The sequence below is a fragment of the Mesoplodon densirostris genome, chromosome 14 (genome assembly GCF_025265405.1).
Source record: "Mesoplodon densirostris isolate mMesDen1 chromosome 14, mMesDen1 primary haplotype, whole genome shotgun sequence".
NCBI lineage: Eukaryota > Metazoa > Chordata > Mammalia > Artiodactyla > Ziphiidae > Mesoplodon > Mesoplodon densirostris.
In genome coordinates this window covers 31,418,809-31,640,916 of record NC_082674.1, presented here as the reverse complement: position 1 = coordinate 31,640,916, position 222,108 = coordinate 31,418,809, and the positions used below count along the sequence as shown (strand labels likewise).

The 222,108-nt window shown below is 37.6% G+C and overlaps 2 protein-coding genes and 1 pseudogene across 4 annotated transcripts; 1 reads left to right on the top strand and 2 right to left on the bottom strand.

The window, feature by feature from the left end:
* Positions 1-313: 313 nt before the first annotated feature.
* SOS1 (SOS Ras/Rac guanine nucleotide exchange factor 1) lies at positions 314-144,697 on the top strand. Of its 2 annotated transcripts, XM_060117873.1 has the most exons (23): positions 314-477; positions 57,858-57,983; positions 67,472-67,603; positions 69,623-69,787; positions 72,869-73,078; positions 75,824-75,967; positions 84,336-84,446; positions 84,521-84,619; positions 101,083-101,210; positions 101,999-102,654; positions 111,192-111,273; positions 112,033-112,155; positions 112,700-112,803; positions 113,949-114,171; positions 115,283-115,402; positions 119,965-120,127; positions 120,629-120,746; positions 129,325-129,497; positions 129,706-129,822; positions 131,328-131,592; positions 136,972-137,016; positions 138,738-138,856; positions 139,778-144,697. In XM_060117873.1, the coding sequence occupies exons 1-23, from the start codon at positions 391-393 to the stop codon at positions 140,267-140,269; spliced, it is 4,002 nt and encodes a 1,333-aa protein (XP_059973856.1). In that variant the 5' UTR covers positions 314-390; the 3' UTR covers positions 140,270-144,697. The 2 variants fall into 2 exon arrangements, with proteins under 2 accessions (XP_059973856.1, XP_059973858.1); XM_060117875.1 differs by lacking the exon at positions 136,972-137,016.
* LOC132502081 (ubiquitin-ribosomal protein eS31 fusion protein-like) lies at positions 22,323-22,757 on the bottom strand (annotated as a pseudogene).
* A 7,344-nt stretch (positions 144,698-152,041) lies between the features above and the next one.
* ARHGEF33 (Rho guanine nucleotide exchange factor 33) lies at positions 152,042-196,340 on the bottom strand. 2 transcript variants are annotated; one of them, XM_060117876.1, is made up of 16 exons: positions 196,316-196,340; positions 194,662-194,711; positions 186,237-186,401; positions 185,792-185,913; positions 184,754-184,896; positions 182,218-182,277; positions 181,165-181,389; positions 178,050-178,179; positions 172,024-172,156; positions 170,420-170,503; positions 169,230-169,313; positions 167,504-167,652; positions 166,320-166,484; positions 163,148-163,946; positions 159,667-159,806; positions 152,042-152,189 (listed from the first exon to the last, which is right to left on the bottom strand). In XM_060117876.1, exons 1-16 carry the CDS (start codon positions 196,338-196,340, stop codon positions 152,060-152,062), a joined length of 2,604 nt encoding a protein of 867 aa, XP_059973859.1. In that variant the 3' UTR covers positions 152,042-152,059. The 2 variants fall into 2 exon arrangements, with proteins under 2 accessions (XP_059973859.1, XP_059973860.1); XM_060117877.1 differs by lacking the exon at positions 152,042-152,189 and adding an exon at positions 153,980-154,031.
* Positions 196,341-222,108: the final 25,768 nt, after the last annotated feature.

Sequence of the window (222,108 nt, the reverse complement as noted above, 5' to 3'; positions counted from 1 at the left end):
CGGCTCCGCCGCGGGGCCAGGCCGGGCCCGGGAGCGCAGCCCCGGCGGGCGGGCGGGCGGCGACCGCGGCGGAGGGCAACCCGGGGCGGCGCCAGCGGGCCGGGGAGGAGTGGGGGCCCGGCCCCGGGGCGGTGGTGCGGGATGCCACCGCCGCCGCCTCCGGGCTGCGTTCGCTCTTCGCGGCTGGTGCCCGTGTCGGGTGGGTGGCCGGGCGCGGGCTTCGCCCCCCAGCACCCTCTCCGGGGCTAGCCCGGCCGCTCGGCGCCCCGAGGGGGCCGGGCCGTCCGGTGGGGCCGCGGCCCTGTTCCGCGCTAAGAGCTCGCCCTCTCGCGGCTCCCCGGCCCGGCCGCCGCCGCCCCTCTCCCAACCCGGAGGCGCCCCGGGGGCACCATGCAGGCGCAGCAGCTGCCGTACGAGTTTTTCAGCGAGGAGAATGCGCCCAAGTGGCGGGGGCTGCTGGTGCCTGCGCTGAAAAAGGTGAGGAGCGCGCGAGACCCCGCTTCCCGGCTGCAGCCCCTGCGAGGGCGCCGGGCCGGGGCTGGGGAAGGGCTGGGAGGCGGGGCGCGCGCGGAGCCGTCTTTCTTCCCGGTCTCACCGCCTCCCAGAAAGGACGGCGCACACCGAGAGGTTCCCTCACACTCGCTGGCTCTCCGTGTTGACATTCGCCCGGTGTGGTGTGTGGGAAGGCCGCAGGGAGCCTGGGAGAGTTTGTCCGAAGAATCCCACCGCTGAGAGCTTACTGCCCTGCCCCTGATTCAGAGACGAGAGTTGGAGGAGCCTCCGTTTGCAGTGGAGGTCAAAGCAGGCCACTTTTCCGCCTTCTCGGTGCTCTCCCGGAGCTGCTGTCAGCCTCCGGTTTTAGGTGTCCAGTCTGCTCGTCTAAGTGGGCTCCAGAATGCTGTGGCCATAATGCTTGCTCTAAGTAATTGCAGAGCTCGCCTGCCAGCGGGAACAGGGCCTGCTTTGCTCGCCCTCTGTAATCACTCTTCATTCCCCTGAATTCCCCGACTCCTCCGATTCACAGGGGCGGGTGCACATGCCACTGGCCTTCCTTCCTTCCTTCCTTCCTTGCTTTCCTTCCTTCCCTTTCTCTTTTTCTCTCCCTCCCCGCGCCCCCCCCCCTCCGTGTCTCTCTCTCTCAGAATCTTGGTACTGTCATTCGGTTTGTTGATTAGAAATTTTAACATTTCTGTGTTTCTTCGAGTTTGCCACATTGTTATCTAAAGTTATATACCCCGTGATCTGTACTTTTACACGTTTTAGTATAATTAGGAAATGTTGTTACATTTTCAGAGCTTCTGAAGCAACGTTGTGACTTAATAATACACTAAAACATCAGCAGCTGATCTCTGAATGAATATTAAAAACTATCAGATTATTTTTTGTTTTCCTTTTACCTTTTCTTATAAATATAGGGATAGCTTTACTCTTTTAATAGTGTTTCTAAATCCCCATTTCTTGTTGCTCGAAGAATGCTTCATGTTATCTGATTTAAAAATATTTTTATTCCTCACTGAGAGTTGAGATTATAGTGTATCTTTTCTTTTAAACATTTATACTTTAAAAAAACTGTGTTTTAAGAGGTATCTGTTATTTCTCAAAGGCCAGCAACTTTTACTTTCCCTTTTGCGATGTTCTCCCTCTCCCTCTCTTGGTAGCTCACAATGGAACCTATTTGGTTTGTTAGTAGAATTTGCTCATATATTTCAAATATAAGTTACTGACTTTTTTGCTCAGGTATCTGACTAGTCACAGATATCTCTGTGATAATGGTTGTCTAAGAAAACCAAATCTTTGCCATATGCCTTACCTGCTTTATTCATTAGAAATCCTGTCAGGCTCTCACTCTGTTTACTTTTGCTTTACCTGCAAGCTTGCCATCTTAGGTTGTAATAGAAGGGGAGTAGGAAGTCTCAGTGATGCTAGAAGCAGGTATCCTGACCAGGGTGGGGAAGAGACAAAAATTATTGAAAATATATAAAAGAACTAATAAAGCACTATCAGTTTGGGGCTGTTTTGCTTGGAAGCAAGCAGCTCCTATCCCATGGGAGTCACCATGAAACCCTATCAGTTGAGGGTCCTATGAGGTAGTGAAAAGAGCACTGGAGGATTTAGCAGACCAGGTCTAACTCTGCCACACTGGTGGCCCGTGCTGAAATCTGTCCACAGAAGCATTTTTTTTTTGGCTGGCATAGTGTTGTTTTATTTTTAATGTAATCAGATGCCAGTATTTTCAAATGGGAGATATTACATAAAATCTGAATTTTGAGCTTTTCTTGGAGAATAGGAAGATCTCTCCACATTGGGCCAGCATTCAAGCAAGGCAGTAAGCTGCTGGAGCTGAGTAAATGGCTGCCCTCTTTAAACAAGTCATCTATCTATCTCAGATTTTCCACAGTCCCCACCAGTCCTCTTTGCTTATTTATATAAACCCGCTTTGACTTTAAGCAGAGATACCCTTGCTTGACAGTAGAAGTGATGGGAGAAGGTGGAAGTGTACACAGTCTCGCTGATGTGTGAGATTCTCCCAATTCTTATTTAAAATATCCGCTAAAGATGATTTTAAGCCACCAAAGACAGGTTGAAAATATATTTGGTAGCTCAAAACCTGCATTTTCATCTGCTTGTTAGAAATTTCCTGTGGATATCTCCATATCTTCTTTTAGACTTATTGTACTTATTGTACTGTTTGCAGATGCATCAACTTGTGTTATCTAACCTGAGGCTCTTTGAACATCCAGGTTTTCTTCACCTGGACGGCCTTTTGCCTGGCCTAACACCACTGGACTCTCTAGACCTCAGATCTTTTCTCAGATCCTCAGGCCTGAGTTGGATAGTCTTTCTTTCAATCTAAATATTCTTTTAGCACCCTAGCCTAGCACTTAACAATTAATTTTAAGGTCCTATTTCTTTCCTGTTTAAGTTCCCCACCCCAACTAGATTGGCTGGTCTTTGGGAACAGGGATGATATTTTACCCTCGTTTTATCCTCCATGTATACAGTGCCTGCCACCTGGTTGGCACTTAAATTTGAATGAAAGGGTAGGGAAAACCCAAACAAAATGATCAGCTCCCTCCCTTTCACCTATTAAAAAAATTCTTCTTGATTTATTAGCTGTATTATTTTATTTGACTGGTTCAAAACTTTGGAGTCATCTCTGATGACTTATTACTGCCCACACCCAGTCAGAGCCTGTAGCTTCATTCCCCTTGACACGTTCTTTTAATCTATTCCCCCTACTCCCACTGCTCTTGAGTCCCCTTTCCCAGACTGCTGCTGTAGCCTCTTTACTGAGTTCACTGCCCCTCACCTCTCCTTTATCTATTTTTCAAATTTCAGAAGTTATAGGACACTTCTGAATGTGTCACACTCTTGTTCAGAACCGTTGATGTCTTTTGAGGGCATAGAATGAAGTGTATATTCTTTGGAATAAACTTGATGGTGATCCATGGTCTGGCTTCATCCTGCTTTTCTGGATGGATTGCTTACCATAGTCTTTCATATACTTTATGCTTCAGCCAGACTGGACTACTACTTTTCCTGAAAATCCCCAGAAGGTCTCAATATATCTGTTAGTCTAAGTCCTACCTTATCTATTGCATAAGCATATTGTGCCTACTGCAGACCAAGTATTGCTCTCAGCACTAAGGATTAAAAGGTAATTGACATCATCCAGAAATGACTAAGTTCAAACATGATGGGAAGTGGCAGAAGATGAGTTTGGAGAGGAAACTGATTTCTAGAGAATTTTTTGTATGTTAAGCTAAGGAGTATGAATTTTATCTTGAGGGGATAGATGGCATTGAGGAATTTTAAATAGGGGAGTAACATAAAATTTCAATTTTAGAAAATCCACTTTGGCCATAGAATAGAAAATGGATTGGAGAATAATGAGACCCAAGGTAAGGAGAAAAGTTAGAAGAAGGCTAGGGTTAATAGTCCAGCCAAGAGATGATATGCATTTGAATTAGGATGGACGTGTGGAGATGGATTTTATTTGAGAGATGTTTAAAAGGTAGAATTGACAGGATCTGGTAACTCACTGATTGATTGGGGGACATGGTAAGAGTAGGAGGATTCTTAAGTTTCTGGTTTGAGTGCCTTTAGTCAGGATAGAGAATGTAGGAGGAGAACCTGCTGGGGTGGAAAGAGTGGCATTATAAGATGAATTTTGAACTTGTTGATGTTAAAAGTCATTTTGGGTTATCCAGGTGGACTTGTCAAACTGGCAACCGGTTGTTGTTATCTGGTGAAACAGATTTGGGACTTCCAGGTGTGTGAGTAGAGCCTGAGCATAGACGAAGCTTATATCCTATGAAAGACTTACGTATGAATGTTCATGACAGTTGTGTTCAGCAAAAAATTGGAAACAACCCAAATGTCCATCAGCAGGTGAATTAATAGACAAATTGTGATATAGCCATACATTGGAATACTTCTCAGCAGTAAAAAGGAACGAACTATCGATATACAAGACAACGTTGCTGAATCTCAAAATAATTAAGCTGAATGAAAGAAGCCAAAGAAACCACCCCCTGCCTCCTCAAAAAAACACCATATTATATACTATAAATGTCTAGAAAATGCATCCACAGTGACAAAAAGCAAGTCAGTAGTTATTTTGGGGGGAGGCTTTTATGTTCATTTGTCTTGATTGTACCAGTAGTTTCAGGAGAGTATACATATATTAAAATTTAACAGATTATACAGCTCAGATATGTGCAATTTATTGTATGTTAATTGTACCTCAAAGAAGGTGTTAAAAAATGTAGATGAGGCCACCCACTGAAAATGATTAGAGATAAGAATGAAATAAGGCTGGCATCAGAACTGGGGAAATAGAATGGACAGTAGGGTGTAGGGGGAGAGCAGAGGGAAAGGCATGAGTAAAGGAGATTAAGGAGGAAAGAGTCAGGTAGAAAGAATGGGACGCTAGTGTCTGAGAGGCTGAGAATGGAAGGAGTTTCAAGAAAAGTGTCATTAACTGTATCAGGCTATAGAAAAATCAGATAAGGGGCCTGAAAAGTGTTAGTTAGATTTGACAGCTTAGGGGTCACTTATGTCCAAGCAGTTTCGGTGTGAGGATAGAAGATGGAAGAGCATGGAAAAAGAATAGCAAGAACAGATGAGTTTCTTCAGATTTTTTTTTCCCCCCTAGAAGCTTGGAAATGAAGGGAAAAGAGATACTTCTGTGACAAGAAGGGGATTCAAGTTGGGGAAGACACTTGTTTTTTATTTGAAGGTGATGGAAACTTGTGTATGTTAGGAGGCTTTGGGGAAGGAGCTGATCGAGAATGCTAGTGAAGATACTGAACAAGATGAGCTCAGGAACACAGCAGTGGGATTTGCCTTGAATTATTTGCCAGGTACTATTTTAAGTGCCTTGCATGTGTTCGCTAATCCTCACAGTATACTATTATTGTCTCTATTTTATAAGAGAGAAAACTGAGGTTTGGAAAGGATAACTTGGTTACAGAGTCTGCACTTTTAAGCAGTATTGATGATGATCCGCTGCCTCTGGCAGGAGTGACGACATCCTTTCTTCTGAGGTGGGAGGAGGTGAGATAAAATGGGTTTGTAGGTTGGGGAGCAGGTAGTTCATGCTCGGTAGCCACTATGTTCATGATGGAATGAAAGGCAAGATCCTTTACGTAGAGTGAGGAAAGAGAAATGAGTAAGGAGTTTAAGAAGCATAATCCAGTTTTGGAATTGCTGCTGTGGAGTCTGGAGAAGGAGCCAGCCAGTGAATGAGAAAGGAATTGCTCAGCAGTGCTGAGTGTGGAAGTTAGAAATTTGGAGTAGCATTCACTGGTCTAGTGGTTGTGAGATTTTCCTCGGGCAGCACTCATCAGTTTAGGTAAATGGGTAGAGAAGGGTAGTTGGTTGCAGGTGGCTGCAGTAGAGACGAAGAGAATAGAGATATTTCAGATGATTGGAAGTTAAGCTATAAGAGACATAATGGAGGTGTAAATGAGAGCTCCATGGATTAGAAATCTCAATGAGTTAGAAGAGGAGGGTAATGGGAGCAGGTAAGGAATTATTTTACAATTTACACCTGGATTTTATAATTTACATTTTACCGTTTGCTTTATCACATGCCTATCCATCTCTCTATCCATCCACCAATACATCTTACGTTTTGATGGATTTCAAAGTTGTGGACATCGGTACACTTTACCCCTAAACACTTCAGCATGTATGTCATTAACTTAGAGCTCAGTATTTGTTTGCGGTTCTTTTTGTTTTTTAGGTAAAATTTACATATAATGGAATACACAAATGTTAATTGTACCACTTAATGAATGCAAATGAATACAACCTATGCCTCTACCAAGATATCGAGCATTACCGTCACTCCTGAAATTTCCCTCATGTGCCTTCTCAGTCAGTTCCTGCCCCCAACCTCCAGAAGCAACTGCTCTTCTGATCTTCTATCATCCTACCATAGGTTAATCTTATCTGTTCTAGGATATCATATAAATAGAATCGTACAGTATATATTTTTGGAAAGGCTTTTGAGATTGTGTTTATGAAGAATTCATTCCTTTTTTCTATCATATGAACACGTCAGAAGTTTATCAAGTGGATGTATACCAGGGACGTTTCCAGTTTGGGGCCATTATGAATAAAGCTGCCATGAATGTTCTTATACAGGTTGTGTTGTAGAAATGTTTTCATTTCTCTAGGGTAAATATCAGGAGAAATGGCTCATAGTGTAAGTGTCCGCTAGTTTTATAAGAAACTCCCAGACCTTTTCTCAAAGTGGTAATACCATTTTATGTTCCCACCAACAATGTATGAGAGTTCCAGTTGCTCTACATCCTTGACAGTATTCAGTGTTATTAGTCTTTAATTTTAGTCATTGTGGTGGGTGTGTAGTGGTATCTCATTGTGTTTTTTTTTTTTTTTTTGCGGTGTGCGGGCCTCTCACTGTTTTGGCCTCTCCCGTTGCGGAGCACAGGCTCCGGACGCACAGGCTCAGCGGCCATGGCTCACGGGCCCAGCCACTCTGCAGCATGTGGGATCTTCCCGGACTGGGGCACGAACCCGTGTCCCCTGCATCGGCAGGTGGACTCTCAACCACTGCGCCACTAAGGAAGCCTAGAAATATTTTGTTTTTTGATGCTATTGTAAATTGTTTTAAAATTTTATTTTCCAGTTGTTTGCTACAAGTATATAAACAATAGGTGAAAATTTGGAGAGCAATAAAGAGAAGTTGCAGGGTGACAGATGTGCCCAGGCCTAGAGAGAATTTAGTCCAAATGGGAGATGAAGTAGAGAGACTTCTAAGGGGAAAGAGAGAGGGAGTTTCAGAAATTTTATATTGTTATCAATTGGAAGTCCTTAAATATGCATTGAGTCCTTCAGTATGCCGAAAATGCATGAAAAAGAAAGGCATTATGAAACTCAAAAAAGTTGTTTAATAAAGATGATATATCTGAATAAAAAACAAAAGCATGTAGCTGACTTTTGTATATTGATCTTGTATCCTTTGACCTTGCTTGTAGTTGTTTTGTAGATTTTATAGAATTTTCTACATAATTATGTTATCTGCAAATAGAGTCTGATATTTATTTCTTTATTTCTTTTTCTTATTTTACTGACTAGGACTTCCATTACAGTGTTGAATCAAAGTAGTGAGAGTGCTCATCCTGCCTTGTTCTCATTTTTAAGGGAAAAGCATGTCTTATTTCACCATTAAGAATGATGTTAGTTTTCATTGATGCTCTTTATCAGATTGAGGATTTCCCATTCCACTTGTAGTTTTCTGAGAGTTTTGGGGTTTTCTAAAATCATAAATGGATATTGAAGTTTGTCAAATGATTTTTCTGTGTCTCTTAAAATAATCATAAGGTTTTTCTCCTTTATTCTGTCAATATTATCGTAAATCACATTAATTGATTTTGAATGTTAACCTACATTTTCTGGATAAGCCATAGCAGATAGTATTTTATTGATTTCCTGCTTTGTGTCAGTATTCTAGGCACTATGCTTGGTACTTTACTTACTTATCTCTGTTCTACCCATTGACTTTTCAAGGTGGTGATTTTTACAGCTGAGTTTTACAGATGAGGAAATGGATCCTCAGGCAAATTGCTCAAGATCTTGTGACTAATGAGTAGAATCAAGATTTGAACTTAAGTCTGTTTAGCTTCAAAGACAACTCTTTTCACAGTACTGTGTTTCTTCCTTTGGGTAGGCAGTATAATAAAGACAATGGTGTTCTAATTGTCCTGCACCTTAGGTTTTAGGGAAGCAGTGTCTTAGGAGGGAAGGAGGCTGAATGAAGAGGGTTTTGAAACTCCTTGAGTTTGGGAGAAGCTTAACTCTTTTACATATTGGGGCTCTGTGTAGAATTGCATTTGACAAAAGGATTCTGCTGTATAAAAAAGTAATAATTTTAAAGGTGGTAGTTAATGAAAAGACAGCATAGACCATAAAGGAAAGGGCTGAGAAGTAATGGTTGGGATGGCAATAGGAAGCTAGGAGACTATCCTTGTATGTTTATATTTGGGAGTGAAGGAAGTGACATTTTAGTGGAAGTGGGAGTTAGCCAGGTGAGGATGAGGAGGAAGTGTGTTCCAAGGGTTTGTGGTCCAAAGAGTCTTTGGAGTCCAAGAGGAGCTCAGCATCTTAGGAATTCTGAGTAGCTGGAGTCTGGAGCGTGGGGCCAGGTCTTGTGAACCAAATTGTTGCATTTTATCTTGTGAGCAGTGAGGAACCACTGAAAGATTTTAAGCAGGATATTGATAATTAGATATGAATTTTGAAGGATCACTGTCTGCTCTGTGGAGCCTGGATTAAATGGCAGCAGAACTGTAGGCAGGAAGGAAGGTAGGTTAGGGGACTTTTGCAGCAATTCATGGAAGGGATGATGGTAGTCTTGACTAGGGCAGTAGCTGTGAGGATAAAGAAAAGTGGACAGATTTTTAAAAATTTTTTAAATATTTTTTATTTTTCATGTTTAACAATCTTTAATTCAAATGTGAAAGTTCAATACAAGCCGTTCGTAGGGCTTGGGACTCGTTCTTTAAAAAACAAGAATGGAGGAATGCAATAAAATGATCTTTCCATTTGTTCTTCAGAAACTTTCAAGGAAAGGATAGATCATGGGGCCATAAAAGATCCATTTAAGTCATACCCACTTTCTCCCCCTACCAATAGTCTTACACCCATTCCATAATCTTAATACACATTCCTGAATGAAGATTTACAGTTCAGCTTTGCTTACATAGCCATTTAAAAATACTTAGCACCGGCTTGCTTCCTATAATGCCAAACAAATCAAATCATGAAACTACTTCAATATGCATTTCTTCTTTTTAAAACAAGGGGATACTTAAATGTAGAAAGCAATACTTAGCCTACAAATACATTTCCCAGAAATGGCATATGCCATTCAAAGGCCTAGACACCCTTATGCTTTCCAAGTGGAATACCTAGCCTAATGTGCATAGAAGCATGAATGGCAAAGTTGAAGATCAAAATCTTAACTATTTTTTCTATTTATTTGAAGCACAGTAAAAAAAAAAAATTGGTACACTTTGGAAATCAGTGGCACAAGGTACACTGCCATAAATTGAGTAACAGTATACAGTTAAAAAAAAAAGCAGGAAAAAAAGGAAAAAAAAATCCCATTTCAAACACTGCATTCATTACATAATTTTACCTGCCCAGATAGACCATTTACAAATATTAGGTCAATAAACTGCTAACATCCATAAAAAGGTAGCTTTCTTACTAAAATGCAAGAATTTAAAAGATTGGTATCTAAACAAGAAAAGACAAAAACAAACTGGAATGAAAGCCTAGATACCACATTGAAAATTGGGGATTTTTGTTTGGGCCTTCATACTCTTCTCTCCCTCTACCATATCCTGCCGGAGTTCCAGGCCTCATTCCTCTAGGACCCTGTCCACCCACAGGTCCCGCACCTCCCTGCCCAAAGCGCTCAGTACGCATGTCGCTTCATCATGGAACCACTCACTGTTGCCGGTGGAACTCCAGGATTAGCTTCATAACCTATGCCACCACCACCACCTAGAGGTGGAAATTTCTGGCCTCCTGAACCATAGGGATCTCCCATGTTCATTGCTCCTCCACCACCCATTCTCGTGTCTCTTTCTCTCGGATCCATGTAGCCCATCCGGATCCATGTAGCCCATCCGGATCCATGTAGCCCATCCGGCTATAACTTTCCTCTCTTTGGCGTCTCATTTGTTTTTCCATCTCACGTTGACGAATCATCATCTCTTCTTCCCTCCTACATCGTTCCTCCTCTTGCCTTAATTGCATCTCTTTACGTTTCTGCATTTCTTGATTGTGAAGTTCTTCCATGCGTCTTAATTCTTCCTGGCATCTCATCAGATCTTGACACAAAAGATGTGCCTGATGCTCATGATAGGTATCTTCCATTTCAAAAAGTGGACAGATTTTATTTTATTTTTATTTATTTTTGGCTGCGTTGGGTCTTCATTGCTGCGCGTAGGCTTTCTCTAGTTGTGGCGAGCGGGGGCTACTCTTCATTGCAGTGCACGGGCTTCTTATTGTGGTGGTTTCTGTTGCGGAGCGCGGACTCCAGGCGCGCAGGCTTCAGTAGTTGTGGCATGCGGGCTCAGTAGTTGTGGTTTGAGGGCTCTAGAGCGCAGGCTCAGTATTTGTGGCTCACGGGCTTAGTTGTTCCGCCGACTGTGGGATCTTCCCCGACCAGGGCTCGAACCTGTGTCCCCTGCACTGGCAGGCGGATTCTTAACCACTGCACCACCAGGGAAGTAGTGGACAGATTTTAGATTTAGAGGTAGATTGGTAGTTGAATGACAGGGTAGTGAGAGGAGTCAAAGCTGATTCCCAGGATTATGGCATAGGAGTCTAAGTGGTAATGGTGATGAAATGGGGGATACTGGGAGAGGAACACCTTTGGAGGGGAACTAGGAAACCATCAGTACCCTGGGAATGAGAAGGTGAGAGAGAATTGTGATAGGAGGAATTTACACATTGTGGGTAGTCAAGCGTGCAAGCATGGAAGGCATCTTTGTTGGATTGTCCTTATTAATTACAGGCAGGTACAACGTGAAGGCCCTGATGATGTCTTTCAATGTACATTTCAAATACCATCTCCTCTACAAAGGCTTTCTACTACAATTCCATCCCCTAAATAGAATGAATCTCTCAATTTCTTTAGTACTTTATACTTCAATTTTAGTACTTAATGATAATCTGCCCTTTAAAGTTTGTTTGTATCTGTGGCTTCTCTCCTCCACTATATTGGGAGCTATTTGAGAGCACGATAGACCCTACTCACCTTTGTATTCCCTGTAATGCTTAGCATATTTCTCATGTATAGCAGGTGCTCAGTACATATGTTGAATTGTATGAAGTTCTGATCTTGTCCCCTCAAGAATATACTTACTAAGGAGTTAGTTGAGATCTTTACCAGTCAAAAGGCATTGGAATTGTCATGTTTGGTGTATCCTATTTTAGCAAATAGGGAAACAAATAATTCATTTGAAATGGCAAAATAGAAAAAAAAAGTAATGCTGCAGGGGAGAAGCAGATGCCAAGATGGGATTAAGCATGCAAGAAATTTATTAGGAGAAGTGCGTGTGAGAGAAAATGAAGACAGGCAAGGAGAGTTGTCAGACTGATGTAAGTCTGACTCCAAGTGAAGGAGAGAGGTAAGGAAGGAAGTCTGGGTGAAAGTGTTGTAGTTCTAAGGAAGTGCACCGAGACCTCAGAAGTCCTTGAGCCAGAGTTGCCTATCACAGAAATTCCTCATCTCCCAGGACTAGGGCTGCCTCAGCATGCCTGTGGTGCTCTTTGACTGGCAGCAGCCAGTGAGAAGTGTGGCCTCCATGCACAGTGATAGATTTCAGAGTGCAGCAGCTGGGGCCCACAGTCAAGTATTTCCCCTGGAGTCAGAGATCTGAGAGGCTCATTCTCATAGCCAGCCAGGGTCATGTCTGTGGCTATAAATTGCCTGATTTGGGAGAATTTAATTACAGTATTCCCTCAGTTAAAGTGGTAATTTGTTCCCCCCAAACCCCTTAAGCTTTAAGAAAAAAATACCTTAGAATGAGTTCTAAAAGTCAAAACTTAATTGTCATTGATATTAGTAGTACACAGTTAGCTTTAGTAGTTATCAAATAAAGATTGCGTTTCATATTCAAGTTTATTTCATAATTAAACGTTTAATGTACCAAACCACAAACAAAGCAGTAAAGATGAAAGAAAACAATGCAAACGATACGTGTATTATTACTATATGAACTAGTGAACCAGGAGCACTTCAAGCACTTCAGCAGTACCTTGAGTAGTCCAACCATCCAGTTATGAAGATGAGTGCTTGTTGACTTTCCTTTCTAGACTGAGCTACCTCAGGCAGACAAACACAAATCAGTAAAAGAAATTACTCATAAAGTCAAATTCTGGAAATCTCCCATTGGAGTTGGGGAAGGGAGCATACACTGGAGAAAAGAAGTAATTTAAAGTTTTGGTTTTATGGACCCTGAATTACTCAGATATTATTTTTAAAGTAGGTATTTTAAAATTGTAATGGGAAGATGATTTTGAAAAGAGTTTCAAAATTTTCCTGCTGATTTTGACTGGTTTGGTTTTATTCACCAAATTTGTTGAGTATTTATTGTATGGCAAACATTATGGACAACTAAAAAATGAAACATAATTGTTGCTTTTATGAAACTTGTATATGGTGGTTAAAAGAAAATCTGTAATCTTCCCATATGTGTTAAAACACTCCAATCCTAGTATACAGAAAGTTTGGTTCAGGGTTAAAAATAAAAATTTTAAAAATAGATAAAAAATAAATAAGTCTTGGAATTAAAAAAAAGTTTTTTAAATTAGCAGAGACTTTTTGTAATAAGCTAACTTAAATTCCAGTTATTCTTTTATAATTCCTGAAACAAACTTTTCCCTTTCTATATAGACAAGTCCCATTTTCTATTTTACTTACAATCCAAACCATTTGCAAGTAAATTGATTTCTGTGTATGGCTCAGTAGTTTGTAATGGAATGTACTTACTGATAATTGCATTCACAGCTGTTTTGTTTAAGGACTTTGATAGGATTCTGATTTCTGTCCATGTGTTTAATAACTTTTTCTCTTATTTATTGTGGTAAAAAATATATAACATAAAATTAATCATTTTAACCATTTCTAAGTGTAAATTCAGTGCCCAAAACTGCATGCATAAAGTTGTGCAACCATCACCACTATCTATTTCCAAAACTTTTCATCACCTCAAACAGAAACTCTGTACATATTAAGCAATAACTCCTAACTTCCCCCTCCCCCAGCCCCTGGTAACCTCTAATCTACTTTCTGATTTTATGAATTTGCCTATTCCAGATATTTCATGTAAGTGGAATCATACAATATTTGTCCTTTTGTGTATGATTTATTTTAGTTAGCATAATGTCTCATCCATATTGTATCAGAATTTAATTCCTTTATAAGGCTGAATAATATTTCATTGCATGTGTATACCACATTTTGTTTATTAATTCTTCTGTTCATGGACACTTGGGTTGTTTCTACCTTTTGGTTATTGTGAGTAATGCTACAGTGAACATTGGTATACAAGTATTTGTTTGAGTTCCCATTTGCAATTCTTTTGGGTATATACCTGGAAGTGGAATTGCTGGGTCACTTGGTAATGCTATGTTTAACTTTTTGAGGCACTGTCATACTGCTTTCCACAGCAGTCACACGATTTTACATTCCTACCAGCAATGTACAAAGGTTCCAGTTTCTCCACGTCTTCACTTATATTAGTTATTTTCTGGGGTTTTGTTTTGTTTTGTTTTTGTTTTTAATTGCCATCCTAGTTGATGTGAAATGATACCTCATTGTGTTTTGGTTTGTATTTCCCTAATGACTAATAATGTTGAGCATCTTTTCATGTTCTTAAAGGCCGTTTGTATATCTTCCATGGAGAAATGTCTGTTCAAGTCCATCGCCCATTTTTAAAATTAGGTTGTTTGTGTTTTTGTTGTTAAATGTTAGGACATCATTGTATATTCTTGATATTAGACCCTTATCGGCTATATGATTTTTAAATATTTTCTCCCATTAAAACACAACCAAAAAGCTGTCTTTTCAGTTTCTTGATAATGTCCTTTGCACAAAAGTTTTAAATTTTGATGAAATTCAGTTTATCTATTTTTTTCTTTCATTGTTTGTGCTTTTGGTGTCATATCTGAGAATCCATTGCAAAATCCAAGATCATGAAGATTTACCCCTAAGTTTTCTTCTAAGAAATTTATGTTTTAGCTCTTACATTTAGGTCATTGATCCTTTTGGGGTTAAATTTTGTATTCGGTGTGAGTTAGGTGGAACTCACACCGAATACATGTGGAAATCTGTGGAAAATTCATTTCCACAGATGTGGAAATGAATTCATCCTTTTGCGTATAGAAATCTGGTTATCCCAGCACCATTTGTGGAAGAGCTTGATCTTTCCCCACTGAATAGACTTGGCATCATTGTCAAAAATCAATTGACCGTAGATGTATAGATTTATTTCTGGACTCTCTATTCTATTCCATTGGTCTATGAGTCCTTCTTTATGTCAGTACCACACTGTTTTGATTACTGTAGCATAGCATTAGTAAGTTTTGAAATTAGGAAGTGTGAGTCCTACAACTTTGTTTTTCTTTTTTATGATTCTTTTGGCTATTCAGAAATTCCATATGAATTTGAGAATTGGCATTTCCATTTCTGCAAAAAAGGCTATTAGAGTTTGATAGAAGTTGCATTGAATCTGTCGATTATTTTGGTTAGTATTGACATCTTAATATAAAGTCTTCCTACCCATGAACACAGGATGTCTCTCCATTTATTTAGGTCTTCTTTAATTTTCTTCAGCAATATATTGTAGTTTTCAGGGTAAAATACTTCCACCTCTTTGGGTAAATCCATTCCTAGATATTTTATTCTTTTAGATGCTATTATTCTTTTAGTTGCTAAATGGAATTACAGTCCTAATTTCCTTTTCAGATTGTACCTTGTAGGTATATAGAAACACAACAGCTTTTTGTGTGTTGATTTTTGTTCTGCAACTTTGCTGAATTAATTTACTAGCTCTGGTAACTTTCTTATGGATTCTTTGGGACTTTTCTACATATAGGATGATGTCATCTGCAAATAAAAATAGTTTTACTTCTTCCTTTCCATTTGGATGCCTTTCATTTCTTTTTCTTGTTTGATTGCTCTGGCTAGAACATCTAGTACAGTTTTGAATAGCAGTGGTAAAGTGGGCATCCTAGTCTTATTCCTGATCTTAGGGTGAAAGCTTTCAGTTTAGCTGTGGGTTTTTCATAGATGCCCTTTGTCATGTTGAGGAAGTTCCCATCTATTTCTAGTTTTAGGAGTGTTTTTATCACGAAAGGATGTTGGGTTTTGTCAAACGCCTTTTCTGAGTTAATTGAGTGATCATGTGTGTTTTCCTTTATCCTATTAATGTCTATTATATTGATTTTTTTTTAATGTTGAATTGCTTCTGCATTCTTGGGATAGATCCCAGTTGGTCAAGGTGCTGTTTTAATATGCTGTTGGATTCAATTTGCTAGTATTCTGTTGAGAATTTTTGCATCTATACTCATAAAGCATATTGGTCTGTAATTTTCTCGTGATGTCTTTATCTGCCTTTGGTATTAAGGTAATGCTGGCTTCACAGAATGAGTTAGGAACTGTTCCTTCTTCTTCTGTTTTTTTTTTGGAATTCTTCACATGTTGGGTAAAATTCACCTGTGCTGCTGTCTGGTCCTGCATCTTTCCTTGTTGGAAGGTTGTTTTTTTTTTTTTTTTTTTTTTTTTATTTTTGGCTGTGTTGGGTCTTCGTTTCTGTGTGAGGGCTTTCTCCAGTTGCGGCAAGCGGAGGCCACTCTTCATCGCAGTGCGCGGGTCTCTCACTGTCACGGCCTCTCCCGTTGTGGAGCACAGGCTCCAGATGCTCAGGCTCCGTAGTTGCTTAGTTGCAACTTAGTTGCAACCGCGGGCTTAGTTGGTCCGCGGCATGTAGGATCTTCCCAGACCAGGGCTCGAACCCGTGTCCCCTGCATTGGCAGGCAGATTCTTAACCACTGTGCCACCAGGGAAGCCCTGTTGGAAGGTTTTGATTAATGAGTCAGGTTTTGATTACTGATTTCTTGTTATATGTCGAGATTTTAAATTTCTTCTTGAGTCAGTTTAGGTTAATTTGTGTGTTTCTAGGAATTTGTTCATTTATTCTATATTATCTAGTTTTTCGGTGTGTAATTGTTCATAGTATTTTCTTACAGTCTGTTTTATTTCTGTGAGGGCAGTGGTAATAATGTCCCCACTTTAATTTCTGATTTTAGTTATTTTTGTCTTTTCTTTTTCTTAGATGGTCTATAAAAGGTTTGTCAGTTTTGCTGGTTTTTTTCAAAGAAGCAGCTTTTGGTTTCATTGATTCTGTCTATTGTTTTTCTGTTCTCTGTTTCATTTATCTCTAATTTTTATTATTTCCTAGCTTTGAGTTTAATTTCTTTTCTAGTACCCCGACATGTAAAGTTAGGTTGTTGATATCTTTTTTCTTTTTTAACGTAGACATTTATAGTCATAAATATCCATCCAAGTGCTGCTTTTGCTATATCCTGTAAGTTTTGGAATGTTGTGTTTTCCTTAAGTATTTTCTAATTTCCCTTAGGATTTCTTCTTTGAACCTTTGGATGTTTAAGAATGTGTTGTTTAACTTCTACATATTTGTGAGTTTTCCAGTTTTCCTGCTGTTGTTGATTTCTACCTTTATTCTTAGTCAGAAAAGATTCTGTCTGATTTCAGTCTTTTTAAATTTATTGAGTCTTTGTTTTGTGGCCTAACATATGGCTTACCCTGGAGAATGTTCCATATGTACCTGAGAAGAATGTGTATTCTATCTACTGTTACTGGGTGAAGTGTTCTGTATATGTCTGTTAGGATTATAGTGTTCAAGTCCTCTACTTCCTTATTGACCTTCTATCTAGATGTTCTGTTACTGAAATTGGTGTATTGAACTAATATTTCTCCCTTCAATTTGGTCAATGTTTACTTCATATCTTTTGGGGGTCTGTTGTTTGTGCGTATATATTTATTTATTTGTTTTAAAAAAATTTTATTGAAGTATAGTTGATTTATAATGTCGTGTTAGCTTCAGGTGTACAGCACAGTGGTTCAGTTGTGTGTGTGTGTGTGTATGTATTCTTTTTCAGATTCTTTTCCCTTATAGGTTGTTACAAGATACTGACTGTAGTTCTGGGTGCTATACAGTAGGTACTTGTTGGTTATCTATTTTATATATAGTGGCGTGTATATGTTAACATATATGTTTACAATTGTTTTATCTTCTTGATGAATTAACCCTTTTTTCAAAATAAAATGTCCTTCTTTGTCTCCTGTAACAGTTTTTGATCTAATGCCTATTTCGTCTGATATTAGAATAACCACACTAATACTCTTTTGTTTTCTGTTTTCATGAAATATCTTTTTCCATCCTTTCACTTTGAAACTATTTATACTTTTGTGTATAAAGTGAGTGTCTATAGGCAGCATATAGTTGGATCATGTTTTTTAATCCATCCTGCCAATCTCTGGCTTTGATTGGAAAGTTTAACCCAATTAAATTTAAAGTAATGGCTGATAAGGAAGGACCTCTGCCATCATTTTGCTTTTTTGTTGTGAAATTTTATACCTTTTTTGTGGCTCATTTCCTCCATTACATACCGCCTTCTTTTTTTTTTTTTCTAATTAGTTTGTTGTAGTGAACCATTCTGATTTCCGTCTCATTTCCTTTTGCATGTATTTTTAAAAAATATTTATTTGGCAGCTCTGAGTCGTAGTTACGGCATGCAGGATCTTTAGTTGAGGCATGTGGGTTCTTAGTTGTGGCATGTGGGATCTAGTTCCCTGACCAGAGATAGAACCTGGCAGAGTCTTAACTACTGGACCACCAGGGACATCGCTTGTGTGTATTTTTTAGATATTTTCTTTGTGGTGAATTACATTTAATGTCCTAAATTTATAACAGTTTAGCTTGCATTGATATGAACTTAACTTCAATAACACAGCTCAGTCTTACCCCCTTATGTTGCTGTCATCACAAATTACATCTTTATACATGTGTATCCAATATCATGGACTCATAGTTATTTTTTATGCATTTGTCTTTGAAATCCTATAGGAAATACAGCAAAGTTAGAAACCAAATGTACAGTAATACTTGTTTTTATATTTGCCAGTGTATTTACCTTTACTAGAGACCTTTATTTCATCATTTGACTTTGAGTTGCTGTTCAGTGTCCTTTCATTTCAGCTTGAAGGACTATCGTTAGCACTTGTTGTAGGGCAGGTCTGATGGTAGTGAATGCCCTCAGCTTTTGTTTATCTGGCAACATCTTAATTTGTACCTCATTTTTTTTTTTTTTTTTTTTGTGGTACGCAGGCCTCTCACCGCCGTGGCCTCTCCTGTTGCGGAGCACAGGCTCCATACCCGCAGGCTCAGCGGCCATGGCTCACGGGCCCAGCCCACTCCGCGGCATGTGGGATCTTCCTGGACCGGGGCACAAACCCGTATCCCGCCCCCATCGGCAGGCGGACTCTCAACCACTGCGCTACCAGGGAAGCCCTGTACCTCATTTTTTTTTTTTTTTGCGGTACATGGGTCTCTCACTGTTGTGGCCTCTCCCGCTGCAGAGCACAGGCTCCAGAGGTGCAGGCTCAACGGCCATGGCTCACGGGCCCAGCCGCTCCATGGCATGTGGGATCCTCCCAGACGGGGGCACGAACCCATGTCCCCTGCATCGGCAGGTGGACTCTCAACAACTGTGCCACCAGAGAAGCCCTTGTACCTCATTTTGAAGGACAGTTTTGCCAGATAATAGAATTCTTGGTTGACATTTTTCTTCTTTCCACACTTAAATATGCCATCCTACTGTATTTGGGCCTCCATGGTTTCTGATAAGAAATAAGCTGCTGATCTTATTGAGGACCCCTTGTACATGAAGAGTTGCTTCTCCTGCTGCTTTTAGGGTTTTGTCTTTGTTTTTGACAGTTGGATTATAATGTGCCTTGGTGTGTGTTTCTTGGAATTTATCCTACTTAGATTTTATGGAACATTTTGAATTTGTAGATTAATGTATTTCATCAGATTTGGGGTGTTTTCAGCCATTATTTCCTCAAATGTTATTTCTGTCCCTTTCTCTCTCCTCCTTCTGGGACTCCCATAATGCATGTTCTGGTCTACTTGTTATCTCACAGGTCCCTTAGGTTTTGTTTACTAGTTTTTAAAAAAGCATTTTGAACATATTTAAGTCAGTTGTTTGAAAGTTTTTGCCTAGTTAGTCTGATGTCTGGGCTTCCTTAGCCAGTTTCTCTCAGTTAATTTTGTTCCTTTGAACATGCCATACTTCCCTATTTTTTTGTATGCTATGTGATTTTTTTTTCTTTTTTTAAAACTGGGCATTTGAATACTATAATATGGTAACTATTGAAGTCAGATTCTTCCCTTTCCCCAGGGTTTGCTGTTTTATTGTTTGTTTTTTGTTTTTATTTGGTTTTGTTTTTGATTGTTGAAGGCTATCAATGTTTGTTTAATGACTTTCATAAGTGATTGTTTTTTTCAAACACAGTGTTCTTTGGTGTGTATAATCACTGAAGTCTCTGTTACTTAGCCTGTGTTTCCATAGTATTTTGACAGAGATTTCTTTGAGCTCCAGGAGCTAAAAAAATCAACCAACCAAACAACAACAGAAACCTCTCCCAGTCTGTACAGATTGGCTCTGTGCTGGTGCACTCTTGTAACACCTTGTGAATTGCCAGTGGGACATAGCACTAATAATTAGAGTAAAATTCAGATCTATATCCTGAGATTTGTCCATTGTGCTATGTAAGATAAAGTTTTCTGCTTTTCACAAGAAAATAATTTCTATTTGGTTTAAATTAGTTGTGTCGTAGTATTTGGTTTTTAAAATTCTTAGTTCTTGACTTAACAAGCAGAAGGTACTTTCAGAACCCTTGTTACCCTGTTCCACTGGAGAACCCAATTAAATTCAAGAAATATTTGAGGAGCTTCTGTATGCAAAATCTTGTGATTGGCTTCATAGGGTAGTAAAAGGATAACCAAGATTTTGCATCAAAGTATTTATAATATAGTGAATGATAAGACAGTTCCAAATATAGATATCATTTAAAGAACTAATATAGTATCTTCAAAAAAATAATGCAGCACAAATGTGTAAATCTTTTTAATCATTGGATAAATGGTTGAATTAACTATGTTCTAGATATATACACATACATAACATAACTTTGAGGAGCTAAGGCTAGGGTAAGAAGTACTCCTGAATGGATATAGGCTGCTTCAGTATTTCTTAAACATCTTCGTTTTTTAAAGTAGTAGTCTGTGAAATTCTATCAATTGTACTTTCATTTAAATTAACAAATATACTTTTTTATAAAATCACAAATACAGTTGACCCTTGAACAACACAGTTTTGTACTGTATGGGTACACTTATACATGGATATTTTTCAGTAGTAAATACTACAGTACAACACTGTTGTTGGTTAGTTGAATCTGCAGATGCAGTGGAACCATGGATATGGAAGGCCTGCTCTTAAGTTACATGTGGACTAAACCCCGAGTTGAATGGCCAACTGTACCTTTAGGAAAATTTAAGCTACATGTTATTTACATTAGTTTATTTAGAGTGCCTTTCTCAATATCTGTAACTGAAATCACACCTGTTCATGAGAGATTGAGAGTCTTAGTGGGTGGAAAGGGAGACAGTGGGTTATTTAAGCACATTCAGTGTATTTTGGAGGGTGGCAAGGCTTTGGGCATTTAGGACAGCATGACTAAAGGGATAGAGAGAGGAGGGTGAGACACTGATATCAAAGATGACATTTACATTGTTGGAAATTTTGACTAAGGTCACCTTATATATGGGAAAGGGGAATAATATGCTCTTACTCCTCCCTCCCTCCATTCCTTCCTTCCTTCCTTAAAAAACCACAGAATTTCCTGCTCTCAGTTTCTAGAATTCAAAGTTCTATCTTAGAACTTTGGTTATGTTATATAATTTCATTAAGTAGATTATAATTTCCTTAAGTAGACTTTTCTGAGATTCTGAGGATTTAATCTCCATTTTATAGCATATCTGTGGGTAAATGTGTTCTCACCATCAAACAATCTCTAGGAATAGCAATCAGTTTATAAATTTGAAATAATTTTGAAAAGATAACTTCCATTAGAAAGTTTCTACCTGAAAATAAGCATTTCAACAATTAGTATCAAATTTACATAACATTTTTGTTTCATATTGTATACTACAGTGTTCTTTTTAAAATTATTTATTTATTTATTTCTGGCTGCATTGGATCTTTGTTGCTGCACGTGGGCTTTCTCTAGTTGTGGCGAGTGGGAGCTACTGTTCATTGCGGTGAGTGGGCTTCTCACTGCAGTGGCTTTTCTTGTTGCAGAGCATGGGCTCTAGGCGTGCAGGCTTCAGTAGTTGTGGCATGTGGGCTCAGTAGTTGTGGCACACGGGCTTAGTTGCTCCGCAGCATGTGGGGTCTTCCCAGACTAGGGCTCAAACCCATGTCCCCTGCATGGGCAGGTAGATTCTTCACCACTGCACCACCAGGGAAGTCCCACTACAGTGTTCTTAATTGCATTGCTACTTTACATTTTTACACTTACCTGTTTGCTATTGAACTCATCAACAGTTAGTAATCCATAGTAGCAAATTCTTGAAAATACAATTAATTTATAAACTCATCTTAGTCTTTGGTAATTTTTTCAAATGTTTTTCATATTTACATTTTTTATATAGTTAATATACTTTTCAATATTGAACATGACAAATATAAAAAGTATCCTGTTTCATTTTTTAAATTAAAAACGATAATGCTTTTAAAAGTGATTTTAACTTACAGAACACGATCACAAAATTCAAAGCTCAAAAGATTATACAGTGAAAATCTTCCATCTCCTCTGCTCCACTTTTCTTGCATTCTACGCAGGGGCAACCAATTTACAAGTTTCTTGTGTAGAGATTTTTCCATGATAAGCTTGTGTATGTGTATATATGTGTGTGGTGTGTGTGTGTGTGTGTGTGTGTGTTTGATACACCGTTTTTAGTACCTTTGTTCCCCCCCCTTCAGTATATTTTGGAGAGCATAGCAGTTAAGATTATCACCTTTATTCTTTTCTATGGCTACATACTGTTATTTAGTTGTACTATAATTTAACTAGTCTCTCTCTCTTTTTTTTAATTAGGTCATGTCTTTTATTAACTAGTGTGCAGTTACTTGTCTTCTGGTTTGTTGAAACAATAGGTAAGACAACATTTGCCACAATACTGTGTGTCAAAGTGGTTCACCATAAAAACTCCAGCACCACGTTCATCTGAAGGGTGCTCCCGATGAAGGTGACTGATTTTGCCATTCTCCTCCACCTTATAGTATTTCAGGACAGCCAGCTTAACCTTCTTTCTCTTATGCTTGTTCTTCTTGAGAGTGGTGTAAGACTTCTTCCTTTTCTTAGCACCACCATGAAGTCTCAACATTAAGATGAAGAGTGGACTCCTTTTGAATGTTGTAGTCAAAGTACGTCCATCTTCCAGTTGCTTGCCAGCAAAGATCAGTCTTTGCTGGTCAGGAGGAATTCCTTCCTTATCCTGGATCTTGGCCTTTATATTTTCTGGTGTATCTGAGTGTTCAACTTCAAGAGTGATGGTCATCCCCGGAAAGCCTTCATGAAAATCTGCACCTTGGCAGCAGTTCTGCCACAGATGACAGATCCAAAAGCTAACTAGTCCCTTATTGAGAAACATTGAGGTCACTTTCTGTCTTTTTGTATTATAAACACTTGTAGCAAAAACTTGTATATATGTCCTATCACATATGAGTGAAATGTTTCTTCATGTCTCTTGCCCATTTTCTAGTTAGATTGTTTGCTGTTTTACTGTTGAGTTTTGAGAGGTCATTATATATTTTGGATACTAATCCTTTGTTGGGTCTGTGGCTTGGAAATGTTTTGTCCCACTACTTACCTTGTCTTTTTATCCACTTTCCAGGGGCTTTTTCAGAGCAAAAGTTTTAAATTTTGGTGAAGTCCAATTAATCAGTATTTTACTTTTTAAAAAATATTTATTTATTTATTTATTTTGACTGCACTGGGTCTTAGTTGTGGCACACAGGATCTTTGTTGCAGCATGCGGGATCATTTTAGTTGAAGCATGCGGGCTCCTTAGTTGTGGCATGCGGACTCTTAGTTGGAGCATGCACGTGGGATCTAGTTCCCCAACCAGGGGTCAAACCTGGGTCCCCTGCATTGGGAGCGTGGAGTCTTACCCACTAGACCACGAGGGAAGTCCCTGTCAGTAATTTTCTTTTATGGGTTGGTGTCAAGTCTTAAGTACTCTTTGAATATCCATAGATCCTGAATTTTTTTTCGTGTATTTTTTCCTAAAAGCTTTATAGTATTACATTTTACATTTAAGTCCATGATACATTTTGTGTTATTTTTGTATAAGGTATGAGACTTAAGTTGAAGTGCATTTTTTTGCCTATGGATGTCCATTTGCTCCAGCACCATTTGTTGGAAAGGCAGTCCCTCCTTCTTTGAATTGCTTTTGTACTTTGGTCAAAAATTGGGCATATTTTTATGGGTCTATTTCTAGGTTCTCTCTTCTGTTCCATGTGTTTCTCTCTATCTGCCAATGCTACACAGTTTTTATTACTATAGCTGTAAAATAGGTCTTGAAATGGGGTAGGATGGTTCCTTTCACTTTATTCTTTTCCCAAATTATTTTAGTAATTCTAGTTACTTTTCCTTTTCATATAAATTTTAGAATAATCTTGTCAATATCTACAAAAAATCTTTCTTGGGATATTAGTAGGAGTTGTGTTAAACCCATTTATTAATATGAGGGAGTGGGAGAATTGGCATCCTTACTATGTTGAGTCTCCCATTCCATGAACATAGAATGTCTCTGCGTTTATATTTAGATTGGTTTTCTTCATCAATATTTTGTCATTTTTAGCATACAAGTCTTGTGCTTGTTTTGTTAGATTTGCACGTAATATTTTGGGTTTGTGGGGTTTTTTAAATTTTTATTATTTTATTTTGTATGTCCATGTGTTCATTGCAAATAGAGTTGATTTTTTTACATGTTTACCTTGTATCTTATGACCTTACTGAATTCACTTATTTGTTCTAAGTTTTTATTTTTTTGATTTTGTAGATTCTTTGCAGTTTCTACCCAATCACGTAGCTGACAAATAGGGATGGTTTTATTTTTTCCTTTCAAATTTGTGTTTTTTATATCCTTTTCTTGTTTTATTGCACTGGCAAGAACTTTCAGCACTATGTTCAATGAGTATGTTGAGAGTGGACATTATGTCTTTTTCCCCAGTTTAAGGGGAAAGTATTCAGTCTTTCACTCTTAAGTGTATCTTAAGTATACGTTTTTGTAGATGCTCTTTATCAAGTTGAAGAAGTTCCCTCCTATTCCTCTTTCTCTGAGAGGTTTTTTTTCCTTCATGAATGGGTACTGAGTTTTGTCAAATACTCTTTTTTTTATTACCTCAATTGAGATGAATTATGTGGTTTTTTTCTTTAGCTTTTTAATGTGGTGGATTACATTGGTTGGTTTTAGAATATTGGTCTAGACCTGCATCCCTGGAGTAAACTCTGCTTGGTCATAGTGTATGATTCTTTTTGTATATTGCCAAATTTGATTTGCTAATATTTTGTTAAGGATCTGTAATTATGAAGGATGTTGGTCTGTAGTTTTCCTTTTTTGTTCTGTGTTTACCTGTTTTTTGTGGTTTTTTTAAATCAGGGTAATACTAGCTTAATAAAATGAATTTGAAAGTATTCCCTTCAATTCTATTTTCTAGAAGAGATTGTGGAAAATTGGTGTTAATTCTTTAAAAGTTTGCTATAATTTTCAATGAAACCATCTGGACCTGGAGAGGTTTTTGGATATTTTGAAATTACCAATTCATTTTATTTATTTAATAGGTATAGGACTATCCAAATTATATTATTATTATTATTATTATTATTATTATTATTTTGTGGTATGCAGGCCTCTCACTGTTGTGGCCTCTCCCGTTGCGGAGCACAGGCTCCGGATGCGCAGGCTCAGCGGCTATGGCTCACGGGCCTAGCCGCTCCATGGCATGTGGGATCTTCCTGGACCGGGGCACGAACCCGTGTCCCCTGCATTGGCAGGTGGACTCTCAACCACTGTGCCACCAGGGAAGCCCTATCCAAATTATTTACTTCATATTGGGTAAGTTGTGGTAGTTTTTTGTTTTGTTTTGTTTTGTGAGAAATTGGTTCATTTCTTCTAAATCATCATTATATGTTGGTGATGAGTTGTTAGGATTAGAAAGGCTCCCCTAGACACCCGAACAGTATAAGGATGAAACATTCTTCATGGTTTTATGATGAAAATCATAATCTTTTAGCTATTATAGCTCTCTGAAGAAAATGTTCAACCAAAAGATTAAATCATACAAAGCATTTAACATTTTCAAACAGTTGCCTAGTCACAAACTTTTAAAAGAGATTTTTCATAGCAGTAAGTTATGTTTATCAAATATTTGAATAGTGTTTCCTTACTGTCCTTTCGTAGTTGCAGGGTGTGTAGAGATATTCATGTTTCATTCCTGATTTATTCCTTATGTTGGTAATTTGTGTCTTCACTTTTTTTTTGGTCAGTCTTGCTAGATGTTTGTTGATTTTTTTTTAATTAATTTTTATTGGAGTAGAGTTGCTTTACAATGTTGTGTTAGCTTCTGCTGTATAGCAAACTGAATCAGTTATATGTATACATATATGCACTCTTTTTTAGAGTTCCTTCCCATTTAGGTCACCACAGATCATATACGGTAGGTTCTCATTAGTTATCTATTTTATACATAGTAGTGTATATATGTCAGTCCCAATCTCCCAGTTCATCCCACCTCCCCCTTTCCCCCATGGTAGCCATAAGTTTGTTCTCTACATCTGTGACTCTATTTCTGCTCTGTAAATAAGTTCATCTGTACCATTTTTCTAGATTCCACATAAAAGCAATTTTATACGATATTTGTTTTTCTCTTTCTGACTTACTTCACTTTGTATGTCAATTTCCAGGTCCATCCACGTCTCTGCAAATGGCACTATTTTGTTCCTTTTTATGGCTGAGTAATATTCCATGGTATATATGTACCACATCTTCTTTATCCATTCTTCGATCAGTGGTCATTTAGGTAGCTTCTATGTCTTGGCTGTTATAAATAGTGCTGCAGTGAACATTGGGGTGCATGCATCCTTTTGGTTGGTTGTCAGTTTTTGATCTCTTAAAAGAACCAACTGTTTCACTGATTTTTCTCTGTTTTTCTGTTTTCAGTTTTATTGATTTCTACTGTGTCTTTATTATTTCCTTCCTTTCTCTTGCTTTGCTTCTAGTTTGCTCTTCTTTTTTTGAGATTCTTGAGGTGGGAACTTAGGTTATTGACTTGTGGCTTTTCCTTTTGAGGCTTTTCCTTTTTTTAAATTTCTTTCTCAGCAGTTTTACCTATGTCTCACAAATTTTGATATGCTGTATTTTCATTTTTCTTTAGTTCTGTTATATGTATTTTTAAATTTCCCCTGATAATTCCTCTTTGATCCATAGATTATTTATATAAAGTGTGTTGTTTAGAGAGCTGAGTGGCGGCCGTGGATACTCTGGGTGCCTGCTGTGCATGTGTGTGGCCACCTGGTGTGCACAGGCTCTGGCAGCAGCCACGGGCTGGCCAGACTGCGGCAGTTTTCTGGATGACAAACAATGATCCAGCACGGTGTCTCAGTACAACCAGGAGGCCGGAGAGTGGAACCAATTCTGAGCTGCCTGTTGTCAGGCCTGAGCTCCTGTGGTGGGAGTGCCAAGTCCAAACCACTGGACTAACAGAGAACCTCAGACTCCAGGGAATATTAATCAGTGTGAGCTCTCCTGGAGGTCCTCATCTTGACACCAAGACCTGGCTCCACCCAACTGCCTGCCACCTCCAGTGCTGGATGCCTCAGGCCAAACAACCAGCAAGACAGGAGCACAGCCCCACCCATCAAGAAAAATGAGATGACAAAAAAATATGGTACAGACAAAGGAGCAAGGTAAAAACTTACAAAACCAAATAAATGAAGAGAAAATAAGCAACCTATCTGAAAAAGAATTCAGAGTAATGATAGTAAAGGTGATCTTAAATCTAGGAAATAGAATGGAGGCATGGATCAAGAAAATACAAGAAATGTTTAACAAGGACCTAGAAGAACTGAAGAACAAACAAACAGTGATGAACAGCACAGTAATTGAAATGAAAAATACACTAGAAGAACTCAGTAGAACAATTGAAGCAGAAAAATAAGTGAGCTGGAAGATAGAACGGTGGAAATAACTGCTGAGGAGCAGAATAAAGAAAAAATAATTAAAAGAAATGAGCACAGTCTCAGAGACCTCTGGAACAACATTAAACACACCAACATTCAAATTATAGGAGTCCCAGAGAAGAAGAGAAAGAGAAAGAGTCTGAGAAAATATTTGAAGAGATTATAGTCGAAAACTTCCCTAACATGGAAAAGGAAATAGTCAACCAAGTCCAGGAAGCACAGAGTTCCATACGGGATAAACCCAAGGAGAAACATGCTGAGACACATATTAATCAAACTAACAAAAGTTAAATTCAAAGAAAAAATATTTAAAGCAGCAAGGTGAAAAGCAACAAATAACATACAAGGGAATCCCCATAAGGTTATCAGCTGATTTTTCAGCAGAAATACTGCAGGCCAGAAGGTAGTGGCAGGATATATTAAAAGTAATGAAAGGGAAAAACTTGAAACCAAGATTAGTCTACTCAGTAAGGATCTCACTCAGATTCGATGGAGAAATCAAAAGCTTTACAGACAAGCAAAAGCTAAGAGAATTCAGCACCTCCAAACCAGCTTTACAACAAATGCTAACAGAACTTCTCTAGGAGGGAATCACAAGAGAAGAAAAAGACCCCCCCACACAAAAATCCAAAACAATTAAGAAAATGGTAATAGGAACATACATATCGATAATTACCTTGAATGTAAATGGATTAAATGTTCCAACCAAAAGACACAGGCTGGCTGAATGGATACAAAAACAAGACCTTTATATACACTGTCTACAAGAGACCCACTTCAGACCTAGGAACACATACAGACTGAAAGTGAGGGGATGGAAAAAAATATTTCATGCAAATGGAAATCAGAAGAAAGCTGGAGTAGCAATACTCCTATCAGATAAAATAGACTTTAAAATAAAGACTGTTAAACTGTGACAAAATGAGAGAGTGGCATGGACATATATACACTACCAAATGTGAAATAGATAGCTAATGGGAAGCAGCCACATAGCACAGGGAGATCAGCTCAGTGCTTTGTGACCACCTAGAGGGGTGGGATAGGGAGGGTGGGAGGGTGGGAGACGCAAGAGGGAAGAGATACGGGAACATATGTAAATGTATAACTGATTCATTTTGTTATAAAGCAGAAACTAACACACCATTGTAAAGCAATTATACTCCAATAAAGATGTTAAAAAATAAAATAAATAAAATAAAATAAAGACTGTTACAGGAGACAAGGAAGAACACTACATAATGATCAAGGGATCAATCCAAGAAGAAGATGTATAACAATTGTAAATATTTATGCACCCAACATAGGAGCACCTCAATACAGAAGGCGAATGTTAACCTAAATGGGGAAATTGACAGTAGCACAATAATAGTGGGGGTTTTTAACACCCCACTTACACCAATGGACAGATCATCCAGACAGAAAATAAATAAGGAAACACAAGCTTTAAATGACACAATAGACCAGATAGACATAGTTGGTGCTTATAGAACATTCCACCCGAAAGTGGCAGAATACACTTTCTTCTCAACTGCACACCAGACATTCTCCAGGATAGATCACATCTTGGGTTACAAATCAAGCCTTGGTAAATTTAAGAAAATTGAAATCATATCAAGCATCTTTCTGACCACAATGCTATGAGATTAGAAGTCAATTACAGGAAACAAAACTATAAAAAACACAAACACATGGAGGCTAAACAATACACTACTAAGTAACCAAGAGGTCACTGAAGAAATAAAAAAGGAAGTCAAAAAATACATAAAAACAAACTACAACAAAAACATGACAACCCAACACCTATGAGACACAGCGAAAGCAGCTCTAAGAGGGCAGTTTATAGCAATTCAATCTCATCTCAAGAAACAAGAAAAATCTCAAACAATCTAACCTTACACCTAAAGCAACTAGTGAAAGAAAAAGAAGAGGAGGAGGAGAAGAAAAAGAAGAAAAACCCCAACATTAGTAGAAGGAAAGAAGATTAGAGCAGAAATAAAGGAAATAGAAATGAAGAAGACAGTAACAAAGATCAATAAAACTAAAAGCTGGTTCTCTGAGAAGATAAACAAAACTGATAAGCCTTTAGCCAGGCTCATCAAGGAAAAAAGAGAGAGGTTTCAAATCAATAAAATAAGAAATGAAAAAGGTGAAATTTCAACTGACACTGCAGAAATACAAAGGATCATAAGAGACTACTATAAGCAAGTATATGCTAATAAAATGGACAACCTGGAAGAAATGGACACATTCTTAAAAAGGTACAACCTTCCAAGACTGAACCAGGAAGAAATAGAAAGTATAAACAGACCAATCACAAGTAATGAAATTGAAACTGTAATTTAAAATCTTCCAGCAGGGGCTTCCCTCATGGCACAGTGGTTAAGAATCCACCTGTCAGTGCAGGGGACACAGGTTCCATCTCTGATATGGGAAGATCCCACATGCTGTGGAGCAACTAAGCCTGTGCAGCACAACTACCGAGCCTGCACTCTAGAGCCCACAAGCCACAACTACTGAAGCCTGTGTTCCTAGAGCCTGTGCTCTGCAACAAGAGAAGCTACCACAATGAGAAGCCCACGCACCACAACAAAGAGTAGCCCCTGCTTGCCACAACTAGAGAAAGCCCGCACGCAGCAACGAAGACCCAGCACAGCCAAAAATAAATAAGGAAATTAAAACAAAAAAATTTTCCAACAAAGAGAAGTCCAGGACCAGATGGCTTCACAGGCAAATATTATTAAACATTTAGAGAAGAGCTAACACCTGTCTTTCTCAAGCTCTTCCCAAAAATTGCAGAGGGAGGAACACTCCCAAACTCTTTCTACAAACCATCATCACCCTGATACCAAAACCAGACAAAGATATCACAAATAAAGAAAATTACAGGCCAGTATCACTGATGAACATAGATGTAAAAATCCTCAACAATATACTAGGAAACAGAATCCAACAACACATTAAAAGGCTCATACACCATGATAAAGTGGGATTTATCCCAGGGATGCAAGGATTCTTCAATATACACAAATTAATGTGATACACCATATTAAGAAATTAAAGAATAAAACCATATGATCATCTCAATAGATGCAGAAAAAGCTTTTGACAAAATTCAACACCCATTTATGATAAAAACTCCAGGAAGTGTGCATAGAGGGAACCTACCTCAACATAATAAAGGCCATATATGACAAACCCACAGCCAACATCATTCTCAATGGTGAAAAACTGAAACCATTTCCACTAAGATCAGGAACAAGACAAGGTTGCCCACTCTTGCCACTCTTATTCAACATAGTTTTGGAAGTCCTAGCCATGGCAATCAGAGAAGGAAAAGAAATAAGAGGAATCCAAATTGGAAAAGAAGTAAAACTCTCACTGTTTGCAGATGTCATGATACTATGCATAGAAACTCCTAAAGATGCCACCAGAAAACTACTAGAGCTAATCATTGAATTTGGTGAAGTTGCAGGATACAAAATTAGTGCACAGAAATCTCTTGTATTCCTATACGCCTATGATGAGGGACTTCCCTGGTGGTCCAGTGGCTAAGACTCCACGCTCTCAAGGCAGGGGGCACTGGTTCAATCCCTGGTCAGGGAACTAGATCCCACATGCTGCAACTAAGAGTTCGCATGCTGCCACTAAAGATCCCACGTGCTGCAACAAAGATCCCGCATGCCACAGCTGGGACACGGTGCAGCCAAATCAATCAATCAATATTTTAAAATTAAATAAAAGATAAAATTTGCCTGTATACTAACAATGAAAGTTTGGAAGGAAATTAAGGAAACAATCCCATTTACTATTTCAACAAAAAGGATAAAATACCTAGGAATAAACCTAGCTAAGGAGACAGAAGACCTGTATGCAGAAAACTATAAGACACTGATGAAAGAAATCAAAGATGACACAAACAGATGGAGAGATACACCATGTTCTTGGATTGGAATAATCAATATTGTGAAAATGACTGTACTTCCCAAAGCAATCTACAGATTCACTGCAATCCCTATCAAGCTACCAATGGTATTTCTCACAGAACTTGAACAGAAAATTTTACAATTGGTATGGAAACACAACAGACCCTGAATAGCCAAAGCAATCTTGAGAAAGAAAAATGGAGCTGGAAGAGTCGGGCTTCCCAACTTCAGACTACACTACAAAGCTACAGTAATCAAGACAGTATGGCACTGGCACAAAAACAGAATATAGATCAATGGTACAGGATAGAAAGCCCAGCGATAAACCCACGCACTTATGGTCACCTAATCTATGACAAAGGAGGCAAGAATATATAATGGAGAAAAGACAGTCTCTTCTATAAGTGGTGCTGGGAAAACTGGACAGCTACATGTAAAAGAATGAAATTAGAACACTCCCTAACACCATACACAAAAGTAAACTCAAAATGGGTTAAAGACTTAAATGTAAGACCGGACACTACAAAACCTTTAGAGGAAAGCATAGGAAAAACGCTCTTTGTTATAAATCACAGCAAGATCTTTCTTGAACCACCTCCTGGAGTAATTAAACTAAAAACAAAATAAACGAATGGGACCTAATTAAACTTAAAAGCTTCTGCATAGCAAAGGAAACCATAAACAAGATGAAAAGACAAACCTCAGAATGGGAGAAAATATTTACAAATGAAGCAATTGACAAGGGCTTAATCTCCAAAATATACAAAACAGCTCATGCAACTCAATATCAAAACAACAAACGACCCAATCCAAAAATGCACGGAAGACCTAAGTAAACATTTCTCCAAAGAAGACATACAGATGGCTAAGAGGCACATGAAAAGATGCTCAACATCACTAATTATTAGAGAAATGCAAATCAAAACTACAATGAGGGCTTCCCTGGTGGCGCAGTGGTTGAGAGTCCGCCTGCCGATGCAGGGGACGCGGGTTCGTGCCTCGGTCCGGGAGGATCCCACATGCCGCGGAGCGGCTGGGCCCGTGAGCCATGGCCGCTGAGCCTGCGCGTCCGGAGCCTGTGCTCTGCAGGGGGAGAGGCCACAGCGGTGAGAGGCCCACGTAACGCAAAAAAAAAAAAAAAACTACAATGAGGTATCACCTCATACCGGTCAGAGTGGCCATCATCAAAAAATCTACAAAGAATAAGTGGTGGAGAGGGTATGGAGAAAAGGAACCCTCTTGCACTGTTGGTGGGAATGTAAATTGATAACAGCCACTATGGAGAATGGTATGGAGGTTCCTTAAAAAACTAAGATAGAACTACCATATGACCCAGCAATCCCACTCCTGGGTGTATACCCTGAGAAAACCATAGTGCAAAAAGACACATGCGGGCCTCCCTGGTGGTGCAGTGGTTGAGAGTCCGCCTGCCGATGCAGGGGATACGGGTTCGTGCCCCGGTCTGGGAGGATCCCATATGCCGCGGAGCGGCTGGGCCCGTGAGCCATGGCCGCTGGGCCTGCGCATCCGGAGCCTGTGCTCCGCAACGGGAGAGGCCACAACAGTGAGAGGCCCGCATACCGCAAAAAAAGAAGAAAAAAAAAAAAAAGACACATGCATCCCAGCGTTTATTGTAGCACTATTTACAATAGCCAGGACATGGAAGCAACTTAAATGTCCATCAACAGAAGAATGGATAAAGAAGGTGTGGTACACATATACAATGGAATGTTACTCAGCCATAAAAAGAAATGAAGTTGGGTCATTTGTAGAGATGTGGATGCACCTAGAGTCTGTCATACAGAGTGAAGTTAGTCAACAAGAGAAAAACTAATACCATATATTAACACATATATGTGGAATCTAGAATAATGGTACAGATGAACCTATTTGCAGGGCGGGAATAGAGAGGCAGATGTAGAGAACGGACATGTGGACACCAGGGGAAGGGGAGGGTGGGATGAACTGGGAGATTAGGATTGACATATATACTACCTTGTGTAAAATAGTGGGAACCTGCTGTATACCACAGGGACTTCAGCTTGGTGCTCTGTGATGACCTAGATGGGTGGGGTGGGGGAGGTGCATGGGAGAGAGGTCCAAGAGGGTGGGGATATATGTATACCTATAGCCGATTAACTTTGATGTACAGCAGAAACTAACACAACATTGTAAAACAAGTATACTGAAATGAAATGAAATGGGTTGTTTAGTTTCCAAGTGTTTCGAGATTTTCCTGTTAACATTCTGTTATTAATTTCTAGTTTGTTTCTGTTGTGGCCAGAGAACATATTCTTTCTGATTTCAGTTCTTTTAAATTTGTTCAGATTTGTTTTGTAGTCCAAAATATATTCTATCTTATTTTGTGTTGCTTGGGCACTTGATAAGAATGTGGTTTCCTCTGTTGTTGTATGGAGCGTTTTATGAATGTTGAATAATTCTTGTTGGCTGATGGTGTTGTTGAGTTCTTTCAAATTCTTTGTGATTTTCTGTCTAGTTGTACTAATTGTTCAGATAGGGGTGTTGAATTGTTCAGCTGTAACTGTTGATTTGTCTCTATATTCTCCTTTCAGTTCTATCAGTTTTTGCTTCACATTTTAGAGATGTGTTGTTTGGTGGATACACATTTGGGAATGCTGTGTCCTCTTTTTTTTTTTCCATAAAGTAAAGCCTTATTTCTTTTTTTGTTTGTTTTTACTTTCTTTCTTTCTTTCTTTCTTTCTTTATTTATGGCTGCATTGGGTCTTGGGTGCTGCACATGGGGTTTCTCTAGTTGAGGTGAGTGGGGGCTACTCTTCATTGCGGTGCGCGGGCTTCTCATTGCAGTGGCTTCTCTTGTTGCGGACCATGGGCTCTAGGCGCGTGGGCTTCAGTAGTTGTGACTCACGGGCTCCGTAGGTGTTCCTCACGAGCTCAGTAGTTGTGGCTCACGGGCTCTAGAGCGCAGGCTCAGTAGCCGTGGCGCATGGGCTTAGTTGTTCTGCAGCATGTGGGATCTTCCCAGACCAGGGCTTGAACCCGTGTCCCCTGTATTGGCAGGCAGATTCTTAACCACTGCGCCACCAGGGAGGCCCGTGGGAATGCTGTGTCTTCTTGATAGGTTGACCTTTTCATCATTATGTAATGTCCCTTTCTGTCCAATAAATTTCCTTGCTTTGAAGTCTACTTTATCTGATATTAATATTGCCACTTCTGCTTTCCTTTGATTAATGCTTGCATGATATATCTTTTTCTGTTCCTTTATTTTTAACCTATTTATATCACTATATTTGAAGTGACTATCATGTAGATGGTACATGGTTAGGTCATGTTTTTTAATCCACACTGTAATCTCTGCTTTTAATTGCTATGACCATTTTCATGCAGTGTAATTATTGCTGTGTTATGGCTTAGCCTGCGGGAGGTTTTTTCCGTTTTTTTTTTAATGGAAGTATAGTTGATTTACAGTGTTGCATCAATCTCTGCTGTACAGCAAAGTGACTCAGTTATACACATATATACATTCTTTTTTTATATTCTTCTCTGTTATGGTGTATCGCAGGATATTGAATATAGTTCCCTGTGCTATACATTAGCACCTTGTTGTTTATCCATTCTAAATATGATAGTTTGCATCTACCAACCCCAAATTCCCAGTTCATCCGTCTTCTTCCCCCCTTGGCAACCACAAGTCTGTTCTCTTATGTCTATGAGTCTGTTTCTGTTCTGTAGATAGGTTCATTTGTGCCATATTTTAGATTCCACATATAAGTGATATCATATAGTATTTTCCTTTCTCTTTCTGACTTACTTCACTGAGTATGATAATCTCTAAGTTGCATCCGTGTTGCAAATGGCATTATTTCCTTTTTTATGGCTGAGTAATATTCCATTGTATATATGTACCACATCTTTTTTATCCAGTTGTGTCGGTGGACATTTAGGTTGTTTCCATGTTTTTAGCCTGCCATTTTAGATACTATTTTCTGTTTGTTCAGCTTTTCCTTTCTGTTTTCTTTTTCCTGCCTTACTGTGGGTTACTTGAACACTTGTTAGAATTCTATTTTGATTCCTTTATTGTGTTTTTGAGTATTTCTTTGTATCACTTTTTGTGTGGTTGCTCTGAGTATTACATGATGTATACAGTCAACCCCTGAACAAAGCAGGGGTTAATCTGTGCATAACTTATTGTTGGCCCCCAGTATCTGCTGTTGCTCCGAGTCTCCAGGTTCAATCAACCATGGACCGTGAAGTACTGTAGTATTTACTATTGAAAGATATCCCCCTATAACTGTGGAGAACCATGCAGATCAAATCCACATTGTTCAAGGGTAAACTGCATAACTCACCACAGCTTATTGGTATCATTTCATCAGTTTGATTGAAGCATAGAGAAACTTTATCTCCCTCCCTTTATGAGATTCTGTTTATAGGATGATTGCCTTCGTATAGAACCACATGAGACAGTATTATAATTTTGCTTCAACAATCAAACATAATTAGAAAAGTGAAGAAGAGAAGGAAAGCCTATTGGATTTACCTATATATTTTCTTATCATGTGTTCTTCCTTCCTGGTGTTCTGAAATTCCTTCCTTTTGTTGTTTGCCTTCTGTTTAGATAACTTCTTTTAGCCATTCTTTTAGGGTAGGTCTGCTGGCAACAGGTTTTCTTAATTTTGTTTCATTTGAGAATGTTTTGATTTCCTCTTCATTCCAGAACAGTATTTTCATTGGGTATAGGATTCTGGGTTGATAGCTCTTTTCATTTAGCACCTAAAAAATATTATTTGACTTCCTTCTGACCTCCCTGGTTTTAGATGAGAAATCTTCTGTTATTTTAATTGTTTTTCTAATGTAGGTAAGGTGGTTTTTCCTCCAGCTGCATTCAAGGCAGTCTATTTAGGAAATCTACTCTTGCATGTGTGTATGATTTTTTTGTGTGAAAAAGAATTTTTTTCCCAGCTGAAGTTGTATTACATTGCTCTAAAATAGAAATGACTTAGAAAGTTTAGTAAAATTATTTCTAATGAAAGTACTACTTTTTAGATGGTAATGGTAGTTTTACTTAATTCTTCATAGCAGCTATAGCTACATAAACTAACTCTTAAAAAGAAGGTCTCCAGTGAAGTAAAAAAAATTACATTTATCTATTACCCACCCCACCCCTTTCTAAGCCAGGGTACTTTATATTTTCAGATTCTATTAGCAAAGGTAATTTTTCATTCCACTGACCCTATTTGAAATTTGGAATCGAATATTTCAGTCTTTAATATATGTACTGTAAAATTACCAAGGCTTGAAAGTAGTGAAATCTCTTTATGACTATATTTTAAGTTATCTGTGTTATATTAGCATTTTACCTGAGGTAGTTTAAAACTTTGCCTGGTCGGAAAAGTATAAGTAACCATTTCTGGTTCTTATTTTCAGATCTATATAATAAACCAATTCTAGTTTGCTTTTGCTTTCTTGGATTTTTGTCTTCTATTCAGTATTTAGGTTGAACAATTATGAAGTTGGTAAAAACATAACTTAATGCTCTTATTGATACCTTATTAACAGTTGTATGTGGAGTGAATTCTACCTTTTAGAATGATTAAAGTGTTAAAGGACTCAACTTTTTACAGAATTTATTTTGTTGTTCTACCATTAAGTAACTCTTAATTTTTTCACATAGTCACCACTGTGGAAAAAAAATATCATGCATAAATGAAAACATTTCTTCTGTGGTTTCTTTTTTAGAGTTTGAGTATGTGATGCTTTTTAGCAATTCATAGTACTAAGCTGTTTTAGTCTGGATACTTCGGTTACAGCAAAAATACAAGTTTAAAAATAAAAGTATTTTAAAATACAAGTATTTTTTAAAAATAAAAGTTTTAAATGGTTTACATTTAATAGCCGATATGTTGGTAACTATGGGCATCTTCATATTGGTTTTATAACCTTCTTAAAAGTAAAAAAATAACTTAAAAGATTGAGACCTTCCTGTGACTCACTTTGTGGGATCTTGTTCCCTTTTAAATAGTAATAATCGTTCAGTATTCAAATTCAGATAAAAATAATACAGATACATTTGAAATAAAAGTGAAAATCCCTTCCTCTATCCCACCAGGCTTACTCCCCAGAATCTACATAGCCTAATCTTTTATACTTTAAAATCCTTGTTCTTTCCTCTCAGTAATGAGCTCTTCTCCCTTTTAAAAAATAGAAGCAAACAACAAAAAAAACCAAACAAGATCTTAAAGAAAAATTCAGTATATTACAGATCACAAAGAAAGTTTTTCTCTTTTTCAGAGTCAATGTGTAGAATTATGCCTCACCTTTACCTGGTGGTACTTGGAGAATCCCTGGGGAAGCACTCAGTTCTGTGCTCATAATTTGAAAACTCCTGCTCCCTTTGTGCTTCTGGTAATTAAAAGCAAGAAATTAGTTGAACATTTTATGAAGGAGACGTACTTCTGGTTTTTAAAAACATGTATTTAAAAAGTAGCCTTATATTTCTAATGTAAATGTTGCTTTGTCAGAAGTGTCAATATTTGGAACAAACTTTGGTAATTAATTTTTAAATAAGTAAGATATAATTCAAACCAGGCTTAGTTAGGATGGGTTTCCAGAATGCTGTCAGAATTCATATAATGCTACATATAAAGTTATTTTCTATATTATCTAATCAGTTGTTTTAGGCATACTGCTGAAACTACTCCAATGAAAATATATGTTTTTCTTGATTCTTTTCATTCTTTCTTTTCTTTCTCTCTTTTTTTGGGTAAGAGCTTTACTGAGATATAATTTGTATATTATACAGTCCACAATTTAAAGTATATAATTCAGTGGTTTTTAGTATATTCACAGAGTTGTACAACCATCACTACATTCAATTATTAATCCTTTTCATCACCTCAGAAAGAAACATTGTATCCTTCAGCTGTCACCCCCCCCCCCAGCCCCAGGCAACCATTAAGCTACTTTCTGTCTCTATAAATTTGCCTAGTCTGGACATTTCATATAAATGGAATCATATAATACGTGTGTTCTGTGACTGGCTTCTTTCACTTAGCAGAATGTTTTAGGTTCATCCATGTTGTAGTATGTATCAGTATTTCATTCCTTTTTATAGCCAAATAATAGTCCATTGTATGGATATACTACATTTTATTTATCTATCCATCAGTAGTTGGACATTTGACTTATTTACATCTTTTGGCTGTTAAGAATAATGTTGCTATAAACATTTGTTTAAAAGTTTTTGTGTGGATGTAATATTTTCAGTTCTCTCAGAGTGGAATTGCTGGGACATGTGGTAAACTTCATGTTTACCTGTTTGAGGAGCTGCTAGACTGTTTTCCTAAGTGGCTATATCAGTTTGTACTCCCACCAGCAGTGTGTAAGGGGTCCAATTCCTCCCCAGTCTCACTAACACTTAATTATCTTTTTGATTCTAGCCATCCTAGTGGGTATGAAGTGATATGTCATTGTGGTTTTTATATGCATTTTCCTATCAAATAATAATGTTAGACATCTTTCATGTGCATATTGGTCATTTGTATATCTTCTTTGGAGAAATATCTATGCAGATTCTTTTCCCTTTTGTTAATTGGGTTCTCTGTCTTTTTCTTGTTGATTTGTGAGTGTTCTTTGTATATTCTGAATACAAGTTCCTTATCAGATATATGAATTGCAAAATATTCTTCCCATTATATGAAACAGAGCATTCTTATAACATTGTGATTAATACAGAAAAAATTAATTTAAAGCTTATATAAACATTTAGTTTTCAGTAAGTGAAAATGTTTAGCACTTGAGCTGTTCTAATCATGGGTTCATCATTAATGTTTCAGTTTACTTCAAGCTTGTGCCTTAGGTCAGTTGTTCTCAAACATTATTAAGCATTAGAATCTCTTAGGGGGTTTGTTTTAGTACTTTGCTGGGACCCACTCCCAGAATTTCCTAGGTTCAAGAAGGTCTTGTGTAGGGTCCAAGGTTTTACATTTCTAACAAGTGATGCTGATGCTCTTGGTTCCTGAACCTCTGCTTTAATGATCTCTATGAGCCATCATAAAATATTAGAGAAATACTGATAAGTAGCAATTTCTACTTGTCTACTAGATAAAATTTAGATTTACCCTCTGTATTTGCATATATAATTTGTATATATTTGCATATACATAGTTTCTTATACTATTTAACTATGGTTAAATATTTAACCATGGTTAGTGGCTGAATTATTTAGTTTCTTTCAAAATTCTTGCATACATAAAGTATACTTTTCTTCCTAGGGTTGTCTCCCTACAGATCCTCACAAATTTCCCTGAACTTAAGAAAATATCTAATAATCAAAGAATGTTAGAACTTAAAGGAATTTTAATCATCCAATTAATCCCTTCTCTCCTTGCCTCAGGTAGAGATTAATTAACTCACTTGATCCAAGATTACATAGCTAATTAATGGTGCATATAGGTAGTTCTTAGCGAATTTATTTCCAATAATTCTTTTTTGTTTGAAGAAAAGTACAAATTTATATCAGCTCATATATTTTTAGTGATTTTCAAATATAGATCTCCTTGGTAACATTTCTTTAGATATTGATAATAAAAAGCTTAATATTTTTGAAATGACTTAAAACTTGATTCTGTGCTAAATGGTATTTTATCACTTTACTATATACCAAAAACCCCACGAATTTGGCCTGACAGATAATTAGGCTTTAAAAGGTATGATTTATAGGTGTTTTTGTTTTTTCTTTTTCTCCCAGCTTTATTGAGGTATAACTGACAAAAACTGTATATATTTAAGGTGTACAATGTAATGTGATGTTTTGATATACATTTACATTGTAAATGATTACCACAATCAAGCTAATTAACATATCCACAACTCACATAATTATCCTTTTTTGGGTCGTGAGAACATTTAAGAAGTACTCTCTTAGCAAATTTCAAGAATACAATATAGTATTATTGACTGTAGTCACTGTGCTGTATGTTAAATCTCCAGAACTTATTCATCCTTCATTACTGAAATTTTGTACCCTTTGTATAAGGGGTACATTTCCCCTTATAAGTGTCTTCTCTCTTCTGATTTTAAACATAGGAAGCATATGAGGAAGAAGGTAGATGTTAAAAAATGTGTGCTAATGAAATATGGGACAAATTTCCATGAATAAACTCATGTAAAACAGTACAGTGAGCAGGTTAACTATTTCTTGGAGACATGTTACACCTATTAGAAAATTCAGAGGAGTGTTGAGAAAAGGACATGTAATAGAAAAAGTATAAAGCTGCCTGCCCTGTGCCCTCTCCCCCCCTCCTCCCAGTGCCCCTCTGTCCCAAAAATCTCCCTGGCCAAGTCTGCCTAAGGGAAAAGACAGTCTTGCTTTCACCAGTCTAGGTTATAGGCTAGTAAATACTCACTTTAATAATTACAGAAATACTAAAATCTTTTTTTCATTTAGCCCTTCATCTTAATAGTTAAGTTTTGGGGGGTTGCCCCCAAATTAATCTGCATTGTGTCTTTTTTTAAGTTTAAAAAAATTTTTATTTATTTATTTATTTATTTATTTTTGGCTGTGTTTGGTCTTCATTGCTGCATGCAGGCTTTCTGTAGTTGTGGTGAACGGGGGCTACTCTTCTTTACCGTCCGTGGGCTTTTCATTACAGCGGCTTCTCTTGTTGTGGAGCACAGGCTCTAGGCATGCGGGCTTCAGTAGTTTTGGCACGCAGGCTCAATAGTTGTGGCTCACGGGCTCTAGAGCACAGGCTCAGTAGTTGTGGCACATGGGCTTAGTTGCTCTGCGGCATGTGAAATCTTCCCAGAATGGGGCACGAACCCGTGTCCCCTGCATCGGCAGGCGGACTCTCAACCACTGCGCCACCAGTGAAGCCCCAATACTATTTTTTAATTAAAGTATAGTTGATTATGTTAGTTTATATTTACAATATTAGGCATATAACATAGTGATTCTATATTTTTATAAATTATATCCATTTAAAGTTATTATAAAATATTGGCTATATTCCCTGTGCTGCACACTGTATCCTTGTATCTTATTTATTTTATACATAGTAGTTTGTACCTCTTAATTTCCTACCCCTATCTTGCTTCTCCCCCCAGTACAGTACTATTGTTACTTATTTTATTGCTTAGTTGTTCCAGCTTTGGCCATTAGGAGCTCTTTCATGTTGGCTTCTGTTGAAAACTGCTTTATGATTCAACTTTTTCCTCAGTTCTTCCCTTTTTTGAGGGATGCCTAATATAGGATCAGTGTTTTATGAAAAGTGGGGTCTTCTGATTAGCCACCTATATCAGAATCATCAAGGGTGTTTAAAAAAAACAAAACCACATTTAACATCACTAATCATTAGGGAAATGAAATTGAGTACTACAGTGAGATACCACTTCACACCCACTAGGATAGCTATTATCAAAAAATCAGAAAACAATGTATTGGCAGGATTTGGAGAAATTGGAACCCTCTTGCAGTACTGATGGGAATGTAAAATGGTACAGCTGCTGCAGAAAACATTATGGTGGTTCCTCAAAAAACTAAACATAGAATTACCATATATTCCAGCAATTCTGCTTCTAGGTGCAAGCATACCTTGGTTCTAGATCACTGCAATAAAGCAAATGTTGCAGTAAAGCTAGTCACATGAATTTTTTGGTTTCCCAGTGCTTATAAAAGTTATGTTTCTATTACACTGTGGTCTGTTAAGTATGCAATAGCATTATGTCTTTAAAAATATACATATATTAGGGCTTCCCTGGTGGCACAGTGGTTGAGAGTCTGCCTGCCGATGCAGGGGACACGGGTTCATGCCTCGGTCCGGGAAGATCCCACATGCTGCGGAGCAGCTAGGCCCGTGAGCCATGGCCGCTGAGCCTGCGCGTCCAGAGCCTGTGCTCCACAACGGGAGAGACCACAACAGTGAGAGGCCCGCGTACCACACACACGCACACACACTCACACAAAATATATATATATATATATATATATACATATATTAATTAAAAAATAATGCTGTTGGGAAAATGGTGTTAATAGACTTGCTCCACACAGGGTTGCCACAGACCTTCAATCTGTTAAAAAAACAAAAAACAAAAAAACACAGTATCTGCTAAGCATGATAAAGTGAGGTATGCCTGTATATACCCCAAAGAGTTGAAAGCAGGGACTTAAACACACATTTGTACACCAGTGTTCATAGCAGCACTATTCACAATAGCCAAAGGTAGAAACAACCCAAATAGTCATTGCTGGATGAATAAGTGGATAAACATAATGTGCTATGTACATACAATGGAATATTATTCAGCCTTAAAAAGAAATGAATGAAAAAATTAATGTAACCTCTCACATCGCTAGGCTAAAGAAGAAAAAAATCACATGGTGATATCAGTAGAGGCAAAAAAAGTATTTGACAAAATCCAACTCTCATTCATGATAAAAACTTAGTAAACTAGGGGTACAGGGGAACTTCCTCAACTAGATAAAGAATAGGTACAAAAAAACCTACAACTAACATCATACTTAATGTTGAGAAACTCAAAGCATTTCCACTAAGATCAGGAACAATGCCAAGATGTGCCCTCTTAACACTGTTTTTCAGCATCATACTGGAAGTCCTAGCTAATGCAGTTAAACAAGAAAAGGAAATAAATGGAATGCAGATTTGGAGAGAAGAAATAAAACCATCATTGCTTGCAAATGACATGATTGTTTATGTAGAAAATCTGAAAGAATGGACAAAAAAACAACTCCTGAGAATGGACAAAAAAACTCCTGGAACTAATAAGTGATTCTAGCAAGGTTGCAAGATATAAGGTTAAATTACACAAGTCAGTCACTTTCCTGTATATCAACAATGAACAAGTGTAATTTAAATTACATAGAATGTAGAACGTATAAAACCAAGAGTGAACGCTAAGGATTTTAAGTGGTAATGATGTGTCAGTATAGATTCATCAATTGTAACAAAGGTACCACTCTGATAGGGGGATGTTGATAACAGAGGAAGCTATGCATGTATGCAGGCAGATGGTATATGGGAAATCTCTCTACTTTCTGCTCAGTTTTGCTGTGAAACTAAAATTGCTCTAAAAAATAGTCTTTTGATTATTAGGAGTTATCAGTTTAAAAAAGAATGAAATCTGGGGCTTCCCTGGTGGCGCAGTGGTTAAGAATCTGCCTGCCAATGCAGGGGACATGGGTTCGAGCCCTGGTCTGGGAAGATCCCACATGCCGCGGAGCGGCTAGCCCCGTGTGTCACAACTACTGAGTCTGCGTGTCTGGAGCCTGTGCTCTCCAATGGGAGAGGCCGCGACAGTGAGAGGCCCGCACACTGCAATGAAGAGTGGCCCCCGCTCGCCGCAACTGGAGAAAGCCCTCACACAGAAACAAAGACCCAACACAGCAATAAATAAATAGATAGATAGAATGAAATCTGATATATGCTGCAATGTGGATGAACCTTGAAAAGATTTTGTGAAGCAAAAGAAGCCAGGTACAAAAGGATAAGTGTTGTATAATTCCACTCATATGAGGTACCTACAACAGTCAAATTCATAGAGACAAAAAGCGGTTACCAGGGACTGAGGAGAGGAGGGAATGGGGAATTATTGTTTAATGGGTACAGAATTCATCCTGGGATGATGAAAAAGTTCTGGAGATGGATAGTGGTAATGGTTGCAAAACAGTGAATGTGCCTAATGCCATTAAATTGTGTACTTAAGAATGGTTAAATGGTAAATTTTTTGTGTATTTTACCACAATTTTAAAAAAGCAAAAAACCTCAGGTAATTGTTAAGCATGGTTTTGGTTAGAACCACTGATATATGGGATTATATAATGCAAAGTGGGATAAACTGGATTTTGTTGGTACTATATCTAAAGAGAAATTTGTCAAATTGATGAGTTCAAGTACATACAATCTTCATCTGTTTTTAATGTTCAACTGCTATAATTTGTACCTCACTGCATGTGGTAATGTGAATAGTGACTACTTACAATTATTTAGCATTCTACCATTTAAAGTACTTCTCAGTTATATGACTTCATTTGATCAAGTATCCTCTGGAGATGGGTAATGATATTGCCTTTTTCAGGTGAGAAACTTGAGATTTAGGAGATACGATTTACCTAAGACAACAAATACATACATACATACATACATACATACATACATACATACATACATACAGGTAAAGTCAGACCTCCAAGATAGATCTTCTGACAGCAACTCTCATTATTTCCCCCATTGGCAGTCTCCAAGAAAATAGGAGGTCTTGTTTAAGTTATTAGAAAGATCCCATGGATTTAATTGTTTTGTGAACTGAAAAAATGAAGTTTTTAAATGAATCATAAGACTTAATACTTTATTTTGCAGACTATCATTTGACAGCTCTATTGTTCTTACCATACTGCTTAATATTTACAAAATCAAGATACACTGCTTCTATATAAGGAAGTATTTTTATGAAGCAAAAATGTGATACTTTATAATAAATACTAATTAATGCTAGTTATCAGGAAATCTGAAGCAGATCTATCATTCTGTGGTACTGTTTTCTTCTCTTGCATTGAACTAATCTCTGTACCCAACCATTTGTGCATACTATGCTTTTCATTATTCTTTTAGACCTTCCCTGTGAAGAATGTATTCATCACATTTGAGCCCAAGAGTCAGTAGGCTCCCTTCTTTGCCAGGGACATTTAACCATGTTCTAGAATAGTAGAAAGATGTAGGGAAAAGCCATTTCTGATATTCTAGTTTAATACTCATACCCCCATAGCCTTCCTAGCTACCATCATGGAATTGGTGTGGTAAGGGAACTGTGGGCTACAGTTTTCAAAGCATTAAAAAATGCCTCTAGGGGGCTTCCCTGGTGGCACAATGGTTGAGAGTCCTCCTGCCAATGCAGGGGATGCGGGTTCATGCCCCGGTCCAGGAAGATCCCACATGCCGCAGGGCGGCTGGGCCCGTGAGCCATGGCCACTGAGCCTGCACGTCCAGAGCCTGTGCTCCGCAACGGGAGAGGCCACAACAGTGAGAGGCCCGCATACTGCAAAAAAAAAAAAAAAAAAAAAAAAAAAAAAAAGCCTCTAATTTCTGCTGGATAGTATAGGATCTGTAGGAGGAAAAAAAGTTTTATTGTTTTTTTGTGACATTTTTGTTTTAACAGTGATCTGATATTTACTTCTTGCTATTTTCATAGGAGCACAATGTGATAAACTTATTAAAAATAAAATTCCAGGCTTGTTTACCCATATATTAAACTGATTGTTTGCTAGTTTCATATCTCAAAGATACCTCAAGCATAATAAAGTCCAGATCATCCAGATTATCATATAATCATCTCAACAGATGGAGGAAAAGTGTTTGACAAAATTCACCCTCCATTTATGATAAAAACTCTCAACAAAATTGGTATAGAGGGAGTGTATCTCAATATAATAAAGACTATATATGACAAGCCCAGAGCTTACATCATACTCAACAAGGAAAAGCTAAAAGCTTTTTCCTTAAGATCAGGAACAAGACAAGGGTGTTCACTTTTTTTTTTTTTTTTTGCTGTACGCGGGCCTCTCACTGCTGTGGCCTCTCCCGTTGCGGAGCACAGGCTCCGGACACACAGGCTCCGCGGCCATGGCTCGCGGGCCCAGCCGCTCCGCGGCATGTGGGATCTTCCGGGATCGGGGCACGAACCCGTGTCCCCTGCATCGGCAGGTGGACTCTCAACCACTGCGCCACCAGGGAAGCCCAAGGGTGTTCACTTTTGCCACTGGTATTGGTACTTGAAGTCCAAAGCAATGAGATAAGAAAAATAAAAGGCATCCAATTTGAAAAGGAAGAAGTAAAACTGTCACTCTTTGTGGATGGCATGATTTTATATTTAGAAAACCCTAAAGACTCCACCAAAAAAATAAAAACTGTTAGAACTAATAAATCAATAAAGTTGAAAGGTACAAAATCAATATACAAAAATCTATTGCATTTTTATACACTAACAGTGAACTATCAGAGAAACTAATAGAGTAATCCCATTTACCGTTGCATCAGAAAGAATAAAATAGCTAGGAATAAATTTAACCAAGGAGATGAAAGGACCTGCACACTGAAAATTATAAGACATTGACAAAAGAAATTGAAGAAGACACATGTAAATGGAAAAATATCCTGTGCTCATAGATTGGAACAATTTTTAACATATTGTTAAAATATCTATATTACCCAAAGCAATCTATAGATTCACTGCAATCCCTATCAATTCCAGTGGCATTTTTCACAGAAATAGAGCAAACAATCCTAAAATTTTTATGGAAGGAACCACAAAAGATCCCAGATAGCCAGAGCAATCATGAGAAAGAACAAAGCTGGAGACATCACGCTCCCTGGTTTCAGAATTATATTACAAAGCTATCATAATCAAGACAGTATGGTATCAACATAAAAGCCATGTAGATCAATGGAACAGAATAGAGAGTTCAGAAATAAACCCCCGTATAGGTGGTATGTTAATTTGCAACAAAGGAGGCAATAATATGCAATGGGCAAAGGACAGTCTCTTTAATAAATAGTGATGGGAAAACTGGGCTACTAACTTATCATACACAAAATTTTACTCAAAATGGATTAAAGACTTGAATTTAAGACCAGAAACCATAAAACTCCTAGAAGAAAACATAGGCAGTAAGTTCCTTGACATTGCTCTTGGAGATATATTTTTGAATCTGACTCCAAAGGCAATGGCAACAAAAGCAAAAATAAAAAAATGAGGGCCTCCCTGGTGGCGCAAGTGGTTAAGAGTCCGCCTGCCAATGCAGGGGATACGGGTTCGTGCCCCGGTCTGGGAGGATCCCATATGCCGCGGAGCGGCTGGGCCCGTGAGCCATGGCCGCTGGGCCTGCGCATCCGGAGCCTGTGCTCCGCAACGGGAGAGGCCACAACAGTGAGAGGCCCACATACCGCAAAAAGAAAAAAAAAAAAAAAAAAAAAAAAAAAAAAAAAAAATAAAAAAATGAGCTACATCAGAGTACCCAACCCCCAGGCCACGGACCGATACCGGTCCGTGGCCTGTTAGGAACCAGGCCGCACAGCAGGAGGTGAGCAGTGGGCGAGTGAGCGAAGCTTCATCTGTATTTACAGCCATTCCCCATCGCTCGCATTACCACCTGAGCTCTGCCTTCTGTCAGCATTACGGTGAGTTGTATAATTATTTCATTACATATTACAGTCTAATAATAATAATAGAAATAAAGTGCACAATGAATATAATGCGCTTGAATGTACCACTCCAGCACCCCCGGTCCATGGAAAAATGGTCTTCCACAAAACTGGCCCCTGGTGCCAAAAAGTTTGGGGACCGCTGAGCTACATCACACTGAAAAGCTTATGCACAGGAAACCATTAATAAAAGGCAACCTAGTGGATGGTAGAGGATATTTGCAAATCATATACCCGACAAGGACTTAATATACAACATATGTAAGGAACTCATACAACTCAATAACAAATAAAACAACCAGTCTTATTAAAAAGTGGGTAGAGGGTCTGAATAGACATTTTTCCAAAGAAGATACACAGATGACCAACCATGCATATTAAAAGATGCTCAACATCACTAATCATCAGCGAAATGCAAATCAGAGCCACAGTCTGACACACCTTATACCTGTAAGAATGACTATAATCAAAAGGACAAGAAATAACAAGTGTTGGTGAGGATGTAGAGAATAGGGAACCTTTGTGCACTGTTGGTGGAAATGTAAATTGGTGCAGCCACTATGGAAAACAGTTTGGAGGTTCCTCAAAAAATTAAAGATAGAACTACCATATCATTCAGGAATTCCACTTCTGGGTATTTATCTGAAGAAAATGAGAACACTAATTTGAAAAGATTCATGCACCCTTATGTTCATTGCAAGCAAGATATGGAAACAATCAAAGTGTCTATCAGTGAATGAGTGGATAAATAAGATGTAGGATGTGTGTGTGTGTATTCACACACACAATGGAATACAATAGCCAAGATATGGAAACAACCGAAGTGTCTATCAATGAATGAGCAGATAAATAAGATGTGGGGCGTGTGTGTGTATACACACACACAATGGAATACTAATCAGCCATAAAATGAATGAAATTTTGCCATTTGCAGCAACGTGGATGGACGTTGAGGGTTTTATGCTAAGTGAAATAAGTCAGAGAAAGACAGTTACCATATGATTTTACTTATATGTGGAATTTTAAAAACAAAACAAATGGACAAACAAAATAAAACCAAACTCATAGATACAGAGAATGAATCTGTGGTTGCCAGAGGGGAGGGGGGTTGAGGGGTGGGCAAAATGGGTGAGGGGATCAAAAGGTACAAACTTCCAGTTATGGAATAAAGTCACAGGGATGTGATGTACAGCATGGTGGCTATGGTCAGTAATGTATTACAAATTTGAAAGTTGCTAAGAAAGTAAATTTTAAAAGTTCTTATTACAAGAGAAAAGGTTTATGACTTTGTATGTGACATATGGTAACTAGTCTTATTGTGATAATTTCACAATGTATACAAATGTTGAATCAATATGTTGCACACCTGAAACTAATTTAATGTATGTCGATTATACTTTTAAAAAGAAGATATCAAGCATAATGAACTGAACTCTTAATCTCCTTGTCCTCGCATTTACTAAAAAATCTGCTTCTTACAGTTTTCCTCATCTTAGTAAATGCATCTGCATCTGGTGCATCTGGCCAGTGATGTGGGCCCTACCTAACCCTCTCCCTGATAATTTAAAGAACTGAGTTTGAATTTAGACAATTTACCCCACATTTAACCTCTTCACTACTCTGCCTCTTACTGTGTAGTTACTTTTGTGATTACTTGTCTTGTTCCCCTCTTGTACTTCTAAGCTCTGTGAAGGCAGAGACTATGTCTATCTTATTATATTCCTAGTATCTAGTTGAACATATGCATAAGTGCATTGTCGTATTTGAGATGTAGCCTCATTTACTCAGAAAGTCTGAAAATGGTTAAAATTTACAAGAATGTCACCTGGAATTCACAGATGACATTGACCATTTTACCTTGTAGAAATGAAAGTATAAATGTGGAGAAATCTATTTAGTTCATCTCGTAAATCAATTTACTGTTAGTGATTATACGTCAAGGAACCCGATCTATTTGGAGAAGATTGAATTTGAAAAAAAATTTCCCCCTGCTTTTGATCACTAGATTTTAGAATCTAATGCTTAGAGGTTATGGGCAGTCAATTGGTGAGTTTTATTAGATATTTTAGTCACAAACTGCCATCTGTTGGTATTTTGGGGAAAACTGTCAAAGAATAGACAATGGACACACATGTGTTATGACTTGGTATTCCAGCTTTAAAGATGCCTCTTAGACAGAGATCAAAACTTAAAGTAGAATAGAATGAGTGGGAGCCCTAGGGTAAAAAAGATGGGAATATTATAAAGAGCTCCTACCTGTGTCAGGACATCACTGATAAGGGATTTCTCTTTTGGAAGATTTTTGAGTGTGAAGATTAAGAAAATGCTTTGAAGAAGAACTAAAACTCCATCAGAGATTCTTTTCTTGAGTCAGTTCTTTGTTTTATTGATGGGAACTCTGTTATCACAGAAAGTAATAAAAATTGTCTAGGAAGGCCATACTCATTGTTTTTAAAGCAAAATAAATGAAAGATGATGTAAACTTGGCACTTGACAGGTATTTGGAATTTGATGTGCATAGTTATTTTCTGTGGGAAAGGACTTTGAATGTTATCTTTCCCATCGCTGATGTACACAGAGCAGAAAAGCAATCATGAAATTTTTTATTTAAATGAAAAATAAAATGAAAAAATTTAAATCTACATTTTATATTTACATGAAGTGTTACAAAAGTGCATAAATATGACAGTTATTTTCAGTACAGGTTTTTTTGGTTTTTTTTTTTTTGAGAGGGAGGGGTAGTTTGTTCATTCTTCCCCCCTTTTTCTTCCCTTTCATCCACATTCCTGCCCTGCCAGGTCCTTCTAACCCATATTAATAACCTAGGTTATATTATTCCATAGTTTTCTTGATGTTGTCATGTTCATGTACAGATGTATATAATACATTATACATACATACAAGTTTGTATGTGTTTGTATTGTGTGTTTGTGGTTTTTTGAGTGTTCCTGTACTTTAAAGTTTTCTGTCTTACTGAAGAACACCTTAAGGAAATCTGTTAAATGGCAAAGCTCTGATTTATTCTTTTTAACAAGTACAAAGTTGTATTAGTTGACCAGGGCTACCATAACAAAGTACCACACACTGGGTGGCTCAAACAACAGAAATGTATTTTATTACAATTCTAGAGGCTAGAAGTCCAAGATCCAGGTGCTGCCGGGGTGGATTTCTTCTGAGGCCTCTCTTCTTGTCTTATGGATAGCTATCTTATCCCTGTGTCTTCTCCACAACCCCAAAAATAAAATATAATAAAAATCACTTCATAAAAAACAATTTCAACTTTGTTTCCTTAAGTATAGTAAAAGAACCTTAAACTAAGGTGTTAAACTTGAATTTCTTACCTTCCTGAAAAATATTACCCTCTTCTAGTATTTCCTATCCTAGTGAAATTAGTGGTTCTCCCTCATTGCTGTTCTCACTACCCCCAAAATAATTATCCAAACTTACCTCCTCACTTCTTTTACATCTGCCACTGCTTCTACATTGTTTCAGGCCTTCATTGTATCTTTTTACACAGCCTGCAGCATCCTTCCAACTAGTTTTGCTTTCTTCACTTTCATCTTTGTTTTAACCCATCCTTTATACTGACACCAGAAAGATTCTTCAGCAAATAGATCTAATTATGTCAATGTCTGTTTGAAACCTTTCTATCATTTTCTTCTGCCATGATCACTTCTCAACTTCTTAGCATGACACACAAGCCTGCCCTTTCCAGTCTTAGCTTTTCCCAGGTGCAGTCTTTGATCCAACTCTTACAGTTTCCCCAATACATCATTTTGTCTTGGCCTCTATGCCTCTTTATATGTTACCTCTTTTAGTAAAAGCCCTACTTCCTTTTCTGCTTCCCTGTTGCACCTTATTCATCCTTTATAATCCAGTTCAAGTGTGTTTTACTTGTGAAGACTGCTGATACTCCTCATACACCATCAGCAAGGATCACTCTTTTTTTTGGTTATCATTGTACCGTAAATATAACTCCATTGTAACCTCATGACACTGTGTTAAGTCACTTGTTGACATGTCTAGCTCCTCTGTGAGCTGAACTCTTTGAGGGCAGATGTCATGTTCTCATTCGTCTTCGTGTCCCCAGCAATGAGAGGAAATCGGGGTGGGGGGGAGAAAAATGTTACATACATGGGCCTAAAGGCTAATTAACAAGCCATAAGAAATGCGAAAATATTTTCAGTCAATTTTGTTTTTGGAAAAAATTTAAGTTCTCTGATTTGTTTTATTATTGTTGCTTTTAATTTTTTTTAAACAAAGGCTTTTTTGCTTTGATTTTTAAATAAACCTCAAAATGAGGAGAAATAAGAACCTAAAACATCATACATTGACTAATTGTAACAATGAGAAATTGATTTAACAGTCCAAATCTTTATTATTTGCTGTGGTAAAGGTTTTGAGCATACCAGTTTTATTTCAAATTCTGTTATATGTTTAAATAAAAGTAGCAGATCTGGGCTCAAGATGTGACAAAGTACAATCCAGAAGGTTTCTAATTCTTCAGAGAGCCATTAGCTAGAAAAGGCTATGAAAGATTCATCAGAATTCAACTTAGTGTTTTCTAGCAGTTTACCCAAGGGGTTCCTGAATACAGTTAGAGGACTCATAGATCAAACAGCTAGGAATTGATATAGATCTAATCCCTTTGCTTTTCCAGATTCCATAAATCTGACAATAATAGCCACAAAGTTGCTTCTGAATGTGTTAGAAATTACTAGAGACAAAATGAACTGTCAAGACAGAAGCCGGCAGTCCTTAAGAAATGTTTAAAATTCAGTGGGTGGCATCTTTAACTGAATATGATGATTATTCCTTAATCGAATATGATGATTATACCTCAAAAGAATTACTGTCATGATCATATAAAATTCTTATTCATGACTATCATTCATTTTTTAGTGAAGTTTTTGCATTTACTTTACTTAAATTACCTAAGATAAGTGCATTTAAAGAAGCATATGAAGTTTTCTATGTCAGTAAACCTAAGTATAAAATATAATGTTTTTGAAAACTTCATGTAAAGGAAAACCCCCATCAACTTTAAACCCAAGTCTAAGTGCATATTATAATCGCTCTCATGCGCACACCCTTAGTGAATGTTAGTTGTAGATAGCTTCTAAAGGCTGTCATAAAATTTGGCAGTGTAACCTATTCTGTATAGTCCTGAATAATTTGGATCATTTGATCTATTAAATATCTTTGAGTACCATTTAGATGGAATGGAACACTTTAGGTGTAACACTATCTCATAGAAGTGTTTTTTTATCCTATCTGTATAAGGAAATGGAATGCTACATCTGTCTGCTCATTAAAGAAATCTCTGAACAGCATCTTCCTTGAAAGAATAAAGAGCAAAGTCTGTATTTCAGAAATTGGTGTTCTGCTTGTCTTTAAGCATTTACCATTGTACATGTTTTTCAGTCAGAGATTTTGAAGTATTGTTTTTAGAGAATTAAAATAATTTATTAGTCTCTTGTATGAATGAACCTTATGATTCTGATTTGACAGATTTAAGGTGTGATAAAGGTTAATCTCCAGAAATTTAGGTGAACATATGGCATCATGCGTTATTTTCTATTTAAGCCTAATTCTTTGTTTGATTTATTTACCTGATGGGTTTTATTTGGCTATTAGTAACCATCAGTGAATAAAACTGAATTTGAATTTCTAAAATTTCGTGTATCATACAAGGTGTCAAGCTTAACATTTTAACTATAAGTGATAAGCAGTATCAACGGTTTTTGGTTTGTTTTTTTTAAACCATAGCATTTCACCACTGTATTTATATACAGTTCATTTGATTCTATGTAATAAACATTGATTTTAGTTCTGACTGCCTTTATATGTTGAATGGTTTCTGCCGTAAGGGTTTATTCTCCTGAAATCAACCAGACTTCTAGCATTACCACCACCCCTTTTCACTCTTAATTCTGAGGAAGAGATATTTTCTTCCTTTCACGCCTATAACACAGAGGCTTTGAGTATTCCCTGAATGTCAGGGGTTTAGAGTGAAAAGCAAAGAGAAAATGATTCTGTAGGTAGATAAACAAGGCCTTGCGTAATGGGAGCATCAATAGAGGAAATAGACAAGGGAACATGTAATTATAACTCAGTAGGACAAACCCAATAACAAAAATGTGATACCTAGTACAAGGATTAGCACAGAGCGGAGTGTAAGACCCATAGAGCAGGGGCTGTTTTTTATTAATCTCTATATATCCAGTATTTAATAGGTTCAATAAATCAGTTAAATGAATGAGATTAATTCTGCCTTAGAAAGAGACAACAAGCAAGAAAATCTACCCAAATGACACAAAATCTGGGGTTTGAAAGTCAGATAGGTAGGCGAAACAGCAAGAGAATGAATGATAGTCATGGAGAACAGTGTGCGTGAAAACTGCATGCCATGTTTCACAAACTGTGAATAGTATGAATTGCTTCAGCATAAAGTGTAAATTGAAGAGCAGCTAAAGATGGAGCTATATTAGTAAAGAATTGTACAGTTTCTATGGGTTTCTTTGAAAAACAACATTTAAAAAATATAATCTGATCAATTTACATTTTCTTGAACACTTTCTAAAATGTTTTGAGGTACCTAAACCACTTCCTCAAAAGGCTTGATATTTTTTAAAGTTAATTAGAATTATTGTTGATTAAATATTTTCATCCTTTTTATATATATATAAATATCTTTATTTTTTTGGCTATGTTGGGTTTTCGTTGCTGGGCGTGGGCTTCCTCTAGTTGTGGTGAGCGGGGGCCACTCTTCGCTGCAGTGTGCTGGCTTCTCATTGTGGTGGCTTCTCTTGTGGTGGAGCACGGGCTCTAGGTGCACAGGCTTCAGTAGTTGTGGCACACAGGCTCAGTAGTTGTGGCTCACCTGCTCTAGAGCGTAGGCTCGGTAGTTGTGACGCATGGGCTTAATTGCTCCGCGGCATGTGGGATCTTCCCGGACCAGGGCTCCAACCCGTGTCCCCTGCATTGGCAGGGAGATTCTTAACCACTGCGCCACCAGGGAAGTCCCTAAATATTTTCATCTTTAATATTTATTATCTCTAGCAATTTAGCTTTATGTCAGATTTTTAGTATATTTACAATTTTATGTAATATATGGGATCGTTTGTGTAATCAATGATCATTTTACCCATTTTGAATGATTTTACCTTTTCAGATGATAAGATTTATAGTGCTGCATTTACATTTATGACATGCTGATGTTTCTTAAAGTATGACCGCATACTTCAAGCCAAGCTTTAGGGACTTCCCTGGCGATCCAGGGGTTAAGACTCCACACTTCCACTGCAGGAGGTGTGGGCTCGATCCCTGGTTGGGGAACTAAGATCCCATATGCTGCGTGGTGCAGCCAAAAGAAAAAAAAGCGAAGTTTTATATAGAAGCCCACTATATAAATAGATACAGTTCATGGACATTCTACTCCTTATGCTGATGGAGCTACTAGGACTCCTCCAAGTTGACAGGGGTTTAGTGGAAAGAGCTTTGGCCTAGATACCAGGAGGCCCAGGTTCAGCATTACTAGTTAGCTACAGGATTGTGGGTGTCTCCTTTTTATTATCTACTAAATAAAGGGACTGAGTGGAATGACTTCTAAAGTCTCCTTTACTTATAAAATTATGTTGTTTTATAAATCTGTAGCTATATTTTATGTGATGCTGGAGCCTTGAATAGGAATGTAACCCCAATTATAGCTACATTTTCCAGGACTACATCTTGGTGAAACCAGGGGCTATCTGTACTGTTTTTCATTTGTGAGATATAGTTTCTCTTGTTCAACATTTATAATAAGTTCCTCCCCACTCCCCCGCCCACCCCATGTATAGTTGAGATTTTGGTAGGATAGGTGGAGATATCTAGCAAGTAATTTGGTATATGGGTCTAAAAGTCAGGAGAAAAGTCAGGACTACAGATTTGGAATCATCCATGCAGGTGATAAAAATGTGGAAGTAAATGAGATTAGTTGGGAGAGAGAACAGAAGAAGGGAGCAGACAGACAAGGATGGACTCCACATTTGAGGAGTGAAGGAAGATATGGAACTCTATAAGGAAAAAATGGAAAAAGAAACAAAGAAATAAGAGAAGCAGAATAGATTGTGTCACTGATAATAAGAAAAGAGAGTTTAAAAAAGTCGAGAGCCCTCCACCAAAAAAAAAAAAAAAACCCACCATGAAGTGTTAGGATTCACTTTTCAAGGAAGATAAGTCAACCATGAAGGTAAAGGGTATCTAAGAAAACAGTTTAAGCCAATGAGGGCATGCAATTCAATGGATAAAAATAAAACTGTTGTCAAAAGTTCCAGGGGGTTTTTTGTTTCGTTTTTAAAAGGTTTTTTAAAATTATGCTTAGTGTTGAAGAGGAGTCTGTTTACAAGTTTCACTGCCTACACAGATTAGTCAGAATGTGATGACCTGGTGAATAGAAAGCTGAGAAACATGAATTCTGGGTTCTAGTCCATACTGCATTCATTATTTTAACTGCTCAACCATTCAGTCATCTAATAGGGTGAGAGATTTGTAAGCAGATCAGTTACAATCAGGTTGGTAATAGCTATACCAAAAATGACAAAAAGTACTTGGGCAGATGATTTAAGCCTTTTGGGGCTCAGTTTCTTCACCTGTAAAATAATAGTAAATTGCTTTAAACATCAGAATTAATGTAGCACCCCTCACACAGTTCTGAATTGTCATGTTATTTGCCTCTAAAATACTTCACTTTAAAAAGTATTATAAGTGCATATATATGTTTATATGCATGTCTATGTACTTTTAATATATATTTTAAAATTCATTATATGGTATACTTTATAATAAAATTTCTCCATACATTGAGGCTGTCAAACCCTCAGCTAGTGAGGTGTATGTAGTAGGACAGACCATACTAAATGCTCTTGGCTAGTGAGTACTGTATACTTTCATCCAATGAGAGCGCTGAGAGCTCTACCGGCCTTTAGAGAGTTGAGCATATTTTGAAACATGTATTGTTTGTCTCCTGAAACTGATTTTTCTGCCATTTTTTAAAGTAGGGAACAGTTTTGACCCATAGTGAATGACAAAGGGATGCAAGTAAAGACTATCATGCTGGTTATTAAAATGTAAATTTTACAAAAACCGGTGGCCTAAGATGCCTCCAAGAAATGGTCGAGGAAAATGAAGGTAAAGATTATTGGGCATTTATGAATGAGTGACCATCAAGTTATCTTCCTGAAGCATAGACAGTCTCACATTGTCAAAAGTGCCCATTTTGTGTCCTTTGATATAGGATGACTTTGTGTTCAACAGACATTTATCAAGCTTGTATTATGTGCCATGTACAGCGCTAGATGCTGGAGTTACTTTGATGAATAAGATATCCCAATTCTTTGGTGAATAAGATAAATCCCTCTTGGATTTTATCATTGTGTAGGAAAGATAGAGTTAAACAAGGGACCCATAGGAGGTCAATTTTGCCCAAGCACTATGTTGACTAAGTGTTCTAACTACCACTGGTTCAAAAACCATATAAACTGCATCTTTTATCCCCAGCTCAGCCTCTCCCTCCCTCTCTATATTCCCACACTCCAGGATAACCATGGTTTAAGAAAAAAAAATGGAAATTATGCAATTAAGTATCTGAATCTCTAGAAACATGTTAATAAGCACGTATGGTGCGTGAGGCTGGGAAAAAGGTTAATAATTCCAGACTTGGGTCATAACATTCAAATCTGTATTTGCAAGCCAGACCATGTTCTTGAATACAAACCCACACTTAAAAAAACAAACTTATGGGCCTCCCTGGTGGCGCAAGTGGTTGAGAGTCCGCCTGCCGATGCAGGGGATACGGGTTCGTGCCCCGGTCTGGGAGGATCCCATATGCCGCGGAGCGGCTGGGCCCGTGAGCCATGGCCGCTGAGCCTGCGCGTCCGGAGCCTGCGCGTCCGGAGCCTGTGCTCCGCAACGGGGGAGGCCACAACAGTGAGAGGCCCGCATACCGCAAAAAAAAAAAAAACAAACTTATGGGCTTCCCTGGTGGTGCAGTGGTTGAGAGTCCGCCTGCCGATGCAGGGGACACGAGTTCGTGCCCCGGTCTGGGAAGATCCCACATGCCGCGGAGCGGCTGGGCCCATGAGCCATGGCTGCTGAGCCTGCACGTCCAGAGCCTGTGCACCGCAACGGGAGAGGCCACAACAGTGAGAGGCCCACGTACCACAAAAAAAAAAAAAAAAAGAAAATTTATTTGTTTCGTTTGTTCAATTAGATGAAACAAGCCTACATTTTAATTACTTTGCTTTTTGTTTATAGGTTCAGGGGCAAGTTCATCCTACTCTTGAGTCTAGTGATGATGCTCTTCAGTATGTTGAAGAATTAATTTTGCAGTTATTAAATATGCTATGCCAAGCTCAGCCCCGAAGTGCTTCAGATGTAGAGGTATGATAAATTTTGCCTTGTGTCTAATATGTTGTGTTTATTGTAATGTCAGTGAAGGGGGAAAGAGTTTGCTTTTCAGTTCCACAAAATATATATATGTATTTTAAAAATAATAACTGGATTTATTTTAACTTTGTATTGAGTGTATGATAGCTTGTATATGTTTTTGCTGTCAAACTATTCCATTATTTGCTTTTAATTTAAAATGAACTTTTATTGGCCTCTAAACACTGCTTCTTGATGCTAGAATGACAAATATACCTTTAAGAGTGGAATTTGTCAAGTGTTTTTATTTGTTTGTTTTTTAAAGCCAGCTATCATTTCAAAAACATTTCAATTAATCCTTTGATCTTCAGTTGCTAGGTGTATTTTAGATAGAAGTGAACCATTTTCCACCAGTTGGAAGGGAGGGAAACATCTAAAAATCTAGGAAGGAAGTTCTGTAATCTCCTACAAAGATGACATGGCTCCTCTTTTTTTAGGGCTTATAGTTTAGTGGAGATACAGGTAGGTATATGGGTGATAACATAATGTGATGTACTATGAGAAAAGGGAATGTGGGAAACGAAAAAATGGGTAAACTAATAACACAGACTTTGGGGCTTAAGGTTAGCTTCTCAGAACAAGAGCCATCTAAATGGAGTTCTTGAGGAGTCAAGATTGAGAGAAGAAAGGAGGTTTGAGTACCAACTGTAGAAAACGGGAGATAGAGCTGGAAATACAAAAGGGGTTTTCTGGCAATGATGAAGGATCATTTATTTGACTTTAAACACCTTGAATGTATAGTATACAAATCTTTGCATTTCTGTGACATTTCTTTTGCAGTACTTGTTTGGGCACAAAAAAGATGGTTGAGTTGAATGGCATTTCACCATGGATATATAATGGCAGAACAGTAGGGCAAGAGAATTGTGGAAATTGGTAGTAGCAGTGCTTTACAACCCTTTTCAGGACACAACACACTAGAATGTAATCATGATTTTGCAGTACACAGTGACTGGGGAGGAGGTGTATCTCTGTCTACCCCAGGCCCTGCTCTGTTCCCCTGAGGGGTGAGGGATTGGTACATAGTTATTCAATAGGAAGCTCAGCTGTGAAAAGAGCATCAGAGAATCAAATTGGATAAGGAAAAAGTGAAATTTAAAAACAGCTGATATTTGAGTGCTTGCTATAGTATCATACACTGGTTTAAACACTTCCATGTTTATATAAGTTTCATTTAAAGTTTTTAATAACCCCATGAAGATGTTGCTGTCTTTTCCTTTAATAAGATATAAGGTCCAGAATATAAGGTCTTGTTCACTACCAAATCCCCAGCACCTAGAATATTGTCTGGCACTGAGAAGGTGCTCAGAAAGTATATGTTGAATGAATTAGTGTGGAAACTGAAGCACAGAGAGGTTAAATAAGTTGCCCATGGTTACAGCTAGTAAGTAGTGAAGCCAAGACTCTAACCCAGAAAGCCTAAGCTTTCTGAGCATAAATTCTACTAAACTATTCTGCCAGGTAGGAGAGGGGAAGGTAGATTGGCAAAACGTGGAGGGAACAGTATTGGATTTCCCAATAAGATCAGAGAGCTGATAACACTAGAATACCTGAGTGATAGAAATAGAAGAATAGATTGAGATCAGAGACAGAGTTGTTAGAATTTAGGATTTCTAAAGTAACATAGTTACAAAAGCAGGATGTGGCCATGTAGTGGTAGCTAGACTAGACATGAAGGTCCCTATAATGAAGTGTTCAAGGAGTTAAGAGGTCAAAATATTTTGTGTCCTTAATTTAAACAACAAAGTCACACAGGATGATGGCAGGACTTTACATGAGAGTGGAAGAGTGATATTCCAGAATCAGCTTGGGGAGTGGAAAAGATGCTAAATCCACCTTCATGTGGGTTTTGGGACAAGGGCATTTCCTGCTCTAGAAGTCTTTAGGGGAGATCCAGGTTTCAACTGAGGCAAAGAAATACTAAGCAACACTAAGTTACAGAGGTTGTGGATGTAGAAAAGATTGTGTACTATGGAATAGTAATTCACTTTGATTTTTAAAGTAATTCAAAGTAGGTTTATACATTTTTATCCCATTTTTCCATTGAATTATAAGTAAAATACCTTTTATTCATAATTTCCTTTAGGCACTTATTAACATTGGGCTTTCAGAGTAGATCTTGAATAGAAATGGTTGCCTGACTCTCCTTGTTAACAACTCCGTTTGATCTTTTGGACCCTGATTAGGTTCTCCCACAGTGTTCATAAAATGTAGCATCCAATCCTATATGTAGTGTATTAGAATGGGGTTACAGATCGTATCAACATTCTGATGTTGGTATATTCCAGGTATTTGCTAGTTTGAAAACACTACAAACCGAAATTCAGCTCTTTCCAAATAATGTTGTACTATACCTCTGTTTATCTAATTTTCTCCTTTTCATTAATATAAAAACTAACATAATTTTCCAGTATTGAAGGAGATCTCCATGAGTTCTCAAAAATTACTAATGAGTCTCTCAGTCTTCCACTTGCACAGATTTAATCATTATGTAGGTACTCACGATTCTAGATAATAAGGGATATTTCATGGCTTTTTAATACTCAGAAAACTTCTGAGATATTGAAGATATTTACCCTCTGCCCTGTTGTGCTATTTTTAAGCAAGTAACTTGGACGTTTAAAATAGATATAGCCATGGGATATTCCAGTGAGCTGATGTTGTGGTTGGGAATGGACTTTTTGAAAGAGAATATATGACAGTAATAGAAGTAGCGATCAGTTGTGTAATAGGCTTTGTAATTTCAAAGTACTGATATAGACATTTCTATGCCCTTCCAACAATCCTGTGGAGTATAGTTATTGTTCTCCTTGTTTTATATATTAGGCAATTAACCCGCAGAATGGTAGAACAGATTTTTTAAAAAGATGGAAATCTAGTTCTTTTCCAATCAATAGTCAAATACCCTTCTTTGTGTACCATTCCTGGAAGGGTATTTATTTAAGAATATGGAGATTGGAGATATTTAGATGAATATAATAGTGTCTTCAGATTCTTTTATCAGGAAATAATTTTCTTTAATTTCTCTAATGCATTTATGGAGCTTTCTTTTAAAATAATAAGGGCCATGACTTTAGCAAGCCCTTCAAATAAATTTTAAGATAAGGAATAATTCATAAAAAAAATTAATTTGAAGGCCGTATAAAAAATGTGCTTTAAGAAATAGAGCAGTCTGATTTAGTGGAATATGTGAATTCTACTTCTGAAGAATACATTTTGATTACTTTAAAGTATAAGCATAATTCAAAGTAGGGTGGCAATTCTTGCTTAATATTCGGCCCCTAGGGGATTTGTTTCAATGAAAAAATAAAAGTGATTTTTAGTTGACCTATAGTTTTAGGAAAATAGATACTTCAGAAGTGCTTGAAAACTAATGGGTTACATATATATCTATAATCTTGCTTATGCTAATTTAAAAGTTTTGATAAATTGTGCTACAGATTATCACAGACTATGAACTATCGTAGTTCAAATGAATGGGATTTTGTTTTGTTTCTGTAGCTAATGTTCACTAATCCATGGCACCAATATTTGAATATCCACTATTTGTCAGGCAGTGTTCCAGATGAATAAGGTAGTATATATAAACTCCCTGGGAATGCAGAGAAGGAGTATATATTATTTGGTCCTGTCTTTTTAAAATAATGTTTTAAAAGATAGTGTATACAAATTCCTCCAATCTGGTTTGCTCTCCCTCTCCTCATTTTGTATATTTAGTCATTTTAAAAGTAGAAGTAAAACCAGTAGTATTTTTTCTGATATATCCCTGATAAAATATATTTTTATTTATTTATTTAAATTTTTTATTTTATTGAAGTATAATTGAGTTACAATATTATGTTAATTTCTGCTGTACAGCAGTGATTCAATCATACATATATTGTTTTTCATATTCTTTTCCATTATGGTTTATTATGGGATATTGAATATAATAGTTCCCTGTGCTGTACAGTAGGACCTTGTTGTTTATCCATAAGTATATTCTTTTTTTTTTAATTAATTAATTAATTTTTGGCTGCGTTGGGTCTTCAGTGCTGCTGGTGGGCTTTCTCTAGTTGCGGCGAGTGGGGGCTACTCTTCGTTGCGGTGCGCGGGCTTGTCATTGTGGTGGCTTCCCTTGTTGCAGAGCACAGGCTCTAGGCGTGCGGGCTCAGTAGTTGTGGCACTCGGGCTCAGTAGTTGTGGCTCGTGGGTTTTAGAGCACAGGCTCAGTAGTTGTGGCGCACGGGCTTAGTTGCTCTGTGGCATGTTTGATCTTCCCGGACCAGGTCTCGAACCCATGTCCCCTGCACTGGCAGGCAGATTCCTAATCACTGTGCCTCCAGGGAAGTCCCCCATAAGTATATTCTTTTAAATTTCTTAAGTCTTATTCTTTCATAATTGTACTTGTTCTTTATTTCTCTCTGGTTGACTAGACTGATTTCCATTTGTAATATCTTTTTTTCCTGTTTCCCTTTCTCGCCTGTGTATCCTGTATTTAACCAACTTTAATTTCTTAGGACACTGATACATTTTTCCTCTCATTTAACTCAGGCTTTCTTGGACTCTTTTTTTTTCATATATATATATATACTCTTTCAGATTCTTTTCCCTTATAGGTTATTGCATAATACTGAGTATAGTTCCCTGTGCTATACAGTAGATCCTTGTTAGTTATCTGTTTTTTTTTAACATCTTTATTAGAGTATAATTGCTTTACAATGGTGTGTTAGTTTCTGCTTTATAACAAAGTGAATCAGCTATATGTATACATATATCCCCATAACCCTTCCCTCTTGCATCTTGGTTATCTGTTTTATACACAGTAGTGTGTATGTTAATCCCGGCCTATTAATTTATCCCCACTCTCACCCCCTTTCCTCTTTGGTAACCATAAGTTTGTTTTCTGTGTCTGTGAGTCTCTTTCTGTTTTGGAAATAAGTTCATTTATGTCTTTTTTTCTTTCTTTTAGATCCCACATATAAGTGATATCATATAATTGTAATTGTCTTTCTCACTTAGTAGGATAATCTCTAGGTCCATCCATGTTGCTGCAAATGGAATAATTTCATTCTTGCTGAGTAATATTCCATTGTATATATATATACCACATCTTTATCCATTCATTTGGTGATGGACAATTAGGTAGATTCCATGTCTTGGCTATTGTAAATAGTGCTGCAGTGAACATTGGGGTGCATGTATCTTTTTGAATTAAGGTTTTCTCTGGATATATGCCCAGGAGAGAGATTGTAGTATCATATGGTAGCTCTATTTTTAGTTTTTTGAGGAACTTCCATACTGTTCTCCATAGTGGCTGCACCAATTTACATTCCCACGAACAGTGTAGGAGGGTTCCTTTTTTCCATACCTTCTCCAGCATTTATTATTTGTAGACTTTTTGATGATGGCCATTCTAACCGGTGTGAGGTGGTACCTCATTGTAGTTTTGATTTGCATTTCTCTAATAATTAGCGATGTTGAGCATCTTTTCATGTGCCTTTTGCCCATCTGTATGTCTTCTTTGGAATAATGTCTATTTAGGTCTTCTGCCCGTTTTTTGATTGGGTTGTTTGTTTTTTTGATATTGAGCTGTATGAGCTGTTTGTATATTTTGTAAATTAATCCCTTGTCAGTCTTATCATTTGCAAATGTTTTCTCTCCCATTCTGTACGTTGTGTTTTCATTTTGTTTATGGTTTCCTTTGCTATACAAAAGCTTTTTAAGTTTTATTAGGTCCCATTTGTTTATTTTTGTTTTTATTTCCATTACTCTAGGAGGGGGATCCAAAGCGATACTGCTGCAATTTATGTCAGAGAGTGTCTTGCCTATGTTTTCCTCTAGGAGTTTTATAGTATCCGGTCTTACATTTAGGTCTTTAATCCATTTTGAGTTGATTTTTGTGTATGGTGTTAGAAAACGTTCTAGTTTTATTCTTTTACATGTAGCTGTCCAGTTTTCCCAGCGCCACTGACTGTCGTTTCTCCATTGTATATTTCTGCCTCCTTTGTCATAGATTAATTGACTATAGGTGAGTGGATTTATTTCTGGGCTGTCTTGTTCCATTGATCTATATTTCTGTTTTTGTGCCTGTACCATACTGTTGTGATGAATGTAGCTTTGTAGTATAGTCTGAAGTCAGGGAGCCTGATTCCTCCAGATGCGTTTTTCTTAAGATTGCTTTGGCTATTCAGGGTCTTTTGTGTTTCTATACAAATTAAAAAAAAAATTGTTATAGTGCTTTGAAAAATGCCATTGGTAATTTGATAGGGATTGCATTGAATCCTGTAGGTTGCCTTGGGTAGTATGGTCATTTTGACAATATTGATTCATCCAGTCCAAGAACACAGTATATCTTTCCATCTGTTTGTGTCTTCTTTGATTTCTTTCATCAGTGTCTTATAATTTTTGAAGTACAGGTCTTTTGCCTCCTTAGGTAGGTTTATTCCTAGGTATTTTATTCTTTTTGATGTGATGGTAAATGGAATTGTTTCCTTAATTTCTCTTTCTGATCTTTCATTGTTAGTGTATAGAAATGCAACAGATTTCTGCATATTAATTTTGCATCCTGCAACTTTCCTGAATTCATTGGTGAGCTCTAGTTGTTTTCTGTTAGTGTCTTTAGGATTTTCTATGTAGAGTGTGATGTCATCTGCAGGCAGTGACAGTTTTAGTTCCTTTATTCCAATTTGGATCCCTTTTATTTCTCTTTCCTTTTATCTTAGACTTTTTTCCCCATGAGCTGAATCCTTAATTTTAAAAGTTTGCTTTTCCTTTCCCATTCATTTTTTCTTTAACTTTCTTTCTTTTCCTTCACACCCTAAAGAATCTTTGTAATTTCTAATAAGTTTGCCATTCACATTTTGATTTCCCAAGTGATTTCACAATATTTTCTACCTTTCTAGACAGAAAAAAAAATTCTTCTACACATTCTAGGCCTTTATTACTATTAATAGCACTTCAAAAGTACCTCCAGGTCTGAATATTTACACTGAAGTGTAGGAATTTTTATAGATCCTAGAATGTTTCTATTGGAACTGATCATCAAGATTATCTATTTAGACACCTTTATTATGTAAAGGAAAAGACAAGGTTCTGCTAATAAGAGACAGAGCTGAATTGCAAACCTAGCTCTCTATCTTTTATTTTTCCCAAAGCCACTAGATATCAATCAAGGTGGAGTTTCTCAATTTAAAACAAAACTATTAATCTTGAAAGTGGCATATTGAAAGAGTATCTTGAAAGAGTAATAGACTTTATTTAATTCATGAATCTTTCATTGATCATTTCTTCTTGGGCTTCTTTACCTTAAATTATATAAGATAATTGTAAAAATAAATTTTATTTTGCTCTAAAATTGTAATTAAATTTGCCACTACAAGAGACAAAGTATTTCTTTCAGTCTGGCCTTTCCATATTCAAAGCATCTTTTTTGACCCTATTAATCTTTCCCATGACCTTTGGTATTACCTCATAAATATACAGTCCAGTAATACACTAATAAGTAAGTTTAAAATGTTTTCTTCATCATTATTATTTTCCTTTTCTTGTCTTCTCTTTTAGCATTCCTGACTTTCCTTCCCCTTCTTTCTCAAAACAATAGATAAACTCAGAGAGTTAGGTTGATAAAATTGAGATGGGCAAGGATTGCTGTTCTGTTTTCTTTCTCTTCTACCTCAACCCCTGCCTACAGTTTGCCTTGTAATACTACTGATGATTTTTCTTCAAAGATGTATGTTAAATGTATTTAGAATTATTAGATTGAGTTCAGCTTCTGTTCTGTTCTGCTGCTTTCTATCACCACTATTCAGCAGTGCTTTTTAGATTCTAGGTCATCACCCCTTATGCCCAACTAACATTTTGATAAGTGAATAGGAAAAATCAGTACATTGCCTGTAGGAAAAGGTCTTGTTTTATGAAACTTTGTTCCAGTGTACTATGTATATGATGTATAAGGATGTAATGTAAAATGTATTAAGAACTTACTATTTCTTACTATGCATTGAGGTCCCCCCCACCAAAAAAAATGTTAGTCAGCCATAGGGCTATACTATTATAAGGTTTTAATCATGGTTATACCTATTTATTCAGTTAACCATGGGTTAAACCCATCAGTATGAAATTTTTAATTGGGAATCATGGTAAAGTTAGTCCTAAATCTCTTGTCATTTTTGGATTATCAAGTCTATAGTATTGACTTGGAAAAAAGGAAAAGAATTCTTGTTTTGGACATTCTTTTCCACCCTTTTCCTCCTTCCTTTATTAGTCCTTTTTCACCTGCCGAACTCCCCCAGTATTTTGGACCTTTGTATTGCCTTTATTATATGAGGGTATAGTGTCCTAGCAAATAGCTTTTCAACTAGACATTTGAAAATGTTTGTAAACTCCATTTTTAACTACAATAATTTCTGTCATTAGATTTTAAATGATCACTTATATTTAGAAGCTGACTTATCCTTGAACATAGATGAAGAGAAAATTTCTTAAATTTGAATGGGTTAAACTATTTTCAGTTTATAAATTTGTTATTAACATGTCCTGGAATCAATGTTTCCTTTCCCTCCACAGAATATCACATAGCAATCTCTTTTTCATTTTCCATCTTAATAGCAATAGGAGTGATGTTAAACAGTTTTTATATATTACTAACTAAATACGGAGCAATTTAAAATACATGTTAAAATTGTGTAATAGCGACCTCTACTGGTTTTAATTATGGTATCCTGAAAGTGGATTTTAAAAACTTCAGAGCATGAAAGTACCTTTTGTTTGAAGTGAATTGTATTAGTTTATTAAAGTCGGGAAATTCAGCTTTTACATTAACATGAGTTCTTTCACTTTCAATGGAAATTCTAACTGGATAACTGCTGGATTAAAATGAAATATCTTGATAAAAATTAATAACCTGTGGAAGATTCAAACTCTAATGATAAGCTACAGTGGATTAAAGTGCTGTTGCTAATGTAAACCCTTGATTTCCATGATTTATAAATAGTTTTGAAGTCACATACCTTTGCATGATGGATAAAGGAAAAAATTCTTAGACGTTTCAAGTAGAAAATGCTATTTTAGCTTGTAATTGGTGTTGAAAGAAAGGACAAATGAGAACTGGATTTAGATATTTTCTTTTTGAGCTTAGGTCTTGTTCCTTGAAATTTTATATAAGTAATGTTTTAAATAGCGTCTACTCATTCTTGTCATTAGCTTTATCACAGTGAAGTTGAAATTCAGAATGTGATTTTTCCCCTAGTTAATAGAAGGAACATTAAGTCTTTTAATTGCATAATTAAGAAACTAGTACATTGGCAGTTATGGTTTTCTCTTAGCTTAGGTATGTTTGTAGTATAAATTATACTACATGTGAAAGCCTGCTTTTGGTATTCTTTGATTTTAAAAGTAAATTGTAAGTGAAGAACACTATTTAATCTATTTGTTGCTTAGTTGTTATTTTCCTATTTTCCAAGGAACGTGTTCAAAAAAGTTTCCCTCATCCAATTGATAAGTGGGCAATAGCTGATGCCCAGTCGGCTATTGAAAAGAGGAAGCGAAGAAACCCTTTATCTCTCCCAGTAGAAAAAATTCATCCTTTGTTAAAGGTAAAGCTGAAATACTGCCTTCTTGCCTTTTAAAAGCAAAATAAAACCCATGATTTTCAAACACAAAGAGTATGTTTTATGGATAATAGAGTCAATTGAAGAGTGACATTCTCTTGTTTTAATTTTTCCAGGAATTTATGTCATGGGGAGGGATGATATAATAGGAAACTATAAGTTGGACAACATGACTTAAAGTAATTTCATACCAACAGTAATAATCAAGCAAATTGAAAGCACTAAGAAAAGTTATAATTGTGGATTTTGTTCATCTCAGATGTTAATAGAACCTCAAAGAGAACTTGTAAAACTCCTTTTGTTGGCTAGACCTAAGTGTCCCTATAAATCCTTCACATAGTTAGATGTGTAGGGACCTCTGTGAGACTGCCATAGGGCTATGTGTAATCTCTGAACAAAAATTCCATAAAGATCACCTATACTATTTAGTCCTATTTGTCATTTATATTAGTCAGTCAGTCAGTTGAGTCTCTCCAGAACTAATAGAAAAAATTACTGCTGGAAACTCTAATAATGTGATTTCTTTTTTATTTAATACAATAGACAAACTATTGATTAACTCTCACATCAAAAATATAGGTATGATAATAATTAAAACCTTAATAATACTTCTGATATCAATAATTTTATGTGTACTATAGTACAAGTAAAATGCTAACGCTTGCATACATTATCTCTAGGTTTTATTATTCAACAGAGTTAATTATTATCATCCCCACTTTGTAGATGAGATAACTGAGGCAGAAAGTGATTAAGCAACTTTTAGTTCACAGGACTCTAAGTGAATAGCATTAGGAAATCCAAGTTTGTTTGCTCTTGTACAAGATTTAAGGCTGAACACTTGGGTGATTAAGACTATCAAAAGGTTACGTTTTGTCCTTTGTTGTTTGAATAGGAATATCTACCTATATCTTACTAACTGGTCTGAGGAAGTAAGTTCAAGTTATAGAAAATTACTAAGCTGTTAGTCATTGCACTTCTTTATAATTCTCTTTTCATGATTTTTATAGCCATACATTGAATTATATTCTAAGAGAATTAACAAATTGAGGTATGTGCATGCTGTATGAATGATTCTAAATGTTGCATTTTAGGGTTTAATTGTGGGTATCATTTCAATTTATTAATATATCCATATCACTATAAACAATAGTTTTTACATATTCTTAAAGGTAAATGCAACCTGTTCCCAACTTATACGTAAACTTTTTTTTTTTAAGTATAGTTGATCTACAATGTTATATTAGTTTTAGGTGAACAACGTAGTGATTCAATATTTTTATAGATTATACTCCATTTAAAGTTGTTATAAAATATTTAAGTAAACTTATTATTTTGAAGTTTTTTTTCTTAATTGGATTGTTTAGAAAATAGAATTTATTTTCCTATAGGAATTGGTCGGCCCCACAAAAGCCCATACTCTCTTTGAAGTCTAATAATAGGACTATTTAATGTGCCCTTAATAACCACTGTTGTTCAGCAAGACATAGCATGAATTTTTTTCCATAGAAACAGCCCAGATACCAGGAATGAATGTACCACTAGGGTTTTTAGGAAGCCCAGGTTCCTTTGGAAAGAAGGATAGAGGTATAAGGATAGTAGATATTCCCAGATACCAATAATATATTAACTCTTGTTCTGCATAAAGGAAAAAACCCTCATTTGTCATTGTTAATTCCAGGTATTCTGAATTAGGTAACAATGAGCATTTTTCCCCTCCCCCAAACTTGGGCTTCCCTTCCTAGTTTAGGGATTAGCTATTTACTTATCTGTACTTCTTAAGTATTTTACATGATCATAGGTAATTTTGCCTTACCTTTTCTTAGTTTACATTTTCAAATAGCAATATGTATGTTATTCATAGGTGAACTACTTAAAATTAAATGCTATTAATAATCACAGGCCTCAGTAAAAGTTAAGCTAAACTGTATACACTTTAAAAAAAATCAGTGTGTCAAATTTATAGTAAGTAATTTTAAACATGCTTTTCTTTTAATTTTTCAGGAGGTCCTAGGTTATAAAATTGACCACCAGGTTTCTGTTTACATAGTAGCAGTATTAGAATACATTTCTGCAGACATTTTAAAGCTGGTGGGGAATTATGTGCGAAATATACGGCATTATGAAATTACAAAACAAGATATTAAAGTGGCAATGTGTGCTGATAAGGTAGGATACTGATCTATATGTTTTGTTCTTAAATTTTTATTCATGACGTACTGGGTGCTAACATACTACTCAGACAGAATAAAATTATATATTGTTTGTTAGGGCATACTTTTAGTAATCTAATGGCAAGAACTCCAGATATCACTTTATGTAAATAAAGTATTATATATATATAGTATTAAAATGTGTTTAAGTATGTCATGTAGCTTTTCTTTTATGTGTTGCTGCATGTAAGGTTAATAACAATAATCTCTTATTAGTGAATTTCTTAAATTTTTATTTGGACTGGAAGATTTAGAAGATTATGGATTTACTTGAAAAGAATATTCAAAAATGTAAAAATACTGGGTTGGCCAAAAGGTTCATTTGTAAGATGGCTCTAGTAGAGCTTAGTTGTCTTTAACTTCATTCGAAACTCTTGTTAGATTGTATTGTGACAGCTGTCATTTCAGTGTGCATTTAAAAAAAAACTTATCAAAATTGGTGGATTTTTGTGTAGCCATTTTAATATTGAAGATGTAAGAAAAACAACATTTTTGGCATATTATGCTGTATTATTTCAAGAAAGGTAAAAATGCAACTGAAACACAAAAAAAGATTTGTGCAGTGTATGGAGAAGGTTCTGTGACTGATTGAACATGTCAAAAGTGGTTTGGGAAATTTCGAGCTAGAAATTTCTCTCTGGATGATTCTCCACAGTCAGGTAGACCATTTGAAGTTGATAGCGATCATATGGAGACATTAAATGAGAACAGTCAACGTTATACCACGCGGGAGATAGCCGACATACTCAAAATATCCAAATCAAGCATTGAAAATCATTTGCACCAGCTTGGTTATGTTAATCGCTTTGATGTTTGGGTTCCACATAAGTTAAGTGAAAAAAATCCTTCTTGACCATATTTCGGCCTGCAATTCTCTGCTGAAACATAATTAAAACATTCCATTTTTAAAACATATTGTGACGGGCGATGAAAAGTGGATACTATACAACAATGTGGAATGGAAGAGATCGTGGGGCAAGTGAAATGAACCACCACCAACCACACCAATGGCCGGTCTTCATCCAAAAAAGGTGATGTTGTGTATATGGTGGGATTGGAAGGGAGTCCTCTATTATGAGCTCCTTCTGGAATACCAAACGATTAATTCCAATAAGTACTGCTCCCAACTAGACCAACTGAAAGCAGCACTCGACGAAAAGCATCCAGAATTAGTCAACAGAAAATGCATAACCTTCTATCAGAATACCGCAAGACTGCATGTTTCTTTGATGACCAGGCAAAAACTGTTACAGCTTGGCTGGGAAGTTCTGATTCATCTGCCGTATTCACCAGACATTGCACCTTCGGATTTCCATTTATTTCGGTCTTTACAAAATTCTCTTAATGGAAAAAATCTCAATTCCCTGGATGACTGTAAAAGGCACCTGGAACAGTTCTCTGCTCAAAAAGCTAAAAAGTTTTGGGAAGGTGGAATTATGTAGTTGCCTGAAAAATGGCAGAAGGTTAATGGAACAAAATGGGTGAATACATTGTTCAATAAATTTCTCGGTGAAAATGAAATATGTATCTTTTATTTTTACTTTAAAACGAAGGAACTTTTTGGCCAACCCAATACTAAACTCTTGAGAGTTTAATTTCATTGCCTAGCTTTCTTTAGATACTACTTGTATGGTTTTACTATGATTATGTTAAGAGCAAACATTTATTGAAAGTTAAGCATATACGCGACTTATCTCATTTGGTCCTTATGATATTCCTCTAAGGTAGATGCTCTTATCTACATTTTATAAAAGGGAAACTGAAGTTCAGAGAGATAAAGAAATTGGTCTAGAATTTTCTGAGAAGTTTCAAAGCCTAGACGTGAACTCCAGATCTGAGTCTTAAGTCATTGCACTGTACTGCCTCAGTAATTTTATTTTATAAAATTGAGTTTTCAGAAAAGAAAATATTTTCTGATGAAACGTCTCACTCCCTTTTTTCCAACTATTATTGATTCGGAATATTCTTTCTGATTGCTGAATCCACTTAAATATATTTTAGTATATTTGTTCTTTCAGAATGTGAAAATCACCTCATCTGAAGGATTTCAAATGTTTTTATTTTATTTATTTTTTTATTTTTTTTTTTTTTTGCGGTATGCGGGCCTCTCACTGTTGTGGCCTCTCCCGTTGCGGAGCACAGGCTCCGGACGCGCAGGCTCCGGACGCGCAGGCTCAGCGGCCATGGCTCACGGGCCCAGCCGCTCCGCGGCATATGGGATCCTCCCAGACCGGGGCACGAACCCGTATCCCCTGCATCGGCAGGCGGACTCTCAACCACTTGCGCCACCAGGGAGGCCCTGTTTTTATTTTTTAATGCATGAGTATTTGATTTTAAAATAGTTATTTTTCAATGAATATAAAATATTTGATACTTTTAAACGAATTGATAAAATATTTCTGAGTATGTAGTACGTACTCACACAGAGAAGAGATGCAAGAGGAATATAGAACGAGACTGTAGATTTGATGAAAGGGTGCTTATATTTGTGAAACAAGCAGAAAGTAATACAAGATAAAATATTTTATTGTGTTATAGGGATAATGATGTCAAAGTTCACAGGAGGGAAAAGTTAAGGTTTAGCAAGAGTAGTAATAGTAGACTTCTTGGAAAAAAACATGACTTATTTTGATCAATCACCAACAAATGTAGGAATTATTCAAATATGAATTATGTGAGGCCCTGGAATGAAGTGGTGATGTCAAGGTTAAGAAACAGAGGAAACTAAGAGAGAAATCCAAGACAAGGTTTGGAAACAAATTAGAAGTAATACACGGTTAACAAGAGAGACAGACAGACAGACAGACAGATACTTGTATTGACAGAGAACTTGGAAGAGGCAGTTTGTGATACCTGATGTAGAATTTTGTCTTAGAGAAGCTGTGGAGGGGGAAATGGCATTATATCCGAGAAGAGGTAATTGTGTGTCTGCTTATTATCATTTAAGAACTGTATTCAAATAATAGCTTAGGGTGCTTAACTTCAAGTTGGACTACAGATTGATATTTTATTATACTTTTTTTCTATCTGACTGTAGGTATTGATGGATATGTTTCATCAAGATGTAGAAGATATAAATATATTATCTTTAACTGATGAAGAGCCTTCCACCTCAGGAGAGCAAACTTATTATGATTTGGTAAAAGCATTTATGGCAGAAATTCGACAATACATAAGGGAACTTAATTTAATTATAAAAGTTTTTAGAGAGCCCTTTGTCTCCAATTCAAAATTGTTTTCAGCTAATGTAAGTATCATTGAATAAATGTATATCATTGCATGTGTTGTTAATTTTACATGACCACTCAAATTTGAATTTGTATAGCTCATGATTGCTAATTGGTCCATTTTTTAAAAGTAGTGGGATTTAATTCATCATGAGTGTGATCAAAAATAAAGTTGCTACAACAGTTTTGATAAATTAAACATCAGAAATTAAAAGACAAAATCTAAACTAGACTGATTGTGTAAGTACAAATGAAATCACAGACTCTTCCATGTACTCCAAAGAATAAAACCTCTTGTTTAGGTGGAAGATTTCTATGTTTAATTTGGCTCATTTGCATCATTGAACCAATGCTTCATCAGGGCTGCCTATATTTTTGATGCCATACTTGGCAATGGGGATTCAAAGATGAATAAAAAACTGTTTCTTCTGTCAAGTTTAGTCCAGTCAAGACAGAAATGTAAACTTTAAATTAAATTGCAATACAATGTGGTAATTACCATAAACAGAAGTATGACAACAGTATTTTGGGGAACACAAAGGAAGGTGCCAATAACTGAAAATTAGAGAAGGGACTTCCTATCTTACAGTAGTAATTAAACCAACCTGATTGGGTCCTGGAGAAATGCTAAATGAGAACAGTTGAGATTGTCTAAGGGAGTTGCATTCTAGTAATTTCTAGAACTGTAGCTACATAGTCACAGGTGACTGATGGAGAAGTGGTGCTCACAACAGAGGCTGAGACTGGTATTCACTCACTGTTATGGCAATGAGCAGACATTAAAAAATAAAGGAGTAGATTTTGAGTTGCACAAGTCTGTAAATATAGTAAAAAACCATTGAATTGTTCACTTTAGGATGAATTGCATGGTATGTAAATTATATTTTAATAAAGTTGTTTAAAAACAGAAGGTGGTAAAGAATAGGCAAGATTTCTTAGGACACAAAAATCAAGAACCATAAAATTAAAAATTAATGAATTAGACTTCATTAAAATGAAAAAACCTTTTGCTCTTTGAAAAGCATTGTCAGAAAAATAAAAATGTAAGCCACAGATTGTAGGAACCTGTTTGAATTACATATATCTAACAAAGAGTTTGTATTCAGAATATATAAAGAACTTTTGCAGTTCTCAATAATAAGAAAAACAGCCTGATATTTTAGGTGGGCAAAAAATTTGAACACTTTATAAAAGAAGGTATACCAATGACCAAAAAGCACATCAAAAGATGCTCAACATTAATAGTCATAAGGCAAATGCAAATTAAGACCATAATGAGACACTACTACACACTCATTAGAAAAGCTAAAATTAAAAAGACTGACAATACTGAATGTTGAAAAGAATGTGGAGCAACTGCTTTTGGGAATGTAAAATTCCCACATTGCTTGTGAGAATGTAATCTGGTATAAATATTTAGGAAAAGAATTTGGTAATTTCATATAATATTAACCATAAGCTAGCCATACAACCTATCAATTCCACTACAAAATCACAGTTGGGTAAAACATCCATTCAAAGTTCAAAATAGACCAGTGGATTTTAATGTACAAAATTTATATAGTTTCAGATTCTACGTTGCATCTAACCTTTAAGAAACTACCATTTATTGACTTGTATAATATCATAAAAAGATATTCACTCCATATATATGAAATTTCCAGAATGGGCAAATCCATAGAGATAGAAAGTGGATTAGTAGTTGCCAGAGACTGGGAATGGGTGTGTCGGGGAAGAATGGAGAGGGCTACTACTGGATACAGCCTTTCTTTGTGAGGTGATGAAGATGTTCTAGAATTTGATGGTAGTGACGATTGAACAGGCTGTGAATATGTGAAAGTACACTTTAAAAGGGTGGATTTTATGGTATGTGACATATCTCAGTGAAGAAACTATGCAGAAAAAGAAAAGGGTATCCACAGTTATTTGAATAGACTCCTCCCTTTTCCAACTACGTGTCTTTGTAAAGCTAGATTTTCTTCATATGCTTTAACCAAAGCAACGTATCACAACAGATTGAATGCAGACATATACATGAAAAGCCAGCTATCTTCTATTAAACTAGGTGTTAAGAGATTTGCAAAAATGTAAAACAGTGCCATTCTCCTCACTAAGATTTTTGGTTGTTCTAGAAAAATATAGTTACTTTTCATAAAAGAACTCTTTGTTGTTATTTTTATTCGTTTGTTTGTTTGTTTGTTTTTTGCGGTACGTGGGCCTCTCACTGCTGCGGCCTCTCCCACCGCAGAGCACAGGCTCCGGACGTGCAGTCTCAGCGGCCATGGCTCATGGGCCCAGCTGCTCCACAGCATGTGGGATCTTCCCGGACCGGGGCATGAACCCGTGTCCCCTGCATCGGCAGGCGGACTCTCAACCACTGCGCCACCTGGGAAGCCCTATTGTTATTTTTAAATGAATTAAATGTTTTATAATTTTCTTGGTTTTAATTTCTAATATAGTAAATGTTGATAGTAAATAATTTCTAATATAGTAAGCAAAAGCCCTTTGGAGTTTTCAGTAATTTTTACGAGTGTGAAGGAGTCCTGAGAACAAAAAGTTTGCGAACCAGTGACCTAGAGAAATGTGTTTTGCAAACTGTACTTCATTTCCAAAGGAATTCTTTGTCTTTTACATATATTTGTAAGTTGTTAAAATTTCTCACTGTATCTGCCATGTTAAATTTCATGATTATAAAATGGCTTATTGGCTCAAAATTTGTTTTATTATACCACCTAACTGAATTAATGTGTTTTTCATCCCAACAGGATGTAGAAAATATATTTAGTCGTATAGTGGATATACATGAACTTAGTGTAAAGTTACTGGGCCATATAGAAGATACTGTAGAAATGACAGATGAAGGCAGTCCCCATCCATTAGTAGGAAGTTGCTTTGAAGACTTAGCAGAGGTAAGTAATTATACACCAAAAAAATCTGCATCGAGAAGGCCGGACATTTGAATTAAAATTGGAATCTGAATTCTTGTTTCCAGCTAACATAGACATTAACTGCTGACTACTCAACTATATTGCCTCTTCCTCAAAGGGTCATTGTCAACATTTGTTTCCATTATCTCACGAAACTTAGAAAAAGTAGTTTCTCATCATTCTCATCATTATAAAAAACAGATCCCACAGCTGACACTTAATTGGCTATCTTATCAATGAAGAGGCCACAGAACTTGGACCTGAGGTCAAACTACTTGTGTTCCAGTCTAAAATCTGCTACTTAGTAGTTGTATGTGTCCGTAGGCAATTTACTTCATATCTCTAAACCTCTCTATCTATATTTGTAAAAGAAAGATAATAATAGGACCAGGATTTTTTGAAACTTAAATAAAATAACTTTCCTGAAATATTTAGCTAACCAGCTTCATACAGCTACTCAATATATGGTAACTGTGCATAATTATTTAGAATAGGAGGGATGAAGTGAATAGGAAAATCAAGTCCAGGACCTAGATGATTCAGATATCATAGGGATAGAAAAATGGTAACCTTCTCCTTGATATTTCAAGTGCTAAAATATTGAGTTAGCCCTTATAAGTTAGCATTGATAGTCATTCTGAAATTTCTAGCTCTTGCTTTGTTCTCATTCCAAAATCAACTATATCTTTTATTATAACTCAGGGTCGAGTTTGCAAAACAAAAAATTTAAGACTTTCAGGCAAAATAATATGCTAAGTTTAAGCTTCACTACAGCGCCTCAGTGTTGCTTCAAACATACAGAAGTCATAAAGTATAAAAAGGAATATACATAACTAGACTCAAAAATAAGGATGTTCTTCAGCAAGAGGGAAAGTTGTACTCAGAGGAAAGTTGAGGAATACAAGAACTAATGCTGAGAAATGTAGTAGTAAATTTTATAAGCTACTGATTTTTTTTTTTTTTTTTTGCGGTACGTGGGCCTCTCACTGTTGTGGCCTCTCCCGTTGCGGAGCACAGGCTACGGACGCGCAGGCTCAGCGGCCATGGCTCACGGGCCCAGCCGCTCTGCGGCATGTGGGATCTTCCCAGACCGGGGCACGAACCCGTGTCCCCTGCATCGGCAGGCGGACTCTCAACCACTGCGCCACCAGGGAAGCCCTGAATATTTTTTAAATAAATTTATTTATCTTATTTATTTATTTTTGGCTGCGTTGTGTCTTCGTTGCTGCGCGCAGGCTTTCCTCTAGTTGCGGAGAACGGGAGCTACTCTTCGTTGCGGTGCACAGGCTTCTTCTCATTGTGTTGGCTTCTCTTGTTGCAGAGCACGGGCTCTAGGTGCATGGGCTTCAGTAGTTGTGGCGCACGGGCTCAGTAGTTGCAGCTTGCGGGCTCTAGAGTGCAGGCTTAGTAGTTGTGGTGCACAGGCTTAGTTGCTCCATGGCATGTGGGATATTCCCAGACCAGGGCTCTAACCCGTGTCTCCTGCATTGGCAGGCGGATTCTTAACTGCTGTGCTCCCAGGGAAACCCGAGCTACTGAATATTTTAAAAACCAAACTGTTTTTTTTAATTTAAAAAGGAAGGTAAACTAAACTTCTTAGCACATAAAATGGGCTTGTATTCAGAAGATAAGAAAAACTAAGCAACTGTAAACTCTCTTTAAAATTTAGAAAAATTTATAGATAATAAAAAACTATAATTTGATTTTAAAACATTGAGGAAAATCACCAAAAGAATAGAAATACTACCTATATCTTACAATGTACAAGAACTATAGGAACACTTTTTAATCTTTTCCATTGATAATAGGAAAGAATAATGAAGTAAAGAAAAACAGTGATAATGAAAACAAACTACAGTCATCCCTTGGTATCCATGGGGGATTGGTTCCAGAAATCCCCTCTCCAACATCAAAATCTGTGGTTGCTCAAGTAACCTCATTTAAAATGGCATAGTACAGTTGGCCTTCTGTATCAGCAGATGTGGAACCCACAGATACAAAGGGCTGACTGTAATATGATACAAATAAATCCAGCTACATTATACTACTATGTTAGTAACTCAGTATATGTAAACTGATGAAACTCGCCTATTTTAAAAAAGTACTTTTTTATTTTTAAAAGTCCATTTTTTGCAGCTTGTAGAGACACACCCAAAACAGAACCACAGAAATATTTAAAATAAAGGGATTGGGCTTCCCTGGGGGTGCAGTGGTTGAGAGTCTGCCTGCCAATGTAGAGGATACGGGTTTGTGCCCTGGTCCAGGAAGATCCCACATGCCACGGAGTGGCTAGGCCCGTGAGCCGTGGCCGCTGAGCCTGCACGTCTGGAGCCTGTGCTCCACAACAGGAGAGGCCACAACAGTGAGAGGCCCGTGTACCGCAAAAAAATAAATAAATAAAAATAAAGGGATTGAAAAGTCAACATATGAAAACAAATAAAAGGAAGCTAGTATATAAATATCCATTGATATAATTAGGAAAAGTAAGCTTGGTGGGGAGGACATTAGAGAGGAACACTACCTAAATAGGAAAAGGGACAATGTCATGAAGATATAACAATCATGAATGTATGTGTACCTGATTATAAACCCTCAAAATATAAGAAATAGAAACTGACAGAATTACGAGAAATGGAAAAAAATTTACTATTATGATAGGAAATTGTAGCACATCTCTATTACAAACAGAAAAAAGATTAAGGCTATAGAAGTTAAAATAAGAAAATGAACAGGTTTGATTATGTATATATGGATGATTCTAGATTCATTTCAAGATACCAGTTATATTTATAAAAATTGGTTATAGTATTAGATAAAAAAGGAAGTCTCAAATATTACATAATAGCATACAAACCATCTTTTCTGACTATATGAAATTAAATTAGAAACCACAATAAAAAGTTTTTAAAATACTAGGAAATCTTAAAAATGAATTTCTAAATATCTCATGGATTAAAGAGGCAGTGACGATGAAAATTACAAAATACTTGAAATTGAGCAAAAGTGAAAGTACTATATACAAAACCCTGTAAGATGCAACTAAAGCAATGCATAAAGAAAAACTTACAGTTTTAGACATATATTTTAAAAAGTAGATATAACTAAAAATAAATGAGTAAAGGTTTCAGTCCAAGAAACAGGAAAGATAAGTTAAATTTGAGAGATGGTAATAATAGAAACAACATAAAGGAAGTAATAGAAGAACAGGATTAATGAACTAGAAAGCACACAACAGATAGAACAAAACCTCTGATAATGTTGATCAAGGGAGAAAAAAGGAAAAGCATAAATATTAGGAAGAAAAAGTTATAACTACAGATTGCAACTTTTTTAATCATTCAGGAGTGCTGAGATCCATTTGAAAATGTTTGAGAACTGGGATGGAGTGGTTAACTTTTTTAAAAATATAAAATAGGAAAATTGACAAGAAATAGATATCCTAATTAACTTAAAAACCATTAAAAATTGAATAATCAAGTCTATGTTTCAACAAATGACATGAGGCATACACTAAGTATTAGGAGTTTTACCAGTCTTCAAGAAACAGGTAATCTTACTCTTGAAAATTGTCCCCTGCTCCATTCAGTTTAGAAATAGCACCATAAGGTATTCAGAAGTAAACCCAATAAACATATGCAAGATTTTTGTTAAGAAAACCACAAAATAGATTCATAAGGAAGATAAAAAATAGGGACACAAAGGGCAACTCAATTTTTTAGTATTATATATCAATACATATATTATCAAAACTGGATAAGAGTAATACAAGAAAAAAATATGAACCACTCTCACATACTGACACAACTGGCAAAGAAAATTAATCAGTTTATAATCTAAATAAAAACTGTGGCCAGTATGATATATCTTAGGAAGTTTACTCTTAAGTGGTTTGAAATTTTTAAAAAGTTAATGTAATATTTCACATTAACATTAAAATCTCAACAAATAAGAAGAAGCATAGAAAAACATTCATTCAGGAATTTCTTTAAAATGTTGAGCCAAGTAGGAATAGAAGGGACCTTTCTTAATCTAATAAAGGATATCTATCAAAAACCTATAAAAGATATATTTAATGACTACGCTGTAGGAGAATGCCACTCACTACTTCTTTTCAACACTCTAATAGAGATACTAGCCAAAAGACAGAAAAAGAAGAGAAAAGACAAAATTGTCCTGTTTGTAGTCAACATAATTGTCTACACAGCAAATCCAAGAAAATGTATATAGTGTTGTAACTATTAAGCAAGTTCAGTATAGTTGCTAGATAAAAGACCAACATAAAAATTGCTAGCATTACTATACTCGGTTCCAACCAAGTGAATGTATAATATTAAAGGAAAAAGGCTCCATTCTCTCTAGAAACAAAACTGTAAGGTATTCAGAAATAAACCCAATAAACATATATATGCAAGACTTTTGTTAAGAAAATCATAAAATAATGATATTCATAAGGAAAATCTGAATAAATGGAAATACCATGTTCATGGAAAGACTCAATATTGTATTGATGCAGTTGTCCCCGAATAATCTATAAATCAGCAAGCTGATCGTAAAATTCATGTGGAAGAATGAAGGGACAAAAATAACAATTTTGAGGAAGAACAAGTTGAGGGGACTTGTCCTATCAGATTTTAAGATTTATTACAAAGCCACAGTAAATACGATTTATTACAAAGCCACAGTATTAGTTGTAGATATAGACAATTAGTGGAACAGAATAGAGCACCCTGAAAAAAAATACACATACACACGATATGTGACAGATTACATTTTAATCAGTAGAGAAATAACAAACTAATTAATAAATGATGCTGGGTCAAAACTGGTTTTCCATGTGGAAAGAAAATATTCCTTCCTTAGCTCACATCATACAGGAAAAACTCTCAGTAGTTTAAATAAAATCTAAAAATGAAAAGCAAAACTTTAGAAGTTCGGAAGAAAATACAGGAGAACGTATTTATCACTTTGAAGTAGGAAGGGTTTCTTAAAGAACACATAGAAAGTACAAACCATAAAAGAAGAGATTAAAATTTTTAAACTTCTGTTCATACACAAAAAAACAAAGTTACGAGAAGCACAAAAGAATGAAATTGAACTCCTTACCTCATACCATATATAAACATAAGTTCAAAATGGATCAGAGACTTAATATAAGAACTAAAATTATCAAACTCTTAGGAGAAAGCATGGCTAAGTCTTCATGACCTTGACTTTGCAAAGGATTCTTAAATATTACACCAAAAGCATGAGTGAGAAAAGAAAAAAAATACATAATTTAGACTTAAAATATAAAACTTTTGTGCTTCAAAGAGTACCATCAAAAGTGAAAGGACAGCACACAGGATGGGAGAAGATATTTGCAAATCATATGTCTGATAATATCTGATATATTCAGTGTATATAAAGAACTCTTACAAAAAAGACAAACAACTCAGTTTTTAAATGGTCAAAGGATTTGAATAGGAATTTCTCCAAAGAATATATAAAAATGGCCAACAAGCACATGAAAAGATGTTTAGCATCATTAGTCATAAGTAAAATGCAAATCAAAACCATTATGAAATACCACTTCACACTCACTAAGATGGCTAGAATTAAATTTTTAAAATGAAAGGAAAATACCAAGTTTTGGAGAGGATGTGGAGAAATTAGAACCTTCAAACTTTGCTGGTGGGAATGTAAATAAAACGGTACAATTGCTATGGAAAACAGTTCTTCAAAAAGTTAAAGAATTACTGTATGATCCAGCAATTCCAAAAGGTTGCATACTGTGTACTTCCTTTTATATGACTTTCTTGAAATGAGAAAACTATTGAGATGCAGAATAGATCAGTGGTTGCTGGGGGCTAAAGAGGCTATGATGGGAAGGAAGAAGGTGTGGCTGTAAAAGGGTGGCAACAAGAGCCATCCTTGTGGTGATGGAAATATTTTATACTTTACTACATCAATGTCAATGGCCAGGTTGTGATATTGCACTATATTGTACTATTGTAAGAGGTTACCACTGGGGAAAACTGGGTAGTGTGCAGACAGACAGAATCTTTCCGTATTATTTCTTACAACTACATGTGAAATCTAAATTATCTCAGAGTAAAAAATTTACCTAAAAAAAGATATATTTATACAGAGTTTAAAATAAATGAACTGTAAGGAACTATATGAATCAAATTGGATAAATCATTAAAACAACTTTGAATATAAAAACCAAATTGCAGAATTTATTGTTACTATGTACATTACAATATTTATATAAAATTTGAAAGCATTGCCTTGTTTCTTGATATATATGTAATTATGATATAAAAATATACTTGGAAATAATAAAATTCAAATTCAGGATAGTGATTTCCTCTGGGGATTAGCAGGAGAGGAAATTAGCTTCTGAAAGGGAGCCCAGGAGGATCAATTACATCTGTACTGTCTTATTTCTTTAAAAAAAAAAAAAAAGTGAAGTGTTATAAAATGTTGAGCTTTTTTTGAGCTAGATGGTGAATATGGTTGTTAAACTGTTTTCTGTACTTTTCTGTATGTTTGGAATAGTCTATATTTTTAAATGTTAATACACAGTTGTGTGTATCAATAATTAAATTTTTAAGTGAATCCTATAAGTATTGCATTTAACCAGTAAACTGATCATAATATCATCTATTAATTTAGACGAGGATTCTTAGAAGTGCTTGCCATTCTACAAATTTATCCTCAAGAATAAAACTACGTGATAAGAGCTTGGATTTCCAGTTAGTTGTCAATTTTTTCTCTCTCGAAATTAGCTATTTTAGAATGATAATACTAGATACCATTTATTCACCGCTTATTATGTGCATATGCTATTGCAAGCACTTTGCGTGTATCTCACTTAATTCCTAAAACAACTCCTTGAAGTAGATATCATCTACATTTTCCAATGAGGAAACTTGGCTTAGAGTAAATGTTAATAGTTTGTCAGAGGTCACACAGCTAGTAAGCAGTACAATCAGAAGTGGAACCTGGGTCTCTCTGATGCTAGAGTCATGCTTTTAAGCCACTACACTGTCTGTATAGTCTTTACTTTATATGTGTAATTGTCACAAAAATTCTATAATAAATTAGAGTTTATTGAAAGGGGAGGAGGACAGACATTATCTGCTCTATGTAAGTTCATGAATTCAAGAGACCCAAGATATAAGCATCCAATCACATTTTTATTCCTCTCTCCCATCCAGTCTATTCATAACCTGACTCCCTCCTGCTGTTATTGTTGAAAACCTACTATCCATTCCTGTAAGATCTGCAATGGACTGCAATTTCCATTGTTATATTATTACAGAAATGTTCAGTTGAGAACAGTTGAAGGAATTGAAATGGCTCAAGGAATTTAGGATGACTTGGAACTTTATATCCCTATTGCATTTCACAGAGAACAGAACTGGGGTCTTCTGATTTCTGATCTTGTGTTGTTATTATTGAATCTTTCCTTAAAGAAAACAGTCTGAGAAACAACATAAAGGGTAATTTAAAAGTAAACATTTGTTCTGTCATTCACTCCTAACTTCATTCTTCTGCAGTCCTCCACTAGATGTCCTCTTCCTCTTTCTAGAATTACCCTTCATAGAAATGAGCTCTTGCTAGAATCTATAACACCATCTTCATAATAGTTTGGGGGTTTTGGCTTTTTATTTTTACCTGGAATAGAGCACAGGATGACGGAGAGTAGAAATCCTACCTCCTGATAAAATCACAATACCTACTCTTTTTTTCCTCAGGAATCATCAAAACCAGTAGATTCTAACCTTTAGAATTGTTTAGTTTATTAATGATTGGTGATGGTAAAATCTTTTGGCAATTTGGATTACATTTTTATTGTTTTGTGAAAAATATGCCAATGAATTTTAGATGATATAAACAGTTACCTCTGGCTTGCAGAATGTGTTAAGTAAGTCTATGAACAAGAAATAACCATGAGAAAATAAATGTCTGGCACCAATATTCTAAATGTTTATACTTTACCTGTTGTGGATATCTATGTTCTTTATTATTCAGGCTACACTTAGTTTTCCACATCTAAAAATCCCTCCATTCTTTTGACTATGTTTGTTGATAATACTCTACTAGAACCCTTTCATGAGAGGTGTCATATAAGAATCCCATTACTCATCAGAAAGAATTGATTTACTTTCTTAATTGAGAATACTAGGTTTATTCTGTTAAAATTAACAGCAATGTAATTTTGTTTAGAGGCTTTAAAAGAAATATATAATTGTGCAGGCATAGGTGTGCCCATAATTTAATCTTCTTGTGTTTATGGTGGTAGGTCATTTATACTTTACCTTGGAGAAAGATTATTTATGTTTTGCCTTCTTTATTTTCTAAGGAACTGGCATTTGATCCATATGAATCATATGCTCGAGATATTTTACGACCTGGTTTTCATGATCGTTTCCTTAGTCAGTTATCAAAGCCTGGAGCGGCACTCTATTTGCAGGTATAGTAGTTTTTAGATCAAGATATATGATGTCTGAAAAGTAAACTTAAAAATTAAATCACTTTATTTTCTAGTCAATAGGCGAAGGTTTCAAAGAAGCTGTTCAGTATGTTTTACCCAGGCTACTTCTAGCCCCTGTTTACCACTGTCTACATTACTTTGAACTTCTGAAGGTAAGAAAACTTTCTTCTACTTATAAAATATTCAAGTGTGTTACAGTTTTTTACCAGTTCATTTGTGTGTGACTCATTATGTGAGCGCTCATGAACATGTCTGTACCTATTTTCTTTTTCTAGTTAAGAAGCAAATGTAAATGAATCTACAGAAGAGTGGCATATTTTCTCCAGTTTGAATAGTGAATTTTAAAGCAATCATCAGATATTTTTATCTTGTGCCCTTACTTTTTGTTTACATGGTCGAATGTTTGGAAACAACCTTGTATTTATGCATCCAAGTCTCCATTTTGGGACCTCAGCAGATTCAGGGACTTAGATAAGGAACCAGTGTGGGGATAATGCCAAAGTAATGGAGAAGATTAATCACCTAATTTTCGTAGCTTAAGTTTGCAACTGTGTCTATAGAACTGCTTACTGTTACTTTAGAAGCAGTGAACTATAGTAATCCTAGTAAAAAATTCCCATTTGATTAAAATACTCAATTTAAAAAGCACCAAAAAGAAAAAGTTGTGCTTTTTTTCCCTCTTTTCCTATTATGCACTGAAACTAACTAGGGAAAAGGGAACCTTAGTCTGTATAAATTATAATTCAATAGTGTAGCTCCAGGTGATTTACTTTTAAATATCTTATGTATCTAATGATGTCTGCTTTGGATTATGGATAATATGTCCTAAAAAAATGAAATTTTTTTCAAAAATTTTAAATAATGAATGAGATAATAAAGATATTCTATTTAATGAACTAACCCCATAAATACAAAATAAGACATGCATTAATACTATTATTATTTCTTTAGTTTTTAAAAGAATGTTTTATTAAAGAAAAATTCTGTTTAATATCATGATTTTGTTATAAAGCATGTATTATTAGAAATCAGATTTATAGTTTGCAGGAGTACATGAAGGCTCTCTATAATGAATCAATGAATGAATAGAAAGCCTGAATTTAGCAAACTGGAGAAACTCAGATTCTTACATTTTCCTTCCATTTTCCCAGGTCTCTCTACATTGTAGTAATTTGGAGTTCAGTTAGATTTGTTAAGTAGGAATGTTTGAAGTTGGAAAGAACTAAGGAAGTTAAAGGACTTGATCACCAGGCAGAATTATGGAGCTCTTAGCTCTCTGTTCTAGGCTGCAAACAGAATACCATTTATGGTCTTCGGTAATATAGGATGATTATTTTAAGAGGATAATCAAGAGGAAGCATTTGGTGTGTAAAATCATTCTTTATAAAAATTCATTATGACAAATCATAACCTCAGAATGGGACATTGGCAAACAAGTTTATTATATAGATCCCTTCCTCATAATGGAATCTGTAATAATGAGATTTTTACCTGAGACTACAATGAAATTCTGATGGATTAAAGGCCATATAAAACCTTGAAGCAGTCATTAATTAATAAGTAAGAACAAGAAGCTTTGATGAAGTTTCAGAAGGCTATAAATCCTAACCATCTTAATAGTATAAGAGAAATTAATTATTTACTCCCCAAGTATAGGCAATTAAATTTTTAAAAATTATAAGTTATGGTAATAAGACTTTTTAAAATTAAATTAATTCATTTATTTTTGGCTGAGTTAGGTCTTCATTGCTGTGTGCAGGCTTTCTCTAGTTGTGGCGAGCGGGGGCTAACTCTTTGTTGCCGTGTGCAGGCTTCTCATTGCGGTGGCTCCTCTTGTTCAGAGCATGGGCTCTAGGCGCGTGGGCTTCAGTAGTTGCAGCACGTGGGCTCACTAGTTGTGTCTCATGGGCTCTAGAGCGCAAGCTCAGTAGTTGTGGCGCTTGAGCTTAGTTGCTCCATGGCATGTGGGATCTTCACAGACCAGGGCTCGAACCCGTGTCCCCTGCATTGGCAGGCGGATTCTTAACTACTGCACCACCAGGGAAGTCCCCCAAATTTTTATTTTATAATTGCGTCAATCAGAAACTTAAAAGATTTCTACTGGTAAGCACATGTATTCCTAGTTCATATTACTGCCTAAATTTCATTGCAAAATTAAACAGTATATTGAGCAGGAAACTTTTCCCGATTAATTCCACAAATTGTCATCTCTCCTTTTTATTCTGCATTCCCTCAGCACTAATGTACTGTTTGTATTTATTATCTTTAATTTGTATTTGTTGGTATGTTGCTTAAATAGTTTTATTGAGCAGTATTTCAAAGTGTATTCTATAGAATGCTAGTCCCATAAGATACTCTAAATTAAAAGTTTGGGGGAAGGAATTCCCTGGCGGTCCAGTGGTTAGGACTCCATGCTCTCACTGCCGAGGGCCTGGCTTCAGTCCCTGGCTGGGGAACTAAGATCCCACAAGCCACGCAGTGCAGCCAAAAAGAAAAAAATGTTTGGGAGGAATGTTCAGTGGTCAGATATGTTTGGGGAACACTGTATTCTTAATTGTACTCCTAGAAATTTTCAGTGTACATTAGAATATTAAAGGCTTTGTGAAATTGTGCAATAAAGCAATCTAAAGCAATTAATTCCCAAATTAATTAGACCATGGAACCCTTTGAAACTGTAATGTATTTCTGGAGGTTACTTTGGGAACCTATCGTAGAATTCCTCCATCAGAAGAACTGAAAGACCTTCTAACACTTAATGGTCTAAGATTTTTTCCAGTAACGTGATTCTCACTAACTCTAAATTTTTTTCCTCTGGGTATTGTCATAACTTCAAGTGCCAGTGTGGACTAGGTGATTCTGGACTCAACAATGATTAAATAAAATCAGCTCAGTGGGAAGCAGCAAAATACTAAGACGTCAATGACAATTGGAAACTAACCATAATTTATCTATGGCATGGAGTGGCTTTTGAAAGACTAGATAGGACTCTGATTTTTTTTCTGACTCTAGCCTGGTAGCCTACTAGCTGAGTAGCTTGTAACAAGTCACCTCACCTTTTGAGCTCTGGTTTTCTTATGTGTGAAATGCTCTTATCTCACTGGGTGGTTCTGTCAACCAAGAGAACGTATGTAAAAGTACTTCATATGGGGCCTCCCTGGTGGCGCAGTGGTTGGGAGTCCGCCTGCCGATGCGGGGGATGCGGGTTCGTGCCCCGATCTGGGAGGATCCCATATGGGATCCCATAGGATCCCAGCGGAGCGGCTGGGCCCGTGAGCCATGGCCGCTGGGCCTGCGCGTCCGGAGCCTGTGCTCCGCAGCGGGAGAGGCCACAACAGTGAGGGGCCCGCATACCGCAAAAAGGAAAAAAAAAAAAAAAAAAAAAAAAAGTACTTCATATGCAGTAAAAAATATAAATACTGAGTATTGTCATTACTAGAAAATTTTCTTCTTGTCTTGCAGATACCTTAAACTAACATTTTACTACCTTCATCTTTCACCATTTCCCCACTTCTCCTGCCTGCCCAAATTTGTATTCATTTCTTTGCTAATCAGCTCAGATCCCTTCACCAGAAGCCTCAGTACCATCTTTGATTCTTCTCAGTCCCTTATTAGCAGACCATCATGATTAGATTACAGAAATGATTCTGGAATCCAGTCTATTCTCCCATTCCACTGACACTGCTTTAGTCCAGACCCTCAGCATGTCTTTCCTGGGTTACTGTAGCAGTTTCCTATATGGTCTTTGTGTCTCATGGAACTCCCAGTTTGAAAAGTGCAGTTCGTGCCCTGTGAAGTGGGACACAAAGTCTAAATTCTTTAGCCTCTCTCCAGCCTCATCTTTCAATATTTGATGTTACTTACCTTATGCTTTAGTGATAAAAAATTTCCAAGCAGCTCTGGATATGTCAAATCTGTTCAGGATTCCATATCTTTCTTTTTTTCTATTTTCCTGGAATTTCTCTTCTATTTCTACCTTCCCGTTTCATCTGAAAAATTCCTGCTTGTCAAAGAGTTTGTTCAAATGTTGGTTCTCCGTCAAGTTTCCCTTGGTTTCCTAGGCTGATCCTTTGACTAAGCTCCTTTATTCTCTTCGTATCTCTTTATAGAACATGTCCCATTTTTACTGTCTACCTTGTCATTAGACTGTATACTCCATAAAGAATGGAACTGAGCCCTATGTATCTTTGAATTCTCATGCCTAGTAGTGTTTGGCATTTAGACATTCCATAAATGCTTGTTAAAAAATGAATAGCAAAAATAAACTAAGTTTTCCTTACAATTCCTATAAATGTTTTATATTTGTAGGAATAGTTTAACTGTAAATATAATTACATATATGTATATAATTACATATATATTACATATATATACATAATATGTATATAATTACATTTACTTTGGAAACTTAGAATGCCTTCAACTTTACAAATTCAGAAAATAAAAGTTTAGTTATTAATAGTATGACTTTAATGCCACTGAAACTGGAAAAAAGAAATACTTCCCCCCCCCACAGCAAGTTAGTTTGCAGTCAAGTCTTTGGAACCTTTGATTAATTTTTTTCACATTAAAGCTAATTTTTATGAAGTTAAAAAAAAAAAACTTCCTTTGTGTCCTTTTGAAAACCTCATTGTTCCAGTAATTTGATTTTCCTATGTGAAGTTTAATTTGCTTTATTAAACCAATTTAGAGTTGTTTCTTGGGGCTAAGTAAATATGTTGACCAGTATTTTGAAGGTTACCAAATCAGTACATTGTTCAGTTCATCAAAAATGTTAACTTTTTCTTTGTTCTTTAGATATATTATTTTATCCTCTTAGGGTATACTCAGACAAATGTTAGAAAAAAATCATCCAGGGTGATTTTGAGCCAATCAGTTCCCTAGAAAATTACCTGTTCTCTTTCCAATTTGCTGGGTACATATAACCTAGGGGAAAGTAAGTCTCCCTCAATTTAAAAAATCAGGTTCAAATCTATATTGTTACTTGTGCATTAGTGTGTTAGTTTCCGAGGGCTGCTAGAGCAAAGCAACACAGACTGAGTGGCTTAAAAACAACAGAAATTTATTCTTTCACAGTTCTGGAGACAAAAAGTCCAAAATTAGGGTGTTGGCAGGGCCATACTCTTTATAAAGTCTCTAGGGAAGAATCCTTACTGCCTTTTCTTGGCTTCTGGTGTATCCCAGAAATCCTTGGCATCCCTTGGCTTATAAATGCCTTCACTTCAATCTTTGCCTCCATCTTCACATCACTTTCTTCATATCTTCACATTCTTCTCTGTTACCTCTGCATCCAAATCTCTTTCCTTTCTCATAAAATGCCAAGTCAGTGGATGTAGGATCCACCCTAATCCAATATGACCTCATCTCAACTTGATTATATCTGCAAAGACCCAATGTTCTTTTTTAAAAAAATTTATTTAATTTATTTATTTTTGGCTGCGTTGGGTCTTAGTTGCTGCGCACGGGCTTTCTCCAGTCGCGGAGACTGGGGGCTACTCTTTGTTGTGGTGCGCGGGCTTCTCATTGCAGTGGCTTCTCTTGTTGCGGAGCACGGGCTCTAGGCACGTGGGCTTCAGTAGTTGTGGCTCGCAGGCTCAGTAGTTGTGGCTCACGGGCTCTAGAGCACAGGTTCAGTAGTTGTGGTGCGTGGGCTTAGTTGCTCTGCGGCATGTGGGATCCTCCCGGACCAGGGCTCGAACCCGTGTCCCTTGCATTGACAGGCAGACTCTTAACCACTGCGCCACCAGGGAAACCCAAGACCCAATTTTCAAATAAGATTATGTTCACAGGTACCATGTGTAGAACTTCTTTGGGGAACACAGTTCAACCCATTACAGTTAGTTTTTGGTATACTATAAAAATTAAATTCATTTTTGTTTTTCTGATTCTCCAGTGTATATTGGCTTTCTTAAACCCATAAAAATATATTTTTTGCGTGGGCCAATTAATCATTTCCTCCTGATCTTAGATTTTAACATTTAATTTCAGTCCAGCAAAAATCTAGTGAAAAGCCAACAATTGCAGTATTTTTCAAATAGATGTATTATAAGCAGCTAAAAACTCATGGGAATTCAAAATTACTAACAATCTTCTGAATAAGACTAAATGTACATAACTGAGGTTGGGGTTATCATGTATGCTTTCCCTTAAATGAAAAAATAATAGAAAATTTAACACTTAAAACCTCCATACCTTTCTTAGGTTTCATTGATAATAAAAAGTACAAGATTAGGAAAATAATTGAGAGAAACATGTCCAGGTTTAATTTTAACACATCATAACAACCCTCTGTTTTTAGGTAAGATTAAATTAAGAACCAATGGAATAGTAAATATTTTAGTGGATGTTAACTCGTTATAACAGTGCAGTGCTTGTCTTGATCACAAGCTTTACTTTAGAAAATAAGAGACACTAAAGACTTTAATATGAATGTTCACATGGTTAGACACTTGCTATATGTTAAAATTTAACATTAAATTTTCTAATATTCCTAGATTTTTGTGTACTGACTGACTTGAAGAATAGTCCTTAACATTTCCCCTTAGCATCATAAATATTGCCAAAATTGTAGCCCCAAATGCTTAAGTACAGAACTGTGGGAAAGGTTACAGATAAGAACTTAGAACTGAATGGTGCAGTGAGTGGGAAACTTAGGCTTAAGAACTGAGAAATGTTAAAAGTAGGAGACATTTTTCCTCGCAGAGTATTTTTTTTCAGTATATAAAACAATTGGAAAAGGCAAATATAAATTGTGCTACATCATTCACTTTAAACACCCACTAATGGCCTTCACATAGTGCACCAGAAACTCTTTGTAAAGAAATATGCTCTGAAGACCCCTACTACAGGTATCTTGTATGCATTTGTTAATGGCTTTGGTTTGTTGCTTTTTCAGTTTGGGAGCTGGACAAGTATCAAACATCTTCTACTCTAGATAATGTTTTGTCTACTTTTTTCATGTTCTGCATCTGGTTTAATTGCTGTATGTTTCAGACCATTTTTTAATACTGCCCATGAGCTGATGCTTAATACCAGCAATAAGAGGAGATTTAGAAAACATAGCTTCTCTCTGAGTATCATAAAAATAAGTCCAGAAGAGGTCTGTCTAGCTTCCATTCCTTTGAACTAGCTTTCTAAATTTAGAAATTCTTTTCCAGAAACCGTGGGCTCAAAGCAGTGAGCTAAGTGGTATCATATCTGACCACAGATGCTGAATGCCTAAAGTTAAACATAGAATAGTATAATTCAGGAGCCATTATAAACAAATAGCTGACTAATATATATTACTCCGGCTTTAAAATTTTAAATCAGCTAAACTGCTGTGAGGAACATTCAGTTTTGGTGATTTTTTTTTCTCTGATAAGAAGAGAGATGGTTTTGAAAGGTATTTTATTCCATAAATGAGATTATCCTAACATTTTTTTAGGGTTGATTTCCTGTTTAAAGTTTCAAACTCGTTTCACCTTTCAGATTTTAACTTGCTTTTACATTACTGCATTTTCTGCCATTTTTCTCTCATTTCCTCTTTCTGGAATTCCAGTTACATGTATGTAGAACTACTTTATGTTGTCCCACAGATCTCTGAGACTGTTCATTTTTCTTAAATCTTTGTTCTTCAGAGTGGTAATTTCTATTGATCTGTCAATAGAATTGTTAGTTACTATACTTACTCTAGAATTTCCATTTGGATTTTGTTTTATAGTTTCCAGAGACTCCCTATCCGTCCACTCAATAAGACCATGTTTTCCTTTGATTTTTTGAATATGATCACAAAAGCTACTTTGAAGTCTTTCCTAAACCACCCCCCATCTGGGCCGCTTGGAGTCAGTTTCTATTAACTGGGTTTTTTTCCTCGAATATGGGTCACATTTTCCCAGTATTTTTGCTAGTTAACAACTCTGGATTCTGTTGTGTTGAGGATTTCTGGGGTTCCCTTTGTGGGTTTTGGTTTTTGTTTTGTTTTGGATTGTTGGGTTTTTACTCTAGTAGTAGACAGTTAACTTTTCTGGACTCAACTGCAAATTTGTCTCTTCTGCGTTGTGCAGCAGCTAATATCTCTGTATCACTTTTTAGGATTTCCATACGCTGCTTTTTTAGCTTGACTCTTTCCTGTCTTCCTTACACATGTATGATTTGACAGAATAAATGTTTGGGCAGAGATAGTGTTCAAATTTGGGGGCACAGTATCTGGTTCCCTTACACCTGGAGATTCCCCCTTAATTTCCAGCCACTCTGCCAGCCTCAGGCTGTATTCCCTGGCACCTTAAACCAATAACTCTTCAGCTTAATGCTCTCTGAGCTGTGTACAGTTGGGGAATAAACTCAGTTTAAGAAAAGCAGAACTTATCCATTATAGCTCTGTCTTTCAAGAGTAGATTCCTCTTTGGTCTCTGCCTACTTTTTTGCTAGACTCCTTGGGGTCTTTTCATGCATGCAGAGTTTAGGAGTCAACCAGGCATTTGAGTAGAGTTTATTCTCAGATTTTGTGTCTCAACCCTTCTGCAATTCATTCACTTCCAGATTTCCCCCTTCAGTTTCCTTTTAAATTCTGCTCTCTTTCATCTCTAGTCTGTAAAACTCCTCTTCTTCTCTCCTTCTTCCTCACTGTCATCATGGGAGGTTGGAGAAAGCCCTAATCCCACAAGTGTACACTTTCTAGTTGCAGCTTTTCAAGAGCAATAGTATTTCTGGCTTATGCTTTCTTTCAGATTTTTTCCAGTGCCTATAAATATTTTTAATCTCTTGTTTAGATTGAATAATTGTTATCTACAGAGGGTTCTCCAGACTTCTTCACTTCACCACCATTACTGGAAGTTCTTGCATTTTTATAGCTCTTCTTCAGTATTTGTTATGGCTTTGCTGTCTGTAACAATAGGAAGGGGGTACAGTGAAGGGCTGCAACTCATATTCCACAAGTAGGCAAGAGAACTGCTAATGTTAGAAAATGTATTCTAATAGATTTAAAGATATGAGTAGCTGGATCCTGTTTAAAATACAGTTTGAATATTGGGCATGTTTAAAAATCGGTTGCACTGATTATTTTTTTAATTGCTTTATTTGTTCTTAGATCATCCTTTATCTTTTTCCTCACCTAGATGACTTGCTTGAGCTTAAAATATTCCCATACAGAAACAGTACACAAATTTAATCCAATTAGCAGGAACTCTAAAAACTTTTTACAATTATCTAGGATTGTTACAATCTGAAAACATAATAGTGATACTTAGAACCATATTTCCCTGTTTTACTTTTTTTGCTGTTGTGTTATGACTTCTTCATCAAATAAACATTGTGGTATTCAACTTTTTTTTCCCTTTTTTAGCTGGAAATTCACCAAACTCTCTCCTTTTCTTTAAAAAGCTAAAAATAAACATAAATTTGGCCTTACTGTAAAAAAGTGATTCTAAGTCACAATGAAAGGAGCTTGGTAACGTTATTCACCAGCATTTTGGCCTTTCAGTTATAGTGCAGTTTCTTTCTTCTTTTTCTTTTTCTTTCATTTTTTAAGGTGTAAGATCTTTTCTTTCATTAAGTGCTTCTCTATTTTAAAAAGTTTTCAGGGACTTCCCTGGTGGTCCAGTGGTTAAGACTTTGCCTTCCATTGCAGGGGGTGCGGGTTCGATCCTGGGTCAGGGAGCTAAGATCCCACATGCCTCGCAGCCAAAAAAACAAAACAAAACAGAAGCAATACTATAACAAATTCAATAAAGACTTTTAAAAATGGTCCATATTTTTAAAACTCTTAAAAAAATAAAAGTTTCCAGAATTTCGAATACTCTAATATTTAAAGGTAATTAATAGATAATAGTAAATAATACTTTTATCATTATCTGTCTCTATCATTCTTTTTTTTCATAAATTTATTTATTTATTATTTTATTTTTGGCTGCATTGGGTCTTCGTTGCCGTGTGTGGGCTTTCTTTAGTTGCGGTGAGCCGGCTTCTCACTGTGATGGCTTCTCTTGTTGTGGAGCACGGGCTCTAGGCGCATGGGCTTCAGTAGTTGTGGCGTGCAGGCTCAGTAATTGTGGCTCATGGGATCTTCCCAGACCAGGGCTTGAACCCATGTCCCCTGCATTGGCAGGCAGATTCTTAACCACTGCACCACCAGGGAAGCCCCTGTCTCTATCGTTCTTTTGATCATATATACTGAAAAACTTTTTCATAGACAGTTTTAATTCCTATTATATATATTTAAATGTTTATATTAATTGCAGTTTTCCACCTGTCTGGATAGCAAAGAAAGACAAAAGAGATTAAAACCAATTTAGCAAAATCTTAAAAACTGCCAAATACGGATGAAGTATATGAGTATTCATCATTTTATTCTACTTTTAAGTATTTTGTCAATTTTTATAATAAAAATTATAAATACTCATTTTAATTAATTTAAGAAACCCCAAATAAAACTATATAAAATAACTATAAACTTCAGCTAGTATTAAAAAATTGTTTTTTAATTACAAACTTTAAACTCACTGAATCAACAGTAAATATTTTTTGTTTTCCCTTCTCTTGGTCAAATATTTTTTAAATTAATATTTGAAATCTCAATAGATAAAGTATGATGCCATTTACTTTTTAAAACCATAAAATCTTGTCATATGATTTCTTTGGTAATTGCACATTTCAGACTAGCAACTGAACTTACCATCAGTCTGATTGCTAAAACCATTAGAAGCCCATTTTAAGAGAGAAGATACTCTGATAGGTACAGTATACAGAAAGTTGAAGAGCAGATGTTTAGCTAAAAGCAATAAATTATTACTTTTTAAAAAAACAGCTTTATTGAGATATAATTTACATGCCGCAGTGTTCTCTATTAAAATATGCTTTTTTTGTTTGTTTGTTTTCAAATTATTTCTGCTCCGAGGTACCTGTAGGGGAGAAAGTTTTTTCCTCAGCCCTCTTAGAGTCTCTGGCTGGGTCTGAAAAGGAAACTGACAAAGATTAACAGGAGAAAAGCATACAGATTTATTTAATGTAAGTTTTACATGGCACAGGAACCTTGGCATACTGAGTATTTTAAACTGAAGGAACTTGACAAAACAGAACCAGGGAGGTCACTGACCTTCTCCCTCCCTCCTGCTGTTTTCTCAAACTCCTTCAACTTAAAATACTCAGTATGCCAAGGTGCCAAATTGGGGAGTAGTGTGTCCTGAACCCTATCACACCCTTCTCCTCCCCCACTCCCGTCCTATCATTTACTCATGAAGTGTATCTAGAAAAGCAGTGACCCCTTTGCTATCAGGTAAGAAACCTGTCACACCCAAGGTTACTTTTAGCAGCGCATGAAGAAAATCAGGAATTTTGCTGGTCTCAATAGGATTAAAGAGATTCAATGAAGAGAGGGGTATGAAAAAGGAAATGGGGAAATGTAGACTGTTTATTGTCCAACTATCTTTTGAACTACTCTACTTCTTTATTGTGTAAACAAATCAAGTTCACTTTCCTGAAAACTTATCTTTCCCAGGAAAACTATTCTTTCTGCACTCATTCACTCAGTGAAGTGGTCCTACTATCCATCTGGTTACTCAGAATAGAAACCTGGAAGTCCTCAACTCTTCTCTGTCATTCTCCACATCACATCCACTTCGTCACCAAGTAAGTCCTTTTCATTCTTGAAAAGGATCTTCTTTTGGATTCATCTTCTGTTCATTTCCTCTCAGTACTCTATGAGGGCCATGATCATCTCATCTCCCTTCAGTCCTGCCTTCCCCATCCTCACCCCCACCATTTGCTGTTTCCTGGGTAACCAAACCAGAGCCATCTTTCTAAAATGCAAATTTGATCACATTAGTCACTAGCTTAAAACCCTTAATGGCTCCGCATTGACCCAGGTTAATGTTCAAGTTCCTAATAAGGCTTGCAGTCCTGACTTGGTCCCTGTTGACTTCTCCAACATCTTAACTCCTCACCTCTCCCCACCCCCATCCTTCCCAGCCACCAGGTTCTACTCTTCAGCCAGTTTCTCTCAGCCTTGGTCCTGAATAACTCTTTGATTGCACATGCTGTTTCTTCTTCCTAATATATTTTTTGTACCTCTGTTTCCCCATACCTAAACCATTCTTATCCTTCGAACCTTATAGTCATTTCCTTCTGGAGGCCTTCCTTGCTATCATCTCTCCCTTTATTAAGTCAGGGGCCCTTGCTGTGTATTTCCAGAGTGCCCTATATTTTCCCCATTATAGCACTTTGTCATTCATCTGTCTTCTCTTTTACACTCTAAGCTCTAACAGCAGTGACCAGATTTGGCTTGCTCACTGTCATATTTTCATTACTTATAAATAATGGATGGTTAATTAAATATTTGTTAAATTAATTCTGATTGGAACTTCACTGGCTTCCCCTGTAGATCTGCCCTTTTGAGTTTCATTCAGCTACTATTAATATTCTATATAGTTTCTAAAAGTGTACAAAAGACCATTTAATTATCTCAATAGAACTTGTGACTTTCCTCAAAAACTTAGAGAATTTTGCTTTTATTTCCTAATAGTGAACTGTAAGTCAGGTTATAATTTATATTTTAAGATTTCACTTCTATATTTTCAGCCATTGGCTAATTTAATAAAGATTGTTTCATTTAAATTACAATTATGGATTATGTATAGTGTTATACTATTTATTTCATGTATTATATACCACCTTGGTAATGGTCCATCTCCTTGCTTGTCTTGGGGGAAAATAAGGGTTAAGTAAAAGAAGATCGAATTCTGTTAATATCATTAACATCACATACTGGTTGAAATTTTATATATTTTAGGAGAATTATCTGCATATATGAAATCACTTTAACTCAAAAAATAACATTTGGGGGAAAGGAAGGAACTAGTTATGAAATTTACTTCATGATTCCTATCTTTGCTTGTGTTCTCATATTTTGTGATGAACTCATATATGTACACAATATTTAAGATAAAGATAAATCTTTATTTTTATGTTCCAAATCTTAGACAATTATAGTGTATATTTCTTAAAAAATTTTTTTTATTGAAGTCAGTTGATTTACAATATTGTGTAACTTTCAGGTGTTCAGCACAGCAATTTAGTTATACTATGTTTCTTGATTATATATTTTGTCATCCTTGTGCATTGCAATTTACCTATTTGAATGGAATAGGTTTTATTTGGTGAATATTTTCTAAACAAATATTTCAAGTCATTTCAGTTCTTTGGGTAGTATATTGAAAAGGACTGAGAGTTGGGAATCCTGGGTTCTGGTCCTGCCTGCCTCCATCATCAAGTAAAATAGCAGTTTCTTTATTCTATAGTATTTCTTGTTGGAGAAAACTAATTTCTAGAAATAAAAACATATGGATTCAAGTTTGTTTTTAAAGAGAGGAGCCATTATATGTTTGTGAATTAGTTGAACTCATATAAATTGCATCAGGTACAACACTTTATTTTTTTATGTGTAAACCAGTCTTGAGTTTTATTTGTCTCCTATCTTTTTCCAGTTTAAAGCTTCTTAAATTTAATACTGTTTATCTCTCAGGGTTTCCTTTGGGCATGCAGTATACCATATTGACTACTGCCCCTTCTACTTATTTCAAAAGGACCCCCCCCCCAAAAAAACCCAAAAAATTACTGGTAAAAGTGGCTCCTTTCTTTTGAAAATGTAAATTTTATCATCTCTATAGATCGTATGATTTACCATTGTGCTTTAGAATATGATGCTTTGGGTAAGTTTTAATACATTCTCATATACGGCAATGTAATATCAGGACTTGATAATTTTTTTGACTATTTAGTAAACAGAATTTGTAAAATTAAATTGTTGCTGTTACATAATGTTATTAAATAGGCACCCATGAAAAGCATGGTATTGAATATCACTTTGGTAACAAGAGGATGCTGCTTTGTGGAGTCTCATTTACATACTAATTGCCATTGCTTTGTTTCTGTAGCAACAATAAGCCACCCCTTTGATGGTGGTTAGCTTGAATTATTCTGCACCAATGCCCTGTTTAAATCAGCTATGTTAAGTAAAAGAAGCAAAGAATGCTTATAAGGAAGGTCATTTATTACATTGAAATTTGTTTTAGATGCTTGACTAATGCTGTGAAGGTAAATATTACATTTAAAAATTATTTCATCAGTAAAGTTTTATGGTTTTTAAAATAGACTTTGGGTTTGTGCTTTTAAAATATATTAAAAATATTTTTGAGATACCAGTATATTCTGTATGTGAAATGCTATAGTTAATGATAGATAAATGACCCAGAAACTTGAAACATCTTTAGAATAGAAAATCAAATGCATGTCTAAATGGATTTGTTACTTTCAGAGTTCTTTTTATGTGTTAGAATTGTGTGTTTTGTATGACTAGCTATGTTTGCCTGAATTAATAATATTAAAAATATCAAAGGATAGAATGTAAAGGACTCAATAATATTCTGTTGTTAGTGTCAACTCTTTTTTTTTTTTGCTTTGTACCATATTGACTTAAATATTGAGTGATTAAATTCTGAAACAACTCAGTGAAGTAGTTTACTCTTTAGTGGTACTTTTATTAAACCATCTAGAATTTTGCCCTTTCTTACTGAATATTGCTTTCATTGTTAGATTGTCTGCTGCCTTTGAAGCCTAAACTTGATAAAGTTTATGGTAATATTTTATTTGTCTCCAAAAATTCTGCCATATGAGAGGTAAATAGTTTAGAATCATAGAGATGGAAGATACTTTTAGAGATTACCCAGAGTCCAGCCTTCAGCCTACCATTAATATCCATTAACTAAAAACCTAGTATCTTTCTTTATGAATACTTGGCCATTGGCTTTCTTTAATCTAGCTGGCCATGGTGAAGAGAAATACTATGAGTAAAAGATATTTGCATATTTCTTGTAAGGTAGCTATTTTTAAGTCTCTTATCCTTTAGCAACTGTCTCCCTCCCCCAACCCTTTTTTGTTGGAAATTATGTGAATAGATTTTTGTTTTACTTAACACAAATGAGACTGGATATTTTTCTAAAGAGTACAGATTATGCCTCAGTGAGTTTTAAATAATGGATATAAGAAATCTGAATAATAAAACCTGATTGTTAAATAGATATTACAATATATTTATTACTTCTGGAGTATTTGAGCATTAAGATATTTTAAGCAAATTATTTTTATAAAAATTGTCTGGAGCATTGAGTAAGAATATGTTTACTTTTCATAGGTCATCAGTACACGTGTGTGTGTGTGTGTTGTGTGTGTGTGTATAACCTGTATCAGTTGAAACAAAAAAGGAATGTATTGTTAATCTTTAAGAGATACCTCTCCAAGAACAACGTTCTTAAAGTACTAATGGATAATGAAGCTCTTTGAAAAGTAAACCTTTGTAAATTACTATTTTTTATGGTTTTATTTCTCAAGTCTTTTTCCTTTATGACCAAGAGTAAGTGTTCTTAAATGTTGCATGAAAGCTCTATTAATAAACGTTATTTCTTAACTTTTCCTTTTTGGTGGCCACAAAGAGATTTATAAGGTTACTGAATTATTGTCACTTACTGTCACTCATACCTCAGTTAATTGCTTGCTTGAATTACCGCCACCTAGTTGCATTGATGATTAGTAGTTATTGACGACTCAATTCTTGTTAAGTACAGACTTTCTGTCTGGCACATGTGGTATCTTTAGGCACTAATTGAAAATGTGCTTGAGTTTCACTAACATGTATATTCCTAGTTTTACTCAAAATCTTAACATGTGAATACTGACAAAGTTCTTCATGATACCAATGTTAATTCTGTAGTAGAACTACAAAGGAAAGCAACTTACACCTATATTGTATGTTACCATTTACAAAGTGCTTTCATTTTTAATAACAACCCTACAAAATAGGCAAAAAGTGCTTTCATTTTTAATAACAATCCCATAAAATAGGCAAAGCAGGCGTTTTATAAGCCTCATTTGACAGATAGGAAAAGCGAGGCTCAAGTCAAGTAATTTGCCCCAAGGTCACACAGAAAGTAGAGTCAAATTTTGATCCTAGGTTTTGTGTCTTCAACTTCCTCTCCACTATATTGCATCCTTCTCTGTATATTTATCTTCCTCGGCATTCCATTGCTTACAACCATAATGTGGGAATCAGAAATCTAAGACAAAATTACACACTTCAAAAAAAATCTCATCTGTGTGTCTACTGTGGTGCCAAGACCTATGATAGTAAAAAGATAATTTATGTCCCTCATTTCCTTTCAGTAATATTTATCTGAGAAGCTGCACATTACTGCCTGTCAGAAGGTGTGACATCTGTTAATACTGTTTCTACATTTTTTGTTTTTTTTAATGTAGAAAACTTGGTTGCATGTTGATATGGATAGTAATATAAAGGAAGAAAAAGACTTCTAAAAAGAATAATAGGGACTTCCCTGGCGGTCCAGTGGTTAAGTCTCCACACTCCCAATGCAGGGGGCCCGGGTTTGATCCCTGGTCGGGGGACTAAGATCCCGTCTGCATGCCTGGCACAGCCAAATAAATAAATAAAATATATCTTATGACAGGTTTAAAATTTTTATTGTGGTAGAAAGAGTTAATCAGTGTTATCTTTATCCTTAAATAAAATGGGATTATTATTTTTTTTGGCCAGAACTGTTCTGCTAATTCAGATTTGTCACTTTTTACTTTGCAGCAGTTAGAAGAAAAGAGTGAAGATCAAGAAGACAAGGAATGTTTGAAACAAGCAATAACAGCTTTGCTGAATGTTCAGAGTGGTATGGAAAAAATATGTTCTAAAAGTCTTGCAAAACGAAGACTGAGGTGAATATTTTCACTTTTTTTATAATCCTCCTTTTCACCCTGAATATTGTGGTATAAATTCAGGGATCCCAGTTCCCTCCTCAAGTAAACAATGAAGAAAATACTTTTAGTGACAAGCTTGGTCTTTCAGAGGAAGTGACATCAAAGCCAAGAGAATTTGTTATTGTTTGAAAAACCTTTCATATTTGTGCATTTTCCTTGCATACTCCCAGACAAGACCTCCTGAGAGTCAACTGGTAAGCTAAAGGAGAGATAGAGCAAAATGTATTGGGTAGATTTATGTCAACGTCATTGTTCTGTCAAAGTAAAATTAGTAGTGTCTTTTATTTTAGGGATTATGTAACTCAAGGCATTAATTCAGATAATATGCTTCCAGTTTCCTAATTATAATATAATATATACATGGTTTTTAGCTTTAGGTATTGTCTACTTAAGCATTTCTAGATAAATTTTTTAATCTTTCTTTTTTTTCACTATATTGGGCTACTTTTTAATACTTGTCATTCTAAATATTTCATAGCCATGGTAGAAATAATCATTCTGTAGCTAAATATATAGGGTAGAATTTTGTCAATTGTCAGTTCTTTTTAGAGCACTAAAAAAATGCCTCCACTATGTTGCTTTAGTTTCCAAAACTGTGCAATTTTGTAACACTAATATATTTGGAGAAATAGTGAAAACCTTCTCAGTGCAACTTTTTAAAATACACTTTTGCACTGTCATTTATTTACATGAATTGTAGATTCCCTGTCATCTTTGTACTAACCATGTTTTTTCCTTTATCCTAGTGAATCTGCATGTCGGTTTTATAGTCAGCAAATGAAGGGGAAACAACTAGCAATCAAGAAAATGAACGAGATTCAGAAGAATATTGATGGTTGGGAGGGAAAAGACATTGGACAATGTTGCAATGAGTTTATAATGGAAGGAACTCTTACACGTGTAGGAGCCAAACATGAGAGACACATATTTCTCTTTGATGGCTTAATGATTTGCTGTAAATCAAATCATGGGCAGCCAAGACTTCCTGGTGCTAGCAATGCAGAATATCGTCTTAAAGAAAAGTTTTTTATGAGAAAGGTACAAATTAATGACAAAGATGACACCAATGAGTACAAGCATGCTTTTGAAATAATTTTAAAAGATGAAAATAGCGTTATATTTTCTGCCAAGTCAGCTGAAGAGAAAAACAACTGGATGGCAGCATTGATATCTTTACAGTACCGGAGTACACTGGAAAGGATGCTTGATGTGACAATGCTACAGGAAGAAAAGGAGGAGCAGATGAGGCTCCCTAGTGCTGATGTTTATAGATTTGCAGAGCCTGACTCTGAAGAAAATATCATATTTGAAGAAAACGTGCAGCCCAAAGCTGGAATTCCAATTATCAAAGCAGGAACTGTTATTAAACTTATAGAGAGGCTCACATACCATATGTACGCAGGTAAGGAGTATGAACTTGCCTGTCACTTTTATCCTCCTGCTTCAAGCTGATTTTTCTTTGCTGCACAGGTCATTATGCCTAAAATAGAAAGCAAACTGACAGCAAAAGACCTCCGCATTATCAGAGTTCATTTTCCTTTGACTAAAAATACCGTCACTTTATATTTCTTTGGAATTTTATAATCTTTCTACCACATTTACATATGTTACTTTTAACTTTGCAACCAGAATTATAAATAAAGTTACTGGGCTAAATTTACCCAGTTAGACAGTGGCAGAAACAAGACTAAAAGTAGTGATAAATCAATCATCACTAGGGTCTAAAAATCTTTTTAGTCCTTTACCTCTTTCTTTTCTTTCTTTTTCATTACTGAGATTATAAAATCAGTAAAAATTCTAATTGATATCCATTACCAAAATTGTACCAGTAGTACATTATATATACAGCATTGCTTTTTCTTAATTTCCATTCCTAAAATTTATTAAATTTAGCAATCCTGGGAGTCATTTAAGTTTTCAGTGTTTTTTGCTTTTTACAACTGATGTTATTTAGAGAACAGTTTCACCTTAGCAGGGCAATTTTTAGAGACAAACATAGGAGTTTGGAGGATTCCTAGGGGGTTGAGATATGTTTGTCTTTAAATAGGCTGCATCAAATATACTGTTTGAGAGTAAGGAACAAATATAATGATCGATTTTTTAAAGTAATTTTATTTCTTCTAATAAAGTAACATGATAATCCAGTGTTCTTCAACTTCCCTACATAGTAGGAAGTTTGACGATTGTAAAATACTGTGGAAAGAGCACTCACTGAATTTAGATTCACACCTTCACTCTATCACAGTTCCTTAAGGTTTTAGAACCTTCGTTTTCATCTCAAAAATCAACATCACAACAGCTGTCTTAGAATATTGTTGGAAAGAATAAATGAAATATTATATGTGAAAACTCTATAAATATAAACTTATTTTCAAAGAATGCTTTTATTACAAAGTCATATAAAATCAAACACAACTCTTATAAGTGCCATTCTTAAATAGTTGAATGTGTAAGTTAACTTCCATCCCCCAACTTTTTGCTTAAATATATTTCTATCTCTAGGATATGTGTGTTTCTGGGGAAATTTCTCCAGTTTTTAAAGTCCTTCAAATGGGTTCTCAGTTTTCTCTGGAAACTATTCTGGCACCAGTTGAATTTGGTAGTTCTTTTGCTAGTCTTTTCCATAGTGAAATAATAGTGTTTTCCATAGGCTAATTTTAAAAGCAGTTTGGGCTCTTTAAACGTATACCATTTGGTAGTAGCAGGCAGTAACTGAAACATGTTGAATATAATGAAAGAAGATTCTGGGATTCCAATTTTACTATTGATTTTTCACCTAGAAACTTCTGTAGTCAGTGTATTCATTTTGCTGACCCAAAAATTAAAAATAAATCAAAGTACAGAAAATTTAAATAAGCTGCCGAGGATTCTACATGAAAAATAGATTATTCTGTCATCTTTTTTTACATATGAAACATTTTGAGAGGTACAATTTTCAGTAATTAATATGACCTATCTATTTAGTTGATGACCAACAGCTTCTTTAAGATCTAGAATACAGCTTAAAAAATGTTTTTATTCATTACCTGAAATTTGTAGTTGCAAAAGTTATTTCTTTGCTACTTCTGAAGGAATTTTTAAGGTTATAAAGGTTCAGGTTACTCTTCTAGCCACATTATTCTGATTTTTGTGTCTTGGAAGATTCACAGAACTTTTTATCATAAACATTCTAAACTATTCATCGTTTTATTTTAAGTACCTTTGTTTTGGGTTCTTAGACTATTTAGAGTAGAATTAATCCTTAGATTCTTATCTATGTGAGGCAGAAGTTTTTTTTTTTTTTCTTTCTGTAGAGCAATACAAGTGGCAGGTGCTAAAGAAGACTTACTAGTGTTTACTATCACAAGTCAGTGGTATTTGATTTGGAAAATATTTTCAAATTTCAAAATTTTTAATATAATTGTTTCTTTAAAACTCCTATTGTTAATGATAAAAATTTTCTTTACTGCTTGCTTTATTTCACAAAACTGACTTATGATTATTAATAAGCAGTTATAGAACTACAATTAAATGTTTTTTTTTCAGGGGACTGTGCCTTTTATTTATTTTTTGAATGAGGACACTTCAAAACAAGCAAAACTAGAACAAGCATAGTTTGATAGTTTTTCTTTAGTCTTGGCAGTCTTTTCTCCTTAACGTACACAATGCTAGCCATGTCTGTAGACACAGTACTTTTGCTATGGTGTTTTATTAGTTACTTTTGATAGTTGCTCTCATTTACATTAATTTTTAGCTTTTGAAGAGAATAACTTAAATGGTTTTATTTCTAGTTAATATAAAACAATTTATAGAACTTTGCAAAGTTAGGTGTATTCAAATTTAAATTGACAAGATTTTTTATTTTTAAAATGTTAAAATTTTTCTAAAAATTCCTTTCATTAGCTTCTTGAGGAATAAAAAGACACTGTTGGGTTCAGAAGTGTTGTAGCTAAGTTTTTTGACATTTTTCTTTCCTATCTTATTTTGAAGCTTAATTGAATATTTTAATTTATGTCATAAATATATTACTAGTGTAACTAAAACCCGTAAGCAGCTTTCATGAATTGTGATTTACCATACACACGGTATGGCTAATAATTAATAAGTATTAATTATTAGCTTATTTGACTTCTGTAAGGTCTGTGACTGAATATATTACTGGCAATATAGAATGTGTTTTTAATAGACCATGTATGAACTTGTAAAACGTGAACGCAGCTATTTTTTAAGGTCTTTTCCAGCTCAGATGGACTCTTAGTCCTCACTACAATGATAATAGATCAGCTATTTGTTTAAAGAACTGTTGGTCTGCTCTATTTAATTTTGGTTCAGTTCGTTGATACGTATTTTATCAGAGAACATACAGTGCAAGTTGTGGCTTACTGAAACAAAAACTAAAATTTAACTTGCATATTTTTATTACATTGTATAGAATTATAATAAAAGACATTGGCTGTAATGAATGAGAAAAATCCAATAACTAATAAGCACTACTTTCAGACATTATCATAAAAAACAGAAAACTTGTTTAACCTTACTTAATTCAGACTTCATTGTGGCTTCAACCAGCTTGATCACTCAAGTGTTTTAACAGTAATTTATGAAACAGAGCTATAGATCTTAGATGATCAGCCCTTCACTTTATAGACCAAAAAACCCAAGGCCTCTGAAGTTTGTGATTTGCCAGAAATCATATCAGTTAGTTGCAGAAAGACGACTAGAAATTAGGATTCTTGACTCTTGAAATAGAGTGTACTTTCTACCATGTTACGCTGACTCATGAATTTTTTTATTTTTAGAATATAATTTTTATTATGTATATTGAATAGTAAAAATAAAGAGAATTACTTTCTTGGTTTGAATTGTCAGTAATATAAACAGCTTCTTCACTTATGGGCAAACACAGGTCTACTATGAAGATATAGTCAGAGTACTGTTATCTTTCTTATTGAAATAGGTAATAAATTCTGACTATAGATAACTTCTATTTTAATGCATAGATTTTAGTTTATATTTAGATGTTGGTCATTATAATTTTAGTTTTTAACAAAATCCAGTCAGTCTATTGGTGGTGTTTGCTCTGTAAATTTAGATGAATTAGAAGGTGCTTAACAGTTGCTCAAAAGAATTGCGACAGGGTTTTATGTGGGATCTAATTTATAGTGCCTCAGGTCCAGTGTTTCTGGACATAAAATAATTAGTTAACTACATCAGAACTTCAGAATTCATCTGAAATGGTGTGGGGGGAAATTGTATAGTTAGGTGGATCATTCTGCATCTGGTAAGGATGTGAAGAGACTTTTACCTACAGTAAGAAAGCACAAAGCAATATACATAAAAAGCAGAAGATGAAAGTAGGAATTTCACTTCTGTTACAGAGTTATAGGAAATAATTTAGTGCAAATTAATTATTGAGACTTTAAAACAACATGGGTGAAGAAATATGGTATGTCTGGTTTTGATAGTCTCTCTTAGAGAAATGAGATGACTTTGCGGTAGGGGTCTTTCAGAACTGACATATGGAAATAAAAGCTTTTCATACTGAATTGTGGGCAAAAGGTGTTTCCCATGCATGGTGAATTTCTCTTTTAAAGAAAATGGTATTGAAAAAATTTAAGCCAGTTGATATTTTTCTTTAAAGTATTTACTGCTATTTTATGCCCTCATGTAGAAAATTTGCAAAAAACTGCATTAGATTTCTTTGGAGTTTGTGTCCTGTATAAGCTCAGTTCGGGTGTTTTAACTTTTAAAAAAATCTTTTGAACAATTTTTGATCTATAGGGCAGTGCTGTTCTATTTTTAAACTCTCTGATTTTTTTTTTAAGTGTTTGTGCGTCAGCATAGCGTCTGTTTCCTTTTTTAAGGAATTCAAGAGTGATTGTTTATAAATCCTTGTTGAGGAGCTTATTGTTTCTTGTAGCGTTTTAAATGGCTGTATTAAAGGGAGAATTATCACATGAACAGACATCCTGATTAACGGTGTTTCACTATGGTGGTTGGGGGAGGGGTATTTACATAAATAACTCTCTATGTAACAAATATTTCATAAATTTATTGACCTTGCCAATAAAACTGTGTTAAAAAAGGATTAAATTTACCACCTCAAATCTAGTATGCTGTATTCTGAACATTAATGTAAATATACTCTAATTTCCTAAGATTTTGAAGAATTGTACAATAAAATATTATCAAAGAAAATAGCTTTAGAATGAGGGAGACAGGCAGCTAGAAGGCCAGCAGAAAAGAGAAAACACGGCTCATATTTGAAATAGCCTGGGCCGAGACCGGGGACTTGATGGTAGAGTTGGCAGGTACTTGTACACACAGAGAGGTTGGGTAGACGGAGGCAGAGCAGCTAGTGAACATGGTGGACATCTGAGTCCAGGGCTTTGAGAGTAGAAAAGAGTGTTACCTAAAATGGTGAAGAAGAAAAACCACAGAGGATATTTTTGCCATTGCTCATATTGAAATCCATTAGGGGTTGTGTTTGAGAAAGAGGTTTTGTGGAATTACATCCACTAGCGATAAACAGAAAGAGGAGAATATCGAAATAGTTGATTTTCATTTTCTCCACAAATATTTGTGCTTATGTTTTAAAACCAAATCAGCCTGGCTTTTATATTTTTAACGCATTTGCCTTCCATCTGTCTCTAAAACATCACTTTATAATACAGGTGGATAACAGAGGCAGTATAAAACTTAGCTATTATCATTGTCTGATAAATGTAAGTAGGTACTTTGTTTTCCTACAAAATTATATAACCTGTCCTTATTGACGGGTACTTTTAAAATATCTAATTATCTTAGTCCTTTGTATCATCAATAAGATAAAGGTTTCCAGTGGTTAGTGTGACATTATATGTGTCACTATCACTGAAATGGGGAAATCAATAGAAATAAAAATAGCTTCTGGAATATGGAATTTTGTGCAAAATTTCAAATATAGATGTTATGTCCTCTCTTAATATAAGTTTTTCATTCATTAGCAATTTCCCACTGCTTTAGAAACTAGAAATAGAGCCTAAATTAATACAAGCCTGGGAATATATGCAGCCTTCAAGATGTTTTTTGAAAGTACTTAAACTCTTGCCAATTTTTCTTGGTTTATTTTTAGCTTCTGCTGGTTTTTTCTGTTGGCAAGACTGCTCTAATTTCTAATGAAGCTAAAAACAACTTAAACTTGAGTCACTTTAGAAGTTAATACAACAGTGATGATTGTGGGAGTGTTTATTTCACCGCCAGCTTCAGAAACTCCTCTTCTGAATAGTGTACAGGAAGGTACAGCTGCTACTTCCTAAAATCTGGAAGAAGGCTTAACAAGAATTACAGAATCACAATTAGACTGCTAATTTCTCAATGACTTTAGTGCCTTTAACCAAGACTAGCAGTTTACAGCTTCATTCTGAAGCATTTATGTAAATTTCTACAGTGATTATGTAACTCATGGATTCATTCTTTATATTTAGCTCTCACAGCTTTGGAAACCTTAACAGATCCTTTAATCCAGGGAGGTCAGGTGATATGGCAGAAAAAAGCAGTAAATCAGAAATCACACAATCTAGATTCTGGTTCCATCTCTTTCACTCTATTGTGTGACTTTAGATAACTCTTAGTTACTTCTGTCATATGTAGAAGGGAAAAACAGCAGCCGCCCTGCTCACTTCACAGAAATCATATGGAATGAATTATGTGAATGCTCTTTGAATTCATTACGTAACAGACATCAGGAATTGATGTGATCCCTTTTGACTGATGTGGCACTGAGGCACATCATGACTTTCCCAGCATTGTCATCAGTTAATAAAGCACTGAAATGGCCAGAAGTTTTGGTAAAAGATGAAAAGGCTGTTTTAAAATAGTTTGCCTTTAAAAATAGCCAGTTTTCTTAAAACATACTTTAATTCACTTAGAACTTGCTTTTATTGTTTTTCAACTTAAAAGTATCTTTGATATCCCACAGCTTTTTAGCCTGACTTAGGTGGCATTTGAGAAGAAATGGATCTGGATATTGATTTTAGACTTTTAGACTAAAATAAACTTTTCTTTTAAAAAAGGGAGAGGTTACCCTTAATTTTGGAACACAGCTCAGGGATATTTGGAGCATTCTGTACTAAGGGTCTGGCCTCTCCAACAGTGACAGCTCAGCATCTCTACAGTGGCCACTGCTTTTGCTTCCTAAGTACATGATGTTTTGAGTAGCCTCACCTTTACATATAGATTTGCAGAACAGGAAGAAGATTCTTGAAAGGGAGGATTGTGATGAAACCGATATAAATCTCTGTTTTAAAATCTTGTACAGCCTTCTGTTTTAAAATCTTTTCTTCTGGTTGAGACATTAGTCTTTAACGTTTGAGGAACTCTGTAACTGAAGACAAACAATAAAATACCAACAAAGAGGAAATTACTAAAGGATTGTATCTATTTAAATCACTTTTATCAGTAACCCACTCTAGCCTCAGAAGGTATGAAGCTAAAGGAGAAGAGGGCCATTTAAAACCAATATATTTTTATTATGTAAATTTTTCTTTAACTTAAAAAATTATTATAATCTTAAATTGAAGGTTGTCTGATATTTAAATCAATTCATTATCTTGATGACCACATATACCAATAGATTGGAAATAGATTTCTATTTTATGATAAATCCATGAATTTGACTTTGGCCGGGGGGGAAGTTAATATAGTTATTTTATTTTAATGCTCAATTTAGGGTGATTCTTAGACAGAATCAGACTAAATAGAGATTTTCCATGCAAATGAATTTGATTCTTGCTAAATCCTATGCTAATAACAGACATTGTATTTCTTATAAAGAATCCATAGTGTGTAGCCTAACAAAAATAAAGGTAGTTGCTACTCTCAATAAATTTATCATTAAATTAGAGCTTACCATTCCTTAGTGATGTGAAGCAGGAAAAGGATACTCCCAATAAAAAAACTCAAGTTAATGAATTCTCCCCTCCTCCTTTTTAAAGACTCTTACAACTAAATGTGGACCTTGATGAAATTTGAGTTACAGTGAGTGGTGAGTGGTTTTTTTTATTCCCCATCATGGGAAGATGTCTCCCGCCACCTCCAACTCCCTTTATGCAGATGATAGCCCAGGTCTCTTGTGCTGATGACAGCAGCCTTTCTCCACAACTCTGGGAGAATACTGTCAAGGAGAGACTCAAGTAGGCAGGCCTGGAGAGGTGATCACACTCAGTCAGCTTCCTGTTTTACTTCATGAAGTATGAATGAAAAGCAAATCCTCTCATGGACGGGGTTGAAGACTCCCGCTCTTATGATTGAACTCTCATTGCGTCTGCTGGCAATGAAAGTAATTAAAAGTTGTGAAGAGAGCCAAATCAACATATTCTTACACATTTAATAGTTTTAATAACTTACAGGTATTTATAAGCATCTTTTAGCAGTTTTAATTAAGACTTTTAGCACATAAAACAATTTAGAAACTATTTAACTTAATCTACATTATAAGATCCAATTTCCAGTTGTATGCTCTATTAACATGATTTAAAGAAATCCAGATAACTAATCCAGATAAACTAGTCTGAAGAGCAGGAAAAGTAATGGGTTATTGCTGTGGCCTTTCTATGTACAAGGGAGATAAACCAACTGGTGATGTTCTGAGATCCATGTAGCACATGGAAGCTTGCTTTTATGCTCTGCCTTTCTTCCCTTTGTATTCTTGTGGCCAGTAATGAGTTTAATATCAGCTAGTCAGAGTGTGCAGAGGTCAAGAAATAAGTTGATGTAAAATTTTAGTATCAATGATTTTGCCACTAATTTAGGAAGAAACTAAAGTTAGCAGTTGATTTCAAAGTCCAAAGTATTCTCTGTGGTCAAAACATTTTGAGACTTTTAAAATTGACTATTTAATCTCTTTTGAAAATGTAAATAGTAGTTTTAATCATTCTGAATAAAAGATTTTAATAAGATATTTTTCCTTTTTCTTCATAGATCCCAATTTTGTTCGGACATTTCTTACAACATATAGATCCTTTTGTAAACCTCAAGAACTACTGAGTCTTATAATAGAAAGGTCTGTCAATTTAAAATGTTTAAATTCTTTGTTCTTTTTTTAATGAGATTGAGTTAAGATATGGAAATATATTGAATGAGCTTTAAGTTGTCGTTCATGAATACTTTAAGAAGAAAATCTCTTGGATGACCATTTATTTTATAATAATACGTTAGCTTTGATTATTTAAATACAAAGATAGGCAGACTTTTTTACATGGAAACTCAGTATGTGAAATTTCAAATTTACAGAATTAATCAAGTTAAAGACTATTAAAATGTAGAATTTAGGCTCTGGAAATTCAAATTTTAATAATTTAAATGTTTTAAACAATTTTTCAAATATACCACATGTTGAGGAAAATAGAGTGAACAAGTACTGTAATCAAGAAAAGTGTTTCATGTACCCAAAGAGCAGTCAGCTTTTCAGAACTTACCCTTAAAAAGTTTTATGTTGGCTGATTTAGAGTAATTACACAAGCCAAAAATGAATATCATTCCCTTAACTTTATAATCACACTTATTTTTAGACTTTGCATGTATTCTTTATTATATGTCTAGTTGGTTTTATTTATATTGGCAAGTATTAATTTCTTCTTAAAAAATTAAATCATTAGTCTTTACATTATAGAATCCTCACTTGTCTTCACTGATGTGTATATCCTTAGTATTTTTTACAGTGCTCTCTTGATTGTGCTGACTAGTGAAAAGATTTGTCGTTTTCTTTTTGCATAATTTGATATCATTGATCTTTTCATTAGTTTGTTCTGTTTTATGTTAGGTTTGAAATTCCAGAGCCTGAGCCAACAGAAGCTGATCGCATAGCTATAGAGAATGGAGATCAGCCCTTGAGTGCAGAACTAAAAAGGTTTAGAAAAGAATATATACAGCCTGTACAACTGCGGTAAGCATTAAATAAATAACTGAAGTAAATAAGCTTTTGTTGAATTTTTGTTTCAGAGTTAAATAAGGATGTTTCCCAAGCAAGGAGGAAGTAACATGTAAAATGAGTGAAGTAAAGAGGAATTATCAGAAATTACTGTATAAGTCTTAATTAACGTAGAATTTTGAAAGTGGTAAGCCACTTAGAAGATTAAAGTTGACCCTTGAACAACATGGGGGTTAAGGACACTGACCCTTGGCACAGTAGAAAATCCACAGTCAGCCCTCTGAATCTGTGGTTCTGCATCCACAGATTGAACCACCTGCCTAGGGTGTAGTACTGTGGTATAGATTTAGTGGAAAAAAGTAGTACTGTGGTATAGATTTAGTGGAAAAAAAAAATCCAAGTATAAGTGGAGCCGTGCAGTTCAAACCCTGTTATTCAAGGGTCAGCTGTATTTAATTTGGTAAGAGTTACTCTGTTTTCATTTATACCACTCCTTGTGATAAATGTTTATGTCCGAGTTCCCATGTAATTTGATTCTTCTTCTGTGTTAATGCCATAGAGTATTAAATGTATGTCGGCACTGGGTAGAGCACCACTTCTACGATTTTGAAAGAGATGCCGATCTTTTGCAGCGAATGGAGGAATTTATTGGAACAGTAAGAGGTATTTTTTTTAAGTGTCTTAGTTTTATATGTAATAAAAGTACCAATATGGTGACTATCAACTGACATCACTACTGCTCAGTGTAGTTAAGAGGTGTTTGTAATGATGCCAGCATAACCAACTGGAAAAGTTAAAATTTTTTGCCATTTTTGACCTACAAATTGTTTAATAATCATCCTGTTGATCCAATGAATTTTCATTTAGTAAATCAACTTACTGATATTTTGGAATTGGATAGAAAAAGTCTCAATTTATGCTGTCTTAACACATCTGAAAATATGTGTACCAAAGGACAATTAGGAACTGTTGTGCCATTACAACACCACGCTGGAGGTTGACTGGGACACAGTTAGGTGACTAGTGCATAACATATCAGAGAGGCAGCAGAGCGGACTGAACTGAGAGCCGAGAAACAAGAGTTCTCCTCCAAACACTGCCACTCATTAGATAACTGACTCTGGCAAAATCATTTTGATGCTTTATACTTCAGTTTCCTTTTCAGTAACATGAGGAGCTAGGCTTGATGATCTCCAGTTCCCCTTCTAGTTTTAAAGGTACTTGGACTGTATAGGTCTAAGGATGTCCTAGACAAACTTGTTTCTATTTCCATCATACACTTTAAATGAGAATCAAAAAATAAAGGGTTAAATAATAGTACTTTCATGCATAGTACAGAATGAAGCCACATGAAAAGCTCACACAAAATGAAGGAGTCCTCTGCACTGTTTGGTTTATAAAATGCAAAGTTTGTTAGATTACCAGCTAATGTTGTAGGATCTTTCATTATAAATCTTATTTGTGCAAGATATATCTTTTTTGGAGAGGATTATAAAATAATATTTTGAACTGAAGTAGAACAATAGAGGTGAAAAGTTTCTACAAATAAATTACTTTCTCTTATTTAAAAAGGATGTGAAAGAATATATACCAAACTATTAACAGTGGTTATCCACTTGAAGAAAACTGAGATTGGGATAGGGAATAGGGAAATGGTAAAAAGGAACTTCATTTTTTAATTTTGATCATTTGAACTTTTTATAGCAAAGATATATTCAGGTATCACTTATACGATTTTAAACTATTTTTTAAAAATAAAATATTGACTAAAATGTTTAAACGTTCTTTTTAATGTAATGTTATTTCAGGTAAAGCAATGAAAAAGTGGGTTGAATCCATCACTAAAATAATCCAAAGGAAAAAAATTGCAAGAGACAATGGACCAGGTCATAATATTACATTTCAGAGTTCACCTCCCACAGTTGAGTGGCATATAAGCAGACCTGGGCACATAGAGACTTTTGACCTGCTCACCTTACACCCAATAGAAATTGCTCGACAACTCACTTTACTTGAATCAGATCTATATCGGTATGTAATTTGATGTTCAAGCTGAAAAATCCTTTCAAATGAGTTAACTTTTAAAATGAAATGCTGATTTCTGCCATGTAGGATTGTTATAAGACATAAATGAGATAGTATATGAAGTGTCTTGTAATAAGGCCTGATGTATGGAAGGCTCCTCTTTCACTCCCTCATCCTCTTTGCTCTTATCTGGATTTACAGCTTCTCTCTTTCTGCAGTCACCCTTAGTTGGTAAAGCTAAGTTCAGATCCTGGCTTTACCAATTGTTGGCTTGGTATCCTTGGGCAACTTTAACCTTCTGGTGTAACTTTTATCCCTCTGCTGCTTAGTTTCCTCAAGAGTAAAATGGGGCTAATGATGGTACCTACTCCTGGAGCTGTTGTGCAAGGTTTAAAATAGTCCATACATTTACAGCACGTAGCACATTGCCCAGCACAGAGTAAGGGCTCAATGAGTTAGCTACTGCCATTGTCATTGAGAACTTAAGTCATTGCCATTTAGCCTTTTATAGTTTTCCTACATTGATATAATTACTATCTCAAAAAAAAATGTTTCTAGTTTTAAAGTTGGGCTATTTAGATTTCAAACTATTTAATTTTGTAAAAACTAAATGAAAAATGGAACTAAATTTATAGATCTCCCACCAAAAATCATCACTGTTCCCAAAATCAGTGTTAGAATGTATTTTATTTCTTTCCCAGTACCCTTCCCAGGAGGGTTTTTTTCCCCCTCCTTTAGGAGGGGAAAAAAAAAAAAGATTTATGAATGCAGTGATTACTATACCCTCATTGGACTGATTATTATAACATTATCATTTATTTAAAAGAATTATCCCAAACTACTTTCTCACCCTAATTTGTTAGATAATATTTATAAGTGCTGGGAAAGATACTGTGAAGAAATCCCAACCTTGCCCAAAGCAAAATGCTACTGTAAAGCAGTAAAAAAAAAAAAGTACACAGGTACATGCATACAGAGTTTTTTTAAATCTATAGAAAAAGATGCAAAATTATAATGTTTTTGTTCTTGTTTTCATAAACCTTTTATCTCATTTACTTAATAATACAGTATACTAGAGGGAAAAGTATCACATAGAATTATGTCTTGATGATTTTAGAGCTGTACAGCCATCAGAATTAGTTGGAAGTGTGTGGACAAAGGAAGACAAAGAAATTAATTCTCCTAATCTTCTGAAAATGATCCGGCATACCACTAATCTCACTCTGTGGTTTGAGAAGTGAGTATTACTGATCTTCTTACATTTCATAGCAGTTATGTTATAAATTTCACTGCAGTTCTATTTGTCTCATGTCTTGTTTTGTTGTTGTTGTTCCTCTCTTCCTCCTTTTTTTTGCACTGAGTGAATAATTTTCTAATGCAGGTTGGTTTTTTTTTTTTTTTTGCGGTACGCGGGCCTCTCACTGTTGTGGCCTCTCCCATTGCGGAGCACAGGCTCCGGACGCGCAGGCTCAGGGGCCATGGCTCACGGGCCTAACCGCTCCGCGGCACGTGGGATCTTCCCAGACCGGGGCACGAACCCGTGTCCCCTGCATTGGCAGGCGGACTCTCAACCACTGCGCTACCAGGGAAGCCCTCTAATGCAGCATTTTAAGTTACTTTATTAATGATTGTTTTTAGGTTTGCCACATACATCATAACAGAATTAGCTTCAGATTTATGCCAGAATTCTAGTGATATGTAGAAATGTTACTCCTCTGTGGCTCTATTCACTCCCTCCCTTTTGTAGTATTGTAATATATATGACATATAATTAACGATGTAGATCTAACAATACATTGTTATAATTATTGCTTTACTATCATTTGCCATTATTTTCTTAGCCTGTTACAGCTTTGCTCTCACCCACTCTTTGTGTAGTTATTGGCAATGTATTTCACATACATTACTTTTCTCTATGTTATAGGCCCAACAATATATTACATACACATTATTTTATACAATTGCTTTTTAAATCAGTTAAGAAAAGCAGTAAGGAAAAAAATAGGCATTTATAGTGTTTTTTATAATCATATAATTACCTTTACCAGTGCTCTTTGTGTGGATTCACATTACCATCTGGGGTCACTTGCTTTCAGCTTGAAGAACTTGCGTTACAATTTCTTGTATGGTGGGTCTGCTAGCAACAAATTCTCTTAGTTTTTGTTTATATGGGAAGGTCTTTATTTTGCCTTCATTTTTTAAACAATACCTCTGTCTTCAAGTTTAACTATTTTTTTCTTCTGCCAGTTCAAATTGACTATTGAGTCCCTCTAGTAAAATTTTTATTTTAACTATTGTGCTTTTCAGATCCAGAGTTTCCATTTGGTTTCCTGTATAATTCCTGTGTCTTTTAGGATCCTCCCTATTGGTGCACATTGTAATCATACCGCCCTTTACTTTTTAAATCATACTTTCCTTTAGTTCTGTGAACAAATTCAGAATGGCTACTTTGAAATCTTTTTTTGTTAAATCTGACGTATCAGGTCTGTCTTCCAGGCAGTTTACTGTTGCCTGTGTTTTCCCCCGGTGAAGCCTGACATTTTAGAGGTCAGAGGGGTAGGGAGCCCTGTGTTCTTAGCTGTCTGGGCTAACTGCCCCCCCACCCTACCCAACCCCTCAAGGTTCTCTGAGGAATGAGGGTAGAGGAAGTCTTGGTTCAGACACCACAAACTCTTGCCTCTCTTACTGAATTGTACATTTTCCTGAATAGATGTTTCTCTGTCTTCTTTTTTATTTATTTACTTATTTATTTGTGGCTGCATTGGGTCTTCGTTGCTGCACGCAGACTTTCTCTAGCTGCAGCGAATGTGGGGCTACTCTTCATTGCGGTGGCTTCTGTTGTTGCGGAACATGGGCTCTAGGCAGGCAAGCTTCATTAGTTGTGGCACGTGGGCTCAGTAGTTGTGGCTCACAGGCTCTAGAGCACAGGCTCAGTAGCTGTGGCGCACGGGCTTAGTTGCTCTGCGGCATGTGGCATCTTCCCGGACCAGGGATCGAACCCGTGTCCCCTGCATTGGCAGGCAGATTCTTAACCGCTGCACCACCAGAGAAGTCCCAGTAGATGTTTCTTTATTTGCCATTTGCTATAGGGCCATTTCCAGAGACTGCTAGAACTTTATATATATAATTATATATATAATTTTCACCAGTTTCCCTGAGGAGTGAGTAAACAGAACTTCTTACACTGTCATGTCAAAAGTCCATAATCTCAATACAATTTTATAATTGGAGCCAGATATTAGAGTTTTATGTATTGGCCATATTTTTTATGATCTTGACCCATATTTTATAAGGGTGATATGAAGTTTCCACAGATCATATTGGCATTATCAGAACACAAGACCAGTGACATAAAGGAATGACTGGAATGTGAGCTAGTGTGTGGATAAAGACCAGAAAGCAATTCCTAATGAGAAATAAGTCATCTGAAAGTTAGGACTTCCTTCTATTTATGTTATTACTTCTTAGCCTCTAAAAAGTAAAACTTTGGAATTTGCCCGCTAACTGTTGCTTCCTGATTTCTTCTTTATCAAGTCAAATAACTACACTTCAGTTGCAAAAGCGCTTTTCCATCATAATAATTAAAAGTTATGTCTAGGGCTTCCCTGGTGGCGCAGCAGTTGAGAGTCCGCCTGCCGATGCAGGGGACACGGGTTCGTGCCCCGGTCCGGGAAGATCCCACATGCCGCGGAGCGGCTGTGCCCGTGAGCCATGGCCGCTGAGCCTGCGCGTCCGGAGCCTGTGCTCTGCAACGGGAGAGGCCACAACAGTGAGAGGCCCGCGTACCGCAAAAAAAAAAAGTTATGTCTATAAAGAGGAAGCATAATTCATAAGACATACAGACCATTTTCATTTCTGTCCTATTTTTTAATAGATTACTGAGAAGGCGGCCATTTCCTGATCTTTTTCCTTTCTCTTTTTGCTTTTTTTTAATTGTGGTAAGATTTTTTTCAGTGTACAAATACAGTATTATTATCTATAGGCATAATGTGCAGCAGATCTCTAGAATTTATTTATCTTGTGTAAATAAGTGCTAATCAACATGAAAATTTATACATGTTGATTAGCAACTCCCCATTTCCCCCTCCCCCAGCCCCTGGCAACCATCATTTTGTTTTTTGCTTCTATGAGTCTGACTATTTTAGATACCTCATATATGTAAATCATGCAATATTTGTCCTTCTATGACTGGCTTATTTCACTTAGCATAATGTCCTCAGTGTTCATCCATGTTGTCACATATTGCAAGATTTCCTTCTTTTTTGACTAATATTCCATGGTACATATATTTCTCATTTTCTTTATCCTTTCATTTGTAGATGGACATTTAGGTTGTTTCCACATTTGGCTATTGTGAATAGTGCTGCAATGAACATGGGAGTGCTAATATCTCTTTGAGATTACAGTACTTTTGGATAAATACCTAGAAATGGGATTGCAGATCATATGACAGTTCTATTTTTATTTTTTTTTTGAGGAGCCTCCATACTGTTTTCCATAGTGGCTACATCATTTTGCATTCTCACCATTAACATTGTACAAGGGTTCCAGTTTCTGCCTTTTCAGTGGAAGAGGTTCTTGTTCATTTGCCACAGTGGTTTTTAGCCATAGATGTGCATTAGAATTGAAGTCACTTCGGGATAAATCATCCCAGACTTACCTGGTTTTTATAAAAAGCTCCACAGGTGATCTCATTGTGTATACCTAGTTAATATCAACTGAATTTAAAAAAGATGTAAACATATTATACTTGTATCTTACCTTTTAAAATGTCTAGATAACTAGTTAGCTGGTATATGATTTGTAGACATCTAACACTTTAATGCATAAACATGTTATGTTTAATTTGATAATAAGGCAAATTTATTTTGATAGTTTTGCAGTGTTTTGTTTTTCACTGTTAGATCAGCCTCACCAGGGAATAGTGTAATCCACAACTTTACATTTTTGTTAATGTTTAATATTGGTTTATATTTATTTTTTCCATATGTGTATTTTATTTTTTCTTAGATTGAGTTGTTTACTATCACATTATTGAAAACCAAGTTTAAAATATTTTCTTTACTGATAAGTGATTAGTAAATAAAAATTTTTCTCAAATATTAGAAATAGAGAATAAATGCTCACTGAGGAATTCTTTTTTGAGCATAGCTTCCTTTTAGCTATTTACTTGGATATATATGTACTTTCCAACGATTCTTGGTATTTAAATGTAAAGAGCTTTTGTTTTCATTGACTTTTTTATTCTTTCTAAGTAATTAAAAATTTTTTATTCTGAATGGTGGTAAAATACTTTCATTCACTTTTTAACATTATAGTGCTTATCTAAAGAGCTGTTCTTAGAAATGTAGGTAATTATTTCTGTATGTCAAAGAAAGAAATTAAGCACTAATCACTAAAATCTTACAATTAGATGAAGAATAAGAGGCAGAGAATTCTTAAATTTGAGAATAAGTTTCCCTAGAACACACCCACATCCTAAAGACCAGCATACATTCAACAAGATGATAGACTGATCAGAGAACTCCAATACTGAGAGAGAATGCACCAAATATAATAGGAAGAATGACTGACCGGTTGACTGTATCAGTCTGGAAGACAGTGACAAGCAGCATGCCTGACTGAAGGCATTGCCTTCTCTTCCATTCACCTACTATTTACCTGCCATTCTGAATACGTATTCTCTACTGTTACACTATAGCTGCCCTCCATTCCATTTTGTTTGCTAAATTCTTTAAATCATATCTTCGTTGGGAAAACTCCAAATTTTTTAATTCACTTTTTGTCTTTGATTCCCAGATGTATTGTAGAAACTGAAAACTTAGAAGAAAGAGTAGCTGTGGTGAGTCGAATAATTGAGATTCTGCAAGTCTTTCAAGAGCTGAACAACTTCAATGGTGTCCTTGAGGTTGTCAGTGCTATGAACTCATCACCTGTATACAGACTAGACCACACGTTTGAGGTAGGTTTGCTTATCTAAAGGTGTTTTTTCCATTCCCTGTTCCTAGGAATCAGGATGTTAACAATTATGACCTTTAATTTTTACATGCCTCACCTGTCTTTTCAGTAACAGCTGAAATGATGGAATTACCTAAATTTTGTATTGAATTGGTTGCTCTTTGTAAATTAGGCAGTCTCATTAAAATGCATTCACAGGTCCTAGCCTAAGTTAGAAGAATAAAAAGATTTTAGCACCTTATTTGTAATATAATGTACAACTAAATGCTCACATACTTGTTTGAGGAATGGCAAGATAAAATAGATTTCTCTCTCACACACACACTTTTTCTTTAAGTTTGTACTAGGGTCTATGAAGATAGTCTCTTTGAAGCAGTATTATCATTCTTAGCATCAAACTGATACTGTTGTGTTCGGGCTTTACTCTAAGCCTGGCATTTTTTGGCAAAACCTGTGATTCCTTTTGTAAACTTATATTCCCTAAACATTTTTTTTTTTATTGTAGCAAATACCAAGTCGCCAAAAGAAAATTTTAGAAGAAGCTCATGAACTAAGTGAAGATCACTATAAGAAATATTTGGCAAAACTCAGGTCTATTAATCCACCATGTGTGCCTTTCTTTGGTGAGCATTTCTTCTTAAATTTTTATCATGTTTCTGGATAAAACAACAGTTATTTCATTAAATGACTGAGTAAACACATGTCTAATATACCAGCAGAAAATACTTAACAAATATTTAGCACCTGAATCCCCTTAGAATTTTTCTCTATGAGGACTTTTTTAAGATGAAGCCCAATATGTACATTCCACTTTTTATTTCCATATTGTGCAGCCATTCAATATTGTATAATGCTTACTTCTGTTTTAATATTCATAGAAATCTTTTTATTGACTTTTAGTAAACCAAACACTCTACAGAAGAGGCATGGCCATATTTACCCATACTTGATAATCATGCTGCTTATAAACAGTCTCACATGGCTAAAAATCATAGTGCATGTGCCTTTGGGCCCACACCTTCTACACATCAAAATTTTACCTATTCTTTTTTCCTTCCCTCTGCACCAGAGTAAGGTAGTGCGTTTTCTTTCTTTTAAGACTGAAACCTACCATCTGAATCTTCTCCCTTTCTATAGGTTCCTCTATCTTATTCCATCATTTATTTCCTGTATTTTATTTATTTAACGTCTTTATTGGAGTATAATTGCTTTACAGTGGTGTGTTAGTTTCTGCTTTATAACAAAGTGAAATCAGCTATACATACACATATATCCCCATATCCCCTCCCTCTTGCGTCTCCCTCCCACCCTCCCTATCCCACCCCTCTAGGTGGTCACAGAGCACCGAGCTTATCTCCCTGTGCTATGTGGCTGCTTCCCACTAGCTATCTGGGTAGTATTTGGTAGTATATATAAGTCCATGCCACCCTCTCACTTCGTCCCAGCTTATTTCCTGTTATTATATATCTTCAGTATCTCTTTCACACCTGGTTTCTTTTCTCTGCTGGTATGTATGCTCTCATGATTCCTCCTCTAAATACTTAAAAAAAGTATGCCCTCAATTACATATCTGGTGTTTAGTCTTTTTAGTATGTGGTGTATTTTCTTCTAGCCTTTTCCTCATCTCTATTTATATATTTTCCATATAGCTTTAAGTTATACTGCATGTAACATTCTTATGTCCTGATATTTTTTCAATTTACATTTTTGTTCAGGCTTTATAACCAACCAGTTTTGTACATATACATATTGTATATAGTTGTAATTGTGTGACAGGTACACATTGTTTACTTTTTTCACTTACCATATCCTAGATATATTGTTGTGTTTTATTAGTCTTTATAATTACCATTTCTAATGGCTACATGATATTCTTTAAAGTTGGTATGACAGTTTATTTAACTGTTACCCTATGACCTGACGCATATGTTGTTTCCAGCTTTTTTGCTTTCCTAAATAATGTTATAATGAATATCTTCATATTTATACCTTTTTTATTTATTTGAGAATATTTTCTTGAGCTATCTAGCCAGTCTAACTAGATAATTTATATCTAGCTGGATATTTCTTGAGCTAGATATTTTACCAGTCTGCCTTTTAGTTGTTATTCTTTGAAATACAGTATTTTTAAAATTCTATAATCTGTCCATTTTTCCCATTATGATTTCTATTGTTTCTGACCATAGAAAGTTCTTCCAGTCTAGTAACTTAACATTCAGTCATATTTTCTCCTAGCTTTATGATTTGACTTTTAAAATTATATTTAACTCTTCAATCAAATTGAAGTCTCTTTTAGATATCATATGAAATATTCAAATTTGTTTCTCCACCAGATTGTTTATTTGTTGACCCACGTTTATTGAATAAGTCTTCTTCATCCCCATTTACATATGGTACCTCCTTCTTTAAAAATATTGTTTCCCATTAACTTCTTTTTATTTTATTTTATTATATTTTAATTTTATTGGAGTACAGTTGATTTACAATGTTATATTAGTTTCAGGTGTACAGCAAAGTGATTCAGTTATACCTATACATATATTCATTCTTTTTTAGATTCTTTTCTCACATAGGTTATCACAGAATATTGAGTAGAGTTCCCTGTGCTATACAGTAGGTCCTTTTTGGTTATCTGTCATATATAGTAGTGTGTGTGTGTTCATCTCAAGCTCCTGATTTATCCCTCCCCCCAACATTTCCCCTTTGGTAACCATAAGTTTGTTTGCGATTTCTGTAAGTCTGTTTCTGTTTTGTAAATAAGTTCATTTCTTTTTTTAAATTAGATTCCACATGTGAGTGATATCATATATTTGTCTTCCTCTGTCTAACTTCACTTAGTATGATAATCTCTAGGTTCATTCCATTAACTTCTTATGCTAGTGCCCCAGTCTTAATGATTGGCACTTTATAATCAGTGATTCTCAACCAGGGCGATTTTTGTCCCCCAAGGAACATTCAGCAATGTCTACAGGCATTTTTTTGTTGTTCGAGTTGGGGGGTGCTAGAGGCCTCTAGTCAGTAGGGGACAGGAATATTGCTAACAGCCTGCAGTGCACAGGACAGCCCGCACAACAAAGAAATATCCAGTTTAAGAGGTCAGTAGTGCCAAGGGTAAGACGTCCTGCTTTAGAGACTTCCCTGGCGGTCTAGTGGTTAGGACTCGCCACTCTCACTGCCGTGGGCCAGGGTTCGATCCCTGGTCGGGGAGCTAAGATCTCACAAGCCACATAGCTCGGCCACAAAAAAAAGAAAGAAAGAAAGAAATCCTGCTTTATATTTATAATATTTTCATATATAATAAGATTGGTTTGTCAACGTTTCTTCAGTATTTTCTTTGCCAATTTTGTCTCTTTATTTTTCAAAATGAACTGGGGAGGGGGAGTGATTTCCCAAAATACAGTTGGAATGATCTATCAATTAATTTGGAAAGAACATTTATGATAATTAGCTTTTTCCTAGGTTTTTTTTTTTTTTTTTTTTTTTTTGCGATACGCGGGCCTCTCACTGTTGTGGCCTCTCCCGTTGTGGAGTACAGGCTCCGGACGCGCAGGCTCAGCGGCCATGGCTCATGGGCTTAGTTGCTCCGTGGCATGTGGGATCTTCCCGGACCGGGGCACGAACCCGCATCCCCTGCATCGGCAGGCGGACTCTCAGCCACTGCGCCACCAGGGAAGCCCCCTAGGTATTTTTGATCATGAATGGTATTCATGTTTTAATAGTCAATTTCCCTTAATTCCAATAATTATTAATTTCCTGGGATTTTCTAGATATTTAATCATGTCTACTGATAACAATAGTGTTTTTTGATTTTATAAGATCAAAATCTTTTGATTTTATTTCTGTGTTAGGCCTTACAGCATTAGTCACAACTTCCCAAACAAAGGTTAAACAGTAATAAAAAGAAGTTCTGTTTTCATCTCTGTTTCAGCAGGGACAGGTATAATTTTGCTATTTGCTTGATTCGATGCTATTTATTATGTTAAGACAATTTCTTTTCATAGTTATCTTCTGTGTTTTTGTTGGCAGTATACATTTACCTTTATAGTTTGCTGTCTTAGTGAGAGCAAAATGATTTTTCTTATTTAGCAAATTAAAATTATAGGTTTGCTAATACTGAACCTTTCTGTTAACCAACATTAAGCCTTTTATATTCATGGTTGATTAATCTTTTAAATATACAAATGAATTCTATTCATTATCATTTTATTCAGGATTTTTGCATCCATCTTTATAAATGAGATTGGTTTGTGGTTTTCTTGTCCTATATTTATCAGCTTTTGTTATTATGGTTATATTTGCTTTGTAACATGAGTTAAGAGCTTTCCATCTTATTCTATTCCAGAATATCATGAAATGATCTAGCCTTTAAACTTTGAAATATTCCAACAGAAAAACCATCTGGGCCTAGAATCTTTTGTAGTATGTAATTCTATAATAACATTTTCATTTCTTCCTTAATTTTTTTTCTATTTCAGTTTTGTTTGCTACACAGTTGTCTCGTTTCAGTATTTTAAAAGTACTAGCATTCAGTCTATAAAAATGCTACTTTTAAAATTGCTCTTATTTGCAATATGTTTTTCTGTTTCTATTTTTACTTGTTTGTTTTACTGCGTTTTTCTTCCAAACAATAAAAGTTGAAACAGTTATTCTCTCTGATTTTATAGTTTTTATGTCATGTATTACTTTTTATCATTGTTAATTTATTCCGTTTTCTGAGGATTTTTCCCCCTAAATTCTTGATAAAACTGTTGAGTTCATTTATTTTCTCTTTCTGATAAAACATTGAAGTCTATGCATTTACTTTTAAGTGTGGTAACTATGGTGCCAGTTGATACAAGGGAGCCTGGGAAGGACCTCAGTCTGATGTTCATTTCATTCAACCTGTCAACAAATATTTCTTAAGTACCACTGAGTATCAGGGGCTATGTCAGGTGCTTAGAGAAAAGTGAAATATCATAGTCACTCAATACAGTCACTGAACTTACAGTCATGCTACTCATGATATCCTATGGCCCCTGTTACACAGAGGTGAAATGAAACCACAGGGCCTGTTCACTGGACTCATGTTTGGCCCCTGCTACTCCATTATATCACCTGATTGGTGGGCATTTATTCATACAAACGAACTGTATTCTCTTTCAGATCTTTATGAACTAATGTAATTGATTTTCGTTAACATGTTGTTAAGTGAAAAAGGAAATTTCAGACCTGTATTTAGAGTAGTATTCCATTGTTTTAAAGTGAGCCGTATGATTTAGTGAGTGATTGCAAACATGTAGGTGGTTTGATAGGTGCAGACAGCCTGCCTGCCAGCCTTCCTACCCATTTCTGCTTATCTTCCTGATTATTAAGTCCCTGGTCAGTTCTGCTGCTCTAGGAGATTTTTGCTATTTCCAAGCTAAAGGTTAGCCAGGTAGCCTTTCATGGTTCTGACCCAATAGGTAGATATTATTGCTGCTGCTTAGTTCCATTTCATCTATATGGTCAATTGTAGAAACTTCTTCTAGATTCTTATCCTTAAGTCTGGATACTGGATTTTTTTCCCCCTCTATAGGAGGCTCAGGGGTAGTATCTGACACTTACTTTCTCTATCATCTTAGCAGAATTCTTACTCAGATTTTTTGCTGGCACTGCACTATTTACAGAATAATAAAAGTCAGGCAATTTCTCCTTCTAAGCCTTCACCAGGCTACTGGTCTATTTCCCAATTTTTCTCCATACACTACAATTCTACTACTAGAATTAACATGTATAGGCAAACTAACATTTCCTCTCAGGTAAAAGGATGTAGATTTCTACCTCAACCAAGTCTCACCTCTCTGCACAAAACTCCAAGCCTGTAACATCAGCTTTGCTCTTTTCCTTTCACACTGCTCTAATCTTGTGTCCTCCTTCTGTTTCTTGTCAGTTTGTTTCATCTCCACTCTTGCTTTCCTGCCATTTTAGAATTGACTGTGTGTCTCTTGTATCCTGGTCTAGTCTGCAAATGCTTTCTTTTCTATTCTGAAATAGTGTGCTGCTTTTATTCATTCAGAAATACCTGTTGAATGCCTGTATGTGCCAGGCCCAGGGCTAGGTGTTGAGAATAGAGATACAAGTAAAACATAGTCTTATCCTCGGTAAGCTCCCTTGAAAGAGCAGAAAAATAAATTATAGTGCTGTGTAGTAAATGTAACACTGTATTGTAGAAACGTGTAAATCAAAGTATGAACAGAGTGCTCTGTGAACCCTGAGCAGCCACTTTTTCCCGAAAAGCTTGGGAAGGATGTCAGCAAAGAGGTGAAACCTCACCCCTCTTCATCATTTGTCATAATGCTCCGCTTTTCCTCTCCCTAGAACAGCTGTCCCTAGAGCAGGGTATGTAAAATGATCGTTTTTTAAAAAATTAAGCTTTAACAGTTTATAATATTCACGTCTATGTACATATTTGCACTACATTTTTTATTATACATATACACAGAGAGAGAGAGTGCATGCTTAAACATTTTTTTACTGATGTAGTTTATGATCAACAAAGTTTGAACACCACCTCTTTAATTATTTGTTCTCCTTTCAACTAGCCTTTAATTTGTCATAAAATAATTCCAAATTTTATCCTGAACTCTCCCAAAATGCTACTTGTAAGCATTTTCACAACTTCTTTCAAGTATACTTTTAACACCTACAATATCCCACAATTTATTATCCCCATGTTCCCCAGGTCAGTCATTACACCACCACCCAGTCAGTCCCTCAAGCACAAAGGTGAGAGTCTTCCTTCCCACTGTGCCTACCCTCTGCCCAAACCACTTAATCAGTTCTTGTGGCATTCACCTCTTAGATATTTATGCACTCCACTCTATCCCTGTGGGCCCTAAGGTAGCCCTCATCATCTCACCAAGATGATGTTTACTCTTATCTGAGCTTCCTGCTTCCAGTCTTAACTCCTTCTAACCCATCTAGCCTCACAGTACAACCAGAATAATCATTCTAGAATGTAAAGATGCTGATAGTCTCCTCATTACCTACTTGGATAAAAGCTAAGCTCTTTTAAAAAGGCTCTTTGTGACCCTGTACGGGTGCTACTACCCACAGACTCTTCATAGTTGGGCCATCAATTTGTGGCCAATATGGAAAGTTAATTTTGGCTCCCATTAAATATGTGTACTGTCACGGACGTTTATCAGACTGAACATTGAGCTAAGTGGATCATGCAACTTAGTGTAGAGGAGAATATAACCGACTGCAAGTAAAAAAGCCAGTGACAGGCAGATGTGGAAAATAAAAGAGACTGTGCTTACTAGAACACATGGTCAATTTGTCTTATGGATATATAATCAAGAGTAGCCTAGGTGCTGAGAAATAGCCAAGTAACTAATACACTGAATAACTGGATGCTTTCTAGAACCAAACAGACGTTGATGTCTATCGTGTTTCATTATTGCTAACCGTTCACTATTGATTTTGAGTTATTTAATCTTGCCAAGAATGTAGCCAGATATTCTCGTATTTAAAAATTTGCCTCGGGAATTCCCTGGCGGTCCAGTGGTTGGGACTCGGCGCTCTCACCGCCGAGGGCCTGGGTTCGATCCCCGGTCGGGGAACTGAAATCCCACAAGCAGTGCAGTGCAGCCAGAAAAAATCCAAACGTTTGCGTCTACCACAAAACCATTTAGAACCACTAATCTATGATTAGAACTAAAGTGCCTGTTGCTTTGTTCATCCCTCTCCTCATCCAGTGGCTAACCTGCAGTGATGGAGAAGGGATTAGAACTACTGATTCCTTGCCTCTGCCTATCCTCATTTCCTGCCACTCTTCCTCCACCCCACAGACCAAACCCCTAAAGTCTAGCCATTTCTGAGTATGCCTCCAAGCTTCACAAAAACCAGTGCCTTCAAACACGTGGCTGCTTTGCTTAGAATGCCCTTCTATCTTATTCTGCTTATTAAGCTTCTATTCATTTTTTGAGATTTACTTTAAGCATATTTTAATCTGTGATGCTTCTGCTACTCCCAACAGCTCAAGGCAGAGTTAGGCACATCTTGTTTGTGCTCTCATAGCATCTTATGCATTAGTACTAATTAATATAGCACTTACCAAATGGTACTGTAGTAGCCCACATTCAACACTCTGAACTCCTTGAAGTCAGGAACTGTTTGTCTTGTTCATCTTTGTATCTGCGGTCCCTAATGCAGTGCTTGGCGTACAGCAGAGACTCAGCAAATGTGTACTGAGCGAATGAACTCAGATATTCACACTTTTTTTTTTCCCAAAGCATCATAGTCAGTACTTCAGAGGAAAAGGCAGAAATAGGATAGGGCAAGAATAGCAACAACAGTATCAACAATCCCAACCACAGCTAATTAAGCATCTACTTTTGTCAGGCCCTATTCTAAGCCGGTACATAAATTTACTCATTTATTTCTCACAGCAACCCTGCTGTCCTCATTTTAGAGATGAGCAAACCAAGGCTAAGCAACGTGCACAAGATCACAAGAGGAGAAAGCAGCAGAGCTGGCTCCAGAACCTTTATGCTAGAACAGAAAGGAACTAAAATGCCTGCTATTTTGTTCATTCTCCTCCTCATCCAGTGCACAAACTGCAGTGATGGGGAAACAGGAGCTCCCTTACCAGGTTGACACTTCTAGAAGTACTGAAGACCAGAATATACATAAATCATATGCAGTCCTGTGTTTGATAGGCTTGCACATCCGCCCACATTTTCATGAGTCAGCCTATCCAAACAGTACTACCTCTGAATTACAAAGCCTAACAACCTCTTGGGGGCCTCAAGAGCTGAGTAAGCAGAAAATATGATCCTCTAAATTTGACATTATCCTGTTTTGCCAAAAATATGTGTTAATAGTGATGGGTTATTCTTAAAGTTCCTTTAACAAAACCATGACTTATGTTAAATAACATATGGGTGTGGGGGTGGAAAATTGGTTATTGCTCCTGAAAATCTATTAATTTTGTTAAACTTGGTCTCCCTTTTTCCTGGGTATTTATAGAACTTAAGTCACAGAAGAATTTGATACTTATAAAAATCTTTCTCTTGATATTTACTTAGCTTGTTGTTTTTCATAGAATGGAAATTTGTGCCTTAATTCTTTGGTTATGATGGTTGAGATGGTACAGTGTAATATGCCTATAATTACTGAGAAAGAAAAAAACTAGCCTTTTCCATTTTTATCCTTGAAATAATTTATTATCTCTTCTAGGAATTTATCTAACTAATATCTTGAAAACAGAAGAAGGCAACCCTGAGGTCCTAAAAAGGCATGGAAAAGAGCTTATAAACTTTAGCAAAAGGAGGAAAGTAGCAGAAATAACAGGCGAGATCCAACAGTACCAAAATCAGCCTTATTGTTTACGAGTAGAATCAGATATCAAAGTAAGTTGAATTATTTGAGGACACATATTTCTGATTAAGTTTAAAACCACCTGATAAGAGGCAGGTTTATTTCGGAGAAAAAGGAAAATAAAACTTAAATAATTCCAATTTTCTTACGTTAAATGTTTTCTTAAATTATTTTCATGAACTTTAAACTGAATTTAAATTATTTAATATTAATAATTGTTTTTCTTGGCATCTATTTTAGAGGTTCTTTGAAAACTTGAATCCAATGGGAAATAGTATGGAAAAAGAATTTACAGATTATCTTTTCAACAAATCCCTAGAAATAGAACCACGAAACCCTAAGCCTCTCCCAAGATTTGTAAGCATTCATACATTTATATTTCTTTTACATTTATATATTTTTTACAGTTGTCATCTATATCTGGTGGTTTATAGTTTTCTATAAAGGCATTTAGAGATGACGTGCACGTGTAATGGATAAAAATAGTGAATAAATGCTTAATAAATATGCTCAGGATTATTCCACTTAGTTCCAGGTAAATGGGCACTAATATTAATGTGAATAAATCCTAATATGATAGATGAAGAAGTTGAGCAAATATGGCCAACTTAACAAAAAATGTTATTCAGTATTTATGTTAAGGGCAGGAAATTTGATAATTTATACTAATTCACTTATAATAAATATATGTACTTATATAAGTACTTTTTTAAAAAAATAATGACTTATGAGAACTTTTAACCATGAATCATTAGCCATAAAAATAACAGGCTTGGCGAAAGATACTTTTCTGGGGGTGAAATAAAGTTTCCATTCTTTCTTATTACTAGTAACTGCCTGGCCAAGTTTATGTACAGTATCATCATCTCACTGTTCTGAATATAATCCCTCTTATTCATAAGAAAGTCAAGAATCAAGAAGTAAACATAAATGGCTTCTAAGTAACCAAGATAAATCTCATAATGTCTGTGAACCAAAGCTTATGAAATTACATCACAAGAAAATTTCTCAAGGCCTAAAACAGTTTTTTAAAAGATGAATTAAGGGCTTCCCTGGTGGCGCAGTGGTTGAGAGTCCGCCTGCCGATGCAGGGGACGCGGGTTCGTGCCCCGGTCTGGGAAGATCCCACATGCCGCGGAGCGGCTGGGCCCGTGAGCCATGGACGCTGAGCCTGTGCGTCTGGAGCCTGTGCTCCGCAACAGGAGGGGCCACAACAGTGAGAGGCCCGCGTACCGCAAAAAAAAAAAAAAAAAAAAAATTAAAATTAAAAAATTAAAAGATGAATTAAAAACAGCAAATTGGAAATAGCTATATAGTCTGCTCCAATGAGACACACTGATATCATTGAGAAATGATCACTCTGTAAGAAAAAAAATGCCATAAAACTAACATAAACTGATGAAAACTCAAGCAGTTTAATGCATTTGTAAGTAGCTCAAATGATCCTGATGGCATCACTGTATTACAGCATAGTAGGCTATCATAGTTCATAACAATGATCCTGGCTTTTCTACCAAGGTTGAATTAGTTCAGCATAGTCTAAAAAGCCAGAGAAATATACACCATATCTTAGAAAGATTTCCATCAAAAATATTAAAATAACAAATACTCTGGTATTTATAGGACTAAGGCTCAGTTATTTAAAGAAATTAATTCCCTAATAATTTAGATAGCCAAGGCTTTATGGAAATGGGGTGTTAACTCTTCAACTTGGACACTTTGATTTGAATCATTATGTAACTTCTTTATTAGTGCTTTGTGGTTTTCCTAGATACGAATCGAATTTTACCAAGCATTTATAGAAGAACCTTCTTTTCCATTATGGTGTTGTAAGTGTTGTGTTTCTTTTGATATGTCTACAGCCAAAAAAATATAGCTATCCCCTAAAATCTCCTGGTGTTCGTCCATCAAACCCAAGACCAGGTACTATGAGACATCCCACACCTCTGCAGCAAGAGCCAAGGAAAATTAGTTATAGTAGGATCCCTGAAAGTGAAACAGAAAGTACAGCATCTGCACCAAATTCTCCAAGAACACCGTTAACACCTCCTCCTGCTTCTGGTGCTTCTAGTACCACAGATGTTTGCAGCGTATTTGATTCTGATCATTCAAGCCCTTTTCACTCAAGTAGGTGCTCAAGTTTTAAGTGCTTTAAGTAATTGTTAGTATTATATGTGCTAGAGGTAAAAAGGAATCTGTATATATATATATATATATATATATTTTTTTTTTTTTGTAAATTTGTAGGTAAATCAAATACCATTTCAAAAGCTGTTATTATAGAAATATAAAATAAATTCTAAACTCCAGCAGTTTATCTGTTAGAACAACCCTCTTTAAATGTATTATACTTTACAGATAGGCCTGGTGATGAAATTGGTAATTGAAATCTCATTTGAGCATTTGTTTTCAATTGGTGAATTTAAAATGCATCTCTAACTTCCGGAGGAAACAAAGATAACTCCTAAAATCTGCATGGAATGTCAATCTGATACTTTAAATGCTGCCTCCAAAATTATATTTGAATACTGCTCAGTACCTGGTTCCTTTCCAACCAAACTCTGTAGTTTCTAATTTTGCAATGTATCGAATCCAAACTCCTACTTAACACTTTTTCAGTCTATACCACCCAGCAGGTGGTGTATAGCGCCGGCTAATACACTCCTTCCTATGCTTTCAAGCCCAGCCATACAAATCTCACAGACTGCATACTGTTGCTCATCCCTTTCCTAGTTCTAAATCAGTGCTGTCCAACAGAAATATAATGTGAACCACATGTGTAACTTTAAATGATCTTTAGCCACATTTTAAAAAAAGCAAAAAGAATTAGGTGAAATTAATTTTAGTAATATATTTTATTTAACCCAGCATATGCAGAATGTTGTCATTTCAATATGAAACCAGTGTAAAAATTTACTGAGACATTTTACAATCTCTTTTTTGGTTCTAAATCTTCAAAATGCAGTATGCGTCTTACACTTATAGCACATCTCAATTTGGACTAGCCACATTCAAATGCTTAATAACCACATGTGGCTAATGGGTGCCAAACTGTACAGCCCAGCCCTAGCCCTTTGAAGAGGCTACCTTTTATATCTAGAGCACCATGCTTCCATTAATTTTTTAATCAATTTCATGTGGAGCTTTAAATCTCTACTAAGAACCCACAACCTTTTTTCATCTGTTCATTATCAAATCAGAGTTTGAATTCAGTCGGCTTTCACCCTCTCACAACCATTTCCACATGCTCTTCCCATTGGCTGTCCTAGCTCAGTGTACAGTTCAAGTTCTGCCCTAATAGTTGATGTTATAGAATCTAATAGTGAGAGGCAGCATGACGTTATTATTCGGTAGGAGGTTGAGGAGCACTGACGTAGGACTTAGGAGTCCTGGTTTGTCATCCCAGTCTGCTAGTGAGCTTTCTGATTTTCAATAAAATACTTTTTCTGTGCCTTCTGGGGATTAAACTAGATTTTTAAGATTTCTTCCAACTCAGAGAATCTAACTTAAAAAAAATTATTCTTTGGACGTATATTATTTTGAGATTTGGTCCACAATCCTGTTTATTTATTCCCGTGTTGTATATATATTTGTAGTTACCCAGCAGTTTGTCTTATCTTTTTACCACCTAAAGTGTATTTGTTTTAAGAATGACCACACCTTGGCCTTGTTTGGCTACTGAGGATTATGAAGTCATGTTATGCACATAGTAGGCTATCAGATATTTTTTATAAGTTCAAATAAACACCAGGTTAAAAAAATTCCCATTTATTTTCCCCAATTTGCCAACCTCCTAAATTAAGTAATAAAATAAAAGCAGCACTTTTCACAGTATACCTGACTTAAAATCCTTGTTTATTGTGACCCATTTAACTGTTTGAAGGGTGTTTTTCCAAGAGCAGTTGGCTGTGATCTATATTATAAAGATTCCCATGAGTGAATTATTGAAATCACATGAAGGCCATTAATTGCAAATTCTATTTCTCTTAGTTTAAGTAGCTAAAAATGGAAGATGTAGAAAAACAGGAGATAAGCCTACTACATTCCCTACTAGTGCTAAATCTTTAAATTATTAGTCAAACAGGGAAAAGGGAATCATTTTGGAATGCAGTGCTCTGGATCAGTGCTTTGTCATATGTGACAGTGGAAGAATATTAACTAAAAATACCTAGACAAGTGGAGAAACCTTAGGCTTTGTAATCTTAGCCCTGAAGATTTTTTCAATTTCTCTTCCTTTGTGAAAAAGAAAACCCCTATTACTACTCCCTTTGTTCTTAGTAAAAATTGAAAATAACTGATTTTGAAATTAAGTAAGCCAGTATAATATAAAACCATCTGTATGCTCAGTTAGTCCCTTACTTAAAGTTCATTAGTGGCCTGTATATATTAAAGGTCCTCATCTGCTTTTGACCCCACTCTGCTTGACAGATCTGCTAGTGTTATTGCGGGGGGTGGGGGGCGGTGGATCACCAGCACGTCCAACCTGGTACTCACTGTGTTGCCACTAGAGTGAATACCTACTTCCTTGCTTCCCTCAGGGCCTGGCAGGAAAGAGCTGCTATACCTACATTCTTAAGTCATCTGAACATATTCCACTCCATACAATGAGGCAAAAAGTTCCATTGCTTACGTTTTTCAAAAGGCAGAGTTTGACTAGAATTTTTGATCAGTTATAATAGTTCTTTTTTTGCTTCTTACAGTTTTTTTTCCAAAAATAACTTACTTTAAAAACAAAGATTAATTTTTTCAGCCAGTATCTGTTGCATATCTCATTTCTTGCTAAGCAGTGACATACCTTCTCTGTAAGGGCTTGCAATCTTACTGAGATGTTAAAAAAATAATCATAGTACAAAGAAAATCATAGTTAAATGCTTAACCATTGTTAAGTGCTTGATTCTGTTTGTACTATGATTTTTTTCATCTCTCAGTAAGATTGCAGGCTTAACCAGAGAAGATGTATAAGTGCTAATTTATTAGCAAAATGCTAAATGAGTGGCAAAGACATTAATGCTGTAGAAGTTTACACAGAGATGACCACAGAGTGGGCAAGAATGGTCACGGAAAGCTTTGTGGTGAAGACAGAGAGGGAAGGAAACTGGCCACCTACCTACTGCTGCTACATACATCCTCACATTCAGAACCCTGCTCCACACCTTACCCTGACCAGGTCCACCTCTGAGGTGATGATGACAGTGGCCGGGAGAAGGGGAGAGACCACCCAGCTTTGCATCTGTGGCTATAGCATGGAGGGAGGAGGATGAAGTGCTCTTGGTACCTTCCTGTTTGAAGGTTGCCTGGTCATAAAAGGAAGCCATAGGTCTGGCTGGTCTGTGTGCTGCAGGTGAGCTTTAGCCCCATCCCTTAGTAGGGAAAGCTTTAACAAGAAAAAATGTATTCCAAGTATTTGAAGCTGGAATGCAAGGCTTTTCCTCATAGAAGATTATTATAAGTGATTAGTTTCTGATTTCATACACTTGCATTTAACAGGCTATTGTGAGTTTAAGAAGTTATTCATGCTTTATATAATTTTTTTCTATAGGAAAATGCTTATTCCTATTCCAAGAAAGACTCAATTATAAATTGGAGATTATCTTCAATAGTGGCTTCAACCCTGGTTGGACATTACAATCCCCTGGGGAGCTTTAAAAAATACCTATATGTCCAGCCCACGCTTGAGTTAAGACTGGCATTGGCACGTGGGCATCAGTATTTTTTTAAAAGCTCCCTAGCAGGGTCTAATGTGCAGCCACGATGGAGAACACTGATCTGTCTGGGATTTGTATTTAACAAATTGATACTACTTTTTGATTAATTGGGTTTCACTCCTAAGTCATTATCAATAAATTTGTTCAGTACCTAGCTGACAATTCCTAGTATATATTTCTTGATATATATAATGTTTAATTCTGAGAGTTTTTAAATAGCATTTTCCAGGCAATAAGACCAAGCAATTAGTTTGAAGTGACAAATCAGAAAAGTGCCCCAAGTTTACACATGAATCTAAGCCTGTGCTATATATAAATATGATCAAAGCCAAGTCTACATCTGCGTGCACAAGTGTGTATGCATAGGTGTAATCATTCTTTCTAAAAGCCTGCAGTTGGTAACTGTCATGAGCTTTGTCTTTTGATTTTATTCCTGTATTGTACTAAGTATACGACCATGTTCTTGAGGCCTATCTCCAGAAGGCATATTTATTTCCTTTCCAAGAAAACTGGAAAATACATAAGTAGTAAACACTAGAGCAGATAACTCCCTTTAACCCCTATTATGTTAGTGAAGAGAATCTAATTTTTAGTAAACAGAATCTTTGACACAGCAGCAGCATTATTTAATATCAAAGCATAAAAATGAATTTTAATCTTTTGAGAGCTAACTTATTAGAATTAGCTGGATTGCTACCCTTGGTAACCAGAGCCTCCAAATGAATATCAGTACATATGGAAAGGAGGTAATAGGATAGATTATTTGAAATTGGAGCTGTCTGGGAAATAAGGACACTGTATCTGTCTGTATAAGCAATCAAATTAATAATTCCGCCCACTGAACCTGGGACGTAAAATTATCCTCATTCTGAGCAAAGAAGCTAGAAAAACAACAGCCCTAATTATTTGAGTGATTGCCTATTGTGCAAAAATGAGAGAAACCTGAATTTTTAAAAATCAGCTCAGTCTAGTGCTATAGGTATTGCTTTAGTCTCTTGGATATTATCTGTTCAGTATGTTGGTAATATGAGGCAGTGTAACCTAAACACCTATATTGATTTAGAAGCAGTATAGATCTTCTAGCCTTTGTCTCAGTTTTTCTACTTTAATGCTCTTGGGGCTAGTGTTGCTGAAATTAGACATTCAAAAATTATCAGAGTTTCCTATATAAAATGTGTCTAAGCACCAAAACTGCTTAATGTTTTTTTTAAGTGTTTAAAAATATAGAAGGAAAAAAGCTATATCACTTTCAAGCTTGTTTGTAATATCCAAAGCTGTAGTTATTTTGTGATGAACATACGCCCCAAGAACATTTCCAAAACTTTATAATAATTATAGTAGTAAGAAATTTCCTTTTATGTTTCACTTTTTATAACATAAATTTATTATTTACTACTTATTTTCACAAGTTTGGCTTTTCAAAATAATCCTTAGTAAATGACATATTTCTATAGGTCCAGCTGAATTCTTTGCTCACATTAGGTTTATACATTTTCTGAAAGTCTTCCTCTAATATACAGGATATTGTATATAGTTTTCTCATGAATGCTTTTCATTTAATTATTATGGCATCAAGTAGTGAATCTAAAAGGAATCTTGAAAATTCCCAATGATATTAATGCAATTTAATTCTTTATCTTTCTCAAAAGTAAGTAGTAATGAGCTTTTGCTAAACTGTTCTACCATTCTTTAAAACTAGAATGACAAAAATAACATTTCTATCATAAATAAATTTTTACAGATGAGTTTGAATATATCAATGAAAGAAAAAATATATACTTTTTCTTGTTTCCTTTCACAGGCAGCGATACCGTCTTTATCCAGGTTACACTGCCCCATGGCCCAAGTTAGTATATTTGGTTTAAGACTCATAATTTTCGCTTTGGCTTTAAAGATTAAACCAAATGTAACCTTTCCTGCTAAAACTCTTCTTGGGTCTGGCAGTATTGGTACCTTGCTTTGCAGCATCTTAGAAGTGAGGCCTTCACTTGTGCTATCTTTTGATCATAAATGATTTGCTTAAACTTACATATTTTTCATGCTTTTTGTAAAATCTTTTTTCTCTTTTGAAAGAACATTATTATATGGGTGGCTTCCACATTTAACCATTTCTCATTTCCAACTCTGGAGTTCTAAACATATTTTAATGCTCAACTTTAAAAAAAAAAAAAAGCAAGAGCATGCATGCGCATATGAGAATGTTGGCAGCTACGTGCAGTGTCTAAGTCACTTAGCCTGGGAACAGCACAGATTGTAGGCAAATGACTATTATTTGACTTTAGAACAGCTATCTTATCATTGTACCTATCTGTATTATATAATCTAAATATTCATCACTTATAAGCAAAATAAAGTTCCAATGTAGGTATTTGCTTTTAATTTTAAAGTAAACTAACAATTCACCAAACTATTCCATAAATTTTAAGCTAATAGATTATTTTTTGTTATTCTTCATACAAATGATTTCAGAATGTGTACAATGGAAAATATTCTTATAAGCTAAATTAACTTACATAATCTCTTAAGAAGAAAGGTAGGTGATCAAAATGTTGTTCATTTAAATAATATCAATACACAAAGTACTCTTTTTAAGTTCTATATTGTTATAACATTTAATTGGCAAAATAAAAACTGTCAATGTTTAAAGGAGAAGAATCTGCCAAATATAATTTTGAACGACCATTTAAGTGTTTTTTCATATCTTTTTCATTGTGCTGATAAACTAGTTAACAACTTACATAAATGTTTTTCAAAGTGTAATTATTTATATGCCTATATTAAGTCCTTGTCATTATAAATGTCTGTAAGATATGTTACAGTTAGAGGCTTTACTTACCTTTTTGGTGCCAGTTTATCAACTTACTCCTAAATCAGGTTCACCAGATTTTAGTGTAATTTCTGTTTTTATTATCAGCACTGTCTCAGTCATCTTAAATACCTCCATCACAATGAAAATTTTTGGATTAGAGTATGATGAACCTGACTTTGCTTCCCTGCCAAGGAGAACAATATCTAAGTATACTGCGGAGAGACCTCTCCCCCAGACACTAGATTCTCTCCCTGGCATCCTTTGAGGGGATTGCTGGGAGAGACATTGGAGAGAGTGGTTAAGATCAGAAACTATCCCCAAGGACTATCCAGTGAAGGCAAGAAAATTCTGTACTAATAAAGTCAGAGGAAAAAATGAGCCCATCAAAAAAGCTTAACAGAAATTACCATTCCAAAGGTTTTTAATAGTTTGCTGTCTCTCCCAGAAATCTGAGACTCAGATCCAAATAAAAAATTCCAGTAATAGATTAACAGTGGGAATGTTATTTTGTTCAAGAAACATAATAACAGAATATCTTAGGCAGCTTTTTTTCTGAAAATTCTGCTAAGAAATTTCTGCATGCTTTTATAGCAGTTTGCTTTAGTAAAGGAAATACTATTGGTTGTTGATTTATTGAACTGCTTTTGATACTTCTGTACATTTCTTTTAATAAATATAAGCAGTTTCCAAGTTTTTTTCAGGATTGATAGATGAAATAAAATTCCTGTGAACTTTTCAAAAAATCTAACATCCTACAGGATCTGCTTCAGTATCATCTATAAGTTTAACCAAGAGCACTGAGGAAGTGCCTGTCCCCCCTCCTGTTCCTCCACGAAGACGACCAGAATCTGCCCCAGCGGAATCTTCGCCATCTAAGGTAAAGTAGAAAACCTTGTTATCTGGAAACTGGAATCATTACAGTTACATTATAATCAATTGCTTGTGTCTTGGTTTAGTTCTAACTGAATTAATACTCAGAGTATTTGGGCTTAATAGAGTTTAAACAAGGATTAAGTATGGATTTACGATGCAGTAGTGTTTATTTCCTTTCTTCTGAAAGCAGTTTTTTGGTAGGTTTTCAAAACCCTTGTAAATCTAAATTATGGGTACTGTCAAGAAAAAAGTTTAACCTGTAATGTAAGAGTAATGCAGTCTCAAGCAGTTCTTTAAAAGATACAAGAGAGAGAAGGAAAGAGGTCTGAAGCTTGATATGAAAGCATATTTTAAATGAAATGGTATCTTAGTGCTAAATATTACCTATCTGAGCCCTTAATAGGTGAATGTGACATGCTTTTAAGTGGGGTTTTCATGAAAACTCTGGGTCAGAAGAGACCTTAAAGGCTCATAATAGCTCCTTTTTCTACCTCTTTGAATTTCTTTCTTTGCCAGTTGTTAACATGACTCAGTGTTCTCAAAGTGTCCAAGAGCAGAGCATCTGGGCAAGTCAAGACACTCTTTGCAGAATATCATGAAATGTTAATATAGTAAGTTTAGAATTGTAAAGTTGACAGGTAATTTGTGTTAAATGGGAATGGTCTTATATTAGATTCATTAATAGATAAGCAGTAGCAAATAACAAAATTTTGAGAAAAATAAAAACTTAACACTGAGGGAAAAATAATTTTTTTAATGAATGAACTGCCGTAACCTCCAATTTAAAACATGGCAAAACGACCTGATCCACATCTAGGGTTCTTCCAATAGCATATTTGAAAACCCTGGCTTAATTCTTAATATATTCATGGTGCTACATAAATTAAATTATTAATAAATGTCTTTTTTTTCCCATTTATGTTAGATCATGTCTAAGCATTTGGACAGCCCCCCAGCAATTCCTCCTAGGCAACCCACATCAAAAGCCTATTCACCACGATATTCAGTATCAGACCGGACCTCTATATCAGATCCTCCTGAAAGCCCTCCCTTATTACCTCCACGAGAACCCGTGAGGACACCTGATGTTTTCTCAAGCTCACCACTACATCTCCAACCTCCCCCTTTGGGCAAAAAAAGTGACCATAGTAATGCCTTCTTCCCAAACAGCCCTTCCCCCTTTACACCACCTCCTCCTCAAACACCTTCTCCTCACGGCACAAGAAGGCATCTGCCATCACCACCATTGACACAAGAAGTGGACCTTCATTCCATTGCTGGGCCGCCTGTTCCTCCACGACAAAGCACTTCTCAACATATCCCTAAACTCCCTCCAAAAACTTACAAAAGGGAGCATACACACCCATCCATGCACAGAGATGGACCACCACTGTTGGAGAATGCCCATTCTTCCTGAGTTCCTCTATACCAGGATGTACATTTTCCTGGCCCCAAATCCATTGCTGGCAATGGATGCACTGAACGTGCCAGCACTGAGGAGTTAAAATGAGAACTCCAAACACTAACGACTCTACTTCAAGATGCAGTATAAGACAATGAATTTTAACCTAGATGTAATTATAAAGTGAAAATGGTGTTCATTTAGAATATGGAAAGACTGATCTAGAGGAAGTGGACAACTGATTGCACCTGAAAATCAAGTAAAGGGAACTTTTTCCAGCCAGTAGGCAGGAGTCCTCTTTTTGTGAAGTGATCTTTATCATTAAAGGGATGAAAAACACAGTCTAGTGTCCAGCAGGCCCACATGATGACAGTTTTTGTAATTCAAAATAGTATGCACTTTTTAAAAAGAAATCTTAAACAGGGATCTTCAAATCCTCCTTTGTTTTCCTTTGCTTTTGTTTGTCCTACTTTAGAATATTTTCTTAAAAATCATTCAGAGGACTGTGAGGAAAGGCTGTGGTACCTGACCTTGTTGGAATCAAGGCCCAGCACTGTACTACAGTCCTGTTTACAGATTATTACAGTGAATTGAATGGGTACCGAGGCTTCACCAAAGAGGTACTTTTTTTTTTTTTTAAGAATAATTATACTGATTTTAAGAGCATTCCCCTACCCAGCCTCCCTACACAAACAAAATGTGGTGGTGTTGCCTTCAAACAAGAGAAGTTTTGTGTCATTAACAATGGCAGAAGAACTTTTAAAACAATGTAACTGTCAAGTATATGATTTACATTTAGGAGACTGTTAATCTATGCTAGATTGTCATTTTCCCCCCTTTTCCCACAAAAGTTTACTGGTAATCCATGTCATGGCTTGTAGCTGTCCCTCTAACCATACTATGGAAATGCAGTCACCCAGTGTGAAAGGAGTACTTGCTGGGCATCGCTGACACCGTTCATGTTTTACTAATAGTTGAGTGATCAGCATATCTAGAATTACCTTGCATTGCCTAAATCATGTGTATATAGTGAATGTTATATAATATACCTGGCAGGTCTGTTTTAATTTAATTGAATAAAGATACAAATACTTTGTTTGGCTGGCATATATTAAATTATTATATGAGAAAATGGTTGATTCTTATTTCTTTCAGTTGAAACACACAAACACTAAGCATAAAAGCACGTATTGTGGTACGCCTTGGTTTCTAGTTCTGGATGTATGTATTCATCTTAAAGAATGATCTAAAGTTGCAGTTTGGCATGTAGGAAAATATTTGGTTAGAATAGGATGGGTATCTTTTAAGCAGAGCTTTGTAAGGTTTTTAATTTCCTAGGTAACATGTATACAGTCTGTTAAAGTTGATATTAAACATTCTACCTTGCTTGAGGTCTTTGCTCTTTTGGAACTATTCGTAATAGAACATCTACCTACATCATTAATATCATAATATGGATTATTCATGAAGCCTAAGTACTGATCTTCTGAGTCTAACAAATACTGTGATTGAAATGCATGCAACTTGTTGAAGAGGAAAAGTGTTATTAATCTCCACTATAGTATCTGTGAAGTGTGCAGTATTCCATCCTTAGAGTCATCAGTTCATCAGTATATGCATGTGTCCTCTGAATAATGAAGCAACATTTCAGCAATTCTGTTAACCATGCCATTAGAGACATTTTTAGAAGTGCTGCATCATGGTGGAAACCTAGTACTTTAATAATTTTCTGTGATATTTATTAGAGCATTTAATGTACATCACCGTAGTACAATATATAGTCCTTTAAGACCAGAGTGTTGGTTGCATCATCATTTAGCAGTCCATCCTGTCATATACTTTATTTATTTGTTAGAGTTGAGTCATTTTTTTTCTAATATTTGTACCATTCCTATTATGGTAGCCACTTTTCTCTTTGTAAAATGTCTCCTTTTAAAAGTCTCCCCCCAAATTAATTTCAAATCTCCTCTTGTATGCAAAGTGTCCATAAGACCATTCATTCAACAAGTATTTATCTAAGCCTACTTACTAGTGCTGCTACAATTAATCATAATACACATTCCAGAATTTCCATGACTTTTTATTAGACCAGCCGCATCGTCCCTAGGATTTCCCTTTATATGTCTTACGCGCACTTCTCTTTTTAATTACCCCACCCCCACTCCAAATGAGAACCTGAGAAAAGTCCCATTGGAGCCCATTCAGTATCTCTCTGGCCAGTGTGTTAGCCTTCAACAAGGTAATGACCTCTTTTCAACCTGCCTGATTGTATAAAGAAAAAAAACTCAGATTTGAAGTTCTAATCATTACTTCTCCCAAAGGGAAGCATTCTTCTACCCTCGTGGTTCTAGGCGACCGCTTCACTGTGCATCAGCTTTACATGCATTGTGGATAGAGGATATTTTTATTCTGAAGTGTAAAATTTGGGTAAAAATATTTTCTGCAGTGGTAACTAATTAGAAAAATTCCAGTTTGATGCCCTTAAATGGAGTTGAGAAAACTGTATCCTTGCCTTCTTCACATGTGAAACATTAACTAGCTGGCAAACTTACTCTTTGTAGTAACTAAAATTTCCAGGGACAGGAAGTGGCTGAGAAGACAAATGCATCACCACAAAATTCTGCTTTTGAATTCAGGACATTACAAGACAGTCAATGCAGCGTGACTTTTCCTAAATCACGTTCCAAAATATGGAACGTTTCTTTTAGAAATGAAAGTGCTCTTAGATGTTTCATTATCTTTGGATCACAAAATGAAGAAAATATTTCAAGGTTGAATTTACCTAAATGGGCTGATAACCAATATAATAGAAAGGGAGTCTTTTCACATCTAAGTACTTTTAAAAACAGGAAAAGATAAGTATATGTTTCTAAATTTATTGAAAGACAGGTTAATTACTCGTTCTAGATCTCCAAATGTGTTTTAAGACTACAAATTATCAGGAAATGTGCAAACATCAGAAGTTTGCTTAATTAAAGGTTGTTGGGTATCAAATTATGTGTTTAGTAGGTTACTGTGCTCTAACAACTCAAGAATGTTTTAATGTATCTGAATTTAGGAAGGAGCATGCCATGCTAATTATACTCAAATTAACAGAACAGTGTAGTGAACCAGTACTATTTCAGTTGGAGGCTATATTATGGTTCTAAATTCCTTAATGTGTTTTTTCGTACATCAAAAATTAAGCAAACCAAAAATTAGTTGGTATCTATGATCACAATCTTGTCTTAATTCTCAAATTTAGCTCACATTAGTCATGTACCTCATCATTTGTCTTTTCATGACAGCTTAAATTCAGAGTTTTAAGTGGCTCAGCAAAACAGATAATGGAAATGGGGGGAGGTGTCTCAATTTATTAGTGTTATACATATTGAGGAAAACCTTTTTTTTTCCCTCCAGATTCAGAAAGAAAAATTTAACCATTTATTTCTCGGTATTCTGCTGCTATAGGTAGGTTCACTTATTCTTTTAACCTCTATTGTATGACTGTACAAGTGTAGGTCCTATTGTGTTGCACATAAATCTTTACCAGTAAAATAAGCATCACAGGGTTAATACCAGTTTGTCTGAAAGAATTATGCAGTAAAATTATTTATAAGGGAAAGTGATGACTTAGTTTATTTATTCAGTATTTTTCTTTTGAAACATCTCATTACTTTTAAAATCATTTCAAAATTCCTTATACATGAGCCAATGAAATATTTTGAGCGCTAGTTAAGAAAAGCATGAAGTCTATGATAAATCTAAACAAAAGCACTTGTAACTTGTTTTGTAAATTTCATGCCTTATTTTCCATTTTTGACACCATAAAGTGCATTTTCTGTCAACTGTGAGCAAATTTCCCTTTTGCCTTTAATGAAAATAGTGCATTAAGTAGCCAATTGCTGCAAAATTATAAAGCAAGTTAGCTAAAGGTGGATCACATTGGACTACCACTCAAAGAAACAAGATGCATAGTGGATGGAAGTCACATGTGGTGTGGCTTTATAGGGAGAGTGCACCTGTGCCAGATGCATGCCACTTTCCGTAGCTGCCAAATGTGCCTTTAATTAAGAACATCTCTGATTTTTTTCTTCAGATCAAGTCAGCATTTGGGGGCGGGATCAGGGCAGGGGACTTTGGGGTGCAAATATCTGGTGAAACCCACCAGAGAAGAAGCCTTTGTTTGTCAAAGTGACACGAATAACTTCAGTTGAAACGTCTTTATGTATATATATGTGTATTTGCCTTTGTTTAGTAGCACGGTTATTTGCTAAAATAATTGTCCAAAAAATTGCTCTGTCAGTCTTACTCTGATGTAAAAACAAAGTTTGGTCTATACATCTAATATGGCCTTTGTACCTAACCATGTTCGTAGGTAATCTTTGTACTCTGTGTGCAGCAGTATTTGGTTTGCATTTAAAGTGAAAATAACGGCTGTTATTTTTCTGGCATTACTAAGATAAACCGAAAAATAATAAAAAAAAATGCCTTACATAGCCCACAAGTGTATTATTTTTGCATGTATTTATCTTAGGAGGCAATATTTTAATGTCATTAGTGATTCTCATTTTAGTTCATACTTTCCGTAGAAATAGTTTGCTCTTAATCATGGTCTTGCTTTGGAGGTGCTTTTTCCTGTATCACAGTATTATAAAAGAAGTTGAATACTTCCTTCTGTATCAAGCTCTATGATTGTAGTGAGTGGGAGGCCCTTGGGATGAAAATTAGTACTTTAGTGACCTTGGGTGTCACCTGGATGAAGCTGCAGGGGAGGGCTGAGGCATTTGTATTTCATAAAAGAAGTTTTAAGATACCACAGTTCCTTGACAGGCAGGTTTTGCTGAGACCTGCTGGAACATGGCAGCCTGACATTCAGCAGTTCTTTCTAGGCTTGGCATAAAAAGATACAGCTTACAGTTGTATGCTGTAAAGAATTATGCAAATACGAGGTCATTCATGGTGAACTACAGAACGTGAAAACTGATGAATCCTTAAGAGATCTAATACCTTTATTTTAAAATTGAAGTAAGTAACATGACTTAGCCAACATCATGTGACAGTCGGTGATTGAGACCACTGACTCAACTTTGATTGCTGGTATTTGGAGGACTGCTTTCAGGAATAGTCAAAATTCATTGTTGTTTTTTTTTCACCCCTGGTTTAAAGACACAAAATCATCAGTTTGTACAAATTCCATTGGTAGGCCACTGTGAAATCCAAGTATGTATTATTGAGTATATTCTAGATAATCAATTTAAAAGCTATAGGAAAATAACAATATTGATCAGTCAGACCTGATTCCATATTTGCTCTTAAAACATCACTTCTTTTCAATTTTAACCAGGTGGTTTGTTTTTTTACTTATTTTAGTCACTAGCTCATCACAGATTCAGGGCACTTAAGACTCCAGGGTTCAGCCACCAGCAGAGCCTACCTTTTTGCAGATAGATGCATGTAGCAAGGAGGGCTTTGATAGAGTACAATTCCAAAACAGTTTATAGCCATTCTATTTTAGGGCTCTTGATTCTTATTGGAGGCAAGAAGAAAACTACAGCCCATTTTTAGAAGCTGGTTTCTCTACCTTCATGACTCATCTAGAAAAGGAAAAATTGTGGTGGTGGAGTACAACAAGCAGGTGCTTTGGAATCAAATTTCTGTGTTCACATTCTGGTTCCATGACTTACTAGATGTGTGACTTTGGAGAAGTTATTTAAATAATCTGAGTCTGTGTTTCTTCATCAATATTTGAGGTCAATAGATCTACTCTTTGGGACTGTTGTGCGGTTTAAAGGTAATACGTATAAAACCCAATGCCTTTCACAGAGTGAGTGCTTAATAGTAACTAAAGTCATGAGGGATATGTTTTCAGAGTTTGCCTGCTTTTAGATATCTTTTAAGAGGTTGATGGTTCATCCTGAAGTTCCCATGATTTGATTCTTTACCATACAGCTTCCTTTGATGTTTACACTTAAATTGGTTTTGAGTGACCTTAGTTATAAGCATTTGTTAAGGGCCCATCTGACTATTCAAATATTTATTGTTTCAGGTACAGTTTTGATGTTAGGAATATAGTGATGAACAAAACAGACAAAAATCCATATCGTGGGATTAATAATCTAGTGAGGAAATGTAGACAATAAGTAATAAGAACAAATAGATATATGTTAGAATGTTGTAACTGCTATGAACAAAAAAGCAGGCAGGACAAGGTGACTGGGAATGTAGGGGCAGGGGAAGTGAAACCTAACCAGGATGGTGAGAGTCAGCCTCATGGAGAAGGGGGCATATGAGTAAAGACTTGAAGGAGGTGCAGGAATGAGACATGCAAGTATCTAGGAAAAGAATGTGTGAAGTCACAGGGAACAGTCAATTCAAAAGCCCAGAGGCAGGAGCATACTTAATATATCTGAGGAATAGTGAAGCTACTGGTATCTGGAGAGGAATGACTGTGAGTGAGCAGGCGGTGCCGTCAGAGGTTTAATGGGTCCAGATCACTTATGACTTTAGCTTCTGTTTGAGAGAAATAGAGCCCTTAGAGGGTTTGAGCAGAGAAGTGACATGATCTGATTTACATTTTAATGTTATCACTCTGACTGCAGTGTTCAGAATAATTAGGGGTTAAGAGTGGGACTAGGGAAGCTGGTCCAATAGAAGGCAGATTGGCCAGGGTGACAGCAGAGGAGGTGGTGAGAAGAGGTCACTGATAGACTGGATGTTGGGTTTAACAGAATTGTCAAGGATAACTTCCAGATTAGGGCCTGAGCAACTGGAAGGACAAAGTTACCATTAACGGATGTGGGGAAGATTTGGTTGAAGCAGGCTTGGACATGTTAAGTTCAATAAATATATAAGACACCTGAGAGGTTCCAAGGAGGCAGCTGGAGATGTGGGTCTGGAGTTCGGGAGAGAGTTAGGGGTTGAAGATATAAAATTGGGAGCCACTTTCGTAAAGATCATATTTTAAAGCCAGCAGTCCAGATAAGACCACCAAAGAAATGAGTACAGCCTGAAAAAAGAAGAGATCTAAGCCAAGAGCCCTGGGGCTTTGTAACCTTAAAAGGAGGAGAGAGCCGCCTCACTCCTGAACAAGTAGACCAGGAAGGAATGAAGGAGAAAACCAGCGCCTGTTGCATCCTTGAGGCCTAGTGAAGAAATTACTGATATTTCCGAAGAAGGAAGTGATCAGTGCCTCAAATGCTATTTGATGGGGGAGTAAAACGACTAAGAATGGACCGTTCATTTAGCAAGGGTGAAAATCACCGACGCCCTTGACAAGAGTGGTCAGGGGAGTGCTGTGGGTGGAGTGAGTTTAATGAGGAATGGGAGGAGAGACATGGAGCAGTTTGCTCTTTCAGGTTTTACATAAAAGGAAGCCGTGAACTGAGACAGAACCATCAGGAGAAGGTTTCTTTTGCTTAAAATGAAAGAAATAAGAGCCTGTTTGTATGCTGAAGGGTTTGCACCAGTTGAAAAGGAAAATGTGATGATGAGAAGAGGGGATACGATCTACTGTGAAGTGGAAACAACACACTTAGAAACACAGATGGGATCCACAGCGGTCCTTCACGTAGATCCCACAATCTTCAGATGAACAGGTTTACGTACATGAGGAAGAAACACAACACATTCAGTCTTCCTGCTAAGAATTAGAGCACTGAATGCTGCTATCTCTGGAGGCAATGAGACAAGAAGAAGGAATAAAAATATCTCTATAGATATTTAATAAGTTTGATAACATTAAAGATTGTACACTAAGCTCTTTGAAAGCAACAGTAAATTTTGGAAAATAAGTTATTTGGTTTAGGTACGAAAATATTGACTATTTTGAATGTCTGACAATTTTCCAAAACTATTTTCTGCACTGCTTACAGCACATCCTTATGTTCTTGTGTTTAAAACTTAGTCTGGTGTCACACATCAATTTCTAAATTTTTCCTTTAAAATATAGGTGTCTCTCCATCAATTTTCTCAACGTTTTTTTAACCTGTTTCCCTTTTTGAAAAACTCTCGCCCATTTTTCTGTCAACCTCTCCCTACCACATGAGATCCACTGGCCTCTCTGCATAGATATTCGGATCCTCACAGGCTGAGTGGGGCGTGCACATCTTTAACTTAAATCAGTTCTCAGGATATGAGAGTCCCATGTGTCCCCAGAGCACTACTGTTTTAGGCTCAGGAAGAAAGTTATTAATGGTGATATTTCAAGAGAAAGTCTAGTCTGAAAACTAGACTTAATTTTATTATACAACTTAATGTAAGACATTCATTTTATCATGTTTCTAAGTGCATGCAATTGATTATGTAGAATATACAGTCAATTTTACCACTTTATTATAAAAAACACTGATCATGTATATATGTATATTTTTAATCAAAATCTTACTATATATAATAGTAAAGGTCACAGATGGTAAATTAAATAATTGAAAAAGAATCATTTGGGTTTTCATGAACGATCAGTTTTCTGTAACCCAAGATAAGTATAATCCTTTATTCTGTCCTAAAATTCAATCTATGTTTAGAATCTGAGTGCTGTGGTTTATATACTAAATCATTCAATTTATTGGTCTAAGAAGTAGTGGCTTTAAAATTTCAGTGGGCCAAAGAATCACCTGAATGCATTTAAAATGCAGATTCATGGGCCCCACTCTGAAATATTCCAGTAGAGTGGGACTGAAATAGTACCCAGGAATCTGCATTTTACAAGTGCCCTCATAGGGAAGATAGATTAGTACAGACTTGAAGGAGGTGAGATAATATGACAGACACGAGGTGCTGTAGAAACACCGTTCAAAGGGTTTTCCCTGAGCAAGAAAGTGGCTTTGTAATTTCAAGCAAACTATGTCATATGATGAAATAACCCACCACATGGAACCCCGGAGTGTTCGTCCGTAAATCCCCAGCTCTCCAAGGTCCCAGTTCTGGCATCAGAAAAGCAGGACAATCCTTGCTTGGGGTTCCATACAGACCCCACAAGAACACAGAAGGGACCTGTGGCCACTGCCAGCCTGTGCAGAAACAGCCACTTCATCTTTTGGTGGAATGCTTCTTTCTGCTTATTCACTCAAACACTTCCAGGAGCTGTCTGTGCTCTCCTTCTCTGGAGGACTGGAGGCAACAGATTTTATCCATTGCCAAGCTCTTTCCCACCCTGACTTCATCCCTAGTGCAACATTACATTAAATATCATTAGTCAATATCATTAAATATCCTATCTCCTCTGTCGATTTACAGTACTACCTAGAAAGATTATGAAATGGGTCAGTACAGCACAGAAAAGAGTAGCAAACTTTTTTCTTTTTAATGGAGAGAGATTTTCTAATGCTAGATGCTATGACAGTGGTAGTGGTGCCTTTACCTGCTTCTGAAGACAACTATTTTATTTCCTTTGCGATTGATAGTTTTCTTTAAAAAAAAAAAATGAAAGGCAGGAAAGTAAAGTTGACAACCCTGAAACTCTTTGGCAAATTATGAATAGAAATTAATTTCTGTGGCCTCTATATTTTAGAGCACCAACATTAATGTTGGCATCAACCGCTTACTAAGCACCTAGTATTCTAGAGGTGGAAAGAATTTCAAAAGATACGGTACAGCTCCTGCCCTTGCAGAGACTTACATTGTTGTTGGGAAGACAAGACACACAGATCAAAAGATAGACAAGTTACACCACTAGAGGCCACAAAAAGATTAGGAGGCTTAAACTGGGTCTTGAACATTAGCAGAGAGGAAGGAGGCCAGAGTAAAGACATGAAGCAAGAGTGAGCCTGAGCAAGGTGCATGGCTTCCCAGGAAACAGGAACAGCCCAGCTTAGCTGAGGTACAGTAGTTCAGTAGCACTGCAAAGAGGGAGCTGGTAGCCAGAGAGAAAACCTGGAGCTGCACTGGAGAGAGAGAGCCTTGAATGTCAAGTCAAGGAGTTTGGAATTTGACCACAGACAAATAAGAACAAAGAGTTTCACACAAAGCAATATTTGGGAATATTCACATGTTAAGAGATGTGTGGGATTGATGGGGGCAGTTACAAAGCTACCAGAAAAAAATCCAGATATCAGATGATAGAGACCCAGAGAGTAGCAGCATTAATTATTACTAGTTTTATAGGCTACTTTCCTAAAATATTACTAAATTGAGTTGTGCTACAGATGTAGCATCAAGATTTTTCAAAGGGTGTTATCAAAATGAAACTTTGGGATGTATGTGATATTTTTGAAACCATCCCAGTAATTGATCATTTTTATGATAAACAATATGAAGCAGAAAGAAATTTTGTTTTTTACATTTTATTTAAGAGGTTACTGTCTCCTGTTTCACTTTTCATGTCCAGTCAATTTCACACTATGCTTTTAAGCACTGTCCCCCAAACATCTTTGGCCTGATAATAGAGAGAAATCTAATTTCAAAGGAGTTCATTAATTTGAAAAGCTTGGCTTCAAATATTATTGGAAACTCCAAAAAGTTGGCAGTGATCCTGTAACTGTTCCAGACGCCTACTGTTCCAAATGCTAATAGATGGGTTCCTAATTAGTCGTCAGACAAGGAGAAGAAAACTTGTAACACAAGTGAAACTTCCCCTATTTTATCAAACAGTAGTCACTAGAGGAACAGCCTCTGGAGAAGTCAGCTGGAGTACCAAGATTCTGAATGAATAAGTAACCTATGCCCCTAATTAGAACTGCTGAGAAATAGAGACAGATTGTTTCAACCTAATTTTTTTCTATTATGATTCTGATGTTTGGGGCGTGTCAAGGATGTGGGCCATCTTGGGCATACCTATGTGGAAAGAGAGTACATTTTATTACCCCATAGCCAGGCAAGCCTCATTGCAATGACTTCTCTGCCTGCACTGTAAGACCTTTCTTTACAACTTACTTCTGGAAAATAGAATAAGGTAACGCTAGTGCTAACTTTTCATTCTGACTTGGTGTTTGTAGCAACCACTGTGTATAAGCCATTGAAGTACTGATGTTGGTGACAAAATGAGTGCTTTTTCCCAGTCCATGTGGTCATGGGTGTGTGTGACACTCAGGATCACTGGTGGATCTTTGAATCCTCAGTACTCAATAAAACACCGACTCTGGATTCGTTCCCATCTGCAGCACAACCCACATGAGGGAAAATGTTTCTTTGGCCTCCCAGTTTCTAGAAAAATCACTGTTCCCTGCACTGATTTTCATAACCATAGAATAAGAGGAATACTACTCTTAAGGTTCTTTTCCTATTTGGAGATCAATATGTCTTTAAGCTTTGAACCTTCTGTGTCATGGTTTAAGCACAAATTTTTCCACAACTCATATTTGCAACATGTAAAATACAATTCTATTAACTGATCCTTTGCCTTAGGGATGTTAGGTATTTGCCTTGGGGTTTTTGAAAGACATGGCAAGACAGAACTGGCCCCTAACATAGTGTATATTAGTCTGAGAACACTGGGATGAATTAATACGCTAAATGCCTAGGAAGCATAAAATTCACATCCATGTTAAATATGAACATGCTCAATATTATACTGGGGGAATGACCTCAAGGTGGAAGTTTCTGTTCTTACAAACGTTTATTTTCCTCCAAATTTATTGTGCTTTTCTGTAATGCTGTGAAAAGTCTTCATTTCCCTTTTCCCAGGTGGTGTTCAAAAAGCAAGCTCTCAACCACAGACTAATCTTCCATCTTTTCAATGTCTTGTCTGTTGATATAGTTTCATATGTAAGTATTTATATTAGTTTTCCTCAGGGATTTATACATCAGTATATATATATATTCCTACACAGATATATACAAGCTTTTTATCCTCATCTTACCACTTGACAATACAACTTTAATTATGTTTTACACAGCTGTTCCTTGGTCAAGGTCATTTGCAAGAGCAAGTCGGTTTCTGAAGAAATCTTGTTTGGTGGGTGAAGGATCCATTGAGGGATTCTCATTAGTTTTTTCCCTGTATTCTGATCCACTGGACCTAAAATCTCAGCACACAGATAAAGTACAGGTTGATTTGGTTTTAATTGTTTTCAAATATTTTATCTATCCAAATTGTTCTGCAATTGTAAAACAGTTGCCTCCTAGATCTGGAATCATTTTTACTTCCCCTGAATTTCATGGCTCAGGACATGTGTAACTAGGATCTGCAGTGAACATAAAGAATGTACCTTTTCTAATGCTTTATGGGGACAGTTGTGACAACTGTGTATGTCAGTGTGAGGAACTGTGTAAAATAACATCGTAAAAGGGGAGTAAAGGCTTAGAAAATTCAATGAATCCTGTTTTGATTCGATCAAGTAGCTACTCCAAAAATCAGAAAGGCCCTTAAATTTTAAGGGATGGAATTCATTGTTCTCAACCAAGGTTATCAAGGGCCTTTACTTAATTTGGGCATTACATTACAAACTCTTGCTTTTGCGTGTTTTCATTTTAAAATGAAAAATTTATTGAAGCCAACCACACATATATGCTACATTTGGTAGAATGCAGAAATTAGTACAGTAATCAGATTAGGGAGGTTCTATTATCTCAACCACCACATAGGAGGCCAAGCCCAATCAAGAGGCAACAACTCAGAACAGTCCAATGGAGTCCCCAGTCGAGGGTGTATTCTTCCTCTCTCTTGGTTAAGCCAGTTGGGTAATCCATTCCAGCTCTGCACCTTCTCCAGTTTGTTCATGTCAGAAGTCCCTAGAGGGAGGAGGCTTTCTGGAAATAACCTCTGATAAACTAGGCTGGGGCCCTTTGGCTAGCTTAAACCCTGAGCTAAAATGAGTAAAACTAGCCCAGTGACTTAAGAACGAATATCAAAAGACCTCATGCAAGGTGTATGACAGTGACATTAGACATGAAGTTCTTTGTCCAAAGCTCCTGCACAACTGAGCAAGTTCTCCATATGCCAAGGCAGAGTCAGGCATGCTTCCACTATCCACAAAAGAAAGATAAGTTCTTTCACTATCATTGATACGCTTTGAGTGTCCTCATTGTTGCTATTAGATAAGTTAATTACCACTATCATTTACTGAATTAATTGGGCAGAGTTCAGATTCCTTTACATTATTCAAGGAAAGAAGTTGGATCCACACAAAGGCTAAAACCCTGATGTCTGGAAGCCTGATGACTGATTAGATTTTTTTACTTTTTGCCCTGATATTTGGTATCACAGATGAAACCCTAGCTGCCTACCACACTTTCTACATCTGGTCAGTAAGGAGCACTTTTCCGCTATGTCCCAGTGCATATTCTCTATCCAACCCAAGTACATCTGGGTATTCATTCAATAAGATGACAGCTGGGTGGGGTCAAAGTCCTCTTCCTTTTCAGCACAGAAGACCCCTTGGAACTCTCCCTTGAGACCATCTCCACAGGTCCCACCCTGAAGCTCCAGGCCTTCTCTCAGAACTCCCAGCTACCTTCAGTTCAGATCTTCCCTGGTTAGTACACTGCACCCAAAATGTTAGGAAGATAGATTTTTGACCATGTCATTCTTTCCCCATATCTTCTGTTATCCAGAAGACTAAGAACGCCTAAAGTTTGGGGGGGCAGGAAGTAGGAAGCAAGATTTGAATCTGGCTGGTGTTTCTTCTCAATTGTTTTCCCACATGACAGTTTCTCATCAGAAAGTCATTGCTCAAAACTTAAAATCTTTACCTTCCATTTCCCCTCTTAGCTACGTCTGATCTCTCCAAAACCCAACAACATGTCATACTTTGATGGTTCCAACATGCAACTGTTTCGTGTTTACCTGGAAATGGGAAAGCTTTGATGTCACCACCAGCCCCAAGGACCACAGAAATCTTCACCAGTTGCGTTCCCATTTCTGAAACAAATGCCAAAATCGCCCTGTCTAGTTTTCAAAGTCCACAAACTCAGCTTAGTTTTTTCTTTAACTGCTCTTCTCACAAACCACCTTCCCTATGTCTGCAGGTGTGTGAATGGCTCCACAGTTCTTGATATTAACTAACAATTTACTAATGGCTAACTTGTTAATCGTTTTCAAAATCCAGCATTCTACTGTAGCTATGACTAAAAGCTCATTTTTATCCTTTTAAAGATATTTTTAACTGATTTCTTTCTAATGAAATATGGCCACCTCAACTCATGGACTCCTCCAAAGGTGTGGCTCTCGAGTAATGCATGCCTAAATCACTGAGACATAAGCTGCAGAATCTAGGAGAAAGAGCTGGTGTATTTGCTTTTATCCCCTTTCTCGATAAAACAGAAATGGCTTTTGAGTTCCTGGGGCCATTTTGGCTGACTGCAGGGCAGACCTGGGAACACATAAAGGGCCAGGCAGGCAAACGCTTGCTGGGTAAGGGTAGGATGGCTACTAGTACATTCCGACACAGCTATCCAAATATTTGATGGAAAAGAACGGACCTGTCGCTAACTTTCCTTCCACTCAACTGACAGAGATGAAGAAAAATCACAAGTTGGGTGGGTCGTACAAGTAGCAGTTTGCTACAGTAAGCCTTAAAGTTTGTTTGGAGCCGGGGAAGGGAGGAGGGCTGGAATTAGTGCTGCAGGACCCTCTGACTTAAGAAGGGTTGGTTTTCCGATGGAAAGACTCTGCCTTGAAAGCTTTAGAAACATGCAGATGGAGAAGTAAGAGAGCAGGGGAACACCCATCCTGTCGGCCAAGTCAGTTGGCCCAGGTAATCAACAGGGTGACAAATGAACGTTCATTTAATGTATATCTGTAGAGAGGTTACTATGTTCTAGGTACTAAACCTTGTAGCTAGGTTACTCTTACATTTGGATCGTAAGCTCCTAATGACAGTACCTAGAACACTGAAGATCCTTAACTTAGTGACTGATTTCAAATGACCTACTGAGTGACATCTGTAATCAGGTTTAAGTAAGTGTTATCCCTTCAGCCATCTCCTTCAGTTTTCAAGTTACACAAGGAAGTGAAATAGGAAATGAGAGAGAACCCCAAAGTGGGTAAGAATGGAGGAAGAACTTGACATAGGCTCTAAGGAGGTAGAGAATGAAGGTGAGGGTAAAGTTATCAATTGATTCTTTAGTAGTCCTTCTTTCTATTACATGGTCTGTTCCATAGCCAAGGCTGAGTAGATGCAAAGACAGCTGATAGGACACAAAAGAAGTGGACTCACTGACACTCAATCATATGGGCCCCTGGAGAAGTGCTCTCTCTGCAGTGTGTGGTTAAGAAAATAAGAGATTCTGATGCGACTGGTAGAGGGAGGGTGCTGACTGGGAAGGAGACACTCTGAGGCATGTGAGTTACAAAGTGCTAAAGAGGAAGAAATGGGTGAGGAAACAGAATTAATCATTTGGAAGCCATATTCTTTGTCTTCCACTCCCCCCCAGAGTTGAGGATAAAAAGAGAAAGCATCTACATTCCCTGCCCCTAGACTGTTTTACGTAACCCTTTTTCCCCCATGCACACCCCCAACCAAGACTACTTATTAGCCTAAGTGCAAGATTTATATATAAAGATGAAGTAGCATCTGTCTCAGACTTCAGGACACTCTAGATTTAAGTTTTTGAAAGCCTCCAGAGAGATCCTTGCAGAATGGGATAGTCTGCCTACCGTCCTGCTCAAAGGCAGGGGGGCAAGGATTCAGTCCAGCATCAGTCTATCACATTAGGTCTGCTCCTGTCTTCTAAGAATCGTCATTGAAAACTTTTTAAATCATTTAACATTTTCCAACTTTAAGATATGCAGTCTTTATTCTGACCAATTCTGGGCAGCTCTCAGGGACACATGACCTGGCATCTACCCAGGACAAATGTGTCCGAGATAGAAACAATCAGAGCGTCATCCTTTTCCCCAAATATCTTGGGCATTTTTCAGGATTTTTTTTGTTTTATGATGTCAGCTTGGCTCTCCCTTTTGAATTCTTGTGGGTAGGAGCATTCGGCCCTCCCAGCCTCAAAGGGAAGAGAACCCTTTCTCAGGTTTTCTGTTGCATCTGGCTCCATGCCTAGCTTCGTCCCGAAGCAGCATTCTGGGTGGGTGGGGCCACCAGCCAAACAAGCCCCTATGGATACAAAATGTGTGTCAGCGCAGACGGGAGTGAGCCTCCAGAGGGCCGTGGGAGAGGCAGGTGGCGAGCCCCTGATGGGACACGCGTGGCTTTTCTGGCACTGGTCCCTTTTGGGCCTCTGAGGCCAGCCTCTGACATGACTCCAGTACCCAGGATGAACCACGTCTTGAAGTCCCAGAGCTTGCTGCCAGCCTGGCCTCCCGACACGTGGGAGGAGAATAGGCTGATTCTCCTCCTTTCTGCTTCCTGTACCTGTCCGCATGCCTGGCTTCAGGGTGCAAGTTCCTACTAACAGCTGGGACCAACCAAGCCACTCACAATTCCTAGACAAGCATCTCGCACAGCACATGCATATAATAAAGGATGTTCCATTAATGAGAAGAATCAAGGGTTCTCATCTGAGTTAAGAGCCACTGACCTTTCTGTGCTACACTGGGGCCTCCCTGCCCTTCGTCTCTACTTCAGCATAACGGAACAAACTTTCCATGGTTCTTGGATGAAAATATTCAGGAAAAGCTACTAGAGCTGCTGCTTTATCCCATGCCAAGTCCCCAAAGTGCCCACCGCAGCACCCTGGACACGAGGCGATAAGCAAGCATCACATGATGGTGCTCACAGTTCTACACAAGATGTAAAAAGCCAGGAAAACCTGCCAGAGGGAGCAGCCATCTGTGTGGCGCCACCTTTACTTCCATCCGTGTAACACTTCAAATTTGAAATACAAAGGCAGTACCAGGATTGGTGGCAGCAATTGGATTGATGCAGGAGGCACTCATCTATGAAAAAGGATAAGAGGACTAAGGGGATCCATCTGGCCCTCTAAAAAGGATCCCAAAAAGCTGCAAGAGGGCTGAAAGCAGTTAACCAACATGAAAATTTGGAGAGTCCACAGCAAGTGCTCAGCACTGAACCAAGGGCTGTGGGAGGCTATAGAAAGACAGAATCTGGTCTTCTACATGGTGAGTCTTTAAAATTAGAGGTCCCAGGCCACATTAATTTCTTGTTTCAGGTGTTAAAACGATGTGATCACCCAGACTGATCTACAATAAAGTCAAACTATAGATAAAGCAAATCTCAGGACTAGAAAGCACTCAAGTGGCAATGATCTCCCACCCAGCGTGGCAATCCCTTTCCCAGCATCCCTGACCAGGGTCATCTAGCTTCTCCTTAAGAGAACCCACTCCCTCATGAGGCAGCCAGCTCCAGTTCCAGGCAGCTGCAGTTTTAGAAAGTTCTTCCTCTTACCCACTGCTCCTAGTTCTGCCCCCTGGATACAGAGAGGACAAGCCCACTCCCTCTGCCTCAGGTAACTAGCAGAGTGTTTTCCTGCATCTCTGAAAAACGGGAATTTGTAAAGGAGCCGTGGTGGATCCATTACTCATTGCTCTCTAACAGACAGCACCCAGTCACTATAAATGGCAGTGGGCAAAAAGTGGCTGTTTTCCTGGGAAGTACTGTGGCTTAAAAGTAAAAATAAGCAAAAATAAAAAGATAGGCTCAGGGCTTCCCTGGTGGCACAGTGGTTAAGAATCCGCCTGCCAATGCAAGGGACACAGGTTCGAGCCCTGGTCCGGGAAGATCCCACATGCCGTGGAGCAACTAAGCCCATGTGCCACAACTACTGAGCCCGTGCTCTAGAGCCCGTGAGCCACAACTACTGAGCCCGTGCGCCATAACTACTGAAGCCCACGCACCTAGAGCCCGTGCTCCGCAACAAGAGAAACCACCACAATGAGAAGCCTGAGCACCCCAACCAAGAAGAACCCCCAATCACTGCAACTAGAGAAAGCCTGTGGGCAGCAACAAAGACCCAACGCAGCCAAAAATAAATAAATAAATAGATAGATAGATAAGATAAAATAAAATAAAAAGATAGGCTCAAGCAGTGTCCTTAGGAGTTTGGAGCCCTCAGAAGATTTCAGAAGCCTAAATCTCAGGGTCAGGCTGGAGAGCTGTCTGCCTCCAGTTCTCTCCACCCTGTCAAACCTGTCAGTAGGGGGCTCTCCCTCCCAATGCAGGGGGCCCAGGTTCGATCCCTGGTCAGGGAACCAGATCCCACGTGCACACCACAACTAAAGACCCAGAGCAGCCAAAATAAATAAATATTTTTTTAAAAAACTTGACAATAGGTACTGGGTCAGGAAAGATCTAAATCTATGACCATAGAGAGAGGGGAACAATTCTCAGCTCATTACCCCCTGAATAAAGCGGATCTAGCAATAGTCATGCATGCACGGGGCTACTTTAGCAAAACTGTAAGGGGACTCATGGAGTGGGGCTGTCTGACTGCAGTAGTTTCTCCCCCTTTCCTTCTTCCAGTCACAACAGGTGGACCCAACAATCAGAGACCTACTAATCTCAGTACTACCCTCCCTATCAGAGAGAAATTAGACAAACCATCAAAAAAAAGTCCTCACTCCAGGCCTGCCCCCAATTCTTCCATCAAGACCATTATCTAAATCAGGAGAAAGTGATTTCCCTGTGCTTCGTCACTTAGCAGCAGCTCTGTAAAGTCAGCAATAGTGTCTTTAACTTTTCCATCCACTAAAATGGGAAGATTTACTGTTTAAAACTCACTTCAAGAACCTCCTCTTCCAAGAGAAACTAAGTAGCAGGCAAAATCTCTCTAAGGGAGAGGGAACAGGCCTGAGGACCAGTGGAGAGAGAGACAGCCGTCTTCCAGGCACGCGATGGCTGGACTGGAGGCCCCCCCACCATCGAATGCTAACGCTCAGCTCTTTCTTCTTACATTTCATGCTGGGGTTTGGCCATGGTCTCCCAGTCTGTGAGACAGTTCTAATAAGTGCGGACTGAAAATGACAGGTGGGTGATTCCACACAGCAAGGACCAAGAATCTTAGAAGGACCACAGGAGGGAGAGGCCTTGTTTTTGCCTCCTATGGAGTATGGAAACTCCATTAAAGTGATTTTTAAACTAGGACCCAAGCCAAATCCATTCAATCATTTCTGCTAGGGAAAACACTGGCAGAAGTCCCCAAAAATATGCACTAGCAACCAGGATGACTATAGGCCCCTACAGGCAGAAGCGCTGTGATGCCTTAGAAAACTTTCCACAGGTGGGGAGATCCTGCTGGCGCACCCATTACACCCAACTCCAATAGTGGATCCCACTCCTCCCAGCCAAAGGGGATTTCCTAGGGGACCTCCTCTGCTCACTCCTCTCAGAACACATGACTTTGGAAACAAGGAAGTAGGGCTAAAAGACAGAAGCAGCAGAGGACAGAGCTGAGTTTGCTTTTACTCTACGAGATCACAATGAGAAACATCTTCACCTGGCAGGAATCGTGGCTACTGGGTGCAGGCACTGAGCTTGAAGCAGTTGTGTGAAACCAGGCTACTTGATACTTATTACTGTTAAAACCTCAAGACTTAGCCCACAGGGAAATGAGTTACAATGCTGTCTCGTCTAAGGGCTACTCACTTCTTTTTAAAGAGCTTGCGGAAGGAGCTGCGAAAGCCCCCTTTCTGGTCTTGCCTGGGGTTTTGATCGCTGAAGGATGTTTGTTCACTTTCTCTTTCTTCCTTTGGACAGAATCTCGTGGCGTCTTCTAAATGCATCTCCTGAAAACACAAAAGAGGGGTGTATTTTTACTCTTTTCCAAAGTTAATATTGATCCTGACTATGGGAAAATTTTTTTAACTTGTCACTTTCCTCTCCCAACTCCAAAAGGCTAATGGCGGGCACCCTATTCCAACCAAAGCAAACCTAGGCTAATGAAGAAACCAGTAGTTGAAAAGAGGATAATTTTCTGCTGGGTGTAGAAGTATTTTCTACATATCAAGGCAAATAGTCTAGAGTAGGGTTATGATATAACCCTATAAAATATAAAACCTATAAAACCCTATAAAATAGCTACTTAACTTTGAACCAAAAAGAGAAGCCAAGAAGTCAAAGCAAAAACCACCGTGAAACGTTCATGAATTGGATCGGTGAATGCTTGCTGATAAAGAGCAAAGAGTGGGGACAAATTTTTTTCAAGAAACATATGGGTTTGACTTTGAGACCTTAACTCAGGGTTGTAGTAGCAGATCTAGAGAGTCTCTGAGATTCTATGAAGATTCATAACTAAACCATGGAGATCAACACCTTAATGGCTTAGTGTAGCGTTTCTGAAAGTGTGGTCCTGGGGCTACAGGATCAACTGGGGCCTTTATTTAAATGTAGACTCCTGAGCCCCAAGCCAGACTATCTGAACCAGAATCTCTTAAGTTAGGCCTAATGTTTTTGCACGCTTAGATTTTGAAAACCAGCAGTTTAAGGTATGTGCCAGCCCACCTGCACTTAATGTTTATATGAATCACCTGGGAATCTTGCTAAAATGCAGATTCTGATTCAGTTGGTCACGGGTGGAGCCCAAATCCTGCATTTATAACAAGCTCCCAAGTAATACATTTACTACTAGCCCAAGGACCATATTTTAAGAAGTGGGCTTTTAGGGACTTTTTAGGACTAAATCTATTAATAGTTTTAGGAAAATCTTTCTGTGGAATCATGATCTTGATAATATCTTGCATTTGTATAGCATTCCATACTTTACGAAGCATATTCACAAACTTTCTTATTTGGCCTTATCCTCACAGCAACCCTGTGAGGTAGGTATAGATTGTCTTATTTCACAGATGAGAAAACTGGAGGCACAGAGAAGCCAAATGAATTGTCCAAAAGCACACAGCTATCTGGCAGCAGGGTCAGGACTAGAACCGGGATCTCCTGACACCCAGTCAGGTTTTCTTTCCACTAAAGCATAGTGTCTTCTTTCTTGACTCTTAGAGACAGAACACTAAAGACTAGGGTTTGGTTGGCTCTGAGGGCAGGGGTGGAAGATACACAGAGTATATTTGAGGAGTTGGAACCCTAGGAACTTTGCACATCTCAGCAGGAAAGAGCTGATATCTTTAAAGATGGGGCTTTTGAAGGGTTAATCTTTTGCAACTAAAACCCCATCTCGCTCTGATTAATGGTTTTTGTCTAGCAATTGTTGAGCTTCCAATTTTTCACACAACTAGGGGAAAAAAGACACTTTTATGAACATGTGAAATAAAAGCATTCTTTGCAGCTTAGACTATACTAGTTATAAGGTTTTGTATGTATATCTCTGCCCATCCCAAGTCTCTTTGAATTGGCACTATTATTTCCTTTCTACTTCCCTTGTTAATGAACTTTTAAACTTTGACACACACCTGTGATTTGTCTAAGAAATTTTACCTAACAGAATTTTATAAAGTTCAGAGTTGAAAATCAGAGGCAGAAGGAAATCTGAGAATCCTGGGGAAACTCAGCAACCTTAGCTGGGCACACTAAGGCGTTTCTGCCCTCTCAGGAAGCAGACACAGACTTTGATTTCTGGAGTCCAGGTGGGTGGCAAGCTCCAAGGCTCTTCATGTTCCTCTGGCCTAATGTCCACCACTCCTACCTGGGACAATATTTACAAGGAAAAACTCACCCTGCCGTTTTTGTAAAAGGCCCATGAGCCTTTTTTCATATTTCCCTACCCCTCTCTTCACTTAGCCAACTTTTAAGCAGCTTTCAAAATTGAATTCAGACGTTCAAACTATCTAGGAGACTTCTCTGACCATCATCACCTTAGGAGGGTTTAAATACCCTCCCATGTGCCTCCACCGTTTATTATAAATCTGTGTTTATGCGTCTCCTTCCTGGGCTAAGCCAGTGGCCTTGGAGGGCAGAGACTGGATGCCCTTTATTTCTGAACCCTCAGCACTTGACACAGAGCCTGGTGCGAGGCAGGTGCTCAGTGTTTGCTGAAAAATGAATGAATGAAAGGAGTCAATGATCTTCGATCTCTTCCCACTCACTTGGAAATAGAAACAGGTGGAATGCAGGGCCCTCATACCTGGGAGAAACCCTTTCTCACCTAGGCAAAGGATCCCTAGTGCTGGATGCAAGGGATACGTCGTGCAGGTAAAGGCAATCCTGGACTGTCATTTTCAAGATGTATCAATCAATACAGAGTTGCCCTGTAAACCCTAACCACCACTTCTAAAATGTTTAACAGGTAGGATGGGGGCACAGGTTAAAGCCACACTGTTACTCCATTTAATCAGAAATTGCCTTTGTTCCAATCACGTGCAGAGAAATTATTTGCTCAGGAACTATTAGTCCTTTCATGGATGTGTATTTAAACACCTCTTTAAATCTCCCAAGGCTTGCAGACACCAAGGTTAGATATCAAAATACCAAACATCGATATAGAGGCCAAAGAAGGTGTTTGTGAGTCAATGCTTCCTTGACTATTTTGTGTTGTCCTCGTCCCACTGGAGTCTGCCAAGTAAGGTGACACCCTTTTCCAGGCAAAAGGAAAGCAAGCAGAAATGAACTTTGCAATTTTGCAGGGAGTCCTCAGTGAGACAGGGCAACTTGCCTCCTCCCTAGCTACAAACAAGGGTGCAGGTCGGGGAGTACAGTAGGCTGGCACACAGGGCTCGATATTTTGAACGTGTAAACAAGGGGTGCGCCTAACAGGCAAAGGAATAAACAGACAGGCCTGGGACTTGTGTGCATTGCCCTGCATGTGCAGTGCAGCTGGGAGGTGCCACAGCTTAAGCAGCAAGGCAGAGAACACCTCTAACTCTTTCACTTGGGGTGGGGGGAGGCGTTTTAAGCAGGTCTACTAGGAGTCCTAGTCTTTCGGTCGTCCTACATATATAGGTAAGGCATGCTCCTGTGTCCTGCACTGCAGAATGGGCGCTAACGCTCTCCTCCGAGGGCCACTGATAGTCAAGCCTTTAACCCGGGCTCTCCCTCAACATCCTCGCCCAGCCCGGCCTCTGCGCCCCCGCCTGGCCAGCCTGCTTCCCCTCCACGCTAGGTGAGCCCAGGCTGCACCCTGGAGATCTAGCCCCGGGGTTGCCATTGCTGTGGGTTTGGGTCGGTTTTACTTTACCCTCCTTACTTCCAAATAGGTCTGCTTTTCGCTTTGGGACCTCTGTTGGGGAAAGAAGGTTCTGGGCGCGCCGCGGGCGGAGGCGGCCGAGCCGTGCGGCTGCGAAGCGCGCTCGGCCTTGAGCGGCGCGCGGCCGCCGCTGCTGCTGCGCGTGCTGTAGAGGCGCGGGGCCACGCCCTCGGGGGGCGGCGCGCGCGGGAACTCCTTGAGCGAGCGGCTCAGGGGCTTGGTCTTGCCGTGCGCATGCGCCGCCGCCTCCAGCTTGTAGGCGCCGCTGCTACCCGCCGGAGACGTGGCGCTCTTGGGCAGGGGCTGCAGCGGGTGCTCGGGCCTTTCGGCCTCCACGGCGAAGCTGACGGGCCGCAGGAAGCAGATGTCCAGGCTGGACTCGGAAGAGGCGGGCGAGCAGTTCTCGAAGAGGGCCGGCGCCTGGAAGGGCTCCTCGTCGTAGGGCGCGGGCAGCGCGAAGATCTCGCCGCCGTACTCGAACTCGTCGTAGGCCGCGGGCACGTAGCCGCGGGCGTCGGGCAGGAGCTCGGCCGGGGCGCGCAGGGAGCGCTCCACGTTGCCCAGCTGCTCAGCCGGAGAGGGCTCGAAGTCCATCTCCGGGATGGCCTGCAGGGGCCCAGCGAGCGCCTTCACGTCCTGCTCGGCGGCACAGAACTGCCCCGGCGCCAGGAGGCTCTCAGGCCTCTCGTGCTTTCTGCCCTCTATCTCCCAGTCACTGGGCTTTCCGGGCTGCATGCTCTCCATCAAGCTTTGCTGTTGTTGGCTTTTCTTCACTGGGGGCATCAAATGTCTTTAAAAGGGAAAGAGAATACAAAACAAGTGTGCTTACGGTTTGTTAGTGCACGCCTCTCACCGAGCAGCGCAAGACCGGGACCAACAAACACTGCCTGCTGGATACCACTTAGGTGCAAACTGCCGACTCCCTCCTCTCCGTCCCTCCCAGCCGCCTACGTGTGTTACCTACCAAGCGCCACAGGCTTCTCAGATTAAGGAGTCCCCACGAGCTCTGGTCCCCCAAGTGGGAGAGTGAAAATGACCATCCGTGAAGGGGATGCCGGAAGTACCCGTCTGAGCCCAGAGGCACTGCTCAGAGATGGCTGGTAGGCCAAGGATGCGCATCATTCCCCATGTGGAATCTCCGACCCTTCCTACCACTTGTCAAGGCCCCAAGGCACCTCTTTTCTCTCTTCTCTCCCTTTCTTGCCCTAGCAGAGTCATGTAAAATCATGGAAACAACTTTTGTTCAACTCGTGGATCTTAATGCTTAAGAATTCCCAGATGAAGTAAGTGGAGTACAGTCTTGATAACCGTTGAATCTGAATGTTGGTGTGTGGGGTTTACTGTACATTTTACTTTTCTGTATGTTTGAAATTTTCATAATAAAACTAAAAATTCCTCGTGGCTACAAAGCATGCTATATAAGTCGTCTCAAACTTCCACCCAAAAAAATATTACTGAAATGAAAAGGCTGTCACTCTGAATATGCCCAATTTCATGGAGGGTTTTTTGTTTAATCATAGATAAAGAATAACATTGGATACTTGGATAGAAGACCCATCAGATTGGATGTGGTTTGCCAACTCTGCTGGAATTAATTGCCAGACAGATGTGAGTGGACTACGACACACTGACCCAAACTGGTTGTGCTAGTTTATTTATTCATACTTAGTTCTACCACAAAAATGCATAAAGAATGCATATGTAAACGCTGAGTATCTTTCTCTGGTGGTCTTAAGATGAAAATGAGGTCTCACATTTACAGAGATGAAACAAATAGTGAAATGAAATATTGACTTGAATTCTCTTTTAACTTGGAAGACTCTTGTTGGGTTTTTTTCTGTCTATGTTTCTAACACAGAGTGCAGTGGCAGCCATCTTCTTCAGTCTGGATATAATCTCTAGGGATTTCTTTTTTTGGCTCTATTTGTCTCACTTCAAAGTAGAGAGTCACTGTTTTAAGAGCTGAAGTGATCCACAAACTAAAATTCCACTTCCTGTCTCCCACTCCCCACCCAGGAAAGGTATTTTTTGCTGTAAGGAGTTCTCTCCATATAGGACTTCCAGGATTTTCTCTATAGTAAGAAAATCATCCTGGGCTCTATTTATAGAAAAGTGAATGTCTCATAGGTTTTCAGAATGATTATAAAATTTCTGCCTTCTGCCTCCACATTTGCACTTCCATCTCTCACTGACAAGTGTTCTCAATTTTAAGAGATAAGGGCAGAAAGCAAACAGGATTTATTTTGTGTTATTGATCAGTTGCTCCTTCCAGTGACTGTAATTAGCATTCTAAAAACTGTAGGGATTAAACATTGAAGTAATCTCAACTGCCTACCTCTCACTTCATTGTAGTTTTAGAAAAGTAGCTTCTTGCATGATTTCTAAATTTTCCTTAAGATAATAAAACCCAAAGCAGAAATTATAGCCTAAGGAATTAGTTTCATGAGAATTGTCTATATTTGGTAAATTGGGGGTTTGGAATTTTGAGTTTTGGTTTCCCTTATTCTTCCAGAAGTCCTAGTTTCAAAGGTGGCCAAGTTGACATCCTTCAGAGGTAAAATGAGTTCCAGATATGTAAATAGCCTAATCCTTACCCTAAAGATCATCAAGAAGTTGGCTGAATGAGAATCCAGCTTAGTGTGCGAGAGGGTTGTGTGCAGCGACTTTAAAAGACTGTCAAATCCATCCACTGCCCAGAACAGCTTTCAGAGAAGCTGTCATAAGTGAAGAACAGAGATCATGAAGTCCCTTTCTGAAGAAGCTTCAAGGAGAATTGGGAAGGGCTAAACAGGGTTTAGCCCTAAAGGGTTTCCACCTTTCTGAGGGGTTGTAAAATGCCTTCCTGTCATCTTACAGCACTCCCTTCCACTCTGTCATTGTCCAAACCCAGAGAGACTCATGCTGTAGGTGGAGGGTGGTTATGTGTGATAGAATTGTTGGGAGTAACCTCCAGCCTCTAGGCCTGCTCTTTAACATAAGTGCCGTCCTCTGGGATCCAAACTTTGGGTCAGCTGCTTGCCTGCCACATATGGGCCTGATGGGGCAAGAGGGAGGAAGGAGTCCTCTAGGTCATATACTCCTAATACAGGCTGGCCTGCCCCACACGGACCACCTGGGAGGCGAGGGCATTGTCAGTAACCTTTCCACAGCAACAGGTGCTTACGTGACAGCAGGGCCCGAACTGGGAGCAGGAGAGTAGGGTTGCAGCATCTCTTCGGAGTGGATCCCACTGTCACGGACAGCCTCGGGGCCTGCAGTGGGAGAAGCATCTTGCCCGGCATTTGCACACTGGGAAGCCAGCCCTTTGTACAGCTTCGCCATGGATGACCTAATGGAATGGAGGTAATTATTCTCAGGGTCTACAATGGGAAATCAGCTCTCTGAACACACATTATACCAAGAAAGGCAGACTATTTCTCAGATGAAGCTCAGCTGTGAAGTTCTCGGTCTCTCCAGGGCTCTCTACAAACCAGGTTGCTTACATAATAGAGTGCAAGCTGGATGCTGGGTAGGAGTAGGGATGCTGATTAATTGGCTGAATTGAGTTTGGGGGTAAGGGGAGTATAAGGAGAAGTCATCCATTAGAGGAGCCCTGGCTTGGGACATAGCATGTTTCACTGGTGTAAAGCACGCACAGAAATGATTCTGTTTTCCTCATTGGATTGGAATGAGGTTGAAAGAATTCCAGGTTATTAGGAAGCTTTGTTACGAGTTGCTTCTGTTCCCTCATAAGCCCAGATTTTCCTTAATCAGTCCTTCCTGTTTCCTCTTAGTGTGAAGTCCTTTCAACCACCACCCCCTCCCTTATTTGTTTTATTGTTATCCATAGCACTTAAACCATCTAACTTATTTATTAACTGGCTACCCAGGTCTAGAAAGTAAGCTCCATGTGGCAAAGATTTTTGTCTGTTTTGTTCTTTGCAGTATATTCAGTATGCTGAACAGTGCCTGATATACAGTAAGTGCTCAGTAAATATTTCTTGAATTAATGAAAGAAATCACATTCTGGCCTTTAAACTGCAACTTTAAACCTGGCAAGTTTAGTGAAACAACTATTTTTGAGGTGGTTAGCAACATGAGATAATAGAAGGTCTGCATAAGCGTTAGAGTAAAAGTGCTTATTTTTCTAAATTAATTTCCACCGGGTAGTAAGTACCTCCCTCCTGTAACCAACCAGGTCACCTCTCTTCCCTCCCCTGCTCTCTCTTCTCTTCCGCCTCCATCACTGCATTTCAGCCGCTTTACATTCAATGTGGTTACTTGTGACAAACACTCACATTGACCGTCTGTATCCCTGTTCTCAGAAACCTTTGATCAGCCCTCTAGACTGAATCATCAGAACCTTACTTCTTGAGTTTTTTCCGTTTCTGAATAAGCAAATCCTCATTGCACTGAAACAGCAGGGTGTAGTGTGAGATAAATACTCGCAGGCGTTGAACACACACAAGAAGTAGGTAATAGTCAGGGTGTTCCTGCTCTGTGAACTTCAGGACGTTCTGGATGGAGGAAAAAAGGAAGCAGCATTGCATAGTTAGAATGAAAAGTTGTTTCGTCTCTTCTGTACCTTGCCTTGATCTGTTGTGAGAGTTTTGGTAGGCATTTAATCAAAATGATGCAAATAGCCAATTGAATTACAAACTGAAAAGTCAAACTTGCTGTTCTCTTTGTCCATCACACCAAGGGAAAATAATAGTCACTATTGCTCCTGTTCAAGTTGAATTTGAACATAATTCCATCTGAAAAATTAGAAGGATCTACTAATTAGATCTCTGAAGTAATGGAGCCATTCTAACAATTACTCTCTATAGGCACTGCCTTACAACCCAAAGGAGTCAGACCAATGGTGAGAAGGTCAGGCATCAAGGCTGGAAGTGAGGGGATGTTTATGATCAAGCCTGGCCTAGTGGCCCCTCCTGTTACATTGCCTGCTGTGCTATAGTGGAATGTGCATGCTGGTTGGATTTGGGAAAGCTGACAGTTATTGAGTGCTTCCTATTGCCAAGCACTAAGTCCTTTACATTATTTTCTCATTTAATTTTTACCACAACCCAGTTAGATATATGCCATTGTTACTCCAATTAACAAATAAGGAAATCAAGGCACAGTGAAGTTAAGTAATCTTCACTGGGTCACACATCTAATGAGTAGCAGAGTCAGGATTTGAACTCAAGTCAGACAGCAGAATCTGGGCTCTTATTTACTTACTTACAACCTGCTTGCAAGACCTGGGCTTCAGGCCTATATTTTTTTCACTGACCAGGTGTCTTAACTTGGGCAAGTTACTTCTTTGGGTCTCCATTTCCTTATCTAAAAAAATGTTAATAATGATACCTATTTCATGGGATTGTTGGAAAGATTAAATTAGATAATTACTGTGAGAATGATTTTAAGATCTAAAGCCACATACAATTGAAAGTCTTTTTATTATTAATACTGGGCTACTTCTACCTGAGACAAATCCCAAGCATTTCTGAGATGCTTTCACTGAATTACTTAAGAAGGTCAGTCAGCAATTAAACCAGAACAGGTGGGTGGTGGGAAGACGAGGGGCTGGTAGGGGTGCTGATGAGTCTCTCTTTCTCAACTCTACTGCCTCCAAGATGCTACAAACCCTGTGGGGAAATGGTGTGAAGAAGTCAGCTCATCAGCTTCTCCATGCTTCTCCTGAGACAAGACATAAGCACAATGTATTGTAGACCCTTGGACGCAAGCCAAAAGAAAGTAGTAGTCAGGGGTGAATTTAGATGGCTGTAGAACCAAGGTGGAAGGGACTGAATAGGTATCCAGGTCTGGCAGGAGCTGCCATAGAAAGATCCTGGATCAGCATAGGTGTGAATTGCTGGTCAATGAAGATAGAACTTCATTTTTGGCATCACGAGCCAAAAATTTTTAAAGAATGAGATTTTAGCTCATACCGCAAGGTGGAGATGGGGTAATCATAACAATCTAAATCATTTAAACGCTTCTTAGAAATATTAATGATTCCTTGACCCTTCACAGTGTCTTTCATTGGAAGCCAAAAACAGCTGTTTAGCATGAGAATCAGTTTAGTGGCTTGACCAGCCATGCCTACCTGCAGATGTATCAGATATTCAGGGATGCGCTGAACTATGTGAAAAAACAGTGTATAGATGTCAGACTTAATCTCTTCGTCACCCTGAATGAAAGAAAGTTGGAGTCAGTCTTCAGTGTCCCTCCAGCTCTGGCTGTCAAACCCCATTGTCAGTTCCCCCAGAGTAGGAAGGGTTTACTCTCTTCTCTGAAGAGAATTTTCTTCATCTAGAGTGTCATGCAGCATTGATCTGTTGGGGGACATGCTCAAGGAGACAACTCTTCTCTAGCAGGGAGCATGTCCTATACTTCTTTAGAATCCACCCAAGTTTCCCAACGACTCCCTCCTCCTCCCCACCCTCCCACACCATCTTAGCACAGTGGGCATTCAGTAAATTATGTATGAGTTGACTAAATTCATTAAGGTTCTTCAGCCAGTAATCTTTACAGTGGTTTACGAATAGGCACTAAGGGTGGACTGGAGCCTCATGAGAATGGGGAAGGGAGTATGATTAGAAACTGGTCGGCTGGCCTGGCAGCAGGAAACATGCTGGACCTTTTCCATGTCCCTTCCCCTCCTTTCCCTTTCTCAAATATTTGCTGAGCGCTAACACGTGGCTGGTATTGTACTGGGTTGGGAGCAGTAGGGGGTCGAAGTAGAAAGTTAATAGAGCCTCTCACCTCTTGTGAAACTTGATTAACTCTTAGCTTTAGAGCTCCTGATACGGTTCTTTTCTATTGACCTAAAATAACTAGAATTGTCTTATATTTATATGTGCTTCTTGAGCACCTAATATATCTTTGCAGAAGCAATACTTAAAGCAACATGACTAAAGCCATTTCATAATCTTATAAACTGACAGATACAGGATAACATGAATTTAATATTCAGTTCATATTGTCTGAGCCTGTAAAACCCCAAACCCCTCAAGGCTGCAAGCTGCAGTCTGAAGATCTCTGCTTAGAATAGCTGTTTACTTTGTCTGTATTTCCCATGGAATGGAACAGAAGGTCAGTAAGGAACAGCAAAGACCAAAGCAATGGCACTGATCCTTGAGTGGGCGCCTTTGACCCCAGGGAGGAGTGTCAGTGGCTCTGTTCAAGCCATTCCCCAGCCTGGAGAACAAGCTCAGAGGGCATGTGCTGTAGTTTCTGGGCAGATGAGCAACATCATGTAGTCACACACGTAACCAAAGGACAGTGCACACATACCTCCTTCAGAACAACCACGTGAACCAAAGAGATGCATTCTGGCAGGTCCCTCAGGTAAGCAACATAATAATCCAAAAAATTATTCTTGAAAACAAGCAGAAAAAGGCATGGTAAGAACCTGGAGACCGGAATGATAACAACTAATATGTTTACAGAGTCATGCATATTAAATGGAGTACTTTGCAGAGATGATTTTAATCATTCATTTAATGTGTTTAGTAAATTTTTTTTTATTCACCTTAAAAAAATCTTTTTGGTTTTAAGGAAAATATTCCTGTGGATTTGAAAAACAAAACTCAGTATCCCTGCTTTAACGAGAGAAAGTGAAATGATAAACCAAAGCAGAGGGAAGGGGCCATGTAAGTTGAAAAATAATTTTAAAAGCTGTTCAATGATAAAAATGCATATTTTGTTTTTTAATTACTTTCATTAATGATGAAATGCTTCAATCATCTACATCTAAATGAGGAACTTTGTCCAACTCACCTCATAGTTTCTAGGCCAGGGATTCTCGACTTTTTCCACTAATTGCATATTCACCTATGGAATATCCCCTCAGGAAAACAGTTCTCACCTTTCAAAGTTATACTCCCATAGATATAACAATTTTCAGCTCAAGAAAGCATACTGAATACAAATGAGTAAAAATGATATTAGAGGGATAGTATTACATCCACTCTATACAAGTAAATAATTTGTAAATTTTGTATTATTAATCACAGCTGAGAATCCTCGCTATGCAGAGGTTAACTGCAGGCAAAATCTGGCTTGCAGACCAGTTTTAATTAGCCCACACAATGTTTTTAAAATAAGAAAATTTCATACAAAATTCTGGATTTCCAGCTTCTCTTAAAATATCAGAAGTTCTGGTAACTCTAGTCCTTTTTCCCTGCGTAACAATTGGATAAAGCTGAGTAGCTATTCTTTGTTGAAAGCATATGTGCTCCACTTAAGCTCACTTCCCCGCAGTCCACATTGTTTTACATTCAGCTCACTTCAACTCACTAATGTCACTGTCTGGCCCTATAGGCATTTGAGTTTGCAACTTGTGGCCTAAATCATACTTTCTTTGAAGAACATTATAGAGATTTCAAACCTTAGCATCCTTTCTCCAGGGAAGTGAAAACAAAAAACATTCCAGACAAATAACTGCCCATCACATTTTTAAAAATCTCTAGGAAATGAAATTGTGCTTGAAAGTATATACATATATACAAACTCTCATATATTCATGTTATATGTATGTATGGATATATATGTGCATGTATATATATTATACACAAATACACACACATACATACACATACACGTGCATATTCACTGGGGGCAGTTACAGTACAGTGGAAAGTGATGATCTGGAAGTTAAAAGACTTGGGTTCTAGCCACAGACCTACAAATATCTAGATAGCTGGGTGATTTCAGCCAAGGCTTTTAATTTCTCTGAACTTTATTTCATTATCTGTAGAATGAGGAGGTTAGACTAGATCTCAGGAGTTCCTCTAACTCTGAAATTCACTGATTCTAGATTCTCTATTAAGAGAAACAGACAAGGGAGACACAGACACATATAATTCAAGTTTATAAAGGATTAAGAAAAAACTTACCTCATCATTTGTTAACTTAAGGAATAAATCTCCAAGGACCCCTTGGCGTGGCCACTTCAAGACCCTTTCCTGCAGAGCATGAAGCAAATCCAGGTGCTGCTGGACAAGGTACCGTAAAGAGCCAGGGAAGAGGCTTGGAACAGAATAGACACACAAACCAGGTGTAGAGAAGAAAAGGCTCTACAAGAATATATGGAGCAGGTCCCATTTTCCCAGCCATTCAAAATATGTTGAGTCACAGGTCTGCCTTTAGTATTCAAAAAAACAGTCTGTCATCGTCAACCTCACAGCAGATATCCTCAGACTATAGAAAGACCCCTTTACTGATGGCTCCTATACGAATGTTATTGAACTAGTAAAGGGCACATCACTCTAATGGCCTTTTTAAAGCTTACCTGGTACACTTTTATTTATGTGACAGTGGAAATTAAAGGGAAATCTTTTTCAAAGTTTTAACGTTATTCCCATTTGATGTGCAAATTGTCTATTCTAATTAATGTTGCAGATGAGGACACTAAGGTGGCCCTGGGTCATTCTCAGCTACTGGGTAGGAGACTGTACTTAGATAAGGAGGAATTTTGTTTAAAGCTGGCAACTGAAAGCTCGGGATGAGGGCATAAAAGTGTTCCTTTTCCCCTTTCCTTCAGTTTCTAAGAAGAATCTGGGCAAGGATGGAGTCTTGCTGGGGGAGGCTACAAACTAGGCCTGGCCTGCTACTCCCAGGAGTTTTGCTGAGCCCCCTTCCTGCTCTCACATCCCCCCAGCCATCTCAGTGTGCCTCATTTTTTTCAGAGGAAATGAAGGAAAGAAGAGAGAAGTCAGAGGAGGATGGGGTGGAGAGGAAAGACAGAAAGAGAATCATAGGAGGAAGAAGAAGGGGGATTGGATGGAGAAGGGAGGTGAGCAGAGGCCTGTAGGAGCGAGGAAGGAAGAAGCAGGAAGAGTGAAGTCTTATTGGGCGACAGCAAGGATTTCAGCTCCAGCTTGGTAACTTAGGGAAATTGAAAATAGGTTCCCCTGTGCTTTTAAGACCACAAGGTTTTTGGGGGGGTTTGTTGGTTGGTTGGTTTTTTGTTTGTTTTTTCTTTTAGGTAAGAAGTAGATTTATTAATATCCTTTGTAAAGAGGTTGTAGGAGAATGGGGTGCAAGAGGGGCTTCCCTGGGGCGCAATGGTTGAGAATCTGCCTGCTAATGCAGGGGACACGGGTTCGAGCCCTGGTCTGGGAGGGTCCCACATGCCGCAGAGCAGCTGGGCCCGTGAGCCACAGCTACTGAGCCTGCGCGTCTGGAGCCTGTGCTCCGCAACGAGAGGCCGCGATAGTGAGAGGCCCGCGCACCGCGATGAAGAGTGGCCCCCGCTTGCCACAACTAGAGAAAGCCCTCGCACAGAAACGAAGACCCAACACAGCAAAAATAAATTAATTAATTAATAAACTCCTACCAGCAACATCTTCTTTAAAAAAAAAAAAAAAAAGAGAATGGTCATGTCCCAGGTCTCGGGCGGGTCCCTGGGACAGGCTGCCAAGTAAGGGTCCTTGGCTTCGCGCAGCAAAGAATTCAAGGGCTAGCCATAGTAGAGTGACAGCAGAGATACACATCCACAGGCAGAATGCAGTCTGTCTCAAAAGGGGAGGGCGGCCAAGACCACAAGTTTAACAAAGATGAAAGTGATGGCCTGCTTGTTGCTGAGAACCAAACTTATTTGGATATTTCCCCAGGGTCTACTGAGAGTAAATTAGTGGACAGTTGGGGTGCTTTGCCAACCGCAAACAAGCAGACCTTTGTTGAGAACAGAAGGAAGGACGCCAGTTTGAAAGGAGGTGTTTTCAGCCCATCTCCAGGCAAAAAAGACTCCCCCGTGGTCGTAGCTCAGAGAAGACACACAAATGCCAGAATGGGATACCCAGCCTCCTGTGAAAAGATACAAGGATTCCTTCCACCCTGATCTGACCACCCCCTGTGCCTCCACACATGCAGAGCCAGCTGATCCATAAGCGTGGGACGAGAGACCTGTGCTAGGCTGGTGCAGTGGGCTCAGAAGATCTAAGTAATCCCTGTCCAGACCAAAGGGAATTTGGAGGAGTGGCTGGGAGACAGTCTTGACTGGGAGAAGACCTTAAAGCTGATGGAGGAAAGCACAACTGATCAAACTGAAAGAGTGAAACACTGCACCAGCAAAAGATCTAGATGTGAAAGATTTCTCCCCACCCAGAGGCTGACGGTGACTTTGGGTAATATTCCTGGTGTGACACTGAGACATGTTAGGGCACCGTGGTGAGATATGACTTTCTGATGGGTTGTCACTGTAGGTTATATAATATGTCTTGGGTTATCTCTTTTCTTTTTCTCTCCTTCCTTCCTTTCCTGTCCTGTCCTTTCTTTTTCTTTCCTTTCTAGAAAGCTGCCTTCTGCTACACTGTGACCAGTGTACTTGCAGAGTTGGCAGCTGGTAACTTGGTTAGAGTCCAGATGTCTCCTGGACTGTCCACTGGGCTAACAGTAAGGTTTCAGGATGAAGGTCAGAAAAGGCTAAGTCTCCCATGAAGCATCATGGAAGCATGTAAGTTACATGAAGAGCAATGGTTTACAGTGGGTTCTGTACCAAATATTGAAAACAGGCTTTAAAAAAATTTTTTTTTAATTTAATAAGGTTAATATTTGAAATCAGGGAAGAGTGTGGACGAGGTAAGCCAGGAAGTGGAGAGCAGAGGGAGAAAGAAGCAAGAAGCATAGACACACTTAATCTATTTCACTATTTTGCCTGGAGCCAGACCTGACTCCCAGAAGCAAGTTTTTCATTAAGACAAAAGTATTACATGCTCAACTTATTTTCTATTCCTTACCAGGAGTGAGATTATGGCAACATGAGTAGTTTATTCTTTCTGAAGCCTTCAAAGTAATTTCAACTCCCGCAATACAGTACCCAAGCAACGAGAAAAATAAACTAAAAGCAATCAATGAAAATCCAGTTACAGTTTCAAATTAATAACTTAGCTCTTAAGTCAAAACAGCTCCTGAGCTTCAGCTGCAGGGTGAGGCATCGATAATTAAAATATGTGCCACCTGGTGGTGATCTGAAGCACACAGCTCGCTGAGTACTTGGTAGAGGTGGCCCTGGAGTTTAGCTTTTAAGGCTAACTGGCAATCCTGTGGAGCTGACTTTGTCCCTCCTGATAAGGGTTCAGACAGGACTGTTTGAGCCTGAGGTTGTGGCTCTGTGTGCGTGAATCATACCGGAAAAAGCCAAGAACTCCAACTTCTGTGATCCTCCTACAGATGGACAACAGCCTGCAAGTTCCCCTCAGGCTTCAGCTGGCAGCCTTTGCCCCTGCAGCGTCAGGCCCTTTTAGCCAGGGGCAGGGCTGGCTTGAAACAGCCTGAGGAGACTCCTGAGTGCTTCATGTTTTTCTGCGGAAAACCTGAAGTTTTATTTTATAGGCTTGAGAAGACATGGCAACCTCAGGTTTGAGTGTCAGGTATGTAGTTGCAGTGGGTGTTGTTTTCACCCCCAGGTGACTTTTCAGTGAGGGTAGAAGATGCAGAAGGCTTGCAGTTTGTGATGGGAAAAATAGTAAATGTTAATAAATAATTTTTATCTTTGCATAGGAGGAAAAATGCCAGTAGGGAAGAGGAATAATCTCATTCTGTTTTGTATTTCATTCAGCTGGTCTACTTAAATAAAGTACACCTGGAGGCTTCAGAAAGCTTTAAAAAAAAAAGAAACATAGTGAGTAAAGGAGGAGGATGAAGATCTAACCCCAGGTAGGAGAAGGGCAACACTGCAAACCCCAGAACCAGAGATTAGCACTAAGAGTACTAAGTTGAAGCTTTTCTCTTCTTGGGCTATGAAAACAAAAAAGAGGGTTGCTTAGCAGATAACTAACATGAATAACATTATCATGGATATGAGAAATAGCCATTGTCTTACTTTTACTGAGGATGGCATGATAGTTTTAATTTTTTTTAATCTCAGAATTTGGGGGAAAGGCCCACTTCTTCCTCAGTAATGGGTCATGAGAAGTAGAAGTGAGGGCAAGTAGAAAAGAGCTTCCGTGAGCTAAGAATATATCCCTACCTGACAAGTCAGCTGAGATCTGAAGTAAGAACTTATGGGCGGTTAAGAGAGAAGCATAAGTTGTGAAATAAGAAGAGACAAAGTCGGCTTCTGGCTGAGGCACTTGGCATATTGCTGTTAGTCAAGGTGGTATCTTTGCAATCACGTGGTCCTTAGGGAAGCAGTGTGATGTTGAAAGAGCAAAAGACACAGGGTCAGACAGGCCTGGGCTTGAGTTCTGGCACCTATTGGTTTTGTGGCTTTAAACCTCTCTAGACCTGAGTTTCTTCATCTATAAGGTAGGATTCACAGGGTTCTTATGAAGATTTCATGAAGTTAATATACATGAAGTGCCAAGTATGGGGCCTGGTTACTGTATTCCAGAGCAAACAATCCTCTCTTTCTCTCTCCTTGCTCCATCCCCACATTCTCAGAGACTGGAAAGAGATGCTGCTGGCTTAGAATCTTAGATGTGGAGGCAAAGCCCATCAAAAGGTATACTGAGTTTTAGATTGGTTTTTAATGTAAACTGAGCAAGTCTTTGGCAACAGCAAGGTAGCTAGAGGCCAGAGAGACTTCTCAGAGGGCTGAAGGGGCAATCTGGGAGGGTAGGACAAGCTCGATTGGGGTGAAGGAGGGGGAATCAAGTGGCCAGAAGGGAAAGGAAGGACCAGCAAGAACCTAGGTGGCCGCTGAGAGAAAGCAAAACCCAATCCAGAGCCTCTCTTGTTCACAGCTTTAAGTGTCACATTACCCTTTCTGCTCCTTGCTGCGTTCTGTTTTGTTTACTTCATAATTCTTTTTTTTAACAATGAATATTCCTTTTTTTAAAGAAACTTATTCCTTTTTATTTATTTATTTTTTACATTTTGGCCACACCGTGCGGCATGTGGGACCTTAGTTCCCCAACTAGGGATCGAATCCGCGCCCCCTGCATTGGAAGCACGGAGTCTTAACCACTGGACCGCCAGGGAAGTCCCAGTGAAACAATTCCTGAAAATAGTTAAGCCACTGGTGGATTTGTCAGGGAATATTTTCTTACCTCAATCACCCAGATAGGGGGAGCATTGCGTTTTGGTGACTGGGTGTACAGCTGGCAGCTGCAAAGCCAAGTAAGATTGGCGGGGGGAGTGGTGATAAGAATCAGGAAAACATAGTTAGGGCATCCCACGGTTTATGAGCCACCAGTGTATATTACCCGACAGAATGCTTAGAGTCGCGATGCTGTATTTGTCTCCAGTAGTCTATCATCCAGACTTTTCATTTATTTGGATTGGCCTTTTCCTCAGTTGATCTGGATTATTACATCTTTATTACATTAGTCTTTTCCCACCAAATCATAGTTTCTCTTTCCTGCTTTCTCTCAACAGAGAGGCAAGCAGAGCAAATCTGAAGTTTGGAAAGAGAGATAGATGGAGGAGTGTCGTACCCTTGGGGCTAGCAAGCTGTTGTAACACATCACAGGCCCTCTGGAAGCACTGCGCCACAACACAGGTGCACACACACACGACTCACACGTCATCCAGGATCACGTGAACAAACAATGAAAAAGGTCCAAGTTCATAGCTATATCAGCCCTGTATCATTTATCTAATGGCCACTTCAGGCCTCCATTGCATCCATTCCCTGTACTTTCATGAGAAGTGATTCCAGGGGGTCTTCCAGGATCCCAGTGGAACATGCAGATGGCAACAGACAGGAATGCCTCCCTCACTGTAGCATTTATTCCTCTTTTAGGTTCTTAACAGACAGGCCAGGGACACTGAAAGCCCCAGGGACCATCATTTTCTTATCTGCTCAGAATCTACATTTGAGACTTGCCAAGGGTTACCTGCTGTCACTGATATTCTCTTTTCAAAGACTATTTCTGGAACTCTTTACAGGTCCCAGAATTCCCAAAGTGGAAACAATAAACAACTTACCTTAAATTTTAATCAATCTGAAAAGCAAAGGCAATGAATACATGGATACCTTCTCTCTTTGGAATTCCTCTTTCCATCTGACCCCTGGAATGTTGCCTTGATCTTCAGGATCAGAGAGATGTTAATGACATATTTTCTTTCTGATTCAAGCAGTTCCAAAGCCACAGTCTGTCTTTTAGCTTTAAAAACAAACCAAGGAGGGAATTTTAGTTAACCACTCTTCCCTGAAACCCCATTAAATGTTAGAAAGCAATCAAGAGATATTGAAAGCAATATAAAGAGAAACCAACAAGTTTTTGGAAGATGTAAAACAGAATGGATGCATGTTTATTAATTCAGCAGAGTAAAGGGCACAAAACCCTTTACTTTGGTGTTTTCATCTGAGGATGGGAAATCGGCTAAGAAGCAGAAAGGCTCAAGGATTGGAGGCACCAAGGCACCACAGAACGTACAAATAAGGGGCAATGCTGTAAACAGGAGAAGTAGTCTATATAAAGTGCAATTGAACCTCCAGCTCCCCATCCCCATGCCAGATGGCTTCCTCATTTCCACCCGATGGGAAATGAGAAAAATTAAACTAGAGAAGCCTGAGTCTCTGGTATCTGAGCTAAGATCAGAGGGCAGAGTTGAGATGCTTAAATGAAAACAAAGGGACTCAGAGAAGGCTTGCATATGGAACAGTCAGACTCCTCTCAGCCTCTTCCAATGCAGGTCCCAGAATGCCAGCAGCCAGACTTACACTGTCCAGGCAGGAGAGGGGAGGACCTTCCACTGGAGAAACTGAACTGCCCAAGTGAAAAAGATCTACAAACACTGACATAAAGAGGTCACCTATCAAAAAGGTAATTTGCCACCTGTTTAGCAGATAATGAAGCCCACTTATTGATAAGCTTAACCAACACAGAATTTTCAGGTTTATTTAAATTTAGGGCTTTTTTCTTGGATATAAATAATTAGCTAAGAATCCTCAGACATTTAATCAATCTTACATCATAAAAGAAAGAGAAGGAAAAAGTATATACTTATTTTTAAAAGGAGGAGGGGGACTTTCCTGGTGGTCCAACGGTTAAGACTCTGTGCTCCCAATTCCGGGGGCCCGGGTTCGATCCCTGGTCAGGGAACTAGATCCCGCATGCCACAACTAAGAGCCCATGTGCCGCAACTAAAGATCACGCATGCCACAATTAAAAGATCTCGCCAGCCACAACAAAGATCCCATGTGCTGCAACTAAGAGCTGGAACAACCAAATAAGCAACAACAAAAAAACTTTTTAAAGGGACTTCCCTGGTGGTGCAGTGGCTAAGAATCTGCCTGCCAGTGCAGGGGACACGGGTTCGAGCCCTGGTCTGGGAAGATCCCACATGCCATGGAGCAACTAAGCCCATGTGCCACAACTACTGAGCTTGCGTTCTAGAGCCCACGAGCCACAACTACTGAGCCCGCATGCTTCAACTACTGAAGCCTGTGCACCTAGAGCCCGTGCTTGGCAACAAGAGAAGCCACCGCAATGAGAAGCCCACGCACAGCAACAAAGAGTAGCCCCCGCTCGCCGCAACCAGAGAAAGCCCGTGTGCAGCAATTAAGACTCAGTGCAGCCAAAAAAAAAAAAAAAACAAACTACAATATGATACCAGGACACACCCACAAGCATGGTTCAAATTTAAAGGCTGGTCATACTAAATATTGAGAAGGATGTGAAGCAACTGGAACTTTCATTCATTGCTGGTAAGAGTATAAAATGTTCCAACCACTTTGGTAAACTGCTTGACAATTCCTTTTAAACTTAAACATAATCCTATTCTATAATCTAGAGATTCCACTCCTGTGTATACACCCAAGAGAAATGAGGGCATACGCTAAAAAAAAAAAAAAAAAATCTGTACAGGAATATTCATGGCAGCTTTCTTTATAATAGCCCTAAACTGGAAACAATCCATATGTCCAGTATCAGGAGAATGGAAAAATTATGGTAAATTTATTCAATATGAATAAACTGCTGCATGAATTACACACAACACATTATGTTGAGAGAAAGAGGCCAGACACAAAAGACTATATATTATAATATTCCATTTATATGGAGTCAAGAACAGACACAATTAATTTATAGTGACAGAAGTCGGAGTAGTTGTTCTGTGGGTGGATATTGCCTGGAAAGGTGCATGCGAGAACATTCTGGTGGTAATATTTCTATTATTAGAAATATTAATATATTTATTATATTATACAGGTCTGTATATCATGACCTGGGTAGTGATCACAAGGGGGACAGTGAGCTTAAGCTTAAGCTTTGTGAATTTTACTCTATGTAAATTAACCATCAATAAAGTACTGATAGAAAAATAGAAGCATGAACTCTTTTTAAAACATGGAAGCAAGCACCAGAAAAAAACTGTCAAAAGAATTTAAAATGGTTGTTACTGGTCTTCATAATAAACCTTTTAGTATTATTTAATTTTTCATGTATTTTATAATAAAAAAATTTTTAAATTACCTCCCACAAAACAGAGGGATATGCCATTGTCTGACATATATCAATAGTAAGTGCTCAGTGATGATTTATGATTTGAAGGAAAGGAAAGAGGGAAAAAAGGAGGAAGGGAGAACAGACCTTATTGCAGCGTTTGGTGTTTTGGTGGTGGACTCCTGATACAAGATTCGTATATTGAACATTCCCTATCACTGAATAAATAGGTCACAAAATTCTGCCCTCTTCTCCACTAACCTTATGCCTTTTTTACAAAACACTACATTACTAAATGTCATGGATACCCAGAATCAAGGTGGTGGTCCCAGTTGGCCGTGTGACCTCAGGTGAGTCCCTTCACCTCTAAAGACTTTAGTTTGTTCATCTCAAAAGTAAACCAGAGGCTGGGTGGTCTCATAGGTCAACTGCATCTAAATTGCCCCTTGGGGGCTTCCCTGGTGGAGCAGTGGTTGAGAGTCCGCCTGCCGATGCAGGGGACACGGGTTCGTGCCCCGGTCCGGGAAGATCCCACATGCCGCGGAGCGGCTGGGCCCATGAGCCATGGCTGCTGAGCCTGCGTGTCCGGAGCCTGTGCTCCGCAACGGGAAAGGCCACAACAGTGAGAGGCCCAAGTACCGCAACAACAACAACAAATAATAATAATAATAAATAAATAAATTTCCCCTTGGGACTTACCAGCTAAAGAGGTTTCACATAAAATGTTTTCCAAGGAGCTGTGTCTGCCCTGGCCAGCTTCCTTGAGTTTATCTGGGTGGTCCTTCGTGACATATTCTTCACCCCATTCTTTACTGTCCTTTGGCTGCCTCCACACACCAGGTGGAAGATGGCCCTTGTGTTGGATATCAGCCGAGAGGCAAGACTTAAGGTTTTCTTCTGCTTCTGGAGTTGTTGGGTTCATTCCTGAAAAATAACGTCTGCCATCAAGTTCTGATTGTTTAACGATTATATTTGTTACGAACTCTTAAATATTATGCCTCTGCTTGGGTACAACTATCCCTTAAGGATTAAATATACCAATTAAGGATTAAAAGCCTCCACAATTGCAAAGCATCACCTTTCTCTGTTTATGGTCTATGTTCTCACTCTTTGTACGCAGTCTCTACTGAATAAGGACTTTTAAAAAATAAATTTATAAAATAGTGTAACTAACTTATAATAGTATGTATTGACTCCTCATACCTGCTGCCTTTCAGGTGAGCACACCAGGGAAGAAAATACAGACAGAGGAGGAAGAAGGGTGCCAAACACAATGTCTTATTTTGGAATTTGTCCTTCTTGGCCCTAATGATGGTAAGTTTCCCAAAGGCAGGAGGAAGGGAGGGAGGGAAGATGAAATAATTTATAAAATTCTAGTGAATTACCTCTTAAATAAACAACTTTTAAATTACATAAACTATAAGGTGTGTGGTCCTCAGAATACTTATGTCATGCTACCTACACCTGTGAGTTCTCAGCAAGTGTAAGTTCATTGGTAACTAAAATGAGCCCGAAGGAACCAAGAATACTGGTTTTGTCTCAAACTTCTCTGCCCCTTCTCTGTCTTTGGGTTTAACTGAGTCACCAGCCTAGTCCAGCACACGTCTTGGAATCTTAGTAACCATAGTGCTTTACCTCGCTTGGGTTCTTTCATGCCTGGTTTGGGACTTAGGGAGTAGAAACAGGGAAGGTAGAAGAAGGGAAAGGGGGGAATTGCTAGAAGAAAAAAGAGCTCAGAGAAGAGCCACTCACCAGGACCCATCATTCCCTTCACATTGCTGTCTCCTACATGCATGGATCTGGCCTCTTGAGCTGCAGAAGAAGGAAAGCTTTCAGTCGGTATTCATTTCACTATCATAGACTGGCACCTTCTATGAGCTAGGAACTGGGATAGACTCACAGAGCTTACCTTTGACTGGGGGAGCCAGAGCAGTTAAAAAAGAAAAAAGAGAATTACAATATAGTATGACAAGTACTATTTTCCCATTTCTAAAAAGATATAATAAGTGGTACTTAACTCATAGATAACCCTAAGAATTAAATCAGATAACATTTCTAAACTGCACACAGCAAGAGTTAATTATCGTGTAACTATGATGGTGAGGATGGTAATGCTGAGCAGAGCCAGAACAATTCTTTTAAAATGTAAGGCAGACCCTGTCAAGCCTCTGCTTAGCCCTCCAACAGCTTCTCATTTCAGTGCGAAGGCCAAAGATCTTAGATTGATCTTAAGGCCCTGAAATATCTGCCCCCCTCCCCTGCCTGATATTTTTCTTTCTTTAAAAAAAAAAAAACCCACACCTCCTATTGTCTCCCTGTTCATTCTGCTTTAGCCCTGCTGGTCTTCTTGCTATTGCTTGGGCACATCAGTTATGTTCCTACCAGGACCTTGGGGCTGTTCCCTTCCCTCCACCCGATATCCATAAACTAACTTTCTCACTTCCTTCAGGTCTTTACCTGGCACCCTCTCTAAAATTACACCTGTGTTTCCTTATTTGTCATCTTATCACATCTAACATACTACATATTTTATTTGTCTTGTTCATTGTCTGCTTCCTTCAGAACAAGAACTCCAAGAGGGAAGGACTTTTTGTTGTTTTGTTCATTATGACATCCCACCACCTAAATCAGTGCCTGGAGTGGATGGATGGATAGAAGGAAGGGTAGTGGGACGGCTACACTTTGACTGCAACCTCATGAGAGACCTTGAGCCAGAGGCACCCAGCTAAGCTGTGCACAGATTCCTAACTCAGAAAAACTGACATAATGAATGTTTGCTATTTTAAGATACTGAATTTGGGGTCAGTAGATAACAATGGCACCATTTTATAATTAACAGTGGGTAAGCCAACCCTTTCTAAAAGTTTGGTCCTTTGACCCTGAGTTTTAACATAACCTACCACCAATCATATCCAGAATGTCTTACTACAGCACATTATCCCCAAATTTCTGTAGCAACTCAGTAGAATAAACTATGTTATATAAGCCATACCCATATAACAAGAAAGAAAGGAGAATTTGCCACCAAACAGCGAGTTTAAATCCACCTGGGCACTTTGCAAGTATAACTTTTAACCTTTTATCTTGTGAACATGGTCGGCTGCCCCAGCCTTGACATTGATCTGACCTCTACCTTCCAAGTCCATTCTATATTCTTCCCTAACAAGATCATCCTTTTAGGTCATGCTCTCTATGACACGGAGCAAAGAAAGTAGGACGACCTGTGATGAACCCACTGCCCAGATGGATCAAATGAGTTTTCCCAGGCTGTACCTATTGAGTCTCTAAAATAACTACTCAAATGGGTAAAAACTAAAAATAAAAAAGCAAGTCTGTACTTTGAAGTTAATACCTATTAAAAACCACTTGATTAGGAGTTTTAAATTCAGTTATCCAAAGCACATTTATTGTCTTTGAATATATGAGCCACATTGTTTCTTAAGCCATAAGGGTAGAAAACCACCAGTCCTGCCCTTGAGGAGCTTACAATTGATCTAGAAGTCACTGAGCCTCTTTTGGAGACTTTTGACATGAGACCAGAATAAGAGGAAAATTCATCCAATGTTAATATCTACATTCATGCTCCTTTGTGTAAGGTGCTTGCTAGACATTGTTGAGGATACAAAGATGTAGCAAACATGTAATCGAACATGGTTAACGACATCGCTTTAAAGCCAGTCTCTTCAGTACTGCCACATGCAATTATTTTCTAACATCTGTTCCATCATCCCAGATCAGGGATGTGCCTGTGGCTGTTTCAGCCCACAAACAACACCAGATCAGTTTTCCAGACAAAAGGGAGTACAGAGTTAGATTGTCACTGACATCACTGCCTGCCAGTTAGAGCAGATATGAATTTCTCATATCCGTGAAAACTTGAATGAAAAAAAAAGGAGAACACACAATTTTATGTCTATGCAGAGAGACAAGGATTGAGAATAATGAAGAAAAGAAAGCAATTTATTAGAGTGAATAATTTTTAAAATTTTTTCTCCTATGGCTGGTATAGTATAATTGTGCAATAAGTTATTTCCAATCCATTTGAAACTTAGAATACCCAGATTAGTATTTTCCCCCAAAAGAACATCTTTTAAAATTGGGCAGACTCTCCCCATCTCTTAGATCCCCTGGATTCTTCTACATTCCAGTTACAAAAGGAAAAATTCTGAGCAATACACCATTTTCCTCTAATAAGGATGGATGATGTAAGCCTATTCTCAACGTTACTTAAGCCCTAGGAACCAAGGAAGAACTACTTGGCTAATTCAGTATGATGTGTAAACTGTACCTTTTTCATAGGCCTGAGAAGGCATAAGGTTTGTAAAGTCTTCACTTGGAAGAACAGGTTCAGGGATATTGATGGAACGGAAAGGACTTCCTTGTGCTTGAGCAGGTCCGGCCTGTGAGCCATGTTCTTCTTTTTGAGTTTTCCTAAGGAAGGACAACAAAGGATCTTAATACATGATGGGGTAAGGAGAGCAAGTTCAGAATAGGTCAAGAAAACTTCTGAACCCTACAAAATTGCTGTTTTTATAAACTAAAAACAGTTAAATACTAGCAGTTCGCATGATTCATTACCAAAGCTGGAGAAAAAAAATCAAACATCTACAAATCACCTTCTAATTGTAATATCTATATTCATATTTTTCTGTTACTGGCTTCCCTGTGGTCAAGATCTTCACAGAGTTTACAGCGGTGTCAATTTGCTTGGGATGATTTACATTCTCTTCGCAAACCAACACAAAGGTAGCAGGAAGGAGCAGGTCCTCAACTGAAAACAATGAACCATTCTCCAGGGTCACACAGATATTATTTCTATTTTAAATCTGATAATGTTAAAACATGTAACAATGAGGATTATGTCTGTTTATTGGTGAAGCTTTACTTGATTCAACCTGGTTGAGATAAATATATTTTATGTTTAACATAAATATATTTTCAATGGTCAAAGTCAAATAATAGTATTAGAGAAATTTCAGAAAACTAATAAAGAAAGAAAATCACTGGTGACCCCACTATCTTAACACAGTCATAATTTAAATATATCTTTCTAGTTGTTATTTTACATGTTTTTACAGTTGAAATTAAATTCTACATGGCACTTTACATCCTTTTCATTTAACTTCCTATTTTATTAAGTGCATTTTCTATTACCATTCATTTTTAGTATTAACCAACTTTTATGCTGCATAACCTCCATCACATGCTAGCCCATGGAGCCCAGTGGCCAGCTGTACACCAAGAGTGGGGAAGGTGTTCCTGGTGCCTTTGTACAAGCCATTGCTTATGGGTTTGCCTTTGGTCAATTTTTTGGTCAGATACTCACTTGGGTTTAACTTTTCGAGATTCTCTTCGCTTCTCCTGTTGAAGCTGTTCAATTTTCTGTTGCATTTCTTCTTGTTTGGAAGTGATGGCCTGGATCATTGACATGGCATTGCTCAGCTCTTCCTAAAAAATAAGAATTGATATGTACTTAACCTGGTGTATGAAGTAGAAGTATATAACATGATATCTAGTACACAGTAAACTTTTAATACATACTTGTTGAATCAATGAATGAGCGATAACAATTTTACTTCTATTGTAGCTTCTAATTTTAACACAGAGATCCAAGAAAGTAAAAACATGATACAGATATTTTTCCATGAAAATCAGTGGATGGGTCAGAGGAATACTCTTGTATTTGGTTGCTAGGCAAAAAGGCAAGTTTTCTATTTCTGTTACTAAAACCAGGAATCTCTCTTCAGCAGGGAAATAGAAGAGGGGCCCACCTTAAAATAGTTCAGTGAATTCTTCATCTCAGTAACTTTTTCTTCCATGGAACATCTGCAGCTCTTAACCTTCTCTTCCAAAGCATATTCTCCATGTTGAATTCTTGACAGTTCTTGCATTGCTTCTGTGAAGCCAGTTTTGAGTTCAGAGGCTAGAGCCTGCAACTAAATAATACACAAAGAGTGAATTCAGTTTGCTATAAATTATTATAAATGGTATCACTGACACCTCGGACGTTTCTCTTGTTTGAGAAATCAGGCTCTTGAACTTGTGCAGAACTCATTTACTAGAAGACTAAAGTTTGGACAACTTAAGGAAACCTTGGCCCCATTAATCTAGGAAGAAGAGGATCTTCTTTATATCACACATGCTTAAGTTTGATAGTGACAAGAAAGCAAGCAATTTTAATTAAGTTGGCAAGTGCTTCTGCAAGCTACTATTTATTCTCACACTTTTGATTAAAAAGAGATTTACTTGAAAAGCAACATATGCGTGTGAAAGACAGTGTTGATCTGTAACTCTTCAAATTCCATGAAAGAAGGGATGTTGAAGAAATTCAGATATTTTTTCCTTAAAAAGTGAAACGATAAAAAGAGTAATAATTAAGCATATCTGAATATTTCTTTGAAAGGGAATAAGTTTTTTTTTAATATTCTTGGATGATATCATGGAAAAGGAGATAATGGTATTTCCAGTGGCAGGAAATAGCTACAACAGTAGAAGTTCAGCACATTGATAGTGATGTGAATTATCTTCAGCCATCAAGCCCAGTTGTGTAGGAATGCACACTGGATTTTTATTGTCAACTTCCAACCATGAAAAGGGTGTCAATTTTGGAGTCAGATAGGGTATAAATCCTAGCACTCTCCTACAAGTACTAAAACCTCAGGCAAGTTGGTTAACCTCTTTGTAGCAGTTTCCTCATTCATAAAATAGCTGTGATAACATTTCACTAGGCTATCTTGAGAATTAAATGAGTAAATGTAGGTAAGGTGCCTGCCACAGCATATGCTTGATACATAAAATGTGTTCAAGAAATTTTAATTCTTTTCCCCCTTTAAGTAGCAAACCAGAAAGTTAAGCACAAACAAATGTAGAGAAAATGGAGCACTTCTAAAGTTCAGTTTTATTTATTGAATAAATGAAAAAAACATTTTCAACAGACAGAAAGTTAAGATAATAATAACAATAAGATAATGATAACATTACTTTCATGATATTTATGATCTTACACTCTGCTAAGCAGAGGAATGCTTAGCTCCAGATTGCTTTTTACAACAGAACTTTTTAGAAGGTTTATTCTACAATTAAAAGTATCCACCAAGTATGCTTGTTTTAAAGGGATGGAAATTAAAGTCCAGGTACCTTAACAAAATTTCTTCAAATGTGTATTTCTAAACACTTTTAGAATCTGATTATCCAAATGGTTCCAAATTGCAGTGGCATCTCCAATTATAAAATGACTTACTTTCCGACACCGTATTTGCAAAATATAGGGTTTTGTGGTTCACTGTGCTTCACAAATTTTTCTTTCGAGGGCTAGGAGGAGGGGGAAATAAGAGAAACCAAAGGGGTCATTCTGAGGGAAAAAGCATGCCCTGTCAAGTGTTTGGAGCTGAAAGATTGGGAAACAACATGAACAATCTGTTTTTCATTCCAGTCATTTTTAATTTTAATTAATCTCTGTGATGGATTTCGGCACATGTCCTAATTCAGTTGTCATGATTGATTAAATCACCAGATCAACTACATTTGATCTGGTAATTTTCATTATATAAATTCATCTTCTGTGAGCAAAATGAAATCGATGGCCATATAAAATCAAAGCAAAACCTAGGCAAGTTTTAAAATTGAAGGAAGGAAGCCTGACATTCACTCACATTTCCTGCTTGAAAAAAAAAAAAAGGGAACCACTTTCCAACAGAAATAGGTTTCATTTTCACTGCTCCCTTAGGTGGATGTGTGGAGTTTTCACTAGAAGGCAAAAGGAAGCAGCAGGGTCCTGGGGAAAGGATTTTCCTCACCTGTTAGAACCCCAGTTCTCAAAAAATTATCAATACATTTCACTAACAGCCAGGTTGTATAGGGACTTTGGGAATTCTGAAACCATTTAGAGCTACGAGCCCATTTCCTTTCCATGTATTACTTTGAGCTCCCTAGATACCTGCCACTGAAGTAACACTACTGCTTTATAAACGGCTTCACAACCACTGATCAGCCAGGGAGCGGATGCCATAGTGAATACAATCACACACCTGAGACAACAGGTCATTTTTAAGGTGCTTGGGGCTCTTAAAATATTTAGCTGCTACAGACTGGTTTTCTGGTACCAACTGGCCATTCATTTGTGAATAAAAAAATACTCTGAAGACATGGACTTGTCTTTTTTCTGCTCTCTCTGCAGCTTTCTTATTTGACAGCCCGCAGCCCACCCCCAGGATTAGAAATGGGTGTCTACCTTGTTCTCCAGCGAGTTGAACACGTTCCTCATCTCGTTGATTTTTTCATGAAGCTGCTCTAGAGAGGTTATGATCCCTCCATCCTGCCGCTGGAGGCGGGCTCCCACTGGAGGCAGGTGCAGGGAAGACTTGTACTTCGAAGCCTACGGTCCACAGAGGGCATCTTAGGCTCAAAGAAATAGGGGAGGGGAGTCCGAATTCTTCCTATTTCATGCTCTTAATTTCTGTTTCTCAATTTCTTTTACTTTCTTGGCTTCTTAACTCTTCTCAGGATGAATTTTAGTCAATGTCTTCCCTTTTTGTTTTTCCACCAAAGATCCCTCAAACTAAATTTTCATAAATTATGTAAGTTGTTCCAACTTGTTTTTTACACAGACTTCTCTCTCTTTCCTTTCTGTCCCATTATTAAGGTCAGAAGGCTGCTATGAAGCAAATTCAGGGACTGGGCCTGTGCCTTGAGAACTCTGCAAAGTCATAAATGTCAAGATTTGAGAAATCTCCACAAGGTATGCCAAATTCCTGCAACACCTGACTAAAGGCTCTACAGGAGCAAAAGCCCAGGTATTTTGAAGCAGCACATGATGGCAAGGATGGCAAGGTAACTGCTTTGGCTTCCCCCTAAATTGCGGCTGCTACAGAAGGAACAGGTTCTTTCTGCCAGCTGCCACTTCCTAATTGTAGGCGTCTATTAATCCAATGCAACAAATTAATCCATTGCAATTAATTTAACACCGTGATTTAAAACACAAAGTAGGTGAGTCATTTGAACAGTCAAGAGTAAATTTCCCAAATCTACTCGTCTACACTCCCTGCAGAGGTTGATCCTTAAAGTCATTCTTACAGGGCACTATTGAGGCTGCTGTGAAGCCCATTGGGCTGGAAATTTATCTTATCCATCCTTGGATGCACCACAGGTCTAGCAGAGTTAACGTCTCTGGAGTTAGAAGAACATTCCTCAATGGTAAAAAGAGACCGAGGCTCAAACAGGGCTTACAAATCCTAGAAAATGTTCAATGGCAGTTTTGATGATGAAACCTATTACTGCAGGACTGGTTCCCATAGTTTTTCAGTTAGAGTTTCTTTGGGTACATAACTCATTTTCTTAAATTATTTTCATTACAGAGAAAAATAAAGAAGAAAAAAGAGAGTCACCTCAAATCTCATTAATATAACGATTAACATTTTGGCATCTTTCCTTGTAATTTGTTCTATGAATATAAATGCAGATATTTATATTGTTGAAATCACACTAAAGATATATTTTGATTCTGCCCTCCCTTTTTTTTTTCTTTTGGCTAACATGCTTGTAAGCCCTTTCCCTTAGCCTTCAAATTTTTTTCTAAGTAGGTATTTTTAATGGCTATATAATATTCCATCCTATAGATGTGCCAGAGTTTACCTACCCATTTACCCTTGTTGGAAATTTTTGTTGTTTGTAATTTTTCAATATAAAATAATGCATTGGAATAGAATGCTTTTTATTTAAAGATTTGTATGTATTTCAGGTTATTTCCTTAGGATAAATTCCTAAATATGAAATTACTGTGAGTCAAAGGATGTTAGGTTGTATTGACCCAAAGGACAATCTACCGTATTAGAAGGAGACAACATATTTAATTAATTAATAATTATATAAAATATATTTGACCAGAGGGTTTGAAAAGTTATAACAGTATGGTTGTATATTCTTAGAAACATTCTGTATGATGTGCAATGTCCTAAATTAGTGTATTTGGAGAAACACGTCTCAGACAAGATGTATGAAACATAGGTAGTATAATTGGTGGAAGCTGAAGAGTCTACATTGCTAACGCTACAAGTGAGGCAAAAACACAGCTGGAGTTCAAATCATTAGTGTGAGGGTTGAGCTAGAAATAAATTGCGCAGTTGCCACATCTGTTGCCTTAATTGGGGACCCCCGACCCCCACTTCTCATGTTAATGGAATCATAATTTTAGAATTCATATTCAAAATGAAGTAATCAAGGCTGAAGCAACACAGTGTGACTCTCGAGAAGATATTGGGGTGGACTTGGAGAAGGCCATGTGCAGTGGACCAAGGACAGGAAGGAAAGGGGACAGACTTGGATTCAAATAAAAGGAAGTATATTAAGCTAAGGAGCAGTCAGCGTGTCCACACTGATTCACCTGGTCCACAGTAATGCTACCTGGAATGAACTGGGAGATAGTAGTGCTCATTCTCCTGTTGCCTTCTGTGACTTGATTTAGGTCATGGTACCTTACTGTTACTGAGGAGGTCACGTCCATCGAAAGAACAGGGAACCAATTTGGGGTACAAACATTTTAACACCTTTACTGCATTTTAACTATTAATTTTCATAAAAGGTTCCACCAATTTACACACACACTCATCAGATCTAAATACTATTAATTATTGTATTTTTTTTATTTGCTAATTAGGTAGTCAAAAAGTAACACTCCTTTTTTTTTTTTTTTGCGGTACGCAGGCCTCTCACTGTTGTGGCCTCTCCCGTTGCGGAGCACAGGCTCCGGACGCGCAGGCCCAGCGGCCATGGCTCACGAACCCAGCCGCTCCGCGGCATGTGGGATCTTCCTGGACCGGGGCACGAACCCGTGTCCCCTGCATCGGCAGGCGGACTCTCAACCAGTGCGCCACCAGGGAAGCCCAATACTCCTTGTTTTAATCATTGTTTCTTTGAGTTTCAACCTTTTCTTCCATTTATTAGCCATCTGTAATCTTACTTTGGAAAATTACATTCTTTGCCCATATTCTACTGGGGTTTCAGAAGTTTTCTTTTTATTAATTCTATGAACTATTTATACATCATTAAACCTCTGTAATATTTTGGTAGGAATTTTTCCAATTTTGTTATTTGTCTCTGAATTTGTTGAAAATATTTTTACATTGGGAAAATTTTTAATTGTGATGTGATGAACTCTCTAACCTTTCCCTTGTGATTTCTTTTTTTTTTTTTTTTGCGATACTAGGGCCTCTCACTATTGTGGCCTCTCCTGTTGCGGAGCACAGGCTCCGGACGCGCAGGCTCAGTGGCCATGGCTCACGGGCCCAGCCGCTCCGCGGCTTGTGGGATCCTCCCAGACCGGGGCACGAACCCGTGTCCCCTGCATCGGCAGGCAGACTCTCAACCACTGCGCCACCAGGGAAGCCCCTCCCTTGTGATTTCTTCCAGTGCTTTTTTACTTAAAAAGACATTTCACATCCAGAGACAAAATAAATATTCACTAATTCTAAACTTTCATGGTTTTTAAAAATATTTAATCTTTCATCCACTTTTGAGTTTATTTTGATTAGAGTATGAATTGAGAATCACTTCTTTCTTTTGCAAAGAACCAGACAATTTTCCAAATACCATTTGGCACCAGCCTAAATGACTGCATCAGACCTCTTGGCTCAAAGCGATATATACATCTCACGATATTCATTCTTTCATTCAACTAATATTTATTGAATATGTGTTGTATTCCAGGCACTATACTTTATTCTGAGAGTTCCACAGAGAGCAAAATGTACTAATCCCTGCCCTTGGAGCTTACATTCTAGAGAAGGAGACAGACAGTTAAAAAATAAATCAGCAAGTTAATATTTACTATAATGTCAGGTAAGGATGGGGGAGTCTATTGAGAAAATAAAATAAGGAGATAGAAAATGGCTGAAATGTCATATGTTGCCTCAACTTTCGATGTCACAGGATTTTTTTGTTTTTTAATATTTATTTATTTTGGCTGCGCCGGGTCTTAGTTGCGGCATGCTGACTTCTTCGTTGCAGCATGCATGTGGGATCTAGTTCCCTGATCAGGGATCGAACCCAGGCCTCCCGCATTGGGAGCGCAGTCTTACCCACTGGACCACCAGGAATTCCCAACACTTCAACTTTCATATTTTGCTCTCCCTTTTCAGTATAGATTGTACCTATTATAGTTAATTTCTCCCTGCATCCCTCCTTCCTCTTCCTCTTCTTCTTTACTTCTCCTCCTTTATCTTCTTTTGGTTAAATGTTGCTTGGAGTAAACAGACTGGGGCTTAGGAGACATTCTTTTAAAACAAGGATGGGGTTATAATCACAGGATCACAGAGGTCATATAAGCCAACTTCACTTCTACTGCTTCATTTGTTCCTCTGTGAACAGATGTACTTGGATTTGTGATACAATAAGAGAATGAGGCCACCCCCACTGCAGCTATATTTAGCCAACATTCAGGGAGTGACCTACATAAAATCTATAATAGACTTTAAATCATACCTGAGTTTAAAGAGATAGTCACACTCATTCAAATGCCATACAAAGGTCAGATGTTAACAGAGGGGAGGTGGGCAGGGAAGGCTTTTGGAGGTCTTGGACAAGTAAAGCATCAAATCAGCACTTAGTGAAGACTCACTCTGGATTCCAGACCTTTGTTCAGGCTAGTCCCTCTGCCTGAAATACCCTCCCACATATCCACTTACCAATGATCAACTCGTCCTTAAATGCCTGCTCCAAATCCTTCAGTCAATATTAATTCATCCCTTGTCCATATTCCATAGAATTTTTTTTGTTTTGTTTTTTTGGTTTTTTGCAGTACGGGGGCCTCTCACTGTTGTGGCCTCTCACATTGCGGAGCACAGGCTCCGGACGCGCAGGCTCAGCGGCCATGGCTCATGGGCCCAGCTGCTCCGCGGCATGTGGGATCTTCCCAGACCGGGGCACGAACCCGTGTCCTCTGCATTGGCAGGCGGACTCTCAACCACTGCGCCACCAGGGAAGCCCCAATATTCCATAGAATTTTATCAATACCTCTGTTGTAATTCTTCCAACAGCCTACCTTGTATGAGCTACTTATTGTATGGACACTTAAAAATCAATGAGAATGTCTGTTTCATCTGTTTCATCTCCCGTTAGGCCAAGCAGAAGACTTTGCACATAGTAACTGCTCAATAAATATGCATTTAGTTGAAATGAGGCTGTTTCCTTCGCCCCTTCTGATTGCTGGTCTGGTTCTAGGAGCAACATGATTAAAATGTTTTCATAATCTTGTGCTGGCTTGCCCTAGTTGGGTCCACAGCAATGATCTCTTGCATGATATTTTTGGGAACAAGTTGTTATTTTCACTTTACTGTTACTTAAACTCAACAAATCTAAGTTACATTTCCCCCAAACTACCTGCTCCTCTGGATTCCTATATCTCTATTTGGGAGACCACTCTTTTTCCTAGTTACCAGGGCTTAAAACCTTAGAGCCAACTTTGAAATCAGCTTTTCTCCCAACCCCCATCAAACCCTGCCAGTTCTTTCTTCCTTCTCATGTATTCCAGATAACAATGTCTTAAGTCTAGAGAGAAGCATGAGTTTCCCTAACCCAAGCTACTTTTACATTACAAATTATGTCAGAATAATCTCTATGATTTTTAAGGACAGAAATTTACTTTAAATCACATGCGGAAGATAGAAGCCCAAGAAATGCTATGTAGAGAGCCAAAGCAGCCCAGTGTGACTCCTGTTGCAAACATATTACATAAAATTTTGCAGAACATTTATCTCCCTTGTAAATCAAATTATTCCCATTGTTTAAAAAGAGATTAATTTTTTTTCTGTTATCGTATTTGAACACTTGCAATATTAACCCCCTTTTATTCTCAGTTCTCCCTGCTAAAATAAGAAACTAAGAAAAATAGACCTCTCACTCCTTCTGACTGAAATGTTATCGCACAGTGTAATGGCCAGGTTGATGGAGGCAACAGGAAGAAAAGCAGCGTTGATGTGGGAGTAGTGGTGCTGTAGTTTATAAACTGGATAAGTTGTCCTTTAGTCATCAGTTTTCTCAGAAGTACAATGTGAATGGTACTCTCGTCCCTGCCTATCCCACAGCCTTAAGTGAACAAATACAATGATATATGTAGAAGCTTTTATGAGTGCTAAAAACATTTATATGTAAAGGACAGTCATCACTGTGACACATAGGAGAGCTCAAAACAATCTGTGTCTTTACCTGGTAAATCTGTGTGGAAGGATTATTCATCGGCTTATGTTCATTCTCTCCTGTAGGGAGAAAGAGCTTTGTTTAATCAACACAATTCATTCTATCCCTATTCTCTTCAGACACATGCAGGGAATAAGGGGACTTATAGGATCCTAAATCTGTGCCTACATGACAGGAAGCCAATGATTCAACCGGAACAAAAGATAAATTGGTGTAGGTGATTTTATGTTACAACCTAATGACCAAACCATATCTACCTGATGTAACTCTTACAGTAGAAAACCATGCTCTACCGTGGTGGGGAAGTTTCTCAATCAAACCGAATGACGAGTAATCATTAAATAGTCAGAAGGGAATGCCCATGAAGGGTCTCTCTCTTATTTTGGGGGCTGACTGAGGTTTACTTGAGGGGATAGTTCCACAGTCAGGAAGGCATCTATTCAGTTGTCACTTTATTGTTCTCAGGAGGCCTCTGTAAAATATCCCTTACTTCTCCTGCCTCTGATCCTTGCTAAACCTCTGAACTTTGCCCTTCTGTCACTGCCCTGATCAGCTAAGGGAACCTTGCCATCCTCCTGGACAAGAGGGTTGAAAGAAGGGAACTGTCAATGCAAAGGGTCTGGGAATGATGCAGGCAGAAAGAAAACAATACTGTCTACACCAGAGACTGTGAAACACAGGTCAAACACAAAGGAAGTAGTAGGTTATAAAAACCATTTATACCTAGGGAGGAAAAAAGGTTGACCTAGAATGTACCTTTTGGAATCACATTGGTTGGCTCTAAAGATGAAGCAATCCATGTAAAACATGCGGCCCACACGAAGCCTTTTACTCATCCACTTAGCTACATCTCCTTTGTATGAATTGTATGAATTGAATCACATTGTATGAATCAAGCAGTTTATAGATGAAACCCCTGGTTGCAAATATTTGGTTGTATGAATGTGTATATTGTTCTCCTAAGACATGCAGGTATAGGGAACCCTTCCTTAGAGGAACCAGCCTCGGTATGTTAAGTTCATAAATAATACGTAACCTCAGCCCAGAATTTATACACACTGAGGGCTGTCCCTATAAAATCCAGATGGTTTGAGGTTACCAAAATTCCCCACACAAGCTTGAGTAAAGATTACTTAGCCCATTTTATGCTATGTCCCAACAGCCTGGTATAATGTCAAGAACCAGAACCTGGGAACAGAGACCAGGCTCCCGAATCAAACGTTGATACATTGTGGTTTGTAGCCTGACTTCTCTATGACTGTTTCTTCACCTATTGGAGATGATAATAGAACCTACTTTTATATGGTTGATTCTATATGGTAAAGATTAAAAGAGAAAGCCCTATGTTTCTAGGCCAGCCTAGGAGGTGTTGGATGTCTGTTAGTTGAATATGTATCTTGGCCTTATTCAGCAGGTCGTTCTGAGGCAGTCCTAAAGTTATTGCTAAGAAAAGTAACATAACTACTCAAATTGTATGTATACATGTCGCATTTCCTGTTTCCCCAGCACCAAGTCTATGCTCTTCGTGGTCATTCTACTATGATAAGGAAATGAGAATAGTCAAGTTAACATATTACCATGTTTTGAGACAAGGGCAAGACAAGCCCACAACCTACATTTCTTAAATCCTGAACCTTAAAGCAAGACATAGAAGAAATCTAACCTTGCTTTGTTTTGGTTTTTTCCATGGTGCCTGTTGCTTCTCTCCTCCAGCTTATTCTTCAACATTGCATCTTCATTGTCCCTGGATCAGGCCATCCCCTCTTCCTCGGACCTGTCAATTGAAATCAAGAGTAAGGGAACAGGTGAAGTGACTGGATTTACTTTATGTGTTAACTTTAAAAAACTGAAATGAACACAGCTATTAGAAGCAACAGGCGTTATGTGCAATTTCAGAAGAGTGAAAACATTGTTGAGTAAATATTTGGCTTAAAACTCAAAGGTAGGGCTTCCCTGGTGGTGCAGTGGTTAAGAATCCACCTGCCAATGCAGGGGACATGGGTTCGAGCCCTGGTCTGGGAAGATCCCACATACCGCAGAGCAACTAAGCCCGTGCGCCACAACTGCTAAGCCTATGCTCTAGAGCCCACGAGCCACAACTGTTGAGCCCACGTGCCACAATTACTAGAGCCTCTGTGCCGCAACAAAAGAAGCCACCACAATGAGAAGCCCGAGCGCAGCAACGAAGACCCAACGCAGCCAAAAATAAACAAACAAAACAAATAAATAAACATATTAAAAAAACTCAAAGGTAAATATCTTGTCAACAAGTATGAAATTCATTACTTAAAATTATGGTAGTTTTTAAGATACTATTTTGAGGATCAAATAAATTAATTTAAACACATTGATTTTATTAGCAGGGTATAGTTTAAGGAAATTAACTTGAGCAGGCATAAAGGCTAATATATCTGTTTCTATTTAATTAAATAGTAAGTTCCTTGATGGCCTTATCCCCACTTTCTGCATCTGGTAGACTTTTTTACACCAGGAGATGCTTGTCAAATGTAGCCTGGCTGCTGTGACCATTAGACATGAAACTGCCAGTTCAGAATGAAATCTAACAAGCAAAAATAGTATCGTGGACATTGGCCCTCTTTTTATCCATCTAGAATGTCCAATGGTTGGGGAATTCCCCAACCTTATGAGGCTTGATCAGAGGCCTCCCATTATATAGAGGCTGAAAGTGCCAGGTTCTCCTAGCCTCCCTTGCAGCTAAGGTATGATGGGCACATGGTACTGCTTTGATACACCCACCCCAATTGGCAGTTGCAGAAGAATTTCCTAAGGCAGATATACTTGATATACTTTCTACTTTCTTAGAAATAGAAAGAATTCTTAAGACAGCAGCAGCAGCAGCAAGGGGGGTGGTGGTGACCATGATCTGGTACAGACAGTTTAGGTAACTCAAGCTGCTGCTGTTCTTGGTCCTTTCCTCACCAGAACAGCTGTACTACATGATTTGGGGCATTGCTGTTGGCCGCATATCCCAAACTTGGTTCTCCAGTCTCCTAGCAATTCTATGAGCTGCCCATATCCTTTCAACAAATTCCTTGGCTGCATAAATTAGCCAGAGCTATTTTTTTACTGCTTTGCAACTAAGAAACCTAACTGAAACAATAAAAATATATTAACACTATCCAAGATTGAGAAGACACAAGTTAAGACTTTGTTCATTGCTCTAGGAAAGACATATCTAATCCATAGTGATAAAATGCAGATCAGTATTTGCCTAGGGCAGGAGGTGGGAGTTTAACTGGGAAAAGGCACAGTGAACTTTTTAGAGTGTTAAAAATATTCTGTTGCTTAATTGTGGTGGTGGTTATACAGATGCATAAATTTGTCAAAATTCATCAAAATGTATATTTTGACTGGGTGCATTTTATCCTGTATAATTTATGCCTCAAAGTAGAATTGGTGGTTCATTCATATATTGAGGTCTGTGAAGCAAAATGATAAATTGACAGTCTGGAAGGTTCACATGGATGAAAACCTGGTCAATAGCTACACAGTTATAAATGAGGGATCTAAAGGCCCAAAGTGAAGGCCATATGCCATTTGGAATCTTGTACATTTTTCATGTGAGCATGGAAGTTATGTCAAGGTAAGGCATCTTCCCTAGCTATCTGAATCTCTTTCATAGCTTATATAAGCATTACTAAGATGAAATGTTTCTGCTCCTTAGCAATTGATTTGATATTTAATGAATTCCATGATGAATATAATTAAATCACAGAATGTTAGAGCCAAAAAGGCACTGAGAAAATTATTTGATCCGTCTTCTTCATTTATAGGAGAAGCAACTGAGGCCTGGAGAGGAGAAGTGACCTGCTCAAAGCCACACAGCTTTGAAAATAATTGTTAGAAGTGATTTCTGTTACTATTAGGGGGAAAAAATCTTGAAATATGTGAAGCCATATTTTAATGGGATTTTATGGATAATTAATTCCAGCAGATTTATTGATCTAATCTACAACTAATTAAAAATAAACCCCAAAACCTCCATCTATCTGAGATAAAATGTAAATTTATGCATTTTCAGAGGTAAGACATCATCAGGCTCACAAGTGTACAAATAGTTGCTGATTTCAAGAAGTAATAAAAGGTATGTGGTTACTAGAAAATAAATTAGAAATTTTATTTTATTTATTTAATTACAAAAGCAACCAAACCACGTTGTAAAAAATTTTTTAAATATAGAGGGAAAAAACCAACTATAACCTCTACTTAATGATCACAGTCATTTGATTGTATTGCCAGTCAATCATTTTTCTCTTGAAGTTTTACCTGATTGTTAATGGAGCCTACCTATAATTTTTTATCTACTTTTCCACCTACATTATAACATAAGCATGTTACTTTCTTTTACAAATTGGACCATTATTATTCATGTTGGGTTTTTTTTGTTTTTTTTGTTTTTTTTTTTTTTTTTTTGTGGTAGGCGGGCTTCTCACTGCTGTGGCCTCTCCCGTTGCGGAGCACAGACTCCGGATGCGCAGGCTCAGCGGCCATGGCGCACGGACCCAGCCGCTCCGCGGCATGTGGGATCTTCCCAAACCGGGGCACGAACCCGTGTCCCCTGCATCGGCAGGCGGACTCTCAACCACTGCGCCACCAGGGAAGCCCTTCATGTTGTTTTTATTGTGGTCATTTGGGTAGAGGGTACGAGCGTTCCTCCTTAGTCCCAGTCAGTGTTAACAATCTGCTGGAATTCTTCCATTCCTTTCTCCATCCTCATAGAACCACATTCAAACATATATACAGAATATACATATATGGGGTGGAGCTGTCATTGTAGTTCATACTGTACCTCTCTGCATCATCTCTCTCACTTAATACATCGTAGCAGTCCTTCCAAGTTAATTGGTATAGATCTAAAAATCACTTTTAATGGCTGCATAATATCCATGGTAGGAATGACCTGTGTTAATCATTCCTGTATCGATGGGCATTCCTCTTATTTCCATTTTGTCACTGAAACAATGCTGCAACAAACATCTTGGTACATAGAGCCATATATATTGGTGCTTTTATGTATGTAGGGGTTTAATAGATATGACTAGGTTGCTTTCCAAAAAGACTATATTCTTATTTCCTCCAAGAACACTGCATGAGTACCTTTTCTCCTGCATCCCAGCCAATAGTGGACGTTAACGCTTTTTAGTTCTTGCTAGTCAGATGGGTGACAAGTGATATTTCATCTTACTTTTACTAATTTCTAGTGCTATTAAGCTTATCTACATATACTTACTGGACATTTAGATTTACTCTTTTGTGATTATTCCTCTGCTTTGCATATTTTTCTATAGGGTCATCTGCCTTTTCCTTATCAATTAATGAGGGCTTTTATGTAATATAGATTAAATATTTATTTGTCACATGATTTATGAATATTTATCCCATCTATCTTTTTGTCTTTTGACTTTGTAGACACTTTTGCTATTGACACATTTTTTTTTTTTTTTCTGGTACGCGGGCCTCTCACTGTTGTGGTCTCTCCCGTTGCGGAGCACAGGCTCCGGACGCGCAGGCTCAGCAGCCGTGGCTCACGGGCCCAGCCGCTCCGCGGCATGTGGGATCTTCCCGGACTGGGGCACGAACCCGTGTCCCCTGCATCAGCAGGCGGACTCTCAACCACTGTGCCACCAGGGAAGCCCTATTGACACATTTTTTAAATTTATGAAGTCAAATACATTTTTTCCTTAATTGCTTCTTGGTTTCTTGAGTTGGTTTTAAAAGCTCTCCTCAGCCCCAGAGTTTTTGTTTGTTTGTTTGTTTGTTTGTTTGTTTTTTGCAGTACGCGGGCCTCTCACTGCTGTGGCCTCTCCCATTGCGGAGCACAGGCCCCGGACGCGCAGGCTCAGCAGCCATGGCTCACGAGCCCAGCTGCTCCGCAGCATGTGGGATCCTCCCGGACCAGGGCACAAACCCGTGTCCCCTGCATCAGCAGGCGGACTCCCAACCACTGCGCCACCAGGGAAGCCCCCCCAGAGTTTTATGTATATATTTTTTCCTAAATTTTCTTCTAAGGTTTTTATTATTGTTAAGTATTTAATTCATCTAGAATTTGTTTTTATATATGGAGTGAGAGAGTGTTCACTTTCCTTATTTTCCAGATAGCTAGCCACTTGTAGCTACACCAGTTATTACATAAATCATCATTTTGCTCCATGGAATTCAAATACCATTTCTCATATACAGTGAGATCTATTATTTTTCTGTGGACTCTCTATTCCATCCTGATCTATCTAACTATTCCTATTCCAAAATCACAAATTATATGGCTCTTCAGTGTTTGAAAAATATTTGATGAGGCAAGTCAACTATTATTCTTTTTATAATTTGCTTTTCCTGACATTTATTTTTCCATATGAATAAATGTACTACATGATGATTTTACCCATTACAAAAAAATGTTGAAATTTTCATTGGAATTGCATAGATTTATATATTAATGTGGGAGAATTGGTATTTTTCTTACATCAAATCTTGTCATCCAAGAGCAATATAGTTCTTCCCATTTGTCTGAATCTTGTTTTAGGTTTTTTAATCAGATTTTTTAGTTTTCTCTTAAAGTTCCTGTACTTTTATTGTTAAATTTATTCTTAATAATTTATACTTTTTATTGCTACTGTGAATGGCATTTTTCCATTTCCAATTCTCTCTTGCTGGTTTTCATATTCTATCCCTCTCTCTCTTTTTTTTTAATATTTATTTTATACATAGCCACATTACTAAATTGTTCTATTAATTATGGAAGATTTTTTTTTTTTTTTTTTTTTTTTTTTTTTGCGGTATGCGGGCCTCTCATTGTTGTGGCCTCTCCCGTTGCGGAGCACAGGCTCCGGATGCGCAGGCCCAGCGGCCATGGCTCACGGGCCCAGCCGCTCCGCGGCATATGGGATCCTCCCAGACCGGGGCATGAACCCGTATCCCCTGCATCGGCAGGCGGACTCTTAACCACTGCGCCACCAGGGAGGCCCTATGGAAGATTTTTAAAATAAGTATTTCTAGGTGACTTTTATCCTTATTTTCAAATTTTATACTGGTTATTTCATTGTTGTATTTTATTATATTTGCTAGGGCTTCTAGAATAATGTTTACTAATAATAGTGACAGTGGATATCATTATCCATCTTCTTATTTTAATGTAAATGGCTTTAAAGTCACTTAGAATCATATTTATTTTCTACCTTTGGTAAATAATCTATATCATATTTAAGTAATTTCTCTTTAGTCTTATTTTACTAAAATTCCTTATTAGGAATTTATCAGTCCTTTCAGCAGCTGATAGAATTGCCTTTTTCTCCTTTAATTTATTATTATAATGAATTATACTGATTCCCTGATGTTGAATCATCCTTACATTCCTGGGATATTTGCTTGGTCATAGGATATAGTTTTGTTGATACTCTGCTGGGTTCTATTTGTTAATATTTAGACATTTTTGCATCTATATTCATGAGTGATTTTGATCTGTGGAGGATTTATTGCTTTTTTGTTTTTTATTCTATGGGGGGGAATTAACGTTATCCTAGCTTCTTAAAGTGAATCAAAGAGTTTTTTAATCTTTTTTCTATAATCTAGAAATTTTTAAATTAAATTGCAATTATCTGTTCATTGAAAGAGAGTAGAATGTAGCTATGAAAACATTTGGTCTTAGTGCCTTTTTAAAAAAGTAGATCCTCTAGAGACTGTCCTACAGAGTGAAGTAAGTCAGAAAGAGAAAAACAAATGTCGTATATTAACACATATATGTGGAACCTAGAAAAATGGTACAGATGAACCAGTTTGCAGGGCAGAAATTGAGACACAGATGTAGAGAACAAACATACAGACAGCAAGGGGGGAAAGTGGTGGGGGGTGGGGGTGGGGGTGGGGGTGGGATGAATTGGGAGATTGGGATTGACATGTATACACTGATGTGTATAAAATGGATGACTAATAAGAACCTGCTGTATAAAAAATAAGTAAAATAAAATTCAAAAAAAGATCCTTAAACCTTATTCAATTTCTTCAAAAGTAATTGGTCTTTTCGACTTTTTAACTTAATTTTATAATTTATATTTTCCTAGGAAATAATTTCCTTAAGTTTGTCAATAAATCTGTTGATAGAGAATAAGCATCTAACTTTTATTGAACAGCTGCTATGTGCCAAGCACTATGCTTCATGTTTTATTTATATTGACACCTCTAACTGAATCCTCATATTGGTCCTATTTAGTTTGGATCATTATCTTCATTTTTTAGATGAGCATATTAAGGCTTGGGAAAATGAGGTAATGAAGTACCCAGGATCACAGATAAGAAGTGGCAGAGGGAGACAGAATTGGAACTCAGATCTCTGTGCTTTCAGAACTGGTGGATTCAACTCCTAAATTTCTCCAAATAGTTTCACAATCATTATATTTAATTACTGAGAAATAGTCGTTTGAGGAATTATATCATTGTTTTCTTTCCCTCTCCCCATTATTGAATATTAGGCTCATTCTCTATTTTTCATTATAATTAATGAATATAAAAAAGAATAGAGCTTTTTTCCCCCTTATTTAAGACCTTTTTTAGGCTAAGTTTACAGAAGAGAATTACTAGTTTGAAGAGGATGATCGTATTATTGAGTAATATATTTTGAAAAGTACATCTTAAAAGGGAAAATAACAGGATTACATGGACAAGTACTATGACTTTTTCTGGAAAGAGCTATAGTACATTATGAAATTCCCTTTGAGATCTTACTTGTAGTCTGCCTCATTGCCTATGGGCATCCCTCACTCTCTGGGCCCAGTAATTCTTTACTCTGCCCTTCATAGTCCTTGAATCACTGCCTACCTTTGAATAAATCAGATACTGCCACGTTCTTCTCACTAAGTTGGCATGCTTCTACTCCTCCCCAGCCTTCCTCCTTTCTTTCCATCTCTACAGTAGCAATTCTAGCCTCTAATAACATCCATCTGGGCCTTGGCAGGTGCTTGAAAAAATACTGGTAAGTTTTTAGAAAAAGCCTGTTTGTCTCTAAACCATGTCTGATCATTATATAGAGCAATGGTTTTTAGTCTGTTCTTTGAAGCCCTCAGGTTTTTTTGAGCCTGGCTTGGGAAGAGAGAGAGAAAGCCACCAAGCTGGTGGAATCTCGGGCCCCCCTTCCCACCCCCTTCAACCAGAGTCTCTCCGTTCTCATCTAATTCACGTACTATAGCTTTGGGGAAGAATTTTCTTTTAAAATGGGTTCCTCCTGTTTTAAAAAGGTTCTAAAATGATCACGATAGAGAAATAAGAATGTTGAAACATTAACCTAAAAAGTTATAGCCAGATTTTTATGAAATTAATTCAAGTAGTAAAATTAGTAATATTAATAAAGTTAATAGAAGCCTAAAGAATATTGAAAAATCTCCTGACCCTCCCCCAGACTGACCTAGAATGTATACTCCACACACAAATGCAGGCATAAGACCACAAAAACTTAGGATTGTCTATTACTTTCCAATTACTGCTGTGACAGAAAAGGAAAGTTTGGCACTTTGGGGAATTGAAATTAATTGAAAACAGGCTTCAGTTAATTTCCATTCCAGTGTCCTTTATTGAATGGGTCTTTAGTGCACATTTCTAATTTAGTAGAATGAGAACTTTTTATGTTAGGGGGAGGGTGATGAGGAAATATTTTCCCCTGAAACTAAAATAATTCATCAGGACAAATCTTGCAAATGGTTTCAAAGAGGAAAGTCTACATGATCTTTGTGATATAGAGAAGTACTTTGAAAAAAATTAGGAAAGGGGTTGTTTGTTTTTTCCATACAGCCTAAAAGAAAAATATGTTTCATGAAATGATATATTTCATGACCTTGCTTGTACCTGCGTCATAGTTTCCAAAGCACTCTCCCATACATTATCTCACCTGATGATTGTAGCAATGCTGTGCAGTGGGCAGCACACTTTACCATCCATTTTATAAAAAGGGAAACAGTAACTCTGAACAATTAAGGAAGTAGCTCCAAGTAGAACCATTATTCTTTCTAGTAGTTTCTATCTTTAAATAAACCTCTTCATGTCACAGGATTCCAAAGCACTGTAGTATCAAAAGCCACTTTTACTGTCATTAAAAACGTATCAGTTCCTATGTAGGGTCTGATAGCTATTTGAAAAAACAGATTGAATAAATTATAAAATGAGGAAAGTTTTGATAAGTCTCATGACATATAAGGAGATTGAGAGAAAGAGAAAGAATACAAAGTAGAACAAAAAAAATAGGATGTAACCACAGATTCAGAGGCTATGAAATATTGTTATTAAAATTCTATGTGCATTTTATTGCCAATAACTTTTAAAGTGAAATGAAATGGACAATATTTTAGGAAAACATAGGTTGTTGAACTTTGTTTTAAAAACTATAAAGTCAATTACAACTCTCTATAGAAGATATTGAAAGGGGGAGGTCAAATATCTACCACCAAATAAGAAATAACCCAGGATAATATAACAGGAAATTTCTATAAATAACAATGACTGTGTTATTTAATCCATACCCCAAAATAAGATATATATGTCACTAAATCCATTCTATGAGGTTCTGATACCAAATCTACTCTAGGATAGCCTAAATAAATATTCAAATATTCTAAATAAAATATCAGAAAACAAAAATACAACACTATGATCAGTGGTTTGTTCTAGGTTATAAAAAGGTCTTGATGCTTAGAAATCTATTAATATAATTCATTAATCAATATAATGCAAAAAACAAAACAAAAACAAAAGCAAAGAGCACGGTGTGACCCTGAGAAGCAAAATGATGAGATAAGACAAATTTCACAATACATAAGTACATATGCAGGTGTTTAAAATGAGGATGCCTCAGTGATAATGTAACTTTTTATACCCAATTCCCCCAAATATATATAATAAAATCATCCTTGAATACATAGCAATTTATGATGGCAAAGGCAATAAATTAAAGAAGTAAAATAGGGATCTCACAAGATGACTCAAACAATAAATAGTCTTATTTTGAAAATAGTTCTTGGTCCTCAAGTCAGCCTCTTACTTGACCTTTTCTCAAATATAAGTGTTGCTAGAAACAGGATGGCCCCTGCCACTGAATCAGGTCACAAGGCCATTGTCACATCCTTGGTTAACTGCCTGAATGCTAGTTCCCTCACCAGACTGTAAGCAGAGGGTGTGTTTTATTCATCTTTGTATCCCCTGCTCCTTGCCCCATTCTGAGCTTGTGCTCAACAAATGTTTATGGAAGTGAGTTGAATTCTCATCTAATAGCCTACAGAGAAACATGATTTTTACCATGCATGCTTCACATAAGCAAAAAATAATCAGTGGTAAATACAGAAAGAGTTTAGCCTAGAGGTGATTTTTGTTAGAAAAAAAATTGTTTTATTTTATCAAGCAAAGTTTCACTAGCAGAAATATATCCCCCGCGTCCACCATTGAGCTTGACAAACCAAGAGAGAGTAAGTAGGATTTCCTAACAAATGGTCCAGCACCAAAACTGTAACTGATACTCCATGGTTGCCAGCAACCTCAAAGTGCCCAGAGCCAATGAGAAGAGGGGCAAAGCACAGAGAGTGGGCAATTCTGTAGCTCATAAAGCACATAGAGGTTCTTTACATCTGAATATGGAATAGCAGAGGTCCTCTCACCTCCACTCCACAGGCACGTGAATTTTTTTGTTTTGTCTACCAAATATCAGTCAAGATATTTGCTTGAGTTGCTATGTGTCAACTCAATCAGAAAAAAAAAAAAAAAAAAAGAATGCCAGCATGCTATTAACACATACAAAAAAGTCCAATGGCCAGAGATAATTATTTTAAGTTTAAGAATGCCTCATTTAAGACATCAAAACTTATCAAAAGTTTCAGACCATATTACTTCCAGAAGCTCTTCTGACTCATTAAGTGGCATACATAAAGGTGTTAGAACCTGATTTTGCAAGCCTGGACACTTCAGGGGCTACAGGTCTGGTGAGGATGATGTGCACTATCTCTTTTCTTATCCTGGTTTGACTCACTTTAATTTCAACCTTTTAAACAGGTTCTCTCCCTGGATTATCTGACTGGAAGTTAAGAGCGTCCCGGCGCTCTGTGCAAGAGGCAGAGGGCACAGTGTTACCTGAATAGAAGGTAAATACCTACTTCAAAAGAAAATTGACTGTTGCTATATTTTCACTAGGTCAGTCCTGCTTGGAAGAGAGGGAAGATGGTGAAGGGCAAGAGAGGCTCTTGGGAGAATTTTGCAGGGAAGGAGCCCTGAGCCCCAGAGAAAGCTCCCTCCAGCCCTAGGCGTGACCCTAATTTGCAGAGGGTAAACCCTTAACTAGTCCCCAGGAAATATTCTTGCAGCTGAAGCACAGGCAGTGGCAGGGCTCACAAGATCTGAATCACGTAGCTGAGCTAGTAGTACTTTGTGAAATAGAGCATCAGTTACCACTAACAGCCTACTTTAGGTGAGAGGGGAAACAAGGTTACTGCTGACACTCCTGGGAGCATAGTTTTCATAGTTCAGATGAAATGACATCCAGTTTGGATCTGCCTTTAGCACTTTTAGATCTGCTAAAAAGGAAACTAGAGTAAAATACAATCTTCATAATGGCTAATTTCTCACCACCTCCCAGTGAACTCCAGGACTTGGAAATCATAGACAAATCCCGCAAATCTATGACCTCAGTTAGAATAGCCCACAGCCCGTGCACCGTTTACAGGGGTCAGCAATGTTCTCTTGAAACGACAGCATTCTCCCTGCAGAACTAGTTCCCCCACAGGCCTTACGTATTCCTACCTGAGGATCTCAGTCCCCACAGTTCGCCTGCCTAAAACCCTCTGCCCTCTGCCAACCCAAGTCCTGCTCACCCTTCAAAGGGCATATCATGACTCATACCCTTCATAAGCCTTGACTTGGCCATTCTCCTCAACTGTCATCTGTCTTCACTAGGGCAAGGATCATCTAATAACCCATTATTATTAGAGTCAAACCGCATAGTAACCTAGATATAAGAAATATTCAACATTTTTACTGATTGATAACAAATGTAAATTCATCATTAGTTTGATCATTTCTTTTTTAATTTATCCTATTTCATACATGTTCTCCTTAGAGCTAAGGTATACTGGACCCAATCAATGGGTAATTTTGTACCACATCTCGTAAGGTTGGAACGAGGATAAAAGGCCTAGGGAATTCCCTGGTGGGCCAGTGGTTAGGACTCTGTGCTTTCACTGCTGAGGGTGCGGGTTCAATCCCTGGTCAGGGAACTAAGATTCTGCAAGCCGCTCAGCAGCACGGCCAAAAAAGAAAAGAAAAGGCCTAAAAACATTCCATAAAGAGACCAGAACACATTGGGCACACTGGGTCTGGTTTTGCTAAGAAGCTATATTCTGATTCCTAAATCTCATATTGCACTATTTCAAGTTCCTTTTTGGAAAAAGTTGGGACAGGAATAAGGAAATAAAATATAGAATAGAAGTACTCCATCCTCCTGCCTCCAAACTGAATTACATACTTCTCCCATCCCAGATAGTTGGATAGCAATCCTATCCTTCAGAACCTTTAAAAATATGTATGGAAAGACACTGAACAACCTCATGTGAAATCTATCTAGGGCTACTTAAACGTACTATAGCAAATCATTCCCTGTGTAGATCATGCCCATTTCATCTTGTTCTGATGTCATTTGAAAATGGCTCCCTTAACTGAAGGCAAGCTGATCTAACAGGGCACACACATGCTGCCCCACATCATTTCTTGCCCTCGTTGCTATGTACTTAGTGCTCTTGTTAGGCCATCCATTTTGCTTTCTGATGACGCAATCTGTGAACATTTTCCTCAGGCTTCCTACCATAGAACTATGTAAAAATGTTCCCTAAAGAGTCAGGAAGGTAGTGCACCTCATGACCAGCAGTATTGGGGAAAGGAAGGAATACTCGACTGAGATCCAACCCTGACTTCTCACTCACTGTGGGGCTGTGGGAAAGGCAGGCACCCTCTCCAGGCTTCCATTTCCTCATATCTACTATACGGAGTCTCTCAAAGTCCTTGCAGCTCTGAAATGCTGAGGCTAAAACCCCAGCAGGGCTTCTCCAAATATTACTCAGCAATATGGTGATACGGCAACCCATGGCTTTCCTTCCCAGCCCTCAGTCCAGAGCCTTCCATAACTGTCCCTTTGTTCAATTTAAAAAACAAAAACCAGGGACTTTCCTGGTGGTCCAGTGGCTAAGACTCTGAGCTCCCAATGCAGGGGACCTGGGTTCGATCCCTGGTCAGGGAACTAGATCCCACATGCCGCAGCTAAGAGTTCTCATGCCGCAACTAAAGATCCCGCGTGTCACAACCAAGACCTGGCACAGCCAAAATAAATAAATAAATGTTAAAAAAAAAAAAAGACCCACTGTACCCCAAACCAAAAGGATGCTAAACAGTTCACAATTTCCTAATCCCTATTTCTTCTGCTATGTCATTTTAGCTATCATTTTAGTATTTAGGTCTTTATTTTGAGAGAAGGAAACAAAACTGTCTGTTCTCCTGATCTTTTTCTTCTGCTAAATGAATATCCCTTGTTGGACTTATATTTCTTTCCAATGAAGATTTTCCTTTTTTTTTAACATCTTTATTTTAGTATGATTGCTTTACAATGGTATGTTAGTTCCTGCTTTATAACAAAGTGAATCAGCTATACATATACATATATCCCCATATCTCCTCCCTCTTGCATCTCCCTCCCACCCTCCCTATCCCACCGCTCTAGGTGGTCACAAAGCACCGAGCTGATCTCCCTGTGCTATGCGGCTACTTCCCACTAGCTATCGATTTTACATTTGGTAGTGTATATATGTCCATGCCACTCTTTCACTCCAATGAAGATTTTCACTTGGCTGTTCCATGGTCACCTCAAATTCAACCTGTTTAAATCACATCAGTCACCTTCACCCTATCCAGTTACCCCCTTCAGATTTCATTTCTCAGGCTCTGTCACTAACACCACTATTGACCCAGACTTAAGACCTTAGAATGATTTTCCTCTCATACTATGAGCCACCATTAGTGAAATCCTTCTGAGTCTTCCTTTATATGGTTTCTTACATTTTCTCCTTCCTTTTTTTAAAAAAAAATTTGTTTATTAAAAAAAATTTTTTTTTGGCTGCATTGGGTCTTCATTGCTGCACACAGCCTTTCTCTAGTTGCATCAAGCAGGGGCTACTCTTCGTTGTGGTGCGCAGGCTTCTCATTGTGGTGGCTTCTCTTGTTGCAGAGTACAGGCTCTAGAGCGCAGGCTCAGTAGGTGTGGCACACAGGCTTAGTTGCTCTGCGGCATGTGGGATCTTCCTGGACCAGGGATCAAACCCATGTCCCCTACATTGGCAGGTGGATTCTTAACCACTGCGCCACCAGGGAAGTCCCTCTCCTTCCTTTTCATTGTCACTTCTTTGGTTCAACCTGACTGCTTTGTTCCTAAACATCTATAGGAACATCCTAATTAGTTTATCAACAATCTATGCTGCTGCAGAACTAGATTATTTTCCTTTAAATATCACTTTTGTTATCTTTTGCCCTTGTTCATGCTCTTGAATAGCTCTCTCCTTATTAAAATATACAACAAACCTCAAGGTCCTCCACAATGTCCCTGACCTTCCTCTCCAACCTTGTTTCTGATATTTAGGAGGTATTCCAGCCCCCTAACTCTTATTCGCCACTTGCATTCCTACCTTGTCTCTCCCCTTCCCTGCAGCCTAGTCTGCCCTCCTTATCCTACTCCAATTGTCAAATCCTTACTCATTCCCCAAAGTCTAACTCAGGTTCCTTCCCTCTCTGGGACTTTCACCTTCAGTCCAATAGGAAATTATCCCTGTTGTGGAATATCTGTAGAACTCAGTTAGAACCAAAACCATGATTTTCTGCTGTATGTATCTTATGTTATAGTCTCATTTTCTAAATAGACTTCTTGAGAAAAGAGGCTATTTTTTCCAACTCCCTGTATTCTTGGTGCCTGTTTTATATTCTTACATAGAATAGAAGCTCAATAAAAATTTGTTGACTGAGATGATAAGCCTGCTAAACATTGTCAGTAATAACTATTTAGCACATAATCCTCCCCTAATTAATTAGGTGTTAATTACTTACTAATAATCACTTGTTAAGTGTTCTCTTACCTAACAATCTGGCAATCAACAGTCGTGGACATAGAGACAAAGGGAGAAAGAATTTGGCTGCAGGAACTCCCGGCTGGGAGAGTAGAACAAAGGGGTTTAATGCTGTATCTCAGTCCTAAAGGGCATTTTCAGAGTGACAGGGTCTAAAATAAGATGATCTGTGATGGTTAGCCTTTGTTATATATATTAGATTCTAACGTTTTGGATTTAGAGACAAAGTCAATCCTTTTCTTCTCCACCCATTTTGGAACGCACCTTAGAAACCTCACTGCCTGGGGCTTGCCCACTTCTTTTCTCTTAACACTCAGGGACCTGCCTTTGGCCTGTAATATCTACCACTCGTCTTCTTGGGGATCCATGCTCCTAGTCTCCAAAACAAATATGAGATAGGGAGTAAATGAGCCTGTAGACGCAAGATCTAGGAATCCAGGAAAAACAAAAACAAAAACGATACCACACCCACCCCTTTGAAAGCAATATTTTCAGCCTGCTCCTTGAATCTTTAACTCCTTCCCACACATTCCTAAGCTGAGGTCCTTCCTCTAGCCTGTGGCTTGTGAAGCTGAGAGAAATACTGTAAATCTGGATGCAAAGTTTACATGCAAATCAAAACCCTGCTTCTTAAAATCCTGTAAATTCAGTTTTCATAGTCTTTTGAATTTACTGTTAATAGCCATAATCCCCGTTGGCAAAAATTATATAAATAAGTAGATTCAGTACATTTGAAAAGTCATTAAAATGTTAATATAGAATATTTAGAATCACGGAAGCAAGAAAAGCTCATTGTGAAAATCCTGGGACCCACAGGATGTGAGGGGAAAAAGCGAGGTTGAAACTCAGACTCTTACGCACCTTCACCAGGGCCCATTTTGCTCCTATCTCTTGACAACTTCAAAGTCTTGTCAAATTTACAATATCCCACAGTCATACATTAAGGATAAAAAAAGTTCTAAGGCTCCTGGTCTCTTTAAATGTCACCTCATTAAAAGGGCCTTCTCTGACCACGCACGTAAGAGCAGGACTCAGCTTTCACTGCCTGTCTCCTTTCCATTGCTTCAGTTTTCCCTACAGCATTTTCTACCAAATGACAATGCTCTGTTTATTTGTTTATTGATCATCTTGGCCCATCATCTCCACTTCATGAGGGCTTGGATGTTTTTATTCACTCTGCATTCCCCGAGGTCTGAAAGAGGGTCTCGCACAGAATAGACCCCAAATCAATAGGTATGAAGTAAATGAATGAAACAGTATCAGTATCATGGTTTAGAAAGACCAAACCAAACCACACCTAACCAGAACGACTTGCAATATAAACCAAGGATTCAGCATATGTAGTAAAAAGGATCAGAGCTGAAAGATGACACAGAGATCAGCCAGCCAGACCGTGTCACTTCAAAATAGAGAAAATGAGGTCCATGGTTAAGTGACTTGACTTAAGTCATAAGCTCTTGTTTTGCCAGAAATAATAAAATGGGTCACTACAGAGTTCCAATTTCTTGTACAAATATGGTAATTATGGAATTTGATAATACCATTTTAATCTCAGTGAGGTGGGCCTCATAAATAAGTGGAATAAAAAAGCTTTCAGGTCAGGCCCTTTGCCCAAATAAACCAACCTCACTGTCACCAACACTATGACTTTATTCCTTTGGATCTTGAGAGATTTTTTTAAAACATACTTTACTTACTCTGCTGTCAGCTAACACTTTAACTAGTTGAGAGCAACACTGAGAGACAAGCTAGGTAGGGGATGGGAATGGGGAATCTGAGCTTTGAAGTGTGGAGCGTCTAGACTCCAGTCCTAGCTGTATGATTTAAATAGTTGATTGACCCTGGGAAAATTACTTAATCTCTCTGCGAGTCTGATTAGCTCAGTCTGTGGTATGATTATATGTCTCTGGTAGTGATTATTACTATCCTTTGCAGTTTTGCCTAGCACATAGCTGGAAGCTCTAGCCTAAGATCGATAGAGGTGAAAGAAAAAGCAAACTTTGGATCCTCCCAAAGAGTCTAGATTCAACGGTCTTTAAAGGTAGGAACCATATGTTAAGCTTCGTCTGTGGTCTCGAGCACCTAGCTCACAGGTAAGCACTGTGCAGGCGCTGGTTACCGCTTCAGGAGCCAGAATTGAGAGCTTGCATCCAAGGCGGCAGCCTCAGCCCAGCTGTGGAGAGGGAGGGAGCCCCCCCAGCAATCAATTGCTTGGCAATCTCAGGCCTGAAAATGGGGCTAGAGATAGATGAAGGAGCTGTGCATGCTCCTATCTTTCAGAGGTGCTGAAAGGGCCTGGAAGTGTGAGAGGGAGAAAACCATACTTATCAGGAATTCTCTCAAGGAAAGTATCTTGTGTGATCGAAAGGAATGCTTCGATAAGCATCTTGAGGGTGTGTATGTATGTGTGTGTGTTTGGGGTGGGTGATGGGATATCCTAGATGCAGGCTTGAATAGAAACAGAGGGTTGCCAGAAAGCCTTCTTAGAAGGGTGAGTCTGGTTTGCTTGTAGGATTTTTGTTTTGCTGAGTGGTGTAGCCAGTGTGAGGCCAGAGTTGAACCGCTCTTGATCCTGAACAGGAGACTGAGTACTGCCCTTGGGAGTCCTCCTTTCCACTCTACCTCCGTGGAGGAATCCGCCTCTTTTCTATTCAAATGTTGAATAATGAAAGAAAATCTGTTTGAATGAGTGTCAGATTTTAAGCCTGCCTCATGTCTCTTGATCAAGCTCTGCCTATGGGACCTTAATGTTATGCCTGAGTGTGGCTCCCGATATATCCCTGTAGCCAGTTAGACATTAGTTGATATGATTTTGCTACTTGTAACAGCTAATGACTGGACTGGCTGAACTTACTTGATTTGTTTCTCTGTTTCATAGTATTTCAAATAAAACTTCATAGCAGTTAGTATATATGATACAGATGTGTAGATGGTCACAGTTCATGCATTTCCTCAAATCCTTGCCTGTGTACCTTTGTTCCTTCCATCCTCTGTGCCTCAAATATCTTTCCCTATCTAATGAATATTTCTCATCCGTCAAGGCTCAGTTTAAGCCCCTCCTTCTCTATGAAGCCTGCCCTGGTCCTCCAAGTCATCATTAGTTGATCCCTCTTCTACTACATTCTCATACCATATTATTAGTGTCTCTCTCTGTTGGGATGTATACGCAACAGGCCCTGTCTGTGTCCCACACGACACTATAAGCTGCACCAGGACAGGGACTATTCATATTCATATCCATTGCACCTGGTGAGCATCTGGTTCTTATCAAACTAGACTGCTAGACTTTAAGCCTCAGGATAAACATAGATTATCTCTTTATAATAGCAATTTTACTCAATGGTAAGCAATTTTAAAAAGTATTATATATTTTATTTTATTTTTAAAATCAATTTATTTTATGTTTGGCTGTGTTGGGTCTTCATTGCTGCACACGGGCTTTCTCTAGTTGCGGCGAGTCGGGGCTACTCTTTGTTGCAGTCCACAGGCTTCTCATTGCGGTGGCCTCTCTTGTTGCGGAGTATGGGCTCTAGGCGCGCGGGCTTCAGTAGTTGTGGCTCGCAGGCTCTAGAGCGCAGGCTCAGTAGTTGTGGTGCATGGGCTTATTTGCTCCGCGGCATGTGGGATCTTCCCGGACTAGGGCTCGAACCTGAGTCCCCTGCATTGGCAGGTGGATTCCTAACCACTGTGCCACCAGGGAAGCCCTGTATTATGTATTTTAAATGTTCAGATAGTTCATAGAGAGGCATGCAAAATTAGTTTGAGTTTTAAAGGTAAATACATTTATATCATTTGTTCACATTCCTCTGATATGAAAAGTTTGAGAACTTTTTGTGGTGGGTACTCAACACAAATTTGAGTTGAATTTACTTAAATTCCAGAGGATGTTTATAGTTAATGATTTCTTTCCCTAAAGAAAACAATAGGGAGAGGCTGGTAAAAGGGTACAAACTCTCAGTTATAAGAAGAATAAGGTTTGAGGATCTAATGTATAACATGGTGACTATAGTTGTTAAGATTGAATTGTAAATATAATTGAAATTTTCTAAAAGAGTAGAACTTAAATGTCCCCACCAAAAAGGGGGGGGAAATCCTTTCACAATGAATACATATATCAAATCATCACATTGCATACTTTAAATATCTTATAATTTTATTTTTCAATTATACCTCAATAAATCTGGGGAAAAAAGAAAACAACATGGAATCTTATTTATTTTTATTAATAGCAAGGAGAAGCATTTTTTAAAAATAATGAGCTAGAAAGGCAAGCTGGAAAAATCAATGCTATATCACCTAAACTGTAAATTTTTTGTTAACAAAAGTTCACTATCTATACATGTAGACCGAGAAATCTTTCAGAGCACTACCCTTCGGCAAAGACCAAATGCTTCTTGTATTTTAAAAAGTTCGTATGATACATCATACACACAAAATATCATATATAATATATGTACAAGTTTAGTCTTCAAAGCCTTTATAGCATCTGATAAGTAAAATTTTTATTGAACAATAAATATTTATCAAGGGAAATATCTTTGAGACTTTATAGTCTTACTTCATTTATGAAGTCACTGCCAAGAAGTAGGAGGTAAAACTAATATTGCATTTTTAGGTAGGTATATCAGGTGAAGTACAGACAAATAGAAATGAACTAGCTATGACATTATTCGTAAGCCTGGCTTTAAACCACATTACTTTATTTTTTATTTTTTTTCTTTTTTTGCGGTATGCGGGCCTCTCACTGTTGTGGCCTCTCCCGTTGCGGAGCACAGGCTCCGGATGCGCAGGCCCAGCGGCCATGGCTCACGGGCCCAGCCGCTCCGCGGCATATGGGATCCTCCCAGACCGGGGCACGAACCCGTATCCCCTGCATCGGCAGGCGGACTCTCAACCACTGCGCCACCAGGGAGGCCCTAAACCACATTACTTTAAAACAAAATTAGAAAAATAACTATAAAAGCAATACATGCTCAGTGTAAACAAGTTGATAACCTTACCCATTTTACCCTTTTTCTCTTTTCCTACTCTTTGCAAAGTCAATAGGCAACCAATTGGTCCATCAGGAATTACTGTAGGACAGTGAAAGGCAAGATGGTGTGGCAGACCAGGAGTAATACAGACACCCCGAGGGACTGACACTAGCTTGACTGTGCATGTCACTGCAGTGAGGGGGTAGATGTACTGCCCAAATTTTGAGTTTTATCTTACAGATACAGTCTCAGAGCTTCAGCTTCCCAATCTCCTTTGTGGAAGCAGTGACCTTCCACGCAATTCCATTTGAGTTTAGCAACGTATCTTTTTAATAGCATATTATTTCATCAATGATCCCCCAACAAATCTGAATCAAATGGTCTTATCTCCTTTTTATATCTTATTCTATCATCCACATTAGTATTCCCATGATCATTTATTTAGTCATGCATTAATTGTAGACTTCTTACCTACCAATGAAAATTTTGATCAAAATCCTTCAGTGACTCCTAAAGTTCAAACATCCTAACACAATGGACAAAACCCTTCATGATCTGGCCTCTACCTAGCTCTGCAAACTCTTTAGTCACTTTCATATACATACTGGGCTCCTAACACAAAGACAGTCTTGTGGTTCCCTGTCCTTTCTAGCCTCTAGGATTTATAAATGTTGTTTCCTCAGTGTACATCCTTCCCCTACCCTGGGCTAGCTGTCAAACTCCTTGTGTTCTTCAAGATTTCTGTGCAAGTATCACTCTTCCCTTTCTTGACATGTCTCAGTAAAGTCCTTGCTATTCTGTGCTGCCATAGCATCTTGTCCACACTTATAGTATTTATGTTAAATTACTAATTTAAAAATCTTACTTCTACAAGATCAGGGGTCCATATACTCTCAGAGTATCCATGAATCCCCTGAATTATAGGCAGAATTTTATACAGATTTATTTCCTTCTGGGGAGAAGGTTCAGAGCTCACATCAGAGTCTCAAAGGAGTCCATATTTACTCTCTCAAAACCAAATTAAGAACCACTGCACTAGATTATGAGTCCTTAGGAAAGAAAGAGTGAATTCTATTCTTTGAGTCTCGATAGTTAGATGCCTAATGTTAGCTGAATGAGCTTTTCAGTTATTATTTAAAGATAGATATTTATACTAGTACAGATATATGGTAAATTCAACCTCCTCTATTCATTGATGTTTTTAAGTAGACAGGAAGTGTGATGCAATGAAAAGCATATTGGACAAAAGGAAAGATATGGAAGGGTTTATACCAAACTACTAACAGTGGTTATGCTTGAAAAGAGGGATGGGGTAGGGGTGGGATGGGCTTAAACATTTTACTTACACTCTTCTGTCTTGAACGAACAAGTGTTTGTTTTATAATGTGCACTTTTTAGATTTTAAATTTAAAAATATTGCTTTGAACTATGGGACTTTTCTCTTAAGTGCATTAAACATCTAGCTTCAAATTCCAGCTCTGTGACTTATTTAGTTTTGTGAGCCTGGAACCTCACTTAATCTTCATAAACCTACTTCAACTGTAAAACGAGGGTAAGACTTATCAATTGCACATAGTTATTATGTCGCAAAGCCTAGTATAAGTAGGAACTCAGTAAATATTAGTTGAATGTAAAGTAAATGTTGTCATTCTTAAGGTTTTTTTGCAATCCCCAAAGACATCTAAAATAGAACTCAAAACATGGTCATTATTGTCTCAATACTGTGAGTAAACATAACTGCAGTAAAAGTTTGATGTAACATGGCTGGTTTATTAGGTGGCTATTAGCTCTGACTACTAACTAATAAAGGAATCCCACAGTATGTCCATTTGTTTTTGTTTTTAAACAAAGAAGGGTTACAAAATTCTTCAAAACAATTTGTAATATTTGTACTTCAAGAATGAAGTACAGTTATAAAGCAGAAACTAACACACCATTGTAAAGCAATTATACTCCAATAAAGATGTTTAAAAAAAAAGAATGAAGTACAAGTACAAGTACTGGTTTAAACTAAGTAAAGTACAAGTACATTGTTTTAAAGTGGGCTCTCAGTTTTTGTGTTCTTACTAGTAATAAGTTCTTTGCAGTTTTCACTCACCTCATGGCCTGTTTCCACCTGTAGACATCACACCATGTTTTGTGAAGCTTTCCTGATTTCTTTAGAGGTTCTATAAAAAATAAAATGCCATTGATAATGACAGGTACCTTGTAATGTATACCATCCTTTTTTCCTATAATTTCATAACCAAAAGTTTTTATTATATATGCAATTGATTGTTTAAATTTTCTAATAGTTAAAATACATAATGTAAACTGTAAAAGTTCTTGTTTCTCTTAGTCTTTTAGTTTTTAAGTCACTTGGTGCTGAGTAGGCACAATGATTTGTATCTTTGGGGTGACTAATAAAAATAAATTCTTATGTATTTAGAAGCATAGCTGGAATACTCTAACATGGCTTAGGGGGCTTTGCTGAATCAGAAGAATTCAAAGCAGTTCATCTGACCTGAAAATAATGAAAGCCAAAAATCTAGAGGTTTTCCTAAGTATCCCACATTAAATGAAATCACCTACATCAAGTGACAAGTGAAGTAGATTTATAAGAGGTTTTTCTGTAGGGGCTAATTGAGGTGGTCCACAGTCAAAAGTAAGTACAAATCCTTTTGGAGAACGCTCTATGAATTATATGGTTTTGTGAGCAGTACAGCAGTTTCCAAGCCAGCTGTGTGTTTTATTTATTTTTTCATTATCTGAAACCTCTTGGGCAGTTTGGCCAAGTCTCTGAATCTCTGGGCTTTCAGTTTCTTGATCTGTATAATAGGCACAGTAGTAATAATAGGCACCTCACAGTGCAGAAGTGAGGATTAAGGGAGATGAAAGCTGAGGGTCAGGGGCCAGGATGCAGGAGTGGGTAGTGGGGGACCAAAGGCTTACTCAGTCACCTTTGTCATTTTGTCTCGTCCCTGTCCTTTATCCTAAGTGAATCTGTGTTTATTCCCAGCTTGGCTTGCTCTTTTTTTCCCCTTAGCTTTACAGAAAATTTCTCTTAAAACATTCTTTTTTGTGCAAATGCTGTTCTTTGTCCTAAAGGAATATGAGAATCAATGGATGGCCTTACTGGGTCTGTCAGTCACTGCCAGTTGCCACCCAATATCCATTTTCCCCATTTCTTATAGTAACCCAGTTAAAAAACCATATTCCCCCTTCTCCTTCACAGGTAGGTGTAACCATGGAGATAGATTCTACCCATGAGTTACAAGTAGAAATAGTGTGAGTGACTTTTGGGAAGTTTCCTTAAAAGAGGAAACACATCTTTTTCTTCCCTTTCCTCCTTCCTGCTGGCTGAACACCAGTGAGATAGGTAGAGTCCTAGCAACCTTCTTGGGCCAAGAGGTGAGACACCAAGGATGGCAGAAGAGCAAGATAGAAGGAACCTTGGTCTCTCACACCAAGGAACTGCTTGAATAGCTCTAGATTGCCTATGGACTATTTTTTTTTAATGTAAGAGAGAAATAACCTTCTAGCTTATGTAAGCCACTATTATTTTGATTTTTCCAGCATATACACATGAGCCCAACCTTAATGATATGGTTCAAACCAAGAACCATTTTTAATTCTTAGAAGTGTTCTTACACTTCCTTTGATACTATGTGTCCTTTCTACATATCAACAGTAGATTTTCTACTCTTCAAAAGCCTCTAGTGTAGCCCTCCAGTCCCTGTTTTTACCCTTTCTCTCTTGCATCACCCATATTTTGGATATTATACACTCATTTGAGCTCCTCAGATAGGAACTTGGAAAATGGGGCCACTCTATTGGGGAAGAAAGAGGGAATTTTGGCTAAAATTAAGTTTTTAGTTTTTTTGTGGATTATAGGAAAAGCAGAGTTCATTTCAACTCAGCAAACATTTATTAAGCACATACCATGTAAAAGGCATTGTGCCGGGTCCTGGGAGGAAATATAAAGATGACGTTGGGGCCTCCCTGGTGGCGCAGTGGTTGAGAGTCCGCCTGCCGATGCAGGGGATACGGGTTCGTGCCCCGGTCTGGGAGGATCCCATATGCCGCGGAGCGGCTGGGCCCGTGAGCCATGGCCGCTGGGCCTGCGCATCCGGAGCCTGTGCTCCGCAACGGGAGAGGCCACAACAGTGAGAGGCCCACATACCGCAAAAAAAAAAAAAAAAAAAAAAAAAAAAAAGATGACGTTGTTCTGGCTTCCAGGAGCTTACAGTCTAGTAGGAAAGATGAGACACACAGATAACTACAGCATATGATGGATTGAGAAAAAATGCAATAAGAAAAGTATAAAGTGCCTAAAACTTTCAGAGGAGAAAAGATGAGTTCCAGTTGTGGGGATTAGAGAAAATGTCATGAAGAAGATAGGATTTGAGCTGGGCTTTGAACAGTATGTAGAAATGGTAAAAAAAACAAACAAACAAAAAAAAAAACGGGGTGGGGGGGGAGCTCAGCAAAGGATCAGAGGTAGACAGTTACAATGCATCAGTGGATTTAGGGATCCCAGGCAGCATCGAGGATAGTAGAGTAGAAGGTAAGGCTAGACAGGTGGATTAGAGACAGATAAAGGGTGGTGAATATCTTCTTGGGAGCCTGCTCCGAAGTGGAGAGAATAAGGAGTCACTGAAAGATTTTAAGCAAGGGAATAACCAGACCACATGTCTTCAGTCAGAAGATGACTCTTGTGACTGTAGAGGAAAGACCAGCTGCAGAGGCGCTGGGAGTGGGCACCTTTAATCATCCGTGTAAAAGGTAATGACGGCCTGAATTAGGGAAGCGACCATTAGAAAGGAAAGGAGGGCACAGATAGAAGCAATATTTCAAAGGTTACTCCATGAGCTAAATGGATGCTTTGCCCAGGAAAAAGAGTCGGACTGTAATTCCCTGATCCAGAAGTGGAAAATCTATCCATAAAAGAATTTTAAAAATTACTCTACAGTTACATAAACTGGAAAACTAAAAGGAGGCTGAATATGCTGTAATAATGAATTTATTGGTTCTACAATTTTCGCAGAGCCTTAACATTTATTTTCCCGAGACATCAGTTGGGGGTACACTGACTGACCCTGCTAGGAGATGGGGAAAGAATATTGAAAAGCATCTCAGGAAAGAAAGGCAACCATCACTTCTATCCCATTGTTCATCCTTTGCTCAGGTGTTATGGTAAATAGCAGGTGGCAGCATATTTTACAAGGTAAGGTTCTTTCACTTCTCCTTAGTTATCCCTTTACCCACCCTTATGCACCATCTCTACTCACCCTCCCCCCCCCACACACACTCCATAAGGAATCCGGTGAAAATTTAAGAGAAGGAGATGGCTTTCTAAAGAGCATACGAATTTTCTAATATTTGCTTCTTCATCACTCACTAAAACCATGCCAGCATAGCCCCCCGCAAAATGGAAAGGGCTGGCATAGATTCATATAAGGGCATTGTTTTCTCAAATATCTTTCAGATAAATAACACCCTTCTCCCCCAAATCCTAAATAGCTACTTCCTCATTCTCAGGGGATACATTCTAGAGATTTCCTCCAGTGGACAAATTTGAGCATCTAACCAGCTGCCACTTTGTCTTTTTATTTTTCTGATTATTGAGGAAGATTTAAATAGATGTTAATACCTAATAATCTCTCTTTTCTCAATAAGAGCAGGAGCTGACAACAAAATAATCATGAACCTACTAATCAGAATAGTGTCCTGTGTAATATTTTGCAAGTTATGGTTTAGTTCATGTTATGTGGGGCACTGAGAGCAATAAATGAAATAAAATAATGAGGATTTTTTTCTTCCATGATTCCCAAGGTGATTCCTGGCACTCTTGAAAGCAGAAGTGATTAATCAAGTCACTGGAGACAAACAGCAGAAATGTGATTGTCAAAACTATGGATATCAGTTAAACTGTGTTTCACTCATGTAAGTTGCGTGTGTGTGTGTGTGTGTGCATGTGTGTTGGGAGCTGGTCAGTGGGAGAATCAGCATCTTTGACATTGTCTCTGAGAGAAGATTAGCAGGAATTATTAATTTAAAAGATTCTTACATTTAATAAAAACTCAAAACCTAAGAAAAATATTGAGCAACTTATACTCCAGTCCTAAAATTCAAAATCAAATTCCTTAACCTGGGGTCCACAGTCAGGCCATCTGTAAATCTCCTGAAATTATATACAAAATTTGGTGTGATTTTACATTTTTTTGCAGAAAGGGTGGGCTTGTTTCTAAAAATTCTTAGAGTGACCCTTGACCCTCAAAAAGGTGAGCTCCAGTCATTAAAGAAAAACAGAGGGAGGAAGAGGGAGAGAAAGAGAGGAAAGAGAGGAATAAAGAGAATCC

Bases quoted from the DNA above. Each gene is read 5' to 3' on its own strand.
- ARHGEF33 (XM_060117876.1), bottom strand. From the start codon at position 196,340: ATGGAAAAAACCAAAACAAAGCAAG. The intron at 194,712-196,315 runs GTTAGATTTCTT...TTCTCCCTACAG, and splicing joins AAAAACCAAAACAAAGCAAG to GAGAGAATGAACATAAGCCG. The intron at 152,190-159,666 runs GTGAGTAGCCCT...CTGAGATTTTAG, and splicing joins CGCAAGCTCTTTAAAAAGAA to GTCCAGTGGATCAGAATACA.
- SOS1 (XM_060117873.1), top strand. From the start codon at position 391: ATGCAGGCGCAGCAGCTGCCGTACGAGTTTTTCAGCGAGGAGAATGCG. The intron at 75,968-84,335 runs GTAAGTAATTAT...TTATTTTCTAAG, and splicing joins GCTTTGAAGACTTAGCAGAG to GAACTGGCATTTGATCCATA. The intron at 111,274-112,032 runs GTCTGTCAATTT...GTTTTATGTTAG, and splicing joins CTGAGTCTTATAATAGAAAG to GTTTGAAATTCCAGAGCCTG.